At 39.0% G+C, this 225,223-nt stretch overlaps 5 protein-coding genes, 1 non-coding gene and 2 pseudogenes across 10 annotated transcripts; 3 read left to right on the top strand and 5 right to left on the bottom strand.

Moving 5' to 3' along the window:
* Positions 1–12,055: 12,055 nt before the first annotated feature.
* Positions 12,056–46,083, top strand: PPP2CB (protein phosphatase 2 catalytic subunit beta). Its single transcript, XM_036894118.2, has 7 exons — positions 12,056–12,488; positions 36,176–36,385; positions 37,963–38,136; positions 41,304–41,393; positions 41,494–41,655; positions 43,471–43,589; positions 45,377–46,083. The coding sequence occupies exons 1-7, from the start codon at positions 12,387–12,389 to the stop codon at positions 45,447–45,449; spliced, it is 930 nt and encodes a 309-aa protein (XP_036750013.1). The 5' UTR covers positions 12,056–12,386; the 3' UTR covers positions 45,450–46,083.
* A 5,674-nt stretch (positions 46,084–51,757) lies between these two features.
* On the bottom strand, positions 51,758–73,083 carry UBXN8 (UBX domain protein 8). 2 transcript variants are annotated; one of them, XM_036894119.2, is made up of 8 exons: positions 72,159–73,083; positions 69,001–69,123; positions 66,508–66,581; positions 61,901–62,023; positions 59,998–60,135; positions 58,783–58,824; positions 54,428–54,502; positions 51,758–52,516 (listed from the first exon to the last, which is right to left on the bottom strand). In XM_036894119.2, the coding sequence occupies exons 1-8, from the start codon at positions 72,244–72,246 to the stop codon at positions 52,349–52,351; spliced, it is 831 nt and encodes a 276-aa protein (XP_036750014.2). In that variant the 5' UTR covers positions 72,247–73,083; the 3' UTR covers positions 51,758–52,348. The 2 variants fall into 2 exon arrangements, with proteins under 2 accessions (XP_036750014.2, XP_036750015.2); XM_036894120.2 differs by having other exon boundaries at positions 71,588–72,299.
* A 3,465-nt stretch (positions 73,084–76,548) lies between these two features.
* On the bottom strand, positions 76,549–76,652 carry LOC118917011 (small nucleolar RNA U13). Its single transcript, XR_005026637.2, has one exon. It is a non-coding gene; the product is annotated as a small nucleolar RNA U13 (small nucleolar RNA).
* Positions 76,653–88,038: 11,386 nt separating this feature from the next.
* On the top strand, positions 88,039–128,606 carry GSR (glutathione-disulfide reductase). The gene is made up of 13 exons (XM_036894210.2): positions 88,039–88,373; positions 102,741–102,767; positions 106,386–106,474; positions 107,892–107,961; positions 111,576–111,723; positions 114,397–114,451; positions 117,159–117,258; positions 119,368–119,454; positions 120,523–120,681; positions 122,936–123,047; positions 124,320–124,451; positions 125,411–125,544; positions 127,623–128,606. The coding sequence occupies exons 1-13, from the start codon at positions 88,080–88,082 to the stop codon at positions 127,770–127,772; spliced, it is 1,557 nt and encodes a 518-aa protein (XP_036750105.2). The 5' UTR covers positions 88,039–88,079; the 3' UTR covers positions 127,773–128,606.
* Positions 128,607–131,358: 2,752 nt separating this feature from the next.
* Positions 131,359–134,393, bottom strand: LOC118916825 (40S ribosomal protein S3a-like; annotated as a pseudogene).
* Positions 134,394–144,249: 9,856 nt separating this feature from the next.
* GTF2E2 (general transcription factor IIE subunit 2) lies at positions 144,250–223,451 on the top strand. 3 transcript variants are annotated; one of them, XM_057505164.1, is made up of 9 exons: positions 144,283–144,419; positions 144,469–144,490; positions 148,121–148,290; positions 165,505–165,596; positions 196,916–197,023; positions 198,536–198,718; positions 210,873–210,966; positions 221,539–221,654; positions 222,930–223,451. In XM_057505164.1, the coding sequence occupies exons 3-9, from the start codon at positions 148,125–148,127 to the stop codon at positions 223,044–223,046; spliced, it is 876 nt and encodes a 291-aa protein (XP_057361147.1). In that variant the 5' UTR covers positions 144,283–144,419; positions 144,469–144,490; positions 148,121–148,124; the 3' UTR covers positions 223,047–223,451. The 3 variants fall into 3 exon arrangements, with proteins under 3 accessions (XP_036750298.1, XP_057361147.1, XP_036750297.1); XM_036894403.2 differs by lacking the exon at positions 144,469–144,490 and having other exon boundaries at positions 144,250–144,401; XM_036894402.2 differs by having other exon boundaries at positions 144,283–144,490.
* On the bottom strand, positions 149,146–164,402 carry SMIM18 (small integral membrane protein 18). 2 transcript variants are annotated; one of them, XM_036894423.2, is made up of 3 exons: positions 161,682–164,400; positions 155,796–155,879; positions 149,146–155,373 (listed from the first exon to the last, which is right to left on the bottom strand). In XM_036894423.2, the coding sequence occupies exon 3, from the start codon at positions 155,334–155,336 to the stop codon at positions 155,040–155,042; it is 297 nt and encodes a 98-aa protein (XP_036750318.2). In that variant the 5' UTR covers positions 155,337–155,373; positions 155,796–155,879; positions 161,682–164,400; the 3' UTR covers positions 149,146–155,039. The 2 variants fall into 2 exon arrangements, with proteins under 2 accessions (XP_036750318.2, XP_057361149.1); XM_057505166.1 differs by lacking the exon at positions 155,796–155,879 and having other exon boundaries at positions 161,682–164,402.
* LOC118916984 (60S ribosomal protein L30-like) lies at positions 164,449–165,497 on the bottom strand (annotated as a pseudogene).
* Positions 223,452–225,223: the final 1,772 nt, after the last annotated feature.

Genomic DNA, 225,223 nt, shown 5'->3' with positions numbered 1-225,223 from the left:
AGTGTCCCCTTTAATTTCTCTTAAGAGTGACTTGTAGTTTTCAGAGTATAAGTCTTTCACTTCTTTGGTTAGGTTTATTCCTAGGTATTTTATTTTTTTTGATGCAATTGTGAATGGAGTTGTTTTCCTGATTTCTCTCTCTGTTAGTTCATTGTTAGTATATAGGAAAGCCACAGATTTCTGTGTGTTGATTTTGTATCCTGCAACTTTGCTGTATTCCGATATCAGTTCTAGTAGTTTTGGGGTGGAGTCTTTAGGGTTTTTTATGTACAGTATCATGTCATCTGCAAATAGTGACAGTTTAACTTCTTCTTTACCAATCTGGATTCCTTGTATTTCTTTATTTTGTCTGATTGCCGTGGCTAGGACCTCCAGTACTATGTTAAATAACAGTGGAGAGAGTGGGCATCCCTGTCTAGTTCCCGATCTCAGAGGAAATGCTTTCAGCTTCTCGCTGTTCAATATAATGTTGGCTGTGGGTTTATCATAGATGGCCTTTATTATGTTGAGGTACTTGCCCTCTATTCCCATTTTGCTGAGAGTTTTTAACATGAATGGATGTTGAACTTTGTCAAATGCTTTTTCAGCATCTATGGAGATGATCATGTGGTTTTTGTCTTTCTTTTTGTTGATGTGGTGGATGATGTTGATGGACTTTCGAATGTTGTACCATCCTTGCATCCCTGGAATGAATCCCACTTGGTCATGGTGTATGATCCTTTTGATGTATTTTTGAATTCGGTTTGCTAATATTTTGTTGAGTATTTTTGCATCTACGTTCATCAGGGATATTGGTCTGTAGTTTTCTTTTTTGGTGGGGTCTTTGCCTGGTTTTGGTATTAGGGTGATGTTAGCTTCATAGAATGAGTTTGGGAGTATCCCCTCCTCCTCTATTTTTTGGAAAACTTTAAGGAGAATGGGTATTATGTCTTCCCTGTATGTCTGATAAAATTCCGAGGTAAATCCATCTGGCCCGGGGGTTTTGTTCTTTGGTAGTTTTTTGATTACCTCTTCAATTTCGTTGCTGGTAATTGGTCTGTTTAGATTTTCTGTTTCTTCCTGGGTCAATCTTGGAAGGTTATATTTTTCTAGGAAGTTGTCCATTTCTCCTAGGTTTCCCAGCTTGTTAGCATATAGGTTTTCATAGTATTCTCCAATAATTCTTTGCATTTCCGTGGGGTCCGTCGTGATTTTTCCTTTCTCGTTTCTGATACTGTTGATTTGTGTTGACTCTCTTTTCTTCTTAATAAGTCTGGCTAGAGGCTTATCTATTTTGTTTATTTTCTCGAAGAACCAGCTCTTGGTTTCATTGATTTTTGCTATTGTTTTATTCTTCTCAATTTTATTTATTTCTTCTCTGATCTTTATTATGTCCCTCCTTCTGCTGACCTTAGGCCTCATCTGTTCTTCTTTTTCCAATTTCGATAATTGTGACATTAGACCATTCATTTGGGATTGCTCTTCCTTTTTTAAATATGCTTGGATTGCTATATACTTTCCTCTTAAGACTGCTTTTGCTGCGTCCCACAGAAGTTGGGGCTTAGTGTTGTTGTTGTCATTTGTTTCCATATATTGCTGGATCTCCATTTTGATTTGGTCATTGATCCATTGATTATTTAGGAGCGTGTTGTTAAGCCTCCATGTGTTCGTGAGCCTCTTTGCTTTCTTTGTACAGTTTATTTCTAGTTTTATGCCTTTGTGGTCTGAAAAGTTGGTTGGTAGGATTTCAATCTTTTGGATTTTTCTGAGGCTCTTTTTGTGGCCTAGTATGTGGTCTATTCTGGAGAATGTTCCATGTGCACTTGAGAAGAATGTATATCCCGCTGCTTTTGGATGTAGAGTTCTATAGATGTCTATTAGGTCCATCTGCTCTACTGTGTTGTTCAGTGCTTCCGTGTCCTTACTTATTTTCTGCCCAGTGGATCTATCCTTTGGGGTGAGTGGTGTGTTGAAGTCTCCTAGAATGAATGCATTGCAGTCTATATCCCCCTTTAGTTCTGTTAGTATTTGTTTCACATATGCTGGTGCTCCTGTGTTGGGTGCATATATATTTAGAATGTTTGTTCTCTTGTTTGACTGAGCCCTTTATCATTATGTAGTGTCCTTCTTTATCTCTTGTTACTTTCTTTGTTTTGAAGTCTATTTTGTCTGATATTAGTACTGCAACCCCTGCTTTCTTCTCACTGTTGTTTGCTTGAAATATGTTTTTCCATCCCTTGACTTTTAGTCTGTACATGTCTTTGGGTTTGAGGTGAGTTTCTTGTAAGCAGCATATAGATGGGTCTTGCTTTTTTATCCATTCTGTTACTCTGTGTCTTTTGATTGGTGCATTCAACCCATTAACATTTAGGGTGACTATTGAAAGATATGTACTTATTGCCATTGCAGGCTTTAAATTCGTGGTTACCAAAGGTTCAAGGTTAGCCTCTTTAGTATCTTACTGCCTAACTTAGCTCGCTTATTGAGCTGTTATATACACTGTCTGGAGATTCTTTTCTTCTCTCCCTTCTTGTTCCTCCTCCTCGATTCTTCATATGTTGGGTGTTTTGTGCTGTGCTCTTTCTAGGAGTGCTCCCATCTAGAGCAGTCCCTGTAAGATGTTCTGTAGAGGTGGTTTGTGGAAAGCAAATTCCCTCAGCTTTTGTTTGTCTAGGAATTGTTTAATCCCACCGTCATATTTGAATGATAGTCGTGCTGGATACAGTATCCTTGGTTCAAGGCCCTTCTGTTTCATTGTATTAAATATATCATGCCATTCTCTTCTGGCCTGTAGGGTTTCTGTTGAGAAATCTGACGTTAGCCTGATGGGTTTCCCTTTATAGGTGACCTTTTTCTCTCTAGCTGCCTTTAACACTCTTTCCTTGTCCTTGATCTTTGCCATTTTAATTATTATGTGTCTTGGTGTTGCCCTTCTTGGATCCTTTCTGTTGGGGGTTCTGTGTATTTCCGTGGTCTGTTTGATTACTTCCTCCCCCAGTGTGGGGAAGTTTTCAGCAATTATTTCTTCTAAGATACTTTCCATCTCTTTGCCTCTCTCTTCTTCTTCTGGGACCCCTATAATATGGATATTGCTCCTTTTAGATTGGTCATACAGTTCTCTTAATATTGTTTCATTCCTGGAGATCCTTTTGTCTCTCTCTATGTCAGCTTCTATGCGTTCCTGTTCTCTGATTTCAATTCCATCAATGGCCTCTTGCATTCTATCCATTCTGCTTATAAACCCTTCCAGAGTTTGTTTCATTTCTGCGATCTCCTTTCTGGCATCTGTGATCTCTTTCCGGACTTCATCCCATTTTTCTTGCGTATTTCTCTGCATCTCTGTCAGCATGTTTATGATTCTTATTTTGAATTCTTTGTCAGGAAGACTGGTTAGGTCTGTCTCCTTCTCTGGTGTTGTCTCTGTGATCTTTGTCTGCCTGTAGCTTTGCCTTTTCATGGTGATAGGAATAGTTTGCAGAACTGGGACGAGTGACGGCTGGAAGGACTTCCTTTCTTGTTGGTTTTTGGCCCTCCTCTCCTGGGAGAACAGCGGCCTCTAGTGGCTTGTGCTGCGCAGCTGCGCGCAGACAGGGTTTCTGCTTCCTGCCCGGCTGCTATGGAGTTAATCTCCGCTGTTGCTGTGGGCGTGGCCTGGCTCGGGCAGCTACTCCAAAATGGTGGAGTCGCGTTGGAGCAGGAGCTGCTGGGAGGCTATTTATCTCCGTAAGGGGCCTCCCTGCTCCCTGCAGCCCAGGGGTTAGGGTGCCCAGAGATCCCGGATTCCCTACCTCTGGATTAAGTGGCCCGCCCTGCCCCTTTAAGACTTCCAAAAAGCACCCACCAAAACAAAACAACGACCACAAAAAAAACAAGAAAAAAAATTTTTTTAATTAAAAAAAAAAAAGGTGGTCGTTCGTTTTTCTTTATTCTCCGGTGCCAGCCTCAGGCCTCTGCTCACCGGTCTTTCTGCCCTGTTTCCCTAATATTGGGGTCCCTGTCCCTTTAAGACTTCCAAAAAGCGCTCGCCAAAACAAAGCAGCAAAAAAGCAAAAAAAAAAAATGGTCGCGCGCTTTTCTTATGTCCTCTGTCGCCCAGCCTCCAGTGCCTGCTCACTGTTCTTGCTGCCCTGTTTTCCCAGTATCGAGGGCCCTGCACTCTGGCCCGGATGGCTGGGGCTGGGTGTTCGGCAGCCCTGGGCTCCGTCTCCCTCCCGCTCTGCCTGCTCTTCTCCCGCCGGGAGCTGGGGGGAGGGGCGCTCGGCTCCCGCGGGGCCGGGGCTTGTATCTTACCCCCTTCGCGAGGCGCTGGGTTCTCTCAGGTGCAGATGTGGTCTGGATATTGTCCTGTGTCCTCTGGTCTTTATTCTAGGAAGGGTTGTCTTTGTTATATTTTCATAGATATATGTTGTTTTGGGAGGAGATTTCCGCTGCTCTACTCACGCCGCCATCTTCCGCCCCTCCCAGGGAGGTGTTTGATTACCAATTCAATTTCCTTGCTGGTAATTGGTCTGTTCAGATTTTCTGTTTCTTTCTGAGTCACCCTTGAAACGTTGTATATTTCTAGAAAGTTCTCCGTTTCTTCTACGTTATCTAGTTTGTTAGCATATAATTTTCATAGTATTTTGTAATAATTCTTTGCATTCCTATGGTGTCTGTAGTGATTTTTCCTTTCTCATTTCTGATTCTGTTTATGTGTGTAGACTCTTTTTTTTCTTGATAAGTCTGGCTAGGGCTTATCTATTTTGTTTATTTTCTCAGAGAACCAGCTCTTGCTTTCATTGATTCTTTCTATTTTATTCTTCTCAATTTTATTTATTTCTGCTGTAATATTTTTACATGCCTCCTTCTACTGACTTTGGGCCTCATTTGTTCTTTTTCTAGTTTCATTAATTATGAGTTTCAACTATTCACATGGGATTGTTGTTCTTTCCTGAGGTAGGCCTGTATTGCTATATATTTCCCTCTTTGCATGGCCTTCACTGTGTCCCACAGATTTTGCAGTGTTGAATTATTATTGTCATTTGTCTTCATGTATTGCTTGATCTCTGTTTTAATTTCCTCATCGATCCATTGATTATTTAGGAAGATGTTGTTAAGCCTCGATGTGTTTGTGAGACTTTTCATTTTCTTTGTGTTATTTATTTTCAGTTTCACACCTTTGTGGTCTGAGATGCTCGTTGGTACAATTTCAATCTTTTTGAATTTTCCGAGGCTCTTCTTGTGGCCTAGCATATGATCTATTCTTGAAAATGTTCCATATACACTTGAGAAGAATGTGTATTCTGCTGCTTTTGGGTATAGAGTTCTGTAGATGTCTGTTAGGTCCATCTGTTCTAATGTGTTGTTCAGTGCCTCTGTGTCCTTACTTATTTTCTGTCTGGTTTATCCATCCTTTGGAGTGAGTGGAGTGTTGAAGTCTCCTAGAATGAATGCATTGCATTCTATTTCCCATTTTAATCCTGTTAGTATTTGTTTCACATATGTAGGTCCTCCTATGTTGGGTGCATAGATATTTATAATGGTTATATCTTCTTGTTGGATTGACCCCTTTATCATTATGTAATGTCCATCTTTGTCTCTTGTTACTTTCTTTGTTTTGAGGTCTATTTTGTCTAATACAAGTACTGCAACTCCTGCTTTTTTCTCCCTATTAGTTGAATGAAATATCTTTTTCCATCCCTTCACTTTTAGTCTGTGTATGTCTTTGGGTTTAAAGTGAGTCTCTTCTATTCAACATATAGATGGTCTTGTGTTTTTATCCATTCAGTGACTCCATGTTTTTTGATTGGTGCATTCAGACCATTTACATTTAGAGTGATTATCACTAATTATGTACTTATTGCAATTGCAAGTTTTAGATTCGTGGTTACCAAAAGTTCAAGGTTAACTTGCTTACTATCTAAGAGTTTAACTTAACTCACTTACAATGCTATTATAAACACAATCCATAGATTCTTTTTTTCCCCTCCTTTTTTTTCCTCCTCCATTCTTTACATATTAGGTATCATATTCTGTTTTCTTTGTATATCCCTTGACTGACTTTGGGGTAGTTGATTTAATTCCTAAGCCTTTGCTTAGTAATTAACTGTTCTGCCTTCTTTTCTGTGGTTTCATTACCTCTAGTGACAGCTATTAAATCTTAGGAACACTTCCATCTATAGCAGTCCCTCCAAAATACACTGTAGAAATGGTTTGTGGAGGTAAATTCTCTCATCTTTTCCTTATCTGGAAATTGTTTAATCCCTCCTTCATATTGAATGGTAATCATGCTGGATACAGTATTCTTGGTTTAAGGCCCTTCTGTTTCATCGCATTAAATATATCATGCCATTCTCTTCCGGCCTGTAAGGTTTCTGTTGAGAAGCCTGATGGGCTTTCCTTTCTATGTGATCTTATTTCTCTCTCTGGCTGCTTTTAATATTCTATCTTTATCCTTGATATTTGCCATTTTAGTTATTGTATGTCTTGGTGTCTTTCTTGTGTCCCTTGTGTTGGAAGATCTGTGCACCTCCATTGCCTAAGAGACTATATCTTTCCCCAGATTGGGGATGTTTTCAGCAATTACCTCCTCAAAGACACTATCCCTTTTTCTTTATCTTCTTCTTCTGGTTCCCCTCTAATATGAATATTGTTCCATTTGGATTGGTCACACAGTTCTCTCAATATTCTTTCAATCTTAGAGATCCTTTTTTCTCTCTGTGCCTAAGCTTCTTTGTATTCCTCTTCTCTAATTTCTATTTCATTTATCATCTCCTCCACCATATCTAATCTTTTAAAACCTTCATTTTATGTTTCATTTCTGATACTGTGTTCTGTAATGAGTGGATCTCTGACTGGAATTCATTCCTGAGTTCATGAATATTTTTCTGTATGTATGTGAACATGTTGATGATTTTTATTTTGAAATCTCTTTCAGGAAGGGTCATGAGATCAGTTTCATTTGACTCTTTGGTGTATGTATGATTTTACTTTGAGCCAGGTTCCTTTGACATTTCATATTTGTATGTGGTGCCCTCTAGTGCCCAGAAGCTCTACTCTCTGGAGCTGCTCAGCCCCTGAAGCAATGTTGGGGGTCCCAGGGGAGTGGTGTTGGTGCCTGGGGGGAGGAAAGAGCTGTTTTCTGCTTCCTGGCTGCTATGCCTGTCTCCACTGCCAGAACTATTGGGCCAAGCACACAGGTATAAACCTCTATGTTTTGCGTTTTTAGCTGCTGTAGGCACAACTTCCCTCTGGCTGGCCTCATGCCAGGGCAGGGTTTGCCAGTTTGTTAGCCACATGCAGGGTGGCCTGGAAGAAGGGTCAGCAGGCTGCATATCATGGTGGAGGGCCTTGGAAATGCATAACCAGCCAAGGGAATGTAGCACCTGAAGATTGTGAAAGTTCCCAACCTGCTGGGTAGAGTGCACCTGGACAATTTTGTCTACCGTCCTTTCTCCTGAGAAGTAAGCTCTGTGCAATCTTTGCCCCTTTCTGTTAGGAAGCCTCTCAGACTGCCCGCCTTTCTTTTGTCCCAGAGCCGGTGGATAAGAATCCCTGTTTTCCACAAGCAGCTGTAACTCAGTTTGTCCAGGTATTCTGACTGTCTTAGCCTTCTAAACCCCCCTAATCACCAGAGCAGCATGCAGTGTAGGTTTGTACTCCCAGAGCAGATCTCCAGAGCTAGGTGTTCAGCAGTCCCAGTTCTCCACTCACTCCCCACTTCATTTCTCTTCCTCCTGCTGGTGAGCTGGGGTCGTGGAAGGGCTTGGGTCCCACTGGGTCATGACTTTGGTATGTTACCCTGTTCTGTGAGGTCTGTTATTTTCTCCAGGTATATGCAGTCTGGCGCAGCCTTCTTTCCTGTTGCTCTTTCAGGATTAGTTGTATTAATTATATTTTCGTATTACATGTAGTTTTAAGAGGAGGCCTTTGTCTCACCTTTCACGCCACCATCTTTAATCCTCTGGTCTAAATAATATTTTTAATGAATAATTACCTATCTAATTCTTCACGTTTACTATCTACCTTGCCAGTCAACATCAGCATTAGTCAATGTGCCTTCTTAATTACTCGCTGAATTTTTGCATGTTAATCTCCTTGAAGGGTACTGTGAAAAAACATGCATAGGTGAACTTAGGGAGATACACCTGTGTTATGAGTGGCGCACTTCTCTTTGCCTACCCTACCGCCATTATCCCTGGTCACACATTCTTTTCCTTACCACTACCAAAGCCTGATTTTGCTTAGATACTGGAAGGGAGAGCCCTTGAAGTTGGGGAAGATAACATCCCTGCTGCGGACCTAGGAAATTATCCATAATTAAGCCAGTTTCAGAGAAAAATGAAAAGCAGAAATGCAAATTAAAAAGTTATCATTTCTCATCTATTGGCACAATTTTACGAGCTTAACCATGTACATATGCTGTTGAGAAATGGTAGGGAAATGCACTTTCATATATTGTGTGAGAATGTTAAATGTAACCTCTATAGACAAGTTCTCAGTATCTAATGAAACTACATATGCCTTTCTTCTCTGATCCAGTAACTCTACTTCCAGGAATTTATCCCAATGATAGCTCTCCAATAATAGAAAAATAGAAATATTATTTGTAATCGCAAAATCTTGGAAATTCCCTACATGTCCATTTAGCATAGTTGAATAAACTGTGACACACCAGTGGAGGACTATGCAGTCATAAACAGAGTGAAGACACTCTGCATGTCCCAAGGAGTGTTGCCTGTGAAATATTTCACTGAAACAAGAGTAGTACCTTGAAGAGTAGAAACAAGGAGTACCTATGTTACCTTTTCTGTGATAAAGAAGGGAAAATATGTATGCATATCTTCGAAAGAACATAGGAAAAAGCCAAAACCAATGAACTTGGTCACTGCAAAAATTGGAGAATGGTGTGAAAGAGAGAAGGAAAAGAATTATATTTTTGGATAAATTTTACTTTTGCAAGCTTGTGTAATGTTCTATATGTCAAAAAAGAAAAAATGAAAAAGGATGGGAGTAATTTAAAAGTATATGCAAGCAGAAACAAAATTAGCTATTAAATGAATACTATAATCACCCTGAAATGAAGGATGGAGAGAGAAGAAATAAGTAACATGAACACAGTGCTTGAGCTATATACCCTCATCCTAGGGGGATGTGACTGAATCTAAGATGTCACTGGTTTTAAGATGGGACCCAGTTTCAGAGATGGTAAGCTGTGGAAAACAAATGGTATCTTAGAATCAATAGAATATAATGTAATAAGGGAAAATGCAAATTAGAATTAAATCAATAATCCAGATATTGAATATTAGAATAAGCACCCCCCCAAAAAAAAGAAAAGCTGCTTCAGGGTGTCAGGGCAGGGACTCTGCTGAGGTTTGTGATAAAGAATACATAAAGGTAGATGTATACTAGGGGGAATGGAGATTATGGTTTATTTGGAACAGAGTATCTGTTTTGGTATGATGAAAAAGTTCTGGAGATGATAGTGGTGAGACTATAGCTCAACATTGTAAATGTCCCTAATGCCATTGAATCATATGCTTAAAAATGGTTAAAACATAGATTTTATACCTTACCACAAAAAATTGCCAAAAATATATTGCAAGGAGATTTTAATAGAAAATTGACAGAAAATTCTAAATTTCATTTATATATGTATATAAAATAAAATATTACTGTAATTTTGGGGCAGAAGAGTCTTACAAAAGTCTTAAGCAGAATTATTGACAGGATTGGTGACAGAGTGTAACAAGAGGTTGGAGATCTCTGGTTGCCTGGCTTCACTTCCCAGCTACAGCTGAATGACCTCCATCTAGTCACTTGTCTGTCTGCTTGATTATCCTCACTGGATTAATTGGAACAATAATAATATTACCTACTCCTAGCACCTAACACCTACTAGGGGTGTAGGGAGGGGAATAAATGAGGTAATCTATGTATTTAGGATGCTGCCAGACATACTAAATACTCGTTATGACAAAAAAATTAAAACCTTTTGGATGGCAAGAATCTTACAAATATAAAATCCAAGTAGCACAGTGTGTAAAATATATAGAATGTGTATATTAAGCAGCCTATGAATCAATAAGTGAAAAAACAATAAAATGTTTCAATTCACATATACAATCTAAATGCAAAAAATAGTATGAAAAATTTGCTCAGCCTCACTATTTGTCAAAAATTACATGATTTTTCACCTGTCATCAAGATAAAACTTAAATAGTATCTGGATGTTATTGGTTACACTTGCAAAACCCCCAAATGTAGTTTAAACAAATAGGTTTTTTCCACTTATAACTAAGTCTGGAGAGCTAGGCAGTCCAGAGTTGTTACTCTGTTTCACATTGCCATTAGGATCCTAAATTGTTTTTCTCTTTCTTCATAGCCATCCCTAATGTGCGGCCTTTTGCCTCTTGCTTTTTTTCCTGGTGGCCTCAAAATGGCTGTTCCAACTCCAGTAATGAGTTCCAGGCAAGAGCATTTGAGTTCACTCCCTTTAACAAGCTTTCCTGTAGAGCTGTTTTTTAATCCTCTGTGTGTGTTTCCTCATCAGCAAAATAGAGGGAAATAATAGCACCTGGTCAGACAATTAAATAAGATATATGGAAAACAGCATTATAGGAAGCGCTCAAAACATTGTTTTTTGCTATACTACACGGCTTGATTAAACTTTTCAGAAGCAACTATTTTCATAAACTCACCTCCCTACCCCCAACACTGAAAGCATTCTCTCCCATTGATTCCAAACATATTTGCTTCTATTTCAAGGACCTCCCTCTCTAACCACTATCCCTAGGTCCCTTTTCGCCTCAAGGCAGATTTTCTGTTCTCAATCCTTATTCTGTAGGGACACAGAAAACAACATTCTCATTTTCGGAGCTTCCCAGATTGAGCTGAAATTCAGCTTCCTCTTAACCTTTATAGACTAACCACCTCAGAGAAGGTCAGAGATGGCAACATCTAATGCAATCACACAGGTGCCCCTCCTCCTCAGTATTGTTTAATCTCCTATTCATGTTTTGTTCTTCAGCTGGCTTACTACTGTCAAGTTGTTTGAGAGCTGGGGCTCCTCCAGCCTATCCCCACCACACAACCTACTCCTATTGACAGGAGTACGTATAGCTTTCCCAACACCATGGCCTTTCACACACTTGTCATCTGCCACACACCCAGGAGCTGCCTTTGAGCTTTTCTCCCGTCAAGTGCGAGGTTTTACCTGGGGAGAAGGTTCAAATCTCAGGTCAATGCCACCTCTCTAAACCTTTCTATAACTGTTAACTTGAAGGGAAAGGCAGTTAGTATATTGCTCCCATCCGGTACTATCAGAACCTGAAAAGGTAAGTCTCACTGAGCCATTGTAACAGATGAGAAGTCCGGGGCTTGGAAAGATTGCGTGACAGCTAGGAAGTTGGCAAAGCCACGATTGGACGCCTTGCCTTCTGATACACGATGTTGCTTCCCCCTGGGGTTCAGTGGCAGGGGTGTATACCGCTAATAGAGAGTATGGTTGTTCAGTATCTGCGCTGCAAGGGATCGGGCAGTTAGTAGTTGCTCAGTAAATATTTGTTGAATGAACAAACCATTAGAACTCGGTAACCACTGCAGTAAAATGAACGTTGGGGCTGGAAGGAACACAGACTGATACGCAGGATAACTGTCTCATCTTTCTCATGCTGAAAGGGGAGATTCGAGATGTTAGGGCCCCACGACTAGTTAGTAGCAGAGATGAGGCTAGAACGAATTTTATTCACTTAGTAAATACCGAATGCTTGCTGGGGGAGTGCTAAACTCCGGGGAGACAATGTCCTAGAGGAAAGACACGGGCTTCCCAATTCCCTCTCCGGAGCGCTGGAAAAGCACTGCAGGAGATTAAGGGGCGGATAGAGTTTCCAGAAGAAAGGATGTGAAGGAAGAATCAGGAAAGCTGGGGCCTGACCAAGTGCGGAAAGTGGATAGAGAGTGAAGACGGAGAAAGTGGGGGAACCCTCGGCCCCTCGGACCGTTTCTCCTCCGAGCCACACGGGGGCGCTCCACCCGCCGTCACGTCCCCGGCTCGCCTTTCCCCGGCGGAAATGCCCGGGCGATGACGGAAGCCCGGAGGGAGGGAAGAGAACGAGCGAGAGACAAGGGGTGAGAGAGCTGTGAGAGGCCGGTGGGCCGCAGGCGGCGGCGGGTATCTCTTGTCCGGCGGGAGCTGCGCCGAAGACCCGCGCCGGGCTCCCCGCAGCCTCCGCGAGCCCCTCACCGACTCCGGGGCGCGCAGCCGGGCGGGGGTCTCCTCGGGGCCCTCGGGCGGGGCGAGGGGCCCGCGGCCGCGCTCCCGGCTCCTTCCTCTGCCGCGCGGCGCCGGCAGCGGCGGGGGAAGCGGGTAGCCGCGCCCGGGGCCGGGCTGGGCGGGGGCGGGGGCGGGCGGCGACCGGGCCGCCATGGACGTCAAGGTGTTCGCCAAGGAGCTGGACCAGTGGGTCGAGCAGCTGAACGAGTGTAAGCAGCTCAACGAGAACCAAGTGCGGACGCTGTGCGAAAAGGTGAGCGAGGAGGGGGGCGCGGGCCCGCCTCCGGGGCAGGTCCGCCCGTGACCGCGGCGCAGGGCCGAACCGGCCTCTCCGGGCTCCTCTGTCGCGTTCCGGGCCCCGGGGCTCCGGGGCGGACGGGCTGGGGGCCTGCCGCGGACCTGCAGGCTCGGCGCGTCGGACTTGCCGGCGAATCGATCTGATGCAGCCGCTCGTTTGGAAATGCACCGAAAGTTAACCTGGGTGCTGTTCATATTAATGGACTTGCTGGTAAACGGAGGACTTATCATGCGAATCGGGCCCTTGAATCACTCGAAGTGTGTCGGACGTTTGTAGAGAGGTGGGTGTGATGGCCGACTGAGTTTTTTGAATAGAGGTCGACTTTGGAACAGGGGTGGCTGGTCTTCGCATTGAGTGGCTCTCGGAAGGGGAATGTTGATTTTCGGAAACAAGACGGCAAGTCTTAAGCTCGGCGACGTGCTCCCTTGTAATGAAAAATGGGGTGTTTTTCGTACAGAGTTTATTCAGAAAGTTACTTCCATTTCTATTATATGTGAAGTTTTGTTTGACCAATTATGTAGCTAGTTAACTGTTTACAGTCGCCCTTGATTGTGTGATCTCAACGTTATGAATTCTCTTACCAGTTTTCTTAACCGCTGGAGTTATTTCGGACTCTACGTCTTTAAAATCTGGAATTTTTCTTATTCATCTTTTATTGTCTGGGCTAGACAAATTTCATAAGTATTTACGTAAAAAGGTCCGGTCTCAAGGCATAATCAGTTTATTTATTTAGTGCTGTTGGTTTTCCTGTGTTTTTAAGCCATAATCTATAAGATTTTCTCGGTCGTAATGTTTGGAAGTCAGGATGCATCAGAAATACACGGAAGAAAGGAAGATTTTGTCAGTATTAATAGGGTACTCTTACAATTAAGCGACTTTGGGATGGAGGAGCAATAGCTCACATTAACTTAGTGTTTCTCAAAGTGTATTGTTGCCTGTGGCCTTCATATAGTAACTGCTTCTGTTAACACAGAAGCATTTCTGTAAATAGAACTGCCAAGCAAATGGTAATTTTCTCTTTCCGAAATAACTGTTTAGTTATAGCTTCAAGTCTGTAATTCACTTTTCAGGCATGAGAACCTATAATTTCATGAGTCTTTTAAAAATTTACATTCTAAATCACCCCTTCTCAAGCTCTAGTGTCAATACGCGACTTTAAAATATCCAGCTTTGAAATTGGTTGAGTCAGTCAACTTGTGAACATTCGATGTAGACTTCGAGTTACGGATCTACTTTGTAGTTGAATCGGGTTTTCCTTTTGACTTTGATAATTTTAAAGTGTATTCCTAGAGAAGAATATTGTATCAAACTCGAGTCTTAATCAGTTGATAAAGGCTTTTATATTTGTCAAGAGAGTTCCTAAATAAATTAAACTCTCAATCCCTAGGGCCTTATTTTTAATATTTAAGCTTATATCTTACCTACTTTTTCCTCTTTGAATATTGTAGTTATCCACTAACCGTTAATGTTTAAGTGGAAATCCCCAGTCGTGTATCTTTGGCGGCCTCCCCTGATATGGAGCTGCCAGTGGGGAAGTGTAATAGTGGTCCTTTCTCTGCGCTTTGAGCAGTGCTTAGTTTTGCAGCCCTCTAGCTGTGGTGTCCCTTTGTGGTGTGTATAGTCTGTCTTCTAACCTTAGTCTCCAGTCCCTTTCATGTCCCTATCCCATCCTCCTTTTTCCTAATGTGTAGTAAACTCTGCTCCTCAGCCTGAGTTCAAACCTTAGCTCCACGGCTTGATACCTGCCAGAGTGTTTGCACCTCTGACTCGGTATCTGTAAGACAGGGATGACAGTATTTGCTACTCTTTGGTTTGTTGTGAGTATCAAGATGCTACCTGTGTAAAGTCCTGACCAGAAATAAGCACTCAATCAATGTTAAAGGAAGAAAACCTCGGTTAACATAGCTATCTTTATCTCGTTTTAAATTTGGCACCCCATTTTCTTTTGGAAAAAGGTGCAAAATTATTAGATGTGTAGATATGTCTTCTCTGTGGAGATTGTACCTGAAAACAGGTTTTATAGGTAGTGGCTATAGAACCCTGAAAAATATAGCGTCTGTATTTCTCGTGGTCTCTGTTACCTGAAGCACAAAATTCTGGGATTAGTGGCAGTTTTGTGAAGTAATTTGACTCCGCACTTGGTCTACTTAATACTTGCTCTGCCTTTCCAGGTTAAGAATGGCAGGCATATAGAAAGACTAGAAGAGACAAAAGTCAAACCTAATTATGTGACTAGACTTTAGTGGTTTTTTTATAACAATTTTTTGGAGTCTATTGGAAATGTTACTCTATAGAAAGTTACATTATTTATAATGGTGATGATTTTTTCCCTCAAAACAAAATTCCCATTCTAAATAAGATGGCCTAAAAACTGAAGGAGTCAGCTGAAATTAAGACCAGAGTGTTGGTACTGGTTAAAGCCCTATTTTGAGGTAGTGGCAAAAGTAAATTCCATCTAATGCCAATTGAAGAATAACCACAAAAAATCAGAATATGAATGGTGTGGTATGTCTAGCATTCAGGATTAATTTCTGCCTAGAGAAAAATTGTTTGCATAGAAGAGTAAAGTATATCTTCTAAAAAGACTATGTTTAATATTAATTGAAATTAGCAGTCCAGCTTTTCAAGCTAATTGTAAAGTGGACTCCTCTTGTGTATAAAAGAAGCTGCTTCTGCGGTTCATTTCCCTAGGACCTTATAGCCTCAAGCCTGTGATTCACTTTTCACGATAGCAGTTTGCACAGTGATTTTGAGAGTGTGCCTGGATAGAGACTGGTACTGTTCAAATCGTCCTGTGCCTACAACTACATTTAACTCTTGGTAGAGTCTCAGGAAGAGAAATTTTTTAGGGTCTTTAACCTGATTCACTTTTATACTGCTGAACCCTGGTAATGGTACTCTAAATAGGGAGGGAAAGTTAGCCTACTTAGGTGTTAGCAGAGCTTTATCCTGATGGTTATGAAGTGCCTACTGAGAATAATGTTGCAGCTTGTCTAGGACTATAAATATGTAAATTTTATGTTGGGCTAATGGATCTGTCTCTGGGTCCCTGCCTCAGCCTCGAAATAAGCAGAAGTATCTTAACGCTATTACTAGCTTCATTAAAGTGAAATAGCATGTTAAATTCCTAAATGCCTAAAACCACCCTGATAAAGATTAGATCCTCGTAAAAATGGATGATTTTTGTGAGTCAAGAAAAATGTATTGGATTACTTTTCTTTGATAAGTTGTACCTAAAAAATAGTGATCTTAACAGCCAAAAACCCTAACTCATAGTTTCATTTTAAATTAGCTGGAGCAAGGATTACACCAGCTTTTGTGGTCCATTGTATAGTCCAAAGTGCAGTGATGTAGAAAGCAACTCCTTGCTTTCTTACTGTAACAAAGAATGACATACTACAGTGGAAAATGAGGTTAAAACCCGATTCTACTGACTGAACACCTTGTCATTTTCCATGTTACCTAAGCCAGCTTCTTATGGCAGACAGGTAAAGAAACTAAACCAGGCTAGCATGACTACAAAGTAGACTTTTAAAAATAAAAACTTATATATGATCTGTAAAATCATATTTGATTTTACATTTGATATGAAAAAATGACTCGTATTTTATATGTGATCTGTAAAATCGTATTTGTAAGTAGGTGAAATGAAGATCTGTACATTATAAACTTTTCTTTTCATACAGAGTAGTTTTATTTGTAGGATATGCCTTTTACTCTTATTTGAAGATCGTGCAGAAATTTTTTCCTTCACAGTCTTTCTTCAGGATAAATGCTACTGTGGAGGACTTGATAAATGAAGTTCTTTGTCAGAAGGAAAACAAAATGCCAGAAATAGAAGATAAAAGTAATGCCAAAACAATCACTGTGTTTTAGACTATATAAACTATATATGTTTTCTGAATTTAGTTTTTCTAAGCAGAATGGCATTAAAACCACTGATGTAATCTAATTTGTATAAGAAATTTGAGTCTACTTCAGATTAACTTGGGGTTTTGAATTGTTTTGAACTTATTTCCTTATGTCTCCTTCATGTAAACATAGTGAAACATAAGCCTAATCTTGGTCTTTTAAAATCACTTGCATTAAGAAATATTTCCTTCCCTGCTAACCCTTTATTAATGATCAAATGTCATATACTTCCTGTACATTGCTTTTCAAGTTTAAACTTATTTAGTGATCATATTAACCTGGGGAATGAAGTCTTCATTACAGATTCAGTTTCCTTTCTAGGGAATGGGGGAGCTCAAGCTTAGACTGGGTTTGTTGTCTCTAGTCAGAGACAGGTAATCATCTCTTGCAAACTGTCCTTTGACTGAAATACTTTAATGATCAAAAGAATTAAATGGCAGTCTTGAGGTGCAACCTGAGATAATGGACTTGTACTGTAATAGCACTGTAATATAGTACAGCAAAGTGTGCAAAATTTCATTAAAAATCAGTGAAGTACAAACCGAATTAAAAAATACATCAAAAGGATCATACACCATGACCAAGTGGGATTCATCCCAGGAATGCAAGGATGGTACAACATTAAAAAATACATCAACATCATCCATTACATCAACAAAAAAGACAAAAACCACATGATCGTCTCCATAGATGCTGAAAAAAACATTCAACAAAATCCAACATCCATTCATGATAAAAACTCTCAACAAAATGGGCATAGAGGGCAAGTACCTCAACATAATAAAGGCCATATATGATAAATCCATAGCTAACATCATACTGAACAGCAAGAGGCTGAAAGCTTTTCCTCTGAGATCGGGAACAAGACAGGGATGCCCACTCTCCCCACTGTTATTCAACATAGTACTGGAGGTCCTAGCCACAGCAATTAGACAAAACAAAGAAATACAAGGAATCCAGATTGGTAAAGAAGTCAAACTGTCACTTTGAAGATGACATGATATTGTACATAAAAAAACCCTAAAGACTTCACCCCAAAACTACTAGAACTAATATCGGAATACAGCAAAGTTGCAGGATACAAAATTAACACACAGAAATCTGTGGCTTTCCTATACACTAACAATGAACTAATAGAAAGAGAAATCAGGAAAACAATTCCATTCACAATTGCATCAAAAAAAATAAAATACCTAGGAATAAACCTAACCAAGGAAGTGAAAGACCTATACCCTGAAAACTGCAAGACACTCTTAAGAGAAATGAAAGAGGACACTAACAAATGGAAACTCATCCCATGCTCCTGGCTAGGAAGAATTAATATCGTCAAAATGGCCATCCTGCCCAAAGCAATATACAGATTCAATGCAATCCCTATCAAATTACCAACAGCATTCTTCAATTAACTGGAACAAATAGTTCAAAAATTCATATGGAAACACCAAAGATCCCGAATAGCCAAAACAATCCTGAGAAGGAAGAATAAAGTGGGGGGGATTTCGCTCCCCAACTTCAAGCTCTACTACAAAGCCACAGTAATCAAAACAATTTGGTACTGGCACAAGAACAGAGCCACAAACCAGTGGAACAGAATAGAGACTCCAAACATTAACCCAAACATATATGGTCAATTAATATATGATAAAGGAGCCATGGACATACAATGGGGAAATGACAGTCTCTTCAACAGCTGGTGTTGGCAAAACCAGACAGCTACATGTAAGAGAATGAAACTGGATCACTGTCTAACCCCATACACAAAAGTAAATTCGAAATGGAACAAAGACCTGAATGTAAGCCATGAAACCATAAAACTCTTAGAAAAAAACATAGGCAAAAATCTCTTAGACATAAACATGAGCGACTTCTTCATGAACATATCTCCCCAGGCAAGGGAAACAAAAGCAAAATGGACAACTGGGACTATATCAAGCTGAAAAGCTTCTGTACAGCAAAGGACACCATCAATAGAACAAACAGGTATCCAACAGTATGGGAGAATATATTCATAAATGACAGATCTGATAAAGGGTTGACATCCAATATATATAAAGAGCTCATGTACCTCAACAAACAAAAAGCAAATAATCCAATTAAAAAATGGGCAGAGGAGCTGAACAGACAGTTCTCCAAAGAAGAAATTCAGATGCCCAACAGACACATGAAAAGATACTCCACATCACTTGTCATCAGAGAAATGCAAATTAAAACCACAGTGAGATATCACCTCACACCAGTAAGGATCACCACCATCCAAAAGACAAACAACAACAAATGTTGGCAAGGATGTGGAGCAAGGGGAACCCTCCTACACTGCTGGTGGGAATGTAAATTAGTTCAACCATTGTGGAAAGCAGTATGGAGATTCCTCAAAAAACTCAAAATAGAAATACCATTTCACTTCTAGGAATTTACCCTAAGAGTGCAGCAGCCCAGTTTGAAAAAGACATATGCACCCCTATGTTTATCGCAGCACTATTTACAATAGCTAAGAAATGGAAGCAACCTAAGTGTCCCTCTGAAGATGAATGGATAAAGAAGATGTGGTACATATACACAATGGAATATTATTCAGCCATAAGAAGAAAACAAATCCTACCATTTGCAACAACTTGGATGGGGCTAGAGGGTATTATGCTCGGTAAAATAAGCCAGGCAGAGAAAGACAGGTATCAGATGATTTCACTCATTTCTGGAGTATAAGAACAAAAAAAACTGAAGGAGCAAAACAGCAGCAGACTCACAGAACCCAAGAATGGACTAACAGTTGCCAAAGGGTAAGGGACTGGGGATGACAGGTTGGAAGGGAGGAATAAGGGTAGGGGAAAGGAAATGGGCATAATGATTAGCATGTATAATGGGGGTGCACGGGGAGGGCTGTACAACACAAGAGAAGACAAGTAGTGATTCTATAGAATCTTACTACGCTGATGGACAGTGACTGCAGTGGGCTATGTGAGGGGAACTTGGTGATGGGGGGAGTCTAGTAAACATAATGTTCCTCATGTAATTGTAGATTAATGATACCAAAAATAAAAATAAAAGGGTGTTGCAGGAGCTAGGGGGCACAGTTCCCTAGACTGCCTCACGTCTGACTGTTTCAAACTCAGTTGGTTTCCAAAACCACTCTCAGTTCAGTATTTCGCAGGCAGGCCTCGCAGAACTCACTGAAAGCTGTGGTACTCATAGTTGTGGTTTATTACAGGGAAAGAATACAGGTAAAATCAGCCAGGGGAAAAGACATGTAGGGCAGAGTTCAGGAGACCCAGCTGATGCCAGGTCACCCAAAGCCCCCATTGCAAGTCACCTTGTTGGGTTGATTATCCAGTTGTTACAGCACTAACTAAGGCGGAGACACTCGCTTCAAGCAGGACATACTGGAATCTAGCAATCACCTCCCAATGACCAAGGGCGAAGGCCGCAACTCTCTTTGGGTCAAGTTAGTTCTTCACAGGTTTTTACTCCATAATAAATTGTAGGTGACAAGAACTTTAATAGACAGTAAATAAATGAAAAAATAATACCAAAACACATGAAGAAGACTTAGGTAGGTTTGTCAGGACTGTGGAATGGGTAGGATGTGAGGCTTTTTGCTGTGAATTGAGTTGGTATATTCTTTGTTTTAATTTCAAAACATTTTCTTGATTCTGTGCTCTCTTTGAAAATGAAGAAAATTCACCAATTTTAAGTATTTAAAATATTTCCCAGTTTTTAAAAAATTTTACTGTATGTTTTAGCATTTTTGTGTAGTCAGAATTGTCCCGCTTTTCTTTCAACTTTGAACATAAGAATCACTTGGAAAGCAAATAAAAAATTAAGGTTCCTTGACTCCATCCCAGAGACTGATTATGTTGTGGGCAGGTCCAAGAATCTGCATTTTAAGAGAACATCACAGGCATTCTGATACAGAAGTTCCACGGTGCATCCTAAGAAATGCTACTTTGTGGAATATGCTAAGATTCTGATAAATTTACCCTTTCTCTGAAGTTTGGATCAGCTTTCAACATTTTCTTCTTTGTGTTTTTAGTGTTGTGAAAAGTCTCTGAGAGTTCCTTAAATGAGATTTTTGCCAGCATCACTTCCTCTGGGGTATCTTCATCCTTTTTATCAGAACCACTTGCCTCATATATGTCATCAAGTTCGCTTATTTGCTTATATCACAACATGTATTTCCTGGCTGCATAGCTAGAGTCTCTCCAGTGGCAGTATTCCTGCAGACAGCTGTTTCTTCTATGTACTTTCAGTCTGAAGTTCATTTCTATCATTACCACTTTGCATTTCTTTTCAGCAATTTCATCATTGTTGATTGTTCCTCTTTTGAGTGTACATTTTTAAAATGTCATGAGTGTATTGTTAGCCAATGAGGCCACAGTACAGTTACACACTTTGCTGTTTGGGTGTGAACTTATTAACAGATGCGCTGTGACCGGTCACTAAAAGACTTGGAAAGAAGGAATGTGACTGGTCATTCATCACAACTGATGACTATGCTGCACCTGTTATGTAGTGATTTGTATACTAATGGGAAAATGTTTACTTTGTGTAATTATTGCAAATATACTGTTGGACTTAAATTTGAACCATGTTGTGGGGTCCTAATGTTATTTAACTAAACTAAACCGTGGTAAGTGCAATTCTTGCATAGAGCTCTGCAAAGTGGGAACTGCCTGTGTTAAAGAGAAACGAGTGGGTGGAATTCAAAGCCACAAGATAATTTTTTGGGCTACAACAGTATTTCACATTTAGTTTCACTGTGTTTGAGTGAGTTTAGTGTTATTGTAAAATGCGCACACACACTATATCATGTATTTTAGCCCATCGCATAGTTTTGTAAAACCTGTGCTGGCTTAAGATACCCATATATCCTTAAAAGAACAATTGAATCAGGTAATATTTACGTTTTGGTGATTTTTATGTGTGTTTTTAAACTAAGACAGTAAATGATGGTTGTATAAGGAGCAGGTTCCCTTTTCAGACTTGGAACCATCAATTGTTGATTTTTAAAAAAAATAATAACAACATATGAGCTTCACTTGAACTTTCTAATGATTTGTGCGTTTCAGTTTGGTTTTCTTTTCGGACAAAACTGTGAAGTTCTCTTAGGAAAAACAATAAAAATGGTGTTACATTTGTAAACCTAGACCTTTCTGAGTCATTTGTCAGATTGAGAGGCTTGATAATCTCTTGAATTGCCTTCAATTCTAATTGGAATTATACCTTGTAGTGACTCTGCCCTCATTGCAGTGATTGATTGGGGCAGAAGGGGGCATGTGCCTCAGCTGACCAGTGAGTGACATGTAACTGAGTGCTCAGTGCGACTTCTGGGAAAGCTTGTGAGATGGATAGGCTAGGCTGACAATGTACCCTTAGGCCTTTTGCCCTTTCTGCCCTCCTGCTGAGTAGGATAGCAGATAAAGTGCCTAGAGATGCACCACCATTTTGTGGCCATGAAGTGGCAATTATGTTTACTAAGAGTGGAAAAGAAGGTAGGTGGAAAGAGTCTGCTGCCCTGATGACCCTTGAGAAGCTGCACCAAACCAGGGCTGCCTGCCTGCCTCCAGGCTTCTTATGTGAGGAAAATAAACCCACAGTTTAAGTCTCCCAATCCCCAAATGATAATTTCAATAACATGAAAATAATAAAGTAGTGTATTTTGCCACACAGCTAAAAATTAACCCTTAAAGAATTTCAGTTTGTAAAAGAATAACTATTTCCAGATTATACATGTGAAAGATACAGATATATTTTCGAGGTTTTTTGTTTTAGAGGTAAATACAGACTCTTAGATATCTAATCTAAATGAAGAAACTGAAACATATACACGTCTTAAGGTTACACAGTTAGATTTGAACTGGGAGGAGAACCCATATTTTCTGGAGTATTTCTATACATACAATCTCATTCTGACTACAGGCAGAGAAGAAAAAGTACAGGCTTCATTGTCCATAACTCTTGGGAATTCTACCAGGCTAATTTAAGCAGAAATGGCATTTACTGGAAGAATATTTGTAGCCTAGAATCGAAAGGAAAGCTGGAGAATCAAGATTGGATATTTTGCAGAAATTCAGAGATTGGAGCCACAGTTAAAATCACTTTAGAAATGTTGTTGAATGCCGGCGAGAACACTTCTCTGTTGGAATAGAACTTGCCATTGTCCCTATTCTTAGAGTCACATCAGATGAAAAGTCTGGGCTGCGTGCACCCAGTTGGCATAGACTGATTTTCTCTGTGATTCCTACAGGGTGTGTACAGACTTCCACTGTGATCTTCTTTTGCATATTCTGACATCAGTACTTTGGACTAGTGTAATAGGACCCTAGTACTAAGGAACGAGTTGATGTGAATAGGCTGCAAGTCTTCATAGAAATGGGAACCCACTTACCCCTTACACAGGTTCTGTTTGCTCTGTGTTTTATATAAGTCAACAGAATACACACATTAATAACATAGAGATTTTTAAGCTTTTTAGTTTCATGAGCCCTTTATACTCTTAAAACTTAAGGATTGCTAAGAACTTCTGTTTATGTGGGTTGTGTTACTGATATTTACTGTATGGCAATGAGAACTGAAATTTCAAGAAATACTAATTCCTTAAAGCTAACCAAAGAAGTGAAAGACTTATACTCTGAAAACTACAAGTCACTCTTAAGAGAAATTAAAGGGGACACTAACAGATGGAAACTCATCCCATGCTCGTGGCTAGGAAGAATTAATATCGTCAAAATGGCCATCCTGCCCAAAGCAATATACAGATTTGACGCAATCCCTATGAAACTACCAGCAACATTCTTCAATGAACTGGAACAAATAATTCAAAAATTCATATGGAAACACCAAAGACCCCGAATAGCCAAAGCAATCCTGAGAAAGAAGAATAAAGTAGGGGGGATCTCACTCCCCAACTTCAAGCTCTACTATAAAGCCATAGTAATCAAGACAATTTGGTACTGGCACAAGAACAGAGCCACAGACCAATGGAACAGACTAGAGAATCCAGACATTAACCCAGACATATATGGTCAATTAATATTTGATAAAGGAGCCATGGACATACAATGGCGAAATGACAGTCTCTTCAACAGATGGTGCTGGCAAAACTGGACAGCTACATGTAGGAGAATGAAACTGGACCATTGTCTAACCCCATATACAAAAGTAAACTCAAAATGGATCAAAGACCTGAAGTCATGAAACCATTAAACTCTTGGAAGAAAACATAGGCACAAACCTCTTAGACATAAACATGAGTGACCTCTTCTTGAACATATCTCCCCAGGCAAGGAAAACAACAGCAAAAATGAACAAGTGGGACTATATTTAGCTGAAAAGCTTCTGTGTAGCAAAAGACACCATCAATAGAACAAAAAGGAACCCTACAGTATGGGAGAATATATTTGAAAATGACAGATCCGATAAAGGCTTGACATCCAGAATATATAAAGAGCTCACACACCTCAACAAACAAAAAACAAATAACCCAATTAAAAAATGGGCAGAGGAACTGAACAGACAGTTCTCCAAAACAGAAATACAGATGGCCAACAGACACATGAAAAGATGCTCCACATTGCTAATTATCAGAGAAATGCAAATTAAAACTACAATGAGGTATCACCTCACACCAGTAAGGATGGCTGCCATCCAAAAGACAAACAACAACAAATGTTGGCGAGGCTGTGGAGAAAGGGGAACCCTCCTACACTGCTGGTGGGAATGTAAGTTAGTTCAACCATTGTGGAAAGCAGTATGGAGGTACATCAAAATGCTCAAAACAGACTTACCATTTGACCCAGGAATTGCACTCCTAAGAATTTACCCTAAGAATGCAGCAATCAAGTATGAGAAAGACCAATGCACCCCTATGTTTATCGCAGCACTATTTACAATAGCCAAGAATTGGAAGCAACCTAAATGTCCATCGCTAGATGAATGGATAAAGAAGAGGTGGTACATATACGCAATGGAATACTACTCAGCCATAAGAAAAGGGCAAATCCTACCATTTGCAGCCACATGGATGGAGCTGGAGGGTATTATGCTCAGTGAAACAAGCCAAGCAGAGAAAGAGAAATACCAAATGATTTCACTCATCTGTGGAATATAAGAACAAAGGAAAAACTGAAGGAACAAAACAGCAGCAGAATCACAGAACTCAAGAATGGACTAACAGGTACCAAAGGGAAAGGGACTGGGGAGGATGGGTGGGTAGGGAGGGATAAGAGGGGGGAGAAGAAGGGGGTATTAAGATTAGCATGCATGGGGGGGCAGAAAGGGGAGGGCTGTACAACACAGAGAAGGCAAGTAGTGATATTACAACATTTTGCTATCCTGATGGACAGTGACTGTAAAGGGGTTTATAGGGGGGACCTGGTATAGGGGAGAGCCTAGTAAACATAATATTCGTCATGTAAGTGTAGATTAATGATACAAAAAAAAAAAAACCAGGCTGTTCCTGTGTGGTGACCTCCAATGAGTTCTACACAAGGGTATAAAGGGCATATAAAAGTGTAGGCAAAGGGTCTGTTTGTGTTTATACAGAGGATCAAAGCCTAATTGGGCTACCCCGAAAATGAACTAAGATACGATATGAAAAAGAACTTCCAATATCAGCACTCTCTGGAAGACTCATGCCAGAAGATGATCATCAAAAAACCCCAACAAAGATCCACACACTGCTACAGCTGTAGATGCACTCATCCCACCAGCTCCTGGACTTGCCATGGGAATGAAGGAGATATCTAAGCTGGCCTGTGCATACAGTAAAACAACAAATTTGACTGGATCTATACTGTTGGAACTCAACCAAGAATTAGGAGAAGTGCAAATTGTAGCGCTCCAAAATCTTACAACTACAGACTATTTACTGTTAAAAGAACATATGGGATGTGAACAGTGCCCAGGAATGGGTTGTTTTAATTTGTCTGATTTTTCTCAAACTATTCAAATTCAGTTAGATAATAACCATCATATCATTGATAAGTTTTCACAAATGCCTAGGGTGCCTAACTGGTTTTCTTGGTTTCACTGGAGATGGCTGGTAATTACAGGTATGCTTTGGTTATGTAACTATACTCCTATTATGTTAATGTGTGTGCGCAATTTAAGTAGTAGCTTAAAATCTATACATGCTGAAGTTACTCTACAAGAAGATATGTCAAAGAAATAATCAATCTTCCCATGTTTTCTCCCGCCTGCTACTTCTATAGCTTTTCTTCTTCCTTCCTAATTACAACGAATTCTTAAATAGAATTCGTGCCTCATATCAAATTTACCGAGTATCATAACTCCTCCAAGTGGTAAAGATACCTCAAGACAAATGCTGGGCATAGAAGCCACAGGGCATAAATATGCAAAGAAATAAAAAGCTAACCATTTCAAACAATAAGGCTTCTCTCTCACTTACCAACTTAACATTTCCCTGTGTGGCCCCGGAAGATGACTGGTTAGCCAGAGACGGGTAAGATTCCTCAAGGGAGGAACAACCTAAGACAGGCACAGTCGCTGGGGGGTCATCAGGTGAGAAATTGGGGATCAACAGAGGTGAGGCTTAGAACCTCACCCCCCCTGTTCTGAGAGAAATCTTCTGCATATGTGGATGTTTTATTGCCCTTGTCTAGCTTGGATTAACACATAGTCTACAGGCACACACCTGATCATATACATTTGCTCTCTTACAACACTAAACTATGTTTTCTACCTTTATGTTGTATCTACCTACCACTTCAGCATCTTATTAAAAATAATAAAGAGAGAAATGTGGTATCCACATATAAATCAAGTATAAAAATCAAATGTGTATTCATATTTGAACTGACTGTTTATAGTTCATAATGCATGAGCAAAACCAAAAGTTTCTGTGATGACTGCCCTTGTACTGTTCACCATGTAACTTATTCACTATGTAAGAATTTGTTCTCCATGTAAGAACTTGTTCGTTATGCTTCAGAAGATTGGAGACTGACGAAAATTAGGCTTGGGGTGGATTAATGATTGTGCATTGAGCATTGACTCCCCTATACAGAATTTTATTGTTGTTAACAACCATTTGATCAATAAAAATGAGAGATGCCCTAACAACAACAACCAAGAAAAAGTACACACTTCCAATTGTAAAATAAATAAGCAACCGGGATGTAATGTATAGCATAAGGAATATAGTCAAAATATTGTAACAACTTGGTATGGTGATAGCTGGTACTTAGAATTATCATGTATATAAATGTTGAATCACTGTGTTGTACACCTGAAACTAATGTAATGTAATACTGTGTGTCAACTACCCTTCAATAAAAAATAATTATCTAAAAAAAAAAAAAAAAAAAAAAAAAAAACCCCAACAAAGATCCACGCACTGCTACAGCTGTAGATGCACTCATCCCACCAGTTCCTGGACTTGCCATGGGAATGAGGAAGGAGATATCTAAGCTGGCCTGTGCATACAGTAAAACAACAAATTTGACTGGATCTATACTGTTGGAACTCAACCAAGAATTAGGAGAAGTGCAAATTGTAGTGCTCCAAAATCTTCCAGCTACAGACTATTTACTGTTAAAAGAACATATGGCATGTGAACAGTCCCCAGGAATGGGTTGTTTTAATTTGTCTGATTTCTCTCAGACTGTTCAAGTTCAGTTGGACAATATCCACCATATCATAGATAAGTTTTCACAAATGCCTAAGGTGCCTAACTGGTTTTCTTGGTTTCGCTGGAGATGGCTGGTAATTACAGGTACGCTTTGGTTATGTAACTATACTCCTATTATGTTAATGTGTGTGCGCAATTTAATTAGTAGTTTAAAACTTATACATGCTGAAGTTACTCTACAAGAAGATATGTCAAAGAAATAATCAATCTTCCCATGTTTTCTTCTGCCTGCTACTTCTATAGCTTTTCTTCTTCCTTCCTAATTACAACCCTTAAATAGAATTCGTGCCTCATATCAAATTTACCGAGTATCATAATTCTTCCAAGTGGTAAAGATACCTCAAGACAAATGCTGGGCATAGAAGCCACAGGGCATAAATATGCAAAGAAGTAAAAAGCTAACCTTTTCAAACAATAAGGCTTCCCTCTCTCACTTACCAACTTTACATTTCCCTGTATGGCCCCGGAAGATGACTGGTTAGCCAGAGACGGGTAAGATTCCTCAAGGGAGGAACAACCTAAGACAGGCACAGTCGCAGGGGGGCCATCAGGTGAGAAATTGGGGATCAACAGAGGTGAGGCTTAGAACCTCACCCCCCCTGTTCTGAGAGAAATCTTCTGCATCCGTGGATGTTTTATTGCCCATGTCTAGCTTGGGTTAACACATAATCTACAGGCACACACCTGATCATCTACATTTACTCTCTTACAACACTAAACTATGTTTTCTACCTTTATCTTGTATCTACCTACCACTTCAGCATTTTATTAAAAATAATAATAATAAAGAGAGAAATGTGGTATCCACATATAAATCAAGTATAAAAATCAAATGAGTATTCATATTTGAACTGACTGTTTATAGTTCATAATGCATGAGCAAAACCAAAAGTTTCTGTGATGACTGCCCTTGTACTGTTCACCATGTAACTTATTCACTATGTAAGAATTTGTTCTCCATGTAAGAACTTGTTCGTTATGATTCAGAAGATTGGAGACTGATGAAAATTAGGCTTGGGGTGGATTAATGATGGTGCATTGAGCATTGACTCCCCTATACAGAATTTTATTGTTGTTAACAACCATTTGATCAATAAATATGAGAGATGCCGTCACAACGAAAAAAAAAAGAAAAAAAATGTACACACTTCCAATTGTAAAATAAATAAGTAACCGGGATGTAATGTATAGCATAAGGAATATAGTCAAAATATTGAAACAACTTGGTATGGTGATAGCTGGTACCTAGAATTACCATGTATATAAATGTTGAATCACTGTGTTGTACACCTGAAACTAATGTAATGTAATAATGTGTGTCAACTACCCTTCAATAAAAAATAATTATCTACAAAAAAAAAAAAAGAAATACTAATTCCTTAAAACAATAGTAAATCTATTACATGTGAATGTGACCTTGGATCACACTTTGAGAACTGCTGCTACATTCATTTATCTAAAAGGAGAATAAATGAAGTTCTTCAACAAAACTTCATAGTCTCAATATTCTAAGCCTCGAAACTATTAAAGCTGTCAGTATTACCGAAAATCTTATGTAGACTTAAAAATTAACTTTTTGTGTTAAATTACAGGAAAATACAACTTTACAGTTTAAGTAGGTGGTAAAAAAAAAAGACAGTTACAAGTCCTCTTCCACTTAAACAATTTCAACAAAGATGGCTACATCAGAGCTTTATAGTCTCAAATGCTCTTATATAAAATAGTTTCTTAGAGCTGAAAAGTGTGACCACTTTTTATTAAGATTGACTGAACCAGTGATTTTTGAGACATAATTTATTCTACAAATATCTTTATAGAAACAGATATCTGGATGTTTCTCTTATCTTGCGTGCTATAAATATTCTCCAAGCTTCTCCTTTTATCTATTTGCACACAGAAATTTTACTTCATTTGGTTGAACCTGTTGAAGCCGGTGTGTTGAGGTTAGCATTTACCTGTTCCTCTGTTTATCTCTCGTGCTGGCATACAATAGACGCTTAACAAGTGTTTGTCATATGAATACATGAACCTTATTCTTCATATACTTGCATGTGTCAAGTCATTGCTATATATGGTGTACAGCAGAGTGAACAGTTTATCAACCTGGTAATGTCCCATCCAAATACAACATACTAAAAAATCTTTCCTCTGTTTTTTATAATGTTTCCTTTGGGGGATTTTTAAGTAAGATTAGCTTGTTAAATCCCTAATGTATAACTTGAGGATTCTGTTTTAACTATTTCTGCAAAATCTTGGATATTTGTTCCCTTTTAACTTGAAAAACAAATTACTTGATGCTTGTTAAGCAAATGACATAATGATTTTACTCATTTTTAAGCTTGTTGCCATTGGCTTTTTTCGCAGTTGATAGTTACATTGGCGGAGATTATTCCTCTTAAAAGAGTTCTGCTAATTGTTTTCTCAGTCTTTAGCTATTACTAGGGTTCTTTTGACTTTGGGGTTTGGCTTCTGTGAATTGGTTTTAATATTAAGGACTGTTTTCTTTACCCCATGATGCATTGATGCTTTGGCTGGGCTTGGCTGGCACTGCTGTAAGTGTGGGGCCTCTGTGCTCTGAGCCAGCTGCTTGGGGAACCCACCATGGTCATGTGTAAAGATTGTTAGAGTAGCTTCTTGGACTGGAATTCCTAAACATTTTTATTAAACAGGTGATCGTGTGATTTTGTGATTTGCCTTTTCATTTATCAAATGCCCTTTATATAAAATATATTTCTGTGACATTCTTAATGTCTACTTGTGTTACATACAGTCTGTTGATGTACCGTATGTTTCCTTAACTATCCCATGAACATTTATAGTTTCCAGGGGTTTTTTTCCTTAAATGCAAACATTACTTATATCCGTACATATTGATCTGATTTTGTTCGTAGTATGGATGTCTAGAAGTGGAGTTGCTTGGTCCGGTGGTATAACCATGTATCAGTTAGTGTTAGATTTGGTGTGTGCTAATAGAAAATCCCAAATAATACCTAACCAAGGCAGCAGTTTATATTTCTCATAGGTGCAGGAAGGTCCAGATACATGCACTCCAAGGGTGGTATGCAGCTCTACAAATATTTAGAAAGAAGACATCTTGCTCTTTCAATTTCTTGTGGCTAATGTAGTAAATTACTACGAACTGAGTAGTTTTAAACAATAGAGATACATTATCTCCCAACTCTGGAGGCCAAAAATCCAATATCAAGGCATCTACAGGGCCCCACAGCATCTGGAGGCGTTGAGAAAGCCTCTGGTGGCTGCTGGCATTCCTTGGCTACTTCCCTTCAGTCTGCCTTTGCCTTCACATGGACTTCTCTGTGTGTGTCTGTCTCAAAACTCCCTCTGCCTCTCACAAGGCTATATGTGATTACATTTAGGGTCTGTCAGGATAAGCTAGGATAAGCTCCTCATGTCAGGGTCCTTCTCATCATTTTCCTGTGAGGTCATATTCACAGGTTCTGGTGACTGGGAAGTGAGTTAGGGATGTTTTTTCAGCCTGCCGCATCTTCTGAAACACTGCTCTCCTGCTGCTAAGGAGCAGCCCTTGTCTCTTACTGCCTTACAGGGCTCCTGGAGGTCTGGCCGTCACATAAACATTCCAGGAGGCAGGATAGAAAGTGATGAAGGGCACACCCCCTCTTTAAGGAAATGTTCTGGTTTCCACATAACACTTCTTACATCTCACTGACCAGAATTTAGTCTCATGGCCTTTTGTAGCTGCATGAGAGGCTGGTCCTATGGATTCAATAATTGTGTCTTCCCAAAATCTTTATGTGAAGCCAGGGAGGTGTCATTAATTTCTCCATTTCTCTGGAGAGAGACAGCCAAGTGGGATCTTTATCTCATTCCATCTTTTGTCTGAGAAGTAATGGAAATGGCTATTGGAAGAAAATAGGGAATGAGCAGTGGGTACGACAGTGACAGAACCGAATGCATCTGGGCTGCCCACTGATCGGGGGACATGTCCAAAGCTTGAAAGCATCGCCCTGCGGGAACGGAGTGAGCCTGAACAAAACCTCAGACGGTAATGCCGTTCGTAGGCCTGCTGGACCCCACATTCCTTGGGAGCTCTCCCCCCTGCTCTCTTGGCTACAAAAAAAAAGACCTGAAACCTCACCTTTAAGCCTGTGGCTCACTGGGGAAAACAAACCAGTCCCCCTTGGGTAGAGTGGGAGTTAATAAATGACCCACTGTGTATTGGGGTAAATAGAAGGTTGAGACTGATTGCCCAGCAACACAGTGGGAACACCATGGCAAGCAGATTACAGCAAGCAAGAAAGGAACATAGTCTGGGAAATAATATAGAGAACCAAAAGTAAAAACAAACCTCACCCAAGGAGCAGGAAGAAATTACCCACGTGAGCGCAAGTTCTAGAACAGCTCATTATGATGTGGATTAAATAAAAGAAGCTCAGAAACAATAGCATAGCATAACAAGATGAATAGAGATATAGGAACTAATTGAGGGCAAAGCTGATAGTGATAATTAATAATGAGAAACAGAATAGACATGGCAGAAAAGTCCTAAGATGGTCACAAGGAAAGCTAGTGAAAACAAAGACGATGACATAGTTAAAAAGAAAAAAAAAGTTTCTGAAATAGGAAATTCAACAAATGAAAGAGAAAAACTGTTCCATTCCATGACAATAAGGTTTCCCTGAATTGAAGAAATCATGCGATTTATTATTATTATTAAAGTATCATTGATATACAATTTTATGAAGGTTTCACATAACACAGTGGTTTCAACATTCACCCATATTATCAAGTCCCCATTCCCTCTCTTGCAGTCACTGTCAGTCTGTCAGCATGGTAAGGTGTTACAGAGTCATTAATTGTCTTCTCTGAAGAAATCATGGGATTTTATAGCTCACAGGAAACCTTGACCCTAGGCCTCAGAGCCTCCAGAACTGTGAGAAATAAACTGTTTCTAAGCCACCCAGTCTGGTATTTTTGTCATAGCAGTCTGGAAAGACTTAAGACACTAATGGTTTTTCTAAGACACTTAGAAAAACCTAAGACACTAAGATTTATAAAGGGAAAAAACAGAATTGTAATTTTGTAGTCTGGTAAATCCAAGAGAATCTATAAATATTAAAACTAAATAGTTTTCAAGTTACGTGTATTATGTAAAAATCTGGCATTAAGAAATATTTTTTTTAAAATCCCAGCATAGTATCAAGTATAAATTAACTTGGATTATATCCAACAATAACAAGTAGCTATTACTAGACAATTATGAAACTATTAAAGAATAAAGGAAGTCTAAGTAAATAATGATTGATGCCACATTCATCAGTGGAAAGGCGTAGTATTTTAAAGCTGTCTATTTGTGCCAGATACATAAATTCCATGCAGTTTGAGGGAAAATCTCAACAAACTTGACAAGTTTGTTCTACAAGTCATATGATAGGCTTAATGAAAGGGCCCAAAAGAGCCTGATAGTTTTGAATAAGGAAGGGAGCCTCAAGTCCCTGCTATTATGATTTCTTACAGTAATTGAATCAGCAGGTTACTGTGTGGGTGGTAGCCCCGTGAGAATGGAGCTCGAGGCAAAGACTTAAGGGCTGATGCCTTATTTGGGGAGTGCATGTCCAAAGAAGGATGGTGAAGGGAAAAATTCAGGCGAGGAGGCTGTGAAGCACTGTGATATGATGACCTTGGGAGGTGGGACTTCCAAATCCGGAGGAATCACACTTCAGAGAAGCCCAGGGAAGGAAAAACAGGTTCCCTGGCTTCCTCTTTTCCCCCTCCTCCCACTGGCCAGGGATGACTGCCACCTATTCCAGATGGGGTCATCTGGCCCTCAGCAACTGCTCAGGAAGGCAGATCGCACACCCCAGCATGTGCCCTTCCATCCATGTCTGGAAGTAGAGGAGCAGCTCGGCACAGTTAGGGCTCAGTGAGCATCACGACTTCAGCTTTGGTCGCAGCCAGCCCGGGGGCCAGGCGAGGGCGCCATCAGTGATGACAGCAGTGCCGTGCTTCAGAAAAAGAATCACGAGGAGGCTGAGCAGGTGTACAAGGTTGTGTTCAGGTACAAACAAAACAGGGACAGAATGTGGGTTCTTAATAAAAGCTTGGCAGGATGGGATTACAAATTAGGAAAGGATGGCACTATAAATAATGCTGGGCCAGTTGGCTAACTCTTAGGAAAAATAAAATAAAAACGAATCCCTACATTATTCCATCTAACAATTCCAGATGGATTAAAGATGTTAAACGTGAAGAGCAAAACTTCTGGGATAAAAATGCAGGAGTGCCTTTTTGACTTGTGTGTAGGGAACAGTTTCTAAAATAAGACCTAACAGCGCAGACCATAAAGGTGAGGAAGGAGGGGAGAACAGTGGTGAACTTGCTGTCTTGGTGCAGACAACAGCAAAAAAGTTTAGCGACATTCTAAGCAAAATGAAAACACCAGTGCCATACTGAGAGAAGATATTTAAAATGCGTAAAACCAATAAAAAGGTAAATATCCATAACAAAAACTGGTATAACTCTACAGAGAAAATGTAAACAATGAAATAGGAAGGCTAATTTTGTGAGCAGGCTTTGCCACACAATAAAAGAAATCCAGTGACCAATAAACATGAAAAGCTGCTTTTTAAAAAAAGTGCCCATATCGGAGGTGCAAATTAAAAGATACTCTTTCACACCCTTTAATTGGCACAAGTGTTAAAATCTGTTGACAGAGATGCAGATTATCAGAATTTACACCATACATAGGAGCTAGAAATCCATGTATTTAAATGCTCTTTAGTTGATCGAATCTAGAGGGGCAGAGAAGAGTCTGTCCCCACAGTCCCGCTTTCCCAGGTCGCAGCTCTCCGTGGGCTGGGCGCCCCCTGAAGCTCATCCGGAGCTTTCGGCTTCTCTTGCTCTGAGTCATTTTTGCTCCTATCACCCTCCCTATCAGGTTGCTTCTTACTCTTGAGACAGGGACCATGGATGTAGTCAGAGTAGGGTGAGGGCCTCCGGAGGGGGCAGGGCGGGATATTTGCAGTCAGAGCAATGTAACTACAAGCAAGGAAACCCCCCTGCTAAAACTCTATGTTAAACATTGAGCTCTAGAATCATTCTTCAGTAAAATCAGTTAATGTTCCCCAGATAAAGAAGAGTAGCACATGTTTTATTATGCTAACCATTTATAATCATGTGTAAGGTTCTCTTTAGCATACTAAAAGATCCAAGCCTATGTGCTGTCTTTCTCCTTCAGATCTGATGAAGTGATTTTGCAAACTGGGCAACTAATTTAGCAAGTAAGCCCAAGCATAAACAACACAGTAAAAGGCAGGAAGGATTCCACCTTAAAGATAAGATTGCATTTTAATACCCAAGAAGTTAAGATGTTAGAAATTCTTAACTTACTCTTTAGCAAACAATACCTCAGCCCACCTTGGGGGGCTGAGCAGGTGGCCTTGTTTCCTGTGCCCCCAGACCAAGATGCTGGTATCTCAGGGAGAAATCATCATCATAAGTTGTTTGTGTTAATTCTAAATATTCAGAGACCGCGTAACAAGTCCACACCCCTAAGTTTTTTTCATGTTCTCGAAAAATCCTCAGCTGCCTATAAAACCCCCTAGACAACGCACCACTATGGACTCTCTTGTCCCCTCCTGGCATGAGCGGGGAGCTCTTTCCTTTCACTTTATCTCTAAATAAAGCCTGTACCTTGCTCTCCTACCTTGACTGTTTGTGAAGCTCATTCTTCGGCTCCGCAAACAAGAACCCCGGCGTCACTCTTTGTTTGTATGTCTACGTTAGTGCCAGTTCTTAGCTCCTGGCCTTCATGGTTTTCTGTTTCTCATCTGTCATAGACCTTGGAAACTCCCTAAATAACCTATTGGAATTTTGCACGTAAGAAGTAAATAGGCCCAGAACAAGGCCTGAGAGACTTTTCTGGAGGGTTGGTGGAAGATTCACCATATCTTGTTGTTTTATTATTTCCATGGCTCTGTTTACTTTTCTTTATGATTCTGGGCTCTTTTTCCTATTTCAGACAAAGTTGCTAAAGAGAGGAGGTATAATAAACTTTAATTTAGTCAGTATATACATTTAATTTGCTGCTGTTTATATAGAAATTCTGTATTTCAGGGTCTCCTATTGGAATATTCTAACTTAACTCATTAAATATAAAATAGTTGGAATAAAGAAATTGAAGGTTGGTCTATAAGTTGGTGTAAGATGTTTGTTTATAAAATAATTTTGAATGATTGATTCGTGATTTTTTTTGATTAACCATTTTAAACATGTAAATAAGATTGATCTTTCTAAAACACAGCTTTATTGAGATATAATTCCTATACCATTTCTCTCATTTAGAGTGTACAGTCCACTGGCCTTTAGTGCATTCACATATATGTATATTTATCACCACAATATTAGAACATTTTCATTACCCACCAAGGAAACCCTGTTCCCCTTAGCCATTAACCCCCAACTCCCTAGCCCTCAGCAACCACTAATATTTTCAGTCTCTGTAGGTTTGTGTGTTCTGGACATTTCATGTAAGTGGAGCCTTAAAATATATGACCGTTTGTGGTTGCCTTCTTTCACTTAATGTTTTCTGAGTTGTAATATGTATCAGTATTTCATTTCTTTTTATTGGTGAATAATATTCCACTGAACAAATAATACCACTATTTATTCATTAGTTAATGAACATTTGGGTGGTCCACTTTTTGACTGTTGTGAATACTGCAAATGAACATGTGTAAACATGTTTTCATTTCTCTTCAGTATATACTGTAACTAGGAATGGAATTGGTAGATCACATGGTAATCATTCTATGTTTAACTTTTTGAGGAACTGTCAAACTGTTTTCCACAGCAGCTGTACCATTTTTACAGTCCCATCAACAGTTGTATGTGAATTCCAATTTCTTCACATCATCCAAAAATTATCTTTTTATTTAGCCATCCTTTAGGTATAAAGTAGTATCTCATTTTGGTTTTAGTTTTACGATTTTCTTAGGCACATTTCAGATGTTTTTTTCCCCAGGTTTTCTTTTAATATACATGATATAATGCTTTTTGTATTTGTGATAGAATCTTTTTTTATTGTTGATTTCATTTTTTTTAACAGGCTAAGGAAATCTTAACAAAGGAATCTAATGTGCAAGAGGTTCGTTGTCCTGTTACTGTCTGTGGAGATGTGCATGGTCAATTCCATGACCTTATGGAACTCTTTAGAATTGGTGGAAAATCACCAGATACAAACTATCTGTTCATGGGCGACTATGTAGACAGAGGTTATTATTCAGTGGAGACTGTGACTCTTCTTGTGGCATTAAAGGTATGAATAATGAAACTCAGTTTTCTCCCCCTCCACACCCCAAGGCTCCAATGCAGCAAAAGGCAAGAATGGCAGTATTATATATCGTCTCTTTTGTTTTATGATCCATTCAGTTTATAGCCCCTTAAAATAATAGTTGATTTTACATCTTTTAAAAGAGAGAGAAAAACGATACATTGAACCTCCTGCCTTCTCCTTGTAGATCATTCTTTTATGTAGTCCATAGCTGAAGTATTGGCATCACTGTTGACTTAATCACACAGAAAGTGATTTTTAATTATTGTCCTTGAAAAATCTGTTGTTCCTGGGTCTTTCTGTTTTTACTGTCACACAATCCATATTTTCACTACACATTTCAATTAGTGCAGTATAGTGTGGTAATATTTCTGGCCCCTCCAAATCTACATTGCATGCTTGCCAGATTAAAACTCCCGTGTATGACACTTTCATCTTGTTTCTTTCCTGTTCCCAAACTCTTCAGAGATTTCGTGTTGCTTGTAGAATCAAGCTCGGCCTCCTTAGTTGGCCCTCAGTATAGTCAGCCCAAGTTTGCCCCCAGAAGTTGGTAGCATAAACTTTTTCTCAGAAACTTTCAATGTTCTATGTCCATGTGTTTCCTTCTCTGGTTTCCCTGAAAGATTATTCTTTCTGTGATTTTTTACCCCTTCTAAGGCTGAGATTATTCCTCCCTTGAGGGCTTCAACCATTGAGCCTTATTCCTTCTACTCTAAATTACCATGAAATTTATTCTCCCACCCCTTCCATGTTACATAGTGCTTTATTGCCATACATTATTTACTTCTCATACCTCCGTATGAAGATTAGTCCCTCAACAGCAGAAGTCATGTGGACCTGACACCTAGCTTTTAAACATCGACATATAATAGATGTTTAGTAAATATGTGTGGATTGAAGTATGCCTTTGCAGCTTTTTGGTTAATTTAGTTTATAGAATCTGATGCTTTTTCATGCTTCTTAAAAGACATATTCCTAACTAAATAGTATGTGATCAGGTATGTCTCTGTTTTTGTATGTCTGTTTTGTATGTCTCTGTAGAAAAGAGACTATAAATACTTTCAAAATCTTACCCATTTGGCCCGGGCCTGTTTTTGTGTTTTGGTTAGCAAAAACAGTCTTCCTGTGGGAAATAAAGGTTGTAAAGGAAGAGAGAAGTTAGTCTGTTAAGGAGTTTGTCTTAGGCCCAAATCTCTCATCTTCAGTATTCATTTACCAGTAAGAAGTCACAGTGTTGGAAATAGTTAAAGGCCTAATGATGATCTGAGGATGAAGAAGATATTAGAGACCAAGAGTCATATTGTTACTGTAGTACTGTAGGTATCAGTTAATAAGGGTTCCAAAGAGGGAGGTATAAGCAGCCATGAACAAGAGTGATTATAAAAAGATATATTGCAAAGGACCTGGTTATGAATGAGAAAATTTTAGTCTGAAAAAGAATGAATATTTACTGTACTAGCAGGAGAAAGAGCCATTTAAAAAATGGCTCAGAGGTTTATGTGCTTAACATAAAACTGGTAAAAATATGGCTTGTAAATGGGTTTCTTTTGCTTTTTCTCCAGGTGCGTTACCCAGAACGCATTACAATATTGAGAGGAAACCACGAAAGCCGACAAATTACCCAAGTATATGGCTTTTATGACGAATGTCTACGGAAGTATGGAAATGCCAATGTTTGGAAATATTTCACAGATCTATTTGATTATCTTCCACTTACAGCTTTAGTAGATGGACAGGTGTGTATATATATGTTTACATGGCAGGTTGGGGAGGAATAAAAATAGGGAGAGATTTTCTATTATTAATTTAAGGTCTGTATTTACATGATGTGCTTCCTGCATCTCCTTGGCCTTTTCTACCTCCTTCCCTTTAAATTTTGGAACTGGGAATTTGGGTAAGTTTTATGTAAATTGAGACCAGCATTTTTCCCTTTTGATCTCAGCTATGTGTGTATGTCTTCTGGCTGAGGAATATGCCAGTTGCCTTTTTATTATAGATGAATATTGTAAGTAAATGTTTAAGAGCCTGATGGACAATACTAGGAAAGCAAAGCTATTTTTTAAAACGAACTCCACTCATATATATGTACAGGGCCTACTGGTAACTTCTTATTCCTGTTTTCATGGTAAGTGGAAGCAGTAATATTGTGTCACACCCTCTTCACTAAGAAGTGAATGCTGTGTTTCCACATGTAACAAGTATTACAGACATACTATAAAACTTTCAAAAGTGTAGGAAAAAATCGTGCAAGCTTTCTATTTTAGTTTCTAGAGATAACTGCTGCGAACATGAACCAGTTTAAATTTAAACTCTATGATTCTTAAACTCTGCAAGCCCAGAGTTGCCAAGACTGTGATAGAGCCAGTCTTGGATTTCTGGTGGGAATGTAATTTGATGATGGCCTCTTCTGTGTGATTCTGACGGTCCACGTTTCCCCACCCATGATATTGGACACTGCAGTTACTAACGTAAAAGGACAGAATTTTGCCTGGAATTGCTAAAGTGAAAGAAAACAGTATGAACTTAAAATGAGTGTTAAAAATTACGGTGGTTTCTAAATGTTAAAAAGGGGTATATTCTTTAACATAACAATGGGCAATTTTAATTTAGAAAGACAGTATCTGTTTTGGTGGTAAATCTAGTTTTTAAAGTGGTTACAATTAGTAGAGCTCTATTTATTGCATACGTTCGAGTTAAATTACGTATTTCTACTCCTTCTCCCACATCTTATCTTCATTGGGCCCATTGATCATTCCTATCACAGTAGTTTTAAGGAGCAAGACAGCTGATACACACACACCATTGGTGACAGGTTGTTTATAAAATGTTGTTATGAGAAGATTTTATACACCTCAGAACTCAAGTGGGCCAAAAAATAAATAAATATATAGTGTTTGAACAATAGAACAAGCTTCCTAACAGATACAGACAGTATATAGCCTCTGGCGTATTGGTTCCCAACAAACAGAAACCAGATAAGCTTTCCACCTTTCCTGCCTGCCTTTCTTTCTTACCTTCTTCCTTTCCATCTATCCATTTGCCCATCTGTTCGTATATCATATAAGTGATAGTGTCCAATTCTAAGTAGTAGGACAAAACTCAGATTTAAACAGAAAAGGATAAAAGAAAATCTCCTTCCTTGGGATCTTTTACAATCATTTACTAACCCTCAGAGAATGAAAGAAAAGGTAAGAATCCAAATCATTTCTATGTAACAGTGAAGGTACGGTGTAGACCAAAACTTTGGATGTGAATTAAGAGCATAGTCTTACATTTATTTTGTAGAAAAATAGAAATGAAATATGTGAAATAAACATTTAATTCAAAGACCAAAACAGTAAAATAAACATAAAGGATTAAAGATAAAAGCAGAAATGGAATACCAAGAAATATAGAGTTGATCAATATGGCCAAAAGCAGTTTTTGAAAAATCTTCTAAAAGATGTCATAGAAATATGACAGTTAAAATTGATCTAGAAAAAAAGGAGGTCACAATCCTAAACAGTAGGCATGAGAAATAAGGCATTACTATAAATAGGGAGGCGCTTACTCATCACAGTAACAGGTACAACTTTATTACAGTGAACTTGAGAGATGAAATTTATTACAGCAAAATTATTCATTACTGTTTTAAAGAAATTGTACCAATATAGTCTATCAAACTTAGGAGAAATTGGAAGAGTTAACTGAGTCTAGATAATTTTATAGGCAAATTCTACCACACCTTTAAGGATCATATTATTTCTGTGGTTCCCAGAGCTTAGGAAAAGATGAAGAGCTTCAAAACTCACTTCTATACAGCTTATATATCCCCAGTACCACACCAGACATGGCAGGCACCAAGAAATAAAATCAGACCAAACCGTGTATGTTTTCATTACATAAAACTCAGTGATTAAGGAATAAAATAACCTTAGTTGACCTTTGAACAATGTCAGCTTGAACTCTGTGAGTCCTCTTACACTTGGATTGTTTTTCAACAAATGTATTGGAAAATTTTTTGAGACTTGTAACACTTTGGAACAACTGTCCTCTAGCTTATTTTATTGTAAGATACAGTATATAATACATATACAAAATATATGTTAATCAGCTATTCTTGTTATCAGTAAAGCTTCCAGTCAATAGGCTATTAGTAAGTTAAGTTTTGGGAAGTCAAAAGTTAAAGTATGGATTTTCAACTACACGTGGGGGGTTGACACCCCAACTCCCATGTTGTTTGAGGGTCAGCTATGATTGTATAAAGAAATTAACACTGATTATATACTTATCAGCAAAGCAACAGAAAGATTCTCATAACAATCAGGAGGAAGATACCCCCTAAAACTTAGATTATTCTGATTCAGAATCCCTAGATTCAAAATCCCTGCAAATAGGTCTTTTACCAAAAAGATTTCAATTCAGTTTTGTTTAGTAAGTCCTAACTGGTACACTGAGCAACAAAAAGAATTAAAAAGTGTAAATATTGAGAAGAAAATTAAGATATTTTTGTAAACAACAGAATTGTTTACTCAGAAAACTCTTAAACTGAAAAACTATTAGAACCAATAACAGGAATCTGTAGGGTCTTTGCTGTAAGAGGAACAAAAAGTTTTTATGTCTGTAGGAACCAGAAAATGTAATGGTGGGCCACTGGGATGGAGATCCTATTTACCAGAAGGGTAGAACACACAATAGAAAATACTTAGGATTTTAAGGAAAAAAAACATTTAAATGGTAATAGCTTTCTCTGGTGATGTGAGTTTTGTTTTCCACTGTTACCTTACACATTTTCAACAGCAGATATTATTAAACTTTATTTTGAAAAGAGAGCTCTTAAATTGGCTTTGTAACCATTATTTCCTGTCCATTAACTTTTAATATTTAATAAAACACATTTGTTTTATTTTTTATTCATGAACAGATATTCTGCCTCCACGGTGGTCTCTCTCCATCCATAGATACACTGGATCATATAAGAGCTCTGGACCGTTTACAAGAAGTTCCACATGAGGTAAAAAAAAAAGAAAGAAATATAACCACATTGTGTAAAGCTAAATTGGTTAAATATAACTGCCAGTAATTTATAACACATGCTTAATCTTCTTGGCCAGGGCCCAATGTGTGATCTGTTATGGTCAGATCCAGATGATCGTGGTGGGTGGGGCATCTCACCACGTGGTGCTGGCTACACATTTGGACAAGACATTTCTGAAACATTTAACCATGCCAACGGTCTCACGCTGGTTTCTCGCGCCCACCAGCTTGTAATGGAGGTATGTCCTTTTCCTACAGGATGATGGTCTTTATTTCAAATAAATACATATCTCTGTAAAAATGCTTCAAAACTTAAGATGCCAGAAAATCCTCCCCAATACCTAAATGAAAGGAGAAAAACCTGGCTGGCTTTAGCAAGCAGGGAGAGTATTAGTAAGCCAGAGAAAAATTATTACTCGCTTTTGAAATTAATGTACACTTGGAGAAAAGTTGCCAAAATAGTACCAAAAAATTCACTCATATCCTACACTTGGATTTCTCAGATCTAAATATTTTAATACTTGCTTTATCATTTTGTCTCTCCCTTCCTGTTCCTCTTCCCCCTCACTTTACTTTGTTTTAAACTGTCTGAATGTCAGGTGTAGACATTAATCTCTAAATTCCCATGGGTATTTGGTAAAAATAAGGACTTTTCTCTTACGTAACCAAGATATAGTTATCACAGTCAAGAAATTTGCATTGATAACAGTACTATTATCTAATCTGAACACTTCAGTCAAATTTTTTTATTACCTCACTAATGTCCTTTATAGCGAACTTTAATTGTATTTATGCATGTATAATCTAATCCAGGGTCATGCTCTGTTGAGTCTCTTGATGTGGAAATAATTCCTCAGATTTTCGTTGTTTTGCATAATCTTGACATTTTTGAAGACTATAAGCAGTGTTACTCTGTGGGACTATACTTCATCTGTGGTCTGATTGCTGTTCTTTTACAATTCAGGGTGTGCTCTTGACATGTGAACTATGGTACATGTGCCATATGTGTCCCCAGCGTGTCATACCAGGGGTCACGAAGCCTTATTTATCCCTCTGGTAGTGGTGGTAAAACTAACTTGGATCGCTTAGTTTAGGTGGTACCTGCCAGATTTCTTTACCATGATGTTCCTATTTTATAATACTAAAGGAATATAAATAGAATATTATCCTTTCAAATAATAGGGAGTAGCGTCAAGATGTTAAGAACTTCACCAATGCAGCAGAGGCAGGAGTGGGTTAGGGCATGGTAAATAACATGCTAAAGATAAATTTGATTGTATCAGTAACCGTTAATGTGAATGGATAGAAATTTTTCTTCCCTAAAATACTGAGACTCTCAAATTGGATAAATACAAATTCAGCCATTATTTGGGATGTATCTAAAACATGATGAATGACACCACAGCCTAGAAATAAAGGGACACAAAATGGCATATTGGTATAGCAATTAAATAAATATCCAAAGTACAGCTCATATTATGAATCAGAATAGGCTCCAAGACAATAAGTATACTTAGAAATAAAAAGAGGTCATTACTGATGAAAACTGGCCCATTTCTCTAGGAAGAAATAATTCGAAATTTGTACTTGCCCAGTAATAGATAAAGAATATATAAAGGAAAAATTGACGTAATATGAGAAAAAAATTGAGAAATATTCTGTCACTGGGAACAATTTGAATACACATTCTAGCTGAGATTATGAGCATAGGTTAAGCAGAACAGCACTGATACTGAGCTCTTTGGAAGGAGCCCTGTGCCCAGACGTTGAGTGGTCAGTAAAGGGGCACAGTGCAGGAGAGAGGTGCTGCAGCATGCCGTGTCAAAGTGCATTGCGCTGTACACTAAAGTCTGTGCATTGCATTGTATGTACCTCAATACGAAACATTCTTAATTTAAAAATTAGAAAAAAGGGATGCCGCATGGGTAACATAGAAGACTACATTTCTGCAGAGAGTATTTATAATTTTTTTATTCTAATTTTCTGAACTTAGCTATGTCAAGATTATAATTTTGTAGTGAAATACAGATTTTTTTGTTTTTTTGATGGTGCAGGGATACAATTGGTGCCATGACCGGAATGTGGTCACCATTTTCAGTGCGCCCAATTACTGTTACCGCTGTGGGAACCAGGCTGCCATCATGGAATTAGATGACACTTTAAAATATTCCTTGTGAGTAACTTTAAATTGTAATTGTATGTACATCACTTTTAAAAGAAAAATTTTAGATGTAGATTATTAAAAGTAGAGGTAGAGAATTTCTGCTTCTGGAATAGTGTTGTGAGGAATGTGGTGACCCCCCTCCCCAACCCCTTCTCCATTTAACTGGAGAAAGTTATTTTAAGCAGTTATTTCAAGTTTTTGGAAATTGTTTTAAATGCAAACAGCAAATAGAGAAGCAGTTATTCATTCTAGAATATGTACTAAATGTTATTAATAACAGCCAGAGTTTGGAATTTGAGCCTTAATGTGCTCTCTGCACATTCCCAGATCCCTTGTGCAGAAACTACTCCACAGTCCTACTCTACTCTGGGTATGTGTGGTCAAGAAGATGAGGGCTTCTTCCTTTCCGCAGCTCCCAGTCTAGCCATGGTTTCACCCCCAGGGGTGCTGGTGCCAGCATATCTCACCAGCCCCCATCCTGGATTACAGACTCTATTCCTGGTGCAGTCAGGCTGAGTCTCCCTTCCCCCAGCCAGCTCCTAGAGTGGAAGCGCTGCTCCAGCCTTGCATGGCACACAGAGAATATGGGGCCGTGGTTCTTGTCCCAGCACCTGCTCAAAGAACAGGAGGTGTCACTGAGAAGCAGGCCACCATACCTGCCTGCAACTGCCAGGCAGTGCTAGGAGTTCTGGTCAGGGGGGAAGGCAGAATAAAAGTTCCTCCACTTTGCCTGAGAGACTAACCTCACCTAGAGCAAACGGTCTAGAATTCCAAGCTGAAGTTACAAAGGAATGCAGTGAGTACATGGTAACGAATCAGGTGACTTGGATGAAATGGACAAATTTCTAAAAAGACAAAAACTACCAAAACTGCCTCAATTAGAAATAGAAAATCTGCAGAGACCTGTAGCAAGTAAAGAAAGTGAATTAATAATTTTTAAATATCTTACAAAGGAAACCCCATGCCCAGTTGGCTTCCCTGGTGAATTGACCAGATGTTTAAAAAGGGATTAATAACAGTCCTTTACAGACACCTACAAAAACAGAAGAGGGAGGGATCACTTCCCAACTCATTCTTTGAGGCCTGACACCAAAATCAAAGACATTTTAAGAAAACTAAAGACCAATACTCTGTGCATGTAGATGCAAAAATCTGCAACAAAATATTAGCAAGCCAAATCCAGCAGTGTATAAAAAGGATTATATACCATAACCAAATGGGATTTATCCCAAGAATGCAAAGCTGGTTCAGAATACAGAAATCAATCAATGTACTAAACTATGTTAATAGAATAAAGGCCGAAACCACATGATCATCTCAGTAAAGCTAGAAAAAGCATTTGTCAAAACCCACCTCCCTTTCATAGTAAAAATGCTCAGCAGACTAGACAAACAAGGGAACTTCCTCATCCCGATAAACAAAACAAAACAAAACCCCACAGCTTGCGTCATTGTTAATAGTGAAAGACTGAATGCTTTCCCCCTAAGCTCTGGAACAAGCATGCCCAATCTCAGCACTTGCTTTCACTGTTACTGATTCTGCACACGTTTTATGCCAAGCACCCGACCAGACACTTAGTCTGCTTAAATTGACACCACAGCTCTGTGAGATAGTTTTGTGGAAGAAAACACCTGCAGTGACTTGCCCGGGGTCATTCCAGTCATAAGCAACATCCTGAAGGTGGGAAGCCCGTCCTGTATTTTCTACTACAGGATCTCATTTTCTTGTCTTACTGATTTATTTACATATGAATTCAAATCCTTGCACTACTATGCTTTCTTTTTTGCCATTTATAGCCTTCAGTTTGACCCAGCACCTCGTCGCGGAGAGCCTCATGTTACCCGGCGCACCCCAGACTACTTCCTGTAAATTCATCCTGGGAAGACCTGCCTTTGTATGTGGAAGTATACCTGGCTTTTTAAGATAATATATTTAAAAACAAACAAGCAACAGTAATCTTATGTGTTTCTGTAACAAATTGACATATGTCTTGGCATTAAACCATATCATGGACCAAAATGTGCCATACTAATAATGATGAGCATTTAGCACAATTTGAGACTGAAATTAAGTACAACACTATATTCTAGGTGGGTTGGTCAGTCTTAACAGTTTGCCTGCTGTACTTGTAGTAGCTATTTTCCTTTGGTCTGGTTCAAGCGATCAAGGTAACTAACTCCTTCATCTCCTTTTGCCCTCATTCGGGAATTTTAGTTTTAGTGTTTAAACGGCATGGATTAATAGAGTTGGGGTTTTATTTTTAAGAAAAAAATCACAAGCTAACTTCCACTTAATCCATTACTCTATTTTATTGAAACATACAATTAACTGAAGAAAAGATTCTTCTTGGGAGTATGTTGTCATAACACTTAAAGAGACTTCCTGTCACTTAGACAAAATTAATGTTTTATGTTGACCTGCATATTTCTGTATATTTGTCATGATAGTGCTTGCATCTTATTTGGTGTACTGAACAAATAAACTTTCCATTTTAAACAAAAAATATACTGATTTACTGTGGTACACTTTAAATGAAAGTTTTACTATTTTGAAATGCTATAAAATCTCTTAACCTGCGATAAACAGTTGTATTGCGGTAATTTAAATATAATGTTCTTTGCTTAAGGCTCATTTTCAGAAGAAATTCAAATAGTAAGCAGATAACTTTTAGACCATAAAAAAGCCATATTTATCTCTAAACATAATTTCATTAGGTAATTTTTATTAATGTATTACATTTTTATGAATTGTATGCTAAAACTAGACTATTATATAGTTGGGAAGTCTTTTAAAAACCAAAATATGTTACTCTATCTTTGATCTAGAAATAAGAATAAATTCATCTCCAAAAGACAATTTAGTAGAAATAGTAGTAATTGTACCATTATGAATGTATAATATAAATTCCAAATAGTAGAGGGGAAAATACAGTCAGTGTTGGCAGTGAGAGTGTGGCTGGAAGACACAAGAGAGAAAACTAAGTTTAAGTCTTTATAGAAGAAAATGAGATAGTAGTAGTAGTATAGGTATCTCAATGTAAATGGACTGAATTCTCTAGTTAAAGGACTAAGAGTCAAATTTAATTTACCTTTTTAATATAACATATTAATGCTGTTGTAGGAAACAAAACTCTTTATAAACACTGACTCAAGCAGGTCTCTCTCTCACTTTTGTAGCCAGAACCTCTGCTTTTTTGTTTTTTGAAGTACATACAATAAAATGCACAGATCTTAGTGTACAGCTTGATGAATTTTGACGTGTATACACTTGTGTAAACATGGACCAGATCAAGATATCAAACATTCTCACTATTTTTTTTTCCCTTCTCTTGTTTCACCCATTCCTCCGCCCTGCCTCCCCTATGGTAACCACCAGTCTGTTCTCTGTTTATGAGTCTATTTCAGTTTTGTTTTGTTCTTTAGATTCCACATATAAGTGAAATCATATGGTGTTTTTTTCTCTGTCTGACTTACTTCACTTAGTATAACACCCTCTAGGTCCATCCATGTTTTTGCAAATGGGCAAGATCTCATTCTCTTTTTTTATGGCTAAGCAATATTGCATTGTATACATGTGCCAACTTGTAAGTACCAACTGTATGTACTAGTATGTATCAAATTTGATTTTTAAAAACATCCAGCTATATCCTGATTATGTAGCACACACCAAAAGCAAAGTGACTTGGATAGTTTGAAAATTCAAAGATGGAATAGACCAAGAAGAAACCAAACAAAGGAAATCTGGACTAGCTGTATTAATATTAAAGTAGACTTTGAGACAAAATTTTAAGAACAGAGAATCAGTAACAACAATGTGAGTTAATTACATAGCAAAATAGCCTCAATATGTTAAAAATCCTTAGAAAGGCAGAGACAGATGGACAAGTTTTCATTACAGTGACATATTTGAACCACTCTATTATGTCAAAACAAAATGGAGAAGCTTTAAATAACAGTATTTTAATGAGACTGATACAATATACATATATAGATCTTTGCATCCTAACAAAATACACATTCTTGTCAAGTTTACATGTGACATTTATAAAAATTGGCAATTAGGCCATAAGGCAAGTCTAAAAAAATTTTCTTTAATTTATACAGAACACCAAATTGTGTAAGTACAGTGCAATTGATTTAGAGGTCAATAGCAAAAATAGAATTTTTATAAATACTCATTTTGAAATTTACAATTACATGAGCAACATTATGGTTACTAGACTCCCCCATTGTCAAGTCCCCACCACATACCCCATTACAGTCACTGTCCATCAGCGTAGTAAGATGCTATAGAATCTCAGAATATTCGTTAGCCTATTTAAGACATAGGTCTTACGTTTTTCAATTTCACTCCTTCACTGAAGCATATTATTAAAAACAATAATAAACAGGCTGAGTTGTCATAGGATTCAAGTTAGTTTTCCCTGGGGCTAATTTTTTTAACTTAAAGCCATTTTATGTCACAGCTTTCTCATATCACTTGACAAATAGTCTGTCCCATTTTTATCTTAACCTGTTGATATCTTTAAACATTTCATCATGAACATTATACAAAAGTAGAAGAGTATAAGGTACCCCAATGTACCTTTTACTTAGCTTTAATATTTACTCATTTGTATTCCGTACTTTCCCCCCAACCTGATTATTTTGAAGCAGATTTTGACCATAATTCCTATCATACTGTAGTATGGGTCTTTTGAGATACAGATTCTCATTCTCGCTCACTAACTACAGTACCATGGTCACACCTAGAAAAAATAATTCCTTACATATTTCTCATTTTTCCAACTCATTGTAAGAAGACTACAGTATAAAAGAACAGTATTATTAACCAAGAATCTAAAGATTTAAGACATCTGTAGTTCCTTTCCCTAAATTCAGAGGAAGAATTAGCTTAGTAACCAAGTAAACAATTAACCATCTATTCTTAGCCTGTTAGTTGTACATGCAACTGACAGTGTTTTTCCTTTGTGTTAAAGAAAAATGTTATCGCCACACAAAGAAATGGCTCTGATGATTTTTGTGTTACAAAATTGGAGGTGAGTGCAAATTCAGTTAGACAGTATCCACCATATTATTGATAAGTTTTCACAAATGCCTAGGGTACCTAACTGATTTTCTTGGTTTCACTGGATATGGCTGGTAATTGTAGGTCTGCTTTTGTTATGTATCTGTATTCCTATTCTGTTAATGTGTGTACGCAATTTAATTAGTAGTTTGTTAAAACCTACACATGCTTACGTTACTCTACAAGAAGTTATGTCAAAGAAATAATCAATCTTCCCATGTTTTCTTCCATCTGCTACTTCTGTAGCTTTTCTTCTTCCTTCCTAATTACAACCCTTAAATAGAATTCGTGCCTCATATCGAAATTACCGAGTATCATAATTCTTCCAAGTGGTAAAGATACCTCAAGACAAATGCTGGGCATAGAAGCCACAGGGCATAAATCTGCAAAGAAATAAAAAGCTAACCTTTTCAAAGAATATTGTTCTCTCTCACTTACCAACTTTACATTTCCCTGTATGGCCCCAGAAGATGACTGGTTAGCCAGAGACGGGTAAGATTCCTCAAGGGAGGAACAACTTGAGACAGGCACAGTTGCAGGGGGGCCATCAGGTGAGAAATGGGGGATCAACAGAGGTGAGGCTTAGAACCTCACCCCCCTGTTCTGAGAGAAATCTTCTGCATCCATGGATGTTTTGTTGCCCTTGTCTAGCTTGGATTAGTACTTAGTCTATAGGCACAGACCTGATCATCCACATTTGCCCTCTTACAGCACTAAATTATGTTTTCTACCTTTATCTTGCATCTACCTGCCACTTCAGCATTTTAGTAAAAAAAAAAAAAAAATACGGGAGAAATGTGGGATTCACATATAAATCAAGTATAAAAATCAAATGGATAATCATATCTGACTTGATTGTTCATAGTTCATGATGCATGATCAAAACCGAAAGTTTCTGTGATACGACTGCCCTTGCACTGTTCACCGTGTAAGAACTTGTTCGTTATGCGTCAGAAGATTGGAGACTGTTGAGAATTAGGCTTGGGATTGATTAATGATTGTGCATTGAGTCCCCTATACAGAATTTTATTGTTGTTAACAACCATTTGATCAATAAATATGAGAGATGCCCTCTCAAAAAAAAAAAAAATTGGAGGTGAGTGGAAAGAGCTTTTATTCCACAAATTTTATGGACTATTTACTACTTACTGAAACTTGGACTTTTTAACAAGAACAAAGATCTTTTTTTAATGATAAAAATCATTTTCTGTAGTCAGTATCGTTGGAAATGGATGTGGACAGCTGAGAACAGAGCCAGTGAAAGCCTGGGATCAGAACAGGTAAATACTAGAATGTTTATTCTTTTTCTTTTGCATTTCTATTTGCATTTGAGTCTGCTTCAAAGAATGGAAGCTGACTGAATCTTTGAAAGGAACCCTGATTAAGAGCTCCCAACAGCTAGAAAAACCAAAGAACTCACCCAGAAAAGTAAAAGTTATTCCTAAGGATGTCTTTATATTGTCGGGGAATATGCCCTGAATATTTCTTGGTACTACTTGTTTTTTGCCACATAATGTATTTCCCCAAACTGTTACGGGTTAAAACATTATTTCCCACAGTTTCTGTGGGTCAGGAATCCAGGAGTGGCTTAGCTGGGTGGTTCTGGCTCCGAGTTTCTGGGTTGCACTGAAGGTGTTGGCTGGGCCTGTAGTCTCTGGGTGTGCCTGGGCTGCAGGATCCACTCCACGCCCACCCATGTAGCTGTTGGTAGGAGGCTTCAGCTTCTCAGCATGGTCCTCTCTGCTGGGCTACTGACCGCACGGTTTCCATCAGAGTAGTTGATGACACAGAAGGACAAGAGAACCAAGACATGAGTGGCAGTCTGTAGTCTAATCCAGGAAGGGACTTACCATGACTTCTGGTTAATTTTGTTGGTCAGCCTTTTATCAGTTTCAAGGCACTTTGGGCTTTTATCTCCTCAAAGCCTGCTGCCTCATTCCAAAGCCACTCCCACGTTTTAGGTTTTTGCTGTGGCAGTACCTCACTTGCGAGTCCAAAAGCTGTATTTTCTACATTGCTCCCTAACAAATGAACTCAAAACTGAGCTGCTTAAAATATTAGTTATTTCACAAATATCTAATATCCAGGTCAAGAGCCTGGAGCATCCCAGCCAGGTGGTTCTAGCTGACGGTTCTCATGAGGTTGCAGTCGGGTGTTGGCCAGAGCTGCAGTCTCTGAAGACCCGAGCAGGGCCGGGGTCCAGCTCCCAGCTTCCCCCATTGCTGTTGACAGCCTTCAGTTCTTGCCATGTGGGCCTTCCCACGAGGCTGCTCATAACACGCTGCTTCTCCCAGGCGAGTGAGTTACCCAGGAGAAGTCAGAAACCAGTCTTTCATAACTTAATTTCAGAAGCGGCACACAGCACTTGTGTTGAACTCTATTAGTCACACAGACTAGTCCTGGTATGTGAGAGAAAAGTACACTAAGGTGTGACTACTAGGAGGCAGGAATCACTGGGGGCCATTATGGAGCCTGCTGCCGTACTTCCTAAGTAGCATAATTACTCGGTAGCTTCCACAATAATCAGTTTTTCCAAAGGGCCTAAAAATGTGGGGTCTTCTGTTGTTTGTTTTAATCTATGGTACACCCATGTAGGAAAATCTGGCAGGATGTACAGAAAAACCCATGTTTATTCCTGGGTATTGAGATTACAGCTGATTTTAATTTTGTTTTTGTCTTTGTAAAGATATGAAACACTTTTACAATTAATTTATACCAAGAATTTTTTGTTTTTTTTTTTCAATGTGGGATATTCCAGAGACCAAAAAGTTGAAGGCTGAAACAACTTATTTATTTTCAAACATGTTAAGCATTACTATATAGTAGGTACTTTTGGAGGGAAAAGGATATATCCTTGCTTTTGAAGAATTATGTATTTGGGAAAACAAAAACAAAGCTATAAAGCAGTGTAATACATTCTACAGAAGAGGAATAAGGGAGCATTCAATAAAGGCAACACACTGAGGGATCAAGTTAACTGACACTTAAGACAGAGTGTGGGAAAGACAAAGGGAGAGTTAGAATTCGAACATGGTATAGCATGTGAATACACCATTACAGGTTTATAAGCAGGAAAATCAAATGACCAGATATATTAAAAAATTCACGTGTTTTAAGGTTTTCATTGTTTTATTTTTTAAAATACTGATCTCCACCTAGAATTCTTTAAATGTTACAATTTAATGCAATGCAAAATTAATCTCAAACTCAGTTAAGTAAACATTAATATGTAACTATCAAAAAGACGTTTACAGCTTTAAAGAGCTTTGAAATGTCTTCAAAGTTTAATTTCTAGAAAATACAGCAGAATAAACATTCTCACTTATAAGACTTCAAAAAATCTGACCAAATGAGATGTTCAGTATGGCAAGATGGATCGAAGGGTCAGAGAACAAAGTCATTGACTTAGTTTGTTAACATACTGACAAATTATTTCAGCTAGAAGAAATAAAAATTGTGTGCCTTCTTGTATGCACTTTCATCTAGTTCTCATTTGGTGTAAGATGGCACAAAAATTACTATATGCAGAGAACAATTTTCTAATTCTTTATGTCCATATATTTCCATAGATAACTACATAAAAGTGTTTACTGCCTTGAGCTCAGTCAAGGTGTGGCATGATTTTAATGTGACTCCTTTATCATCCTGAAAGGTCATGGCATAACTGGTTTTATGTATAACAGGCAGTTCTCCTTCTCTAACTAGTTGCTCTGCTCTTTCTCTTCCACGTTGAGAACTGTGTCCACAGTTATCCCTATGTCCTGCAGTGACTGGCCTTCCTCCACTTCCAGTGGCCTTCTGGGAAAGGAAGTAGAAAGGCTGTAGAGGGAGGTGTGGTATCCAACTTTCACCATCCAGTTAAATAAGACCTAAAGGGTAAAGTTTAGGTATTGAATACTGTTCACAGTTGTGTCCCTCTAGATCACCATTATATTTTTAAATTATTTCATTGTTAAATCATGCTCCTAGGAGTAAGGAAACAGAACTTCCATGCCTTTTAAAGAAACTTTCTAATTCAAGGAAAATAGCATGCCATGGATTTTGAGATGTGAATAACCTTTAGTACATTTCAGCAGTTTCAGAGAAAACCTGGGGACTAATTGCATGTATAGACAGCAGAGGCATTTAACCATTAGGAAAGCTCCAACTGCAGGGAAAGGAAAGATTATTCAATAAAAAGGTTGAGAACAAAAGGTTAGCATTTGGGGGAAAAATTCAGTTCAAGGTCTAAGCCAGTAGTCCACACCAAAAACATTCAGGAATTTAGTCACAATAGACATCTCCAAGCCCCAGACACTCTGCCTTGTGAGAACCCAGTTTTCAAAGGTCCATCCCTACATTTATAACATATCTTGTCATGAAGTTTGCTATAGTAATTATCAAAATTTCCACATACTCTTGCCTGAAAACAATGCCTGCCAAAGGATGGCTTGTTGCTTTAGGAGGAAATAATGTTCTCAGGGGAAACTAGAGTTATGAATTATAGGTAATCTCTTCTACTGCTAGCCATCATCCAATAACCTATTAATAGTCCATATAATGTACATCTGTCATAAAATTCTATAATTTCCAACATATGGATATGCCTTAAAATTTCATCAGTTCCTACATAAAACACTTATACCTTTGATCATTCGTCTCATTTCCACAGAATTTTCATAAATGAAATTACAGAACCAAAGATATATTTTTAAATACTTTAAAGATTATAAATTCTGATGGTAAATTATTCCATAGGAACATCAGTCCAGTGGACATTCACATGAGCAATTAATGAAAATTCCTGTTTTCCCCACACACTGGCCAAACTGGGTACTATTCTTTTTAATCTATGACAATCTGACAGAGAGAAAAAGGTGTCTCTTTTCAATTTGCACTTCTTTGATTCTAAGTGAAGCCAAACATTTTTTTTCATATTTTCCTTTCACTTGGTCTTCTTTAGAAAATCCTTCATGTTTTTTACCTGCCATTCTACTGAGGTGTTTATCCTTTCCTTGATTTGTATATAGCTCCTTATAACAAAATGATTCACACATAAGTAGTAAAATATTTTCCCCAAATTTTTCTTTAACTTTATAAACTTCTTTATAGAATGTTAAATTTTTATGTAGTCAAATCTGTCCGTATTTTCTATTACAGTTTATCAGCATTCTTCTCTTAGTAGGTTAAATGCAACAATCAGAAAATTATTTAGATGTATTTTTTAATGCAGGCATAATTATATGTTTAAATGCACTTAAAAGTAGAAATATACCAACATTCTAGTAACTGGCTTTGGTGTCAGACTGTAGATCAAAATTTTTTTCTCTCTATATTTGTTTTCCAAGGTATTGCTAATAGACACAGTACTGTTTTTAAGAGAAAAAATCTATTAAAACAAAAGGAAACAAACACTAAAGAATGATCTGAGAGTTACACATAAGCAATGGGGCAATAATCCATCAGAGATAATGGGAACCAAGTTAATACTGGCTGCTTCCTAAGGATTTTAAAGCATCTTATCCACCAAGCTGTGAAAATGTAATTAAAACAAAAACAATATATAAAAAAGAAACAGGAAAAGGAAGAACTGAAAAAAATATTAATGCAGAAACCACAGTCCAGAAAGGCCTAACATGCATAATTATCCAAATTTCTGCAACACTAAGTACATATAAATGCCCTTTATTCTCACCTGATAGAAGTAGCAGAAACAGAGTGATAATACCTCTCTCCACTGCATGGGAATAAATTGTTGCCAAAGTCAACCAAAATAGTTCTCAAAATATGAATTTTCTCACCTGTGAACTGCAAGACTTAAAAAACCTTCTCTTCAGGATATTCCCACTTGGACTTCGGAGAGCAACAGTCACTACCTGGGGAATAAAAATGTTCTATAAGAATTCCAATGCACTGCTCTGCAATCCCAAAATTACTCCTCCTGTGAAACATCTGTAATTATAAAAGTTCACATGGGCTTTGTAGGAATTTAGCTCTGGGAGTAGTAAGCAGATCAACATAAAGGTCCAGAAAATGCATTCTAAATATAGAAGTAATTCTTCTCAAACTGAAGAACATCTTCTTATTGATTGAGGACATCAGTGACAGAGCCTTCTGGAGAGGACACCAGAGTCTAAGAAATGCTTCTGTCTGCCTAGATAATATCAAGATGCAGTTGGGCTTCAAAAGTGACCTACTGAACCAAGAAGACCCAGTGCCACCTCAAAGTCTACAACAAGAAGAACACTAATAGGAAGGAAACAGTTGCCCTGTGCCCTCTATTATTGTGGGCTGTGCACCATGCCTACATCATGCAAGGAACTGAGAGGCGAGCCTGGAGCTGGTCCTGGGGGCTGGGAGCTCTCAGAAACCTCCACTCCTAGGAGCAGCTCCCCCTTTATCTGCCGTATGCCTTGGGTTCCTTATAATCTTTCCCTTGATAAAACAGTTAAATAACTAGAGAGAGCTTACAAACTGCTGGTATTAAAGGAAATTCTAAAAGGAAAGATGATGAGTTAGTAATTTATTCTGATCATTATTTTCCTGTCAGGAAATCCTTTTTTATGTTAAAAAATTTTAACATTTTCATAGCTGTCCAGGGAGTTAAGGAGGCATTGCAGTACAAACAGTGATTTTACAGCAGCATCTACCCTCCTGAGAAAAACCATGTTAGAAAATACTTCCATTCAAGTAGGTAAGGAATTTGACTCACATCCAAATCAGTGCAATGCTGAGCTCTGTTTATTACTTCTACTAAAGGCAAAGTATTATAATAAAAAAAAAGATCACATAAGTTATAAGTAGCAGCATAATGAAAATTTGGTTCCAGGTACTCCCTAAAAAGAAAGATAGCATACAATAATGAATATAGTTGTGATGGCAATATTACATAATGATTTACAAAATTATTTTCAAATTCTGTGGTATTGTCTTTTCAATTTCAAAGAACAGCAACATATGGTGAATACTCTATTATGAAAGGTAGACTACCATGAGTTATTTCGTCCTCTCAATTTTAAAATCTTGCCATATTAGAACTCCATGGATAGTTGTAATACTATATATGTAACTGGCATTGAAAAAATCAGGGTATACTGCTTAGGTAAGAATTGTGTTAATATGTTTCAGATTCTTTCCTCCCCAGTGAGAAATCCATGTTGGGCATTACTTCACTCATCCACTGGTCTGCTCCTCAATCCAACCAGGCTCCCACTATGCCACGAATTTTCTAATACAGCTCCTTATGAGAATCACAGCTATTATAGATACAAAAATATACATATATACAGTGAAAGCCTTGTCTGGTTCTAACTTTTAAATGAATGTTAGTCCCTTCACCTAGCAATTCAGAATTATAAAAATGTCCCTCTAGTCTGTGAGTGACACTAGACATTTAATGGGCCTAACTTTAATAAGGAAATGGAGAACTTCCTGAAAACTATAAACAGTATTCCTAAAAATAAAATTATATATATGCACATACACACATGTATACACATACTCATAAAACAGACAGCATAGAGATTAAAATATAGTGGTTATGACACAGGGAGGCTTTATGTATGATGGTGTCATATGATTATGTAATGGTTATGATACCAGAGCAAAACTGTTCAACTGATAAAACTGGAAATAGTGTTTTGCAGAAAGCCAGAATATGACTACCCAACTTACAAATTTCCTAGAATCTTTGGAAACTATGGGGTATCTCATTCTCTACTTGGGACATGCCTTCTTTACTTTGTAAACACTTTATTAGGGTGGAGGATGGGATGGAAAGGCACTCCCCAACATAGAATGCCTTTTCTTATTTTTAACTTTTATGATGATAATGACAATCCATGCTTAGGTCTTTTCATTTTTCTGAAAAAAGGTAGTTACAACCACAGGAGAAAGACCAGCAGAGAAATCCAGAGGGACCAGGCGGACTGCCCAGAAACAGGTCATTAATTAGATCAAAAGGAGGTAACAAGTTCTAGGCCAATGAAAACGGGAGAATTACTGAAAGATGGAACAGACATTTAAAATCAGCTAGGGAAGTAAAATTAGTGGCTTGTGAATGGTTAGTGGGGACTTAAGAATGTTTGCACTGAATTCCTAGGTATCTGTAAGCATTAGGATGGCACAGATGGAAAAGGCTTTGCCCAAGGATGATTCTGCAAGAATCGAAGTACTCCAATATTTATTAGCTTTTCTTTTTTTCTCCTCAGTTTTATTGAGAAATAATTGATAATGCATTCCTATATAACTGGTATACAACATGATGGTTTGATTTATATATATTGTGAAATTATCCCACAGTAGGTTCAGCTAACAGCCATCTTCTCATATAGATAAAACAAAAAGAAAATTTAAAAAAGGGAAAAAAATTTTTCCTTGTGATGACAACTCTTAGGATTTACTCTCTCAACAACTTTCCTATATATCATACAGCACTGTTAGCAACAGTCATCACATTGTAGAGAGTTTTTCTTGATTAGTGTAGGACAGAATACACTGTAAAAATACCAAGTAGTATCAACTATACATTAGGGCGTTCTTAACAAAATTTCATTATGTGATACAGAAGATGCTTGTACCAATTAATACTATATATGGTGCATACATCTTACATGTGATTTTCAGGTTAACAGTTACTTACCACAATTTTGTTGTTGTATAAATCAAAAGCAGAGCACACAGAAGCAAAAATTAAAGCAGGGCCAGAGTGCAGAGAAGAAAATAGGGGCAGTAGAGCACAGAGAGTGACAGCAGAGTACTGGCCACAGCCCGGAGGCCAGGTTCCCCCAGCAGGTACCTTGGAAACCTTTCCTACAGGTGGCTTCAGCTCCCAGTGAGCAGATGGGATGAGAAGGGTATCTACGTTCATTCCAGCTCTAAAATTCCACTATTTGTTAATGGGTGTAACACAAAATACCATCTATCAAGTATTGGAAAAGAATAGAGAAGAAACAAAATGGAATAACTATACATAACTTATAAAAAGAAGAGTAACAATGACTGCCTCTGTAGCAGAAGTTTAACCTCATAGAACTGAGTTTCTGAAGAAAAATAGTGTCCTCTCTATAATCATAAAAAGGTACAATTTCAAAGGATTCATTGGCAACCTTGTGCCTGTAATCTGTGCACCTCTGGTGACAACCTGTCCTTCTACAAAAATAATGTCAAGTGTTTTAAAGCCAGAGTAAATTCATGAAAGGTGTTTCCCATCAAGCCTGAGCTGTATTTAATTACTCGTGGATTATAAACGGTTGTCATAGATACCCATCCAGAACTTGATGAGTAGTGAAAATGTAAGAAAGGTCAGGACATACATGTCATGGCATAAATTTGTGGGGTGTAACAGGGAGGTATTAGAAGTCTGGGGGTTTTTTGTGTTTCTCCTGGGGTTCAATATGTGGATTGTACACTTCGTTGCCTATTTTTATAGGACCTTCAGTTTTTTCTGATGTCCAACATACTATACTTAAATGTTGCAAAATTGTTGACAAAAATGAGACCCTCTCAAGGGCATTCATGGCAGCCTCAAAAATGGTTTTCAAGGAGTGTAATAGTCGCAGAGCCCCAAGTAAAGGAAAACCATCAGGCCTCTCCTTTGCCTCAGTGGCTTAAAGACTTGAAAGATGTGCTCCCCAGACAGTAGAGCCCTGTCTGAAACTAACTGCAGGAGGGCAGCATACTTTATATTTATAGAAAAACTGCTGAGCAGAAGGCAGCTCAGTGTATAGTGGGGGTTGTCTGGCCCTGCCCCCAAACAGCAAACCATCCTTCAACTCAAAAACATCTACAAAGTAGCTGCATTCTTCATTTACTCTTTTTCAAGGGGAAAACTACAATTTGAAGGCATCTCCATATTTGGATTCTGTTTAATAAGTAACTCATTTACTGACCTGAAGTTTTGGGAAAGACCATATATCCTGTCTCTGCCTGAGGAAATGGGAGGGCTCTAAACAACCAGCTCAGCAGGCAACAGGCTTCCAAAATAGGACTCGAGCTGAGGAGTGTGATATTACATTGCATTCGGAACAAGACCTAATTACAGTATAATCACATAAACAGAAACACTTATGCTATCTTTTCTTCCTAACCCAAATTTACATGACTTGACATTAGAATAGGAGGTATGTATAATCTGTAAAGAACAAAATCAGCTTACTTCTTCAGCTGTTTCAGGAGGTTCTTCAGGGAAATCAAGAACCTAAAGAAAAGTATATTAGTAACAGGAATGTAAACATTTTAAAGAAAAAAAAAGGTAATTTCAAAGAGAATACTTCCTTTCAATATAGAGTTTAAACACATTTAAGCTTCATGAAATCTTTTAATATACATTTATAAAAAGTTCACAAGGAAAATGAGAGCTCAATTAATATTTTTGGGTGATCAACCATAGATCATAAAAACTGGATTTAAAATAACTGCCAATCTATACACATTAAAAAAATTTTGTTTATGTTCCAAGATACTATATAATATGTAGGATTTAAAGAAACAGGATGTCTTAAGTTCAGTAAGACCCCAAAATTATTTAGATTCATACATGTACACATTTTAAGATCAGTGCACATTTTTCTTCACTGGCACTTCTGGGGGACTGGGTAAGCACCATTTGCTTTGGTTGCTTTGATGAGTTATTCATGTTTCCCTATTTCTGTTAATCTATTAAAAAAAAACATGTTCAGACCATTTTCTCCCATTAAAACACTTGTCATTAAACTTTACCTCCAGAGACACTTTTTACTTTTTAGTACCAGAGACTCCATGTTTTATAAGTTTCTCTAACATTAATTGCATTTGTTAAATAAAACATTTGTTTTCCTTTGGTATCAAAAGCATCTTTGGTATATCAGGCTTTCCCTGAGAGTCAGTATAAACAGGCTTACTTCCAACCTCTGCCAGCTCCAAATCAGAGTCAATTTAGGGACAAAAGTTTTAAAGATAAAAGGGCACTGTTCCAAAGTAAATGGCTGCTAGCCTGTTCCCTAGAGGGGCCACTGGGAAAAATGATTCACTCATGTTAATAGTACCAGCCAGCTATTTACTAGATAAGGCCTGATTATGTCAGAGCGAACGGTTCTCTCAGTAAGTATTTTTCATTTCTACATAATCAAATTATTTCCTCAAAAAGAATGGTGTTACTGTCTAAACCTATTATCGTTTATCTCCACAGCTTCTATATTTGTTTCAGAACATTAATATTAATACTAAACTGGAAAAGTGATTCTTACGAAACTGATCACTTTGTAAGGTAGTGGGAAGACAACCGCTGGATCAAAAGCCAATCCTAACCTTCCCTGAGTATACATACCACCATACCCACAGAACAATATTCCTAGCACACACCGACACAGCCCTGTGAGCAGGCGTCACGAACCTCCTCCTGCGCGGGCTGTTCAGCAGGTGGTGAAACTTTGGTTAAAGGCTTAGGCAGGTTCCGTCTCTTTGCTGCTTCTCTGTTTGATGTTTCAAAAGACATCTGACTTTCACTTTTAAGCACCAGATTTTCATCACCCTGTTCAAAAACAACAATCTCTAAAGAGGTGCTCTCTACTGAGTTTATTCTATTCACAATGATTATTTCTTTTACCTTGATAGCATTTCAGTAAAAAATAGAATTAAGTCCTTATTAGACCCAGAAACTCGGCATTTTCTCCTTAGAAAAGAAAACATGGAGTTTAACATCTTGTAGAAACAACCCTTACCCAGCTCTGGGGCTCCCTCTGATAGATACAAGGTGGAGAGAGACCTTTCCATTTTAACTGACCCCCAAGTTTTTCAGTCGGATGGAAGAAGGAAACCTTAAATGACATTCTCTCCTCCTTTCAGTAAAAGAAGCTAGGCAGTGCAAGGGATTGTGCCTTGAAAGGCTGTGAAAACAGAACATGCATATAAAAATGTTTATTTATGTAATCATGCAGTACTTCCATAGCTGAATGTGGCCCCTGTATCTTGTTATATATAAACATATTTTCAGTTCTGTAATTCAAACTTTGATCCTCTATTTTAATCAGTCACTTTAGGAGACAAAGGTCTTATTCCAGAAATCATAAAGATTACTTTTTATTAGTACCTATTAAAATTTTTTCCTTAGCAAGGTAATTCACTTAAATGTCAAATTCTCAAATACATGTTAGTTCAATAATGTCTCTCTTCCATATCTACTAACCTGAAGTTCTCTTTATTAGACTGGAATGGCCACCATTTTGGTGGGCTGTTTTCCCCATTCATTTATCTTAAGAGAATTTGGTGGAAGGAGCATGGGGAATGGGAGTCAAAAGATCTTGCTGCTGAATAATTAACTATCCACACTTAGGCTTCCTCACTGCAAAGTGTGGAGCTGAATAAGGTGATGGATACTTTCTATCAGCTCTAACATTCCAATTCTCATGTTCTGTGGTCATCCTGAAAGCCTTAAGTCTAACAATACCAAAGGTCTACTCTGCCCCTCACTTTACTGTCCCCATTAAGTAAAACATATATTAGATGAACTAGGTTAAATATATACCAGCAGTGCCATCAAGACACAGCCTAATTTCATGTTGCCTGCCTTTCACATTAAACATTACTACCCATCCCTTGATTGTTTTATGACATCTTTACCATTACAAAATGAGTAAAAACTGATTCTGCTTCACTGTAAGAATCATGTTTACTTTTCCTGGATCATTTTCTTTACAAGATGGTAGAAGGTACAGTATAAACAGAGAAATAACAAAAAGTCTTTGGGACAGAAATGACCTTACACATAAAATCTGCAGCCAGTTACTCTAAAATTTAATTCCTTTATGAACATCCTTTTTCCTCTGCAAGAAAACTTAAAATTGTAAACTTCCATTAGTAAATAACAAAATTCATTCTCAATGCTAAAGGAAAAAAAGAGTCAGTGGTTAATTTGGTTTTACAAAAACAGAGCCAAACATAATGAATATAATGGGAGCTTATAATACCTTGGAGACCTTACTTTATGAAAGATCAGAACTCCTCCCTCACATAAAACAGTGATTCGGTCAGCAGTTTTCTCAAAGACTACTTACGGTAGAGCTTTTCAAGGGTCTAAGCTATGTGCTCTTACAGGCACCAAAAACCACTTAACCATTATGCTGAAACATAAATATGTTGCATTAAAAATTGACATACAATCATTAATAAAGACTCCTAAAAAAACAGCCTGTACAACAGTTAACTGCATTTGCAATTTTAAAAAAATAAATATGTAAAACAACAAAAGGAAACATAAGTAATAGAATTCAAATTATAAAATGAGAATGTTTTCTAACCCCAAGTTTATGACCACTGCTTAACTTCCAGGTTTCACCCATCATCTGATAAAAGCGCTGTTCCAGTTTTTTCAATTTCATTTCCTGGTGAGGTTTTAGAACATTCTCTTTGTATCCCTTAGCCTGTTCAAAAAAATAAGGTAGGTGTTGTTATCATACATCAACGTTCCTAAGATTGTACATTGTCTATAAAAGTATAAATAACCAGGTAAGAGTGTGTTTTCACACTAACTCAATTTTGTCAAAAAAGCAGCATCCTTCACTTTTGTAACACTGAAAATTTGCATTTGTACATAATGCAAATAAAAACAAATGTTCTACACTTATGCTTGTATGGCAGTCTGCTTATAAATCCTTTCATGAGTTGTCAGTGTAAAACTTACTAGGGGCTATCAATACAAAGGTGCATAGAACATCGTTCTTAAATCTGAAAGGTGAGACAAGGATTACCAGATGTCTAAGGAGAGCCTCCAACATGAAAAATGGAGACTAAAATTAACAAACAGAAAAAAAGCAACTTGAATAAATAACTACACTGGAATTTTGAGATAACAGCACAATAGTTCAAAATTCTAATGATTTTCAACCTGTAATTCTATATGAAATCAAACTGTCAAATCAAATGTCAGATGAGACAAATTACCAAAAAATGTTATGTATCATCAAGCACATGTCTGCACAGGCTGAAACTTCACCATGTCCACATACTATACTATGAGATACTGATTGATTAATTTCCCTTTGTCCAAAGAGAAAATTTTAACAGGGATGTTTTAGATTTTTGCCAAACAAAAGAATCCCATCTTTATAAACCCTTTGGAATTATGGGTACCAAGTAGTATTCAGTTGTGATCTAGATGGAATTCTAGTTTACTAATTATTAGCATGTAAGCCTTGAACAGTTACTTCCACAAGAGATAACATCAAACTTAGAAGTTCAAACTAAGAAGATTCAAATATCTACAAGATAGCTTCTTACCAAAGTTCTTCCAAGAAAACTTTTATTGTTAGTAAGTTCAGATCGGGATAGTTACAAATGTTGTAAAGCTTCTACTCCCCAGTAAACATGGGTTTTTACTCCAGTGATTTGTTTTCAGCCTCCATTTGTTTACTTAAGAAGGAATAATTTGTTCATGAGAAAAACAAGTGAAAGATGTCAAAATATTAATCAGTGCTCTTGTAAAGAGTCTCCTCTTTCACCAAAGTCAGTCATCAATCTGGCAACTTCCTGAGTGTTACCTCACAGTTGAAGGTCAAGAAAATAACTTAGATAATCACCCATGGAAATGCAATTCCTAGCTATGAAGGCAGGTCTTGGATAGGATACTGCAAAAGCAGTGTTCAATGGGAAAGTTACAGCTGTAAACATCCAATTAAAGAGGAAGAAAGATCTCAAATCAATACATTAACTTTACACTTAAAAAAAAAACCAAACCCAAAGCTAGCATAAGGAAGCAAAAATAAAGATTACAGAAAAGATAACAGAGAATAGTACAGCAAAACAATAGAGCCAACAAAACCAATAACTGGTTCTCTGAAAAGATCAGTAAAATCAACAAGCATATACCTTGACTAAGAAAAAGAGAAGACAAAATCAGAAATGAATGTGGGGCTATTACTACCAACCTTAGAGAAATAAAAAGAATTATAAGAGAACACTATGTACAACTATACACCATCAACTTAGATAATCAAGATGAAACAAATTCATACAAATTACAGTTCACTCAAGAAATAGGAAAACTCAACAGACCTACCAAAAGTTTGAATCAGTAATTAAAAACCTCCCAACAAAGAAAAGTAAGAAACAGGATTCACTAGTGAATTCCATCAAACCCTTTAAAGAGTTAACACTGACTGTTCTCATGTTCTTCCAAAAGAATAGAGAAGGTGAGAACAGTTTTTAACTCATTCTGAGTTCAACAGTATCCTGACACCAAAGGAAGACAAAGACACTACAAGAAAAGTACAGATCAATATCCTTATGTATACAGATGAAAAAATCCTCAACAAAACACAACAAACTGCTCCAGGCATACTGAAAGGATTATATACCAATGTCAAGTGTGATTTATCCTAAGAATACTAGATGGTTCAACATATGAAAATCAATCAATGTAGGACATATTAATGAAACGGGAAAAACAAGATCATCTGAATTGATGAAGAAAAAGCATTTGACAAAAATTCAGTGCTCTTTCCTGATAAATATACTTGGAAACTAGGACTGGAAGGGAACTTGTTAATGTAATGAGCATCTACAGAAAATTCACAGCCAACATCACACTCAAGGTAAAAGACTAAAAACTTTCTAAGATCAGGAACAAGACAAGGATACCTGCTTTCACCACCACTATTCAATATTGTTTAGAAGTTTAAGCCAGAGCAATATGGCAAGAATAAGAAATAAATGGTATTAGTTTTGGAAAGGAGGAAGCTGTAGACTGCATTGGGTAGTATTGATAATAATATTAAAACTTCCAGTCCATAAACATGCGATGTCTTGCCATTTATGTCTTTAATTTCTTCCAAAAATTTCTTCCAACTATATTTTTAGTGTACATAGCTTTCACCCTCTTGGCTAAATTTATTCTTAAGTGTTTTTTTCTTTTGGATGCTATTATAAATAGAATTGTTTTAATTTCCTTTTTTGATTTTTCACTACTAGTGTATAGAGACACAAATGATTTTGGGTGTGTTGATCTTGTACCCTGCAACTTTGCTTATTGTTTATTAGCTCTAGTGGGTTTTTTGTGTGGATTCCTTGGGCTTTTCTATATATAAGGTAATGTCATTTGAGAATAGGAATAGTTTTAATTTCAGTGCAATCTTCCTCAAAATCTCAAAGGCCTTTTTTGCGGAAAGGGAAAAGCCAATCCTCAAAACTATATGGAATCACAAGAGGCCCCAACTAGTGAAAACATTATTGAAAAAGAAAGACAAATTTGGAGAAGTGTGAACAAATCACACTTCCTGATTTCAAAACTTACTAAAAAGCTACAGTAATCAAAACAGCATAGCACTGGCATTAGGCTAGATATATAAACCAATGGAATAGAAGTGAAAGCTCCAAAATTAAGTCATACCTTTATGGCCAGCTGGTTTTCAACAAGGGTGCCAAGACCATCCAATGGGGAAAGAATAGTCTCTTTAACAAATGCTGCTGGAATTATTTACTATGGCCAAGATATGAAAGCAATGTAAGTGTCCATCAATAGATGAATGGATAAAGAAGACATGGTACATGTGTAAAAGGACTATTACTCAGCTGTAAAAAGGAAACCTTGCCATTGCAACAACATGGATGGCCCTAGAGGATGTCATACAACAGAGAAAGACAAAAACCATATAATTTCACTCATATGTGGAATCTAAAAATCAAAACAAATGAACAAAAGAAAATGACTCATAAGTACAGAGAACAAACTGGTGGTTACCAGACGGGGGAAAGGTGGTGGGATGGGAAAAATAGATGAAGGGGACTAAAGAGGTACAATCTTCCACTTACAAAACAACTGGGATGAAAATTATAGCATAAGGAATACAGTCAGTAACACTGTCATAACTTTGGTAACTACACTCATCATGGTGAGCACTTTGAGATGTACGTGAATGTTGAATTACTATGTTACACACACCTGAAACTAATATAATATTGTACATCCACTATATTTAATTAAAAAAAAATTCTGTGGGGACAACTAACTGCATATGCACATGCAAAAGAATGAAATTGGATTCCCCTACCTCACTCCATATACAAAAATAAACTCAGAGTGAGTTAAAAACCTAAATACTAAAGTTAAAACTGTGCAACTCTTGGAAGAAAATATATTAAGGATAAATCTTCTGACTTTGGATTTGGCAATGGATTTTCAGATAAAGACCAAAAGTATGAGCAATAAAACAAATAAAAACTGGACTGCATCAAAATAAAAAATTCTGTGTATCACAGGACACTATCATGACAACCCACAGAATGGAAGCATACGTGCAAATCATATATCTGATAAGAGTCAAGTATCAAGAATATATCAAGAATTCCTATAATTCAACAAAAGACAAACACCCTAATTTAAAAATGGGCAAAGGACTTGAACACACATTTCTCCAGAGAAGATATACAAATGCCCAGCAAGCACATGAAAAGATGTTCAACTTAGTTATAAAAGGAATGAAGTACAGATACGTGCTGTACGGATGAACCCTGGAAAACATGTTGACTGAAAGAAGCCATATGCAAAAGATCAAAATGTTATGATTTCTTTTATATGAAATATCCAGAATAGGCAAGTGTATACGAACAGAAAGCAAACTGGTGGTTGCCAAAGCATAGTAGGGGGGACTAAGGAAGTGAGTGTCTAGTAGGTATGGGGTTTTCGTTGGGGGTGAGGAAAATGTTTTGGAACTAGTTAGAGGTACTGGTTACACAGTATTGTGAATGTTCTAAATGCCACTGAATCATACACTTTAAAATGGTTAATTTTATATCATGAATTTTGACTTCAATAATAAAAATAATCTTAGCATAGAGTAAAAAAAAGCAACAGACCTAAATTTTAAATACCCCAGATAATTCTCTCTACATATGCTAAATCATGCTTTACCTTTTCGCCCTGCACCTCTTGTTGTTTTTTTCTGACAAGTTTTTGCCTTTTCTCATACTTCTTTTCTTCTTCTTCTAAGACATCAAAACATAAAAGTGCTTTTTAATTCCCAAGTATCAGTAAGTTGAAGGCTCTCTTTCTCTGAAAATAGTCTGTAGATCTTAACATTTGGGAGAGACAAACTTTCAAAAACAGGTATTTTTCAAATTATGAAAATAAATGCAGACAGTTGAAAGAAAGAAATCCACAAGTAAAATCTGTCAGAAAAGGTCTGTTCTGAAATAATAGTTCTCTGACACATATTAATAATTCTGTGTTGTAGTTTTGGTGTAGTTTCAAAAATGAATATGGTGGGGCTTTTTCTGTGGGCCTGACAGGGCTTTAGCAGCTGAGGCACAGCCTGGAAGCCCGTTACTGCACATGAAGTGTGGAACAATGCTCAGCCAGGAATATGTGCCATTTGGGCATCCCTGTACCCAACAGTCAAAGGAGCATACTAGACCCCAAAGGTGGGGTGTGCTCAGCAGCTCCTATAATGAATGAACGAATATTAGGTCATTATCCATGAGATGTCAAGGGAAAGGATTTTTGCGGTTGTATGACCTTATTCTGGGTTTAGTAGATTTCATTTAAGTTAATTTTAACTGTATTCCCTCAAAGAATTACCCATCCTTTAGGAAAATACAGTTGACCTTTGTATAACATGTGTTTGAACTATGAGGGCCCACTTATACTGGGGATTTTTTCAATACATATATAGGAAAAATTTTGAGAGATGTGAAGATTTGAAAAAACATTTTCTCTATTTTACTTTATTGTTAAGAATACAGTATGTAACACTGTTCATGTTATTGATAAGGATAGTGGCCAAGGTAGGCTATTAGTTATATGCAGATTTGACTACAATGGGGGGGGTTGGTGCCTACCCCCCATACTGTTCAAGAATCAACAATATAGCCTTTAAACTGCCTGTTCATTAAATAAAGGATCATTGCTTTCTGTCAATAACTTTATCTCTTGGTAAGTATTTCCAAGTTTACCAAGGAAAGATTAAGATAAGTAAAGCACACAGGAAATCAGAAGGCCCGATTAGGCCACTAACTTATGTGGTTAGTCAAGACTTAGTTATCTTAAGACTCTTAAACTCTGAACCAAGGAATACAGTTTTTAAACAAATCAATAGCAGGAGATTAAGGGGCTTTAATCCTTAAAGTCACTGGAAACTGACTAGCTCTAAACTTTTGATACACCTCATCATGCAAATCTTTACAACATATGAAAGATTAAAGTTTTGGGTGAATCTGAAGTCTTTTACCTCAGTACCTGATGACAGCAGGAAGAAAGAAAATGTGTACGCAAGCTGATTTTATACTCAATTGATAAAATTAATCAGGTACTATACAGTCCTGATTAATTAAAAGTTTTATTTCAGTGATTATGTCCTAGAATCATCAACCTATAAATGTATGAGAATGACTTGCAATCCAACAACATAAAGGTATAGCTTAAAGCACAGGAACTGTGTCAAGACCAGTTGCCCTTATTTATAAAACATAGGATACCTGATATAATATATGCAGCAAATACCTTCATGATATCAAAATGTATTTAACAAAATTTCTGAGAAGTTGCAGTGCTCTTATTTAATTTCCAGTTTAGTAATTTGAAATATAAGAGATCATATAATTTATCAAAAGAAGAAACAAAAGAATTTCCAAAATCTATGATTGGGAGACTGAAAAATACACATTCTATTATGTTTGGGTAAATGGTATAAGCTGTTAAGATTATGGTTGTATTCACTTTTAATCTGAAAGGGTTATAAATTCAACACTGCTCATTTTTCTTTCACTTATTTACATTTAAATAAGCAGCAAAACAAAACAATGTACCAAGTTCACTACTGGCTTCCTTCTAAAAGGTTGTAAGAATGTAGGCTTCATTTTTAGGATTCATCTGTTCTGAGAACTACAAGATTGTTTTAAAAGGCTTCTAACTTTTAAAAGACAAACTTTTACTTATTAAAAAAAAAAAAAGAACAAGCACAGTTTTCCTAAAAGTAAGAGCACTTAACTATCCATAATGGATAAGTGTATATAAAATAAAAAGTGCCAAATGGAATGAGAAATAAATTAGGTTGAAAAGACTTGAGATTAATGGTAGGTATGATCATTTGCAGAACAGTTTATAAACTGCATATCAAATGGAAGTGAAGCTGCACACACAATTTAAAATGAGAGAATTTGCAATGTATCAACTTAGAAATGATGTAACTTCAAATGTACATATACGAATAATGTATAATTTTCCATAACAATGTTTGGATTTGTAGTCTATTGAAAATAAAGACTAAATTTGTAACGTAACTCTACCCTGAAATTACACATCACAAATTAATGGTAAATGGGTCTCATTGTGAAATGTTCTAGAATAGATAAAGGAAAGAAATGTGAGTAGAAAAGTAGAAAAGGGTAGCTTCAACAATGAACTTACCTTTCAGATAAACTTGGGAAGATTTAAATGAGTTAAGCCATGAGTTTGTCACAGAAATAATTAAAGTAAGGAGAGCAAGCAGTAAGAAAATCCGGCCACACAGTAAAATTAGATCTTTAATTCCTGACAAAGATAAAACAAACAAAAATACCCAAATTACAATTACAATTCAAAACAGTTAATATTAATAATAATAATAATAATGACACATTAGAAGATTGTACTAGAAAAGTATAGTAAAAGGTAAGTCATGTAACTATGTTACAATTTTCACATGGTCTTCTTTGGGTGCTAAGATCATCATGGTTGTTATTACGAGAACAGGTTTTTGGAAAACAATTTTAGAAGATCTTTTGTCTCAGGAATATAGGTAAATTCAAGTGATTGGCTACATTATAAATACTATGACTGTCAGTAATGCATAAATCCTGGTTTCTTTACTGTCCAGAGGAAGGAGATAAAATTGTATTATTGGGAGCTAAGGTGAGAGTATCATCTTATCAAATTCTAGTTCTAGTTAAAAAGTCATTCCTACTGAAACACCAAATTCAGATTTCTCAGTAAAATTATGCAACTTTGCACTTCTTCATTTCTCAATTTTTACTTCATCATTTGAAAGTAATATTACTATATATATATATATATATTTGCCTAGAAAAAAAAGCAAAAATTAAGAATTTGATCTTATTTCAACAACCAAGATGAAAATTAAAGCAGAAATGTAACTACCACCTACTTTGTGTAAATAAAACTTACTAAATAGTCAGGAAGTAAAGACATAAAGATGGGCTGAAAATGGTTTCCACCTTTCGGTTTTTAGTTTTGTTCTATAATTCTCAAAAGTTACCAGGCAGATGTAAAGAACCACCATCTTACCAATGTGAGCAAGGTTGGCAGTTAGTCAGTCAACTAAAGATTAAAGAAGGAATTATATATACAGACTTAAATATTTTATTTGTCACTGAAAACAGATGTATTTGTTACCCTTTCTTAAGTCAATTTACAGTTGTTTAGAGAAAAAAAAATCCTTTTTGTTTTGCTTCATGACCCTCTAACTGCCAGCATTAACTATTGATTCAGGTGTTTTTCAATACAACACAGAATTAAATATAGGGTATTCCTGGACATTACAACATTCAATTCCTAAGAGTATTAGTGTTTAGAGGGACTGCTGTATTATGGGATTTTTGTTCCATAATACTGCTTTTTGTTCTAACAAGCAAGCAATCTGTAAATTTCACTTGACAATATAAAAGAACTAGATTTGTGTGTACACTTTTTAAAGACAAAATTAAAAAAAAATTTTTTTCATACCTACTCTCAAGAGCCCATGAGAAAACAGCATTAACTATTAGCTTAACCACAAGTAAAAATGTATTGGCAATGAAGGCTTTTACATAGGAGAAAAAGATAGGGATCATTTTCAATATATGCCAAAAATACAACCCAAGTGAAGAAACAAGTCTGAGAATTCCACTTCTTCCCCTAGAAGTCAGCAGTGCCAGCGAGGACTACTAGTATCTCTAAGTACTGTTGCACCAGACCTAGCCCTACATCTGTTGCACTGGTATGTCTGATTTGTACTGGATATTTAGAGAACCTATATCAAGAAGCCAAAGTAAATAACCACTGGTTCACAACTGAGAGAGGATTCTAGGAGAAAGGAGTTAGTGGAAATTTCAGAACTAGAGATGTCATTAAGATCCCAGTTGCATTTTCTACAATTTTTGGACTGCTTTTAAAAAATCAGACATTGTGATAAGTGACAGGAATAAAAAATTGATGTGGTCTCTGCCTTCAAGAAGTGTATTTCCCTGTGGTTGGAGCTGATCATGTGAGCAGGTCTCCTGCCACCCTCAGTAACCACCTTCTCATAACTAGTGACACGAATAGTGCGAAGTGAAAGATTCTAAATAAGCAGAGTAGAGGTGGATGCTGTAAAGCCAAGGGGGCCAGTAAATTCTGGAATAAGGTTAAGTGTGAACTGAACATTTCTGTGTATCATTTGCATAAAGGTCTTGTGAGATTCAATTTATTTGAGTAGGAGGCTTCTGGAGGGTTCTTGTAGATTTTTTTAAGTATTTTCTTATTTCAAGTAATATTTCTAAGTACCCCACTCCTTGGGGGTGGGGAGAGGGAAATATCCAAAGCTAAGTTTCATAGTTTAATGAGTGGGATGTGCATGTAAACTGATCACTAATATGTCCAAACATGAGCTGATTCTCCATAGGTCCATTTGCCTTTCAGTTTTCCCCCTTTTCGTTGGCGCCACCAACTATATGGGGTTGTTCAACCCCACATGGAGGGGTCATCCTTGAATCCCCCCTCCTTCATCCCAAATATTAATCCATCAACAATTCCTTCATAAATCCCAAAATTGTGCACATTTCATCTCCTCTGCCATCCCAGTCCAGGCCATCTCTGCGTGCCTACTTGAAAAGCTTAAGTTGCCTCACGCCTTCCACTATAGCCTCCTTCCAATACGCTCTGCACGCAGAATCCAGTAGCCTTTTTAAAACTGTGGGGATTCACTGATTCTCCCTGTATCTGTTTCCTTAACGGTACAGTGGGGACTAACAGTACCCACCCGCTGTGGTAATGCAGATGGAATGAGACATTATCATAAACAAACAGCACTTGGAGTTAGGTTTATAATAGGTGCTCAGTGAACATTATTTCAGGCCACTCTCCCCGTCAGTCTCCTTGATCCAGCCACAGCGCTCTTCATCTTTTTCCTCCAACATGTCACAATTCCTTCTGTCTGGAATGTTTCTGCGCCGGCTTTCCAAAGGGTTGGCTCCCGATCATTTAAATCTCTGCCTAAATTCCATAGAAGGGCCTACATCACATCACCCTAATTCTTTCCTTTTGAGCAGTCAACGCAACTTGAGGGCAGTGTTGGCCTGTGTTCCTCTGCTATCTGCCTGGGTGCCCTGGCACGCACACCTCTCCAGGTCTGAACGGACTTTCTCCGCCCGGCGCGGCGGAGTCTAGCTCTGCCGGAAACCCGGCACCGGAAGAGGGTGGCAGCCGCGCTGCACCCTGGGAATCGTAGGCAAAACCGCCAAGAGGAGATGCGGACGGGAGACGGTCATTCTACGCCACATCCAAGGGAAAGGTACGGGGGTGGGAGCTCCAAGAGGAAGAAGCTGGTTTACCTAGTTCCGGGATCCCACGGCGGAGCTCCAGACACAGGAGAGGAAGAGCAGAGAGGAGGAAAACGCCAACGACCCAGCGAGAAGCCATGTTGCTCGGAGCCCCGCGTCCGGCGGGAAGCGCGCCCCTTCCGTTTTCGTCGCTGGGGAACCCTTCCTACGGGCGGCGCTTTGGACGAGACGGGGCGCTGAGACCGGCTCGCTAGTGCCCTGAGCCGAACTGTGTTCGAACGCTTTATCTGTCGCCTTATATCAGAAGAAATACAGGTCGCCTCCCCACGTCACAAGATGTCCGGGGGAGACGGCCTCAGTGGCCGCCGCTCTGGCCAAGTCCTGCGGCTCCCTGGAGGCGAGGCCGGCAGCGCCTGCCCCAGCGGCGGCCGTGAGAAAGAGCTCTCGGGAGTAAACTGGACGAAAAAGTGCCCGGGCCGTGGGCGCTGTGCGGAGGCAGCCTGGCCCCTTGGCCTGGCATCCGCAGGGAGTGATGGGGGACCTTCGGGTTTGAACTGCTCAGCACCGCCCTCTTCTGAAGCGCCGGCCGTATCTCCCTGGCGGTTCCGGCCCCTTCTACGGTCTCTGCTTCCGGTGGGAAGATGATTCAAAAGTGGTGCCTGCGTCTAATTCCAGACTGTGGAGACCACCAGCTCCGCCTTGCTCTGCTCCTTGCCAACGAGTTTATTGTTAATGCCGTGACTTGGCCTCACGGTTATATAACCTCATTGCCGTGACATCATGACTCACCTCCTAAGAGTGGTGTGAGTGATGTGCCGATGTGCAACTCAAGCTACAGCGGTCCTCTTTACATTTCGTGGCTTGAAATTCTCTTTCTGACTCATCAATCCTCCCACCTCACCCTTCAATTCAGTTAAAATAACATTTATTGAACCCCACATATTGCCTGTTACTGCAGAGCTCATGGAGAGTCAAGTAAGTGTAAGTTACTGAATTTGTCTTCAAAAAATAGTTCAGTGGGAAAGACAATCCTGTAAACAAGTAATACAGTGCCACAGTACTGGAATAAGGATAATTCCCTACCCTGAGGGCCTGGGAAAGGCTTTCCTGAAGGAAATCATGCCTAAACTGTGTTGTAAAGGTTAGGAATAGGGGAGGACAGGTGAGAGGATGAGTGGGATTTTGAAATTTAGGAAACAATGCAGGGAAACTGCCAACAGTTAAAATACTGCAGTTTAAACTTTGAATGGAGGTGTGTAGAGGTAGGTTGGAGCTGGGACCCCAAAGGGCTTTGCTTTGTATATAGGCTAAGCATTTGATCCTGAAAGGGAAGGTGCAGAAATATGAGGGCACAATCCCCAAATCAATCAGGGTGAAGTAATAAAAATTATAACGTACCAGTTAAATGACTAACTAAATGACATAGAAGTTCTCATTTGATGTCTGCATGAACACAGGAAAGAAATTAAGTCCTATAACCCTTATTATCTTCATTTTGGTACAGTTTTTTTCCTCTAGGTATTTTTCTTCCTTTCTGGCTTCCTATATTCCTAATTTACTGATGTAACCAGTGAACCTCTATCAGGACAGTAAAGTGGAGTCCCCCAAGTATTCCAGATTTGCTTGTGGTCTTACACATTTCCCAAATTTTCTGAATGGCAGTTGTCTTACCGCTAACACCCCACTCCCCAACCCACTCACCCCGCCCCACAAAAAAAGGCCAGCTGAATAACTTGCTTGGGTACCAAATTTCTCACTAACATAAGGGAGACACTATTATATAATCTTAGTAATGCCTCAGAGGACAGGTCAAAGGTGATTTTTACAGGGTTTTGGACTCTAGATTAGATCAATGTGGGGATCTCATTGGGATTGGACACTGTTTATGGTAAAATAATTTAGGACTGATGGACCCAGGAAGATGAAGTATTTGAAGGAAAATATGATTCATTTTTTTATAAATAAGATTTGCCTAGTTGAGTGATTGGTTTAACTTCTCAGTACCTGAAAGGGGAGCTTTTTACCCAGTTAAGTGACCTATGGTTCAGATAAATAGATTTTCAAGAAGTTTCTTAACCTAGTGATAAAGTTAGGTACTGATTTATAGCCTTTTTGTGGGCAAGAATTTCCTGGAACAGTAGTCATGATACTGACTGAGGTAAGGTCATAGTAGTTAGCAATAGGATAATCTAGTTCTTGGTGACAGACAATTAAGCTACAGACATCTCAGTCCTCACAGTAAAATCTTATGAACAGTAGTGTAAGAGGAAGGGATTTTTAAATCCAGATCATTTATATTAAGCCATTCTCTATTCATTCTTTAAAAACAGTTTTCACATTTTTATTTAACAAATGATGCAACCTGGTTAAGACATTTAATAGAGATTTAAGATTGTAACACATTAAAAAATTACATATACTTGTATTTAATTGGGGGTACAAATGTTTATTAAAACTGGCCTAAATTTTAAGTATTAAGCATGTCCAAACTGCTCTTGTGACCTAATGTGGAATATTTACGTTTAAAAAAATCAACTATCCATTCACAATTACATGAAAAGGAATAAAATACCTAGGAATAAACCTAACCAAGGAAGTAAAAGACCTATACCCTGAAAACTACAAGACACTCTTAAGAGAAATTAAAGAGGACACTAACAAATGGAAACTCATCCCATGCTCTTGGCAAGGAAGAATTAATATTGTCAAAATGGCCATCCTGCCCATATTCAATAATCTCCTGGACATAAACATGAGCGACTTCTTCATGAACATATCTTCCCGGGCAAGGGAAACAAAAGCAAAAATGAACAAGTGGGACTATATCAAGCTGAAAAGCTGCTTTACAGCAAAGGACACCATCAATAGAGCAAAAAGACATCCTACACTATGGGAGAATATATTCATAATGACACCCAATAAAGGCTTGACATCCAAAATATATAAGGAGCTCACATACCTCAACAAACAAAAAGCAAATAATCCAATTAAAAAATGGGCAGAGGAGCTGAACAGACACTTCTCCAAAGAACTTCAGATGGCCAGCAAGCACATGAAAAGATGCTCCACATTCCTAATCATCAGAGAAATCCAAATTAAAACCACAATGAGATATCACCTCACACCAGAAAGGATGCCCACCATCCAAAAGACAACAACAAATATGGGCAAGAATGTGGAGAAAGGGGAACCCTCCTACATTGGTGATGGGAATGTAAATTAGTTCAACCATTGTGGAAAGCAGTATGGAGGTTCCTCAAAAAACTAAAAATAGAAATACCGTTTGACCCAGGAATTCCACTCCTAGAAATTTATCCTAAGAATGCAGCAGCCCAGTTTGGGAAAGACATATGCAGCCTTTGTTTATCGCAGCACTATTTACAAAAGCCAAGAAATGGAAGCAATCTAAGTGTCCATCAGTAGATGAATGGATAAAGAAGATGTGGTACATATACACAATGGAACATTATTCAGCCATAAGAAGAAAACAAATCCTGCCATTTGCAACAACATGGATGGGGCCAGAGGGTATTATGCTCCGTGAAATAAGCCAGGCATAGAAAGACAAGTATCAAGTGATTTCACTCATCTGTGGAGTGTAACAACAAAGAAAAAACTGAAGGAACAAAGCAGCAGAACCCAAGAATGGACTAACAGTTACCGAAGGAAAGGGACTGGGGAGGATGGGTGGGAAGGGAGGGATAAGGGGGAAAAAGAGGCATTACGATTAGCATGTATAATTTTGGGGGGGACACGAGAAAGGCAGTATAACACAGACAACAAGTAGTGATTCTATAGCATCTTACTACACTGATGGACAGTGACTGTAATCAGGTATGCGGTGGGGACTTGATAATAGGGGGAGTCTAGTAACAACAATAATGTTCACATACATTAATGATAGCAAAATAAAAAATATATATGCTGTTAAAAAATACTTAAGTGTATATCATTAACTACATTATATGCATATAGATAAGTCACATGATATGTCTGTGAGCATGCATGCCATTAACTACAACGAAATGCACATATCTTAACCATTCCTGAGTCCAATATGAGCATTGTTGAAGGATAAATGGAGGCATATTTTAAAATTTAAGAGCTTATTTGAGCAAAAATTGACTTGAATCGGGCAGTATCCAGTCTAGTGGTTAGAATGGAGCACTGAGGATCTGTACAAAATGAAAGACATTAATAGCCAGAAGGGTGTGGGAATAGGAAGTTACTCCAAGCAACAAAGCTGGTTAGTTATTGCAAGGTTACCTTTCTTTAGAAGATGACAGGGTTCTCTCAGGCAAGTTACCTAACTAGTGCCCATCAAGTGATTGCATTTCTGGGAGACCCAAAACGGTGAAGTCAAGTCTCAGTTTGGTGACGTGGCGCTTAGCATAAGCAACTCCATTTTGGGCCTTGTTGTCTTTTTGGTTTTTTTTTTTCAAGTCAGACGGGTAATGTGCTGATGCCCTTACAAAGTTTGAGGGAGGGACATGTCACGCAAACGCATGGACACCCAATCATCATGCTGATGAACTACAAAAGGATTGGTGTTTTCTTGTTTTTAAGTAGCATACAGCAGTGTAATCCATTACCCTATTAAGATATAAAAACGCCCAGAAAGTAACGACTGTTTTCCCACCATAGACTTTTTCTGATTTTTTTTTCCAACCATAAATTAGCTTTGCCTCTTCTAGAACTTCTATAAATGGAATTATAGAAAACATACCCTTTAGATGAGGCTTTGTTTACACAGCATAATTTTTAAAAATCTTTTTGTTTTGAAATAATTTTAGCTTTATGCAGTTATAAGAAATAATACAGAGATCACATACTCCTTCACCCAGTTTCTCCCAATGGTAAATTTGTGCATAATGATAGCACAATATTATAAACAGGATTTTATACTGACACAGTTCACCAACCTTATTTAGATTCTACAGTTTTGCATACACTCATTTATGTGTGTATATTTAGTTCTATGCAGTACTATCACCTGTGTTGGTTCATGTGAGCACCACCAGTCAAGATACAGAACAGTTAATTACATAACCATTACATGTCATTGTGAAATGCTCTAAAGGAAAAGTACAGGGAACTATGAAAGAGCAAAACGAGACCAGTAATCAGGCTTTTAGCTGTGCCAGATGGTCTCCAGTGTAGAGATATTTTCCCTTTCCAGATTAGAATTCTCAGATTGTTATCCTTTTCTAGCTGCAGTCACCTTACTCTCTATCCTGCCACTACCAAATTCCAGACAACCACTTATCTGTTCTCCATCTCTTTGTCATTCAAGAATATTATGTAAGTGGAATCATACAGCAGGTAACCTTTTGAGATTGGCTTTTTGTACTCAATGTGATCTTGAGATCCGTACAAGTTGTGTGTGTTGATATTTATTCCTTTCTATTGCTGGATAGTATTCCTTGGTGTGAATGTACTATAGTTTGACTAACCATTCATCTCTGAGTGACATATGGGTCGTTTCCAGGCTTGGCTGTTAAGAGAAAAGCTGCTACAAGCAATCACTTAAAAGTTCTTATGTGACCTTAAGTTTCCATTTCTCTGGGACAAATGCCCATAGGTGCAATTGTTGGGTCATATAGTAACCACATATTTTGTTTAGTGAGAAAATGCCTTATTTATTTTTCAGAGTGGCTGCACCATATTATATTCCCACTAGCAGTGTATGAGTGATTCAGTTTACCACATCCTTGCCCACATTGGGTATTATCACCATATTTTATTTTAGCCAGCTTTAATTCCCTGGTGACTAATGATATGGAGGACTTTCTGTGTGCTCTATTGGCCATTCATTTGTATTTCTTTTTGAAGTGTTCAGATCTTTTAAACTGTTCTTTTTTGTGTTAATGAGTTGTGTTTGTTTATGTTTTGTGAATATTTGTCTATAGCTTATCTATGTCAATTCATAATGATGATTTTTTATGAGAAGTTTTAATTTTGGAGACTAATTTATCAAATATTTTTTCAATGGTTATTGCCTTCTATGTCTTAAGAAACCCTTACCTACTCTGAAGTTGAAAGATTCTCCTGTTTTCTTCTAAAAGCTCTGTATTTTAGCTTTTTTATCTAGGTTTATAAAATTTATTTTTATAGGTTTTTTTCCCCCCTAAGTAAGGGGAAGGATGGCTACTTTTGGAAGTACTTCTTCTCTTAGGTTTTATTCCAAACAACAGAAAACTCAAAATGCAAAATTAATTTAATCATCTTGACTTTGTTTTAGAGGCAGCATCTTTTTTTCCCCCTTCCCTCCTGTTCTTCTTGTTTTAGAGACATCTTGGTGTACTGTATGTAAGAAATTTGATCAGATGAATGTAACTTAGCAGTCTGGTAGAAAATACTTTGTAGTGAACTATAGATTAATATTATACATCCTTTATTATTTGTATTTAAGCATCAGTGTTCTTTAACTTCCTATCTTTATCCAGTGGCCCAGTATGTATATAAATTAAAATATAGGACCAAGAATGTGAACTATTTAAAACTGTAATCTGCTCAAAATACCCACAGTGGGTTTAATGTTCAACACCACAGTGATTTCTCCCTCCTCTGACTTCGTAGTGCTCATTATTTTACATTTATTTAAAAGTCCATATAGACTTTGCACTCTACTGTGTTACCTCTGTGTGTCAGCTTGGAGGGTGGTGTGAATGAGATTGAGAGGTATATCCGTGGACTTTGAGTAAGCATATTGCTCTTATAATGTGAGTGAGAGCAAGGGTGAGTTCCATAGATTGCCTTCACACTGGAACTCTACCATTCACTCTTCTGGGCCTTTGCCTGCTGGACTTCGGCCTGGAACAATACCTGTTTTCCTGAGCATCCGGGCTGCTGATTATAGACTCACCAATCTCCATAATGATACAAGCCAATTCCTTAAAGTAAATCTCTATCATAAATGTACACACACACACACACACACACACTTCTCATCTCATCCAGGGACCATGCTTTAAGAACCACTGATCTAAAGTATCTCCCATTGTTCCCTTCAAACTTCAATTTTCATATTACCCTGTTTTGTTGTCTTCATAGTTCATACCACAATCTAAAAATACTATGTTGGTTTTCTTCTCTGTCTCTCCCACTATGTATTAGTCAGTGTTCACCACAAAACCCCTCCCCTGCTCTGTATGACTATTTCTCCTGAGCTCTAGTAGAAGAATCAGTGACTTCTTAACTGGAAAGGGAAAATAGAGGTCTCTGCACTGGGGACCATCAAGAGCCTCATTACTGGTCTCCTTTGGCTCTTTCATAGTTTCCTGTACTTTTCCTTTAGAGCACTTCACAATGACATGTAATGGTTATGTAATCACCTGTTTTAAGTGTTGCTTCACTAGGCTGCAAGCCCCATGAGGGCAGAGTGTGTGTGGTTAGTTCACCCCTGTATTTCCAGTGCCTTGCAGAGTCAGTGGCAAAAGATTGGTAAGCAGTGGGTATTTGTTTAGTATACAAACTAACCTAGGCATTATGACCTCCATTTTTAAGTTAGAGTTATTGCATTTTTATCACTTTTGAACAATTATCCCCATAGTCTTTAAGAGAAAACTGATCCAACATACCTCATTTAAAACTTTTAGCATTTTATAAGTAGTTTGAAAGGGGAGATGTTATAACCAATGCTCCTTCAAAATTATGCTCTTACTCTATACCTACTATTTTCACTTTTTCAGTAACCCATATGAGACCTATGACAGATGAGGTGAACCCACAGGTCATTTTACTCTGAAATCTGGGTCTACACCATTGCCACCATTTCATTGATCAGAAGATTGTTCAGAGGTCACATTATTCACTTTTGGCCATTATGGATTGATAGGAACCAAACCTACAACGAGAAACTCAACAAGAATATGAAGGAACTGTTTTTCAGATATTGGACAACAGGTCACACAGCATTCTGATTTTTAAGAGAAGGAAAACTAATGAGGTGAACACACTGATCACCCCCGCTTTCTGTTTGGAGGCGCATTACACACCATGGTACCTGAGGGGGCCCTCAAGCAGAGCTTGCGATCTCACTGAATTGAGACAGAGATCAGAGTTTTGACAGAGTACAGTAAGCAGAGTTCAGCCACTAAGGTGGATAGAAGTTGTGGTTCAGAGTTGTAGAGATAAGGGAGCTAGGGGAATAAAAGCTCCAGAAATCTACTTGCGGTCCTAGGCAACACATGTGAAGGGAGAAACTACACAAGGCCAGGAAAAGACAGATCAGGGAGCTTAAAGATGAATGAATCGTACAGCTCAGGTCAGTAAGGAGACATTCATATTCCAAGCAGCCAGAGTGGAGAATCCTTGTTGGTGATCTAGGAGAGGGGTCAACAAACATTTTCTGGAAATGACCAGATAGTGAGTATTTCAGGTTTTGTACGTCATACATCCTATATCTCAACTCTTCAACTCTAGTGATGTTGCATGAAAGCAGCCATAGACAGTAAATAAATAAATGGCTGTAGCGGAATTACAATAAAACTTTATTGATAAAACCATACATGGGCTAAATTTGACCTACAGACCATAGTTTTCTGAACCCTTATCTGAGGCATTTAAGAGACCAGAAAAAAAAAAAAGAGTCATTCCTCAGCAGTGAGGCTAAACTAGCCCTATAGTAAAGGCTGCTTTAAACTTGTTCAAGCAAAGATTTAGAAAACAGGTCAGAAAAGTGTCAAACTGGATCCACAAGTAACAACTTACTGCAAAAACACAGCCTGACACTTTTTAAAGAAAAAATTCAGATATTTGATATCACAATGTCCACCAATAGATAAAACATTATTAGACGTGCCAAGAATCAGGAGGTAACACATAAGCAGAAGAAAACTGAATCACTAGAAAGACCTAGAAATGATGGAGTTAGCAGACCTAACTTTAAAAATACCAACAAGAAAAAATGGTTACATCAGAGTGGTGATACGGATAATTTTTTTTTATTTTTCTAACTGTATATATAAATAAAAAAACTTAAATGTTCACATATAATGTATCTCAGTAATGTAATACATTGCTTTTTTTCTCAGTCGTATTTGTTAGATTGTTCTAAGTTGATTTGTGTAGACCTAGTTTGTTTACTTTCATTTCTGAACAATATTCCATTATAAGAATGTGAATTCTTGTTTTTCGGATGATGGACATTTAAGTTATTTCCAAGAATAGAGAAATGATAGACACCAAATTTAGGATCCTGCTGACCCCTTAGGGGAAGGTGTAAGGAGGATGTGACTAGGATAGCTATATAAAGCTATGCAGTGTGGTGCCATTGAGAGGTGGATCAGGGTATAGTGGTTCACGGTATTATTTTTATATTTTATCTTAAATATTGCAAATACATTTTAAAAGCAAACAGTTACAGAAGTAGTAAGACATTTAGATTCATATTAGGAATATTAGTATTATTTCTAAAGCATTTTATGATTCCCTTCCCATCTTTTTTCCAAAGACCTTGGTAAAACAGTTCATTTGAGATCAAAAGGGTGGAAGAGCTGTTTAGTGCACGTGTGGTTTCCCTTTAGGGGTGTTTTCTGAGGAAGGGTCCAGTTTCCCAACAAAGCAGACTTGCAGTTCCCATTGGAAAGATTCCTTCCTCTTGTCGTAAAAGTTGCTTCTCATTAATCTGTTATAATCTCAATTGATCTTTGCATCTTCATTTCTTATCCTTTGTCTCAATATTAAACACTGAGTTTTGCAATTGAGGAATATTTGTTTTATTCCTTCCCTCATATTATCTTAATCATTCTCACAAATGGCTGCAATTACCTTGAGATACGCATCATGAGAATAATTCATACTATTTTAATCGTTCTCATAAATGGCTGCAATTACCTTGAGATATGCATCATGAGAAATAATTTCACAGAGCAACCTGTACGTGCAAAGCTCCTTGTGTAGTAGTTCCTGTACAGACTTCTCAGATGGTTTCAGAAGTACCATTACCACTTTATGTGATATAATAGCTCTTGACCTCTAACCTCAAGTAATATGAAGTTGTAAAATTAGCCACTTATGAGTCATGAATATATTTGCTACAAATTATATTATAGAAAAAATGCAGGGGGAGAGGAGGCTACATTAAAAAAAACAAGAAAAAGTGATGATCTACATTTTCTCCTACAAAACATCTAAAAGAAATCTTGGATCTTCTATTTTCACTAAAGGATACTGTCTATGGTGGTTTCCTTCTAGTAATGGTTAAGAGAAGAGGCTTCAAAGTTAGGCCTCCAGGATTTGAATCCCAGCCCTGCCATTTACCAGTTATGTGATCTTGTACAGGTTTTTCACCCTCTTTGCAAGTCTCTTCATCTACTAAATGGAGATGATAACAGTATTTTTTCCTTGAACTGATGAGGAAATAACATAAAGTTCTTATGATCATGCCTAATAAAGCTCTTAAGCACAGTGCCTCATTGAACACACATTAATTACTGGTTTATTATTTGACAAATATTTTACAGTGTCTTTGTGGAAATCACCTAAGTTTGTCCAGCATTCAAAAGAAAAATTTAATGATGAAATCATTACAAGGTGAAATAATTGCTTGGGGCCTCTGCTGTTTCTCACCAGTCATGCCAGTTTATAAAGATGTCATATAATGACCACAGTTCAGCAACTTAGCTGATCTTCATCCTCAGCATTTATTTGTAGTATTTCCCTCAGTGTGGTTTTTCTGAGTGTTACCCCCTGATTAGGTCCAGGTTATGGATTTTCAGCAGGAAGACCGCATAAGTGAAGTTATGTCTTTCTTACTGTATCACACTGATGCACATGGCGGCAATATTTGACTCTGATCACTTGGATTGAGTGGTGTCCAGCCCACTGTAATGTGACCACTTATCCTTTTGTGATCAATAAGTAATCTGTGGGGACATATTCTGAGACTGTAAATTAACTTTACCTCTTCAAATTTCCACCCAGTGATTCTAATATTAATTGATGTTTAATGACATAATTATCACTGATAGATGCAAAATGGTGATTTTCTATTGCTCTTTCTACATTTATTACATGGCATCCCCTGGAATGAAGAGCCTTCCCTTCTTCCCTATATTACTTTTCAATCAGGAAAACAAAACGTTTAAAAAAAATAACTAGATACCACTTTAATTGTAATGTGGTCAGTTCCTGCTCTAACTTCAGTGTGCTGGGCCTAGCTTCTCCATGACCTCAACCCTCGTTCCTCCAGCTACAGAGCTCTCAGCTTTGGTTGCAATGGGCACAGGCCCTAGGTGGTGGACCATAACCACAGCAAATTCAAAGCCCAAGTACTATTTTGTACAGTTTGTAGTTCCAGATATTCCAAAATGACACCTCAATCTCCACAGCTTGGAAGGAAAATGCTTTTGTGTTTCTGTAACTCGGGGGGGAAAATCCCAGGACAAAATACCTTTGAAGCAGAAATCAGTCAAAGGGAGAAATAAATTTATTTCTTACAACCAGTCTACTTCTGCTCTCCTGTGTCTCTCATGACCTGGTTGCAGAAGAGGAGGCCCCACCCAACATCTCCAGTCCAGATAAGCCCTCCCTCACCCTTGTAATTACCTACTGATATGGAGATGGACTACTTCTCTCCACCCCTTGAAAACACCTATTTTATGGAGGTGCACTAAAGCCAGGTGAGAGAATCTGGAAATACTGCAATTTTACCCACAGCCCACCCCTCCAGAAATCTCACCTCACAGTCGACTCACAGTTCCCCATCTTCCACAATCGCCCCTGGGCAAGAAAACTGGAGCATTGTAACCAGACTAATAACATACAATAGCAAAAGCAATAAAATCATGATAATCCTCAAGCTGGCAGATTCAGCTAGGTTCTACATCCTAGGCAGATTAAGTACATAGCTCGCGTATTCCCTCAGTGGGCTCTGTAGCCAGCAGCGCATGGTACACAGCAGCCAGTTGCTTCTCTGTCAAGGTGCTTCTCTATCAAGGTGTACTGGACCTCTGCTCCTTTCCATAGTTGTGACCAGAATCATAGGTTGGCTTGAGGTTGGCTTGTCCATTCAAAGCGCTGTCAAAGACCCCATCCATAGCCATCTTCTGTTACATGAACATCCAGCTCACAGGGCCTTGATGAGTCCTTCACACTCAAGCCTGTACGGCCTTGACTGTTTGCTTAGCAGCAGTAAAAGTAGCTGCACATGTTTCATCCTCGTCCCACCTGATGCCCTTTTGTACCAGCTGGTATGAGGGTTTCAGAATTTGTGCCAAGAATGGGATAAACACTCTCCAGTAGCCCAAAAGACCCAAAAACTCTTGTAATACTGCCAGTGGCAGATGTGGGGAAAGCCTGGACCTTGTCTATAACTGCTTCAGGAACTTAAGTTTTACCCGACCAGACAACCCCCAAGAATTTCACAGACAAACCAGGTCCCTGAACCTTGGTGCTGTTCACAGCCCATCCTTTCTCCTGTAGATGTTGCAGCAGTCTAGGAACTCCCCTTTCTAAATCTGAAAGAGAATCAGATGTGAGCTTAATATCATCAATGTAGTGATATAACTGCACTGTTTAAGGTTTCCTCCATGTGGCCAAGTGCTGGGCCACAAGTCCATGACAGATGGTGGGACTGTGGAGGTATCTCTGTGGAAGGACAGGGAATGTCCACTGCTGGCCTTCCCATGTGAAGGCAAACTTCCTGACTTTCCTGTGCTATGTCAATAGAGAAGAAAGCATTAGCAAGGTCCACAATATAATGATACGTCGCTAGTTCATTACTGAGTGTGTCCACAAGGGCTGCTATAGAGGGGACAGCAGCATGCAAAGGGGGTGTGACTTTATTCATTTCCCTGTAGTCCACAGTCATACGCCAGGAGCTGTCTGGCTTTTTCATTGGCCACACTTGGGAATTAAAAGGACTATGAGTGGGCTTCTTGATGCCCACCTCCAACTCCTGTACAGTTTCTCCAATTTCCTTGTGCCCCCCCAGGCAATTTATACTGCTTAGTAGTTGTCACTCACTGAGGTACATACAGAGCTACAGGCAGGTGCTTAGCATGTCCCCTCAGAGCTGCCTTAGCACACATATCCTCAGTCTGAACTCACCTGCAGTGGTCTATAACCATAGGCCCTGCAGATATCTACCCCCAAAATATATTCAGGGATGGGAGAAATGTACACAATATACTCTTATGGGGGTAAATGCCCTATTCCCAATGGGATTTGGGCTTTCTTCACTCTAATTGCCTTATCCCCATAGGCATCTATCACACAGGGGTCCCAGGAAAATGCTCAGGGTTGCCATGAATCAGAGAACTTTCAGCTCCTGTGTCCACCAGCACCAGGACATGTTGTACATTCACAGGGGTCAATGAATTGCTAATGCTACATGTGGCCTCTGGTCCCAACCACATCCCCCAAGATGGGGACCTTGACTCCCTCCTTCAGTAGAACCACAATGCCCAATCATCCTGTGGGGGTGAGTGCTCAAACAGAGCCTGAGTACTGTACCCCAGGAAGTCTTGCAGGGACACAGGCCAGACATGGGGTTTTGATTCAGGCTTCCATGTCCTGGACCTCAGTTGGTGGAACTGCTGCTCTGGCTTTAATTGGTGCCACAGTTCTAACAAGATCCTATTGGGCTGCCCATTCAGTTGTAGCCTGTACTTCCTTCCATGCTCTTACTGTTTCAACCTTCCCCAGATCTGCTAAAGTATGAGCAGCCTCACTTCCAGTTTGCGCTATTTGGGAGTTAAGAATAGTCACTAGGGACCCAAAGAGAGATAGGGGAGCTGTATGGAGCACCAGATTTCTTATTTCTACAGTGAACAACTCCTCACTGGGGCCCCGGGGGTCCATATTACAGATGATATTTTTCATGCCCAGTTCCCATAACACCTGCTGGAGCTCTGCATACATTTTCCAGCTAGTGGGTAAGTGTGGTAAATCACCCTGATTAGGCCAAACTACCCTGATGGCTGCTGTCAGCCAATCCAGAAGTTCCTGATATCCTGAGGTTTGACGGGCACTTTGTAACTGTGGCCGAGGGAAGGGTGATTTGCCGGGGAAGCCAGTCTACCCATTTCTGAACCCAACGTAACAATGTCTTCCACCCCCATATCCCAGAGACGGAAAATCCATGTAGGCTGAGGTTCCAATGGCTTCTGCCGGTACTGGACCATCATGTCCACCAGTTCATCCTGGGTATATGGACAGAGCATGGAGTGCTCTACAACCTGGCGAGGGGAGTCCTCCCCCTGAGGAGCCTGCGGTTGTGTTTTTATTCTCTTTATTACAACAGGGCAGGCATTTAATACAGAAGAGGCTAGTGCCTCGGGCAGTGGCCTCGCAACAGATCGGCCCTCAGCTCCACCCCCTTGTCCTCTCCCAACATCTCTTCTACCATCTCCAGGGCTGAAGGCGCTGCTTTTTCCTTCCCCCACCCTGTGGCCTCCTGCAACACGGCTTCTCCGGCTGCCTCCTCCCTCACTGCTGCTAAGGAATCCTCTAGGAGCATGATCCGTCTTCTCAGTAACTGTCTCTCTTCCTTAAGGGCATCCCATAGGTCATTGCCCGGCTCCTCCAAGCGATGCTGAAGTGTGTCTCTCTCCTGCCGAAGTGTCTCTCTCTCTCTCTCCTCTATAACACTTTCCCCGATCTCGAGGAAAAGAGAGCCTACAATCCAAGCTGCTACACGGCCACTCAGGGCCTCTAAGCAGTCTTCTATCTCAGGGAGGGCTGATTCTGCAGCTTCTGGTGTCTCCACCCTTCCCCAATTCTGGGGAAGGCCTCACTCCTCTATTAGGTGCTTTATCCTGGACCAATTCCCCAGTAGGGGCTCCCCAATTGGAAGTCCCACAGATAGAGAGCTCCCGGATGAAGCTAAACCCTCTACCGCTGCAGCCACTGGGGCCTCCCCACTATCCACAGGGGCGGTTCTGGGCATCTCCCCACCATCTAGGGACAGCCCACCCACGGGTCACACCCATGTGTGACAGATTTCAGGTTCAGAGGTCCTGCAAACTACAGCCAGATGTAACTCGGGGAGAGGGGGGAATCTCAGGGCAAAATACCTTTGAAACTGAAATACAGCCAGATGTAACTCGGGGAGAGGGGGGAATCTCAGGGCAAAATACCTTTGAAACTGAAATCAGTCAAAGGGAGAAATAAAGTGGGAGGAACCTGTTTATTTCTTACAAGCAGTAGTCCCATATTTCTTGCGACCAGGCTGCAGAAGAGGAGGCCCCCATCCAACCTCTCCCGTCCAGATGAGCCCTGGCTGGCCCTTGTAATTACCTATTGATATGGAGATGGCTACTTTTTTCCACCCCTTTTGGAAACACCTGTTGTATGGAGACAGATGCAGTAAAGCCAGGCTAGAGATTCTGGAAAAATTCCAATTTTACCTCCAGTTTCCTTCTCTACCCTACCTTTATGCTTCATCTGTGGGTCACAAAGATACCCCAATGTTTCCCGAACTAAATGTGCTTAGGAATCACCCAAAAGCTGCCGAGGGTGGTTTTTAAAGGGTAGACTGATGGGGTCCCAGAAGTTCCAATTTAGTAGATGTGGGATAGGGCCCAGGAATCAGCACTCAGGTGGGCTAGCGAGTTAATCTTGAGAAACACGATCCTCCAAAATAGGGGCAGGCAAATCTCCCTTTCTCGAGAAGTCGGCGCCATTGGCAGCTCTAAGGTGCCCAGGAGAGGATGCTCATGGGGGGAGCAAACCAGAGCTTCCATCCTGGGGCCTTGCACCTGCAGAAACCGACGTCCTGGTGATGCCCGTCGGGTGCGGGGCTCCAGGTGCTCGCGAGAGGGCGGGAGCGGAGTCAGCCCTCGCGACCTCTGGACTCGGGGCTTGTCTCCTTGACGGGCGCGCAGGGACCCCGGAGAGTGAATGCCCCGCCCCTCGGGCCCGCCCCCTGTGCTTAGTCACAGTGAGGCTGCTCTCGCCCGGGGCGTGCGCGCCCTCCTCCCCCGGGACCCGCCCCCGGCCGCCCCGGCGGCGCGCCCTTCCGCGTGCATGGCCCTTCTGCCTCGGACTCTGAGCGCCGGCGCGAGTGCGGGAACGAGCTGGCGGCGGGCGGCGCGCGCTCTCCCCCGCTTCCCGCTGCCTTTGCCGGCCCGCGCCTTCGCCCGCGCCATGGCGTTCAAGCCGGAGCCGCCGCCGCAGCGCCCGCCGCCCGCCGCTGGCGCGGTGGCCTACGACTACCTGGTGATCGGGGGCGGCTCAGGCGGGCTGGCCAGCGCTCGTCGCGCCGCCGAGCTCGGCGCCAGGGTCGCCGTGGTGGAGAGCCACAAGCTGGGCGGCACGTGCGTGAGTACCGGCTCCCCCCGGCGCTGCCCCTCGCGCTCTGGCTCTGTGGCGCTTTGTCCCGCGGCCCGGCTTTCTCTCCGCCTCTCGCGAACAGCCTGTGCTCTCTGCTAGGGATCCGTGAGCCCAGGCCGGGGGGTGGGCCCCCAGCGCTCGCCTTCCGCGTTCCCCACCCGCCGCTGCGGTCAGGATCCCAGCAGGTTTAGATGGCAGAAGTGCAGAGCTAAACCGTCGTCAGTCCCAGCCCAGGTGCAACACTAACCGCAGGTGGTAAAATCTTACATAATTTTCCTGCATCCTCCCTTTGCAGGTGGAGGAGTATTATATTTCATGCTTGAGTTCATCCTAGGATCACGAAACATAAAACTGCATCTGTAAAAATTGCAGCTGTAGCGTGGGGGTGGGGGTGGGGTGGGGGGAGGATGGGGTCTGTGTCCTTGAGAAATGCAGATCCTCTCCTTTCAGTTTCAAGGGCAGAGTGACAGCAGTGGTTCTCCCCTTGGCTGCACAGTCGAAGCACCTCAGTAGTTGAAACAATTCTGCTACTTGGGTTCAGCTCTCATGGCTTCTGATTTCGCTGGGCTGAGGTGCAGCCTGGGAGTTGGGATTTTTAGAAGCCCCACAGGTGATTCTGAATTGCAGCCAAGGTTGATAACCACTGACTACAGGCTACCTTGATGTAGGATCTACTATAAAGTGAGTTCTCAGACCTTTTGCTTCAGTTTATTTTGTCTTGTTGGGGCAGCGGGGTGTTTAAATTGCTACCCCCCACCCAAAGAGGGTTGTAAATCCAGTGACTAAGAAACTACTCATCATTTAAAAAAATGTTTTCTCAAGGTATTGGTGTCACCTTTTCTGTCACAAGACTTGGGCGAGAAACTTGCTGTTAATATTATAATATTGTACCCAGGAGTAACCTGGGGTTGGAGATGGGTTCTCTAAGTTCTGTGGGAGACTGATGTTTAAGTCGCACTAAATTGGGAGCTCCTTAGGGACAGGGCTGTTTTCATGTACTTATGCATCTGTCACCTTAACAAAATACCTTGTCCAATAACCCTGTGTGAGATGAGTGACATTCAAAATCGGCAGCATGAAAGGGCTGACCCCATTGTCCTGTGCTTGTTTTTCAAGTTCAGAATGAAAGTGGAAAAGAGGAAAGGAAAAATCCCTGTTAATTATCAGCTTGCACCTTGATACCTTGAGTCTGTCCCTGGAACCTGGGGAGAGCGCTTGATAACTGCCCATCTTTGTACATCTCTTTTCTCTTCTCCTCCTTCCCCATCTATGTCAAAATTAGCCTGTGGCATCTGTCCTCATTGCCTGCTTCCACTAATGTTTGTCAGGAAGGGGCTGACCATTATTTTCCTGTTAGCAATGTGAACACATTGAGAGAGAAACTACTTCTGACAGTAAGCAAGGCCAGTTCCAGACTGTCGGCCAGTTACAGCTTCCTCGGTTCCGATGGCTTAATTACTCCATTCTGCTGCAGCAACTTTTATTTCCCCTTAAGCATTGATATTTTGGGGTAATCCCCTATTTAGCATTTTTATGACCTTCATTTGGGCTTGTCTCAAACTGGTTTTGAGAGGGAAGAGTGTAGGTATGTGTTGAATATCAGAAGAGATACAGCCAATTGATGAGATGTGGGTTTGGGTTTGTTTAACGATTCCAGTTATCTGGCCACAGTTGCCGTAATAAACTTCTCCGGTGCAGTGATTTCCAAGCAGGTATAGGGAAAACCGAGGCTTTCTGAAGCGTTTGTTACATTTGTTCACATCTTCATTTCTTGTATTCTGAGTGCTAAGTACTTGGATTGGGGCTCGCTGAGAGAAGAGGTTTTATGCAATCATTTGCAAGACAAAGGCCCCTTATTTCAAGGAATTTATGATATAGGGGAGCAGAATGCAGACGACCAACCTCAAGGTGAGGTGGTCTGTGCTGATTGTCACATAATAAGTTACAGTCCTGGAGAGAAGAATTGGAATTGAAGAGAAGAGTTGGTACCAAACTCCCACTTGGGCACCACGGGATGGTTTTGTGAAGGACATAGTATATTTCTGAACTTGAAGGGGTGGATGTGATTTTTTGACAGGGTAGGGTCCGGGGTAAGGGCATAGAGGCAGGGTATGTTGTGGAATTGAATTTGGAGCAGAGGGTGTCTCTAATAGAAGTAAGAGATGGGAAGCTGATAGGTAGTGTGGTAAAAAAATGTCGTTTCTGGAAGCACGGTGAACTCTGGAAAGGTTTTGAGCCGGAGGGTGACACTGGAAAAGTGGTTTATGGTGGCGCTACTGTAGAGAGTTACCCCTTAAGTTTCTTTGTCTCCAACTAGTTTTTTCCTAAACAAAATATGTTGATTCTAAAGCTTGGCAATTTTTTAAAGTTCTGCAGATGAATTCACAGGGAAGGTTCAGATAAGAATTTCCTGAGCAGTGGGGTTATGTTTTGTTTTTAATTGTTTTATCTTTGTTCACTCTTTATTAATTCCTATGCCTGGTATTTAGGTACTTTTTAAATGCTAGGGTCACAGCACAAACGAAGCAGATACCTCTGTCCTCATGGAGCTTACAGTATAGTTGTTATCTACACTTCCTCAATTTTCCATGCAGTATTTTTGTAATGAGGAAAAACTTTTGTCCCAAGCCTTACTCGATGAAAGTTTAGACTCATGGGGTTGTAGAACTGGAAGTGGTTTTGAAGATCCATGTAATTCTTGGGGGAAAATATGTTTCCAGCCTAGGGCAAATTCCCTTTGAAGCCGAAATCAGTCAAAGGGAGAAATAAAGTGGGACAAAGCCAGTTATTGCTTACAGGCAGTCGTCTACTACTGCTCACCCAAGTGTCTCATGACCCGGCTACAAAAAGGGACCCCACCAAACCTCTCCAGTCCAGATATACCCTCCCTCCCCCCACCCTTGTAATCACCTATAGATAAGGAGATGAACTGCTTCTCTCCGCTCCTTGGAAACACCTGTTGATACAGAGATGCATTAAGGCCAGGCGAGAGATTCTGGAAATATTGCAATTTTACTCATAGCCCACCCCTCCAGAAATCTTGCCTCACAATCTGCGCACTCCCCATCTTCTGCAGTGGCCCCTGTGCGAGCAAACTGGAGCACTTTAACTGACTAATAAAATAACAACAGCAATAAAATCATGATAATCCTCAAGGGAGAGGATTCAGCCAGGCTCAGAGTCCTAGGCAGCTTAAGTCCATAGCTCCAGCATTCCACAGGCAGTCAACAGCTGAACTGGGGATTTCAAAGCAATCATCACGCAGCAACTGCAGTCAGAGGGCAGGTCTAGGCCACAGGGACTGTAGAAGAAAATAACCTTAAGAGCCGTAAGGTACATGTTTTAATGATATCAGAATAGGCAAATCTTGTCCATCCGGTAGGGTGCATGCAAGAGAGTGGTCCTGTGATAGGACAGTGGCAGGAATGAGATCTCGTCCTGGTCTAGTATACCAGACTTTCACCCTCCTCCCTGTGGGAATTACAGATGGGTTGGTATATAGGGCAATGGGAGGTACATGCACTGGCCGTAAAGATAAAACAGTATTTCCCTGTAAGATGCTCTTACCTCCTGGACATTTTGGGTGCACTACCATGCACTTTTGGGGGCCACTTTGCTGTTATTCCAGAAACACACAGGAGGCCAGCATCCAGGACTTTTCCCCAGTGTGCCAGAAGGGCCAGCCATCGCTGGTCCAGGGCCACATCCAATCAACAGTCTCCAGGGCTTAACACATTTGGGGCTGGCAGCAGGGATGTTGCTCTGTTGGCCATATCCTAGCTTTAATAACTCCTCTTTGGTTTGCACCGTTGTATAAGAGAGGAAGCAAGGTGTGTGAGCATATCCACAGGGCTCAAGGCTCCCTTTCGGGCTTATCATTCAAACGCTTTAGCACTGTCCATGAATGAACTGACCAGCCCCGTAGACTACTGGTGACCAGCTTCAGGTCAGATTTCAACAAACCATTGTATCTCTCTATCATGCCTGCCCCAGTAGGGTTATATGGTACATGAAACTTCCACTGTATTCCTAATTGCTGCACCCATTCTTGTAATGCATGTCCAGAAAAATGGATGCCTTGTTCATTCTCAGTCACCTGCGGCAGGACATAGGCTGCAAAGAGATGCTCTAGGCCCCTTTTGGTGGTTTGCTTATCTGCACGATGTGCAGGAAAAGCAGACAACAGTCCAGTAGCTGTGTCTACACAAGTCATGGCATACTGATATCCTTCTGATATAGGCAGAGGCTTAATATAGCCCCCCTTTACTATTGTCCCATGTTGCTGCAGGACTTGTTGTAAGTCCCTCTTAGAGCACACAAGGCACTCCTTCTGGGGCTCTGCTGACTTCTTCAAAGGTCAACAGCAAGCCCCACTGATGTGCTACAGCCCAAATTGTCTTTTGCCCTGCATGCAGCAAACACTTGTGTAGCCATTGGGCTACATCAGAGGCAGGCTTTCCTTGTAGCCAGCACACCTGGGCCAGTGTGTCTGCTTCATCATCCCTGGGGATGCCAAAGGCAAATGGCCAGTCACATGATATATGGTAACAGACTTAGTCTGACCAGAAGCCCACAGGTGTTGCCACAACCCTTGCCCCAAAGGGGCCAGTGACCAACCATACAGTTGGCATAGTACCATGTCTGTAGCCACAGGGTCAAGCCCCAATAGATGGCCCAGCTGTCAGTGCAGACAACGATAGAGGAGTGATCACGAGCCATACTGCCCACAACAGCCCATTGACTGCTCTTCCCCTCTCCATCCTCCAGCCATATCATCTCAGTCTTAGGATGGAAAGCCCCAGCCCTCCACTTTGGGGGCTGCCCATGACTGGAGCCATCTGTATGCCAAGCATCTTCAGGTATAGGGGCTTTTCCCTCCTGATAAGGACTCTTGGCTGCCAATGGCTCAAAAGCAAGTTCTTCCTGCTTTCCACTGGTATACGTCACTCGCCCCAATAAACATTGGAGTTTTTCACTTAAGGGGCTATTGGGCACTACGCTGCTGTAAGTATGCACCCTATTTGGCCAGTATAAGCATCTATGCCACGCCACTCTATGGCCTTTGAGTCCAGTCTTGCACCCACCCTGCAATGGGATAGGTGGTCATTACCTTGGTCAGAGTTGTTGCGGTGGTGGGCTCCATAGCCAGCAAGGCATGGCACACAGTTGCTTCTCTAGCAAAGTGTACCAGACCTCTGCTTCTCTTGGTTCTTAGTGCCCCACCCCACAGCTTCTGAGCTTGGCTTCTAATAGCTTCCCAAGCAGTTTTCCTCAGAAGGCAGCCCTTGGGCTTCTAAAGTTGTTTTGGGTTCATGTACAGAAAACGAGGCGTAGGAGTGCCTGGCTGGTACCTGAGTATGAAAGCTCAGCTCCCTTCCTTAGGTGTGGACAGCATCTGAGGGGTAACTTATGCATTTTCAGTTGGAGACTGTGTTTGCCCTCGGTCACTCCCTGGCTTGGCTTCCCTCCTGTCCTGTCCTGCTTCCCCACTCCCTCACTGCTCTCTCCTGGGAGTGTGTCTCTCTCCTGGCGAAGTGTGTCTCTCTTCTCAATAACCTTTTCCACTATCTTGAGAAACAAACATCCCACAATCCTGGCTGCCATACAGTCACTCAGGGCCTCTAAGCAGTCTTCTATCTTCTGGAGGGCTAATTCTGCAACTTCTGGTGTCTCCAACCCTTCCCCAATTCTGGGAAGGGGCCCACCCATCTAGGAGGTGCTTTACTCTAGACCAGTTTCTCACTAGGGACTCCCCAAGAGGAAGCCTCATGGATAGGGGGCTCCCAGGTGAAGCTGTACTCTCCACCTCTGCAGCCACTGGGGCCTCCCCACCATCCATGGGGGGGTTCCAGGCATATCCCCACCATCTCCAGGGGCAGCCTGCCCATGTGTCGCACCCATGAAGACAGACTTTGGGTTCAGAGGTCCTGCTGAATACCGCCAGGTGTAACTCTCTTGGGGTGCGGGGCCACATGTTCCTAGCCTGGGGCAAATTATCTCTGAAGCCAAAATCAGTCAAAGGGAGAAATAAAGTGTGAGAAAGCCAGTTATTGCCTACAAGCAGTCATCCACTTATGCTTACCTGAGTCTCTCACGACCCTGCTACAGAAAGAGACCCCACCAAACCTCTCCAGTCCCTATATGCCCTCCCTCCCCCGACCCTTCTAATCACCTATTGATATGGAGATGGGCTACTTCTCTCCACCCCTTGGAAACACCTGTCGATATGGAGATGCACTAAGGCCAGGCTAGAGATTTTGGAAATATTGCAGTTTTACCCACAATCCACTAATCCAGTCTAACTGTATTTTTTTTAAAGTGGAAACACTAACATAAGATTGTTGACTTAGAGTAAAGGCCATTAAAAAATTCTTTTACTATCAACTATCATTTTTTAAGAGAACAGTATTTTAAGAAGTAGGAAGGTTATAACTTCAAGTAAAGGACAGTCCTTTAATTGAATACTTTTAACTATATGAAGCATATGGAGGCCCCGTTATTTTTCTTTCAGCCAGGGTTGGACTCACACAGAACCTTACAGGAATTTGGGAAGCATTGTTCTATCAGAGCACCCTCCTCTTACTAAGGAGCAAATTGAGCATCAGCTAAACTGGCTCAAACCAAACCAAATATAGTATAATGCTGTGGGATTAGTGGCCTGGCCATCATCTACTTCATGGGAAGTAAAGACTGTGTGAAGCATTAGAATGAACCCACTGAATCCTGCATAATTGTGGGGGTCAGATGACAGTGAGTTTGGACCTAGAGTCATTCATTTCCTGGTTACATAATTCCATGCTTCCGAAGTAACCAGCCAAGAATACCATGTGAGGGTGCATGTATGGTATGAGTGGTTTGTCTTGGTTTCCTGACTCCCCTTCAGTTTTCCATTTCCAGGAGGCTTTTTTTTTTTTTTAACTTCTGTAAAAAGTAGGCCCTTTCCAAGGAGACATGTATTTTCAAGATGGGCCATGTTTCTTGGTGTACCTGAGAATTCACTCTTCTTGAATAGAGTTTGTTACTTTAAGCTGTTAAGGTGAAGTTTGAGATGACTTTGCCCCATATTGTGCTCTGTAAGGGAGGACAGACTTTTCTTCTACCCTCTTAGGTTGAGTAGCTGTGACCTGTGAATTAAATTAACAATAGATTAACAGGAGAAAAAGTTTATTGCATGCACACAGGCTTGTCACAGAAAAGAAGTGAAAACAGCCAAAGAAGCATTTATGCCTGGGAGCTTAATACCAGTTTAACAAAGGGTGATAAATTGTGGAGAAGTGACTAGAGGATTTGGAAGGAAAGTGGGTGTGGGCTTCTAGGAACAGTAAATTGTGGGAAGGTAAATATATGGGGGACACTAATGGAAGATAAGAGTCACTCTGGTAAGGTTTTTTGCAGATGCGTCTCAGAGCTTTCAATCCATCGCCAGAGAGAGGAAGGCTTGTTCTTCTGGTATGTGAGAGGGGTGCGGAACACCTCCACAAAGGGAAATATATGCCCTGCTTTTAGGAGGAAAGGAGGGCAGAGAGATTTGTGTCTGCTCTTTCTTTCTTTCTTTTTCCTATTTATTTATTTTTATTTTATTTTTTTATTCATTTTATTATCATTAATCTACAATTACATGAAGAACATTATGGTTACTAGACTCCCCCCTTCACCAAGTCCCCCCCCAACAATGCTCTTTCTTAATTGTCTTCAAACTCAAAATAATCCTTATGCCAAAGTAGCATGTTTTGGGGTAGCACATTCTGTTGCTCTTCAGTTCCCAGGGAAAGAAACAACAGGGGCCAGAACTGGTCCTACTGCTGGATAAACCAGGTCGAGAGGCATGGGTAGCTCTGATGACGTGATAACACTCTTAAACGAGTCTTCATTTTCCTGGATCAGGCAAAAAATTTTAGTAGTAAGGTATTAGGTTAAGCATTAAAAATGAAAATATGCAATACAGTATTTTTAATTATAGTCACCTGCTGTACATTACATCCCCAGGACTTACTTATTTTATACTTGGAAGTTTGTTACCTAAGAAAAGCCTCCTTGGTCATTAATGTCACTGTGAGCTGCACTGCAGAGCGCCTGTTGGGGAGGCAGCAGGAAGGCGGGGGGTTTCAGAGAGGCTGCTCAGCAGATTGTTGCTAGTGTTCATCTGAAAATATTACTTAGTAAGCTAACCTGCAGGTGGTATTGGTACTTGGATATTATGACGTTGTATCCCCGGCAGGGTGAATACACTTTTCTGTGTGTGGGGTAGGAACACTTACCATGAGCCCTGCCCTCATACATTGTGAAGCATACGGTTCATTATTGTCAAGGCAGGCATGGTGTTGTACGGCACATCTCTAGGACTTACTCATCCTGCTTAATGAAATTTTGTGCCCCTTGATAAGTAACTCCCGGTTCTCTCCCCCGTCACCCCAGTCCCTGACCAACATTCCACTCTTTGAGTCAATGAATTTGACGATTTTAGATCCCTTATTTAGGTGGAATCATGTGATACTTGTCTCTCTGTGACTGGCTTACTTCACATATTTTGGTATAAAGACTCAAGGTTGAACATACATTTTTAAATGTTCACTTATTGTAAGGAGACCACAGTTTAAAGGAACCATGTCATTAGTTCCTTCAGTATTGACAGGTATCCCTCAAAGACAGAAAATGGTCCTAATTTGTTTTGTGAGGTTAGAGTTTCATAAAATGCAGCAGACCTATAATTCCAAAGTGTCAAATAAAGGTGCGATGGGAAAGGGTGGGGTTAGTTGAAGTAGGCAAATTCTGTTGTGGAAATTAGTCTTTTGATTTACCTTGTTGATTGTTTAATTTTTTGCGCCAGTCTTAGGATAACATTGCTTTGCCATCTGCCTCCAAACCCACTAAATCTGCAGGGGCAGGAAAGGAAAGGTTGCCTCTGAATCCCGCAGACGTCCTGTTTCTTTGTGAAAAGTACTTCCAACTAGAAGCAATGGAGATTGTTTCTTAGAGACTGGAAGTGAAGGAACTTTATGGAAAAACTAATGACTTTTGGCCTGTTTAAAGTGGGTTCCAATCAGTCATAGTTAATGACCATTTATTCACTGGGTGTTGCAGCCTTGGGTGTTAAATAGGATATGGGGTCCAAGATCCTTTTGTTTTGGGTGGGGAGCAGGAGATTCGGGGCCAGGTGTCCCTGCAGTGGGCATCAGGTGGTAGAGAGAATGGACATTCCAGAAGAGCTTCATCTCACATTGCTATTTCTGGGACTCCCTGGAGGCCCCCAGTTGACAGTTCTTTTAATCTTGATGATCCCTGGGACTGGGAGGTTTGTGGTAATCTGATGTTCTGCTTAGCTAAGTATTGAGCCAAACAATTTCAGTTCCAACCTTTGTTAGTACATCTTGTATCAGTTCATTTTCTTCCTTCCTTCCTCCCCTTCCTCCCTCCCTCCTTCCTTCCATTTGTAAACACTAGTAAGAATCCCTAAGCCAAAGTTTTATAATCAGTGATCTACTAAGTAGAATGTTTCTCCGAGTTCTCTGAGCTGCTAGCTAATTAATCACACCCAAGAAGGTGGTCCTGGGAACCTCTGATCTGGAGCCCGTTGGTCAGAAGCATCAGTGAGAGCAGGGCTTGTGACTGGCATCTCAAGTAGGGGCATGAGGCAGTCTTGTGGGACTGAGCCCTTAACCCGTGGGATATGACTCTTACTTCTGGGCAGACAGCGTCAGACCTGAGTTACTTGCTTGACGGCGTGGAAGAAAACACACACATCGGAACTGATGTCAGAATCATACAGGGCCAAGTGGTGGCCAGTCAGAACCTTACTTAGTCGCTGTTGGTGAAAAGCTGATTAAAGTCGGCAAAGACGGGGATCATCGTCGCGGTCTCGAGTGTTTTCCAAGCCCCTAGAGTGGCCTTGCTCTAGGTGGGTACTCGTGTATAGCTGCTGAAGGAATGAGTTCATGAATAGGTAATGTTTTGTTTAGTAAATAGTGACTCATCCATTTTCTAAGTGCTTCTTCCTCATACTTCTCTTGAACTAGGTTTTAGGATGCAAAGGACACCAGACAGGAAACTGTGGGCAGCTCTGTAGTGGGAGACAAAGCGGGGAAGCCAGAGGAAGGAAGGTACTGTGACTTACACACAGGTGACATTCTTGGCAGGTTCAGTGTCAATTAACCGAGCGCTCCTTTCTCTACCGGAATGGCCACGTGAAGTTTTTATTTACCTGTAAAGGCAGCATCGAAGGAAGAGGGCAGCCCTTGGAAAAACGGTGAAGCCCCTGAATTTTGCCGCCTGCATCATCGGACTCTTCACGCATTCTTTCCCTGTTGGGAGGGTCCCCCTTCCTTGCCAGTGCTGGCAGCCACCTGAGCAGAAGGATTCTGAACACTGGACCAGAACAGGGAGTTCTCAGAGATGGATTGTCGGTTTGCAAAGGGAGGCAGAGCTGCAGGAGGCTCGCTGGCGTTGGGTGTATGTAGTCTGAGAACTTGTTGTTTCTCTACTTATGGCTTTTTGCTGAGTAGTGCCCCCCCACCCTGGAGGAAGGGGCTGTGCGAAGGAGTTTGCCAGGTGCAAAGTGCTGTGTGCTTTTGGTCCTACCATCTGTGCGCCCTGCTGGGAAGGCAGAGCCCTGAGAACCTATCACCCTAGCGCCTAGTCTGAGCAACAAGCGTTCTGTGCCATCAGGTGATGTGTTTCTGAACGGGAGCCAGTCACCTGGGAATTTATCTCCTCTCTTTTCCGAATGCCCTTTGTACTCATGGGGAGCCAGCAGGCTGCAGAGATAACTCTGGGGGTCATTGCCATCAGCAGATCTACCATATTAGAAAATAAGTGCTTCATATACATAATTTTTTAGTCTTCTCAAAACCTCTCTAATGTAGGTATTACCGTTAGCATTTTATGGAATTAGAAACTGAGTTCAGAGAGATTTAGAGACTTAACTGCCAAAGGCCAGTTTGTGGGAGGGTTGAGATTCAAACTCCTGTTGCAGTGACTACACCTGTGCTCTCTCAGACAACCTAATGGGCAAGGCAGCTAGAGAATGGGGAAGGAGCATGACCTACAGAGCTCTCCACCCCAGCTTCCCCAGCTTATTAATATGTAACTAATAGGTCTTGTCTTTCATTCCAGCTCAGGCGTCTGATAGCCAGTTGTGTTGCGCTGAAGTGTAACTAGGTTTCTAAAACCAGTGGCAGCTCCTGGAAACTGATTGCTAGGAGATGCCAAAATAGGATAAGTATTAGTTTCAGTGTCAAGGGCTTCCTTTCAGTCACAGCACCGAGGCCCAGAGGTTGCTGTGCCTGGATTACAGATTCTCTGGCCCCAGAAGGTCACAGTTTTCCACCACTCTCTTCCTCTGATTTCTGGCCAGAGGCTCTGTAGTTTTAGGGAACTAGTTATTCCTCTGTTGTCCCCTGAGTCAGCATTTTGGGCAGGTTAGAGCCTCTCTGGCTCCACGAGAACAGGGACCAACTATAGTCATTGCATAATGCCTGGCACAAGTTAATGAATGCTTAATCAATATTGCAAATGACTGAATGGTTGCAAGTTTAAAACTTAGAGACACCAAAAAGGTGTAACTCTTAAGAAATAAACCAAAGTTTGTCATACACTTGGCACCAGTGAAAGTCAGGCCATCTTTGTCCTTAGGAGGAGCCTATTCCAAACTGAAAAAAAGGAAAAATAGGCTTAACTTTTAAATAGCTTCAAATGCACACAGGGAGCAAATTGGTGGTATGTGACAGTGGTTCAGAACATTTAGTGTCTTGTGACAGTTTGAATTACTTTTAAAGAGGTTCCTGAGAAGCCGCAAAAAGCCTAGAGAACATGATTTAATGCATTGAAATCACCTCTACTTTTGGAGAGATTGGTATTGGAGTCTGTCTCTAGTTGAAGCCTCCTAGTGAACTTGAGCTTTGAACTGCAGGTATGAAGGTGTGGTTTTGAAGGGCTGGGAGGTACTTTGCGTGCCAAGTGAACTGGAAAAGGCAGGTCTGGTGAATCTTCCCCACAAGGGGCTGGGATTACTCTGCCTACAGGGATTCAGCCACCTTACTCTCTTCTATCATGTACTTTGGAAACATATTTTCCTCCTTCCTAGATCAACTCACTCCATGTATCCCCATTACTGGCAGATACCTGGGGTTGAGAAATAGCACCACCTCTGCTTACTCAGATGGGAGGGTGATCTAGGTAGAAATAAATTGCTCTAATTGCTAATATAAAGTACTTTCTGAATAGTACACTTGTAATGCTGCTATAGGTGTTGATTCCTTTATTATGCTTGAAGCCTGCATCCTCTTCTCAGTCATCTGAGTTCCTGCATCTGTTGCTTTAATGAATCCTTATTGTAGCATAGTGTTATAAAAAACCCAAGCCCACAACTAGACAGTGAGTATATGACCTCTCTTTCTAGGAAGAAAATATCCCAAGGGACTGATAACTTGAGACTACATGGAAATATAACTCACTCCTTTATAATTCCTAAGTGCAAAATAATAGCAAATAATAGGATTGTAATGAAATTCAGCAGGTATGCTGGTAGTAGCAGGTAGCATTTGGAACAACTAGAGGAATAGAAGGGTACTAGTCAGTAAGACTGCCTCCTTCGCTCATGAGCTTAATGAGATCGGGCAGGTTGTTTTAATCTAACATCTCATGTAGATCCCTTGGCAAGTGAGTATATGGAGTTTAGGTTTCACTGTAGGACATCCAGAAAATAATCCACTGTAAACATTAGGCTTATATTCTTTGTGCTTATAGAGACCCAACCTAATACCTTGTGGTCATGGTGGGCAGGGCTGTAAGCACCTGAAAAAAATTATTTCTAAAGGCATTTATTTCCTGTCAAACAAAAAATAATTGTATTATAGAAAATACTGAAAATAGGCAAGAGAGATCAAAGAATCACCCAACTAACCAAATAAAATCATTTTGCTGTATTTCTTTGTCTAAATGAATTATACAGTTAATGAATGATGGTATTCCCATTACAGAAAGTATATAGAGTAAAATATGAAAGTTTTCTCCCTCCCCAGAGATCACAACTGTTAACAATTTGGAGTATTTGATTAAACTGTTAAAATGGATGTTTGCATTTACAAATATATATAAATGCAAAAACGTGGAACACATAATATTCTGCAACCTTTATTGTTAGTTAATATTGTATGTTAGAACTCTTTCAGTAACAGTAAGTAGAGATCTACTTGTAGCCTTTGAAATGATTGCAGAGTATTCCATAGTTTCCATATACAGAAATACTTACCTATTTATGGATATTTACCTTGTTTCCAGTCATTCATTATGACAGTAGTATAGGAAACATCCTTATACTTGTATTTTTGGGCACTTGAACATAATATGTGTCTACTTCTGTAGGATACATTCCTAAACAGAATGACTGGGCCAAGTAGTATGTGCTTTCTAACACCGGTATGGTCAGTCTTGTGTATTTTCATTAAACTAATAGATTTAAGATATTTCATTATTTAGGTTATTCTTTTTCTTTTTTTTAATGAAGTTTTTCTATTGAATCTTGTTTATTTCACTTTTATTACATGAATGATAATGTTATCTATAACAGTTGGGAAATGATTGTGCCAAAATATATGTTTAGACCTAACATCATCTTTGTGCATTTAGCTGTTCTGTCTAGGTTCTCCTTGAGGCTAAATGCCTAGAAGAAACAATAAGTCATAGTCATTTTTATGAGATCTAACATGTATTTAGGTTTTATCAAGTTTCTTTACTAATGGTTGATCAACATCTTAAGTTCCATGCCTTCTACCTTATATTTTTGTGCTTTCTGTAAACATTCACCACTATCTAAATATTCATGGGTGAACCTTACTTGATTCATTATCGTCCTTTGGTCCTGAAAAATAATGTAGATTTCCACTAGAGATTTTCTCAAAGGGGGCATTCTGAATGTTTTACCCAGCATGTGCCATAGTAAGTTTCCCAGAATCCTCTAGGACAGCTGCTCAAATGGCTCAGTTTTACCCTTATTCATTTGGTAGGTCATGTCACCTTCATGCTGCTGTTTCTCTTCTGCTCCATCTCTTTGAGCTCTGCAGGCTCAGGCATGACCTATACCTGTAGGCTTTGCCCCCTGGAAATGGAATTTCTCTCTCTCTGACTGCTTTTCTTGAGAAAATGCTGATGAGTAGAATTCTCTGCCTTACCGTATAAGAAAAATAGTTTGTATCTTTTCATATTTTTTAACTCTAATAGAAAAAAGGAGTTAGCTGTAAGTTGTGACTTAGAACTGAAGGGGGCCTCCTGGGTTGATGCTTGGGGTCTGTTTTTTGAATGTTTGATAATTTGAGCTTAATATTCTTAAAATGTGTCCTGTTTTGTTTTTTTCTCCCCTAGGTGAATGTCGGATGTGTACCCAAAAAGGTAGAATTTTTTTATTTCTCCTCCTTCCCACACTCCTTTTACATATTTGGTAAATCATGATCAGACTGAGGATGTTTCCAAATGTACCCTTTAAAACTCTTCCTGCAAAAAGTTAACTGAGAACCCAACTGAAAGTGGGTTAAACAATAGGGTATTTTACTACCACTTGTTAAGAAGCCTGGGGATAGGCTGTTTCTGAGATCTCTGAAAGAACCCTGGCTTCTCTCCATCTTTCAATTCGGTTATCCATTCCAAGTGTATAATCAACAGTGCACACCCACCCCGCGCCCCCAGTCTCCCAGTCCCTCATGGTCGCAGGATGGCTCCAGGAGCTCCAGGCAGGATGTCCTCATCTGGCACAGTCTCTGCAGATTATCTCAGAGACTCCTGGCCAGGACCAAGCTACTGCATACGGTACACTGGGCCAATGAGTGGCATTTTCAGCTACAAAGGGGAGGGAAGGGCTCCTGGAGAGATCACCCAGAAATATCAGCTCCTGGACACAAATTGCATCAAGTGTGCAAAAGAAATTCCTCCTGGTCATTAGCCATGTCGTATGTTCTCATAATGACCAAGTTCCTTTGAGGTACAGAGTGGAGGTAGTCAGGAATGGAACATAGTGTCTGGTCTCAAGCTTCTGATGGACTAGAAGGGAACAAAGAACAACAAAACATCTATAGTCCTGGCATAAAAGAAAAGCACTAACCAACTGCATAGGGTAACCTTTTCTTAATAGTGAGAGCCAGTCAGGAAATCAAAGTTTATACCCAACTTCTAGCCCAAGTACTGAGATGACCAGGACTAGATGGATGGTGGCACATGGCTGCTCCTCCCACACGTGGCTCTGGTTACTGACCTGGAATGCTGGGGTGACTGTAGAGGGCAGGCCTTTTGCCTAAAGCTGTCTTATTTCATTCCGCTCCCGTTTTAATGCATCTCTGAATCTGTTTTTCCCAGGGAGACTAGAACTGGTTTTACTGTTTTTCTCCTGGAAAGATGAGTCAGGATTGTTGTGAGCTTTTTGTTTTATTTTGTTGGTGGAAGTTTTTGTTTTTAAACACAGTAATCTATTGCCTTCTAAGTTATTCATGTTAACATCATTTATCCTGTGACTCATGGCCACTCTAAATTGGATTTCTCAAGTTGCTTGAATGACATTTCTGAGTACAGTATTTATATACCTTCATGGTAAGCAGTCTGTTGATAGAATTGCTGGGTACTTGGGTCCCAGTTAACCATCTTTGCTTTTCCAGAGATTCCAGTTTATAGAGCATGAATTCATTACCTGACATCACAAGGAATAGTTTTGTAAAATAACAACACTGATTTATTAGTTTAGAGCAAGTGAGAATTCATCTAGACCTAATAGTTAGGACTAGTCATCTACCCAGGATAGCTTTTTTTCAACAGGGAGACCTAGCTGGCAGTCCAAACTGAATGGACTCAAGTATTCCCATTCCATTCTGTGGCCTCATGGAATCTCTTTACCACTGGAGTGAGTTTTGGTCCTAATCTCTGTGGTGCAGGTCACATTGAATGAACTCATCCTTTACCTGTGACAAAGAGGGAGAAAAAATAGCTCTTATTCCCAACCGAAGCTGCCTCTTGCTTATGTTTGCAAATAATTTTACTCCTCATTTGAATATACTTTGAAAACATGTTATAATCCCAAGATTACAATTTCTTGTTACTGAGATTACATTTTAAATTGGCAGTTTGGGGGTATTATGTAAGGAAGTAGTTTAATCTCATCAGTGACATATGAGTTTAATTACAGAAAGGCTTTCTGTAATCTGTTCCCTAGTGTAGGGTTGTTTTTTTTCTGTTTCAGGAAAATTTCTTTTTTCCTGTGGGACATTTTTCCTCAATTATTTTCTTTCCTTTCTGTTCCTAGATTTTGTAATCTGTTCTATTTGGAGTCATGCAGTTATGGATATATGAATTACATGAACTAGTTGCAAGGTGGTTTTATGGAGTTTAAACCATTTAAAGTAAATCCAGTATTGATTGGTGCTACCTCATTGTTTAAAAGTACACCTGAGCTAAGACTGCATTGTGGCCTTAATTTGTAAAATTTTGTTCCCATATATAATGTTTGATTTATTCCTTCTATTCTGATGACATGTGCTATAAATTTACCTTGTATTTGTATAGGGCTCTACTGACTTCAAAGTGCTTTTGTATTCTTGAAAATCAGTGGGTAGTTGCCTCATGTTTTGTAGATGAATAGACCAAAGTCTAGAGTAAGTGCTCCCTGCAGAAGAGAGAAGCAGTAGTGGACAAGGAACCAGATGGAACCAGATGGGCAAACCTGCCCCCACCGTGATTAAGTCTGAGCCTAATACCAATGCAGCTCATACAGAGGCACCTCACCAGAGGACCGTCTCTGATGCTGTAGCATCGTGCGTAATAGCAACTGGAAGTAAATAAAAATGGTGCCTCGTGAAAATAAGGGGTAGAGTGATGTTTCTTAAAGTCACATATGTATTTGTGGCATTGATAAGCCTCTCATATGCATTGTTTAATTGGTTTTTATATTTACCTTTGGGACATAAAGTAAAATGCACATATCTTAGTGTATCATTGGATGAATTTTAACATATATACATTAAGATAAAGAATCTAGCAGATAACTATGGTTAACTGTATGTTATGTGAATTTCACCTCAGTAAAAATAAGTAACAAAAAAAAACAGAGTCAAGCAGAGTCACTGTTTAGTCACCTTCAGGCATAAAGAGAGAAAGGCATAAAGAAGTAATCTCAGGCTTGTCTGACAAAGATGAGTGGTAGTTTGTCTTTGATCTACTAGAGTTCTGGATGCCAGTTTAGATTCAGTTACCATGGTGATCAGTTGGCATAAAAAGCCTTTACAGGTGACAGGCTACATTCCATGAGCAATGCATCAAAACTTTGAGTTTTGCAGGTGTCTAATTACATCCTTGCAAGGACATGTTCCTTGTTACTGAATATATTACAGGAATCCATTCTCTGGAAGTTTTCAGTCCTCAACTTTATCTAATAGCTTCCCCCTAAATCACTTTACTGTGAAGTTACAGGTGCAGTCCTAGAACTAATCCCAAAAGGCATGGCATAAAGAAATCTGAAACCTTAAGAGAGCAGTAGCACATTTTAATGGAAGGACTTTGAGGCTTATAATATCCTGCTTTTCTAGAGTTTAATAAACTAGGGAATTTCACAGAAGTAATTTCCCCAGCATTTCAGAAGCCTAACTATAAAATCTGTCTGAACTGATTTCTGAATTTTTTCTTTTAAAACGTTTAGTTTTATTTTTAACTTTAAGTTCAGTATTTTTATCTAGTTAACTTTCATTTGTAATTTCTGTGTTTCCTCAGGACTCATGGACTACTGTTTTCGGTACTCTTTTTTTTTTTTTTTTTTGTAGATAATTATTTTTTATTGAAGGGTAGTTGACACACAGTATTACATTACATTAGTTTCAGGTGTACAACATAGTGATTCAACATTTATATACATGACAATTCTAGGTACCAGCTATCACCATACCAAGCTGTTGCAATATCTTGACTATATTCATTACATCCCAGTTACTTATTATTTTACCATTGGAAGTGTGTACTTTTTTTTTTTTTTTTAAGGTAATGTGGAACACAGCTGTCCACTCTGAATTCCTGCATGATCATGTTGATTATGGCTTTGAAAGTTGTGAGAGTAAATTCAGTTGGCGGTAAGTGTTCATGTTCCAAATCAATTGATGGGAGCTGTTGATTTCAGAGGGTTTGATTTAGAAGTATAAATTTTTAAAATTAAATTATCATTGATATGCAATCTTATGTTGGTTTCAAATATACAGCACAGTTCAACGGTTACCCATACTATTAAATCCTCACCCCCTCTAGTGCTATTACTGTCTATCAATGTAGTAACATGTTACAGATGCATTGACTGTATTTTCCCTGCTGTACTACCATCCCCATGACCAATTTACATTATGATTGTGAATTATAGATATAAGTATTTTTCATAATTAAATGAGCTAGAAGCTTTTTTGAGAGGGGTGTTATTATGGTAAACTATATATAGTATAAATTCTTAGAAGCAATGGATATGTTTATCATCTTGTGTGATGATTTCATGGGAATATAACTTATCTATAAACTCATCAAGTTGTATACATCAAGTATATACAACTTTTTATATGCTAATCATACCTTACTAAAGTGGTTTTAAAATACACACACACACACACACACACACACAATGTCCATTTTGCCATGTTTAAGTTGTCTATTCAGTGGCATTAAGTATATTCATAGTGTTGTGAAATCCTCACCATTTTCCATTTCCAGAACTTTCTACCATCCTGAACAGAAACAATGTACCCATTAAACAATAACTCTTCATCTCTCCTCGCCGTAATCTCTGTTCTGCTTTCTGTCTTTATGCATTTGCCTATTTTAGGTACTTCATAATGATATTTGTCCTTTTAAGCCTGGCTTATTTCACTTAGCCACTTTTCAAAGTTCGTCCATGGCATGTGTCAGAAGTTCCTTCCTTTTTAAGGCTGAGTGAGTGACAATTCCTTTGTGTTTATATACTGCATTTTGTTTATCCATTCATCCTTCAATGAACTTCTGGGTTGTTCCTACCTTTGTCTGTTGTGAATAATGCTTTTATGAACATTGGTCTACAAGTCCCTGTTTTAAATTCTTTTGGATTTATACCTGGAAATGAAATTGCTGGGTCATATGCCAATTTTATGTCAAACTTTTTGAGGACCTGCCACAGACTTTTTGAAGCCAACACATTTTTTCGAATTTTAGCAAATTAATTTGTTCAACAAATACTGAGTGGCCAGCATGTTTCGGCACTCTGCTGCCAAGTAGCTGTCCTGGTCTTCCATGCAGAAAGACACTTACGTAGTGTAGATGCCAGTCGAACATTCTCCATGGAATAGAATAAGCAGTCTCTACATGTGGGACAGCAGATGTGCACGGGGAAGTGACTGTCCTCGGACATTCGCTCATGGGGTTCTTGCTGACAGTCTGTGATTCTCTGCTCAGGGTGTTGAGGGACAGATGCCCTAGTTTCTGACTGAAAGAGGAGGGTCCTGTTTCTCACCACTGACTCGGGTTTCATTGCAGTGTTATCAAGGAAAAGCGGGACGCCTACGTGAGCCGCCTGAACACCATCTATCAGAATAATCTAACCAAGGTGAGTGTGTGGTTTTGAACTTCAAGAAGTAGCTGTTCTCCACTGGAGTGTGCTGCTAAATCAGGCGAGACTAAAATGTAGCCTTTGCATTTATTTCATTGTGTCTTTTATTTCTTGAAATCAGTGATTTTGAGGTTGACCTGTCGGAGAGGTCTCTGAGTCGGTAGGCCAGTCTCTTGTGTGTAGAAAGTGGGCAGTGTGTGCCCAAGTTGGGAGACCCTGTCTCACCTGATGGCTGAGCCTGGTGTAGGTCTGGCCCTCCAGTTAGGTTCCAGAAACCAAATGCATAAGAGACTGATTTATGCAACACACACCAGTTTAGTCATTCAAGTTGGGAGCATCATCTGACTAGCAATCTGCTGTTGTTCATGTGCTCCAAGCAGCCTCATCCGTAGTGGCTAGCTCTACTTGGGGCAGATTGTGGTTCCAAAGGTTGTTTTGTGTGTGACATTTGATTGAGAAAATTGGACAAAGGTGTGTTTGCCTTAAGCAAATAGATGTTGTCTTTTTCTGTTCTCAGGCTTTTCTGCCTTCAGGTTTAGATGTCATACCTCTTCCACTGAGGTCTATGCCAGAGACACTGACAAACTGTGGTCATCCAGTTCTCCTTTTTCTTGACAATGTGTATCCCACCCTCCTCCTGCCTCTCTGGTCTCACTTTGCAGTTTCTAAGATTTCAACATAGCTCAGGTTATATTGAGGTGAGTCCATTCTTGATATTTGGGCCATCACAAGCTCATTAGCAGCACGTTTATAAACCAGTTTTACATGAGTTATTTCTACATATGGCCAACCTCATACTTTTTTATACTGATGATTATCATTGGATTTATATTTTGGACGTTGATATGTTCTGACCTTCATCCCCAATTCAAGGGGGAAATATTTGGGGACCTTCACCCCCTATGCACTGACGACACGAGATCCTAAGGCTGTTAGACCTAAGTATACAGATACCACCTTGCTAGACTAATGTACCCACAGCAAAAAATTTTTTAAATGAAACTAACTAAAATGTTTTGCAAAAGAGGTAGGAAAATTACTCAGGAAACAGCATTTTTTAATATTCATAAATCTTAGTGTGTAGAACTTACTGTGACCTTATAGGAAAGGAATTCTAGTTGATCCAGAAATTCTGAATAGGAAAGGAAGCTTTCTGTAAACAAAAATCTCATCAGTTCCTCCTCCAGATGATTATCTCTATGACTGTCCCTTGACCCATACCCCTTTTTGTCTGTCACCCCAGAGGAAAAATCATTACCTCCTGAAGGAAGGTTTTTCTGGAGGCGTGTGGCGTTTGGCATGGATCTCAATGAGGCATGATTAAGCAGGGCACCTGAGAACACGCCAGGAAGGGTGAACACAAAGGAGGAGATGATTCACCTCGGAACCAAGCTTGTTCCAAAATGTTCAAACATTCTCTTCTGTGATTGTGTTCACACAGTTCCATTGTCCTTGTAAGCTGCCCACATTTGCATGCTAATACTGGTATCCTGGCTGGTGGAAGCTTGCTGGCAATCCCCAACTGGAGGCCCTGGCATGGAGGATGCCAGGAAGAGCGAATCAAAGTCTGAGTTCTCAACATTTCTTGCGTAGAACTTCGTTGTCACGTGACTTTGCATTAAATATATCATGCCATTCTCTTCTGGCCTGTAAGGTTTCTGTTGAGAAGTCTGATGATAGCCTGATGGGTTTTCCTTTATAGGTGACCTTCTTTCTCTCTCTCGCTGCCTTTAATACTCTGTCCTTGTCCTTGATCTTTGCCATTTTAATTATTATGTGTCTTGGTCTTGTCATCTTTGGGTCCCTTCTGTTGGGGGTTCTATGTACTTCTGTGGTCTGAGCAACTATTTTCTCCCCCAGTTTGGGGAAGTTTTCAGCAATTACTTCTTCAAATACACTTTCTATCCTTTTCTCTCTCTCTTCTTCTTCTGGTACCCCTATAATGCGGATATTGTTCCTTTTGGATTGGTCACACAGTTCTCTTAATATTGTTTCATTCCTGGAGATCCTTTTATCTCTCTCTGCGTCAGCTTCTATGCGTTCCTGTTCTCTGGTTTCTATTCCATCAATGGCCTCTTGCATATCATCCATTCTGCTTTTAAATCCTTCCAGAGATTGTTTTATTTCTGTTTTCTCCCTCCTTAGCTCTTACATATTTCTCTGCAAGTCCATCAGCATGGTTATGACCTTAGTTTTAAATTCTTTTTCAGGAAGATTGGTTAGGTCTGTCTTCCCAGATTCCTTTTCAGGGGAGACTGTCTGAGTTAATCTGGTCTGTATGAAATTCTTCTGCCTTTTCATGGTGATAGAGATAGTCGTGGGTAGTTGGCATGTGTCAGCTGGGAGAACGTCCCTTCTTGCTAGTTTGTGGCCTTTCTCTCCTGGGAGAATGGCGACCTCTAGTGGCGTGCGCTGGGCAGTTGCGCGCAGACGGGGTCTCTGAGTCTTGCCTGGGCCACTGTGAAGGAAGCTCCGCATGCGGTTGCTGTGGGCATAGCCGCTCTCAGGCTGCTGCTCCACTATGGCAGGGCCATGCCGGAGCAGGAATGGGCGGGAGGCTGTTTATCACTGTGAGGAGCCTCGGAGCTGCGCTGCCGCCCAGGGGGTTAGGGCGCCCGGAGTTCCTCAGAATTCCCAGCTGCTGGGCTAAGTGTCCTGGGATGCTTCCGTCCAGCTGTGGGGTCCCTGTCCCTTTAAGACTTTCAAAAAGCACTCGCTTTTCTTTGTCTCCAGGGGTGCTAGCTGCGGGGACCCACTCACAGGTCTTACTCTCCTGTTTCCCTAGTTTCCAGCACCCCATGCACGCAGTGTCTGTGCTCTGGCCCGGATGGCTGGGGCTGGGTGTTCAGCAGTCCTGGGCCCCCTCTCCCTCCCCGCTCTGTCTCCTCTCTTCCTGTGGGGAGCTGGGGGGAGGGGCGCTCCGGTCCTGCTGGGCCGTGGCTTGTATCTCACCCCCTTAGCTAGGCGCTGGGTTCTCACAGGTGTGGATGTAGCCTGGCTGTTGTCCTGTGTCTTCTGGTCTCTCTTTTAGGGAGAGTTGTATTTGTTGTATCTTCAAAAATATATGTGGTTTTGGGAGGAGATTTCCGCTGCTCTACTCTCGCCACCATTTTGGCTCCTGACTTCTGTTGTCACATGACTTTGTGGCATTCTTCCCATTTTAAGAACACAGAAGCATTGCTTTCTCCCTTGGCCGATGTATTTCTCTTTGCCCTTTTGTCTTCCTCAGCCTCTTGCCCCTCCTCTGGACATAGCACTCCTCAGCGTGTCTTCATTGCAAGTGAGCAAGACTTTCTCCCTCAATTCCTGGGGACAAAGACAGAATCTTTTTCCTGGTGGGGGTGACTTGCCTGTAACTTGAATTCTCTGGGTTTTGGCCCAAGGTGGCACCTTTATTTCTTCTTATTGAACACTTCCAGCATCAAATGTCAGCCCTCTTTCTTAAGCGTCAGTTAACCGTCAGAAGTTCTGCAGAAACTCAAGCACTGGAGGGTTGAGAGTCTTGTCATCCGCAAACCCAGACTCAGCAGAGAAAAGGAAAGAGCTGCGAAGTGGCAGCTGGTGTTCGTGTTTTATTGATGAACAGGCTGACATCGTGGTTCCTTCTGCAGTCCCATATAGAAATCATCCACGGCCATGCAGCATTCACGGGTGACCCCAAGCCCACCGTGGAGGTCGTGGGGAAAAAATACACTGCTCCTCACATCCTGATCGCCACAGGAGGCACGCCCTCCCGTCCGCCCGAGAGCCGGATTCCTGGTGAGTCTCCAAAGGTAAATGCTTGGTGATAGCAGTCAAGAGGAGTTTGTTGCTGTCTTCAACACACAAGCCATGCCAGGGGGTCTGCTGATACCAGTTCTTTCTCTCGGAGAAGGCCACAAGGCTGCGAGAGAAGGTCTTTACAGAATCCAAATGTAATTGGCTCAGTGGTACCCAGTGACAGGGCAAAGAAAGAGATTTCTTCCAGCTCGAGGCTCAGACATATTACAGGTAACAGGGAGAAACATCCACAAGAGCCTCATCTTTTCCTTCTCAGCATGATTGAGATTGTTACCATTGTTGTTTACAAGACACACAGTATTTATTTACTGTTATGTTTAAGGGAGATAAATCTTGCAGGGATGTAACTTAATGATCTAATCAGGCCTTCAGTGTATGCATATTTTTCTCTCTTTTATAGAGAATTATAAAATTAAAGCAGTAAGGTACATACTTCAAATTTTAAAATACTCATAAGAATGGAGTATAGCATAGAGAATATAACCAGTAATATTGTAATCTTGGTATGGTAGCAGGGGGTAACCAAACTTAACTGTGCTGAGCATTAAGTAATATATACAAATATCAAATCACTGTCTTATACATGTGCAACAATATTGTATATCAACTATACTCTAATAAAAAGAAGAAAAATTGAAGTGGTAAGGAAACTCAGATAGTTATATCTGTCTTTGCATTTTATACACACAGGGATGAATCATGAACACACTGTCTTGTTGTCTCAGAAGAAACACTGTCCTTGTCTTTCTCCCCAACTAGATTATAAGGTCTTTGTGGATGGTGGCCATAGTTTATGCATCTTTTGTATTTGCTGTGGATCGCCTTCATGAGACCCGTGGCCAGCCTGAATTTATGTTGGAAATTCTGAGTGTGTTTGCATTTTTGTGCTTTTGTCTCTGGAGAGATGAGACCCATAACTTTTTGCCAGCTTTTGAATGGGGTGCATGACCCCCTACAAGGAAAGCACGACTCCTGTACTGTAAAAGATAAGACGCTATTCTTAAGTGACTTCAAATTTAGTGGGGAAGACTGGACATAAGCATCCTGATAGGGAACAGTCTCCAAGATTGACTGTTAAGTGAAAAAAGGCAGGAGCGTAACAGTGTGTATAGTATGCTACAATTTGTGTCTCCTCAGAAAGGCACAGAAACTGTCCCCTGTTATCTCTGGGAGGACCCTCCATGCCCTGCAGTGCTGACGCCCTCCGAGGGGAGGACAGGTCTAGGGGGAATGGGGACCTGCTTTCCACTTGGTGCTCTGTTGTGCTTTTTGAATTTTTTAACATACCCGTTTATTAAGTTAAAAGCATACAATAAAAACAAATGCAGAGAAGTAAGATAACAAGGAAATGTTACAAGGTGATTGCCAGACGCTTAGGGTTCGGCACTCAGAGGTAACCAGTGGACAGATTACTGTGGGCTGGTATAAACCAGGAAGATTTATCAGAAAAGGGGTCACAATGAGCATTGTGTGCTGAGGAAGAGGATGACTGGAAGAACCGGTGGGTAATCAGGATGTCTTTGAGTGACATTCAACCAATTCAACCAGTTTTCCTAGAACTGAAATCTGGAGGCAGATGCATTGAGTTGAGACCTAAAGAGGGTTAGGGCCAAGTTGCAGAGACTTATGAAGTCAAGTTAAGGAATCTGTGTAGTTCATGACAACTGGGACAAATAAATGCTACTTGTAAATAGGGTAGTGACAAGATCAAAGTGATAATTTAGAAAACTAATCTGATGGTGACTTGCAGAGGAGGAGACCAATTCAAAAGTTTTTGCAGTAGAATGTACAGGAGTTGATATGGTTCTGAACTGCGGTGTTAGCTCTGAAATGTACTGGGAAAACTCAGTTCTGTGGACAGTACTGAGCAGTTGCTCTGTGTCCAGCACTGGAAAAGACAAGTATGAAGAAGACTCAGAGAAGAAAGAATCAGTTCCTGTAATTCATTGATTCCAAGACATAGTTTTTAAAAAAAATACCCATAACACCTCTGAAATCAGGATGTGTCCTTTAATCATGGTGGTTTGGATTTAGCAAAGTGCAGTATTTTTCATAACTGATGAGACAGAGGATGACGTTGAGAGAAGGAGTCACAGATTATTTCATCTGGATTATTGGAGGAAGTGGTCCACTTGAGAGAAGGCTATGGTTTGGAACATAATGTTAAGGTCCGATTCTAAATATATTTGAGTTTTAAGCAGAATTGAATTGTATAGTGGAATGGTTAGAAGTAAAGACATGGAACCTGGGGAGAAGGTCATTACTGGACCCACATATTCAGAAGTCCTTCCCAGTGAGGGGAGAGTTGGTCGAAACCTTTGGAGAAAAAAAGCAGAGGGAAGAAGGCCAAGGGGTTCCCATTTATATTTGGTGGCGCGAGAGTAAAGCAGAGTCTATTCATGACAGCTGAGAAAATCTTAGTTCCTCAGAAAAATTTAATCATTATTTAGTCATCACTGCACTTATTTCTAGAGGGATAAGTGAAATTGTTACTCAGCAAACACCTGGTTGGCAGCTTCCCCAGTGGTGACTTAACAAAACTTGTCAACACAGTGTGATGGCTGAGAAAGTGTTTGGGTCTTGCATAAAATGTTGTGATTATTTTACAAGGGAAATCTCAGTCTGTGGTCTACGTTGCATTTTCCCACCTAGGTGCCAGCCTAGGAATAACCAGCGATGGCTTTTTTCAATTGGAAGAATTGCCTAGGTAAGCCAGTCTCCATCCTGATCTCAGTGTTCATTCTCCCTCGGTCTCTCCTGCCTTCATTTCTTCCACCTTCCCTTCCCAACCATTAAATGCAGGCCTGTCCTGAGTTCTGTGCTTTCCCTTCCATATTTATAACCTTGGGTACCTCATTCACTTGCCACCCTTCACTAAAACAGATTCTTCACGCTTTTGGACAGAAGCCACTGTAGTTCTTGAACCCAGAATCAAAATGTGGAGTGGTTTTGAAAAATAAACAGTGAAGTCCTGAAACTTTTCATTCTTCAGCAACTGGTAATGTGTCTCAAGTTACTGATTCTGATTTTCAAAGCAGCTGGCACAGAGAGAGCTCCATAAATGAAGTCTTTGTGTCATAAAAATAGGTTTTCCTGAAATTGTCCTTTGTGTTTGTCTAAACAACCTTAGTAAACTTCCTTCATGGATTTAGATATACAGAAAAAAGACAATAAGGAAGACTATTTCTCTGATGTGAAGACGCTGCCAGTTGCAGGTTTCTAGGTTAGTGGATTGTTCCTTCTTTCATAATAAGAGGTGACACCTTGGAACTGGAGGAGGGACCCTTCTGGCCCCAGGCCTTTGTCTCCTCTGAGGAGCCCTCACTCCGGAGTCATTGCTTCAGTGGCCGCTGCCTCAGTGGGGCTGCCAGTCCAGTCTGAGGTCTTAATCCTGTGCCTTGCTGAGGACCTTCATGGGAGGCGGCTAATAATCCATACCTGTAACTTCACCTTAGTTCACCTGGAGCCGCAGACAGTCAATAAGGGGCAAGACGGTGGCTTTGCAGTTCCGGAGCTGCAGTGAAAATGTCCCGGGAAGGTATTCAGACCAGGCAATCTTCTGCCTTCGAGAAAAGCAAACTGTCGTTTTAGATTTGCTGTCTGCTGGGCATGGAAATGTGTTAGAGAACTACCTTTCTTCCCATATGATTCAACCCTGCCCCCCAACCCCCCACTGTTTGCTTCTGGGTTGAATGACATGACACATGAGAATGGATCCAGAAACGTGGACATGGCTCGTCATGTTTAGATGATATCACTCAGTTGAGACTCCATAGAAGTATAATAGTAGAATCCTGTCCATTAAATATTGTAACGTCACTTACACACGTTTTAATCCAAGGACTCTAGGAATTTAGGAATATGAGTTAACAATTATGTGAATTTTGTTTTCTTTTTTAAAGACTCCTTATCGTTATTATGCTGGTGAATAAGTAAAAAAGAGCAAATTCTGTAGTCCAGGTGCCATGTCCTCTGGGCTGGCTGAGTCAGCTGCTGCCCTCACTGGGCTTGTGGTTGGCTGGGGGCTGGAGCATGGGCCCCCCGGGACACTGGCACCAGAGCTCTAATGCAGAAAAGAAGAGCTGTGGGGGGTTGTAGGATGGGGCCGTTTCCAGTGGATACTTGAATGGTAAGAGATGGAAGAAAGGTGCCGAGCTGAGAACAAAACAGCAAGCTTGCAGTTCTCCAAAACGCCAGCTTCCTCACACCTGTTTCTTGCTGTCCCTCTGTGAGGAGTGTATCCCCCAACTCCTGCGGGAGCTGCTGCTCTTCCAGGCATCCGGAATTCCTCAAGGGCAGGAGCCGCTCCCTGTCCTGTTTAGTGTGATGCTGAGCAGAAGTTATGATAATGTTTGGGGAAGAAAGGGAAGATGGATAGAGAAAAGAAGAGGAGGAGGATGCAAAGGAAGGAGAGGGGTCAATGTAGTAAGAAAGAGGAGGTGGAGAAGGAGGACAGCTATTGTTTCATAGTTTCCAAACTATGAAATCTCCCTTTCATACCCTGGGGTGTAAGATTAGAGTGTCCTCACCTCTAACTTGCAGCCCTGTGGGTTCATACTTCATCCTCCCTCTAGACCATAGCGCTCTGAAGGTGGGGATTCTCAGCATGAGCACCTGACCTGTAGGAGGTACGAAAGAAAGGTTTCCTTTGTTTTTCCCCGATTGCTTCCTTCTTAGCCAAGGGCTGTAGCAGCAGTCGAGGACCAGTGGTGTTGGGAGCTTCAGAGAGCTGCGGCTCTGAGAGGGGTAGCGCTGGCTGGGGCATGGAAGTAAATAGTCTTCTCTGTGCTATTGATTCAGACCTTTGTCAGACATTTTCCAGTGTTTAAGATAGTTTCTTAGACTGAAACTCAGCAGGGAGTCTAGTTGTTCATTCAGATCTGTCCTACAGGTTAAAACAGCTTGCTTAAATTGGACTTCATGTTGCAAACATTAATAGAATTGAATATTGGTTAAGGAGAAATACTGAGCAAAGAAGAGTGGTGGTGAGAGATGTGCTGATTTTAGTGTTGGGTACCAACATCATTGCATAAGGCATCATCTCTAGTTTCTAAGGTTTTTTTGGTTTCCTCTCTGCAGAAATGTGGCTAAAGAACTTTCAAAATAACTAAAAAGACATGTTTTCTATTTAAAATCGCAGTGTGGTGTCCTGGTTTGGATCTTAGAACAGAAAAAGGGAATGAGTGGAAAAATTGGTGGCATTGAATGGAGTCTGGCTTAGTCAGTAGCAATATGCCAACGGCAGTTTCTTAGTTTTAACAGTTGTACCATGGTTATGTAAGACATTGACTTCAGAAAAACTGGGCAGAGGGTATAGTGGACTTCTCTGTACTATCATTTTGACTTTTCTGTACATCTAAGATTATGTCAGAATAAGTTCATTTCAGAATGCTTACCTGTTGCTCTCCTGTTAGCCGCAGTGTCATTGTCGGTGCGGGTTACATTGCTGTGGAGATAGCTGGGATCCTCTCGGCTCTGGGCTCTAGGACGTCGCTAGTGATACGGCACGATAAGGTAAACTCTGTCCTTTTCTCATCCCTTCCCTTCCCTTGATGCTCATCTTTTAAAAAATCTGCAATGAGAATGTTCTCTTACATTGTCATTAACTACCAAGGTGTACAACGTGAAGAGGTCGGTGGGTTGGTCCACTGGGAACAACACAGAAGCTCCCTGACTTAGACCTTCTGTCCTTCCCAGCTACCAGCTGCTAGTCAGTAATGATTTTGATTTGATCAAACTGGCTGGAATTTTCATTATGAAGTATTAGATAGTACCAGGTGCCTTAATAAAGACACATGCAGTTTTAAATATAAATGTTACTCAACTTGGACAGACTTTCAGATTAATTTCTTATTCTGGAAATAATTTCATAGGATCTGGTAGTGTTAGATTATTAACGCTCAGTCAGAAAAATATACTAGATCCTTTGCATTAAAAGGAAACTAACAAAGATATTTGCACACCTGTGTTCATGGCAGCATTATTCACAATAGCCAAAAGGTGGGACAACCCATGTGTCCATTGGCAGATGCATGGATGAATAAGATGTATATACACAATAGAATATTCCGCCTTCAAAAGGAAGGAAATTCTGACACAATGCTACACCATGGGTGAACATTGAAGACATTATGCTGAGTGAAATAAGCCAGCCACAGAAGTCAAATGCATGATTCCACTTCTCTGAGGTGTCCAAATAGCCAGACTCAGAAACAGATGTAGAATGGTGGTTGCCAGGGGCTGGAGGCAGGGGGAAATGAAGGTTGTTGTTTAATGGCTACGGAGTTTCAGTTTTATAAGAGGAAGAAGTTCTGGACATCAGCCAGCACACCAAGGTGAATACACTTAACGCTGCAGAAATGGTTAAGATGGCAACTGTTATGTTCCGCATTTTTTCACAGTTGGAAAGTAATAATAATAAACGAATCATCTAACTGCACCTCACCTTACAGATGAAGAAATTACAGCCACACGAGGTTTTGTGACTGCTGAGTAGTAGTAAAACTGAAGAGTCAGCTAAGGCCTCACAAAGCCCAGGCTAATTCACTTTCTGCTAAAACACAGCCTCCGTGCCTGCCGTTACTTTGTGTGTTTTCTGAGTAATCGTGATCAAGCACCACCGGCTTGTGGCACAGGATTGTGACATGGTTTGGGGCAGTAATGAGTGCCACACCAAGGACCTGGCTGTCCCTAACAAGCATGTGACCAGAAGGTCATTTAATACTTTTGGGACAAGAGTTATCATCCCTGACCGCCCAAATGCTATGATTCAAATTCTTGATTATTTGGGCAAACGGAAGGAGGGAGGGAAATGACAGTCCTTATCAGCATGTACTGCAAAGAACTCCCTCTGGCTTTGAGACCTGTCATAATTACCCACCTCAGAGATTTATGTCCTGAATAATGGTTTTCATAGGTGAATGGTATTTTGCATGGCTGTAATATATCCAGCAAAGTGGAAGACAGGAGAAGGGCAGAGGGTAGCTCGCCTAAGTTTTGTGTGTAAATAAGTAAATAAGGTGTAGCGTGTATAATGCCTGCTTGTCTGCACAGCTGCTTGGGGCTCTTGCCTCCCCGCCCACCTGCGTCCAGCTCACTCTCCCTCTTTTCCCTGTCCTGGCATGTCCCCATTCTGGAGCTACTCTATGAATAACTCAGGACTCCCACATTTCCCCTGCCTGGAGTTTGATGTCTGTGTCTTACTGTTTTAACACAAAGAAATCTCCAGGTCTATGCTCCTGACTCTTATGCCTGGATGGAGAGATTTTACTAAAGACCTTCCCTTAAATCACATCAGAATGAAAGCTGGCCCTGGAATACTGGAAGGGGAAAGGGAATTTCTGGTCCTCAGACTGTGGAAAAGAGAAGCAAGCTTGGGAGGAGGGGAAGTTGGCCCAGATAGTAGAGGCTAGTAAAACAGGAGTTGGTGAGGTCAGATGTAATACAGATATTGGTGGCGATGTCAGAAAATAGATGTATTTAAACTCCGCTCACTAGATGCCATGAATGAAAAAGGAGATAAGTGGGGGGAAGATACTGAAATCTCCCTCCCATTTTTGTAGCATATCTTTAATCAAGATTATTCCCACCACCCATCCCTCTGCTACCTCTGTTTATATACAGGTTCTTAGAAATTTTGATTCAATAATCAGTTCAAACTGCACTGAAGAGTTGGAGAATGCAGGCATAGAGGTCCTGAAGTACTCACAGGTATGACCAAGCCCCCAGCATGCTGACAGCTGTCTGTCTGTCTGTCTGTCTGTCATGAAGCATACTTTCTGCTTTTGGCTTCACGCCATTATCTTATAAATACTAACTGTGGTTTCCCTGTCAGTTTAGTGCCTTCTAGAGCACTACCAGTTCTTCTCTTTATCGTAAGAAGCTGTATTTCTCATTGATGTATTCATGAAGCCAAGATGGAAAAGGTTAGAATGGTGGTTGCATTTAGTTGAGTTAGAACTAAAACTGTAATTCTAGTGCTCGAATGCCATATTGAACATTCTTATTTTTCAGGTTTATAGTTATTTTTCAGTAAATAGTATTATGGAATCTTATTTTTTAAAGCAGACCCTTCTGGGTTTTGCAGATGAAAGAATTATGAAGTACTCTACTTCTCAGGGAATCACCTACATTTCAGAATTTTCCTGGAGGATTAGCCTTATAACAATGATTCGCCCCCCTCCCACAGCTTCACCCTTCAGGCGTAGACCATATCAAGTAAAACAATACGTGTGAATATGCTTTGTGAATGTCCGAGTGCTAGTAGTGGTGGGGGCCAACATCAGAATCGCCCTGGTACCTTCCCTGAACTGTGCATGCGTTCAGCGCTTCTGACCTGCTTCTCTCCTCCCCCAATTCTGGTTGAGAATGTCCGGGGAAATGAATGGTTGTGCAGTGTTGTTTCCTAGTAACACCGCTACGGCCCTTTCCTCCCCGCATTCCAGTTACCAGTCACTGTGCTTAGATTTGTTCATTAAACTAGTATCACTGTTCTAAGAAGTACAGTTTAAAATACTTTCTTTTTAAGGTGAAGCGTTAGAATGGTGACACGCACTGACATTTCTGGCCATTGGCTGGATGATTTGGGGCAACCTAGGCAATATTCTCGGCCCTTAGGAATTGTAGTGTTGGTGGCCTTTGAGCAAAAAGTAAATGTGTCAGCGAGTACCATTCACATGGATTCAGTGGGGAGTTTTTAAATGTTAAAAATTCTAGTTTCCTCTTTCCTTTCTTTCCTCCCACCCTCCCCCCTAGCTAATACATTTTATTTGCCAATAGGTCAAGGAAGTCAAAAAGACTACCTCCGGCTTGGAAGTCTGCATGGTCACTTTGGTCCCTGGTAGGAAGCCCACCTTGGCCATGATTCCAGATGTTGACTGCCTGCTTTGGGCCATTGGGCGGGACCCAAATTCCAGGAGCCTGGATTTAAACAAACTGGTAAGGTGACTTAGTCTGCCTGGGTGCTCTTGGCCACTGTTAGTAGCCCTGTGTTTTCCCCCACCAGACCCCCAAAACTGTGGGAGGTTTTTTTTGGATTCCTTTTTTCTTTATTCCATATATCCCATTGCTGCTTCTTTGAAATAAAAAAAAAAAATTTTCCCTTTCTATAGTCATCATCCTACAGTAGATCCTGCCACCTCTAATCTAGCAGTCCAGCCATTTCCTGACCAAGTTCTTCTTTACACAGTTCCTTTTTGCTATGATACTTGTCTCTCTGAAGTCCTGTTCCTTATTAGTAGCCCCAATCCCGATTGCTGGGCATATACATTGTTCTGGATATTGTTGCACTTGGGATGGAAACAGATAGGAAACTGATCACTTATTAGTGTTATAATTAGCATTCTTATTTATTTATTTATTTTTTAATTCTGAAGGAAAGTCTGGTTTAATAGCTTGGGGTATTGGTCCCAGAATTTGATTAATTTTGAACCTTAGTTCTGTTCCTTATCAGTTGCATGACTTTAACCATGCAGCTTAATTACTCTTCAAGTTTCAGCTGATTCATTTTAAGTATGGGACAAAAATAGCACTTGGATCATTGGGTTATTAAATGAGAACGTGCATGCAAAATAATTGGCTTTTTAGGTGCTGTCTTACAATATGAACCCAATAAATATTAACCAGCTGCTGTTGATGTGATGATGATGATTTTTTCTGACATGCTATAGTACTCTACCCATAATAATAAAATATTGTACATGTTTGAGGTTAATCAGTTTGATGGAGCCTCTTGAGAAGTGTGTATCATTTTGATTTATTGTTTTCATATCTCTTATAATGTGATTGTTTTCATTTCATTTCATTTCTAAAAGTATTTTTTCAGCATTTAAAAAAATAAAATATCTAGGGAGATATTTTACTCATTTTTAATCTTATTGTTCAGTGAAATTTTGTAAAACTGATTGTTTTCATATTAACAAAATTAGTCCTCCAGCTTTTCACCTTCAGTTTCACCTAGGTCCAGTTTTCATCTGTATTTGTTGAATTTTTAAGAAATGAGGCAAAAGTTTTCAGTTGCCTTCAGTGTTGTTTTGATGATGCAGATTGGATGATTACATGCGTAGGTCTTGGCAAAATGTTACTAACCTAACTAATCTTGCAACAACTCTCTGAGGGATAAGGATGAGGAAACCAGGAGCGCAGAGATGATTCATCAGCCTGTGAGCTCCATGGGGAAGGAGGGCTGCTTGTATTACTTACCACTGTGTTCCAGTGACTAGGTTAATGCCTCATTTGTACTAGAAGTTCAGATACTTGTTGATAAACAGGTGGTTATACCAGGTTTCATAACTAGTAAATGGCAGAGCTGGGATTTGAGCTGAGGTCTGTCTGACTCCAAAGGTTGTCCTTTTAACCACTACGCTATTTCCTTCTGCTGTCTATCTACTTCTCTGGGGTCTATGAAGTCACAAGATAAGCATGACACACCTTGGAGCAAAAATTCAATATGTAGAAAAGTTTTGGAAAGGAAACATCAGTATGATTTAGAGTAGAATGCAAAATTTGCTTGGATTTTTTAGTTTTTATTTTTATTTATTTATTTATTTTGGTATCATTAATCTACAATTACATGAGGAACATATGTTTACTAGACTCCCCCCATCTGCTTGGATTTTTTTTTTTTGTAGATAATTATTTTTTATTGAAGGGTAGTTGACACACAGTATTACATTCGTTTCAGGTATACAACACAGTGATTCAACATTTATATACATGATAATTCTAGCTACCACATCTGCTTGGATTTTTAAAGATAAAATCTTTAAGCTTCCAATAAGTCCGTTTTGATGACTGCTTGAGGCTGTGGCCCTCTAAGGCACGAGTTAGCATGTTTCAGGAGGAGTGCTTCAGTGGAAAAGTTGGAAAGCCCTGTCTTAGACTCCCTGGCGACAGCAGGTAGCGTGCCTGATAGCTGAGTGATTGCTGGTCGTGTTTGCCTGGCCAGTTGAATTGTACATTGCAAAGTCAAGTCCTATTAAAATAACTTTTAGATAAAATATTTACCTTTTCCTTCAAGGAAAAGATATGAAACTTGCCGAGTTTCTAAGATGCTTTTCATCTTGTGGTTGAATCTTGGGGCTTCTTAGAGATTCGGACTGAATAGGTGCTGAAATGGGGTAGATCCAGAGATTTGATCTTCCATTTTTGTTGGTACACTAAATATTTATGTGATATCCTGTCATAATTTTAGGGAATTCAAACTGATGACAAAGGTCATATCCTAGTCGATGAATTCCAGAATACTAACGTGAAAGGCATCTATGCGGTTGGGGATGTGTGTGGAAGAGCTCTTCTCACTCCAGGTAATGTTCCATCTCTTCTCGGGGTAAGGGGGGCTGTGTGCGGTGTACAAAACTGTTCAGCTCTTCACACGTCACACCAGCTTAAGCCACTTAAAAGGAGGAGTATCTTAATGTCAAAATGATAAGAATGTATTGAAATGATGTTGGTTTGGTTCTTGACGTTCTCTGAATAATAGTCATTTTTCCTAAAAAAAAGACTTTAAAAAATGTTTGGTGAAGACCAAAATGTTTATGTAGATAATAGTCACCCTTGGAGAATGCAGTAAGTTGGAATCTGAGTTGTGCGTGGTGACAGGGGAGGAAGAAGGAATTTAGAATGCCATTCTCATGATTGTTTTAGTCTTGATACAGCCAAGGCAGACCCCTCCGCCCCACCCCGTACCTCAGTCTGCTTCCTGAGGTAACCGGCACTGTTGCAAGCCCTCCCGACCGGCGGTTAGCTGTGGGTGACCCCACTCCCATCTGCTTTCCCTCTGGGCCCCTGGGCCTCACCAGCCTTCCCAGAGTGGCCCGGGGCCTTTCCTCAGAGTGGAAACTTACTCCCATCACATCTCCGAAGCCTTCTCGTGCCTTTAGAAAGCTCTCTAAATAAAAGCAAAGTAACAAGAGAAGTTTCTAAAACTCCATAACATAATTGGACACTTGAAAATTATGTCAAAGTGAAGAAAAATTTCTTGTATATCTTACTGATACCCTATTATAAGAAAAAAATTCCTGTCAGTTCAAAATCGGTAAAATTAGTAACTGCTGCTTTTAGTGAACTCAGGCATTTTTTTTCTAAATACAGGGATAGACGCAGGCTAAGGAGAATATACTTAAAAAAAATAAGAAGTAAATATAATTTTTTCCCCCAAATTGAGCAAGACTTTATTTATTTTTAAGAAATAAACATAATTTAAAAAATAAACTTAATTCTACGATGAAACAGATATGGTTATGAAGTAGAACTGAAGATGCTTGAAACTAAAATAGTTTGTTCTGCAAATATTGTATCAAAAAGCTAGTATCCTAATTAGTAACTGCCAGATGATTGTGAGCTTGTAAATGTGTCATTTTTTTTGTCATAATAGAATGAATGTACAGAATTCACAAAAGCTGATAGTTTTGAATTGTTAAGTAAGTGATGGGTATGAAGTAAATATTACACTGAACACTGGGATAAAACTTGGTCGGAACTAGTATGTTAGCCAGATGGATAGATGGTCAGTATAACGATTCTGCTATATTAAAATGAGCAATAGGCTAAACACTGATTTTAAAATATCTTTGTAGTTGCAATAGCTGCTGGCCGAAAACTCGCCCATAGGCTTTTTGAATACAAGGAAGATTCCAAATTAGACTATGACAACATCCCCACGGTGGTCTTCAGCCACCCCCCTATAGGGACTGTGGGACTCACGGAAGGTAGGTATTTAAAAACGAGAGTCATTTATGATTTCACTGCAATGTAGATGTCTGTCAGCTGACAAAACCTGTCCCCGCTCCCCCAAGTTACAGTCCTGTTTGGTAAGCCTCTTCCCAGTCCTGGTTCCTTCCCCTACCAACACTTTGAGGGTAGGATTCCTTTTCCCGCACCACCCTGTCTCTTGACTTCTTTTGGCTTTTTTTATTTGAACCAGTTCCGCATCACAAATCTAGCCCAGTAAGATACTTGGAGAGAAAGAGCTTACATTCACAGACCTTTATTACAGTATATTGTTGTAATTGCTCTTTCTTAGTTTTGGTGGTGTTAATTTCTTACAGTGCCTAATTTATGAATTAAACTTTATCATAGGTATGTATGTCTAGGAAAAACATAGTGTATGTAGGGTTTGGTAGTCCAAGGTTACAGGCATCTACTGGGGGTCTTGGAATGCATTCCCTGTGGATGGGGTGGGGGTGGGGTGTTATATAATATTAACTGTGTATCTGTCATTTTTGCTTTATCATTTCTCTCTACTCACAGCTTAGTATCTATTTCTTAGGAACAAGGCCATTCCCTTACCAGAAGCACAGTACGGTTTTCAAATGAGAACATTTAAATTGATACAATATTATCTAAACTTTAGACCTTCAAATTTTGCCAGTTATCTCAAATAATGCCATGTTAACTTTTTTTTTTGGATTCAGTCCAAGATAATACATTGCATTTAGTTTTCATACCTCTTAGGTTACCTTTAATTGAGCGACTCAGTTCCTCAGCCTCTCTTCTGTCTTCCATGACATGGGCATTTATGTTGTAGAATGTCCCTCGTTGTGGTGGTGTTTGCTATTTCCTCATGGTTTGATTCAGGTTATGTATTTCTGGCCATCACTCTCTTTGAATAGCTCTGTGGAATTGTTCAGGTTTTTGATAGATGCTTTTATCTCCCTGTCCATTATAGATGAAGCCATTTATAAATATGGAAAGGAAAATGTGAAGATCTATTCAACCACCTTTACCCCAATGTATCATGCAGTTACTAAAAGGAAAACAAAATGTGTGATGAAAATGGTCTGTGTTGACAAAGAGGAAAAGGTATGGGAAAAACCCGGGAAGCTGGGGAGTGTCTTCAGGGGTGGCTGGGATGGGTGTTCTGATGAGATGGGGAGGGGGAGGACCAGTCGTTAAGCCTGCTCTAATTCAACTGGTGCATTCCCATATTCATCTGTCTCTATGTATTGGTGTTCTTCACATTATTTCATTTAGAAAGGTTTCCACTGCTTTTAAAGCACAAGAGAGAAAGGTCGAAAGCCACAAGCAAGCTTGCTGTCATAGATGAATAGGCCAGAATGGATAGGCAGCTCAGAAATACTGGTACATGGAAGAATGAAATGTAAGATGAATTTAGATATAACGTAACCCATCAGTGAAGATGTGGAATTTGATTCAATACAATTTTGATAATCAATTACCGAGTTTTGTTTTAACTGTTTGAGGAACTGCCCAACTGTTTTCCAAAGTGGCTGCACCACTGTACATCCCCTCAGCAATGTGAGGATTCCAGTTCTTCCATATCCTTGTCAACACTTGTTACTGTCTTTTTTATTATTAGCCATCCTTGTGGATGCGCAGTGGTATCCCATTGTGATTTTGGTTTGAATTTGAATAGGCTTTTTAAAAAATACATTTTTTTGGAATAGGTTTTGTTTTGGTGTCAGCATTTTTCTGAATTGAATTGAATATTAAAGTGAAACGCAGAAGCATGCCTTGGGAACATAGCTTTGTGAGGGACGGTGGGTGGCTTCATTGAAGATTTAGATGTAGTTCCCAGCTCCTCTTATCAGAAAAGTAGAGTCTGTCCTGATTCAGTGGTCTTGTACCCAAAAGCCACAAGACATAGCGGCTTGTGCAGGACATCCCTGGCTTACAGAAATCACCGTCGCTGAGGACTGAGAAGAGGCAGAGAATCAGAGCAGAGAGAGCAAAGGAAGTGGGGTTTGGCAGGAAAACCGAGGTCACTGTATCTTGACCCTGAGTATTCATCAGCCTAAGATTTCCAGATACTGAATCTATGAGATCCCTACTTATCTCTTTGTATCAGCTGTTTCTCCATACTATTGATCATTCATTTGATAAATGTTAGCTGGCAGTCTGTTAAAGACTAAGCATTGGAATATGGAGAGGAATAATATAAAGTTCCTTCCATTACCTGATACTCTTTATAAATTCAGTTTAGACTATTACAATATTTCACCGTCTGGCTGCGTTTAATGTATAAGCAATGCATGATTTGGGAGTTTTTGTTTGTTTCAAATATACTCTTAATTGCTAAGAAAACACATTAAATTTACCATCTTAACCATGTTTAAGTACCTACCATTCAGTAGTATATTCTTGATTTATTTTTAAACAAAATATTTTTGTGGCTTAATTTTGTATCTGACACTGTATTTCAAAAGACTATATCCTTAAAAACATTTTGTGGAGGTGCACATTTAGCTTTAAAATAAATTTCAGATAAATTGAGAAACCTCATGGGAAAATGCTATCTGAAACAGACACTTCTTCACAGCCCTTCATGCCGTCACCCTGCTATGCGGGCTGAGCGCCTTCTGTGGGCCAGCTTTGTGCTCAGCTCTAGGTGTAGAGTGGGGAAAAAAGCAGGCCAGTTCCCCTCCGTCTAGGGATTAATGTGTCCTGGGAATGATGGACTATAACTGTTCAGTCCCCAGAGAAATACTGTGTTCCAGTTGTGATAGAAACATGATGGAGAAATAATGGTACTGAAGGATCACGTGACTGGCAGTTTAATTTGCTGGGAAAGGCAGGCATAGCTATATGAGGAATTTAACTCCTCAAAGCAGGAGGAAAGATTGCCCAGGCAGTGGAACACCTTGTCCAAAGGAGAGAGGTAAGTGGGACAGACAGAGGGCAATAGGCAGGACAGAGGGCGAGCCTGAGGGAGGGCTGCGTGAGGTGGGCTGGGGAGGGGTGTCGAGGCCGGACAGGGCAGGGCCACGTAGGCTGAGTTACGTCATAATCTGGATTAGAAATGTGAAGTTTTTCAGGAGTTTTAAAATATCAAGTATTTCTCATGACTCATAAAAATTTTATTAGTATACCTAACAAAAAATTTTACTTTAGAAAGTATTTCCTCTTTTTTTTTTTCCCAGGTGGTTGGGATCCATATGCAAGGAATAGGGTGTGATGAAATGCTGCAGGGTTTTGCTGTTGCAGTAAAAATGGGAGCAACAAAAGCCGACTTCGATAACACGGTTGCCATTCACCCTACATCATCAGAAGAACTGGTCACCCTTCGCTGAGAACCCAGGGACTTGTGTGTTTGGCAGCTAGACCATTAGACATCGTGAAATGAACCAAAGAATCACATTTACTGAACTGTTTCTGTTTTATATATTTCATTGTTGCAGTAAGGATCACTCACTAGTGGAAATTTTCAGTAAATAATAGAACCTGTTTATGTAATTAGAAATTGATTTTGTTATCCAGGATAGATTTCCATTTGCTCACATCTCATACTAATTCTTATTTTTAAGTGTTTTGTTAGCAGTTCTGTGCTCACTGTTTTTTTTTGTTTTGTTTATGTTTTAGCCTCCGAAGTGTAAAACCAGATGAAGTATAGTTAAATTAATCTACTTGAGTGGATATAGTTTGCTAATCTTTATAGAAGACGACAGCAGCTCTTCACATTTAAATAATGGAAGTTCATTCTTTAAGAGCCATTTTCTTTACTTTTATGAAGCTAGTACTGTGTCCTCGCTCTGCACATTGTAAAGCCACTTCACAGATGTCGCATTCCTCTGCAAGCCTATAACATGAAAGGCCTGCCTCCCTTATCTTATTTTTCCTTTCATTTAAAAATGATTAAAAATTGCCTGTGTTACTTACATGAGATGAGGCATACCAAACTGGGGAAAGTTTTGGGGAGGCTGGTTATGCGAGCCAGGAGCCTTTGAGAAGGGCTTCCTGCTTTTGAAAGGAGAGGGACTCAAGTACTTCAGAAGTGTGTCCCTCCACTGAGAGTTCATAGTTCAGTGAATGACTCAGTGTTGGTAAGCGGTCTTAATCATTTTCCTTTTTTCTGAAAACTTTTTCCAAACATTTGAAAATAAAACCACAGCCTTTTCCTCTTACAAGATTTGTTATGAATTGATGGGTAACAGTTCATTTTCTAAGAATATTTCACCTTGGCGGATCAGATGCCCGTACTGAGCTACCTAAAGTAGATTTAAGGCCTTATGGGGGAGAAAAGAAATTTCTCTTTTATAAAGATCAGAGGTATAAAAGAAATGTTCAGCAAATATAATGGTTGAGTTGGAAGAACAGTATAGAAATCACTTATGTTTTTAGCATTTTATTCCCATTAGCCTTTACCAGAAAAGTAAGTATAATTTTTCCAAAGCTTTCATTATTGACATAGTGCTACTGACTTCTTTCATTAAGCATTCACTGAATGTCTTTCTGGTTAGCTGTGGCTAAGTTGCTGCACTGACTTATTAAGTAGGTCCAGTGTTAATGAAAGAAAAATACCACATTAGTAAGTTGGTTATGTAATTGTTACGGCAAGGAATTAGGGTCTAAAAACCTGGATGTGGATCAACATTACCACCCCCACTTCTTCCCCACCAGCGTAAAAGATAGCGGGCCATTGTTCTGGGCTCTGCTGACCTGCTGGGTTTCACACTCTGCAAAGGGGCCACAGTGTGGGTGTGACTCCATAAGGAAAAGGGGAGACCCCAGTCACCACGTCTGGTCCAACACCATGGTTTTTATCTCAGGTTTCCTTTGCACTGCTTTTTTCTGGCTCTAGAGTGAACCAGTGGAAGTGACCTTTGCCAGGCTGCAGTCTTCATTCTCATCCGCCCTCAGGTCAGCTCGTGAGGTCATTCGGCCTGACAGTCCTCATCACCTCATCACTCAGAGCCCTGGGGAGTGCAGTGACATGCAAGCAGCATGTTGTACAGCAGCTGGCACACTGGGCGCTCAGTAGGTATTTATTGAAGGAAAGACATGGTGCTTGCTTTCAGGTAACAATATAGTCGAGAATAAGAGATAAAATTTGACACAAAACAATTGCAATTCAAAGCAGTGTGTTGATCAGAGGGTGACCATATGATTTATTGGCTAAAATAAGACTTTGGGGAGTGACAGGGTGAACGATTATTTGAGACAATAGGCATGCATTTGTACTGGTGCTGGAGATGGGACAGTGCCTCCCTAGTTAAGCACTGTTGGAGAGGCGGAGGTGTACAGGTTCAAAAGGGGCAGAGTGTGCTATGTTGCTGGGACAACTGAAGGCAGCCATGAGAAAGAGGTTTTGTTGGATTTGGGATCTGGGGATTGTGGAGAAGGTCAGCGCACGTGGAAGATAGAGTGAGGCCGAGTTGGGCACGTATGCCTGGGAAATGGAAGAATTCGGTTTGGCTAGAGCATAGGAGTGCACCTTGGTTTTGTGTGGAACATTCTTCCCCACTTGTTTACTCGATGATCCGGTTATGTATGGCCACAAAACAAACTATCTGAAAACGTAGTGGCTTAAAATGTGACCATCTTGTTATGTATTGCGGTTTTATGGGTCAGGAATTGGGAGCAAAACTTAGCTTGCAAGGATGACTCTTGTGTTGGAGTTGACAAAGATCATTTGGTGGTGTTCAGCTGGCAGATGGGCTGGTCTAGAGAGCCTAAGACTGTCCTTCATGTGTTGGACACTCAGCCAAGGATGACTGACAGGAGGGATGGCCTCCGCTGGGACTGTCAACCAGAGTGCCCGCCTAGGGCCTCTCCAGATGGTGTTCTCAGGGTTACTGGGCTGACACGGAAGCCCAGGGCTCCCACAGATTGTTCCTAGATTCTTAAGCAGATGCTGGGAGCCTTATGACTTAGCCTCAGAAGTTCGAGAGCCTCACTTCTGCTGTGTTACTGGTCAAGCAAGTCACTGAGTCCAGCCCAGCTTTCAGAAGTGAACTGGACTTCACCTCTCAGTGGGAGGAGGGGTAGAGAAGTTGTGGCCATGTTTGATCACGCACACTTGGCAATCTACTCATTCTACAAACCTTGGCTAAAACCACCTCTGTGAAGACTTCTTGGATAGTTTTATGTATTACATTTCCATAACACCTTGTCACAAAGTAGGTCTACACATTCACTTGGTTCATGTCATTGTATACGTAATACCAGTCATTTCTCTATTCTGTGTTGAGTTTCACAGATACAGTGCAGCAACTTTGGCTGCAAGACTGCAGAGGTGTGTCACTGTGTCGTTTTTGACACTAAGATCTATAACCACTAAGATCTATAGTAGAAAGGAGTAACCTTTTAATCCCTGGTGTTTTTGAAAAGTGAGTAGGCAGGATTTTCCAGTCTTCAGTGAACGTTTTCCTTTCCACCAATCTGACCTCCTAGATGTAGAAGAAGAGCTGTTAGAGGTGGATATGGAAGGTGGTCTCCATTGTGCCCCACTCTGAGAAATAACCTTGTATTGCCATTGCCTTTGATACAATAACTACACATGTTGATTCTCAGTGAAGATCAGCATTAACATTTTAAAGGTAAGAATGACTATGTAATTTCTAGGGTTTTTTTTTTGTATGTATATATACATATATATTTTTTTTTTACTTTTTTTTTATTATTAAGGTATCATTGATATACAATCTTATACTCAGATTTCACATGAGCAACACTGTGGTTACTACATTCTCCCCTATTATCAAGTCTCCAACACCTACCACATTATTTTTTGTATACTTTAAGTACCGTTAAATGTGTTGGGGACAGTGTCATAGGTAAAAAGCGTTGGATGGTAGGGCTTGGGTTATATCTAGACTTAACATGAATTTTTTTTCCACAAATGAGATTTTTTATTTGACACCACTGAAAGTCTAAATTTTAAACATATTCTTGAACCGGTGGCTCATATACATCAGCTCGTTTACTTTAGCACCTGTCTGATCCCCAGTAACTTTTCCAGAACTACTACTTCAACCATGAAGTGCCATGAGTTTTCCCAATTCAAACTTGGGCTTCAGCATTTTTACTCTTCTAGGAAAGACATCATGTAACAGATTAATAGATTGGCAAGCCTCTTCTGTGTCTTTTCCGATGCTGTCTGGAAACAATTTATTGATCACTTCTTTCAAGTCATTTGTCTGCACTTCTTGGGTTATGATTTCCATCATCTTTGGGATTTGGCAGACCTATTGATACTGAGCAAAAGAGGTCTTCCAAAGCTGTTTATTACATTTTTTAGAAAACCAACACAGAACAGGTGAAGCAAATAACCACTGGTAGTCTTGACGTCAACATGAGCTTCAGTTGTGGTCTGCCAGTTTTTCACCATGGAACACGTTTTATAACAGGTAAGAAGTTTTTGCCCTGAGCATCCTCACTAATTAGCTTGAATTTTGTAAATGCAACTTCAGTCATTGTGCAAATCAGCAAGACCCACTTCAAAAACATGAGCCTTGAGTCCATCAGGTACAATTTTGGTTCCCTGAGTTGTACCTAGTGTCTTTCCAATATTTCTTATAGGCTGGTTCTTGCACATTCATAAAATCTTTCTTAGAAAATGGATCAACCAGTTTCTTCTTGGCTCCCAGTTCACCACCTTTTGTAAGGTGCTTATTCTTGCCCACCACTGTGGCTCAGAAAGCCAGAAGGGCCTCATGAGTTTTTATGGAAACAATTCCTCTTTTGAGTTCTTTCCCTGTAAGTTGTTACAGCAGACATTTGTGCTTTGTGGCTGTTCAGCATCCAGACTCCATAAGTTTGGGGAACTCCCAAACTTATGAGCCTTGGTGACAAAGCCCGTCTCCCCACATAGAACCTGAAAATGCCAGACACATGTTCCCAGACTCCTTTGCAGCTTGGGAGAAAGCACGTGGTGTAGGTGTGGTCAATCCCTGACTAGTCAGAAACCAGTGATGCAGAGGAACAGTGAAAGAAGAATCCATTCTAGTGGCTAATAATGGCAGTGGTGACATCATCAAGGGGCAGCCTGGAAGAACCAGTGCCTGCCGTGACATTTCAGCCTGTGCTGATGACAACTCTGTTGAGCACGCTGGATTTATTACTTCTTGTGAGGGGTAACATACAAGATTACACGGTGTCTCAGTAAGAGTTCTAACCAGGATCCCATTATTGGATATGAGCTTTCACTGGGTAATTGGGGAAGGTCTCAGGAAGCAGAGGCTGCCTCTAGGAGGCAGGAGGCAGGGGGCAGTTATGTGATTGAGTATTACAGTAAGCATTTGTCCATGGAGAGGCATTCCCCCGCCCCCCCCACTAATAATTGGTAAAGAAGCAGTAATAACTCAGCAAAAGGGGGCAGGGTGTTTGGTATTTTGTGTTGCACTGTAGCTATGTCTAAAGTGGGTGTTCTATGAAGAACTTGTGTGCCTATTAAGGCCCAGCTCTGAAGGTAGGAGGATTGCTAGGGAAGGCAGGGGATAAACACTCTGGTAGAGGTTTTTCTTTAAAAGTAATGCAGGGACAGACTACAACATTAAAAATACACAAGTGGGGCTACATCAAACTTGAAACCTTCTGCATGGCAAAGGAAACAGAGTGAAAAGGCAACTATAGAATGTGAGAAAACAATTACAAATCCTGTATCTGGAAAGGGGTGAATGTCCAGAACAAATAAGGAACTTTTCAACTCAATAACAGCTAAAACAAAACCTAATTTTAAATGGGCAATGGACTTAACAGACATTTCTCCAAAGAAGATGTGCAACTAGCCAAAAAGCACATGAAAAGATGTTCAACATCACTTATCACTTGTCAGGGAAATGCAAATCAAAACACAGTGAGGTATCACCTCACACCCATTAGGGTGGCTACTATTGAAAGAATAGAAAATACGAGTGTTGGTGAGGATGCAGAAGTCGGAACACTTGTACACTGTTGGTAGGGATGTAACTTGGTTACAGCGATTATGGAAAACGGTATGGAGATTCCTCAAAAAATTAAAAATAGAACCACTGTATGATGCAGCAATCACACATATGGGTATGTATCTCAAATAATTTAAAACAAGGCCTTAAGTATTTGAGTACTCATGCTCATCATAGCATTATTTACAACAGCCAAATGTCAGCGAATGAATGGATTATAAAAAATGTGGCATTTACGTGTAATGGAATATTATTCAGCCTTTAAAAAAAGAATGCTGTCACATGCTAGAACATTGGTTAACCTTGAGGACATTATGCTAAGCCAGTCAAAAAGGACAAATACTGCATGATTCCACTCACAGGAAATAGCTCAAGTTGTCAAAATCATACAAAGTAGAATGTTGGTTATCGAGGGCTGGGAGGAGCAAGAAGGGACAATGTTTACTGGGTACGGAGTTTTAGTGTCATAGGATTAAAGTTCTAGAGATCTGTTGCACAACGATGTGTATGTACAACATGTGGAACAATATACTTAATGTTTCTGAACTGTACAAATAAAACAGCAATATTATTCATTTAAAAAGGAAAGAATTCTGACACAGCAACGTGGTTGAACCCTGAAGTCACTATGCTGATTGAAATAAGCCAGGCACAAAAGGCCAAATATTGTATGATTTTACTTATATGAGGTACCTAGAATAGACAAATTCATAGAGACAAAAAGTAGAGCTTGCCAAGGGCTGAAAGAGGGAAGGCGCAGGGAAGGTAAATTTTCATGGGTATTCTTTCTGGAAATGGATAGTGGTGATAGTTGCATAACATTGTGAGTATACTTAGTACCATTGAATTGTAGACCTAAAAATGGTTAAAATGGTGAATTTTATGTTATGCGTATTTTACCACGATTAAAAAAAAAATGCAGGGGGTAGAAAAAGCTCTCTTCTGACCTAATGGCTGGAACTGCTGCAGCCTTTTTTCGCCGTGAGAGCAAAATCATGCTGAGGTTCACTTACCAGAAGATGTGTTCATGATGACACTTATGTTGAGTTAATGAGACTTGGAAACGCCTTTCTCTGCATTTGTTATGTGAGATTAGAAATTAATTATTATTGGGCTATATTTAGATGGATCTTGTGTTCCTTGCAGTCAAAACATCCTAAACCATAGACTACTCTTCCATAGTTAAGGCTTTTGTACAATATGTATATTTTTATATATATAATATGCAAAAATTAAATTTTTTCTTTTAGAAAAATTAGTTCATAAAACTGCATTTACAGAATCTTAGGAAATACTTTTCACATTAAAATAACAAATAGCAGGATGATCTTATAGCAAGCTTTGTATATGAAGTACTTAGCATTTTCAGATATTTAAGTAATCCTCAAAAAAGGATGAGATCCTTTCTCCTCTTTTCTTAGTGCCTTTTAAAATACGTTTAAGTTCCCAGAATTCTGCTTATAGAAAACTATTGAATAAAGTAAACACACCCATATTATACATACCTTCATTAAGAAAATCTTTTAATTCTTTATTCCAATGAACTCAATATGAGTATTCCAGGGCTGTGAATTAATAATTTAAAACCAAAAGGAATTCTTGGTTATATAATGTGCAACAGCTACTGTTCTGAAAGCTCAGTCTGTTGTAAAGATTATTGCTGTGTCAAGATTTATTTCTGAAATTTTTTTGGTCCTAAAATTTTCCCCTCCACATCTTCCCTCATTTGAATTCTCTCTTTACTCACATATATTCACAGAGGACTATGTTAGGGCAGAGAGTAGAAAGAACTTTGATTTTCAAGAGCTTAAATCTTTGTTGAATAGAGGATTTCCTTTATCGCCTTTCTATATATATATATATATATATTTTTTTTTTTTTCCCCTGAAAAGTACCTTCCTTCTTTCCTTTGAAAACTCAACATACAAAGCCATCAGCAGAAAATGCTGCCCATTTTTTTCTAAATTTGGCTAAAGAAAACAGCATCTCATTGTGGTTTTGCTTTGTATTTCTAGGACACCATGTGAGAGTGAATATATTTTCACATGTTTATTGTGGTAGAGCTGATCTTCAGCTGTTAAACAACAGGATCAGAATAGAAGGTAAGAACAGAAGAATACAGAAAGGTATTCAATTCCTTTGCTAGGCCAGTACTATACCACACAAAGGAAATGTCAAGGAATCATGCACAGCATGGACTTGCAGAGTTAGACTCTCCAGCTCAGACATTAGCTGTAAAATAAAGTTGCACAGCAAGAGAACCAGAATGGAATGCGAGTGCCTGGAGCACTTTCTGGCATATCCTAGAGGCTTAATTAGTGACTGGGGGAGGGGGAGGTACAGGAGACAGAGGTCATCCATGCGGCAGTGTGGTTCAATGGTTAGCAGGCTCAAGCCAGGGTGCCTGGGTTTGAACCTGTGTAGTACTGCTCAATTTCCTGGGTGACTTTGGACAAGTTACTTAATCGCTCTGCCTTTCTTTTTTCATATATAAAATAGAGATAGTGTTTCCTCCACTGCGTTTCTATGAGGATGAAATGAGTTAATGCACATACGGGAGTTAGTATAGCTACTGCACACTAGACTCGGGTACCTGTGGCTGTTCTTTTTATTTGTCAGACCAGGGAATGCCTCCTTCACATTGTTGCCTCCTCATTTCAACATCCCTCATTGAAAGGTAAGTGGGGTTTAGTAACAGAGAAAGAGGAAGTCTGAGTTACGGCAACAATGAGACAGGTTGGATATTCTAAACATGTTCGCTGGGCTCTGTGTGCCAGGCCCCGAAGGTAGAAGCTTTGCGTTAGCAAAGACACGGAGAACGTGCCCTCAAAGGCAGAAGCCTGGGTGGAGGGACGGGAGGAGGCGCAAAGGTGCTCCGAAGCCAGCAGGTTCTGGGCCTCGGCTGGTCTCTGGCTGTCTCAGGCCACCTGCTGCCAGGGAGGCCCATCTGAGGTGGGCCAAGGCCTAACTGATGGGAAAAAGGAGGGGAAGGGGAGAGGAAGAGGTTAAAATGTACTCGATCTTTAAATTATTTTAAAAAATATACATACTCTTTGTTGTCTTAGGCAAACCTGCTTTTTTCTTCCTAAATGTAGCCCTGTCCATTCCTCCAGCTGCTTATTATCAGGAGAGAAAGTGACAAAGGAACAAGTGTGATAAGAGCTGTGCTGGGGCACCCCAGGGGCGTGGAGCCAACCGAGGGCATGCACAGCCCAGACCGAGGGGGCCGAGGGGGCCTGGACTTGAGGGCTTTGCTCCCTTCTCTCTCTGCATCACGAATTTCTCTTCATTAGATTTGAACCACCAGCATACACAGTTCTGTAATTAGCTCCTTGGCGCCCAACCTTGACCTTGTATCCCTCTCCTGCTACTGCTTTATTACTTTGCATCTATTTCTAGCAAAACCCTTAAAAGAATTGTCTAGACATTCTGTCTACTTCCTCAGTTTGCAGGCAGTCATCCCCATCACTTTATGGAAACTGCCTACTGAAGGTCTCTGTGGTTCCAAACCTAGTGGTGAATTCTAAAGCTTCCTCTTGCATGACCTCGCATCAGTATTTGACATTTGGTTGACTTATTCTTGAAATGTCTCTTCACTTGGCTCCTGGGACACACACTGTCTCTTGGTTCTCTTTCTCCTTTGCTAGCCCCCTCTCAGCATCCTTGCTGGTCTTTCTTTGAACATCCTAGAGCTCATTCCTTGACCTTTTTTTCTGTTTTTCTTTCACTCTCAAGATGAGCTGATCCAGTTCCATGGCTTTAAATACCATCTTTAAGCTGCCTGCTATAGCCAGCTGCCTACCCAACACCTCCACCTAGGTATCTAATAGGCACTGGCAGCTTAACATGACCAAACAAAATAATTTCCTTCTCCAAACTTGCTTCTTTGCCAGTGTCCCCATCTCATTAAATGGATCACCGTTCGCTCAGCTACTCAAAAGACTTGAGGTCATCCTTGGCTTCACTCTTTATGTGAAAGTCCTTGTAATGGCTCACAAGGTTTTACAAGATTTGCTCCATGCCACACTGGCCGCCTTTGAGTTCTTCACAGAGCATCAGTTCCCTCTGCCTACCGAGCTCTTTCCCTCACTTTTACATGGTTCACTCATCTTCATTCAGTTCTCTGCTCAACTCTCACTTTATCAGAGATGCCTTCTCTGACCCTGTCACTTTCTGTTATCTTATCATACTTTATTTTTATTCATAGCACCTATTATTATCCAACATTATCATTTCATATGTGAAATTTCATATAATTTCATATATTTGTATAGGTAAATATCTATTTCTTTATAGATATATCTATGTATGAATATATAGAATATATATATATATATATATATATGGAATGTATGTGTATGTGTATTTTCCCCACTAAAATAGGTCCACTGGGACAGGGACATTGTGTAGTTCATCTGTGCATCTGCACAGCACCAGAGCAGAGCCTAGATCACAGCATTTGTTGAGTGGGGAAGACGTGATGTGGGGGGATAGGCGTGATGATTGGAGCCCTGTATGAAGGGGTTGGAGATGACATTGAAAAGCAGGTCAGGTCACAATGTAGGCAGGAGGACACAGGAGATAGGACTTGATGATAGAGGTATAAAGTGTGATTTCATGATAGAGGTATGAAGTGTGATTTCTGCTTAAGAAAGATACCTGGAGAGGGTGATGGTTCAACACCCAGCTTTGTGGATGGGTTTATAGGAGAGACTAGCCTGAATAATCAAGAGTTCAGAAGTCAAGTTAAAGTACTTAAAAGGGATTAAATCCTTCTTCACAGAAAGAGAAGTGCTTTCAAAGAATGAGTCCAGTGACCCATCCTACCATAAAGAAGCAGAAGGTAAAGACTGGCACTGGGAGATCTGATGGGTGTACTGTCTGTATCTGTCCTCGTCTAAAAGACCAACGAGGACCCTGCCAAGCAAGGGCTTATTAGGACAGCTGACTCTGATGCTGAGAGGCCCTAGTTGAGAAAAGAATGGTGTTGAATATAGAGACCATGGATACTGTGATGGGAGCCCAGTTGACCACTCGGAAGAGCCTTGATGAAGTCAGCCATCTGCAAGCCAGGAAGCAGGCTCTTGCCAGTTACCGCATCTGCTGGCTCCTTGATCTCGGACTTTCCAACTCCATGGTTGGTACTTGCTTTTATAGGAGCAAGAGCTAAAAAGTTGCAGTGTACACATCCTTCATCAGGCTAGGGATGACCTCAGTGGCTTTCACCCATCAGGTTTATCTCTCATGTCTGTTGTGCGTGGTGCCCAGCTCTGCCCCGTGTCATCTTCACTCCCGGATCAGGTTGACAGAGTGCCCTGATCAGGACTGTGGCAGAGGGTTGGGCAAAACAGTGAATCACAAGCTAGCTCTTAAGTTAAACCTTCTCCTGGGATGTCACAACACATGTCATTCTGTTCCATTGGTCAAAGCAAGTCACGTGCCACTCCTCGGCTCAATAGGGTAGGCAATATAATCTTCCTTCAGCCAAAGGAGGTGAATAATTATGAGCAATTATACATTCTAACACCGAGGCCATTGATTTGGCAATTGGGAAATCATTGGTAACCTTTGAAAAGAGTTTAACCGGAGAGTTGGGTTTTAATAATAATTATAGCTCTAATTTACTGACGACTTGCTATAGTTCACACACTGTGCTGAGTACTTTACATTTAGTATCTCATTTAATATTTGTTATGGGCTCATGTTTGTGTCCCCCTCAAATTCATATGTTGAAGCCTAACCCCCACTGGGGTGGTATGAGGAGGTGAGCTGCTTGGAAGGTAATGAGGTCAAGAGAGTGGAGCCCCATGATAGGAGGAGCGCTTCCTGACAAGCAGGGAAGGGCTGGTCTCCCTTCTCCCCCGACTCCCTGTTTGTGCCCTCTGCCATGTGTGGACACACCCGAAGGCGGCAGTCTGCAAACCGGGAGGCAGGCTCTCACCAGGCGCCAAATCTGCGGACCATTGATGTTGCACTTCCCAGCGTCCAGAACTATGAGAAATAAATGTTTCAAAGTCGTAACAACTAGTTATTGGTGGAGCAGAGATTCAGGCCAGTTCTAACTGGCTCTAAAGGCCAGTATTTTAACCCCCCGCAGATTGAAAGTTACTAAGTAGGCGCACTAGCAAATGTTTGCTTTTTGGAGGAAGCTTTCAAGACAAAGCATTATAGGGTAGCAGGAGATGCCACTACAGAATATGCCACTTTGGTGCAAGGATCATTTTGGACTAAAGGAAATTGAGAAGAAGCAAAATCAGAAAAGCTTCAAGCCTCCCCATATTTGCCTAAAAGTAGAATGCAAATTTGTAAAGGTGGCTCCTCTGTACCAAGAAGAGCAAACGTTAATCACCGGAGACAGCTTTAGATCCTTACCATCCAAGAGGTGGCACGAGAAGAATCCACATAGCAAACTTTACCAACCAGCCCTTATCTTCTATTAGTTTCCCCGCATTTTTGCCTTCTCACAATTTACCACCTTAGAAACTCCAAGTCCTTTTCACTCAAGGTGTTGTCACTTCTCTAAAATGTTCTTGTTTTTTCGTTAAGGTAATAAGTAAGCTCAGGTACTAACCACCCCTTTGAGTTGCTAGTCTCCTGGTACTCCTATGCGTGGGTGTAATGCACATGCTAATAAAAAACTTTTTCTCTTGTTAATCTGTTTTTTGTTAATCTAATGATAGAGCACCACCCTAAGAATTTAAGATGGGTAGACAGATTTCTCCCTTATGGGATGAATGCTTGAGAAGGAAGCAGAGTCCTGGGAAGATACTTTCAGGGTTGGGCATGCTACGTCAGAAGGCAGGGGAAAAAGGCTTGGAGACAGCAGAGGTTGTCAATGCTAGAGAAAACCAGGACAGTTGATGAACAGTACTTTAGCTCCTGATTTGTGTGCATGTGGACTAATTTGCTTTGGGCTATTTTGAGAATTTAGGTATCTAGTTCAAATGGATTAACTGGTGAAGGGAGTAGAAAGGTAGTTATTATTTGATAGCAGAAAGAAGTAAATTTATTTGCCTTACCTTAAATTTTCCTCTCTCAATTTAAAATGTAAAAAAATAAAATTGAGCTACTACATAAAAAAGAAGAATGAAGTTCTGATACATGCTACAACATGGATGAACCTTGAAAACATGTCAAGTGAAATAAGTCATGACTCATAAAGACAAATATTGTATTATTCTCCTTAAATAAATGAGGACAAATTCATGGAGATAGAAAGTAGATTAGAAGTTGCCAGGATTGCAGAGGAGCCAGGAATAGGGAGTTACTGCTTAATGGGTACAGTTTCTTTTGGAGCGATGAAAAGTTTTGGAAATAATGTTGGTGGTTGCATAGTTATATGAAGGCAATTCATGCCATCAAGTTGTGTACTTTAAAATGGTTGAAATGGCAATTTTTATGTTACATATATATTTTATGAGAAAACTATCAACCCATTATATTGGAACCCCGTGACTTATTTTGAATTTTGTGAGTGGTGGGAGGGTTTGGATAGGTCAGGACAGAAGAATGTTTACTGACATATACATATCATATTTCCTTGAAAAAGCCACCACACTTTCTACTAGAGTATGCAGGCTATTATAAGCATTCATGAGATGAGACATAAATTGCTATTGCAAAAACAAAAACATCAAAACATTAAAAAAATTAAAAAAAACAAAGAAGTAAATTGCTATTGCACTAGTGGCTTGGATCATTCCTAATATAATTTGACACTGGCCACACCCTTCTGACCTGGAAATACTGAGGCTGCCAATATTTGGTGGTTTTAATTATTTTAAGGAGTTATTTAAGCATCAGGTTGAAGACTTCGTGTATATTGCACAAATAGCCATGTCCCTGACCTCCGAGGGGGGATGTTTTTCCTATGCCTTCCCTAAGCACTATCTAGGGCTGCCTCAGGGGCATCCCAGAGGGTGTCTATATTGTGTTAAAAGGATGAGAAGGCAGAGTAAAACTTTGCATGTTTAACCCCAAATCTTAAATTCTCTGAAATTAAGCTAATTTGGGCTGAGGTTTGGAAACAGTTAAGTCCGCCATTCTTGTCAATACTACCAGCAGACAAGCAGAATCCTTTTTTAGTTCATTTGTAGTGTGGTGTCCATGGGTAAGTGCTTCTGACACAAAAATGGCCTAATTATGGGCCCGATAGGGTGTCCATTTATTTGCTTGAGGAGTACTTTCAGAGTACAGGATATCACCCAAAACAGCATTGAATGAATGCAGTCATTGCTCTTAGTGTTATGCCCGAGTCACAGGCAACAGGCAGGTAGGTACAAACTGGAGTGATGCCTCTGGTTGACAACATTCATCAAGTATATATTTTAATAGTTTGCAGGGGCATCTCTTGGGAGGGTTTCAAGTTGGGCAATGATGATATTAACAACTAATGTTGGGTATAGATGGGGCAATTGAGATTTAAGTGTTTAGATTATAAATAACATTCTAATATTGGCTTAATTAGAAGGCTTAACTCTGTCTACTGTCTGTTCCAACTGGCTGAAATGAGACAAGGCCCTGAAATAAAGGAAGAATTGTGAGCATTTTTGTTAAAGTAATTAAACTACTTTTACTCTAAAGGAGGCCACTAGACTGCGGTAGCTCTAATGCCTTGGTGGCCTAAGTAAACCTAAGCCAGAGTCCATGCACTTAAATCGGAGAAACGGAAATCGAAGGACTATAATCACAACCAACTAGGCTTTCCCAAATAAGGCAAGTGCTTAAGCTACAGCCAATCAAATACTTCCTTTGATTTGCTTCTTAAGTCTTCTCTATAGAAACCTTTTCCCTTACTCCTCCCAGTGGACTGCTCCTAAGCATTTTGTTGCAGGCTGCTTGATTTGAATCAGTGTTTGCTCAAATAAGCTCTTCAGAATTTTGGTGGGTATCACTTTATCATTTAAGAGTTCCTTGAGTGCTTTCCATGTGGTAGATCTAGTTCTGTAAAAGCACGATTCCCTAGTTGTTAAACTCATAATAGTTAAGTGACTGGGTAATGATCAGGTGTCAAAATTTTATTTAACACAAGTGAAAATAAATGACTGCTCAAAGGAGGGAAGAGGTGACGGAGCTTGCTACAGCAACGCAGACGCAGCTTCCATCATTTGGTTTGGCAGACTCAAAGGCAATCCGGGAGAGGGGAAGCTTTATGGTGAAAACAAAACAAGGGATGCTTCTGGTATGTTCTGATTAAAGGTTTTTTGGCAAGGGAAGCTGGAAATGGAGTAACTAGAAGTGGGGGGCATGTATGTAAATTGCTTTGGGGAGTATATTTGGTTTCTTCTGGTTGGTCTTCATTGATGTGTATGTTTGGGAGAGGGTGTCAAAAATAGGGAAATACGCAGTGTTTGAGCAGATCCTGACCGTAACATGGTATAGCCATTGCCCATTTGTATAGTAAGTCTTTCACTCATTAATAAGGGAACTGGCAGAATGAGAACTGATTACACAAGCATATGAGAAACTGGAACTTATACAATCTTTGGGGAAAGGAATGATGAAATAAAAGTTGACTCAAAACTGGCTCATCTTTTGTAGGACCATGCCATTTTAACCTTTTGGACTATTTTTGTACAGAATGCCTTCTTTTGTTTCTCAGTGCACCTCATCAGTTTTTACCAATTAATCTCTGACTTCACTGGGTTATAAATCCTTTGGGTGCTCATAAATTGTTATTCAAATGAAGTTACCTTTCCTGAGAGTGTCAGTTGATCATCAAGTGGGTTTATTACAAAATCCTCTAGAATGAAACTAATTTTAAAAAGACAGTCATCTTTTGGCTTTATTTAAAGGTTATGAATAAAAATTTATGTGTGTGGGTAAAGTGAAGATTCCTATGGCCAGGATTCTAACTGGCCCTGGTTGGCTAGCTCACTACACACCTGTGGGCAATGCGTTGTTATTGACTATATGAAGAGCTCCGCCCAGTGCTCTGAGCAGCACGTGGCACGGCTGCAAGGCTGCAGGTCAGCAGAGATAAGTAAGACTGGAGTGGTGGCAGCGCCTAGGACAGAGACTGAGAGCTGCGGGGGGCAGACTGGCTTGCTGCATGCAGACTCGCTCTGAATGGATGGGATTCTGGTGATTGACCTGTCACCGTGGAAATAAAGTTGGGTATAAACCCTTTCACCCTACGAGCATTCTACTGTCATTTCTTTGGTCTCTGAATCCATAGTGAACTTGTCCGGGGCTGAAACCCGTTGGCAAGATGATGTGTTATCTCAATCTTCACAACAGTCCAATGCTAGTAACCCATGGTGGTAGTATAATTATTCTTATTTCCAGATGAGAAAATCGAGGCACAGGTTAAGTAACCTGAAGAGTACCCAGTACTAAATAGTTAGCTGACAGAATAATTGAGCACTCTCATTGGCCATGCTTCCGCTCTAAGGTTATGAATGAGGAAAGGAAGGCCGCAGGTCTAGGGCAAGGCCGGTTATTTATCGTCGCTGTATTTCTACCCCTTCAGGTTGCTTCTGACTCTAACATCCTTTTTTAAGAGTTCACAGGTGCCCTGGAAAGAGCACTGGTGTCAGTGACTAGTAAATTAAGGAGCTGGAACTATATTCTTTGAAGTTTAGTTGCTGGCGTCTGGCATTTGAAGTCACAAAACACCTGGCAGACGCTCAGCTTTAAAAATCGAGTCGCTTAAACAGATTCCAGAGCACGCTGGAGGAGGACGTGGTAGCTTTAAATTAATGCAAAGGAAAATAGTTCTTCCATTTTAGCGGCAGCTGTTCGCTTCCCACCGCAGTCTCGTTCTCGCCCCGCCCCAGGCCACCCTCCCGTTGTCATGGAGATCGGGACGCCCTGGAAGGCCGTTTCTCTCCCCGCCCCCGCTCCCGGCCCCTGGTGCGGCACGTGATGACGCACGCGCGTTCTCGCGCGGTGGCTGCCGGGATCGAGCTTTTAGTAGCCTTATCAGGAAGTGGCGGGCGGAGCTCAGCGCCGAGTCGCCGCCTCGCCCGTGTTCCCGCGGCCGCCCGTGCCGAGACCCCGACCTGGAGGGGCAGCGTTGGGCGTGCGTGCGCGCAGGTGGGGGCGCTGACCGCGAGCAGGGACCGGCGGCTACGAGGGCGGCGGGGGGCGGCTGCGGGTCGCGTGGGGCGGCCCTTCTCGCGCAGGTGAGGGCTGCGGCCGCCGGTTGGGGGGCGCGGGGCCCGGCCTGTTGTTGCTCCGGACCTCCTCCGTGGGGGCGCGTGTTTCCCACGTGGCGGGAGGCTGGGGCTGCCGTTTGTTACGCAAAACGCATTTAGACGCAGGACCAACTTTTCGGGAGCATTGTCTTTGAGGCCGGAGGTTCATTGAGCAAACTTTCGGGTTGGAAAGGGGGGAAAGACGCAGTCGGAGAGCTGCTTGCGCCTCTCCGCCAGCCCCCAAGTTTCCGTTAGCAGTGAACGAGCGAAACGTGTGTGGAGTCTGAAGCCCCCCCACGGCGTCCCGCCAGCTAAAGGCTGTGATTTAGATGCTCATTGACGGACTGTTTTTTTAAGCTGCCTTTTGGAGACCTAGTTGTAGTGATTCGTAAACTTTGGTTGTGACGGTTGTTTTCTGCAAAGTCAAAAGACATTTTCTCCAGGACAAAGTGCTGCGGTGCTTTTTTTGTCCACCTCTACCTTTCTGTCGTTTAAGAGGTAAGCGGTCCCGTTCCCTAGCTTGCCGGCCGTTCACAGCAGTGTTCTTACGTCCCACTGGCACCTTCTGAGGCTGAGGGAAGGAAGCGGAAAAGGGGAAAAGTACAAAGGCTGTCTAGTGACAGGAGCGTGCGCTTCGGAGCCAGAATAGTTTGATATAATTTTTGGCTTCCCAGCGGCCATCTGTGAAGGAACACGTGAGCTCACTTAGTGGTGATGGTTTTTAAATGTAAAACGGAAATAGTGATGTGTCCTGTCTACTACAGGTCAGGACATGTTGGATTCCACAAATACTGAGTCTTCTGAGAGAAGGACGAAAAGTTAGGCGGAGGGTGTAATAGTGAAAGACAAACTTTAAGCCTTTTGCTCTAGGTGTGATTGAACCTTACCACATCACAAAGGTAGCCTTTGTTTTACCAGCAACTGTCTGGAGTAAGGAGCCCTTAATTTGGGACTCAGGATATTTGGGTCTTTGCCCACGCCCTTCCAGTTGTGTGGCCTTAACCATACCTCTTCATTTCAGACATCACATATTAAAATAGAAATAAAACTAATGCCTGTTATCTCAGTGTTGTGAGGATCAAAAGCTGTACGCATTTAGGTTTTTGTAAATTGTAAGGCTTTTATTTAAATCTGTGTTTAAAATCACGATGAAAAGCTTGGATTAGTAGCCTGCCTTTACAAGGTGAAATAAAGAGACACAAATATTTCCTGTTTTGGACTTGTCGCCCTCACCTTATCACTTGTTCTTCAGTTCTTTCCCTCCCCAAAGGCTGTGGCCTACTTTCCTCACCCCAGTACAATCATTCTATTACTGCTTTTCAGATCCAACTTAAAATAGTAATACCGAAATAATGTATATTTGTGTAGCTTCACTCTTTAAAAAATTCCACAAACATTTTCTCATTTTATTTTCACAGTTGGGCTAGATGTAGTCAACATTAGTAGTATCCTCATTTTACTCCTGTTAAAATTGGGTTTAGAAGGCCTAGTGAATTGCCTTGGGTCATGTGGCCGTTAGGGATTGGAACTGAGGGGAGAAGTCAGGGCTTTGATCAGAGGTTTAGTGCCAGTAACCCTTCTTTCCTTCCATCACTGAGGTTGACTCCGATTATTTCTTACCAATAATGATGTTTAACTTTTGCACTTCCTCACATTTTATTTATTCATTGCTTTTCAAGTGAGGCACTCAGTGCTTTCATGATCTCAAATGTAAGCTGCTTGAAGGTAAGAAGTTATCTTCCAGAACCTTTCAAAGCTTGGAGTATGGTGCCTCACAAAGAAGTCATAAAGGCTTGTGAAGCCAGTAACAATGAGGCAAGATTGATTTAAAGATGTTTTTCTGTTCACAGCTCATTTAACAAATAATTATTAAGCTACCTTTGCTTGAAGGCTTTCAAAGTATAAAGTATAAGGTAGAATCTTTTTCTTCTGGGACATTCCTTCCCAACTTAGGAACACCAGTCTTAACAAGTACAAAAGTCATTTACATAGTGGTTTTGTGTGCTTCCTAGACTCTCCACAGGGATCTAGGGAGAGTTGCAGACAAGAGAGGAACATTTAAAAATACTTGTTGAAGAACCTGTGGCTTCCCTGGTTGTACTGCAGTGGCTTATAACTGAAGACGTCTAGTCCCACCTCCCTCCAAATCAGGAGTTTTCTGTAGATATTTCTAACATTAATCCATCCTCTTCATCACTTGATGATAGAGTTCACCAGTTTCCTAATGTATGCCCTATGTCTTCATGTAGTTTCTAGAGCAGTGTTGTCCAGTAGAAATACAATGTGAGCTGGATGTATGAGCCATAACTTTCTAGTAGGCATATTTGTTTTTAAAGAGTAAAAAAAATTTGGGGGAAATTATTTAACCCAGTGTGTCTAAAACATTACCATATCAACATGTAATCACTGTAAAATATCTCATTAGTAATTTTAAACGTTCTTTTCTTTGTACTGTCTTTTAAATCTGGTGTGTATTTTACACTTGAAGTACATCTTGTGCTCAGGAGCCCATGGAGCTAGTGGCTACCATGTCGGACAGCAGTTGTAGAGCTTTAGAGAATTCTGTTTCTCTTACAAGTGCCCAGCACAATGCTTGGCACATAATAGGCACTGATGAAATATTTCTTTGAGTGAATGAGTAGGTGAATAAATATAAGTGCTAGAGAGTTACAATAAAAGGCAGTTTTATTTGGGAAATAACTTTAAAAATTTATTTTTTATTGCTTTTTCATTGATACACAATCGTATATTGGTTTCAAGTATACAACACTGGTTCACCAGTTACTCATTAAATCCTCACCCTCCACTAAGCGGTTACTATCTCTCAACATAGGTAGATGTTACACAATAATTGGCTATATTCTCTGCTGTACTACCATCCCCATGACCAACTTATATTGTGATCGAGAATTTCTGTGCCCTTTTATCCCCTTCACCTTTTATTCCCATGGTCACCACCAGTCACTTCTCAGTATCTAAGAGTCTGCTGCTGTTTTGTTCCTTCTGTTTTGCTTTGTTTTTATACTCCACAAATCTGTGAGATCATTTTGATAGTTGTCTTTCTCTGCCCGACTTACTTCACTGAGCATAATACCCTCTAGGTCCATCCATCCATGTTGTCACAAATGGCAGGATTTCTTCTTTTTTGGCTGAATATTACTCTATTGTGTATATGTTACTGCATCTTCTTTGTCCATTTATCTATCGATGGACACCTAGGTTGCTTCCATATCTTGGCCATTGTAAACGATGTGGCAGTTAACATAGGGGTGCATATATCTTTTTGAATCAGGGATTTTGTTTTCTTCAGGTAAATTCCTAGAAGTGGAATGACTGAGTCATATGGTACTTTGATTTTTCCTTTTTTGGTGAACATACTGCTTTCCACAATGGTTGCACCAATGTACATTGTTACCAGCAGTGTAGGAGGGTCCCCCTTTTCTCCACATCCTTGTCAACACTTGTTATTTCTTGTCTGTTGGATAGTGGACATTCTAACTGGTGTGAGGTGATATATCTCATTGTGGTTTGGGAAATAACTTTTGAGACCTGTGGACCTGGCATATAGGTTTGAGTGACTGGGATCTGTATTAAAGATACTTATTTGTATTTTTGCAGCATTATGGATCCAAGCCTGTTGAGAGAACGGGAGCTGTTCAAAAAACGAGCTCTTTCCACTCCTGTAGTAGAAAAACGTTTACTGTCTTCTGAGTCCTCTTCATCATCATCAAAAAAGAAGAAAGCCAAGCTAGAACATGGAGGATCATCAGGCTCTAAACAAATTTCTGGTTAGTAAAATTGACTGTTTAGGACCATTTAGTTTTTATTTTTCAGGAAATGATTTACTCTTGGCAAGTTCATTTTTCATTTCAGTATTCATATTGATTGTTAAGCACTTTGTTGAGTGTAAGTGATGGAATGATAATTTTTTGCTTCTAAGATTTTAATAGTCTTGTGTCATGTTAGAATTTAGGCTATTAAGATCTTTTAAAAAATAACTAAAATAGAGGTTTAATTTATAAACCATTCGGTTCACTTGTTTTAAGTATACAGTTTATAGATTTTTAGTATATTTACAGAGTTGTGTGGCTTTTACTACAATCTAATTTTAGCACATTTCTATCACCCCAAAAAGAGCCCTTGTGTCTATTTGTAGTCATTCCTTGTTCCCACTCTAGCCCCTAATAACTAATGATTACTTTCTCTATATATTTGCCTTTTGTAGACAGTTTATATAAATGGACTTGTACAATATATGGTCGTTAGTGTGTGGCTTCTTTTAACTTAGTATCTATTGAGATAGATGATCATGTTCTTGTTCTTTATTCTACTAATATGGTATGTTAATTGATTGTCAGATATTAAACCAAACTTGCATTCTTAGAACAAATCCTACTTGGTCATGTAAACTCCTTTCTGTTTGGGATTTCGTTTGCTGATAATCTGAGATTTATCCATGCTGTAGCAAGTATGAGTACTTTATTCTATTGTATTGCTGAAGACTATTCCATTGTATGGATATACTGCAATTTGTTTATCCATTTACCAGTTAGTGGACATTTGGATTATTTCCACTTTTTGGCTATTATGATTGGTGTTGCTGTGAACATTTGCATACAAGTCTTTGTGGGGACATGTTTCTGTTTTGTTTTTTTTTTCTCTTGGGTAAAGACCTAGGAGTGGAAATTCTGGGTCATGTTAAAAGAAGCCACACACTAACAACCATATATGGGGGTGATTAGATTGGCCGTTTGTATTTCTTATTTGGAGAAGTGTCTGTTTAGATCCTCCACCCATTTCCTTGTGTTTTTGATTATCGCTATTCTAATGGATGTGAAGTGGTATCATTGTGGTTTTAATATGCAGTTCCCTAAGTTGAGTGTCATTTACTTATGACCATTCATGTGTCATTTTGCTCACCATTCATGTGTCGTCTTTGGTAAAATGTCTATTCAGATTTTCTAAACAATTTAAAAGAAAATTGGGTTGTCTTCCTATTGATTGAAAGAGTTCTTTATATATTCAGGATATAATTTTTTGATCCAGTACTACTTTATTCTTGGTGTTATATCTAAGAAATCTTTGCTTAAGCCAAGGCTATGAAAACTTAGTCCTATGTTTTCTTCTAAGAGTTAACGCTTTAGCTGTTACATTTAGGTCAGTGATATGTTTGAGTTGATTTTTGTGTGTGTGTAACATAAGGGTCCTATGTCCTAAAATAAGAATCTAAATTCACTTTTTTGCATGTGGTTGTTCAGTTGTTTCTGTGTCGTTTCTTTAAACAACTTTTTTGTTCCCACTGACTTCCATTGACATTCTTATCAACTATCTGTTGAATATAAATGGGTTTTTTTCTGGAATCTCCATTTGGCTCCATGGACTCGTGTCTGTCCTTATATGTTAGTACCACACTTCCTTGATTGCTGTAGCAGTGTAGTTAAGTTTTGAAATTGGGAGTGTAAGTCCTTCAATTTTGTTCTTTTACAGGGTAGTTTTGGTCATCTCTGGATTTTTGTATTTCCATATAAATTATAGGATTAGCTTGTCAGTTCATATCTATAAAAAAGCCAGTTTCTATCTTGATAGGGATTGCATTGATCTATAAATCAATTTGGGGACTATTGGTATCTTAACAATAATAAGTCTTCTAATCAATGAACATGGATATCTTTCCATTTATTTAGGGTTTTAATTTCTCTCAACAAGATTTTATAGTTTTTAATGTATAAATCTTATTTTGTTAAATTTATTCCTGAGTATTTTATTGTTTTTTGTATTATTATGAGTGAAATTGTTTTCTTAACTTGATATTTTTTGGATTATTCATTGCTAGTATAGAGAAATAGTTTTTGCTTTTTTTTTGATGGCAAGGTTTTTTAATGCAGAAAAATACAGGAGAGGAATTTGCAGTTACATTTAGGCAACCTTAAGACCTGTTTATTAGGTTCTTATGTTTAAATTAAATAGATTCTATGTTTAACAGTCTGGGTTGCAAATACTCTTGTTTCTCTGATTTAGCAAAAGAAGGATTTAATAACAGAACTAGAAAAAAAACTGGAAATACAGTAATTTTGTCCACTTCTAGTATTCTTCAACCTTGCTGAACTTAGAAAAAAGATTTCTAGTCTTTTGTGTAGATTTCTTGGGGTTTTTTATATAGAAGAGCATGTCATCTATGAGTAAGAACAGTTTTTATTTACCCTTTCCAATATGTATGCATGTTATTTCTTTTCTTGCCTGTTTGGACTGGTTGGTATGATACTGAATAAAAGTGACAGTGGACATCTTCATGATCTTAGGGGGAAGGCAGTCAGTCTTTCACTATCATGCTTAATAGTTACAGGGATTTTGTAATGCTCTTCATCAGCTTGAAGAAGGTTCCCTCTATTTCTAGTTTGTTGAGAGTTTTTAATCATAATTGGGTATTTGATGTTCAAATGTCTTTTCTGCATTTATTGAAATCATCATATTATTTATTAATATGGTACATTACATTAATTGATTTTCATGTATTAAGCCAACCTTGCTTTCTTGGAATGAATCCTACTTGTCATGATGTATAATTCTTTTTATTTGTTGTAGAATTCAGTTTGCTGATATTTTGTGCAGGATTTTTGTGTCTGTTCACAAGGGACATGGTCTCTATTTTTCTTATGAGGCCTATTAGGGTTTTTCTGGCCTCAAATGATTTATGAAGTGTTCCTTTCCCTCTATTATCTGGAAGAGCTTGTGAAGGTTTGATATAATTTTCCCTTTAAATGTGTGATCCAATTAGCTAGTGAAGCCATAAGTCATTTGGGAAGCTGTTTGTAGAAACTTCTTACAGATCTATCCAGATTTATTTCTTCTTGAGTTAATTTTGGTGTTTTGTTACTTTTTAGGATTTTATCCATTCATCATTTATGTTGTTAAAGTTTTTCAAAGTATTCCCTTGCAATCCTTTTGATTCTGTAAGTCAGTCAGGATACCCCTCCCTTCTTTAATTTCTGATTTTAGTAATTTGTGTTTTCTTTTTTTTTTTCTTGGTCAGTCTAGATTTTGTCAGTTTTGTTCCTCTTCAAAAAATGAACTTTTGATTTCATTGAATTTTTTTCTTTTTTTCTTGTTTTTTTTTTTTTAATTTCACTTATTTCCACTTCACTTATTCTTTCCTTTTCCTTATTTGGGTTTAGTTTACTCTTCGACTATTATTATTATTATTAAAGTGTCCTTGATATACAATCTTACGAAGGTTTCACAACAACATTGTGATTTCAACATTCGCCTGTATTATCAAGTCCTCATCCTCCCATTGCAGTCACTGTCTATCAGTGTAGTAAGGTGCTACAGTAGACTATTATTTTTTAAACAACAATGTCAATGAACTTAATTCACAACAGAAGCCATTTGTAGCAGAAATCAAAATGTAGCAGTAATTGTATTGATGTGAACTTGGATGTTCTTTGAGATTTTTTAATAACTGATGTTAAATCAGAGCTAAGCCTTTTATCAGAGTAGGCCTATCATTTTTATTAACATATATGTTAGGTTTGATTTTCTCTTATTCCAATGAATTTTACATTGAATTCATGCACAGTAAACAAAGTTTTAAAAACTTTTAAACATTAGCACAGACCTACTCTTAGAACCTAGACTTTTTGATTTGTTTAAGAATATCCTTGCTACAAAAATCTCAGTGGCTTAAAACAACAAAGGTTTGTGTTTCCTTCATATTACATGTTTATCATGTGTTAACAGGGATCTTAGTTCATTAAAGTCCCTCAAGGACCCAGGCTGATAGAGTAGCTGATACTTCAGATATTGGTTTCAGTGCCAGAGGTAAAAAGGACTCTGGAGATCTTGCCTGGCAGTTAATTGCTCTGGCCTGGATTTGACACATATCACTTTGTCTTACGACTCATTGGCCAGAGCTAGCCACAGGGCTTTACCCAGCCATAAGGGGTTCAGTGTGCTGAGAGAGAGGAGAGCTGGAAATATTGGGTATTAACAGTAAAGACTACTGTACCACCCTAGTTTGGGTCACCATCATTTCATTGCCTGACTATTATTATTTTTCTATTGGAATAAAGTAGATATGTTATATTGGTTTCAAATGTACAACATAGTAACGTGATAATTATATACATTATTGGATGCTTGCTGCAGTAAGTGTATTTACCCCTGTTACCATGCCAAGATACTGCAATATTATTATTGGTTATATTCTCTATGTTGTATTTCCATTCCTATGACTAATTTATGATTTGCAGTTTGTACTGCTTTAATCCTCTTCACCTATTTCACCCCTCACTTCTCCCCTCACATTGCCTCCCTATGATGACCAACAGTCTGTTATCAATATTTATGGGTCTATTTCTTTTTTGTTTTTTAGATTCCACATGTAAGTGAAATAATATGGTATTTGTCTTTCTCTGCCTGGCTTATTTCACTTAGCATGATACCCTGTAGGCCCATTCATATTGTTGCAAATGGCAAGATTTCCTTTTTTATGGCTGAGTAATATTCCACTGTGTGTATGTACTACATTTTTGTCAGTGGGCCTTGGGTTGCTGCATTGCCTGATTAGATGCTTGCCATGCTGGTTTAGCTTCTCTACTGTCCTGTCCGTCCTCTGCACAGCAGTCAGTGATTTTTCTAAGCATAATCTGATGATGTCACTTTGTTTGCAGCTGACCATTGCTTTTTAGACAAAGGCTATCTTTTCCTGCCTATATGCCCTGTCTGATCTAGTCTCCACTTAGTTTTTATGCCCCAATCTCACTGTTCTATACTCTGTCCTAGTGATACTGACTTATGGCTCCTCTAACATGCTTTATTTTTGCCTCTTGACCTTTGCTCATGTTATTTCCTCTTTCTGGAACATTTTTTCTTAACTTCTTCCCTCTGCTTTGGCTAATTCCTATTCCTCTTTAAGGTTTCAGCTTACATGTCATATTTCTGCTTTCCAGTTTCAATTTATGCTTAGCTTTTGAATTCCTATGCACTCACAATTTCTGACAAAGTTACTGTGTGCCAGTGTAATTTTATGATTACTTGTTTGCCATTGTTACCTAATCACACACAGAAGCCCTGGATATATATTTTGTTGAATGGTTAAATAAATTACACAGTCAGGTAGAGAAAAGTTGATAGTGTACCTTATCAGAAACTGTAGTTAGTAAAGTCCTGTATGCTTCCCATCTATATAGCATGGACCCCAGTTTACTGTTCATAAAAATGTAGTTTTAACAGTGCTCAGAAAGCTCCTGGTTACTAAAATATTTTGTATACCTAGGTTTTTCACAGAGCCTTTGAAAGTTGTGTTTGTTATATCCATTGTTTATGTTTGTTTCTAATGTTAGAAAAAATTATAAAATCTTGTGGGAATGTGATTTCACACTGGCAGTTAGGGTTCTCTAAATTGAAAATGACAGATTTGTTCTTCACATATCAAGTATTTTCTGTTTTGTCCTAATTTTTCAGTAGCTTAACAGTCTATTAAGTTGATGTGCCACATTTAGTTATAGGCTGTTATTTCCAATTTTTTATTATTTGGAATAATGCTATTGTAAATATCTTTGTATCTTGAGCTTTTTTCTTTTGAAGTAATTTCCCACGTGGCATTTCTGGTCTAAGAGCAGTTACTGTATAGTGGTTAAGAACATGCTTTGGTTTGCTCATGGGCGCTAGTGAAGTAGTAGTATTAGGGTTATAAAATATGAATCTGTACAGCCCTTAGAATGTTAAGAAATAAAACTTTTATATTTCTTAACAGGGGTTGAGTGGGTGCTACTTTTTGACTTTTTTTTGCAGTCTTTCCTGCATTGAGCATCTTAGCCCTTGAGTGAAAACATAAGAAGCAAAGTGAAAGGACTAGGTCAAGAAATGCCGCTTAGTGGGTATACTAGGATGTTTCAGTTTGAAAATAGCCTGAGCCATCTCAGACCATGTTTCTTGCCAAACAGTAATTAAATTTTATGCAAGTTTTATGCAAGTGTACTACTGACTTTCCTGAATATTTTGAGACTTTTTTTTTTAACACTAATCCTACATAAAACTTAAGTAAAAAAAATGTTGAAGTTGTTTTTAATGAACTAGAAAATACTGCTTTTTAGTAAGTAGGGACTTTATGTATGAAGACTTTACGTATGGAAGTATTTAACTTTGGATTTAGATTTTAGATAGTCTTTTTATTACGAAGACACATGGAGGATAGTACTCTGTTTTAGCCCACATGGGTTGTGTAGATATAAGTTATTTTGGCATCGTTAGCCTTGCTTATGTTTTTCCGTTTACCTTTTGCTGTTTAATATTGAATTCTAGGACTCTTTCAACCACTTTTTGAAGTGTCATTTTAAATAGATTATTTGCATTTGTGAAGTTTCACTGTACATTTAATGATACACACACAAAAAGTGCATATTGAACTTGTTTTACTCTTCTAGTAGAAATCTTTTAATCAAAGTCGAGTCATTTTTGCAATAACAACTGGCCTCAGAATTTTTTTTTTAGTAGTTGAAGGCTGTTGTCAAAGATTTTCTTCACCTTAGGTAGATCACTAGACCACTTCAATTTCATGTTTCCTGATGTTGTCCATCATACTTCTAAGAGGGTTAGTCTCGCTTTGCAGGTCTTTCACAGTTTTGTTTTTTACACAGCAGCAGCAGTCAAGCACTTCATAAAGGAAGGCCAGCACTACTAAAGAGATCACTGTAAATATAAATAAAAGCAGAATGACAAAGCAGGCAGTGTTCCAGTTATCATGGAAAGGGTAAATTTTTTGGACTTGAAAACCAAGATACTGATAAACAGATGTGGTAGTTTCATTCCAGAGGCTGGAGCTCAGGGAGGCCATTCTTAGAGATTCCACTTCTTGTATTGCTCTTCTGAATCTATACAAAGTAGAAAACGAGTATATGTAACCAAGCTCTATAGATTTCTTAATTCAAATCACAGTACTAAGGTTTTTAGTAAGTTTTATATAGGCAATGTGAATCTTCCTTTTTCTCTGCTAGAATTAATGCTTGAATGTAATTTTGAATTTTTTTCTCTATGCTAATGTACTCTGTAAGCCGTACTATATATGTATATCTTTTTTATATATATTATTTGTTAGACAAATGTATTTGTTTAAGATTCATATACAGAAATTAACTGCTAAAATGGGAAAAAAAAGTATGTCATTTGGTTTAAAATGTGACTACAACAGTGTGGTCAGTGAGCTGTTACCTACAAAAGAAATCTTAGTTAAGCCCATGTTCTTCAGACTGCCCTTGGAAAAGCTTTTCTCATTAGCATTGTGGACCCTTCTCACCGTGTTGGTTCAGTGTATTTCTGCCTCCTGTTTTTACTCCTTTAAACTTCGAGAACAGGTGACCTGAATCAGGAAATACTATTTCTGAAAAACAGTAGAGAAAGAAAAGCCAAGGAATGACAAGGCTAATAAAAATGTAGGTTAAAGTTGCCTAAAGTTGGTTTCAGTTGTGGCAATATAGTGACAATTATGTATATTACTAAATGCTTACCATGATTAAGTGTAGTTACCAACTAGTACAGTACATATTATTCTATTCCTTGTGCTGCACTTTACATCCCTATGCCTAACTTATTTTATAACTGAAAGTTTGTACCTCTTGAGCCCCTTATTTCGCCCATGCCCCATCCTGCCTCTGCTGGAAACCACCAGTTTATTCTGTTTATGAGTCTATTTCTGTTTTTCATTTGTTTTGTTTTTCAGGTTCCACATATAAGTGAAATCATATGGTATTTGTCTTATTTTTGACATTTCACTTAGCACACTACCCTCTACATCCATTCATGCTGTTGCAAATGGCGAGTCATTTATTTTTTTTAATGGTTGAATAATATTCTGTTTTATATATGGGCCATTTCTTCATCATCTGTCAATTGATAGAATTTTTAAGCTTATTTTTAAAAAGTATAAGATACTCATATACTAAGAAAGTTTTGGAAGATGAACAAAAAGCATAGTTCTGTTTCCTTAATTCAGTGACTGTTGTCAGTTTGTATGAAGAAAGAACTTTTCATGGTTTTTCTTTTCTGTGTGATTGTAAAATAGACATTCAATCTTGTAAACAAATGTTTATTGATTACCTACTGTGTACCACATACTTTTCTAAGTGCTGGAGATAACTTGTGTGAGAGTTTCATTTAAAGAAAACTTAAAGGTAGTGCAGAAATGTAAGTATAATGAACTCCTATATGCTCGTAATACAGCTGCATTGATCACCTCGTGGCCAGTTCATACCTCTACCCACTTGCCTCCACCCCGTAGGTTATTTTTAAACTAATCCCAGACAGCAAATTACTTCATCTAGAAATAGTATATATATTTTAAAAGGTGAGGACTTATAAAAAGAATTAAAGTATCACTGATATACAATCTTCTTATGATGGTTTCAAAAATACAACACAGTGGTTCAACAGTCAGCCATATTATCAAGTCCTCACCCCCTCCATTGTGGTCACTCACTGTCAACGTAATAAGATGTTACAGAGTCATTAATTGTATTCTCCATGCTCTGCTGCCCCCATCCCCCCTGTGACCTACCTATATTGTGATTGTGAATTACAGTGCCCCTTAGTCTCCTTCTCCCTCCCACCCACCTTCCCCAACCCTTTCCTTTTGATAACTACTAGTCCCTTTTTGGTGTCTGTGAGTCTACTGCTATTTTGTTCCTTCTGTTTTGCTTTGTTATACTTCACAAATGAGTGAAATCATTTGGTATTTGTCTTTTTCCATCTGGCATATTTCACTGAGCTTAATGCCCTCTAGATCCATCCATGTTGTGTCAAATGGGAGGATTTCTTTTCTTTCTTGTGTATATATTCCACATCTTTATCCATTCATCTATTGATAGACACAGGTTATTTCCATATCTTGGTTATTGCAAACAGTGTGGCGATGAACATAGGGGTGCATTTATCTTTTCAAATCAGGGATTTTGTTTTCTTTGGGTAAGTAAATTCCTAGGAGTAGAATTAATGAGTCAAATGGTATTTCTATTTTTAGTGCTTGAGGAACCTCCATACTGCTTTCCACAACGGTTACACCAATTTACATTCGCACCAACCGTGTGTGAGGGTTCCTATTTCTCCTGGTTAGCGCATTCTTACAGAAAGCTGGGCTGCTATGTTGCACAGCTCCAGGGAGTACCATTTGTATTGTTTTGGGTGCCATTCATGTAGAACATGGTGTCAGTAGTGCCCAGTTGTGTAATGTGGATGTCGTGGCTGTCTTGATAGGAGACCTCCCAACCTCTGCATTGTTGCCACCTCTTATTCTAATCACCGTGCGCGTAAGTAGTCAAGTGCCCCATAGAAACTGACCCATATGGAGGCAAAGGCAAGTCCTTCTTGACCCAGCCTTCCTAAATGTGTGTGTGTGTGTGTGTGTGTGTGTGTGTGTGTGTGTGTGTGTGTGTGTGTGTGTGTGTGTGTGTGTGTGAGTGAGTGAGTGAGTGAGTGAGTGAGTGAGTGAGTGAGTGAGTGAGAAAATCGGGGGTGGGAGGGGTTGGTCAACACATTGTTAGATTATTTTTACCTCACTGTGAATGAGTGTTGGGTCCGTTTTGGAAAGCAGAACTAACAGAAGAGAGAGAGAAGAGTTCCATTTTCTGACTTGGAAAAGAGCAGGAAGAATTGCTTGAAGGTCTAATAATTTTACCTGGGCTAACCTAGGACCTCTCCAGCACTTTCTGCTAAGGCCTTTACTACTGATTCCTCTGGGATTGCTTTTGAAGTTTTCTCTTCTAAATCTGGTATTAGAAGTGACTACAGGGAGAACAATATAGGGAGAGAGGAGACAGTACAGTGAAGCAGTTTTCACATTGTGCCCCTTAAATTGGTTTAATCTGCCTTACTAATGTTAAAAATGTTTTTTCCCTATTGATTTCAGCAATATTTCACTGTTGATTGTTATAGCAATTTTAAATAAAAATGAAAAACTTCATCCATTAACCCTATCTCCCTAACATATCAAACGTAATTTCTTTTCTCCTAGAAATTGTATCAATCTTTTAACTCATACATAATTGAAACTATACTGAAGTTACTACTTTGTATTTTAATTTATTATGACTAGACCTTTTAAAATTTGTACTGACTTTTAAACTGGGGAGAAGTTATGAAGACTTCATGAAGGTAATTACTATTTCAAAATGAGATTTTAGATTGATTAGAAAGTTGTTTAAGAAACTTTATATTCTATTTATTTTTGAGATACAAGTGGACAACTTTAATTTTTTTCAGGCCTCCTTGCCCCTAAAAAAATAAAAAAAGAAAGAAAGAGAGAGGAGAGGGGGGAGCAAGTATTTGAAGTTGTACCCATCAAGGAGCTGTTTTGTTAAAATTAATGTAGCGTATCCACGCAATTGAATATCATACACAAATGAGGTAACTACAATGTGATGTGGAAGGGTTTTTATGATATGTCCTTAAGTGAAAGAAGCAAGGTGCAGGATAGTCTGTATAGAAAAGGGGGAAATGACATATTTCTACTTTCTTATATCTGCACAAAAATCTCAGAAGTGGACATTCAGGTAATAACAATAACTTGTGGGGTTGCTTGGAGAGTAGGGGCTCAGGAATGGGTGTGAGGCTTCTTAAGGTGTACCTTGTTATACTCTGTTAGGTTTTGAATGATTTGAATATATTGCTCAAAACCCAAACTAACATACTTCAAGAGTATTCTTTGTCTTTTAAAAGTCTGCACATCTATTGAATACATCTGTTGAGTCTTCTCGATTACTTCTAAAACAATGAAGACTGGGCTTAGTAAACACTGTCATTTTGGTGAGACTGTGTACCTTACCCACACACAAATATGTGTATAATAATTATGCTTGCTATAATGATGATGGATAGCAGTGTGTGCCACCTGCAAGGGCATTTGTAAGAAGTGTTGCTAGAAGCATCTAAGCAGTTTAAGAAAGAGTATATACAGGTCAAGTTTATGTGGCAAATGATAACAGTTTGCCTCCTAGAAGTGTATTGATAACTAATGAGCAGCTTTAAACATTCACTCTTTAGTTAGCTTCTGGGCGTATCTGAAAAAGTTAACCCTCTAACATGGAGTCATTTTCCACCTTAAATTTAATGTGGTTCTTTCAAAGTACAGTAGAGCTGTAGTAATTTTTTGTGTTAAATTTAGGGTAAAATCTAAATCTTTTGATGGATAAGACAGATATGCAGCAAGATACTTGCCTTTAGGATTTTCTCATATTCTGAGATTGTTTTTTAAATCAAAATGTAAATTTATATTAAATAATGTTATAAACATGTTTATGAAAAAATAAGAGAAAATGATAAAAAGATAAGGATAGTCTGTGTGCTTTTTTGGATTCCCAACTCCTTAAAATTTGTTACAAGAATGGCAAGTATTAAAGTAAATACTGTATTTATTTTTAGTTTAAGTAATTTTTTATCTATTCTCTTCACCTATTTTTTTTTCTCCCTCTCATTTTAAAAGGCCCTAGTGAAATATTTATGGGGCTAGGACTTGGAACTGTTCTGGAACCTTGAATCACCAGGTCAGAATAAAATTAAGCTATTGCTCTATTTATGGTAAAAGCCCTCGAATTGAATTCTCTAGTGCCTTTAAGCATATCACTTTGAAATACGGTCATTTCATCAAAATGGCCTTTAAATATAGAACAACTGGCTTAGCCCTGGGATTCTCTGAGATAAGCCATGCCTCCAGTCAGTTCAGTAAAACAGTCGTGAGCCTCCATCTGTGCTAAGTGTAGTTATATTACTAGTAAAATGTAGGCTAATGATTATAGTGTTAAAATAATGTGGGTAGTAGGGGCTTCTGCTTACAATTTACTTGAAATTTGAGTTACAAATTAACTGTTTTATTTCAGACTTTTTTGGGGGTCTCATTCTTTGCAGAGTAAGCAGGAATATTTCTAGGTAATTAATCCTCTTGTGCTGAATGTGGGGAGACCTGTATCATCTTACAGCAACCTTTGGGCTCTGTAAGGGATTCTTTGCTCATGTTGTCTGAATGTTGGCTAAGAAATGGAAGGAATAAAAATTATGAAAAAAATAATTCAAAATTTAAATGGATTTATCAGTGAAGAAAAGGGCAAAAGTTGGATCTTTAGGTCATCATTTATAGGTAATATGCTGGAACTCTAGCATCTACTAAGTAATATTTTAATGCTTGAATGTTATAAAATTAGAAATTGGTCTGCAGTTAATAGTAATTTTTAGTAGACATGAAAGGTTACTTTCATGAAAATAATCGTAACTACCTTAAAAGGTATTGTGCCCTCCTCTCTTAACCAATTTGTCTTAGGACATATTTTTCTTTTAAAATGTAGTTCATCAGAAAAATATACTATGTATTTATTTTGAGGATCAGTTTAAGAATAACTAACATTGAAATAGTGTGGTCAATATATATTTTTGTGGCATATAAAAAATAAAAGGTTATTAAGGTTTTCATTTAATAATAGCATAACTTGTATATTACAGTAATACAGACTTTAAAATTTCACAGCAATGGATTATTTTAATTAAAATGTTAGAAATGATCTAAAGCTCTATAAATGATCTCTTTGGTTACAGGAAATGCAGCCTACATAGTGATACCTTTAGGTTTTTTATTTTTTATATAAAAAATCACAATTGTGATAATTACTTGACATTCTCTGTGTCTACACTCAAAGTCAACTAAACGATTTTGAACTATTTTCTCATATTTGTTAAAATATAACAAACTTTTTTGTAAGCGCTTTTTTACCAACCAGTATAATTTGCACATATAATCAGAAAGCTTTAGTCCAGGACTTGCTTTTAGTCTAGATTTTTCTTTAAGAAAAACCCTTTGTTAAGACAGACCAAACTGCTGAAATGAAATAGCTCAGAGAAAATGAAATTAGCAGGTAACCACTTAACAAATACTTGTGGTTTACTCTAAGGTCTGGATAGATCAGGTTCATAGAAAATGTCATGAATTTTCCATTAAGGCACAGATGGTAAGAGTGCTTATCAAATAGCACAAGGCAGTCTTCATATTTTCATAATGAAACCCTACCAAGCTATGAAATGAGTACATTGCTATTTTGGATCTTTAGTAGGAACAAAGCTTTCTGGTTGTTTTTTACAGTAAAATATTTTTATATTGCATCATAAGGATATGTATTACTAAATGAAAAGGATCATATAAACCTACCTCTTGTCTGGAAGGATGCTGTTGAAGCGGTGGTATCGTCTGTTTGTAATGCAGTCTAGTGAACAGCCAAGATGGAGCTGTGCGTCTATTGGTTGAACCACAATGCAGCTGACAGTTTCCTCTACGTTCATTTGCATTAAGTCCTGCCACCCTTAAGAGTAAATCATTCATAAACTTGAATAGGTCTGTCTGGGGTATCAGCTGTTCCCCCTTTGCTTGCCTTATTTTTTTTGTCCTTAAGTTAAATTCCTGTATAAGAATTTGTTAGTAACAAATTAGTGATTCCTTAGTGTTCATAAAATTTCAGATGCTTCAGTGAATATTTCAGTACCAGGGTTAGAAGATAATGTCGGGAGCGATAGTAACCTAGGAAACAAACAGTCCAGGTTTATCAGCTTCTATTTCCTCCAGGAAGTGTGCATAAAAAATCTCATAAATGTTCTTTTCTTTCAATACTTGTGTTTTATATAAATCTTGCCCTCTGAAAGTGATTATTTCTATCTGGTGGCTTGATTTAGGAGAAATTCTGAGGGAAAAGAAATAAAGTTTTCAGCTCTACTAGTTGGGAGAAGGTTAGATTTGGTAGGCATACTACCTACATTAAAAAACAGTCTGAAATTTAAATGGCTAAGAGAATCTCCAGCTAGAATTTTGGAGATCGAGTGTTTTTATTTATGGTGTATTTAGATTTATGGTCCAAGCATAGCAGAATCAAAATTATGGAATGGTTATTATAACAACAGCAGAGTGGGTAAAACCTTGGTCTGCAGACTTTCTGAAATTATAGATAAATCAACATATCTGTTTCACGGGCTGTAAAAGGGGTACATGGAAATATTGTTATTACCTTTATTCATTTATTCAACTAGTATTTATTGAGTGTTTAGTAAGCTTAGCATTGAGTAAAATGCTGGAGGACCCATGGTAAACAGAACTCTGTGGTACATGGTTGACCCATTGTGTAGTGTTTATCCTTAACATACTGTCATTTGTTTTTCATAGTTTGCCCAGTTAATTCTTTTTATAGTAGCATGGGGTAAATTCAGTATTTTACTAGAGTTAAACAGAACATTAAATGTGCATGTATGAATTTCTTTACTCTGACAAAGCCAGTTTCTGATGGAAAAATCTGTGTTAAATGCTAGTTAATGATTTTCTTTTAATTAAGGTATCATTGACATAGAATCTTATGAAGGTTTCACACGAGCAACATTGTGATTACAATATTCACCCATATTATCAAGTCCCCCCCCCCATTGCAATCACTATCCTTCAGAGTAGTATGATGCTGTAGAGTTAATTATTCTTTTACAAGAATCATTACAAGGTAGTATCACAAGGTTTATAACTGAATTTGAATCTATACTCTGGCACTTAACCACCTGCAGTTTTCTTATGTGTAAAAGAGGACAGTAATACCTCCTAAATAGGGTGTTTGGGAGGGACTAAATGGGAAAATCATTTAGCATGGTGCTTGCCAAATATTAAATGTTGAGTAAATGTTACTATTGTTGTGAGTGTCCTGAGCATCTTGGATAAATGGGCCATGAAGGTAGTATTTCATAATTGAAATGATATGAAAGCACATCTATAAGGTATTTTTTTTTAAATTAAGGTATCATCAATATACAATCTTACAAAGGTTTCACATGAGCAACATTCACCCGTGATGGTTTCAGCATTCACCCATATTATCAAGTCCCTCCTGCCCCCAAACCACCCCATTGCAATCACTATCCTTAGGCATAGTAAGATGCTATAGAGTCATTACTTGTCCTCTCAGTGCTATACTGCCTTCCCCTATATTGTGGCTGCTAATTATAGTGCCCCTTAATCTCCTCTCCCTCCCTCCCCAGCCACCCTCTCCAACCCTTTCCCTTTGGTAACCACTAGTCCCTTCACCTATAAGGTATTCATTCTTACTGTTGTTATTTTGGATACATACTAGAATTTAATGTGCCATTAAGCTTTTGTCAAAATTGTAACAGTTATTAATTTAATTAAAGTGTCATTGATATACAATCTTATGTTGGTTTCAAATATACAACATAGTGTGATTCGACAGTTACCCGTATTATTAAATCCTCACCCCTCTAATGTGGTTACTGTCTCTTAACTTTTTAAGATGTTACAGAATCATTGACTATATTCTCTCTGCTGTACTGCCATCCCCATGACTAACTTATATTGTGATTGTGAATTACTGTGCCCCTTTATCCCCTTCCCCCACCCCATCTTTCCCCCTTGGTAACCACTAGTCCATTCCTGATGTCTTTGAGTCTACTGCTGTTTTGCTCCTTCTGTTTTGCTCTAACAAAGTTATTTTTAAAGGAAAACTGCTTATGAAGTCTCATTTTAATCTAAAAACATACTCATTAAAGCCTTTTCACTAATCTCAAAGGAGTATTATATCACCATCTAGAAGCTCTTCTTTTGGATCTGTGACAGTTGTTATATTTGACTTGCATTGTTCTAATACATTATTTTGTTTATTGTTTCTAGTTGGTGTCAGAGATTGACTCCTTTCATTAACCTATTCCTTGGGGACCAGCCACATGGGAACTTTATACAATATCTGATTGGATATCTTTCTGGTAGAATGTGTACTTCTGAATGTTTTTCTAGTATTTGTGATGAATTTTTCAACTGTTCCTGCTTATGACTAATGGAATGCGTTTGTGATTCAATGGTAGCATTAAGATTTAGCAACAAAATGACAGAAGTTCTGAAATAAATTGTTGACAGAAGTTCTGAAATAAATTATCTTCTGCACAGATTGTTCCATGTTTCATGCTAGCATCCTTTTTAAGCATCCATGTTTATGCAGTGGCAGTGGCTCTAATTTTTTCCCCTAATTTATCTCTAAAGTTTACTTTAAAATACTTATGGTATCCTTTTTATTACTTCCCACTAATTAATTTCCATATATTTAAATTTATAAGCAGAAATTGATGTAGTAGGTGATAATTTGTTAATCTCCTAGAAGTAGTCTACTTCTCTCTCTTTTTTTCTTTTTTTAAACAAGCTCTGGCCAGTTTTATTAAAGAAAAATTTTGATGATTTACTTTTCACCAGTCTGTTCTGGCATGCTTCTAATGATACCAGAATCAACTGGGTCAGCTATGGCCCGTGTGCATACTCTGGTATTTTCCACATGCTGTGCCGGTTCAGCATTATGGCCACTGTAGTGATGGACACCAGTTTTGGCCCACATGGCATTGTACTCATGACTGGGCAGCTGTTGGTGAGGATGAACAATTTCGCTTTGCCTTGTTTGGTCATTTTCAGAATCTGCATGTATCCCAACATGTACTTTGCACTTTCCATAATGAGCTGGAGCCTGAAATTGATCAACTTCAGCGATTTTTTTTTTGTCTTTGCGCCCACCATCTTCCTGCCTTAGGTGGCGGGGGAGTGAGAAAGGAAGCTACTTACTTCTCATTTTAAATGTTAGAAAGGCTCTGTGAATTAGATGGAAATTTGTTTTTCCTTTTGTTTAAAAAGCCATGCTTCTAATTATTGCAGGAAATCTCATCAGAATTAAGGAAAGAGTAGATAAAGGTACTTACGTGTTTTAATGCTTTTGAACTGTTTATACTTATACTTTGTTCCTGTCCTCAGTGAGAAAATTGATAGCTTATTAAACAATCAAAGGTTTGGAGTTTTTTGCCAGAATTTTTCAGGATAGAATTCAGACTTTTATAGGATAGATAGAAAACTGAGAATAGATATTTCACCAGAGTTAAAATAATCTTAGCTGCTTAAAAGTCATAATCAATCTGATATCAAAATATTATAATTGTTTTTTGAATCTTGTTTCCAGATCATAGCAATGGATCATTTAACTTGAAAGCTCTATCAGGAAGCTCTGGATATAAGTTTGGTGTTCTTGCTAAGATTGTGAATTACATGAAGGTGAGTACTTTTCTCAAACAATGAAACTCTAACTTTTTGGCAGAAGAAGGGATTGGGATTTGCAGAAGTAAATTTGTGTGTACATATTAAAATTCATCAAATTATGTACAATTTATTATATGCCTGTTATACCTCAGTAAAACTGTAAATCAAGCCCTGTACAGTATATCAAATTAGCATCCAGAGAGTCACCTAAACCTATGTAATTTACATTAATTCAGGTACACAATTAAAATCCACCATTTCACTGTAAAATTGTGCCCAGGCAGTAGGTACACAGTATGCCGTTGTGGCTGGCTGGCTGTTGAGGGAGACTGACATTTAAATGTCAGGTTTTTGCTGCTTAGGGAATACAATCTTCACTCATCTAGATGACCCTTTGTTTGTCTGGAAGAGTGATCTTAAAAGTTTTACTTGTGTCGTCTGAAGCAATTTTCAAAAATGGTGTGCCTCTGTACATATTTAAATTGACAGTACAATTTTAAGTAAAAGTTTAAATTAGTGACAAAGGATGGAATCTCTGGCATATTGTAATTCAGTAAAATACATTACTTTTAAATTTGTCTAATGAACTCTCAATGCTTTTATTAATTTAAAATATAAAAAAGCAAACTCTTCATTAGTCGGAAATTTTAATTATTTTCCCTTTGAATTTGTATGCCCATTCTGTTACTCCCACTGAATTTTTTTAAATTGAAGAATCATTGATATACAATCTTCTGTTGTTTCAAGTATACAGCACAGTGGTTCAACAGTTACCCATATTATTAAATCCTCACCCCAATTAGGGTGGTTATTACCCATCAACATAGGAAGATATTACAGAATTATTTGCTGTATTCTCCATGCTGTGCTACTGTCCCCATGACCAGCTTACATTATGATTGAGAATTTTTGTGCCATTTTATCCCCCTCACACTCTCCATTCCTGACCCACCCCAAACCCCTCCCCCATGGTAACTGCCAGTTACTGTTCAGTGCCTGTAAATCTTCTTTATCCATTCATCTATTGATGGACACTTTGGTTGCTTCCATATCTTGGCTATTGTAATAATGTGGCAGTGAACATATGGGTGCATATGTCTTTTTGAATCAGGGATCGTTTTCTTTGGGAAAATTCCTAAAAGTGGCATTACTGGGTCATATGGAACTTCTATTTTTAGTTTTTTGAGGAAACCCCATACAGCCTTCTACAGTGGTTACACCAATTTATATTCTCACCAAAAGTGTGGGAGGGTTCCCTTTTGTCCACATTCTTGCCAACTCTTGTTATTTCTTTCAGATAGTATACATTCTAACTGGTATGAGGCAATAATACCTCATTGTGGTTTTGATTTGCATTTCCCTGATGATTAGGGATGTGGAACATCTTGTCATATGTTTCTTGGCCATCTGTTTCTCTTTGAAGAAATGTCTGTTCACATCCTCTGTCCATTTTTTAATCAAGTTATTTGTTTTGTTGTTGAGGCTTATGAGTTCTTTATGTATTTTGAATGTTAACCCCTTATTAGATAAATTATTTACGAATATATTCTCCCATACTATAGGATGCCTTTTTGTTCTGCTGATGGTGTCCTTTGCCGTACAGAATCTTTTTAGCTTGATGTAGTCCCACTTCTCATTTTTTATTTTATTTCCCTTGCCTGAGGAGATGTATCTAGGAAAAATGACTCATGCTTATGCTCAAGAGATTTTTACCTATGTTTTCTTCTAAGAGTTCTATGGTTTCATGTCTTACATTTAGTTCTTTGATCCATTTTGAGTTTACTTTTGTACATGGAGTTAGACAGTAATGCAGTTTCATTCTCTTGCATGTACTGTCCAGTTTTTCCAGCACCAGTTTTTGAAGAGGCTGTCTTTTCTCCCTTGTATGGCTCCTTTATTGTATATTAATTGGCTGTATATGTGTGGGTTTATATCTGGGCTCTCTATTCTGTTCCATTGATCTGTGGGTCTGTTCTTGTACCAGTACCAAATTGTCTTGATTACTGTGGCTTTGTAGTAGACCTTGAAGTCAGGGAGCATAATCCCCCCAGCTTTGTTCTTCTTTCTCATGATGGCTTTGGCTATTCAGGGTGTTTTGTCATGCCATATGAATTTTAGGATTATTTGCTCTAGCTCAGTGAAAACTGCTGTTGGAATTTTGATAGGGATTGCATTGAATCTGCAAATCACTTTAGGCAGGACAATATTAATTATTCCTATCTATGAGTAAGTGATACCTTTTCATTTTTATATGTGTCATCTTTAATTTCTGTCATGAGTATCATACAGTTTTTAGAGTACAGGTCTTTCACTTCCTTGGTTAGCTTTATTCCTAGGTATTTTATTCTTTTTGCCGTAATTGTGAATGGAATTGTTTCCCTGATTTCTTTTTCTGCTAGTTTGTTGTTAGTATAGGAATGTAAGAGATTTCTCTGTGTTATTTTTGTATTCTGCAACTTTGCTGAATCCAGTATTCCAGTAGTTTTTTGGTGGTGTCTTTAGGGTTTTCCGTATATATATACACACACACACACACACATATATATATATATAGTGTGTCATCCGTAAATAGCGACCCTTTAACTTCTTCATTACCAATTTGGATGCCTTTTATCTCTATTTTGTCTGATTGCCATGGGTAGGACCTCCACTTCTATGTTGAATAAAAGTGATGGGAGGGGGCATCCTTACCTTGTTCCTGCTTAGAGGAAAAGCTTTCAACTTTTTGCCATTCAGTGTGGTGTTAGGTGTGGGTCTGTTGTATGTGGCCTTTCTTATGTTGAGGTATGTACCCTCTATACCCATTTTACTGAGAGTTTTTATCATGAATGGATGTTCAATTTTGTCAAATGCTTTTTCAGCATCTGTTGAAGTGATCATGTGGTTTTTATCCTTTTTGTTAACATTTAACAAAAGGTTTGATTGATTTACGAATATTGTACCATCCTTGCATCCCTAGAATAAATCCCGCTTGGTTGTGATGTATGGTCTTTTTGATGCAGTTTTAAACTTGGTTTGCTAATGTTTTGTTGAGGATTTTTGCATCTATGTTCATCAGGAATATTGGTCTGTAATTTTCTTTTTTTGTGGTATCTTTGCCTGGTTTTGGCATTAGAATGATGCTGGCCCCATAGAATGAGCTTGGAAGTATTCCCTCCTCTTCTTCCTTTTGTAGTACTTTAAGAAGGATTGTTTTTAGCTATTTAAATATTTGGTTAGAATTCAGCTATGATGTCATCTGGTTGTGGACTTCTATTTGTTGGGAGATATTTGATTACCAGTTCAATTTCATTGCTTGTAATTGGTCTGTTTAGATTTTCTGTTTCTTCCTGGGTCAGTCTTGGAAGGTTGTATTTTTCTAGAAAGTTTTTCATTTCTTCTAGGTTGTCCAGTTTATTGGCATATAATTTTTCATAGTATTCTCTAATAATTCTTTGTATTTCTGTGCTGTCCGTTTTGATTATCCTTCCTTGTTTGTGATTTTATGTGTGCACATTCTCCTTTTTTTCTTGGTAAGTCTGTCTAGGGGTTTGTCTATTTTGTTTATTTTCTCAGAGAACCAGCTCTTGGTTTGGGGGATTTTTTTTTTCTATTGTGTAATTCTTCTCTATTTTATTTATTTCTGCTCTGATCTTTATTATGTCCCTCCTTCGACTAACTTTGGGTTTCATTTGTTCATCTTTTCCTAGTTTCTTTAATTGTGAATTTAGACTGTTTATTTGGGATTGTTCTTGTTTTTTGAGGTAGGCCTATAAGGCTATATAGTTTCAGAATCGCTTTTGTGGTATCCCACAAATTTTGAAATGTTGAATTTTGTTTTCATTTGTCTCCATGTATTGCTTGATTTCTGTTTTAATTTTTTCACTGATCCATTGGTTATTTAGAAGCATGTTGTTTAGCCTCCATGTCTTGGTAGGCTTTTTGTTTTCTTTATGTAATTTATTTACAGTTTCATATCCTTGTGGTCTGAGAAGTTGGATACAATTTCAGTCATGTCAAATTTATTTTAGTTCTTTTCATGCCCTAGTATATGATCTATTCTGGAGAATGTTCTATTTGCACCTGAGAAAAACGTATATCCTGCTGCTTTTGGGTGGAATGTTCTGTAGATGTCTGTTAAGTCCATTTGATGTAATGTGCTGTTCAGTGCCTTTCTGTCTGATCTATTGATGTGAATGGTGTGTTAAAGTCTCCTCAAATGAATATGTTATAATCTATTTTCCCCTTTAATTCTGTATTCTACGTATGTAGGTGCTCTGATGTGGTGTGCATAGATATTTATAATGGTTATATCTTCTTGTTGGACTGATCCCTTTATCAGTATGTAATGTCCTTCTGTGTCTCTTTTTACTTTCTTTGTTTTAAAGTCAATTTTGTCTAATATAAGTACTGGTACTCCTGCTTTTTTTCTCCCTAATTTGCATGAAGTATCTTTTTCCATTCCTTCACTTTTATTCTGTGATTGTCTTTGGGTTTGAAGAGAGTCTTTTGTAGGCAGCATATAGATGGTGTAAGATAAATTCTAACCAAAATAAGCAGGCGATGAGAGGCCACAAAGGTCTAGGCAGTTTATTTGAGCGCAATCCTGGGCTAGATTCACCAGTCTGAAACACAGGCTGGAGAAGTTGTACACAACCAGACAGGTGGGGAGTTTTTAAAGAAGGTAGGGGGAGGCAGAGCATAGATTTACAGCTGCGCGAGGATTGGCTAGCCTAAGGCACCTTTTTCAGGTTGGGAGGGGCAGCAGCCGGGGACTTTGGCACATCATCAGTGTCCAACGTGCTCACCCCTCCCTCCAGTGCCTCCAACCTTACAGATGGGTCTTGTTTTTGTCTATTCTGTAACTGTCTTTTGGTTGGTGCATTCTGTCCATTTACTTTTAAGGTAATTATTGATAGATATGTACTTACTGCCATTTTATTATTTTCTGATTGTTTTTATAGTTCCTCTCCATTCCTTTCTTCCTATCTTATACTCTTCTCTTGTTCTTTGATGGTTTTCTTTAGTGTTGTTCTTGGATCTCTCTTTCTTAATTTTTTGTGTATTTATTACAGGCTTTAGGTTTGTGGTTACCATAAGGTTCATGGATAGCTTCCAAACTATGTAACAGTCTATATTAAGTTGATGATTGCTCTCTTCCAGATAGAATGTAAAAGTACTTTTTTTTATTCTTCCTCCTCCACACTTTGTTTTTGATGTCATGATCTGTACTTTTTGTGTATCCCTTGACTGGTTTTATGTATGGTTGGTTTTACTAGTTCTGTTTTGTTTTAATTTTCTACTTGCTTGGTAAGGAATTGGTCTACTACCTTTACTGTAGGTTTATTTTCACTGCTGAAGTTCTATTTAAGCTTAAGAACATTTCCATTTGCAGAAGTCCCTTTAACATGTCCTGTAATGCAGTTTTAGTGGTTATAAATTCCTTCAGTTTTTGTTCATCTGGGAAATGTTTGATTTCTCCTTCAAATTTGAAAGATAATTTTGCTTGGTAGAAGATTCTTGGTTGAAGGTCCTTTTCAATATATTAAATATTTCATGCCACTCCATTCTGGCCTATAAAGTTTCTGCTGAGAAGTCAACTGATAGCCTGATGCTGTGTCCCTTGTAAGTAATCTTTTTTCTCTCTCTGGCTGCTTTCAGTACCCTCTTTTTTGTCATTAATCTTTGTCACTTTAATTACTATATGTCTTGTTGTCTTCCTGTGATTCCTTTTGTCAGGGGCTCTTTGCATTCCTTCCCCATACTGGGGAAGTTTCAACAGTTACTTCCTCGAAGAGACTTTCTATCCCTTTGTTTCTCTTCTCCTTCTTGTACCCATGTTATGTGAATATTGTTTCATTTGGATTGACCACACAGCTCTCTTACCATTCTTTCATTCTTAGAGATCCTTTTTTCTCTCTGCTCTTCAGCTTTGTTGTGTTCCTGGTCTCTAATTTCCATCTTAATCATTGTCTCCTCTACTTGCAGCAATCTGTTACTCATTCCCTCCATTGTATATTTCATTTCAGTTCTGTGTTCTTTAGCTCTGAGTGGTCTTTTTCAGCTCTTCTCTATGTTGATGTCCTCCCTGAATCTGGAATACTTTTCTGCAGACCAGTGAGCATATTTACAACTGTTACTTTGAAATCTTTATCAAGAAGATTGGTAATCTCTGTTTCATTTAGCCCTCTTTCTGGTGTCTTACTCTGTAGTATTGTTTGGAACATATTCCTCTGCCTTCTTATTTTGTCAGGGTTTCTGTGTTTCTTCCTTTGTATTAGATGGATCTGCTATCCCTCCTGGTCTGGAGAGTAATGGCTTTCTGAACAAGGCATCCTGTGGTGCCCAGCAGCTCAAGACTCCTTACTCTCTACTGCCTGGTTCTCCTTTGTTGCCCCACAGTTGCTGTTGGTGGGCTGTGGGCAGGGCCGCCTTTCTGCCTGTCTGCCAGCAGTGGTCTGTCTCAGCCCACCACCACTCATGGCAGGTTGCCTGGCTGGCCCTTTGTGAGCAGAGCAATGGTGCTTCTGCTGGTACAGTTGTGGGTGGGGCTGTCCTCTGCCTGCCCTGCAGCGATCTGGCACTGCTGGGCTAATGGGGTGGGTGGGCTAGGTGCGAGGATGAGGATACGGGAGTCTGGGCACTCCTACTGAATTTTATCATAATATATATTTTTATGCTTGGAAGTCTTACTGATCATCTACCAAACTTTGCTACAATAATGTGTGTAAATCAAAATTAGAAATTTTTTCTTGTGACTATAAGACTCACATAATAAAAATAATTTCTGTTTGTGTTTTTGCAATTATTAACACACAGTTGATTGGCACACAGTTGATTAGCACAACTTACCTGTGTTACAATTTTGGTTAAAATTTACTTTTTATATAATAGTGATTCAACAGAAATCTATTTTTTTTTTTTTTTTTTAATAATTATTTTTTATTGAAGGGTAGTTGACACACAGTATTACATTACATGAGTTTCAAGTGTACAACACAGTGGTAGAACATTTATATACATAATTCTAGGTTCCAGCTATCACCCTACCAGGCTGTTACAATATCTTGACTATATTCCTTATGCTATACATTACATCCCGGTTACTAATTTATTTTACCATTGGAAGTCTGTCCTTTTTTTTTTTTTTTTTTTTTTTTTTTTTTTTTTTTTTGTGAGGGCATCTCTCATATTTACTGATCAAATGGTTGTTCACGACAATAAAATTCTGTATAGGGGAGTCAATGCTCAATGCACAATCATTATTCCACCCCAAGCCTAATTTTTGTCAGTCTCCAATCTTCTGAGGCATAACAAACAAGTTTTTACATGTAGAACAAATTCTTACATAATGAATAAGTTACATAGTGAACAGTACAAGGGCAGTCATCACAGAAACTTTCGGTTTTGCTCATGCATTATGAACTCTAAACAGTCAGTTCAAATATGAATACTGATTTGGTTTTTATACTTGATTTATATGTGGATACCACATTTCTCTCTTTATTATTATTATTTTTAATAAAATGCTGAAGTGGTAGGTAGATACAAGATAAAGGTAGAAAACATAGTTTAGTGTTGTAAGAGAGCACATGTAGATGATCAGGTGTGTGCCTGTAGACTATGTGTTAATCCAAGCTAGACAAGGGCAATAAAACATCCACGTATGCAGAAGATTTCTCTCAGAACGGGGGGGTGAGGTTCTAAGCCTCACCTCTGTTGATCCCCAATTTCTCACCTGATGGCCCCCCCTGCGACTGTGCCTGTCTTAGGTTGTTCCTCCCTTGAGGAATCTTACCCGTCTCTGGCTAACCAGTCATCTTCTGGGGCCATACAGGGAAATGTGAAGTTGGTAAGTGAGAGAGAAGCCTTATTGTTTGAAAAAGTTAGCTTTTTACTTCTTTGCATATTTATGCCCTGTGGCTTCTATGCCCAGCATTTGTCTTGAGGTATCTTTACCACTTGGAAGAATTATGATACTCGGTAAATTTGATATGAGGCACGAATTCTATTTAAGGGTTGTAATTAGGAAGGAAGAAGAAAAGCTATAGAAGTAGCAGGCGGAAGAAAACATGGGAAGATTGATTATTTCTTTGATATATCTTCTTGTAGAGTAACTTCAGCATGTATAGGTTTTAAGCTACTACTTAAATTGCACACACACATTAACATAATAGGAGTATAGTTACATAACCAAAGCATATCTGTAATTACCAGCCCTCTGCAGTGAAACCAAGAAAACCAGTTAGGCACCTTAGGCATTTGTGAAAACTTATCTATGATATGGTGGATATTGTCCAAATGAACTTGAACAGTCTGAGAGAAATCAGACAAATTAAAACAACCCATTCCTGGGGACTGTTCACATGCCATATGTTCTTTTAACAATAAATAGTTTGTAGTTGTAAGACTTTGGAGCGCTACAATTTGCACTTCTCCAAATTCTTGTTTGAGTTCCAACAGTATAGATCCAGTCCAATTTTGTTGTTTTACTGTATGCACAGGCCAGCTTAGATATCTCCTTCCTCATTCCCATGGCAGGTCCAGGAACTGGTGGGATGAGTGCATCTACAGCTGTAGCAGTGCGTGGATCTTTGTTGGGGTTTTTTGATGATCATCTTCTGGCATGAGTCTTCCAGAGGGTGCAGATGTTGGAAGTTCTTTTTCATATCGTATCTTAGTTCATTTTCGGGGTAGCCCAATTAGGCTTTGATCCTCTGTATAAACACAAACAGACCCTTTGCCTACACTTTTATATGCCCTTTATACCCTTGTGTAGAACTCGTTGGAGGTTACCACACAGGAACTGCCCTTTTTTTTTTTTTTTTTTTTTTTTTGCTATCACTAATCTACACTTACATGACGAATATTATGTTTACTAGGCTCTCCCCTATACCAGGTCTCCCCTATAAACCCCTTTACAGTCACTGTCCATCAGCATAGCAAAATGTTGTAGAATCACTACTTGCCTTCTCTGTGTTGTACAGCCCTCCCTTTTCTCCTACCCCCCCATGCATGTTAATCTTAATACCCCCCTACTTCTCCCCCCCTTATCCCTCCCTACCCACCCATCCTCCCCAGTCCCTTTCCCTTTGGTACCTGTTAGTCCATTCTTGAGTTCTGTGATTCTGCTGCTGTTTTGTTCCTTCAGTTTTTCCTTTGTTCTTATATTCCACAGATAAGTGAAATCATTTGGTATTTCTCTTTCTCCGCTTGGCTTGTTTCACTGAGCATAATACCCTCCAGCTCCATCCATGTTGCTGCAAATGATTGGATTTGCCCTTTTCTTATAGCTGAGTAGTATTCCATTGTGTATATGTGCCACATCTTCTTTATCCATTCATCTATTGATGGACATTTAGGTTGCTTCCAATTCTTGGCTATTGTAAATAGTGCTGCGATAAACATAGGGGTGCATCTGTCTTTCTCAAATTTGATTGCTGCATTCTTAGGGTAAATTCCTAGGAGTGCAATTCCTGGGTCAAATGGTAAGTCTGTTTTGAGCATTTTGATGTACCTCCATACTGCTTTCCACAATGGTTGAACTAACTTACATTCCCACCAGCAGTGTAGGAGGGTTCCCCTTTCTCCACAGCCTCGCCAACATTTGTTGTTGTTTGTCTTTTGGATGGCAGCCATCCTTACTGGTGTGAGGTGATACCTCATTGTAGTTTTAATTTGCATTTCTCTGATAATTAGCGATGTGGAGCATCTTTTCATGTGTCTGTTGGCCATCTGTATTTCTTTTTTGGAGAACTGTCTGTTCAGTTCCTCTGCCCATTTTTTAATTGGGTTATTTGTTTTTTGTTTGTTGAGGCGTGAGAGCTCCTTATATATTCTGGACGTCAAGCCTTTATCGGATGTGTCATTTTCAAATATATTCTCCCATACTGTAGGGATCCTTTTTGTTCTATTGATGGTGTCTTTTGCTGTACAGAAGCTTTTCAGCTTAATATAGTCCCACTTACTCATTTTTGCTGTTGTTTTCCTTGCCCGGGGAGATATGTTCAAGAAGAGGTCACTCATGTTTATGTCTAAGAGGTTTTCGCCTATGTTTTCTTCCAGGAGTTTAATGGTTTCATGGCTTACATTCAGGTCTTTGATCCATTTTGAGTTTACTTTTGTATATGGGGTTAGACGGTGGTCCAGTTTCATTCTCCTACATGTAGCTGTCCAGTTTTGCCAGCACCACCTGTTGAAGAGACTGTCATTTCGCCATTGTATGTCCATGGCTCCTTTATCAAATATTAATTGACCATATATGTCTGGGTTAATGTCTGGATTCTCTAGTCTGTTCCATTGGTCTGTGGCTCTGCTCTTGTGCCAGTACCAAATTGTCTTGATTACTATGGCTTTATAGTAGAGCTTGAAGTTGGGGAGTGAGATCCCCCCTACTTTATTCTTCTTTCTCAGGATTGCTTTGGCTATTCGGGGTCTTTGGTGTTTCCATATGAATTTTTGAATTATTTGTTCCAGTTCATTGAAGAATGTTGCTGGTAGTTTCATAGGGATTGCATCAAATCTGTATATTGCTTTGGGCAGGATGGCCATTTTAACGATATTAATTCTTCCTAGCCACGAGCATGGGATGAGTTTCCATCTGTTAGTGTCCCCTTTAATTTCTCTTAAGAGTGACTTGTAGTTTTCAGAGTATAAGTCTTTCACTTCTTTGGTAAGGTTTATTCCTAGGTATTTTATTTTTTTTGATGCAATTGTGAATGGAGTTGTTTTCCTGATTTCTCTCTCTGTTGGTTCATTGTTAGTATATAGGAAAGCCACAGATTTCTGTGTGTTGATTTTGTATCCTGCAACTTTGCTGTATTCCGATATCAGTTCTAGTAGTTTTGGGGTGGAGTCTTTAGGGTTTTTTATGTACAGTATCATGTCATCTGCAAATAGTGACAGTTTAACTTCTTCTTTACCAATCTGGATTCCTTGTATTTCTTTATTTTGTCTGATTGCCGTGGCTAGGACCTCCAGTACTATGTTAAATAACAGTGGAGAGAGTGGGCATCCCTGTCTAGTTCCCGATCTCAGAGGAAATGCTTTCAGCTTCTCGCTGTTCAATATAATGTTGGCTGTGGGTTTATCATAGATGGCCTTTATTATGTTGAGGTACTTGCCCTCTATTCCCATTTTGCTGAGAGTTTTTAACATGAATGGATGTTGAACTTTGTCAAATGCTTTTTCAGCATCTATGGAGATGATCATGTGGTTTTTGTCTTTCTTTTTGTTGATGTGGTGGATGATGTTGATGGACTTTCGAATGTTGTACCATCCTTGCATCCCTGGAATGAATCCCACTTGGTCATGGTGTATGATCCTTTTGATGTATTTTTGAATTCGGTTTGCTAATATTTTGTTGAGTATTTTTGCATCTACGTTCATCAGGGATATTGGTCTGTAGTTTTCTTTTTTGGTGGGGTCTTTGCCTGGTTTTGGTATTAGGGTGATGTTAGCTTCATAGAATGAATTTGGGAGTATCCCCTCCTCCTCTATTTTTTGGAAAACTTTAAGGAGAATGGGTATTATGTCTTCCCTGTATGTCTGATAAAATTCCGAGGTAAATCCATCTGGCCCGGGGGTTTTGTTCTTTGGTAGTTTTTTGATTACCTCTTCAATTTCGTTGCTGGTAATTGGTCTGTTTAGATTTTCTGTTTCTTCCTGGGTCAATCTTGGAAGGTTATATTTTTCTAGGAAGTTGTCCATTTCTCCTAGGTTTCCCAGCTTGTTAGCATATAGGTTTTCATAGTATTCTCCAATAATTCTTTGCATTTCTGTGGGGTCCGTCGTGATTTTTCCTTTCTCGTTTCTGATACTGTTGATTTGTGTTGACTCTCTTTTCTTCTTAATAAGTCTGGCTAGAGGCTTATCTATTTTGTTTATTTTCTCGAAGAACCAGCTCTTGGTTTCATTGATTTTTGCTATTGTTTTATTCTTCTCAATTTTATTTATTTCTTCTCTGATCTTTATTATGTCCCTCCTTCTGCTGACCTTAGGCGTCATCTGTTCTTCTTTTTCCAATTTCGATAATTGTGACATTAGACCATTCATTTGGGATTGCTCTTCCTTTTTTAAATATGCTTGGATTGCTATATACTTTCCTCTTAAGACTGCTTTTGCTGTGTCCCACAGAAGTTGGGGCTTAGTGTTGTTGTTGTCATTTGTTTCCATATATTGCTGGATCTCCATTTTGATTTGGTCATTGATCCATTGATTATTTAGGAGCGTGTTGTTAAGCCTCCATGTGTTCGTGAGCCTCTTTGCTTTCTTTGTACAGTTTATTTCTAGTTTTATGCCTTTGTGGTCTGAAAAGTTGGTTGGTAGGATTTCAATCTTTTGGAATTTTCTGAGGCTCTTTTTGTGGCCTAGTATGTGGTCTATTCTGGAGAATGTTCCATGTGCACTTGAGAAGAATGTATATCCCGCTGCTTTTGGATGTAGAGTTCTATAGATGTCTATTAGGTCCATCTGCTCTACTGTGTTGTTCAGTGCTTCCGTGTCCTTACTTATTTTCTGCCCAGTGGATCTATCCTTTGGGGTGAGTGGTGTGTTGAAGTCTCCTAGAATGAATGCATTGCAGTCTATATCCCCCTTTAGTTCTGTTAGTATTTGTTTCACATATGCTGGTGCTCCTGTGTTGGGTGCATATATATTTAGAATGGTTATATCCTCTTGTTTGACTGAGCCCTTTATCATTATGTAGTGTCCTTCTTTATCTCTTGTTACTTTCTTTGTTTTGAAGTCTATTTTGTCTGATATTAGTACTGCAACCCCTGCTTTCTTCTCACTGTTGTTTGCTTGAAATATGTTTTTCCATCCCTTGACTTTTAGTCTGTACATGTCTTTGGGTTTGAGGTGAGTTTCTTGTAAGCAGCATATAGATGGGTCTTGCTTTTTTATCCATTCTGTTACTCTGTGTCTTTTGATTGGTGCATTCAACCCATTAACATTTAGGGTGACTATTGAAAGATATGTACTTATTGCCATTGCAGGCTTTAAATTCGTGGTTACCAAAGGTTCAAGGTTAGCCTCTTTAGTATCTTACTGCCTAACTTAGCTCGCTTATTGAGCTGTTATATACACTGTCTGGAGATTCTTTTCTTCTCTCCCTTCTTGTTCCTCCTCCTCGATTCTTCATATGTTGGGTGTTTTGTGCTGTGCTCTTTCTAGGAGTGCTCCCATCTAGAGCAGTCCCTGTAAGATGTTCTGTAGAGGTGGTTTGTGGGAAGCAAATTCCCTCAGCTTTTGTTTGTCTGGGAATTGTTTAATCCCACCATCATATTTGAATGATAGTCGTGCTGGATACAGTATCCTTGGTTCAAGGCCCTTCTGTTTCATTGTATTAAATATATCATGCCATTCTCTTCTGGCCTGTAGGGTTTCTGTTGAGAAATCTGACGTTAGCCTGATGGGTTTCCCTTTATAGGTGACCTTTTTCTCTCTAGCTGCCTTTAACACTCTTTCCTTGTCCTTGATCTTTGCCATTTTAATTATTATGTGTCTTGGTGTTGCCCTTCTTGGATCCTTTCTGTTGGGGGTTCTGTGTATTTCCGTGGTCTGTTCGATTACTTCCTCCCCCAGTGTGGGGAAGTTTTCAGCAATTATTTCTTCTAAGATACTTTCCATCTCTTTTCCTCTCTCTTCTTCTTCTGGGACCCCTATAATACGGATATTGCTCCTTTTAGATTGGTCACACAGTTCTCTTAATATTGTTTCATTCCTGGAGATCCTTTTGTCAATCTCTATGTCAGCTTCCATGCGTTCCTGTTCTCTGATTTCAATTCCATCAATGGCCTCTTGCATTCTATCCATTCTGCTTATAAACCCTTCCAAAGTTTGTTTCATTTCTGCGATCTCCTTTCTGGCATCTGTGATCTCTTTCCGGACTTCATCCCATTTTTCTTGCGTATTTCTCTGCATCTCTGTCAGCATGTTTATGATTCTTATTTTGAATTCTTTGTCAGGAAGACTGGTTAGGTCTGTCTCCTTCTCTGGTGTTGTCTCTGTGATCTTTGTCGGCCTGTAGCTTTGCCTTTTCATGGTGATAGGAATAGTCTGCAGAACTGGGACGAGTGACGGCTGGAAGGACTTCCTTTCTTGTTGGTTTGTGGCCCTCCTCTCCTGGGAGAACAGCGGCCTCTAGTGGCTTGTGCTGCGCAGCTGCGTGCAGACAGGGTTTCTGCTTCCTGCCCGGCTGCTATGGAGTTAATCTCCCCTGTTGCTGTGGGCGTGGCCTGGCTCGGGCAGCTACTCCAAAATGGTGGAGTCGCGTTGGAGCAGGAGCTGCTGGGAGGCTATTTATCTCCGTAAGGGGCCTCCCTGCTCCCTGCAGCCCAGGGGTTAGGGTGCCCAGAGATCCCGGATTCCCTACCTCTGGATTAAGTGTCCCGCCCTGCCCCTTTAAGACTTCCAAAAAGCACCCGCCAAAACAAAACAACGACCACAAAAAAAAAACAAGAAAAAAAATTTTTTTAATTAAAAAAAAAAAAATTTTTTTAATTAAAAAAAAAAAATTTTTTTTAATTAAAAAAAAAAGGTGGTCGTTCGTTTTTCTTTATTCTCCGGTGCCAGCCTCAGGCCTCTGCTCACCGGTCTTTCTGCCCTGTTTCCCTAATATTGGGGTCCCTGTCCCTTTAAGACTTCCAAAAAGCGCTCGCCAAAACAAAGCAGAAAAAAAGAAAAAAAAAAAAATGGTCGCGCGCTTTTCTTATGTCCTCTGTCGCCCAGCCTCCAGTGCCTGCTCACTGTTCTTGCTGCCCTGTTTTCCCAGTATCGAGGGCCCTGCACTCTGGCCCGGATGGCTGGGGCTGGGTGTTCGGCAGCCCTGGGCTCCGTCTCCCTCCCGCTCTGCCTGCTCTTCTCCCGCCGGGAGCTGGGGGGAGGGGCGCTCGGCTCCCGCGGGGCCGGGGCTTGTATCTTACCCCCTTCGCGAGGCGCTGGGTTCTCTCAGGTGTGGATGTGGTCTGGATATTGTCCTGTGTCCTCTGGTCTTTATTCTAGGAAGGGTTGTCTTTGTTATATTTTCATAGATATATGTTGTTTTGGGAGGAGATTTCCGCTGCTCTACTCACGCCGCCATCTTCCGCCCCCCAGAAATCTATTTTTTAATGAAATGTATGCAGCTGTCTCCTCCCTTCCTCCACTGGTTCCTCTATCTGGAGGTATATATTATTTATTGATAGAATGAAACAGGATTTAGCACCAATTTGTAGTCTTATTTTTTGATTTTGTGGGTTTAAGTGCTGAGAAATAAATGTTTGTATAAACAAAGTGTATTATAATGGATATTTTGTGATAGCGAAACCTTCCAAGTTACATGCCAGAAATCACTTAGGGATTTATCATCCAGCATTTATCATTTGATAATTCAATTATGTCTGTCTTCATTTCTGTTGAAGCAAAATAATGGGAACCACATAACTTGCCATAGAATTTGTTACGTGGTCCTTAACCATTTACTTTCCTAGTTTCTAAAAAGTCCATCAAACAGGCTTTACCAACATGTAGCAAATGTAAAATCTGTTAGCTCCCCCTTCCTCCCCTTACAGGCACTTTCTTTAATCTGATATTCTTAAGGGTGGTTGGGAAAGTAAAATTATTACTAATTTTAGTATATGTTTGCCAGTATAATTTCTTTCATAAAATGTTGTTATCTCATGTGTATTACCATATTTTTAATCAAAACCTTCAGGATGAAGTACTACCTTATTTAATTTATAGAATGTATCTTCTTGTTAACAAAGCTAGTTTCCATTGTCAGATTGACCAGCTTGTTTTATCAAGTTTATATATCAAATTTGTTTTTTAAGTTCAAATAAATACATTAATACATATTTTAAGTACTAGAAATACCACTGAGAAATAAATTAGAATGCATACTAAAAGAAACTACTAAGGTAGTTGAAATTCAAATTACAAGGATCAAATTTATTAATTTATACATTTTTATAATTAAAAAATACACTGCTCACCATGTTATATTGTGTTATATATGCTGAAAGGTGTGCTACTCCTTTTCTAAGTGTGTGTGTTTGTATCTTTTTGATGTCTGATTTTCAGCTTTTAGTTATAAATAAAAGGGAATAACTCAGAACTAAATTTTGTTTTGGAGTAATTAATGAAATGATACTATTGCTAAAAAATGAATTGGTCTTACAGTTAGCTATGGCTTATTTTTTGATAGGTGGAAATAGAAAATTATTTAAAAGATGCAGTGAGAATTGACTAATCAATAACATTTTCATGATATGATTTGACAAAATAGGTTTTAACTGCCACTTTGAAGAATTCACACTCAGTCTAAAATAGTCTGTATGCAGTTTTTGTGGGATTTTGGAACATAGTTTGAAAATTTGATAGTCTTGGAAAGTATTTGTTTTATTTAGAAGAACCTGCTCCCTTAAGAGATACTGCTTCAGCTCTTAAAATGTGCTTCTTCGTCACACTAACAAATGCTCAAGGAATGAGTATTGAGAATTGCTGAAGGAAATTACTTATACTTCGAAAAGATCTAGTTTTTTTTTTTGTCTAAAATGTATGAGCCATTTATTTTTATTTTTATTTTTTTTGCATCAAAAAAATTTTGTTATCATTAATCTACAATTACGTGAAGAACATTATGTTTACTAGGCTCTCCCCTATACCAAGACCCCCTCACAAACCCCGTTACACTCACTGTCCATCAGCATAGTAGGATACTGTGGAATCACTACTTGTCTTCACTGTGTTGCACAGCCCTCCCCTTTCCCCCACCCCCCACTATTTTCTTTTTTTTTTTTTTTTTGAGATGGCATCTCTCATATTTATTGATCAAATGGTTGTTAACAACAATAAAATTCTGTACAGGGGACTCAGTGCTCAATGCACAATCATTACTCCACCCCAAGCCTAATTCTCATCAGTCTCCAATCTTCTGAAGCATAACGAACAAGATCTTACATGGTGAACGAATTCTTACATAGTTAATAAGTTACATAGTGAACAGTACAAGGGCAGTCATCACAGAAACTTTTGGTTTTGATCATGCATTATGAACTATAAACAATCAGGACAAATATGAATATTCATTTGATTTTTATAATTGATTTATATGTGAATCCCACATTTCTCCCTTATTATTATTATTATTATTATTTTAATAAAATGCTGAAGTGGTAGGTAGATGCAAGATAAAGGTAGAAAACATAGTTTAGTGCTGTAAGAGAGCAAATGTAGATGATCAGGTGTGTGCCTGTAGACTAAGTGTTAATCCAAGCTAGACAAGGGCAATAAAACATCCACGGATGCAGAAGATTTCTCTCAAAACAGGGGGGATGAGGTTATAAGCTTCACCTCTGTTGATCCCCAATTTCTCACCTGATGGCCCCCCTGCGACTGTGCCTGTCTTAGGTTGTTCCTCCCTTGAGGAATCTTACCCGTCTGGCTAACCAGTCATCTTCCGGGGCCATACAGGGAAATGTAAAGTTGGTAAGTGAGCGAGAGGCAATATTGTTTGAAAAGGTTAGCTTTTTATTTCTTTGCATATTTATGCCCTGTAGCTTCTATGCCCAGCATTTGTCTTGAGGTATCTTTACCACTTGGAAGAATTATGATACTCGGTAAATTTGATATGAGGCACGAAATCTATTTAAGGGTTGTAATTAGGAAGGAAGAAGAAAAGCTATAGAAGTAGCAGGCGGAAGAAAACCTGGGAAGATTGATTATTTCTTTGACATATCTTCTTGTAGAGTAACTTCAGCATGTATAGGTTTTAAGCTAGTACTTAAATTGCACACACATATTGACATAGTAGGAGTATAGTTACATAACCAAAGCATACCTGTAATTACCAGCCATATCCAGTGGAACCAAGAAAACCAGTTAGGCACCTTAGGCATTTGTGAAAACTTATCTATGATATGGTGGATATTGTCCAACTGAACTTGAACAGTCTGAGAGAAATCAGACAAAACAACCCATTCCTGGGGAATGTTCACATCCCTTATGTTCTTTTAACAGTAAATAGTCTGTAGTTGTAAGATTTTGGAGCACTACAATTTGCACTTCTCCTAATTCTTTTTTTTTTTTTTTTTTTAGATAATTATTTTTTATTGAAGGGTAGTTGACACACAGTATTACATTACATTAGTTTCAGGTGTACAACACAGTGATTCAACATTTATATACATGATAATTCTAGGTACCAGCTATCACCATACCAAGTTGTTACAATATTTTGACTATATTCCTTATGCTATACATTACATCCCGGTTACTTATTTATTTTACAATTGGAAGTGTGTACTTTTTTTTGGTTGTTGTTGTTAGGGCATCTCTCATATTTATTGATCAAATGGTTGTTAACAACAATAAAATTCTGTATAGGGGAGTCAATGCTCAATGCACAATCATTAATCCACCCCAAGCCTAATTTTCGTCAGTCTCCAATCTTCTGAAGCAAAACGAACAAGTTCTTACATGGAGAACAAATTCTTACATAGTGAATAAGTTACATGGTGAACAGTACAAGGGCAGTCATCACAGAAACTTTCGGTTTTGCTCATGCATTATGAACTATAAACACTCAGTTCAAATATGAATACACATTTGATTTTTATACTTGATTTATATGTGGATACCACATTTCTCTCTTTATTATTTTTAATAAGATGCTGAAGTGGTAGGTAGATACAACATAAAGGTAGAAAACATAGTTTAGTGTTGTAAGAGAGCAAATGTAGATGATCAGGTGTGTGCCTGTAGACTATGTGTTAATCCAAGCTAGACAAGGGCAATAAAACATCCACATATGCAGAAGATTTCTCTCAGAACAGGGGGGTGAGGTTCTAAGCCTCACCTCTGTTGATCCCCAATTTCTCACCTGATGACCCGCCTGCGACTGTGCCTGTCTTAGGTTGTTCCTCCCTTGAGGAATCTTACCCGTCTCTGGCTAACCAGTCATCTTCCGGGGCCATACAGGGAAATGTAAAGTTGGTAAGTGAGAGAGAATCCTTATTGTTTGAAATGGTTAGCTTTTTATTTCTTTGCATATTTATGCCCTGTGGCTTCTATGCCCAGCATTTCTCTTGAGGTATCTTTACCACTTGGAGGAGTTATGATACTCGGTAAATTTGATATGAGGCACGAATTCTATTTAAGAATTCGTTGTAATTAGGAAGGAAGAAGAAAAGCTATAGAAGTAGCAGGCGGGAGAAAACATGGGAAGATTGATTATTTCTTTGACATATCTTCTTGTAGAGTAACTTCAGCATGTATAGATTTTAAGCTACTACTTAAATTGCGCACACACATTAACATAATAGGAGTATAGTTACATAACCAAAGCATACCTGTAATTACCAGCCATCTCCAGTGAAACCAAGAAAACCAGTTAGGCACCCTAGGCATTTGTGAAAACTTATCAATGATATGATGGTTATTATCTAACTGAATTTGAATAGTTTGAGAAAAATCAGACAAATTAAAACAACCCATTCCTGGGCACTGTTCACATCCCATATGTTCTTTTAACAGTAAATAGTCTGTAGTTGTAAGATTTTGGAGCGCTACAATTTGCACTTCTCCTAATTCTTGATTGAGTTCCAACAGTATAGATCCAGTCAAATTTGTTGTTTTACTGTATGCACAGGCCAGCTTAGATATCTCCTTCCTCATTCCCATGGCAAGTCCAGGAACTGGTGGGATGAGTGCATCTACAGCTGTAGCAGTGTGTGGATCTTTGTTGGGGTTTTTTGATGATCATCTTCTGGCATGAGTCTTCCAGACAGTGCTGATGTTGGAAGTTCTTTTTCATATCGTATCTTAGTTCATTTTCGGGGTAGCCCAATTAGGCTTTGATCCTCTGTATAAACACAAACAGACCCTTTCCCTACACTTTTATATGCCCTTTATACCCTTGTGTAGAACTCATTGGAGGTTACCACACAGGAACTGCCTTTTTTTTTTTTTTTTGTATCACTAATCTACACTTACATGACAAATATTATGTTTACTAGGCTCTCCCCTATACCAGGTCCCCCCTATAAACCTCTTTACAGTCACTGTCCATCAGCATAGCAAAATGTAGAATCGCTACTTGTCTTCTCTGTGTTGTACAGCCCTCCCCTTTCTCCCACACCCCATGCATGCTAATCTTAATACCCCCCTACTTCTCCCCCCCTTATCCCTCCCTACCCACCCATCCTCCCCAGTCCCTTTCCCTTTGGTACCTGTTAGTCCATTGTTGAGTTCTGTGATTCTGGTGCTGTTTTGTTCCTTCAGTTTTTCCTTTGTTCTTATATTCCACAGATAAGTGAAATCATTTGGTATTTCTCTTTCTCCACTTGGCTTATTTCACTGAGCATAATACCCTCCAGCTCCATCCATGTTGCTGCAAATGGTAGGATTTGCCCTCTTCTTATGGCTGAGTAGTATTCCATTGTGTATATGTACCACATCTTCTTTATCCATTCCTCTACCGATGGACATTTAGGTTGCTTCCAATTCTTGACTATTGTAAATAGTGCTGCGATAAACATAGGGGTGCATCTGTCTTTCTCAAACTTGATTGCTGCGTTCTTAGGGTAAATTCCTAGGAGTGGAATTTCTGGGTCAAATGGTAAGTCTGTTTTGAGCATTTTGATGAACCTCCATACTGCTTTCCACAATGGTTGAACTAATTTACATTCCCACCAGCAGTGTAGGAGGGTTCCTCTTTCTCCACAGCCTCGCCAACATTTGTTGTTGTTTGTCTTTTGGATGGCAGCCATCCTTAGTGGTTTGAGGTGATACCTCATTGTAGTTTTAATTTGCATTTCTCTGATAATTAGCGATGTGGAGCATGTTTTCATGTGTCTGTTGGCCATCTGTATTTCTTTTTTGGAGAACTGTCTGTTCAGTTCCTCTGCTCATTTTTTAATTGGATTATTTGTTTTTTGTTTGTTGAGGTGTGTGAGCTCTTTATATATTCTGGACGTCAAGCCTTTATCGGATCTGTCATTTACAAATATATTCTCCCATACTGTAGGGTTCCTTTTTGTTCTATTGATGGTGTCTTTTGCTGTACAGAAGCTTTTCAGCTTATTATAGTCCCACTTGTTCATTTATCCTGTTGTTTTCCTTGCCCGGGGAGATATGTTCAAGAAGAGGTCACTCATGTTTATGTCTAAGAGGTTTTCGCCTATGTTTTTTTCCAAGAGTTTAATGGTTTCATGACTTATATTCAGGTCTTTGATCCATTTTGAATTTACTTTTGTATGTGGGGTTAGACAATGGTCCAGTTTCATTCTCCTACATGTAGCTGTCCAGTTTTGCCAGCACCATCTGTTGAAGAGACTGTCATTTCGTCATTGTATGTCCATGGCTCCTTTATCAAATATTAATTGACCATATATGTTTGGGTTAATGTCTGGAGTCTCTAGTCTGTTCCACTGGTCTGTGGCTCTGTTCTTGTGCCAGTACCAAATTGTCTTGATTACTATGGCTTTATAGTAGAGCTTGAAATTGGGGAGTGAGATCCCCCCTACTTTATTCTTCTTTCTCAGGATTGCTTTGGCTGTTCGGGGTCTTTGGTGTTTCCATAAGAATTTTTTAATTATTTGTTCCAGTTCATTGAAGAATGTTGCTGGTAATTTCATAGGGATTGCATCAAATCTGTATATTGCTTTGGGCAGGATGGCCATTTTGACGATATTAATTCTTAGCCACGAGCATGGGATGAGTTTCCATTTGTTAGTGTCCCCTTTAATTTCTCTTAAGAGTGACTTGTAGTTTTCAGAGTATAGGTCTTTCACTTCTTTGGTTAGATTTATTCCTAGGTATTTTATTCTTTTTGATGCAATTGTGAATGGAATTGTTTTCCTGATTTCTCTTTCTATTGGTTCATTGTTAGTGTATAGGAAAGCTACAGATTTCTGTGTGTTAATTTTGTATCCTGCAATTTTGCTGTATTCCAATATCAGTTCTAGTAGTTTTGGGGTGGAGTCTTTAGGGTTTTTTAAGTACAATATCATGTCATCTGCAAATAGTGACAGTTTAACTTCTTCTTTACCAATCTGGATTCCTTGTATTTCTTTGTTTTGTCTGATTGCCATGGCTAGGACCTCCAGTACTATGTTAAATAGCAGTGGGGAGAGTGGGCATCCCTGTCTAGTTCCCGATCTCAGAGGAAATGCTTTCAGCTTCTCGCTGTTCAATATAATGTTGGCTGTGGGTTTATCATAGATGGCCTTTATTATGTTGAGGTACTTGCCCTCTATTCCCATTTTGCTGAGAGTTTTTATCATGAATGGATGTTGAATTTTGTCAAATGCTTTTTCAGCATCTATGGCAATGATCATGTGCTTTTTGTCTTTCTTCTTGTTGATGTGGTGGATGATGTTGATGGATTTTCGAATGTTGTACCATCCTTGCATCCCTGGGATGAATCCCACTTGGTCGTGGTGTATGATCCTTTTGATATACTTTTGAATTCGGTTTGGTAATATTTTATTAAGTATTTTTGCATCTACATTCATCAGGGATATTGGTCTGTAATTTTCTTTTTTGGCGGGGTCTTTGCCTGGTTTTGGTATTAGGGTGATGTTGGCTTCATAGAATGAGTTTGGGAGTATTCCTTCCTGTTGTATTTTTTGGAAAACTTTAAGGAGAATGGGTATTATGTCTTCTCCGTGTGTCTGATAAAATTCCGAGGTAAATCCATCTGGCACGGGTGTTTTGTTCTTGGGTAGTTTTTTGATTACCGTTTCAATTTCTTTTCTCGTAATTGGTTTGTTTAACTTTTGTGTTTCTTCCTTGGTCAGTCTTCGAAGGTTGTATTTTTCTAGGAAGTTGTCCATTTCTTCTAGGTTTTCCAGCTTGTTGGCATATAGGTTTTCATAGTAGTCTTTAATAATTCTTTGTATTTCTGTGGAGTCTGTCGTGATTTTTCCGTTCTCATTTGTGATTCTGTTGATTTGTGTTGATTTTCTTTTTCTCTTTATAAGTTTGGCTAGAGGCTTATCTATTTTGTTTATTTTCTCAAATTATCAGCTCTTGGTTTCATTGATTTTTGCTATTGTTTTATTCTTCTCAATATTGTTTATTTCTTCTCTGATCTTTATTATGTCCCTCCTTCTGCTGACTTTAGGCCTCATTTGTTCTTCTTTTTCCAATTTCAATAATTGTGATGTTAGACTATTCATTTGGGATTATTCTTGCTTCTTCAAGTGTGCCTAAATCGCTATGTACTTTCCTCTTAAGACTGCTTTTGCTGCATCCCACAGAAGTTGGGGCTTTGTGTTGTTGTTGTCATTAGTTTCTGTATATTCTTTGATCTCTATTTTAATTTGTTCATTGATCCATTGATTATTTAGGAGCATGTTGTTAAGCCTCCATGTGTTTGTGAGCCTTTTTGTTTTCTTTGTAGAATTTATTTCTGGTTTTATACCTTTGTGGTCTGAAAAATTGGTTGGTAGAATTTCAATATTTTGGATTTTGCCGAGGCTCTTTTTGTGGGCTAGTATGTGGTCTATTTTAGAGAATGTTCCATGTGCACTTGAGAAGAATGTATATCCTGTTGCTTTTGGATGTTGAGTTCTATAGATGTCTATTAGGTCTATCTGTTCTACTGTGTTGTTCAGTGTTTCCGTGTCCTTAGTTATTTTCTGCCCAGTGGATCTATCCATTGGGGTGAGTGGTGTGTTGAAGTCTTCTGAAATGAATGCATTGCAGTCTGTTTCCCCCTTTACTTCTGTTAGTATTTGTTTCACACATGCTGGTGCTCCTGTGTTGGGTGCATGTATATTTAGAATGGTTATATCCTCTTGTTGGACTGAGCCCTTTATCATTATGTAGTGTCCTTCTTTATCTCTTGTTACTTTCTTTGTTTTGAAGTCTATTTTGTCTGATATTAGTACTGCAACCCCTGCTTTCTTCTCGCTGTTGTTTCCCTGAAATATGTTTTTTCATCCCTTGACTTTTAGTCTGTACATGTCTTTGGGTTTGAGGTGACTTTGTTTTAAGCATCATATAGATGGGTCTTACTTTTTTATCCATTCTATTACTCTGTGCCTTTTGATTGGTGCATTCAGTCCATTTACATTTAGGGTGACTATTGAAAGATATGTACTTATTGCCATTGCAGGCTTTAAATTCGTGGTTACCAAAGGTTCAAGGTTAGCCTCTTTAGTATCTTACTGCCTAACTTAGCTCGCTTATTGAGCTGTTATGTACACTGTCTGGAGATTCTTTTCTTCTCTCCCTTCTTATTCCTCCTCCATTCTTCATATTTTGGGTGTTTTGTTCTGTGCTCTTTTTAGGAGTGCTCCCATCTAGAGCAGTCCCTGTAAGATGCCCTGTAGAGGTGGTTTGTGGGAAGCAAATTCCCTCAGCTTTTGCTTGTCTGGGAATTGTTTAATCCCACCGTCATATTTAAATGATAGTCGTGCTGGATACAGTATCCTTGGTTCAAGGCCCTTCTGTTGCATGCCATTAAATATATCATGCCATTCTCTTCTGGCCTGTAGGGTTTCTGTTGAGAAGTCTGACGTTAGCCTGATGGGTTTTCCTTTATAGGTGACCTTTTTCTCTCTAGCTGCCTTTAAAACTCTTTCCTTGTCCTTGATCTTTGCCATTTTAATTATTTTGTGTCTTGGTGTTGTCCTCCTTGGATCCTTTCTGTTGGGGGTTCTGTGTATTTCCGTGGTCTGTTCGATTATTTCCTCCCCCAGTGTGGGGAAGTTTTCAGCAGTTATTTCTTCCATGATACTTTCCATCCCTTTTCCTCTCTCTTCTTCTTCTGGTACCCCTATAATACGGATATTGTTCCGTTTGGATTGGTCACACAGTTCTCTTAGTATTGTTTCATTCCTGGAGATCCTTTTATCTTTCTCTATGTCAGCTTCTATGCATTCCTATTCTCTGGTTTCTATTCCATCAATGGCCTCTTGCATCCTATCCATTCTGCTCATAAATCCTTCCAGAGTTTGTTTCATTTCTGTGATCTCCTTTCTGGCATCTGTGATCTCCCTCCGGACTTCATCCCATTTCTCTTGCATATTTTTCTGCATCTCTGTCAGCATGTTTATGATTTTTATTTTGAATTCTTTGTCAGGAAGACTGGTTAGGTCTGTCTCCTTCTCTGGTGTTGCCTCTGTGATCTTGGTTTGCCTGTAATTTTGCCTTTTCATGGTGATAGGAATAGTTTGCAGAGCTGGGACAAGTGACGGCTGGAAGAGCTTTCCTTGTTGTTGGTTTGTGGCCTTCCTCTCCTGGGAGAACAGCGACCTCTAGTGGCTTGTGCTGGGCAGCTGCACGCAGACAGGGCTTCTGCTTCCTGCCCGGCTGCTATGGAGTTAATCTCCGCTGTTGCTGTGGGCGTGGCCTGGCTCGGGCTGCCCCTTTGCGAGGCGCTGGGTTCTAGCAGGTGTGGATGTGGTCTGGATGTTGTCCTGTGTCCTCTGGTCTCTATTTTAGGAAGAGTTGTCTTTGTTATATTTTCGTAGATACATATGGTTTTGGGAGATTTCCGCTGGTCTACTCACACTGCCATCTTGGCTCCGCTCCCCTGTTATTAATTTTTACAAAAATACATATGACTTGGGAAAGACATCTGGCAGCTATTTACCATTTATGAAGGCTTTCGCCAAACAACATTTTTTTGATTTGTACTTTTCTGGGATCACTGGAATTTATTACATCTCCAGGCCATACATCATAGATTCTGGCGGGAGGTGAGGGTTCTAGCTGCTTTTCCATAAAGAAGGAAGGGCTTGTTATGAAAGGGAAAGAGTGCATATGAAAGGTGATCTGTGAACCGATAATTAGAAAGTCTTCAAATTATCCCTTATGTACTCTTCTGAAGATCTGATAAAAACCAAGAAAGAAAACAAGAGGAAATCTCAGTTTATTTGTTCTCTCATGGAGGAACTCTAATTGCTCAGTGAGGATTAGTTAGAGTTATGTGGAGGAAGTTCAGGAAGATTGATACAGTGTAATTTACAGCAGAAAGTACTAAACAGGAAAGAAAGGCAGATACAAGGACTTAAAAACCATAATCCTGAGAACATTTGACAGAGGGACAAACTGCCCAACACAGCTCACTAGCTGCCAAGATGGTTATTGTCATACCTCGGCCTGAAGTCTGCATTGTAATAGTAACAGAGACATAAAAAGATATTATGTTCAGTGAACCCATTTGAGAAGATAGAAGAATTTCATGGCCCATTTCAGAAGGATTTTTTAAATAGAAACAGTTTATATGAAACAAATTCTATAGCTTAAAAGAGTAAGTCTGAAAAAACACTCCGAATTATCTTGCAAATTGGCTTATGAAGGTGGTGTCTTTCTCCATCTGAGACACTGCTTTAGTTCTCAGATGGCCAATCAGTGGTGCACTCTGTTTTGACAGAGTAGTTTTTCTTTTGATCTCACCATTATCCCTTTATGTGGCTATATCTCAGTTACCTAAAATATCATGTTGGGAAATTCGGGGAGTCTGCTTGAGTACTGTCAGCATCAGCACTAGCTGGGAACTTGTTAGAAGTACTGTTCTTGGGCCCTTTCTTGATCTACTGAATCTGAAACTCTGGGAGTGCAGCTGTGCAGTCTGGTTTAATAAGCCCTTCAGGTGATTCTGAGGGACGTTTAAATTTGAGAATCACTGGCCTAGGTTCTGTCTGAATTAATTCTGACCATTATGTTTGAGTTTAAAAAACTCTGAATGAAGTCCAGAGAAATTAAATGACTGGCTCGTCAACAGCTCTGGTTGATAGCAGGGCTGGGTCAAGAACCTGCATTTTTTACAGTTTTAAGTAAGGTATTTAAATTATATACTAGGATCTTTCATAGTACAAGTATAAAAATTTTTTTAAAGATACAAACAAATTGAGATCTGTTTATACATAAGAAGGATAATATGTTGTGAGGAAGTAGAGTTTATTCTAGGAATGTAAGAGTGGTTAGTGTTTGAAAATCAATGTAAGTCATACTAAGAGAATGAAGAAAAATCATACGACCATCTCAGACACAGAAAAGCTGCTGATAAAATTTAACAGGCATTCATGATAACAACTTGTAGCAAATCAGTTGTAGAAGCAAACTTCCTTAAGCCAGTAGAACAAATTTTCTTAATCTTACTCTGAAGGAACCCTTGAAATAATTTTTAGGTCTCAAAGACCTTTGCAAAAAATGTTATCACTGCAGCTCATATATGTTACCTAATCAAAAGTTGTGGATATAATAAACCAATAATAATTTTCTTTTGAACAGAGAAGAGTTTTGTGTCTTTGTATAGGTATTTTGCACAATTTATTAGCCTAATGTGGGGGTGGGGTGGGGATGTTTCTTCTTCCTCAGAAAGGATATCAGCTCTGATGCAGCTTAATGTAGTATAAGTAAAATGCAATTTTTTCTTTCTCTCTCTGTCTCTCTCTTTTTTTTAAACCATATCCAAGTAGGCCACTTGTTTGGAAATGAGCAGAAGTGCCAGAAAAGGATCCTTCACCCAGGTGCACATTTGTATTGAAAGGGAGGGAAGAGAGAGTTCAGTTTTGTTTTTTAGTTCTTCCGGGTGGTTTTCAGCAATGCTTGAGACTTGCTGATAGCCTTCCTCACTCTTCATGCTCAAACAGCATCACAAGGTTTGCTTTTGCCACATGACTTTTCCAGAGATTTTGTTTTCCTTTGAAATTTAGAGATCTTGTGACTTAAAGTCAGAGCACTTTTTTTCTAGAGCCTTGCAGAAGAAACTGGGGCAGCCAGTTCACATTATTAAAAAAGGGTCTACTAAGAAAGCTAGCTTCTACAGTCATTGTTTCTCTTCAAAATACTCAGCAAAGTATAGCCTCCACTTTTCTTGAAGGCACTTCTGAATTTACCTTTTAGCTTAAATGTTCTTTTGAAATCTCTGCTGAGCCACTGGATTTCTGTACGTAGCAAATTTATGTGTTCAGGCACACTGGTCTTTGTTTACTAAAGCAAAGCATTTTTGTAGCATCATTCAAGGTATTTCTCATTTCATTAAAAAAATTTTTTTTAATTTTGGTGGTATTAATGTACAATTACATGAGCAAAATTATGGTTACTAGACTCCCCCTATTATCAAGTCCCCACCACATACCCTGTTACAGCCACTGTCCATCAGCGTAGTAAGATGCTATAGAATCACTACTTGTCTTCTCTGAGCTATACTGCCTTCCCCGTGCCCCCGCTACATTATGTGTGCTAATTATAATGCCCCTTTTTCCCGCATATCCCTCCCTTCCCACCCATCCTCCCCAGTCCCTTTCCCTTTGGTAACTGTTAGTCCATTCTTGGGTTCTGTGAGTCTGCTGCTGTTTTGTTCCTTCAGTTTTTCTTTGTTCTTATACTCCACAGATGAATGAAGTCATTTGATACTTGTCTTTCTCTGCCTGACTTATTTCACTGAGCATAATACCCTCTAGCTCCATCCATGTTGTTGCAAATGGTAGGATTTGTTTTCTTCTTATGGCTGAATAATATTCCATTGTGTATGAGTACCACATCTTCTTTATCCATTCATCTACTGATAGATACTTAAAGGTTGCTTCCATTTCTTGGCTGTTGTAAATAGTGCTGTGATAAACATAGGGGTGCATCTGTCTTTTTCAAACTGGGCTGCTGCATTCTTAGAGTAAATTCCTAGGAGTGGAAATCCTGGGTGAAATGGTGTTTCTATTTTGAGCTTTTTGTGGAACCTCCATACTGCTTTCCACAATGGTTGAACTAATTTACATTCCTACCAGCAGTGTAGTAGGGTTCCCCTTTCTCCACATCCTCACCAATATTTGTTGTTGTTTGTCTTGGATGTTGGCCATCCTTACTTTTGTGAGGTGATATCTCATTGTGGTTTTAATTTGGATTTCTCTGATGGTTAGGGATGTGGAGCATCTTTTCATGTGCCTGTTGGCCATCTGAATTTCTTCTTTGGAGAAGTGTCTGTTCAGCTCCTCTGCCCATTTTTTAATTGGATTATTTGTTTTTTGTTTGTTGATGTGCGTGAGCTCTTTATATAATTTGGATGTCAACCCCTTATCAGATCTGTCATTTATGAATCTATTCTCCCATACTGTAGGACGTCTTTTTGTTCTACTGAAGGTGTCCTTTGCTGTACAGAAGCTTTTTAGTTTGATATAGTCCCACTTGTTCATTTTTGCTTTTGTTTCCCTTGCCCAGGGAGATTATGTTCATGAAGAAGTTGGTTATGTTTATGTCCAAGAGATCTTTGCCTATGGTTTTTTCTAAGAGTTTTATGGCTTAATGACTTACATTCAGGTCTTTGATCCATTTCAAATTTACTTTTGTGTATGGGGTTAGACAATAATCCAGTTTCATTCTCTTTCATGTAGCTGTCCAGTTTTGCCAACAGCAGCTGTTGAAGAGGCTGTAATTTCCCCATTGTATATCCATGGCTCCTTCATCGTATATTAATTGACCATATATGCTTGGGTTTATATCTGGGCTCTCTAGTCTGTTCCACTGGTCAATGGGTCTGTTCTTGTGCCACTACCAAATTGTCTTGATTACTGTGGCTTTGTAGTAGAGCTTGAAGTCAGGGAGCATAATTCTCCCCGCTTTATTCTTCCTTCTCACAATTGCTTTGGCTATTCGAGGTCTTTTGTTGTTCCATATGAATTTTAGAACTATTTGCTCTAATTCCTTGAAGAATGCTGTTGGTATTTTGATAGGGATTGCATTGAATCTGTAGATTGCTTTAGGTACGATGGCCATTTTGACAATATTAATTCTTCCTGTCCATGAGCATGGGATATGTTTCCATTTATTGGTATCTTCTTTAATTTCTCTCATGAGTGTCTTGTAGTTTTCAGAGTATAGGTCTTTCACTTCCTTGGTTAGGTTTATTCCTAGGTATTTATTCCTTTTGATGCAATTGTGAATGGAATTATTTTCCTGATTTCTCTTTCCGCTATTTCATCGTTTGTGTATAGGAATACAACAGATTTCTGTGTATTAATTTTGTGTCCTGCAACTTTGCTGAATTCAGATATTCTGTTAGTTTTGGAATGGAGTCTTTAGGGTTTTTTATGTACAGTATCCTGTCATCTGCAAACAGGGGCAATTTGACTTCTTCCTTGCCAATCTGGATGCCTTTTATTTCTTCATGTTGTCTGATTGCCGTGGCTAGGACCTCCAGAACTATGTTGAATAAAAGTGGGAGAGTGGGCATCCTTGTCTTGTTCCTGATCTTAAAGGAAAAGCTTTCTGCTTCTTGCTGTTAAGTATAATGCTGGCTGTGGGTTTGTCATATATGGCCTTTATTATGTTGAGGTATTTGCCCTCTCTATCCGTTTTATTGAGAGTTTTTATCATGAATGGATGTTAAATTTTGTTGAATGCTTTTTCCGCATCTATGGAGATGATCATGTGGTTTTTATCCGTCTTTTTATTAATGTGGTGGATGATGTTGATGGATTTTCGAATGTTGTATCATCCTTGCATCCCTGGTATGAATCCCACTAAGGAGCACACCTGCTGGGTTGCATGGTAAGAGTGTGTTTAGCTTTATAGGAAACCGCCAAACTGACTTCTAAAGCAGCTGTAACACTGCATTCCCACCAGCAGTGAGAATTCCTGTTCTTCCACATCCTCACCAGCATTGGGTGTCTACATATGTTTTTAAACCTAATAATTTTTCCTGCTCATCTTTCCATATTAGCACATAGTGAACACGTGTGTTTTCTGTTTTAACATCTGTATAGTAGCATAGATGTGCTGTAGTTTATTAATCAGTTCTCTGTTGGTGCCCTGTTGGGTTGATTTAGATATTTTCCTTTTGCAAACATTATATACAGTTATGCTATCAGTTTTCTATGTTGGGCTGTCTTTGGGGTAGATTCCAAGAAGTGGGGTTGCTGGGTCAAAAGTTTTAAGTGCGTTTATTTTGCCAAATTGCCCTCACTAGGAATTGTATCACTTTATCTGTAGTGCGTGAGAGGGCCTGTTCCCAAATATACAGATTTTTGCCAGTTTAATAGTTAAGATCTGTTTTGGTTGAAGTTATCTTTTTCATATACATAGAAGCTTTTTGCAGTTATGTTTTGTGATTTATGTGTTCCTCCTGTCTTTGGACCATTTTCCTGGTAGGTTTTTGGAGCTGTGAAAATATTAGGACAATTAATTAGCTCTTTGTGCTATGAGTTGCAAATATTTTTTTCTCAGTTTATTATTTGGTTTTATAAACCTATTGAGTTTGAACTCACTTCTGTCTGGTTTTATATTCTCTTCATCACTATGAGTGTGCCACCTCAAATGGTGCATGTTCTACATTCCTGAAAAGATAAATGTACCTGTAACTATTATTTAAAGCATCTAGCATTTTAAAACTGTCTTCTAATGACAGTTTCCTCCCTCAATAGACACGGCATCAACGAGGAGACACACATCCTTTAACTTTAGAAGAAATTTTGGATGAAACACAACATTTAGATATTGGACTCAAGCAGAAACAATGGCTAATGACTGAGGTAAGAATAGTCTTAAAATATTGTAAAAGAAAAAAAATTAGTTGTGAAATTTGATAATTATTTTTATTTTTTCTTAAAACTGGTATAGGGTTTTTAATTTTTTAAAATATAAACATTTTAAGATTGATTTGTTTTTACATAATACATATTTAAAAATGCAAAGACTTTAGCATAGAATTGTAAAGAAGTCATTATACCAGTTCCATTTAATATTTTACAGAACAATGCTTTTTTTGAATGGCTAAATTTAAAATGTATGTATTGGCAAATTGTATTGTTTTTGCATATGTTTTAGGACATTTACAACATAAGGTATGGGGGGATAGCAAGGTATTTGTTACACTCTTAGGACTTGACAGTGATGTTAGTGCCTCTAGCAGGTTACTTTTGAAAAATAATCATGAGCATTGTGTATGTACACACAATGTTGGAAGAAACTCCCAATCAGTTAGTAACTGCTAATTTGTAAATGATTAACATTTCGAAAATTCACTTTTCCATTTAAGTATGAAATGACAATTAAGAAGACTACTTTCTAGGACCAGTGCTATGTTCTAAAGACCAAATGTAAAATTCCTAAAATGCAATCAGTTAATTTTGTTTAATAGCAAGCAAAATATTGTTCTTGGTTTTCATGATATAAAATGAGCCAGTTAATCACTATCATCGTAACTCATTATTTTAGTGATAGGCAAATAGTGGTAATCCACATTTAAATTTCGTTATTTTACCTAATCTTGGAATTTCACAGGCTACCCACATCAGAAGATTTTTAAAAATTACTATTCCATTTTCCCTCCTTTCTTCTTTCTGTGTTTTTTTTTCTTTCTCCTCTCGGTTTGGCTGGCAGCTGCAGAAGAAAATAAATAGGGTTGCTCATTCTTAAAGAGCTTTCCTTCTGATATTAGCTGTACAACGGAACTGATTAGGAACATAATTTTCTATTCAGTAATTCCTGTGTTCCTACTCAGTTTCATTCTCAAGCTGACATTATAGGTAAATTTCTTGTATGCACTAGTCTAGTGCTTGTCATTTCCTGCCACGGCTGCTAGTGCCATTCGTTACCAGTTGGGGGGCAGCCTGCCTATTGATCTTCATTCCAGGGTAATGTTTCTCACATGATAGTGCCAGTATGCGGTAACTATACATTGAGGGTGGGATAGGCGGTACCCAGCTCACTTTGTCTATTCATGTTAGTAGACATTTTACTGATTCTTAAGAAAAGAAGACTGGTACGGTTTTCTTCAAAGTAGTTGCAATAAAATGGTTTCTTGTCATCCAAAGACTATGTAAAAAACATTTTTTTATAAAAGATGTGCACCATGCTGATCTCTACCTGTTGTTTGGGTCCTGGATGTTCAGTATTTTAGATCTGCTAGTAGATATTCACAAGGTGTTTTTAAGTTTGCCGGTATATTGAATATTGTTTTTTTTAAAATGTTTATTAGAATTTAAGAATGTGTATATGAGGCTTCTTTTGGTTAATTTATGCAAATTGTGTCATTGTTGCAGGCATTAGTCAATAATCCCAAAATTGAAGTAATAGAGGGGAAGTATGCCTTCAAGCCCAAGTACAACTTGAAAGATAAGAAGGCCCTGCTTAGACTGTTAGATCAGCATGACCAGCGAGGCTTAGGAGGAATTCTTTTAGAAGATATAGAGGAAGGACTGCCCAATTCCCAGAAAGCTGTCAAGGTAATCTCTTTTCTTTCTATGCCTTAATATAATTTGAATTAATAATGTCATCTTGGTTTTGAACAAATAGCAAGAATTTTTACATTTTTATTTATATATTCTTGGCGTCATGGTGAGCCAGTTGAAGATCTGAAATTTGTGTCTTGTGCTACAGAGCAGGCCATTTTTGTGTAACTGTGACAGCTCCCTTCTGAGTTGTTGTGTATGACTGATTCTTCAGAATAGCATTTTTCTGGAAAGTCTACTTCAAAGACATTAGTATTTTTCTTATAACTTGTTATATTTGTGTACAAGAGCTGCTTCAATAAAGCTAGTTGGCACTGCTAACATGAGGGAACAGAGTCATTGAAACACAAAGTCATTGACTAATAATCTGGCTGTTTTGATTTCCTAGAGGGAAAATCATACAGATTAAAAATCATACAGAATACATTTCCACTTTAAATTTGGAACTTGCTTTGAAAAGGCTGCTTAATCTTTATTCTTCACAGTTGCTCATGGTTGAAGCTAATACGAGCAGGTTCTTTCTTTTTGCTACCTGTGGAGTGAAAATTGCCCCTTTCTCTCCTCTACTTCTTGGTACTTCAGTTACATGTTAGATGTTTTTGGTATTGTCCCACAAGGCTCTGTTAATTTTCTTTCAACTTGCTCCTGATCTGTTGTCAAACCTGACTTTGTTTACCTCCAATTTGTTGTTAAGCTCAATTGATGAATATTTTATTTTTGAGATTATAAGTTTCAGGTCTGTACTTTTCATGCTTATGTTTTGTTTCTTTGCTGAGATTTTATTTTTTTTGTTTATTACAGCCATATTTTCCATTATAGTCCTGAGTATGATTTCTTGTAATTGCTTTAGATTTTAACAGCTGGGTCATTTTGGGGCTAGTCTGCACTGGCTTTCTGTCTCTTGAGTATGGGTCATACTTTCTTATTTCTTCATAAATCCAGCAAATTTCTATTGAGTATTGTGAAGTATATGTGCAAAGAGTCAGGATTCTGTTATATTCCTGTAAAGAGCATTTTTGTTTTGTTTTTCAGTGGGCAGTTACCTTGGCTAGAGTCATACCCCAAACTTTGTCTTCTCTGCAGTGGATGGCATATGATACATGTTTTTTTATTCTTTCACCTCTTGCTCTTTTTAAAATGTCTTGTCCAAAATTTGTATAGGTTTTGGAGGAGGATTGCTTGCTTAGGAGCTTTTTGGCCATTAGTAGAAGCAGAAACCTCTTAAGATGTTTAACTTGAAAGCGTCTAAACTTAACCTGTACAAATGTTGCAAATAATATGTGACCAAGTTGATACATTGTGCACTTTATAGCATGTTGAAAGGTAGAACCACTGAATCCTAGCCTGACAGTTGAGAGTGCTAGATACTTTTTCTGCTCCATTCTTTTTTTTTTTTCCCGTTTTCTTAGGGGCCAATATTGTTACCATGCAGTAGGTTTTTGGTTACATTCTAAAGTAGAACAGTGACATAAGTTAATAGTTGCTTATTCTATCTTTATCTTAAATAATTTTGTGATGTTAAGTCACTTTGATACCCTGTCTTTAGTGGCTCTCTTTCCTAAGGATCAGAGCTATAAGGATCATGAAAAGGACACAATCTATTTCTTTTTCAGGCAGGATTATTTCTAAATTGTTAAAAGTCCAGAATTTCTATTCTGTTTTTAAAAAATGCAATGATGTCTTCTATCCTAAGTAATTCCTCATGGGAGTTCATTGGCATTATGAAGTTAAATTCCTTCTCTCTTGCTTCTATTTCTTTAAGTTCTTGTTGGAGATACAAGATAACTATTGCTGTCATTTTGTTCACCATATAGTGCTTTGAAAAAATGTACGGCATAGTGGTAGCAAGGAGCAAAAAGGATTGCAAAAGCAAGGAAACAAGGGAATGAGGAAGATCAGTTCACTATTCCAGATTACTCATCCCTTAGTAATTGTTGTTTGGGGTTTTCCAATAATGAAATTAACTTTCAGTGTAGTCTTACAAGACCAGTCTGCATTTGTAATATGATTTAATTTTGAGGTGATGTGTTGTTCAGCTACTCCTCAGAATTTTTAATTAAAACATTTTTCTTAATTTTAAAAAACACAGTTTAACATCTTAATGTTTAGTTTAGTAGTGTTAAGTATATTTACCTTGTTGTGCAAAATATCTGCAGAACTTATACTTTGCAAAACTGAAACTCTAAACCTATGGAACAACTCCCCTTTTCCCCCCTCCCCAGTAGCCGGCAAGGAGCTTTTTGCTTAGGAGCTTTCTACTTTGTCTCTGATTTTAACTACTCTAAGTCCCTCCTATAAGTAGAATCATACACTGTTGTCTTTTTGTGCTTGGCTTATGTCACTTAGCACAATGTCCTCAAGGCTCATCCATGTTGTAGCATTTGTCACAGTTTCCTTCCTTTTTAAGACTGAATAATACTCCATTGTATGTATATGTCACATTTTGTTTATCCATTCAGTTGCTTCCACACTTTTGCTTGTGTGAATAACGCTGCTCTGAACATTAGTGTGAGAATACCTCTTCAGGACTCTGCTTTTAATTCTTTAGGATATGTCCATGGAAGTAGAATTGTTGCATATTAGTTATTCTATTTTTAATTTTGTAGGACCTCCATACTTTTTTCCACAGTAGCTTTGCCATTTTACATTCCTTCCAGCAGTGTGCACGGGTTCACATTTCTCCATGTGCTTGCCATCACTATTTTCCATTTTTTTGAGAGTTGCTAGCCTAATGCATGTGAGTTAGTATCTCATTGCAGCTTTGATTTGCATTCCCCTATTGAGTAATGATGTTGAGCATTTGTTCATGTGCTTATTGCCCATTTGTATAAATTCCTTGGAGAAATATCTGTTCAAATCCATTGCCTGTTTTCGAATTGAGTTATTTGTTGTTGAGTGGTAGGAGTTCTCTATATATTCTGGATATTAACTCTTACCACACATATGACTTGCAAATATTTTCTCCCATTCTGTGTGTTGTCTTTTTACTGTGTTGATGTTGCCTTTAATGTATAAAAAAGGTTTTAATTTCTGTGAAGTCGGATTTGTCTATTTTTTGTTTTGTTGTCTTTAGTGTCATATCCATGAAATTGCAAATACAGTGTCAAGAAGACCTTTTGTTCTGTATTTTCTTCTGAAGAGTTTTATAGTTTTAGGTCTTACATTTAGGTCTTTCATTTGTTTGGAGTTAATTTTTATATACTGTGTTAGGTAATGGTCTGCTTTCATTCTTTTGTTTGGGAATATCCATTTTCCTACCACTATTTGTTGAAAATACTGTCCTTTCCCCATTGAATGTCTTGGCACACTTATCAAAAATCATTTGACCATATATGCACCAATTTGTGTCTGTGCTCTCTTATTCCGTTGGCCTCTATGTCTATGGCAGTGGCCTTTATGCCACTACCACACTACTTAGAATTACTGTAGCTTTATAGGAAGTTTTGCAATCAGAAATTGAATCCTCCAGTTTTGCTTTTCTTTTTCAAGATTGTTTTGGTTATTTGGAGTCCCTTGAGATTCCATATAAATTTTAGGGTGGGTTTTTTCTTATTTTGACAAAAAAACATTGGGATTTTAACAGAGATTGCATTAAATCTGTAGATTGCTTTGGGTAGTATTGACGTACTCATCTGTGAAACTGGGATGTGTTTCCATTATGTAATGCTTTTCTCTGTTGCTTGTTACACTCTTTGTTTTAAGTGTATTTTGTCTGATAAAACTATTGCTACCCCTGCTTTCTTTGGTTTCCATTTACATGGAATATCTCTTTCCATTACTTCACCTTCAGTCTATATGTGTTTTTAGGTCTGGAGTGTCTTGCAGGCAGCATATAGATGGGTTTTGTTTTTTCATCCATTTACTCACCCTCTATCTTTTGATTGGAGCATTTAGACTATTTACATTTAGAGTAAATATTCATAGGTATGTACATTTTGGTAATTGTTTCCTGTTTTTGTTTTTTGTAGCTCTCTTCCTTTTTTGCTCTCTTGTGATTGATGACTTTTTATTGTTATGCTTGGATTCCCTTCTGTTTATTTTTTGTTGTGTATCTATTATATGTATTTGGTTTGTGGTTATCATAAGGCTCACATGAATTCTAAGTGTATAGTGGTCTGTATTAAGTTGATGGCTGCTTTAGTGCGAACACGTTGTAAACGCACTATATTTTTACTTTCCCTCATCCATATTTTATGTATATGGTATCATATTTTGCATCTTTTAGTTTGTGATTCCCGTAGCTAAATTTTTAGATACAACTGATGTTATTACTTATGTCTTTTAACCTTCAAACTAGGTTTTAAGTGATTGATCTACTACTTTGGCTCTATGTTTGTTCCTCCCAGTGAAATTTTTTCCTGTTTGATTTTCCTTTAACTTTTGTTGGTTTGGGAAACTATCTCTCCTTCAATTCAGAATGATAACTTTGCTGTGTTAAGTATTATTTGTTGTAGATTTTTTGCTTTCAGCACTTTAAATATATTATGCCATTTCCTTCTGGCCTGTAAGTCTTCTGCTTTTGCTGTAAGGAAAATCAGCTGATAGCTTAATGGCTGTTGATTCCTTCTAGTGTATTTTTCATTTCATTTAGTACATTTTTTAGCTCTGATTGGTTCTTTTTTAAATTTTCTGTCTCTTTGATGAAGTTCTCCCTGAGTTCATTCACTCTTCTCTCAAGTCCAGTGAGCATCTTTATAACCATTACTGCAGTTCCTAGCATCAGTAATGGAGTGCCTGACCTTTTTGTTTCTCTGTCTCTCTTGCCATTTTCTTTTCTATTTTTAATTGACACTTCTCAGTGTCTATATAAGTCTGCTGCTGTTTTGTTCCTTCTGTTTTGCTTTGTTTTTATATTCCACAAATTAGTGAAATCATGGTATTTATTTTTCTCCACCTGGTTTATTTCATCAAGCATAATGTCCTGTAGATCCATCCATGTTGTTGCAAATGGCAGGATTTCTTTTCCTTTTATGGCTGAATAATGTATTTTTATTGTATTTCATTTTTTAAATTTTGGTATCATTAATGTACAATTACATGAGCAACATTATGGTTACTAGACTTCCCCCATTATCAAGTCCCCACCACATACCCCATTACAGTCACTGTCCATCAGTGTAGTAAGGTGCTACAGAGTCACTACTTGTCTTCTCTGTGTTGTACTGCCTTCCCCATACCACCCCCTATATTATGTGTGCTAATCGTAATGCTCCTTTTTCCCCCTTATCCTTCCCTTCCCACCCATCCTCCCCAGTCCCTTTCCCTTTGGCAACTGTTAGTCCATTCTTGGGTTCTGTGAGTCTGCTGCTGTTTTGTTCCTTCAGTTTTTGCTTTGTTCTTATACTCCACAAATTAGTGAAATCATTTGGCACTTGTCTTTTGCTGCCTGTCTTATTTCACTGAGCCTAATGCCCTCCAGCTCCATCCATGGAGCTGTTGCATGCAACAACATTTGTTGTTATTGCAAATGGTAGGATTTGTTTTCTTCTTATGGCTGAATAATATTCCATTGTGTGTATGTACCACATCTTTATCCGTTCATCTACTGATGGACACTTAGGTTGCTTCCATTTCTTGGCTATTGTAAATAGTGTTGCGATAAACATAGGGGTGCATCTGTCTTTTTGAAACTGCATCCCTTCACTTTTAGTCTGTGTGTCTCTTTGGGTTTAAAATGAGTTTCTTATAGGCAGCATATAGATGAGTCTTGTTTCTTTATCCATTCTGCCACTCTGTCTTTTGATTGGTACATTTTTCCATTTACATTTATGGTGATTATTGATATATATGTACTCATTGCCATTTTATTAATTGTTAGATTCTGGCTGTGTTTAATAGCTCCTCTGTTTCTTCCTCTTGTACTTTTCTTGTGTTATTGATGCTTTTCTTCAGTGTTGTTATTGGATTTCTCTTTATTTATTTATTTTTGTGTGTGTTATTTATTGTAGGTTTTAGTTTTGTGTTTACCAAAGGTTCAGGGATGGCTCCTTTACTATATAATAATCTATATAAACTGCTGATTAGTCTGTTTCAAATACAGTCTAAAGGTACTTTTTTTTCCTCTTCTTCCTCCTCCTCATTTTCATATTAGATGTTATAGTCTGCACTTTTTATGTATCCCTTGACTGATTTTGTGTATAGTTAATTTTGCTTCTTTTGTTTTATTTTAATTTTTACTTGCTCGGTAATTAGTTGGTCTACTGTCTTTACTGTGGGTTCATTTTCACTGGTGAAAGATACTTAGCCTTAGGATCATTTCCTTCTACAGCAATTTCTTTAACATACTCTGTAAGGCTGGCTTAGTCGTGGTGAATTCCTTCAACCTTTGTTTATCTTCAGATTGTTTAATATGTGCTTCACATTTAAATGATAATCTTGTTGGGTAGAGGATTCTTGATTGGAGGTCCTTCTGTTTCAGTACATTAAATATATAATGCCAATCCCTTCTGGCCTGTAGAGTTTCTGTTGAGAAGTCTGCTGCTAGCCTGATGAGATTTCCTTTATAAGCAATCTTTTTTCTCTCTCTGGATGCTTTCAACACTCTCCTTATCCTTGATCTTTGCCATTTTATTTAGTATATGTCTTGGTGTTGTCTTCCTGGGGTTCCTTTTGTTATGGGATCTCTGTGCCTCCATGGCCTGAGTGTCTATTTCCTTCCCCAGATTGGGGATGTTTTCAACAATTACTTCCTTAAAGAGACTTTCTATCCCCTTGTCTTTCTCTTCTCCTTCTATTACCCCTGTTGTGCAAATACTCTTTTGTTTGTATTGGTGACATAGCTCTCTTATCATTCTTTCATTCCTAGAGATCCTTTTTTCTCTCTGTTCCTCAGCTTCCTTTTTTTCCTCTTCTCTAATTTCCATTTCATTTACCGTATCCTGTACATGTTCTCATCTATTTTTAAATCCCTCCATTGTGTGCTTCATCTCAGATACTGTATTCTTCAGCTCTGAGTGGTTCTTTTTCAGGTCTTCTATATCTCTTTTGAAGTCCTTTCTCAGATCTTGAATACTTTCTGGAGTTCTGTCCTCTAGTTTTGTTTGAATCATATTCCTCTTCATAGTCATTTTATCAGGGTTTTTGTGTTTCATCCTTTGTATTAGATGGATCTGCTATGCTTCCTGGTCTGTAGAGTAATAGCTTTGTGAAGAAGGTGTCCTTTGGTTCTCAGAAGCTCAAGGTCCTTTACTCTATAGTGCCTGGCTCTATTTTGTGGGGCCCCAGCTGTTGGCATGCAATGGGTGGGGCTGTCTTTCTGTCTGTCTGCTGTAGTGTTCTCAGTCTGTGCTGGCAGTTTGCTTCTGTTGCCCATTTGTGATCAGTGCAGGATTCTCTGCTGAAATCACTGTGGGTGGGGTTGCCCACTTCCTGACCTGCAGCAATGATAGGGCCGCTGGGTTAATGGGGGTGGGCAGGCTGATGTGGGGGTCTGCCCAGGCCTGAAGCACAGCAACAGGCTTGGGCACCCACAGGGAGGGAGGTGCTCTTGGGTCTGGCTCCGGTAGGCACCTCCCTGGTTGGGCTGAAATGGAGCCAGGCAAGCTGAGAGAGTCTCCCTCTGCCTGTGGCAGCAAAGTCCAACTCTACTGCTGGGTCGAGTGGGTTGACTGGCAGTGCGCACAGGGAGGAGCCTCGGGGCTGTGTTTGCAGTGAGGGGAATATAGCATCTGGGGCTCCTGGAGTTCCTGACCTGTTTGGCTGAGGGAGGGTTGGGGAGGTATTGTCCACCTGCCCTTTCTTCCGAGGAGATAGTTCTGTCTAACCCTTGCCCTTCTGGCACTCCTCCTGCTGTTTGCACATCTTTAAAACTACCCATTCTTCCTTTGTCTCAGGGGACCAGTGGAACTTGCCTGTTCTCTGCAAGTTGTTGGAATCTTAGCCTCTCTGAGTGTTCCACCTGCCCTTGGTGTCCAGCCCTGCTAGTCACCAGAATCCAATGTAATGTGAGCTTGTGCTTCCAGAGCAGATATCCAGGGCCAGGTGTTCAGCACTCCTGGGCTCCTACCCCCTCCCCACTTTGTTCCCCTTTCTCCCACCTGTACGCTGGGGTCTGGTGGGGGGGCTTGGGTCCTGCTCAGTCATAGCTCTGCCACTTTACACTTTTCTATGAGGTCTTCTCCTCTTCCCCAGTTGTAGTAGTCTATTTTGTAGTCATCAGGTCATTTTCAGCTTTAGTTATATTTGCTATATTTTCTTGTTCTGTGTTTTGGGGAAAAGGTTTCTGTCTTGTCTTCCTACTCCACCATATTCCCCGTCTCCCCTGCCCTCCACCTTGCCATTTTCTGTGGAGTCTCTCTAGCCTTTGTTGAGTAGAAGTTCTTCAGTCAGCCCCCAGTTCCTCAGGAGGAACTACTCTATGTGTAGGTGTAAATTCAGTGTGTTAATGGGAGGAGGTGAGTTCAAGTCTTTCGCCACCATCTAAGACAAGTTCTTGAAATGATTCTTGGTTTACAGTTTTTTCCTGTTAGCACTTTAATATGTCAGCGTACTGCCTTCGTGCCTTCAAAGTTTCTGATGAGAAATCTGTTTTTAATCTTAATGAGGTTACCTTCCTTATTTGTGATTTCTTGCTTCTCTCTCTGCTTACAAAATTTTCTCTTTGTCTTTTGAAAGTTTATTTATAATCAGTCTCAGTCTGGGTGTCTTTAAGTTCATCTTAATTGGTGTTTGTTGACACATTTGCAAATGTTAACTTATTCGAATGCTCTGCCTCTTTCTTTCTTCTGCTGGGACTGCCGCTGTTCATATGCTGGTCCACTTGATGGTGTCCCAGAGTTCTCTTAGGCTCCGTTCACTTGTCTTTCAGTCTTTTTTCTGTCTGTTTCTCATACTTGATGATTTCCCTTGTCCTGTCAAGTTCACTGATTCTTCTACCTGCTCAAAAATGCCTTTTAATCGTTATAGTGAAATTTCAATTCACTTACTGTTGTTTAAGCTACAGATTTTCATTTTGGTTTCTTCCTAGATTTTCTTTATTGTTATTGCTATTTGCATTTTGTCCATACATTGTTTTCTTGACTTTCTCTGTATTTTCCTTTAATGTTTTTAGCATATCTTAAGACAGATGTTTTAAAGTCTTTGTCTAGTATACCATCAAGTATTTTTCAAGGACTGTTAGATTATTTTTTTCCTCTGAATGGACCATACTTTCCTGTTTCTTTGTATGCCTTGTGATTTTTGGTTGAAAACTGGACATTTGAATCTAATACTGTGGTAACTCTGGGAACCTGATTATCTTCCTTCCCTAGGTCTTGCTGGGTTTTTTTGTTTTGATTGTTGTAGTCTATCTCTGTGGCAGGAATTAGCCCAAGGTGTAATCTTTTTTTTTTTGAGCAAATTTTTTATTGAAGTATTGTTGATATACTCTTTTTTTTTTTTGAGAGGACATCTCTCATATTTATTGATCAAATGGTTGTTAACAACAATAAAATTCTGTATAGGGGACTCAATGCTCAATGCACGATCATTAATCCACCACAAGCCTAATTCTCATCAGTCTCCAATCTTCTGAAGCATAACGAACAAGTTCTTACATGGTGAACAAATTCTTACATAGTGAATAAGTTCTTACATGGTGAACAGTGCAAGGGCAGTCATCACAGAAACTTTCAGTTTTGATCATGCATTATGAACTATAAACAATCAGGTCAAATATGAATATTCGTTTGATTTTTATACTTGATTTATATGTGAATCCCACATTTCTCCCTTATTATTATTTTTAATAAAATGCTGAAGTGGTAGGTAGATGCAAGATAAAGGTAGAAAACATAGTTTAGTGCTGTAAGAGAGCAAATGTAGATGATCAGGTGTGTGCCTGTAGACTATGTGTTAATCCAAGCAGGACAAGGGCAGTAAAACATCCACGTATGCAGAAGATTTCTCTCAGAACGGGGGGGTGAGGTTCTAAGCCTCACCTCTGTTGATCCCCAATTTCTCACCTGATGGCCTCCCTGCGACTGTGCCTGTCTTAGGTTGTTCCTCCCTTGAGGAATCTTACCCGTCTCTGGCTAACCAGTCAACTTCCGGGGCCATACAGGGAGATGTAAAGTTGGTAAGTGAGAGAGAGGCAATATTGTTTGAAAAGGTTAGCTTTTTACTTCTTTGCAGATATATGCCCTGTGGCTTTTATGCCCAGTATTTGTCTTGAGGTATCTTTATCACTTGTAAGAATTATGATACTCGGTAAATTCGATTTGAGGCACGAATTCTATTTAAGGGTCCAAGGTGTAATCTTAAAATCTCTCCAGGTCTTTCCTAAATCTTTATTTGGACATGCATTGTCACTTTCTAATTTTCCCTGTTTATGGAGTTGTTTTTGCATGTCCTGGTATTTAATGTCATCCAAGCCTTCCTAAGGAAGTTGCAAGTCTGTAATAGATGCCAGACTTGCAACTTCCAGTCTTTAATAAACTCCAGAATTTCAAAGTAGTTTCTTCAGACAGATTCTGCCAGTGTGATTGTTGTCTAGGTTGGGAGACACATTTTCTAGTGCTTCCTCTATCATCTTCTGAGAATCTTGTATAATATGTTTTGCAATCAGGAGCTCTGAGACCTCCAGCTTTATTCTTCTTCAAGATTATTTTGCCATTCAGGATCCTTCAAGATTTCGTATTAATTTGAGGGTGATTTTTTTTTCCTATTTCTACAAAAAGTGCTGTTGGACTTTGGTAGGGATTGCATTGATTCTGTATATTGCTTTTGGTATTATTGATATCTTAACAATATTAAGTCTTCCAGCGCATGAACTTGGATGTCTTACCCCTATTTTGTGTCTTTGATTTCTTTTAGCGATGTCTTTTGAATTCTTTCATATATCTTTCATATGTAATCATAACCATTTACCATCTGGGCCCAATGGAGTTTATTTGGTTATTTAAAAAGTAATTTTCATTTTGTGAATAATTTACATACATAAGAATACAGAGATGGTGAAGAACAGCTTTATTAGAAATTTTATTAGGATTTTGACATAGCAAATCTGTGTATCAAGTACATTTTTGTAAACACTCATAAGAAAGATGAAAGAATAGTATATGTCCTGTCAGCAAAGTGAGTTGGGTAGCATTCCTGTCACACAATGTGATAAAGTCCGTCCTTCATGTTGAATAACTGACTGGGTGACAAAACCTTATTTCCTAACTCCTTAGAAATATGTTGATTCTTTTTTTTTTTTTTTGAGAGGGCATCTCTCATATTTATTGATCAAATGGTTGTTAACAACAATAAAATTCTGTATAAGGGACTCAATGCACAATCATTAATCAACCCCAAGCCTAGTTCTCAACAGTCTCCAATCTTCTGAAGCATAACGAACAAGTTCTTACATGGTGAACAAATTCTTACAAGAAATATGTTGATTCTTAAGCTTGAGATTATTCATCTGTAGTATTGTCATCTAAAGACTCATAGTTTGAGATTTTATTTCTCTGGTGGATTTCTTCATCATTAGGGTCTAGAGTGCTGCTATCTAGCTTTTTGCATTCTTGTTCTCATTCATTCATAATAGTGAAATATCTTCTGTCAGTTTTCTTGTCATGGAGGAGTGTAAAATAAATAGGTTCTAAATTGCCGTCTGTGTTCAGTGAAAGCTAAAAGACAGCAAAGACTGTCCCGATCTTTTATATCTTCCTGAAAGGGATGATGCAGTACTTTGGGCAGTGCAATAAGAAAACTGAAGGATGGCTGTTCATTTCACCATTGCATCACACTACTAGGTGATTTAATCATTCTTCCATTTTTCTCATTGTTTTAGCTTTTTAAGAGTATTATTGGAAACAATTGGTAGTTCCATGTTAATTGTAAACATTTCAAGGTAGAGGAAAAGTAAGAATACTAAGATCCCATAATTTTTCTTAGGTTAATAAAGTGGTCCAGTGGTCCCAAATCATAATTGTAAGAGACTGAATTTACTCCAGTTTTAAAAAATAAGTAAATTTTCTCTTTGTTCTTTGGAGGACCTCTAAAATTGGGAGGGGGGGGAAGTCTTGATAATAGAAAGAAACTCAGGAAATAAAACTAGGTCTAGTGGACCCTAGTGGTATATTGAAGGCAAAAAGTAGTGGGAGCCCTTTTTTATTAAAAAAAACTTTTGAGATTGGGTGAGGTAATTTGGAGTTAACTGAATTCTTTTTTCCTTATCTTTTAGGCTTTAGGGGACCAGATACTGTTTGTAAATCGTCCTGATAAAAAGAAGATTCTTTTCTTCAATGATAAGAGCTGTCAGTTTTCTGTGGATGAAGGTAAGCTTTTCTTTATATATACTTTTTTGTTTGCAAGCGTGTCACAAATTTAGGGTGGCAAAATTTACAATAATTATAATGTAATTATAACTTAAATTTTATAATATTGCTCTTTTAGTATTATCTCTTAGAGCAGAGCTACTAACTCCTATGTCTAACATCTTGTTTCTCAGAATGCAATTTGAAACATGTAATTTGAAAGATTTTAGGTTAATTATCCTTGCAGTCATGGTAAAGCAGTTAAGGATTTCTTATGTTTATAGCTCAGCTTTACCAAATAGGAGGGTTTTTTTTTTCTGTTATTTTACAAATATTACTTCATATGTTGACATGAATGCTTGATGCAAGACAGGAAAAAGAACAAACTTGGTGACCAGTATTCTCTCAACTTATAAATCTTTTGATTATCAAATTGGTTAAGGTAGGAGATTACTTTTTTCTTTCTGGCAGTTACAGAGTTTTATGGAAGATACATGTTTTGCCTTATACTAAATGTGTGATAACTATATTTTTGATTTTAGTTTAAAAATATTTCATTAGCTTTTTTTCATGTAAAACAGTAACTAAAGGGTTTAGTCATGAGAAATTTCTTTGGCCTACAAGTAGAAATTCTCATTTAAACAAATATATTTTACTATAAATATGTACTAGTTTTGAAGTTTAATACAAAGGCAAGAAAAGAATTGAAAAGTATTTTAATTAAGTTTTCAAAAGTAATACAAACTCACAGCAAAATATTCTAACAGTATATAAGTACATAGAATAAAATAGTAGTGTTCAACTCCAAATAGTGAAATGATTGCTCTGCCTGCCTAGTTTGACTCTTCTGTATTGCATTAAATAAAAGATACTCTATTGAACAAATAATTTTGTGTAAGGAACGCATTTAAAAGTCTTGTCCCTTTTGTAGCCCATACATGTCTTGATTATGGTTGTGTAATTTGTACAGTCCCCTAAGTTTTTCTTTTCTATGTTATCTGGCTGTAGATATTCAGGCTTACGGTGCTTGTAGATAGGAGTTTAAGGGAGTTTATTAGTCATCTCCGCTTACTTAGATGACTGCGATGTGTTTTAAGAAATAGAATGTTGTTTGTGAAAAACGTGACAGAGAGTGCCTTGTAGTGTAGTCGTTCCTAGCAAATGTTTGCTAATTAAATAATTTGCAAGCCATTCCAGTTCTTCTGCACCACCTTTTCTAATAAGGAAGCTTCCTGTATGTGAACAGGGTGGAGATGAACTCCTGTGCATTGTAGTAATAGTTGCTCATTGAAGAAAGGTCTGGCTTAGTTGTACTGCTTGATTTAACTTGGAATTTTGCTGTTATGGAAACCTTGATAAATTGTCAAATTGATTTCTTGCTTTTGAAAAACATAGGTATGGACTCGATCTTTAAAATCCTTGCAAGTTTAAAAAAAATAACTAATAGCTTTATTTTTCATAATGTTTTACATAAACCATTTGAAAAAAATGGCTTTTTACCACAAATATCACATGTTCAGATAGGAAGAAGGTTCTTAAACAGCACATGTGCTTTTCCTCCCTCTAATTCCAGTCCTTTTCTGGTGTGACAGCTACTTAAGCTAGCTTCACTCATATTATTGTGATTTATTGATAAATGATATGACTGTATTGTTACTTCTTGATTTTCTCAACTTGAAGTGTTGATTCCAACACTTGTTTCTCTACTTCCCAATATAGTATAGCACTAGTTTTAGTTTCTCTACCATTTATTTTAGCACCTTCAACAAACTTTCTTAGTGGGAGTCTTGAGTATTAAGTGTGCTCTGCAGAAGGCAGCATAGTGCAGCATATCTGTTAGGCAAGTAGATGTTTAAATTGAGGCAAGTGTTGAGATTGAGATTGCAGTAGCTCTGTAAGAGTAGCATGAAACTCTAGGATTTCTTGATAGTATTTACTGGAGAAATTTTAGGAGTTAGACTTTCCATTTAACAGTAATCCTCACATTAATCCTTACACTAAGCCATTGTTATTTTCTGTCCCTTTTGTGTTCTTTACGTGGATACTATTGTTTTAACTGCTCAGCCTTTTCCTGTTTGTGTATCTTGTACATATTTTAAAATGAAAATATCCCATTTTCACTTGTCATTTATATGCCCTTTGTTGGCTTATGCTCTTCCCATCTGCATATTACTTGGCTAAGGACAAAATGAGTATTTTTCACTTTTCTCCCCTAGATTATGAAAATGATCATACATGCTTGCTAGTAAAAATCTCACACTCTAGAATTAAGTTCTATAGATACTCTATAATGCTGTGTGGCTAGTTAATACTCCACTTTAGAGATGTACCTGATGAATGGGTTTTTAAGTACTGCAGGAAAAATCCTTACACATGTTACACATTGGATTTCTTTTATGTTAATGAAACACTCATATAAATCAGCGAGATACTGGGAAGATAAATTGATAAATTATTTTTGCATCTTTCAAGATATTTGTTGTTGCTGATGTATTTAATATGTGATGAAATAGATTACTAGATTTCCTAATATCAAACCATCCTTACACTCCTAGAATCACTTGAATAACCCTTCTTTGGTTTTATGTATTTCTGGGTTCATTTTGCTAATGTATTTAGGATTTTTGCTTTTGTATGGTCAGTTTTCTTTTTCGTGTGTGTGTTCTCATTGATTGGTATCGGTAGATTCATAAAAAGGTAATTACAGTTTTCCTTCCTTCCTTCACTACCTGCCCCTCTTTCCCTCCTTTTTCCGTCTTTTCTCATGAGAATATCAGATTTCTTGAAGATTTGAAAGCATGTACCTATATGTGTATTGCTTTTGACAATACTCTTAATGTCTCCTTTGGTTATGTCCCTTAAATTTTCTGTCTTGTGAGTCAGTTTTACTAATGTGTGTTTTCACAAAATCGTCATTTTTTTTTAACTTTCAAATTTATTAGTATATAATTTTGCAGAATTGGCCCTAGAACTTGTTTAAGTTTTTCTCCATTATCCTCCCTTTTTGTTGGTAACTTTTTATATCTGGGATTTATCCCTTATTTTTTTGTTATGCTATTGGTTTATTTTACTTTTGTTGTGTTTTGTTTTAAAAGAAAATTGATCAAATCACCCTTTACATACTAGTTTTGACTTCTTATGAGCAGTGACTGAGCAAATATTAAAATCTCCCATTGCTTTTCCATACTTTTGTTAGTTTTGTCAGTACTTCCTGTAGATACTGCTTTATATATTTTCCTGCAGAGTTTGTGGTTTATAGTAATAGTTTATATCTTAATAGTAATAGTTTAAAGACTGTACCTGTAATCATTATAAAGTTACCCCTCTTGGTCATAGTTAATGTGCTTTTTACTTGAAGTCTAGCTTTATCTCATATTAACATCTTAACCCCTTGCCTTTTAAATTTTATCTGATACATTTTTGCCCATTCTTTTGCTTTATAACTGTCATCTTTTGTTTTATGTATTTCCTTTGTAGGTGGCATATGATTGGTTTTAACTTTTAAACCAGTGCTGAGTATCATTTTGTATTTGCCTTATTAAATATTCTCCCCATAATTGGGAAATTGTGTGGTTTTTTGAGGGGAGAGGTTCTCCTATATACAAAAAGTTGTTCTCCTTATATCTTTAAGGAATTTGCTTGAACTCATGGGTATCAGTTTATCAACTTCATCTTCTTCTTTTTTACTTCTTAGTTGATACTTTCTTGGATTTTTGTTCCAGTCTATTACTGTTTATTCTTGAACCATTTATTTGACAAATGTTTATTGATCGCCTGTTACATGCCCCAATCATTTTGCTATATGTAATGGATGTAGTAGCAAGAGAGGTTCTGCCTCCCTGGTAGACTAGTCTCTGCTTTCCTGATGCTGACTTTCTAAAGGATAAAATAGTCAATATACAAGATAAAAGTGATTACAGATTGTATCAAATGCTAGGAAAGAAAGACGTGAGGTATGGAGTATAGTAGTAAGGCAGTTGGAGGAGTGGAGTTGAGAGAAGAACTCTGTGGAGGAGGATGGGGGCCGAGACGGAGGCAGCCTTGCAGAGGGCCGGGAGAGCGGCCCTGTGTGTGAGGCTGCGGCGAGAGGCGGGGCGGCAGAGAATCGCAAAGGCCTGGGGAAGAGTTTGATGTTTTCTATAGGTTTACTCTTTTAATTAGTTTCAGTGGACCCTTTTAATAAGAAATATTTTATAACATCTTTGTAGATAATACACTTACCTTTATACATAATCTCTTAAAAAATCAGTATAACATCCTAACTATAATATAAAGGAGGAATAAAAGGAAATTGATTTATGTTTTTTAAATGTATTTTAATGTTTATACTTGTTCAGACACATTTATACTGTAAATAAAAGAGGAATTTACATGCAGTTACCAGGAACGTGATGTATCAGCTGTGACGCACTGGCAGCTGTGTGCTTGAGTTGTTGTTTTCCGTAAGTGGTAAAGAGGCCTTGGTAAAGTTCTGAGAAATGTGAAGTACAGTTTTACCCCACAGGAATCTCAGGGGTAAGACACTGTTCTTAGAGATGAAATTACCAGTATTGAGTGAACTACTAATTTAAAGGTGATCCTACTCCTTTCTATATACATTATACATTGTGTGTTCCTAGAAACTCAAGTGTATTGTAAACCAGATTGTAAAAAATACTTTGTTAAATATATGAAACAATTGAGTTCTATGGCTCAGTTAATTATTATAAATGGGCATTTTTCATTCATCTGTGTACTTTCTAGGAAAGATGGCTGGAGGAAGAAGGGGTTTTCAGCCTTGGGAGCATTATTTAGAGTTGGACAATATTTTTTTGGTGTCAGGGTTGTCACTGTGTGTTGTAGATGGTTAGCAGCATCCCTGCCTTCTTTAGATGCCAGCAGCGTATCTTCCCCCACCAGGGTGACAACCAAAAATGTATCCAGACATTACCAGACGTTCCCAGGGAAGCAGAATTGTTCATGTTGGTGTTATATTAAAGGTACAGCTTATGCTTGTAAAACAGAAAAAAGTTGTGTGGTCTTCAAGCTTCTTTCCATGCGTCCTTTCATTCAGCACATTCAGTGATAACAGGGATAGCACAGTGAGGAAGGTTTCTGTCCTTGAGCTTGCAGGCTGAGGGGGAACTGACGTGGTGACGTATGAGGTACAGCGTGTCACCTGTCATTGTGTTCAAACAGTACAGTAGGGACACTGGGTGGGGGACAGTCAGCCACAGGGACCTCAGGGGTGTGACACTATTCTTTCAGTTGGAACTGTCAATATGACATAAAGCACTAATTTAAAAAAACTAAATTTTGTTAGTGATGTAAACTGTGTTTCGAGAGACGACCCATTGAAAAGTGATGCACATCTTAACATTTGTCTTCGTGTCTTTTTTTTTCATATCTTGCTCCTCAAATTGCTCTCAACTGTTTTGAATATTTTTGTTTTAGCTCACTAGGTGGCAGTGTTAGCCATAGAGAGGAAATCTTGAGTGATGAAGCTTTCAGTCACAGTGAAGTCACCCTTCGTTCCCTCTGTCATAGAAGCGAATGCCCTAAACTGACACATAGCTCATATAAGGAGGGAGTTAATTTTATAGTCATTTAAAATACTAAATAGGTAAGTGAAGATAGAGTAGTTAGACTGAGGTATGTGTCTTATTTCACAAAGACATTTATTTCCTTAGATCAGGATCTTACTCATTTAGAGGCAGTATAAATGCAGTGGTCAAGAGGGTGGTGTGAGTGGGCAGGCAGTAGGTTTATATCTTCTCTCCGTTCCTTACTAGTTTAGGCAAGATGCTTAACCCCTCTCTGAGATTCCTTAGCTATATATAGGAATAATGGTATCTGTGCCTCATTGTCTTTATGAGGTTCATGAGTTAATATAAGTAAAAGTGCTCTGAGCTTGGAACACGGCCTCGTACATAGAGTGATAGTAACAGTAATGATAGCTGTTATTAGTAGCATTGAAAAATATAAAGTAGTACTAAAATACTAAGTGTTTTAATTTAATCTTTTTTATCTGGCTACCTATTCACATTTACTCAGCTAGCTGGTTATTGACCGAGTGCTATATGCTATTATATTGTGTATAAATATATATGGACTTGCCTGATTAATGTCCTCACCGTAGTGTTCTCTAAGTAGAATTGCTGGGTCAGAAGACAAGCCATAGTTGAACAATTTTCAACCCCTTGTGTAATGCCCACTGTAAAGCTTGCAGCAGTTTGGGGAACCAGTTTACCTCCTCACAGCAGTACATGAGAAGGTCCATTTCTTTATCTTCACCAGTACTGGATGTTTTTAGTTGATTTTGCCAGCCTCATAGAAAATAAGGATCATCTTGATGTTGATTTGTATTTTCTTGCAATGACTTTATAAAATTAAAGAAAAACAGGTTATCTTTCTTTATACCTCTGTCAACTGCTTTTTCTGTCCTAGCATACATTAAAAAGCAATTAAATTTGGGACCCTGTAAGATCCTGCCTCTAAAAATAGGCCCTGCCCTCCAGTGTTCATCTTAAATATTTATAAATCTGTAATGCATTTACACAGTAGATGTAATACTTAAATACTGCAACAACGTTGAGCTAAGGAAAAGTAGGGATAAAAGTAGAAATGTTTTATTGAAAAAAACAAAGACATTGAAGAGTGTTTATTCTGGGATTTTCCTCTGAGAACAGCTCAAGTGACGTTTCTTTTAGTAAAAGGAAATAGTTGAATTTTGCTTTCAATTCAATTCGTTTAATTCTGTTATGCCAAGAAAATTTATATTGCTATATAGTTTTTTTGGTAGTATGTTAATAAACATAGTAGCTTTCCTGACTATTGCTGTCATTATTCTAGTAGGTATTATTGCCTCTGTGATTGTGTTTAGAATTGTGTATTGTAGAACAAAAAAAAAAATTCTCCAAGCAAACCTGTTCCTTTCTCTCTGGGAATATGTATTGGTGTGTATTTTTTTGCAGACTTTAATGTTGCACTTAATATATACACACTTTCTGTTTTTAAAGAAATTTTTAGAATTTCAGTTTTTCTGTGTTACATAAATGAGATAACTACATCAGCCAATCCTTTTCTTAAGTGTATTATACTACCTTTATTAAAGGCATTATTAGCACCTAGAAATAAGAGATGATAGATGTTGGGCAATGGCTATAAGTCTAACAGATATAAATAGTGCTTTTTTCCTGGCAGCCATTATTCTCAGTGCTTTATGTGTGTTAATTCATTTAATCCTGACAACCCCAAGACAGGTATTATTATTATTATCCCCATTGTATAGGTCAGGAGGCTGAGGCAGAAAGGCTGAGTAACTTGCCCCATGTTACATCGTAAGTGGGGTGACTGGGCTCACACCCAGGTTGTCTGGCTCCATAGTCTGTACTTAACATTGTTCTGCTAATTTTTAATTTCACAGCAAAGATCTGGTCATACCTAAAAAGTTGAATGACTTATTTGGGAAGTTAAGCAAAACCTCATTAGTGAGTTTCCTTATTGTTTTTCCTTCCCTGGCATACAGTTACACAGTTTTCATTCTTAGCTCAAGTGGTACAGGGGTCTCTTCAATTGAAAGAGTCAAGTCTGAGTTTATAAATTCTAGTTTGTTTTCTTCTTTTCTGTTAAAAGACAGTAGATTTCTAAACCAGTTCCTATTTTATTTACCCTTACAGTTTAGAGCATGCCTGACTTTCATGATACTTGGTGATCTTCTGCTAAAATGAATCATCTGCCTTCATATTTGATATCCCCTAATCATTTGCTGTTTTTAAAGAAAGAAAACCGAATGCCCAGATCTTGGCTTCTAAATACCCTTCTCCTGTAGTAGGACTTGGGAATCCTTGACAAAATGGTTGATTCCAAATTTGGGGAAATACGTGATGAGCCTGGAACATCTTTTGGTGCCAGGAAAGAAGAGACTGCTCAAAACAAAAACAAGAAACAAACAATGAAAAGGGAAACAAGTCAGAAAGACACAGGGGAACAATCTGTAGGGGCTCTCAGTGACCCAAGTCAGGATGTTTGAAAGACAAAGTAAATAATGGTAGTAATGGATTATAATCTGTGAAATAAAATCAGCATCCATGAGTCCATACGAAATTATAAATAAAAAATGGAATAAATAGATTGGGGAAAGAACAGCTCTTATAGTAGAATTCTAATTCACACTTATGGAAGGAATGATGGAAAAGAATTTGCCATTAGGCAGATGCACAAGTAATAATTGTTACAGGTAAGAGCTGTCAGTGGATGCCAAGTTAGTAAGCGACAGCGTGAGAAGCAAGGTGTTTGCTTAGTCTCAGGTCACCCAATAAAATACTTATTAATTACAAAGGGAAAAACAATAGCTTCATGGTAGAGAGCTCCAGCAGATGGCAGCTTAGCCAATGATCAATGTGAACAGCCCCAGTAATAGGACATAGGAGCATCATGTACCCTTGAGACTATGCACTGAGAAGACATGACATCATTTCTGTGCCATCTTAGGGACAGACACAGATTTCCTGTGATGCTCTTGCCCCAAATTCCCAACTGCAATTTAATCATGAGGAAATATCAAACAACCCCAAACAGAGGGCCGTGCTGTAAAATAACTGACCAAAACTCTTCGGAAGTGTCATGGTCATGAGAGACCAAAGACTGGGTGCATTTAGAGCTTGGCGGGGACCACGGAGACACGACGACCAAATACAGTGTGGGGTCCTGGGCCTGGAGGAGGACGTTGGCGGCGAAACCAGTGAAATTCAAGTGAGGTCTGTAGGTCAGTTAATAGGCTTGTGTCAATGTTAATTAGTTTTAATAATTTCACTAAGATTATATAAAGTTTTAACAGTAGGGGGAGCTGGGTAAGGTGTGTGATTTCACAACTTTTCTGTTAATGTAAAATTATTTTAAAGTGACGGTTAAAAATTGTATGATAGATGATAAGTACCCTCACTGTGGTGAGCATTTCATAATGTAAACAATTGTTGAATCACAGTGTTGTATGCTGGAAGTTAATATATTGTGTATCAACTGTATTTAAAAAAAAGAACACATAAAAAGAGAACAGATACTCTGGGGTGCCTAGACAGTAGTTGACAATGGTATGTCATACATCCAGTAACCCAGATTGCTGAGGGGTGCCTAGGTTCCGTGGTGACAGAGTGGGCAGCCCGAGGAAATGGAATTCCTTGTCGTCAGGGAGCTTATAGCCACCCAGGAGGCCGAAACAGCCACGCAAACAGTCATCATCTGTTAGGTAATTTGTTTAAATGTATACAAATGAAAGTTCAGTGAGCATATAGGAGAAAGAGCTCGTAATATATCTATGGAAATTCAAAAACTTTTATTTAGAAATATTTTGGTCTTGAATAACTTTGTGCCCAGGTTGAATTCTTAATAGAAGATTGTCATCTTTTGCATTTGGTCACCATCAACAAAAAGCTTTTCAGTGTGTGGCAGAAAACAGATTTCCTAGTTATCACGAGAGTCTCAACTCCCAACTGGACATCATTTGCTTTATGCAGTATGTATTGAAATAAGGAAGAAGGAAGAAAAGAGGGAACAGGAGGAAAATCTAGTTGGGACAGTATAGCCTTTGTACTTCATGTATAGCTTGTGAATGGACTGTGCTGACAACTCACGTGACAGTTAGTGGCCTGGTCTGGAAGGAGGGGGCAGTACCGGCTCTGCGCCGACTGGGCGTCTGGAGATCCTGTGCACGCTCACGTTGGTGAGGCTTATTGCGAACAGGAGGCCCAGGCGAACAGCCTCAGAGCGCTCAGGGAGTTTTCCCTTGTGTGTTCCAGGGTGCATATGTCTAACCATTTGCTATCACAAGAAGTGTTCTTATGTTGGAAAGTAGATGTTGATAGTGAAGTGTAACCGGGTAATTTAGAACCTGTCTTTAGGGACAGAATTTAAGATGCAAACAAGGTTCATATTGGACTTGTCCCAATTGTGATCTCTCTTGGTTGCAAAAATAGTGATATGGCAGAGGGGCCACGGCTCTCTGAGGACAAGATGTAGACTGGATGAAAAGGCCTTTCTCCTTTGTGTTCTAGCAGGTGTGAGACTGTTTCTCAGTATCCTTTCCCTAGCTTTTATGTCCTCTTAGTCACCTATCTCCAGGTTATTTGATTTCAGAAGTCTCTTTGGCACATAAACTGTTACAGCTTCTTACTCCCATAATAAAACTTTGGTTCCCCATCTCCCTGCCTGTTTCATTTTACTGGTAAGAGGAAGTAGAATATACCAAGTTCAAGGAAGGAACAGGAATTTTGGATTATTTCAGTGGAGAGAATTTTTGGAATAAAAGGAGTGTCAGCTGTCTTTCTTCCCCCAGAAAACCAGGGAGGCCCAGTCACAACCCTCTTCCCTTACTGTTCTCTGGAACTGGAGCACACGTCTGGTCCTCAGCGATGCACTCTGCGTCCCCAGGCCCTTCTGTTACTCACTGCCCAGGATCTGACCGTTCCTGTCTTTGGCTCCCTTTGTTTGTATAATGAAATCTCAGATGTGCTCATTTAGACCAGAGGAGATGAGACCGAAGCCTGGATTTCCATCACTGAGATGCTACAGTTTGTAAACCTATCTGGTAGAATAACTACTATCTTGTTGGCACAGAGTTTCAGAAACTGTGGAGGAGTGTCGCCGTGGATTCAATGGATGAGGAGAAAATTGAAGAATATCTGAAGCGACAGGGTATTTCTTCCATGCAAGAATCCGGACCAAAGAAAGTGGTATGTAATCTCTAGAAAAAAACCTGTAACCCTCTGTTCTTTGAACTGTTCGCCTGCTTTCTGTTCTGTGCTCTGAATAGCAGGTCGTCAGTTCTTCAGTGTTTTCTCAGCGTCCTGATCCAGTGATCTGGGTTAGGTGCAAGCCAGGTACTGTCTCTTCTACTGAGGGCCAGAGGCTGTCCTTGCCCTCAGGCACTGCTCCCAGGCAGGGGAGAGCTTTCCAGCCTCTGTGCTGGCAGTGCCTTCTCTGAAGGTCCAGCCATACGGAATTTCCTCTGGTGGCCCCATGTGCCCTCTCTGCTTCTAATAGGAGCCTCCTCCATCTTGGCCTGCGAGGCCCTAATTGTGCCCCCTTCTCCTTCCTCCAGGAGCCCTGTGGTCTTGGTGCCTGGCTCTGCCTTAGGCCTGATGACAGTGAATTGTCCTTGTTGATTTTGAGATCTCTTGGGACCCAGATATTATTGTCTATAGCCCAGAGCGAGCTCAGAGGAGGGATTTGTAATTGAATGAAGACTTGTATCAGCTAATCAACTATCTGTGTAGTCCAAGGACAAAGCCAGGATGAGGAACGATTTACCACACCCCAGACTGAGGCTCTCCTGCCTCTTTCCCGCCTTCCCTTGTCCACAGTCAAGTTTTGTTGCTTGCCTTCTTTGCGATTGCGTGTGTTTAAATGTTCTATTCAGTGGGCTTTTAGGACTCGTTAAAAGGGAAGATTGCTTGTAGTTATCTTCATGAAGTAGTATAATTATAGCACTTCATGACTTCCTATCATTGCTTAGTCTGTTGATTTTTTAAATTATGTGGTATTAATACTTCTAGTATACAGAAAGAATAGAGAATTATATTTAATAAATCTTCACATGCCCATGTGTTTCCCAGTTTTGCCTTCTCTCTATATTTTGCCATATTTATTTCAGATCTTTTTTTATTGATAATGGTGGATATATTCTTAAACTTGATAATAGAGACAAAAAACAAAGAGCTTTTCTGCCTCTCTTTTTATCCACTTAGTGCCTAGAATAGTTGTGGTAGTTTTTGTGCCAGCCCATTTATTCTGGGTGTGGGGGTATGACTTCATCATAACAGAAAGCACTGGGTCCTTTGTGTCCGGGGAGTGTGCAGTGGGTCCTGGTGTGTGAGGCTGGGCTACAAAGCAGAAAAAAGGGCCCAAACCCCTGCATCTCTTGCTGCAGGTTTCTGGGTGTCTTTAGTAAATCTCACTGCATTACCTGTCTGAGAAGTTGTTGTTTCTGTTTTTACCTTTTCCTGTAGGCTCCTATTCAGAGAAGGAAAAAGCCTGCTTCACAGAAAAAGCGACGGTTTAAGACCCATAATGAACACTTGGCTGGCGTGCTGAAGGACTACTCTGACATTGCTCCTGGCAAATAGGGAGTAGTTGTCCGTGAGCAAAGAATCACAAATAACAAAGTCAAGATCTTTCTCATTGATGCCGGGCTCTGAAGACTGACTGTCTTCCCAGTCTGCTTCTCAGGACTGAGGAGAGGGGCAGCTCAGTTGACAGAATACATGCAGATTACCAAACTCAAAGCTTATTTTAGCTGAATAGGCCAATGAGATACGTAAATATTCTCTGTTAACCTTCTGTTACTTTGGCCAGGAGGAAAGGCGCTTGGCATGCCATGCAGGTGTCTTTGCTGTTTGTCTCTACTTCTAAGTGGTTCCTGGTTCCATTTTTCCTCTTTTATTACTTTAGAGCAAGTTTTCAGATAGTCTTGGATGCGTGTTTGTTTATTCTGAAAGAACATATTTATAATAAAAGTCATTGTAGAAGGAGCTCTTAGACAATAGTGAATTCAGTTTGTCTGCTTCAGTTCTGGACCGTGGAGGTCGGCAGCTCCAGTCCTTAATCCCACAAGGTGTATGTTTGGGATGTTGCTGAAGACTCATGTGGGCCACGTTGCTGAGCATGTGATTTCACAATTGGAACATAGGTGCGCCTCCTGTTAGCAAGTGAGGCATTTAAGATAACACTACATGCAGTTCTTACTAATGTTTTCTTTTGGAAGGATGTATCTATATTTAGCCTCTTGGATTTTTGCGAGTTACTGTTGCATGCCATCTCCAGCAAGTGTGGGTGGATTGTTCTTGCCTGCCTGAACATCACCTCGTCCATCCCCCAGCCCTCACAGGGCCCGACCCTGAGCTTTTGCTGGTGGAGACTCCTATTTCTCCATCATGAGCTGTCATATAATGACAGCCATTATTAAATATGTGGGCTCTTAAGAGTCATGGTGACTTGCAGGGAGGAAATCTCTGTGGTCCTTCTAGCCTTTTATGGCAAACTACCCATTTTCCTTGTCTGTGCTTGTTGGTGTGGGGGGGTTCTTTGGGTTTGAGGACTATTGATCCTTATAGTCCTCATGTGGTAAATCGGAATTGTAGTAGATTACAGAAACAAGGTTCGGTGTTCTCAAAAAGGTGTAACAGTAACCCAAAGCAGCAAGTACTTTGTGCACATGACAAGGAGCGTTTTTGCTGTTTTGGTTATGTATCCTTTTTACTTACTTTTCATTCATTTATAGTGTCATTGCTTGCCTCTTTCTTACATCTGTGCTCCAAAACATGGCATGAGAAGATGTAAAACTGAGGTTCCCCACAGTAATTTAGGACAGAGGAAATGCAATGTGTTTTACTTTATATCAGAGTTTTGCCAGTAAGAAGGAGCTTTAGTGTCTTAAAGCACAAAACTAGCTTTACTGTAAAAAAAATCTGGAGCTACCTCATTTCCAGGTATGTCTACTTTTTATGGTCTATACATACCTCCTGTTTTTTTTTTAACTTCTAGTTTTATGGAGATATATTTGACATATAGCACTGTATAAATTTAAAGTGTACAGCATAACAACTTGACATATATATCATGAACTGAATACTACAGTAAGTTAATATCCATTATCTCATACACACCAAAAAAATATATATTTTTTCTTTGTGATGAGGACTCTTAGAATTTACTCTTAAGAACTCTCATGTCTACCACACAAGCAGTGTGAACTGTAGCCATCATGTTGTACGTTATGTCCCTAGTACTTACTACTGGAAGTTTGTACCTTTTGACCACCTTCATCCAATTTCCCTATCCCCTGCCTCTGGTAACCATAAATCTGGTATCTCTTCTAGGTTTTTTGTTTTGTTTTAAATTTTACATGTAAGTGAAATCACATAGTATTTTTCTTCATCTTATTTCACTTAGCATAATGTCCTTCAAATGGCAAGATTCCCTGTTTATTTATGGCTGAATAATAATCCACTGTGTGTGTGTGTGTGTGTGTGTGTGTGTGTGTGTACACACACACACACACACACACAACACATCTTCATCTGTTCCCTTGTCAGCAGACACTTAGGTTGTTTCCACATCTTGGCTGTTGTAAATAATGCTGCTATGAACATGGGGGTGCAGGTATCTCTTCAGCATAGTGTATTTGTTTCCCTGGGATAAATTCCCAGAAGTAGAATAGCTGGATCATATAGAATTGCAGATCAAAATCAGTTCTTTTCTAAATGTTTTGAGGAAGCTCCATACTCTTTTCCATAGCGGCTGT

The sequence above is a fragment of the Manis pentadactyla genome, chromosome 7 (genome assembly GCF_030020395.1).
Source record: "Manis pentadactyla isolate mManPen7 chromosome 7, mManPen7.hap1, whole genome shotgun sequence".
NCBI classification, from domain to species: domain Eukaryota; kingdom Metazoa; phylum Chordata; class Mammalia; order Pholidota; family Manidae; genus Manis; species Manis pentadactyla.
This window is presented reverse-complemented; position numbering and strand designations above follow the sequence as displayed.

Coding starts and splice junctions, on each gene's coding strand:
- PPP2CB (XM_036894118.2), top strand. CDS start 12,387: ATGGACGTCAAGGTGTTCGCCAAGGAGCTGGACCAGTGGGTCGAGCAG. Junction 36,386..37,962: donor CTCTTCTTGTGGCATTAAAG/GTATGAATAATG, acceptor CTTTTTCTCCAG/GTGCGTTACCCAGAACGCAT. Junction 38,137..41,303: donor CAGCTTTAGTAGATGGACAG/GTGTGTATATAT, acceptor ATTCATGAACAG/ATATTCTGCCTCCACGGTGG.
- UBXN8 (XM_036894119.2), bottom strand. CDS start 72,246: ATGGCTTCTCGCTGGGTCGTTGGCGTTTTCCTCCTCTCTGCTCTTCCT. Junction 66,582..69,000: donor TTCCCAAGTTTATCTGAAAG/GTAAGTTCATTG, acceptor TTGATGTCTTAG/AAGAAGAAGAAAAGAAGTAT. Junction 62,024..66,507: donor AAGAGGTGCAGGGCGAAAAG/GTAAAGCATGAT, acceptor TTTTTTGAACAG/GCTAAGGGATACAAAGAGAA.
- GSR (XM_036894210.2), top strand. CDS start 88,080: ATGGCCCTTCTGCCTCGGACTCTGAGCGCCGGCGCGAGTGCGGGAACG. Junction 119,455..120,522: donor AGGTCCTGAAGTACTCACAG/GTATGACCAAGC, acceptor ATTTGCCAATAG/GTCAAGGAAGTCAAAAAGAC. Junction 120,682..122,935: donor GCCTGGATTTAAACAAACTG/GTAAGGTGACTT, acceptor TCATAATTTTAG/GGAATTCAAACTGATGACAA.
- GTF2E2 (XM_036894403.2), top strand. CDS start 148,125: ATGGATCCAAGCCTGTTGAGAGAACGGGAGCTGTTCAAAAAACGAGCT. Junction 148,291..165,504: donor AGGCTCTAAACAAATTTCTG/GTTAGTAAAATT, acceptor TCTTGTTTCCAG/ATCATAGCAATGGATCATTT. Junction 221,655..222,929: donor AATCCGGACCAAAGAAAGTG/GTATGTAATCTC, acceptor CTTTTCCTGTAG/GCTCCTATTCAGAGAAGGAA.
- SMIM18 (XM_057505166.1), bottom strand. CDS start 161,818: ATGCAAATGAACGTAGAGGAAACTGTCAGCTGCATTGTGGTTCAACCA. Junction 155,374..161,681: donor AGCATCCTTCCAGACAAGAG/GTAGGTTTATAT, acceptor TACTTTGTATAG/ATTCAGAAGAGCAATACAAG.